Genomic DNA, 262770 nt, shown 5'->3' with positions numbered 1-262770 from the left:
GACTTGTGAAATGAACTAGTATTATGCATTTACATGGGAGAAGCTAAAATTAACTCTGCTAAATGCCATTACTAGCTTAAAGGAATGGTATTACAGTTTGGGAAATATGCTTATATTTCTGCCAGAGAGTTATTTGATAAGATCAATACGATTATCATGTTTGTCGGGTGAATATGAAGCTACAGCACAGCCAGCAGTCATAGCTAGTTTAGCACAAATAATGGAAATGGGGAAACAGCTAGCTTGGCTCTGTCAAACTGGTAACAAAACTGCTAACAGCATCTCTAAAGCTTACTAATTAACACGCTATATCTCATTGGTTTAATCCGTAAAGAAAACGAAGAGTAAAAACATCAATTCATCGTTTTACAAGGGGTCATGCTGGACTATGTCATGGCTGCAGTGTCCATTGGCAACTGGTCCCAGCCAAAAAATAGGCATACATAACCACCTGCAAAACACTGAATATGATGTTTTTACACTTTGTGTTTTGTAGGGATAAAACAAACTGTATAATGTGTGAATTAGTGAGCTTTGGAGGTGCTGCTAGGCAGATTTTGTGGCCTTTGAACAAAGCCAGGCTAGCTGTGACCCCCCTTTTTCCAATCTTTGTGTTAAGCTAAGCTAAGCTAAGCTAAGCAGGTGCTGGCTATAGCCTTATATTTAATGGGCAGATATGAGAGTGGTATTGATCTTCTCAACCAACTCTCTGCCAGAAAGCAAATAAGCACATTTCTCAAAATGTTGAACCATTCCTTTAATTAACAAGACATCTGCCCCAACATTGAGCGATTATGTTTCACTGCTGCAGTTTTAGGTCTAGCTAAAATAATTCAAATTTCCTCAGTCACCTGTCCAACAGAATGAAAACAACAAACTTCAAACATGCCAGCTCGTCCAACATTCACTGACTAGATAATGATTGTGAAAGGAGAAGTTGTATTTACAGGGGATTGAGGATGATTTCCTCTTTTTTTCAGTTTCCTCTTTGTGAATCATGGAATCTTCCCAAACTATTGTTTTTCACAACATATGCACACCAGAATGTCTTCCAAGTATTTGTGCATATCTACTTCCCAAAACCGACAGTCACATTAACAACATGCAGGCCTACATGCCTGGGCAGGTGGGTTCAGTTTCTGAGAAATGTGTCTGTCTGTAGCTGCACCAAACCATGACAGAGCCTATTAAAAAATGACTGAGTGATTGTTAAGATTGCGTGATCACTGATAACATGGAAAGATCACTCCTCATCACTCATAGTTCAGCATTGTAGAAACTCACAGCACTGGTTTCGTTGGACATAGTACGGAGTGCCATACTTTATGCTTTATGAGTCATTCACAAATAATCTTGTGCCATTGCTGCGTGCTCTATGTAAGGTAATGAATACACGTAATTTTAACGTCATGGGAAGATGCCGAGGGAAAGTTTTGATATTTCGTCAAAGGGTAGACTTGTTTTGCTCTGAGTAATATCTGGCTGCATTTTCATTGTTGTGTCATGTTACCAACCAAATAATTGCTCACATGTGTCATGACATGGGTTGTTTGTTTGGTTTGTCCCAGAATTTTGAAATTCCATTCAATGGTCTTTATAAACGGTGATTTAAGTAATCTTAACTCCAATGCCCTCCTGAAATATCTAAATTTCCCCTTATTGTAGATAAAACTAAGTGTGTTTTGATGAAGACACACAACAAAAAATGATGCTATTAGCAACCATTAAAAGAAAGAAGTGTGGCTTATAGTCACACAAATGTCAGAGCAAATCCAACAGTAAACACAAAAGGAGAGGGAGATGTACTAAGTGTATACCTTTGTGTATTTATTTACATTTATCAGGTGGACATTAATACTTTTTTGAGTTGAGTTGAGACGATAATGTGTCTGTATTGTCACTACAGTTTGTTTCATTGCCCCTAAGAATATATATATATATATATATATATATATATATATATATATATATATATATACATATATATATATATATATATATATATTCCTGTAAATTTCATTTGCTTTGTGTGTGCATTGTTTTAAACTCGGTGTGGTGGTGGTGATGCTGGACGATTAGTTATGTACCTCTCTCCCCGTCTCTCAATTTCGTGTCTCACCAATTATAGGGAGTATGACTTGTTTATATCATTTAGTTAGTTACATTATTTCTTGTTTCTGTCACATATCTGGTGGTGCGATATGCTTTGAATGAGAGCGAGAGTGCAGTATTCAATGAAAGCCTGTTCGTAAAGGACTGCCTATGGCCTGTCCCCTGAAATCAACTCAAGTACATGAGGAAGCTCATGATGTCATTACATAGACCTCCTCTCAACACCCCAACTCTGACTCACTTCCACTACAACATGAGTTATTTTACAAGTGCGGGTTTGTTTCGTTTTCTTAGGTGAAAGTTCAATTTAATGCATGTCTTATGTGACTATTGCCCTGAAATCAACTCAAGTATGTGTATCTGTGTATATGTATCTGTAAACAGTAACTCATTGTCATCATGACGTCATTACATAGACTTCCTCTCAACACCCCCAACTCTGACTCACTTCCAACGCCCCTGAGTACAACGAAACACTGAACAATACTTTTTTAGGCCACCGAAATGTTGAAATGAACTTTCATTAACTGAAAATATAATGAAATAGCGACAGCTATGGCTATACCTAGTCTGTGGGGTTGAAAAGGTTAAACACGTGTTCTTCGTGCTTTGCACTTTATATACAGCTACAAGGGAAATAACTACGACATAAGTTATTTTACAAGTGCGGGTTTGTTTCATTTTCTTAGGTGAAAGTTCAAGTGAATGCATGTCTTACGTGACTATTGCCCTGAAATCAACTCAAGTATGTGTATCTGTGTATATGTATCTGTAAACAGTAACTCATTGTCATCATGACGTCATTACATAGGCTTCCTCTCAACACCCCCAACTCTGACTGACTTCCAACGTCCCTGAGTACAACGAAACGCTGTACAACACTTTTTGCGCCACCAAAATGTTAAAATTAACTTTCGTGAACTGAAAATACAATGAAATAGCGACGGCTACGGCTGTACTCTATGAATCTGGGGTTACGCCATGATTACCTTACCTAACCAATGTTGTCTCCGTGGTAGAGACTTATCAATCACAACATCCTACGTCATAATGTATACAAGGCTTTATTGTCTATTTTACTCTACATAGGACCATATTTTGCAAAATGAACATCTGTATTGAAGAAGACTTTAAACTATGAGACCATAAACTCGTTAGGAAAGTGTTTACTGTGGTAATAAATCAAAAAAGAAGTAGAGTCATTTTCTCATAGACTTCCATACAATCGGACTTCATTTTAGAACCAGAGGAGTCACCCCCTGCTGACCATTAGAGAGAATACAGGTTTAAGTCACTTTCGCATTGGTTTCACTTTTCAAAACTACCTGCTTGGCTGCCTCGCAAGGTAAGACGGTGATAGACAGATGGTTCATCCAATCACCTGCCAAGTATTTTTGAAAGTGACTGCCCTTTTCCAAACAGTTGCCAAGGATGACTTCTCAGATTGTTCTGTGTAACAAACCATCTGGCGAAGTAGGTTAGCTTTAACTACAATTGATGATTCATTTTTTTATGGAATGATCAGCTACATAACAAGCTTTTTCACAATAGACACTTTGAAGAGTCTGTGGGGTTGAAAAGGTTAAACACGTGTTCTACGTGCTTTGCACTTCATATAACGCTACAGAGGAAATAACTATGACATAAGTTATTTTACAAGTGCAGGTTTGTTTCATTTTCTTAGGTGAAAGTTCAAGTGAATGCATGTCTTACGTAACAATTGCCCTGAAATCAACTCAAGTACGTGAGGAAGCTCTGTAAACAGTAACTCATTGTCATCATGACGTCATTACATAGACTTCCTCTCAACACCCCCAACTCTGACTGACTTCCAACGTCCCTGAGTACAACGAAACACTGTACAATTTAAACTAGCGAATGAGACCATAAACTCGTTAGGAAAGTGTTTACTGTGGTAATAAGTCAAGGGATCAGTAGAATCATTTTCTCATAGACTTCCATACAATCGGACTTCGTTTTAGAACCAGTAGAGTCACCCCCTGCTGACCATTAGAGAGAATGCAGGTTTAAGTGACTTTCGCATTGGCTTCACTTTTCAAAACTACCCACTTGGCTGCCTTGCAGGGTAAGACGGTGATAGACAGATGGTTCGTCCAATCACCTGCCAAGTATTTTTTGAAAGTGACTGCCCATTTCCAAGCAGTTGCCAAGGATGACTTCTCAGATTGTTCTGTGTAATGAATGATCAGCTGCATAACAAGCTTTTTTCACAATAGACACTTCTGTGGGGTTGAAAAGGTTAAATACTTGTTCTACGTGCTTTGTACTTCTTATCACATGCTGCCTCAGACATCCTGGTCATGGTCTGATAGCATGGTAATACTACAGAGGAAATGACTACAACAGAAGTTATTTTACAGTTGCAGGTTTGTTTCATTATTTTAAGTGAAAGTTCCAGTTAATGCATATCTTACATGATAATTCCCCTGAAATCACCTCAAGTACATGAGAAGGCTCGGCAGACAACAATTCATTGTTTCATTGTGACTGTTATATTGTGGACAGTGCAGACCATTACACCCCCGAGCCGAGGGTGGAATTTTACTCTTATTTTTTTTTTCTTTCTGGCAGATGCTTTCCTCCTTCTTGCTTTCCCTGAAGTGAATTTGCTAACTCTGATTCACTGTCTCACACTGTCACCAATAAAATGTGCATTGCCGTACTGATGAATGGAAAATCATGGGAATTACCCTAAGGCTGCGGCTGGGTCACATCAAAACAAAGATGGTTAAGAGGTGGGGGGAGGACATGCTGCAGGGGATGGATAGTGGAAAAGCTACACGGTGGGCAACAGAGAAGAGGGGGAGTCAGAGGATGTGGGTCACTGCCACAGCACCCACCAGTTCCCGCAATGAGACCCTCTTTTTCTGTCTTGCTGGGCACTTCCTTTTAGGAGTATTCCTGGCCTTGCAAGTCTGTAATTTAGGGAATGGAGGTTCAGGCCATTCCTAAGCCCCTTTTGGCGTTTGTAGTGGGTAATGTACACAGGGGGCTGCTTACATTGCACTTCTTTGACAAATCCACCCTCTTTCAACAAATTTAAACCAAATGTTGATACAATAATCCAGATCTTAACTGGCGAGTGAAACCCAGTTCTAAAGGGAGAGTTGCAGTGTGGGAAATAGCTCAGAATGGTCATGCTGTGAGGTCATTTGAAAAATGCCCAGAAGCTGGGGACACGGCTGACACTTCTGAGCATAGCCCACCACATCAGTCAGCATCCCAGTGCAAAGGAAGCCGGCTGTTTGGACAGGGGGAGGCGGGCTTTGCCCAGAAGAAGGCGTCTGCTGTTCCTCTGATGCCAAACTGTGGAAAGAGACGGAAGCAAATTTCTCTTCATTTGGTCTTGGACGTGTCACTTCCTTTCATGTGTCTTCATTTCTATCCCACACCCAACATCTGTGTTACCATCGCTGTTACGTCTTTCATGTCTGGTAACTTCCACTTTACATACGAGTCATACTTGCTTGCAAAATTTCTGACAACTTCGGAATTTTCCTTATCTAACAGATGTATTCTTACTCTGAGGCTGAAGGCAAAGATAAAGATGAATGACTTTCCTTTAACAAAAACACACAGGGGACGTTCGTCATTATATGACATTAAGTTGGCTGTCCCATTTTCCTCTCTGCTCTTACTCTCTCTCCCTGCCTGTTTTTACACAGACATCAAGTAACAGAGACCTGTGGAAAAGCAACCAGGCAAAAATGCTAAACTATGGAAAAGAGTGGAAATATTTGCCAGAGTGGCCAGAAGACAGACAGTTGGTGGCCAAATATGATGTCAGGGAGCAAGGCAGCCACAGCAGATACAGTCCTCGCCCTCTCTCTCTCTTTCTCCCTCTCCCTCTTTATTATTCATCATGAGCTCTAATCATCACACACAGCATGCCCTCACTGTGATCTCTCCATTTTAAGCCAGAATCAACATGGGAGGCCACAAACCCCAAACTCTTGAGATCCTCCGTTTCCTGAGTTGGTGTTGCAGCAGTGAACTTTCCAGCAAAAGAGCCATCCATTTTTGTGCATGAGTAAGGGGTGAGAAACAACTGAAGAATCTGACTATAGCATAATGTTTCTTTTACACAAGGTCGGAGGGTTTGGGTAGCTTACGCTGGGGGAATCGCCGCCAGATTGAATCTATTAAGTTTAAGGGGATGATGTCACTTCTCTCCACTCTGACACTCCTCCTCCATTCTTTCTCAGTATTTTCATCTGTTACAAACAGTGTTTTAATAGTCCCTAAAACTGTCTTTGCATGGATAAACATTCTCACAGAATTAAAGCCATGAATAACTGTGCAGCGTGAGTTGAGGATTACCCAACGAGATACACGTCATGAATTATCAGTACTATGAATGTTTAACCTTGAACAACACAATGCTTTAAGAATATTTAAGGGAACAAAACATATCACAACAATTTTTGTGCGTCAAAATTGTACAAACTGTACCACAGTGATACCACAGGTGATGAAACTATACATATTGCAAGGTTACTGCTACTATTACCACAGACAGAAGGGTCAGAGGATGGAGATCAAATGGAGGTCATATACTGTGGATTTTCATAGTTTCGAAAAAGACAATGTTTTTAGTGAACCCCTGACCTCTCCTCTAGCTCCATCATCAAGCCAAATACTACAACCGCTACCATTATCCACTTATTCTCACACAAATAAATCTAAATCTAGAGATACATTTGCAATAAAAAAACTGAGCACATTCATGCTCCCCGGAGGATTTCCATGATAGGAATAATATGGTGATTTTCCAGTTATTTTCCATTGTTTTTCCACTGATTTAATGGAGCCCAAATGTTCTCAAAAAAGAGTTAGGTTTTGATGTTAGCATTGGTAGTAGTGTTTAGGATTATGTTTAAAGGTTTAGGTTTAAATTTTGTTACTTTGGGGGATAGGGAGAAATTTTAAGGTTACAAGGTTGGGGTTAGGGTTCAACGGGTGGTTCAGGGAAGTTTCCAAATTAAATTATTGCTCAATGATGAAAAAAAGAGGAACAAATGAAAGCATGTTAAGAGTGACTCTAATTCTAGTTCCAGTCATCCACCTCTGCAATATCAAGCTTGGTGACATAAGGTGGGTTGGTGGATAAAGATTGGGAGCCTCTGACCTCCGGCTTCACTGGCTGAGATAACAGCAGGGGAGGAGTCTGCTGCCTGCCTGCAGTAATAAAACGCAGTGCTTCTGACGGTAGTGGAAAACAGATTTGGAGGAGGTGTCTTGAGTGCAGTCTTCAGTAGGAAGGAACTCCCTCTCATGCCTTGTGCATCTCACACTCTGACAAGTGGATCTTCTGAAGCTGTGGACGTTCTTGGTTCATTTCCTTTACCGGACTGCACAACTGCACAACTTTCCTGATACTTTCTCAAATCCTGTAAATTAAACAGTGAAGCTTTCAAAGATGGTGAACAGTTGTTTTGTCACTCTGGCCATCCTGTTTCTTTGGCGAGTGGAAGAAATAGCAGAAGCCTGCAGCTGCTCCCCTGCGCATCCTCAGCAGGCGTTTTGCAACTCAGACGTCGGTAAGTTGATTCGCTGACTAAGATAAATGAACATCGCATTATATATTTAAATATACAATGTCGAGGGACAACTTATTGATTTTTTGACAAAGAAACTGCAAATGCCGAGAAGAGAAACTTTGCAAACGAGCCCTACTCTTATGTTTACAATTACAGGGGGCGGAGGATGGACTGGAATTTTCTGTCTCTCAGTCTTTTTTCCACCTCCCTCCTCTGTCTGTTTTTTTAATCTTCTGTTGTGATTCTCGAGTCTTGATGGTGACATCAGTGTACATCATGTACTTTATGGCATTTTTATCTCATATGGTAACTTTTGAATACCTTTTGATCTACAGTACAGTACAATAGAAGCACCAAGTGTAAAATATTTGCTTACAACAGTTTTCCTTAATCGTGAGGCATCCAATCTAATTTTTGCACCATCATTGCCTGTTACTGATCAGTCTGATTACAGTTTTCTTTGATGTCATTTAAACTCCTTTAACTATCATTTGTGGATGTTTCACAAGAAAACACTCATCCTTGTGAGTAAACTGTGAAGAAAGTACCCTTAAGGGTTAAATGACTCCATTCCTTTATTTAGCATTAATAAGCAGTATTAAGTCATTCAATGAATAGTTTATAACAAACTGTAATGTAATTTTTAGCGGATATAAGTGTTTATTAATGTATTTGCTGACAACTATCAATCTGGAGACTGGTGAATTAACAGATAATGAATGACATAATTGTTCATTGTTATAATTGTGGACAAATACTGTAGATTAATAAACACTTAGAATGTCATTATATCTCATAAAAACTACATTATAATGTATTACAAACCATTTATTAATTGTTTGTATACTGCTTATAAATGTTAAATAGGCAGATTTAAAGTAAAATGCAACCAAGCTAAGGATCATGCAAGAGGAATAATTCTTACTGTCCTCAACTCAGTGATTGAGAGATTTATGGTGCACTTCCTTAAGGACTGCTAAATGTCAGTTCAATTGCAATTTAAGGCCTTATGGATAGTTTCCCTCCTATCTTACCTGTTACAAAACACTGCTTGTTGCTGCCTTCAACATAGGCCTTAAGCTAACGAGAGTCTTAACAGTGACCAGCTTGTCTAGCTATTTAAACTGGGGTCTTTTTTCTTGGTTGTGAGCTGGCTGAGTGTGTGGTATGTATACAGAAGCTGACTTGATTCAAAGGTTTCTCTTTACCATTGGATTCCATGGCGCTGGAGGATGAAGAAACCACATTATCCTGCTGCAGGGTTTACCGTAAAGGAAAATCAGATTTTTCGGCTGTTGCTTTAACCTTTTCATTGAGATCATTTTAAAGTTGCTGATTCAAATGCAGCCGGGTAGCTAATGAAAGGAACCTAGACAGATGGAGGGAAATTAAAAATCCACTAAGTATACCTACTATTTCTTGTTACAATAACTTTGAAGTTATCAGGAAATACTTCAGTATATCCAAGAGTTCAGTTTGGCTAGTGCAACTAGTACAAACAATGATAATAACTGTCCTGATAATAATACAAAAAGTCAAAAATGTTTTTCCAATACAGTCTTACTTTGACAAATATAAATTATGATAGACATACAAAATGTGTGACATACAGTATAGTTGTTTTTCCCTCAACATAACTACAAAATATAGCAAAGATTAAGATGTAACATTGTCTTTCTTTGACTCTTTGAATTAAACAATTTCTAACCTTTTGCATGGGGATGGTTAACATTTTTAGTGTCATTGTGTACCATTGACTGTATATAAATATGGACGTCATGACCACTCCCCAAAAAAACGTGAAGCTAAAACATCTTGATGGCCCCCCTGGTGGCTGTCTGCAGTATAGGTCATAAATCCGACCCCCTCCTTGTTAGCGGAAGGGACATGAGTCAAACTAAAAATTCAAAGTCCATGTCAATTTTTTTCCCCCCAAAGATTAACTCTATCATTTTAGGTAGTTCTTATCATGCTGATGTTTGTCCAGGCACTAAGTTTTCTGATAAGTTTGTTTTTAATTAGTTATTTGACAATATAAAAAGGGGTGTGAATCATGATTCATAGCTGCTCTCAAACCTCCATGAGGCAGCAGGCTCAACTCTACTGCACTGACTCTGGCTCCAAATGACGTCACACAAGCAAGATGGCAGCTTCCAGAAAGCAGATATTTTAGCTTCACTTTTGCATAGCGGTAGGAAGTAGAGATGCATCTTCCATATTTATATACAGTCAATGTTGTGTACACTTTCCTTGCTCCACATGAAGAGTTGCCTTTAAATAAGCTCTAGATACATTTTCAGGTCAGGTAGAGAGTGCAGGTTTCTGACTATCCTGCGGATTGTTTTAAACTTAACCTAAGGTGCTTAGAGTCAGCTCAGCTTCCAGAAAGATTTGTTTCATCACAGTCCCTCAGGTCAGATCCTAACATGACCCTGACCCTGTTGCCCACGCTTCAGCACCATGGATAGACCCACCTACTAACATGAATAATCACATCGGCTTATTTTGCCAAAATGTTCTTGATTCCCCCTCATCAGGAATCTTTCAGCCATACCAAACTAAAGTTGTTCAGTATTTGTGAACTTGCACAAGCAAGGCTAAGCAAAGCAAAGCTAAAATTCAGAGAGAAAACTTGTGAATTTGCGTGGTAATTGGTGTGTAAACTCAGCAGCTGCTAAATAGACGATGAATGGGTGGCTGACTATGTTGAGTGATGAAATGCAACGCTGAGTTGCCATATTCAAAGTGAAGCTCATTATCCACCATGGATTTAGCTGGATTATGTTGATCATAGTTTCTGGTCTACTATCCTCTGAACTACAGATGATTAACATTATGTGTTAAAATAAAGCAAAGTGCATTAAGTATAGTATTAGTACGTATGTATGTAGGATGAGACTGGTGTTTCCATGCTGTTACTGCATAGTAAGACATTTCCACAGAAAGACATTTCCTTTTCCTTGATTTCCTCCCTCATTTAGTGTGAGACAGTTTACTGAAGTGAAAGTATTACTTAAGTTGCAGAGACGCAGAGTCAGAGTGTCTGGAGTGTATGGAAAATTACTCAAGAAGAAGAGGGCTTGTAAATTTAGTAAGTCTCAAGTGAAATTGAGAAGAACAGTCAAAGTTTGCAGACTGTAAAAACTACACATTTGGGAGAGATCATTGCATCATTGGGCCCCTTTTGAAGATGACCTATTATACTTTATATAGTATTCTTTGTGAGAAGTCAAGATACTGTAAAGAATTGAGGTAGATTCTTTAGATTATAGTTTCCACCTCTGCCCCAAGCTGAACCTGGTTCTGTTGCCTTCATTCTAGTAAACAAATACAAACTAACAGGTTAGCTTTAGTTGTAAACATCTACTTCCATTTTATCTTGTTAAAACAGACAGAGCAGGAACAAAAAAATCTCTCCTCATAAATCGAAATCCATCCCCTGGGTCTTTGGCTGAGGCAGAGGAATGCCGGGCGGTCATATGCTGTGCTCGTTATGTATTCACTGTTTACTTCACAATTCTCAGCGATTATGTTTGTTTCATGATTCTCTGTGATTATAGAGTGCACCTATACAGCTTTTGCGAAGAAGCAGAGCAAATCATTTGAGATCTTGAAAGAAAGCCGGCTTTAACGTGACTTCCGGTATAAACACAGCGCTGCAAGCTGTGTAAACAGAGCTGACATTAAAACCAGATTTCCCTCCTTTGAGCCAGGTTGAATGTGTGCAAGCTCTCGCCACAGCTGCTGGAAAGTCCAGCATCACCAATGATAACGCTTTGCGTGGATTTGCACAGCACAACAGTTTATGGGCTCTCTAAAGCAAATATCACTTGTAATTTTATGCAGAAATGCTCACCTTTAGTGCAAAGCATAGAATACTGTATATGAACATTTGTACATCAGCATCGTCATGTTGATCGTCATATTTACGCACTGACAGGGGTTTTAGACACCAAAGAGAGCACCATCTTTCAAAGAAAACAAAGCGATAATGGTAGATTAATCCATCTATCTTGGATAGGACCAATAGAGGAGCCGTGTGAATTTATAGTTTAGCTTTTCTCATTCAAATCCAAGCACTTTGCGGCTTCTCAGAGGGGAAAATGGATGTCCAGGCCCTGCAATTACTTAACATGCATTTGCTTTCTTCTCTTTTTCTCTTTGTTTTTTAAAGCACTCCCTTCACCACAATACTACATACAAAATAATGTGTTTATTGTTTGTGTAACTAGAAAATTAGATGGTTCCTTAGTCCTCAGTTTGCTGAAACTTATGATTTCTTATAGAGTTTGGTCAGCCTGTTCCAGTAAACATCATCATGCCCTATGAGAATTTGGTATACACTGTACATCTGTGTAGAAAATTAAGCTTTATGTCCAAATTACTTGAACTATAAGACACCATATATCAACTCGAGCAATACCAGTGAGTGCTTCAGTGGAACTTCCATGGAAAAAAAACAAAATTATATAATATTGTTTATTTATTTAAATAGCTGGAACCACAACTTTAATGCAGATGTGCAGAATAACAGATGGAAAAAAATGCACATGTAACCTTAAACTGCAAGTTCTAATCTTATTTTGACTAATTGTAGCATGCTGAATGCAATTGAAAGAGCTAACCCCTATCACTCAGCACCCTTTTAACTGAAGTTGCATTTGAAGCCCAAGTAGCCTCAGCAGGAACTATTGGAAAAGCTCAAATCATATATTATTACTCCCATAAGCCACATGTTTCCGCTTTTTTTTGCATACTGTACATATTTCCACCTGCCCTACTTAACACTCGTAGGAGGAGAAATGATCTGTGTGTGATTCTGCACACTCAGGCAAAGGGGATTACCACTAATCCACTTTGTAGCCAGAAACGTTTGAGTTTCACAGCACCACAAGCACAATATGCCTCAGTGTTTGAAGGAGTTTGTGATTAAACCAAAATTATTTGGTAAAGAGAATAATTCAGTGCAGTTTGTGATTTCAAATAGTGTCTATTAGTGACCTTGGCAGTGTGGACAGCTTGTATTTCGGTATAGCTGCTACTGTATGTCAGAGCAGTTCTGCAGCCTGCATGACTCAGTATCTTTCACATTTTCCTGGCGACAAGCTAAGTCCCACCTCTCTCTTTCTTCCTCTTCTTCTCCCTGTCAACTTGTATGTTTGTGATAGTATCACAGTATTGCTTTACAGAGCTGTCTCTTTGGGTAATACTACCTCTGCAATGTGACTGCTGTTCTCTCTCTCTCTCTCTCTCTCTCTGCCTGCAGAATGCAACCATCCTCATCACTCCATCACTTTCTCCATCTGTGCTCACACTCTCCTTTTTTCCCTGTTTTCTTTTTGTTAAAGGTCGACTCTTTAGACCCTTAAAAGGAGATGTTCTCTAAGCCTCTATTGTCATTGAATTAGGGCACATATGGCTCGCAGCTTCATACCTTAGTCATATAAAAAGCAAGTGAAAAAGGCTTGATCTTATTTGGTAAGGAAGCAAGCCAGTGATGGACTGAGGCAGTCAGTAGCTGCCACCTCGAGAAAGCGAGGACTGAACTGGGACTTCAGAGAGAACATCTGGTTAACATTAGCTCTGTTGCTAGTCTCCTCCACTTTAAAGCTTGATTTTTAAATGTGATTTCGTAAACCTTTTTCAATGTAGTAGTCACATGACTATACAGTCATCAACTTGTATTATACAAGTAATCCATAGGTATTTAGCTTGACTGGCATATGATTAGTGCTATTACTGTACTTCAGCATTTGGATTCACATGAAAGAGGTAGTGTTTGTGAAACACGTGAGTCATATTTTTTTGTTGAATACTCAGTATTTGGCCTTACTAAAGCTCAAAGACTCATCCATTTGGCTCTGATAATATTTTTCCACTTGAACTGTTATTTTTTTTCCCCCATCCAAACCTCTCCGAATCTGGAAGCTGGAACTTGAGAGCGCAAGAAAGAAGGGGGAAGGCTGCATGTGAAAGAGAGAGGCTGATTTGCATGTCAGCACCTCTATCCAGACAGAGAGGCAGGCCGGCAGAGAGGCCTGGGGGCAAGGGGAGCATTCTAGTTCATTCTAGTTTTCAAAGATTGCTGACTGACTTCCTCCTGTGTCGGCCCAGGAGCCTGGGAGCAGGCAGCATACATTCCTCCCTCTGATTACAGCTGATGAAACACTCATGTGCCTCTGTCTTCCCAGCACCTGGCACATGCAAAATCCTCAGATCCAAGCCACAGCAATGTGTTGTGGCCAACCTCGGCATGCCAGACCTGGGCAGGGCTTAGATCAGATACAGGCAAACCCAGATCCAGTTTAGTTTAAACATGACAATACCGTTTGACTTAAAAAAGCTTCTCTTCAAATACATTCAAAGTAAATGCGGGTTGTTTTTTTGTTTTTTTCTCTTTACAGTTATCAGGGCAAAGGTGGTTGGAAGCCAGGAGGTTGATGTTGGCAACGACATCTACGGCAACCCCATCAAACAGATCAAGTATGACATCAAGCAGATCAAGGTATGTGGGATAAAGCTCGTTCATGCCTGTGTACATATTTAATTCCAATATGAAACTGAATGTTTTTTCTCTGTTTGAATTGTCAGATGTTCAAAGGTCCTAACCAGGAATTTGATGCTGTCTACACTGCGCCAGTTTCTGCTGTGTGTGGAGTGACTCTGGAGACTAATGGCAAGAAGGAGTATCTTATCACAGGTAAAACTGTAACCATATCACATGCCCTGTACAGATTATAAAATGTACTACTCACCTTCGTTCCTTGTTACATCCCCATATTAGTTTTCGTGTTACCTCATTGCCTCTACTACACTCCCCCTCCACTCTAGGCAAACTGGCAGATGATGGGACGATGCATATCAAACTGTGTGACTTCATTGAGCCCTGGGAGGACATGAGTGCCACCCAGAAGAAGAACCTGATTCAGCGCTACGAAATGGGCTGCGAATGCAAGGTAGAACAATATTCAGTGGTTGAAGTAGAATTTACTTGAATTTTCTTGAAAGATGGATTGCCTGTTGTGAGTTCAACCCCTAATCTCGATCTCCTCTCGAATCCTCAGATCACTCACTGCGCCTCCATCCCGTGCATGATCAGCGGCCCAGCAGAGTGCCTGTGGACAGACTGGGTGACAGAGAAGACAGTCAGTGGAGAGCAGGCCAAATACTATGCTTGTATCAAGAGGAGTGATGACTCTTGTGCCTGGTACAGAGGGGCAGCCCCACCCAAAAAGGATTTCCTGGATATCGAAGACCCTTAACTCCACCACAATGCAATGGTCTGAGGATGACTGCAGTTGAAATACACTAAGATATCCATAGCAAAAAATACAAATAAATCAACCATTCAAATTTTTATTTTGTTTTTTCTCATTAAGAAAGCCACAGGGTGTGTTCTCCGTGGTGAAGTTGTAAAAAAAAATTTTTTTATTTGCAGGACTCATTATGTTTTTAATCAACAGTCTTATGAAATCAGCACTTTCCTAACTTCAAAGCACTTCCTCATAAACCACTTCTTCAGCTGAAATAAAGGGAATTCTCACAATTACATATTACTGCTCATAGCATTTTTGTTCCTGATTAACCAAAGATATTGTTTAAAGTGAACTATCATTTCTAATATGAAAGACATACATACCTATAACTGAAAAGTATGGCAATTCTGTGAATCTGTGTCCTGATAAATAGCAACAGCCGGCAATCAGCTTCCTGATTTGTGACAGCAGAGCTACCACAAGGAGTGATTGCTGCCTCTTGCCTGTCCTGCTTCAGATTCTTTCTTGTGCTGAGTATGCAAAACTCCCCCCCCCCCCTACTTATGTTTTTGAGATGAGTGGCAAACCTGTTTGGAGAGTGTTATGTTAATGATCACGTTTCAGGTGCCAGCCTGTGCACACAATCAGCGCTTTTGCTTTTGTTTGTTTTTTTTTTCTAAATAATCCTGAATAGACAAGAATGCACTTTGAACACAACTGTTACAGCAGTCATATTGTCTCTAATGAAAAATGTCTGAAAAAGAGGATTGAGTCCTCAATTTTGTATTTTTTTTATATATTACAGCTCTTCTCTTTGTAATGCTTTAGTGTAAGAACATATTTTATTTAAGGATGTTATATGATTCATCATATTCTGTTGAAAAAATTCCCACATTTTTTTTTTTACTTTTGTGACAAATGACACCATTGGTATTTTTTAAAGACATAATATTTTAACAGAAGTATAAGATACAGTTTATGTGCATTAAAGGTCAAACTGTAAGCCTAACTGTTAACTGTCTGACTGGCTCATCATTTTGGCCAGTGAAATAAAGAACATATTATTGTAACCCACGATCCACTTGCAGAGCCATGGAAATGAACATTAAAGTGTCAGGCAAATGTCATTTGATTTCAATATGAGAGTGTAAAAATATTCATTTGAAACTTTAGTCGGGTACCGTGATGTCTTGTGCTGGTTTCACATGAGACTTTTGAGAGAAGGTGATTTTTGCATGCATGACCAACTGAAACAATACTGTACATTTGACTATTATATTAAATGCCAAACCCTGTTCTGACCTGCGCTTTGCATTGGTTACTTTCACTTCATTGCTCAAGACTCCAGCATTTCAGCAGAGAATCAGAGTAGCTTTATTTGTTAGTTACATGCACACAATATACAAATTTTGTTTGAAAGGATAGGTTCACAATTTTTCAAATCTGTCTTAAAACAACAGTCAAGTGCCCACATGAACACTGAAAGAGGTTTTCCTCACTGTAATCATTCCTCCTGTTCATACTGGCTATTAAAAGATCCCCTTCAAATGCACTTTTAATATAAGTGATGGAGGCCAAAATCCACAGTGTGTCCACACAGTCATTGTGCAAAAATGCTTTAATCTGAAGTTTATATGAGGCTTCAGCAGTCTGAGTTAATCATATCAAATGGATATCTGCCACATTTACAGTCTTTTTAGCATTAATTTCCCTCTTTATGTTTCCGCAGTATTTCCCTGTTGAGCTGCGGTGGAAGTATAGTAACAAAAAAAAGGACTTTGGCACTAAAAAGACTGTAATGTTGAAAGATATCTACTTGATTTGACTAGTTTGGATGGTTGAGGCTTCATATCAGCTTCAGATAAACTTTTACACATTTTTTTGCACAGAAGGAGGCTTGTGGATTTTGGCCCCCATCACTTACAACTGACTGTTGTTTTAAAACAGACTTGAAAAATTGGGAACCAGTCCTCTAAGTGACAAGAGCAGGAAGTATAATTAATATTAATCCAAACAAATGTAGGCAGAACAAGACCTCATTTTGTTCAAGGGGAAAACAAATCATACAGCAAGCAACAGAATAAAAAATAAATGTAAGTACCATGTATCATTTTCGGTTTATTAAATCAGTACTGAAATGAAACAAGAACCAAGAGTTACTTTGCGACACTACAACAGTAATCTGCTGCCGCCTAGTGGACGTAATAACACATAGACATTCCTCCACGGGCCTCGCAAAATGCACAAAGATGTTGGGCCATCATCAAACATTATAGGAAGTGACAGTTTATTGCAGTGTTACAGCACGGTTTAAAGACATTAATCAAGAATGAAATGCATTGCTACTGCTGCAAGCTACTGTATACCCCCCTCTCTCCCTCCCTCAACCCTACTTTAAATAGACTACGTTACTAGTTTGATAATTTAATGATACTACTTGAAACCGAATACATGGGAGGCGTGACCTAATATGAAATAAATCAGCTGGCATTTTATCCAGAACTTCATATTTGGTCATCAGCATTATAAATTGACATGAGGGAAGCTATTGAATTGCTAGAGATTTTCATATAAGCAAATGGCAGCCTAATTTGCTTCAGCACATGACGTAAGCCTCACATAAATGTGCAAAACAACAGAGGATGTTTCGGCGCTCTTTGATGTTACATTAAAATTTGTTAATATGTATCGTGTCCGTTACATCAATGGTAAACAGCGCTGTCTAGCAGTCACGTGTGCTCTTCTCTCGACAGCGCTACGTCAGTTTAAGCGCTGATTGGTTGAACCTTTGTGCTTACGGCATGACCTGCTCTCCGATTGGCCCTTGATCCCTGCCAGTCATTGTTGTCGCCGCCCTCTGATAATGCAGCATGGGCGAAAATACCAGACTCAAGAGCCACAGCTGAGGAAGCGGACCCCTCTACTGTCAACGATTTTGGACGATTGAACGAAAGGTGAGCTAACAGACGCCTTTTGGATACGTGTGGTTTTAGTAACCGTACATTTCCAGCACGATGTCGGCGAATAAGTAGACAGGATGTGGCGGCTGGAGGGGAATTACTAGCCACCTGGATCGCTGAGATGCTAACCCACATTGCAGCATTGAAGGGAGACTGGAGGCTCTCGCCACGTTAAGTTAGCTCACTGGCTAATTTGCTGCTATTGCTGCCAAGCGTAAAAAGACAGAAAACGAGACAAGTTGCAACAGGAAGACGGCAGCCATTAAAACTCGAAAGGTTTAGATATTAATCGAAGTAACGACGAAGTTTTGTCTCTAAACTTGAGAGCGTTTAGGTCGACATTAAGCTGTGTTGAGGTTAGCAATTTAGCATGTAAGCTATAATGACTGGCCCGAAGAGTTGACTCCAGCTGGTGTACAAAGGCTACCTGGCTGCTGCGTGAGGTTGATAATGATAATTACCGAACAATAATAATGAGAATCGGCGACACCAGGCGGCTAATTGGTTGTTTAACCGAGTTATAACGATGGTGGGATATTAAAAGTGACAGCAATAGCGGTGTTGCGTTCAGGTGCTCCCCCTAATGTCCATCGCTTGACTGAAACATATCATGAGTGGATAATTGTGATTTGAGGTGCTTATCGGTAATTCTTATTATAATATTCATAGTATTTGTTTATTGGTTAGTGTTGTCACTGAGATAGTAAGTGCCTTGGCAGCTTAATGCGTTAATTAAATGATTTGTCATAACTATCTTCAAAATATACTGTAATGTCAGAGACTCTCTACCTTCTATATGCAGGCAAGTGGGTTTATCAGAAAACACTCGACATGTTCACTTTGGTTGGTCCCGTCATCACAGCCATCACATTTTCTCCCCACCCTGTCATTTACTGTTGGTGAAAGTCATCACTTTCCTGTATGATCTCTAACGATATGGACACAACAAACAAATTAACATCAATATTAGGGCTGCAACAAACAACTTTCACTATCGACATATCTGCTCATTGTTTTCTCCATTTATTGTTTTGACAGTAAAATGTCAGAAATTGGTGAAAACTGCCCATCACAATTTCCCAGAGTGATGTCTTCAAATTGATTGCTTTTTCCAACCAACAGCCCAAAGATCATTTACAATGGTTCACGTCCTCACATTTGGAAAGCTGGAAAATTAGTTTAAAAAAAAAAAAACAACAACAACAAAAAAACTTAAATTAATATTATACAAGTAATGTCATTATTTTTCTGCCCTATGTGTGTAGCTACTTTGTCAAGAAATGTTTGCCGAACTGACGGTATTCAAAATGCATTTTACTATTATTGGTTTTAATGCGATGTGCTTATGCACTTCTAAACTTATCAATATTATTTATACTTTGTTGGAAACCTAGCTACATTTTAACTAATGTTTAGCCTGTAATTGTATCATCAGATGTAGGATTTAGGATGATGACTAGAACATTTATACCAGATACATACATATATACACACACACACACACACACACACACACACACATATATATATATATATATATATATATATATATATATATATATAGATGGATAATATAAGAGAAGATAACACTTTATTGATAACCATGGGAGAAATTCAGGTGTTACAGCAGCTTACTGGGAGTCTAAATAAATATACTGTACAATCCAAAAAGTCTCAGACCACTTTCCCAGAACCGGAAAGTGGTCTGAGACTTTTGGACCCCACTGTACATAAAGTGATTTGATTTCCTCATTGGCAGTGATATTGATACATGCACATTGGCAGTAGCTAAGTCCAGCCAGAGGTTTGTCAGACAAAAATGAATAACAGAAGACACAGTCGAGCCAACAGAAATATTTTAAGTTGCAACAGAATATGGAAAAAAAAGATTAAACCATCTGCATCAGAAGGTGACATCTTTTGTGATTTCTGAAGTTTGATTCTACTCTCAGATCTCACACCAGGTGCCCGTTAGCCTTCTTTTCATCAAAATATAACAAAAATCCAGACTTGATGTAAGCTGGAGTGACAGTTTAGAGCAGCTGCAAGTCATTATTATTAGTTACACTGATTATTTTCTTGATCACTTGTCTATAAAATGTCAAAATACTGAAAAATGTTATATTTATAATATAATATAAATATAATATTTATCATATTATTCATGTTATGATATTTATAATTTCCTGGAGTCAAATGTGACATCTTCATTTGTCTATATTTGTTTGACTAAGCACAAAAATAATTTAGTTTACTATCATGTAAGACAAAAAACATGAAGTCATCATTTATCAGAAGCTGAGACCAGCAAATATTTGACATTTTTGCTTAAAGAAATGACTAAAACAATTATTTGATTATCAAAATAGTTGATAAATCTTCTCTCTATCAACTAATTGATTTCTTTTTTTTTTTGCCTTTTTTTTTTTTTGACCACGCACACTACAAGACTATACTGTATCCATGCACGTAACCTCACTAAATATCCATGCATTGTTAAGTTTCCTTGTTCTTTGCACAAATAGAATTGTCTTAGCTCACCTATATTTTTGTTTTTTTAAATGCCCGTTACTTCTTCAATGACAATAATCTGAAACAACTCCTATGTTGTGGTGAGTGTATCAACACTGCTGCCAGCTCTAACACTTGAATCACTGCAGTCAGCTGTGTCCCTGTGGGCTGTGTCATTCTTAGTTGTATCAGTATCAGCAGCAAGTGAAGGTCAGCGTGCCCTTGTGCATACAATACATGTTCAGCTCTCCTTCCCTCTTCATGACGTCACTGCCCGCTCTGATGTGCTCGACTCTCGTGGTACTCCATGCCTTTGATGTTGACATCTACATGATGTAATGTTTTCATGTTTTTGGAGGGTTTGTTTAGTTCAGGGCACCTCTGTTACAGTCTGACTAAATTGAGGCAATAGGACACTGAAGAATTGGTTTACTCACTACTCAGTCAGCATTGAACGCATTTTGCCAGCCTGCTGCCTTTTGTAGAAAATAACACGTCAGAATTCATTCACTTGGCTGACTCTGGCAGACAGACGGTTGTTGTGGAAATGTGCATACACTGTTATCTACACTGAAATGGTCCTTTTTAGTGCACTCAGCTACACTGTATTTAAAGGGACAGTAGTCAGCCAATGCAAATTTTCACTCACGTTTCAAGCAGCATATGTCATTTATTTGTCAATTAATTTTTTTGGAACTATGGCTGATAGCCTAGATTAAAAAAATGATGGCATACAGTTAAATTGAAGAAGCATAACATTTGGCAGAATTAAGATAACAACTGATAACAGCAGCTGTTTACACCTTATGTGCTCTAAATATTTGTCCTCTTCCATCTCATTCACTCTCCCCCACCCTATGTTACCAACATCTGACATCTTGCATAACTGTGGGGATAGCTGCCAAGACCCAGCTGGCTCCTCAGATGCACAGTCCTTACAGTATATCTCTATAAGGCCTGTAGAGTATTGTCAGGATATGTGGACTGGAGAGGGACCCACTGAAGCAAAAGCATAAAGGAGCATGAAAAGGCAATTAAGTGATTAGCTGAGATATAAATTAAACATTTATTTGATCAACTGAAGGTTTACTTTTGGTCCTGTGAAGCTCCCAAGGCCAACATACTGACCCTGCAACTGTGAGGAGGTTTTTTTCCCCTTTGGAGAAATTAGATTAATGAGCTTTATTTGTTTTGTACAGCTCCATGTTGGCCCAGTGAAGTGACAATGTGAATGATTTATGACACTGACACCCGTTCCATCTTTCTCCTCAGTGATGTTTCAACAATGCCAATAGTGGATAAACTCAAGGAGGCATTAAAACCTGGTCGAAAGGAGACGGGCGATGAGGGTGACCTCAACAAACTGTTGGCCTCTTCTGCCAAGAAGGTCCTTTTGCAGAAGATAGAGTTTGAGCCTGCCAGCAAAGGTTTCTCCTATCAACTGGACAGCCTGAAGAACAAGTATGTGATCCTCAATCCCAGGAATGAGGGCGCTACAGGACAGAAGGCTATAGAGCCTGCCCAAATAAAAAGGCAAGGTAAGCTCTCAAATTGAAGTGAATATTTAGCAGAGTTTGTCATTTTCTATGTTTTGATTTCTTTCCTTTGATACCAGCTCTTAAGCTGCTGTGGCTCTGTATATTACCTTTGACTGCAATCCTCCTTCAGTCTCCGAAAATGTGGTCGGGGGCCAGAGCGATGGGATCCCTGCCCCACAGAAGATGCTCTTTCCAGGGAACAAACTTACCCTTAAATGGGAACGGGTGTACAGGGTGGGAGCCGGCCTCCACAACCTAGGAAACACCTGCTTCCTCAACTCCACAGTGCAGTGTCTCACCTACACCCCGCCACTTGCCAACTACTTACTCTCAAAGGAGCACAGCCGTGCCTGTGAGTACTTGAACCATGTTCTTTAACACTGGCTGTCTTCAACATTCAAGTGACTGTTACACTGTGTGGACATGTGTGGCCGAAAGTCAACTGTCGAACGCAAGCCAGAGCAGCTGAAGAAGGAAAAACAAAAACAGCTGCTTCAGTTGGCCAGTTTGTTCACACAAGTTTTATTCAAGCCCTAAAACACTCGACAGTCTATGATTTACTGATTTAACCTTTTTAGCAAGCCAAAAAACAAAAAGTAATTTTTTAAATTCAGTGCCGTAGGTTAATTTGTAAAACGGTATGCACGCCAAATGAACAAAAAGGCAATGATCATGTTCTGCTTTGGTCCAGACCAAACTGTATGTGCAAATAATAGCCTTAGTCAACTTTTAATTTAAGTCTCTTGTTGTTTTATGATATGTGACATGTTGAGATGTCATGGTAAAACCTGTTAAAATGACTGTTGAAGTTGGTTGATAAGTGCTGCGAAGAGCAAAACCTCTTTAATAAATGCTTCACATTAATGCTGTCATGTTAAGAGGTTTGTGTGAGACAAACTATATGTGTACAGCTCATCACTTTCAGTTTTTACCAATTCTCCCTGAAAAATACCTGGATTTAAAAAAAAATCAATCACCTCGACCCCCACAAAGTAATTAATAATTAATTCCAAATTGTTATTTTTGTGCAATATTCTTTTTTTTTCATTCTGTTTTTTATGTTATTCATTGTAAACATCAATACATCACTGCACCTTTTTGTTAAGTATTTCTGCTAATACCTTTAGGCTTTTATCTAATTTAATATATGTTTGCTCTGTACATGGGTTGCGTTAAATACAAGTCACCATCACTCAGTGATGGACAGTTATGTTTTTTCTGAATCTGACTAGTGACCTTCAGCATGATTGACTTTTCATCAGGTAATGACTTGATTCCCATGTTGTTGTCTTCTGTGTTCCAGGTCACCAGTCAGGCTTTTGTATGATCTGTATAATGCAGAACCATATCATCCAAGCCTTTGCCAACACAGGCAATGCCATCAAGCCTGTCTCCTTCATCAGAGACCTGAAAAGTAAGACCACCAGCTTCCCCTCAAAACTGTGTGATTGTGTCAGCAGTTTGCACCCGCTTGTTTCAATGTAGGTTGTGTCAGGAATCACAGACACCTGGTTTCTGGTTGAATACTGCCAGAAGCACGATGACGCAACACTGGCCACAATGTCCCATGTGACAATAGCCAGTAACTGCAGTATGTAAGTGGAGCGGCGAGACTGCAGGCTGTGATTGAACACCACGTAGAGGGAAGAGATGAGGTGTGAGTTGCACTTTGACATGAAGAGGTGCTGTGCTATAGTCTCACAGGAACCCTCCCTGCACCCTGTTCCCCTCCCTACCTGCTTGCTACTTCCTTATGTGCTGCTGCAATCATGTCTCCACCTCCTGCGCCTCTTTTTTTCTGTCTCTCCCTCCCCCCCTTCATCTCCCCCTCCCTCCCTCCCTCCTTTCCCGATGCCCTCTCTGTCTCCTTGTGACTGCGGGCTGAGAGGAGCAGCTTTAGCACAAAAATGTACAGTCCACCTTTTCTCCCTTCTTTTCAACCAGGACTCTGAGATGTACTGAAGGTGTTTTATGGTTTCCTTTACATCCATTTAGCTGGTGGCCTCCCTTGCAGCTAGAAAGTTGCCACCACAGCTAGAAAAATATAAATGCATACAATAAAAATTCAACATCTGTGCTTTTTGCGCAGCCCCCCCTCCTTCCTCCAAAAAATACAAATACAGCAGAATGTCATCACATAAAAATCGAAAGGGCTTACTGCAACTGATCCTGAAATCAGCCCCGGGATCTCACAGCCGGGGACTCGCAAACAAAATAAAACCACAACCCCTCCAATTTTATGCCCACAGATTTCATATCTTCAAGATGTTGTCTCCTTCCTCTCTGTGAAGTGCCCTGAACAGGTCATTAGTGCTTGGTGTCTTATTCCTTTTTTCCACTGAGGGGTGACTCATTGTTGTAAATGTGCAGGGATGCTATGCTGGGAATGTGGTGATGACCACATTATGATTCTACCAGCTTGTACTCTCCCCTTTTTCCATTAGGAAATAACAGTGTAGTCAAAGGGTTTAGAGCAACATTTAGTTCTAATATGAGACTTAGATGAGACATCAGTCTGCTGAAGTCACTAAGTGATGGTAAGCTTTTCATTAGGTCATTGTTGACTTGCGTGTCTGGGATGCATGTGGTGCTAACATTAGAGGGCAGCTGTAAGTACCCATAATAGAGTACTCTTCAACCTTTTAAACACATTAAACAAATTGATTTTAGTTTACAAAAGTGCTCGATTGCCACGAATTAGCATCATTAATAGTCAAAACCACATTTTAACCTGCAGGTGTTTATATTTTAAAAACTATTCTATCATAAACAATGAAAATAACCTGTCTTATTACTGTAATTTTAAAAGAACGCACACTTCAATATACTTATGTGTGTTCTTGTCTTAAATCACAAACATCCTTTTTTAATTATGACAGGAGGTTGTGAGGTTATGAATTACTGAGCCACTACTGTGTTGTCTTGCAGAAACCTAGCAGAAAGCTAACGCGCTCTTTTGTCCTCCACAGAAATTGCAAGACATTTTCGCTTCGGGAGCCAAGAGGACGCCCATGAGTTTTTGCGATACACCATCGATGCCATGCAGAAAGCCTGTCTCAATGGCTACCCTAAGTAAGGCTTTATTAGTAAGTGATTGATTAACAAATGGATATGAATGTTGTTTGGATGACCGTCTGGTTTCTTTTCTTCCTCTCCGTAGGCTTGACAGGCAGACCCAGGCCACAACGCTGGTTCACCAGATCTTTGGAGGTTACCTCAGGTCAAGAGGTATTGACTTTGCTCATCCACAAAAATATAGAAAGATTGCTCCCGGAGCTGTGCACTTTTATGAATTTCCACATTTTGCTATAAATTGCGAAAATGGCTTGATGTACTTCAAAGTGAAATTTCATTTATCCTTAAATTTCTTGAATCACAGATGTGAAATGTAGGCCTACGTTTTGAGAAAAATGATAAATGTAGAAGTATTTCCTTTTTAATGTTTGATCTGAGAGTCAGAGGTGATATTTTTGAGAGTTCTTGATACATTTTCAGGAAGTGTAATGACCACTTGTGTGAAATATCCCACTTACATGACTTCAACAGATTTTCATTAGAAATAACTGAAAGAGAGTCAAATCGGTTGTGTTTTTTTCTTGCAGTGAAATGCTCTATTTGTAAAAGTGTGTCGGACACGTATGATCCTTATCTGGACATCGCTGTGGAGATACGAGTACGTTTCACAAGACCTTGATATATCTTATATTACCATGAAAATATTTTATTTGCATGCATTTTTTTTTGTCTCCATTACCAATATTTCTCTGTTCTTGTCTTTCAGCAAGCAGCAAACATTGTGCGAGCCCTGGAACTGTTTGTGAAACCAGACGTATTAAGTGGAGAGAATGCTTACATGTGTGCCAAGTGAGTACCACTCTAGTCTGAAAATGTAACATAAATCATTAACCTGACATAAAATGTTTCAGCTAAAACTTTCAGGGTGTAAAACTTACTTTTATTATTATGTTTATTCACATTGGAGATCTCTTTTTTTTTTTTTCCCTCTCCAGGTGCAAAAAGAAAGTGCCAGCAACCAAGCGCTTCACAGTCCATCGAACATCTAATGTACTGACCCTTTCACTGAAGAGGTTCGCCAACTTCAGCGGAGGAAAAATAACAAAGGTTAACAAAGAATTCTCACACCATAGGCTGTTTGAAAGAGCTGTCTTACTTGTCAGTGTGTCTGATATTTCTGCTCATCTTTTTCTGTCTTCAGGATGTTGGATACCCAGAATTTCTGAACATCCGCCCCTATATGTCTCAGAGCTCAGGTGATCCTGTTATGTACGGCCTATATGCTGTTCTGGTGCACTCTGGCTACAGTTGTCACGCTGGCCACTACTACTGCTATGTCAAGGTAAGCTGATACGAGTTATCTTGTTTTCGAGGGAGTCCTTTTACACAGAAACAGACATTAACAGATCAAATATAAGATATTATATTACAGGAAATGGCTACAAAAATGAAATGGCCTAGTAACATTTACTTCCGTTATTAGTTACCATTATTTAGATTTTTTTTTAATTTTTTTAAGTCAGTCTCTTAAGATAATTGTAGGTTTTAGGTTATGCAATATGGATAAAATCTTCTATCACACTATTTTGTAAATTTATATCACAATATCAGTAAAATAATATAATAAAAATAAAATAATTAAATAAATAAAATAATTAAATACTTAGAAAAGTACTGTGTTACATTGACGCAACAGTCCTGCTCATTGCCTACTACAGCCAGTATTAAAAAGATGGCTACCTTGGTATGGCCATTTTTTTTTTTCCTATATTGTAGCTGTAAATAATAATGTTAAATACATTTCACAGGTAATTACCGTATAAGCTGTTGTGGACCTCTTGCTTTATTTTTAAACTTTATCTCTTCTTTGTTTTCTCGTAGGCGAGCAACGGTCAATGGTACCAAATGAATGATTCAATGGTGCACTCTAGTAATATCAAAGTGGTCTTGAACCAGCAGGCTTATGTGCTTTTCTACCTGAGGTAAGACACTGTGCAGTGCTGCAAGAGATCAAAAACAGTGTTGTCTGTTCCTCCCGGATATATAATTAAATAAAGCATCTGAAGAGTCTTTGTTTGTATATTAAAAGGATCCCTGAAACCAAGAAGAATGCGGATGGGCAGACCACCAAGCAGGGGATGTTGCATTCTGGGAAGAACAGTGTGTCGTCTGAACAGATCAAGAGGGCCAACCTGAACGGACCTCTCTCCTCCCCGCAGGTCACAAAGGTGCGAGATATACCAACTTCAAACATCTTGTAAAATATTAACAGACATGCTTAGTTTTACGTCTTGAAACATTTTGATAAAATGTATTTTTAATACAAGTCAAACGCCTCTTGACAGAAACTTGAGCCTGCACAACTGCGTAAGATCCAGTCCATGGATGGTGGTCTGGGCCTGCCCGTTTCCAGGAACGGGGTGAGCTCTCAGCCGCAGCCCAGATTGTCCAATTGGACATCGTCCTCCAATGGACCACCTAAGCTGCCAGGTGGACCTACGGTTATCGAGGAGCCTTTCAAGAAGCTGAAGAAGCCCTCCCCCCAGAGCCAAGCGCAGTCACGCAGCAGCACTCCTACCCCATCTAATAACGGGGTCAGCAGGACGGAGGGAGATAAAAAGCAAGGTGGCGAGGGCAGAGGCATGGCAGCGTCTACCTCATTCAAGTCTTTGTCTGACTCTTCCTCTGCCGACACCACTGACTCAAAGGTAATGTTTGCCGTGAAAAAGCAAACACAAATCTCACAAATCAAATTTAGATTATAGTCCTCAGTACAAACCTTAAGTATGTAAAATGTACTACCAGTTTATACGATGCTATAGATGTTTTTTATGAAATTCAAGGATCCATTTCTGGCCAAGAGTGGCTACACAGAAGCGTAACCACAGCCTATGATTGCCTTTGTATCGGCCAGGACTCCATGGGTCCTAAAAGTGCTCCAGTAGGAGAGACTCCCTCCACCCCTCGGAAAGGCTCCAATGGCCTGGCGTCTCCAGCCAAGAGTGTAGAGCGCTCTCAGAGCACAGAGGAGCAGAAGATGGCGAAAATGAAACCCCCGACCCTCAACAACATCACATCTGAAGCCACCAGCACCATGTCACCTCCACCTGCCAAGAAACTGGCCCTGTCAGCCAAGAAGGTGAACTTTATTCCCATCCTCAACTTTCAGCACCACTTCCTGTCTTAGTGCAAGCTCATGATACCTTGGTTTCCTGTTGCCCCACTCCACACTGCTATCCCAAATTCGACCATTTATTTCAATAAATTGTTTAGGAGACTTTCTAGTTTGTTTTCTGCTGTATGTAATGAGTTATTTCTCCAGCGTGCCTGTCTAATCAACCACATAGTAGCACTTGTTTAGAGTTTGTCTTCTTTTTCTTTAGTTTGTTCTTTTTTTCTAACCATTTCTAATTCTTCTCTGCCATACCCTTTCCTCTTTGTTTTCCCTCCCTCCATCTTTTCCTGCCATCCTTTAAATCGTCCCCTTCCTTATTTGATTCTCTTCCTTATTTTTGTCACATTCATGGCTATTTTCTTTAGACCACCAAGTTTTTATTTATGTCGATAACTGCAGGCTCGCAGCCGGAGTCCGAGCAGCATTGATGCTCTGCCCCCTTTGCCACGCCAGCTGTCCAGAGACCCCACGCATCAAAATCAACTTAACCCCCTCACCTTTGCCTCATCTACTCACACTCACAGGTAGGAAGTAGTGAACTGCATATCGTATCACAAATACACTGGAAACCCTATTGTCCATCAGAATAACAGCATTAAAGTGACCCAGTCAGTCCAGATGTATTGTCTTCTCCTTTCCACAGAGCTGGTCCATTCCATTCACCTAAAGTCCAGTCATCGCCTTTTGCCCACTTAAGTGGATCTTTCAAACAGCAGAGCCCTCAGAAACAGTCCATTCTCTCTACACTGCAAAAGCCAAACGCCAGCCTTTCTCTTAAAACCAACGGGCTTCACAGTCCCGGCCCAAAGAGCCCCAAGTCTTCCAACAACCTCAGCTCAGTGGTCCAAGAACCAGACCTCAACAGCCCTCCAGCTCAAAAGGTCAACCAAAAGAAGAAGAAGAAAAAGAAGCGGCGCCATTCTGAGATGGAGGGTGACGCAGAGGCAGCCACATCCCCAGCTACGGTGACACAGTCCAATCACGTGGAATCAGCTAGCGAAAAGAAGAGGAAGAAGAAAAAGAAAAAGCGAAAGAGGGAGAACGAGGACGGAGAGAAGGTGAAGGAGAGAGAGTGTGTCCCATCTCATCTGGACACATCGAACCAGGAGGAGGATTGGTGTCAGGGCGGGATGTGGAGTCTAACATCCCATCCAGATGCTGAACAGTCAAAAGAAAAGCCTCAGTTAGCTGCCACAACCTCATCGCAGTGTGAGTTAAATCAGGAAGAACACAGAAGGGACTCTGTTTTGTTGAAGAAGAAGAAGAAGAAAAAGAAAAAGAAGATGCAACTGGATGAGGCTCTGCAGGACACAACTTCAGCACGCTCTGCAGCAGAAAGGTGGGTTGAAGTTTGGTTCATTTAGTTGCATATTCTTTGTTTTTTTGTGTGTGTTGTTGTTTCCCTGTAAGAGTACACATCCAATGTTCTTCATTTCTGTTCACAAAGTGTTGCCTGGAGTTAATTTGAGCTCATAATTTAGAAAAACACAGGCGCATAACTTTGTTTCCATAGCAACCAGCTGGCTCTTTCATCGTACTGTGCTTATGTCCAACTCATAGACACTTCTAGAAACTTCCACAGTGCAGCCAGCGTGCTGCATACTGACTTCATGAAAAAAATAAGTACTCCTCTACCTGTACATTTCCTACTTTCATTCATTGTTAATGTGTGTTATTTATTAGTCAGCTCTGTATTAAAGTGCTTGACATTACCAATCATTCTTAAAAAGGTAAAGTGCAAGCAAAGCACGGGCTTGTACCTTTCATCTATGAGCAAACACACAAACACCTGTTGGCAATGAGCACAATATTAACCTGTATACATTTACTTTGTCCCAACAGGAGTTCCGAGTTGAAGGCCGCAGTTGTTCAGAACGACACGGGAGATTTGATAATGATGAAAAAGAAATTAAAGATGAAGAAGAAGAGGCTAAAAGAAGAGGTGAGACAGTGGGAGGAGAGCAGGCGATGCTCAGACGGGAAGAACGACGAGCCTGAAGCAGCAGCGGAGCCCCCTTCCAAAAAGAACACGGCAGAAAACGCCAAAATAAGCAAACAAAGCACAGGTATGCCAGCACGGACTTGCATGCACACACAGTACATGCAAACGTGTATTCATGCTTTGCAATCCGCAGTGTGACATGGGCGATCTTGTTGCCTCGGCAAGTCAGAATGTACAATGTTTTTTCTGTGTATTGATTAGAGACTTTTGCTGAAAATCTCTGCACCACAGTGCCTCAGCCTTTCATTTGATTGACCAGTCATAACACCATTATGCTGCGAGAGTACGACTCATTACATTTTGAGAACGCCAAATTTAATCTGTTTTATCTATGGACTTGTTTTTTCTAAATCCAGCCACAGTGGTAGTGTGGGACAGCCAAGTGAAGGACGGCTACAAGCGCAAACAGGCGCCAGCGGCTGATGAAAGCGCACCAGGAGACACCCCGATTCGAGCTGCTCCTGTAGCCTGGGACGGGAAAAAGACAAGCGGTGTAGTAGAGGAGCTGCTTAGAAACTCCACAGATAAGGCCTACGGAGCCAATGGTGAGACAAAGAGTGATGTGTACATTTGAGCCATTGTATGACAGTATATTGATTTGATAGTTTGTAGCAAACAATGTTGATATTTAAGATTTTTGGCAGGGCTACAGTTTTTATATGCATTTTATAGGTTTTTGTTTGTGTCATCTAGTCCTCAGTTGGGATGGAGAGGTCTCTGCTATTAGTAGAGATGCCATTGACGATGTCCGCCATGCCAAGTGTGATACTGTGATCGATGAGTGGGATGAAGACTTTGACAGGGGAAAGGTGAGGGGGGGGGGGCAATCTTATGTATAATGTGTTTGTTTTTTTTTTGCAAAATCACAATGCTTTCTAGATATTAAAGCACAAATTAGTTGCCTAATTGTAAGCCATACACTGTCCCTTTTTCCTCATTATTCTCTGTTTTTACTAATAAACAGGTGAAGAAAATGAAAAACTATAAAAGAGAGAAGTGGAGAAGTGGGAGCAGCATCTTCCAGAAGATCCAGGACAGACGGAACAAGTGGTCTGTAACACCCGGAGGGAAGAGAGTTTTTGGAGTCCGTCGCTGAGAGTCCAGATTGCTGTTGAGGTCATGCTGGCTGGAAATCGAGACAACAATACTGTATACCAAACTTCTGTACTTTTTTTTTTTTTTCCCTTTTCTTTTTTACCTCTCTGTTCTGTGTTCAGTTCAGACCCAAATTCCTCAATAATATATGAGCCAAAAGCAGTACAGCAGACTGCATCAACAGCCTATCGGATATCCCCTTGAATCTAAATTTTAAACTAACTAACATGAAATGTTGTCTTTAGGCTTCAGTAACATTGGCCAGCGGGATTTATATCCCCTTTTAATCCAGTGGCTCAAACTTTTCTATGCATGCAGTATTTAACAGAACCCGCTTACACCTCAGTGTCACATGAATTCATTGGTGGCATCCTTTGAGCCTTGGTTATTGCCCCCAAAAATCCTGAGCATCTATGAAATTGAATACAGTTAACCATATTTGTAATCGGTTGCTTAAAAAAATGGAAAGTATACCTGCAACACTTTGGCTGTTAAAAAAAGTGACCTTTTTTCTCTTGAAAGTAATCTATACCAAATTGCAAAGATCCAGAATTATGTACTCATTAAAATGTACTTTATTTTAGATTTCTATATAATTTTCTTTATACCTTTTTAATCTGCCGTTGTTTTATTTTGCTGCAGTGTCTGTGCCATGTGGCTTGTTTTTTTGAGGACCAAAGTTTGGCTGCATATTGTTGGTAAAATTAAAGGTTTAAAATTGCTACCACTTTCTAAATATGCATGTCCAAATTGGTCCAGAAATTTACCAAGCTTCCTTTTGTTTTTAGTTCTGCTGTTTTGGGTATGTACCATATTTTGCTAACAAAATTCACTTTATTTCAGATTTAATGTTGATACATTTTAGACCACAAAAGAGTGCCGATTGGAAACAGTTTGTTTGTGGAAGCGTTGACATCGACGAGCTACATCATATCTGTGTGTTTACCTAGACGTTATTGTTTTTTCTGATGGAGTAGAGGTTGGGGTTGTTGGAGGACCTCAGACGAGAGCAGTTGTTTTCTACTGTGCAGCTATTTACTCTGTAGCTCATCTCATCAGTCTTTCGTTCAGAAGCCTTCTGTCTGGAGATTTGAGCTTTTCATTCTCTGTAACAAACCTCACCACAAACTTGTTCTTCACCAATGTACTGAAATAAAAGGGTTAAATTTTCTACTTCAGGCACTGTGTTAGAATGGGACAGCCACATGCTAATAATTTCTTTTCCCTTGTATCTTATATCTCTATGCAATTTTCTGACTGTCATGCTGGTCACCTAGAAACTGGGCTAAGACTCAGGAACCCAGACATCCTGTATCCTATCTCCATCTCTGATCAGACTCCACTCCCCTGTTCCATATCCGACCAGTCCCTCCCCCCTGGACCACCATTTTGCACCCTGTGCATCCTGTAGAAACTGTTTTATACAAGTATTTCAGGTGTGGAAACCATGGGATCATCTCGCACCCAATCCGGGCGCAGATGAGTAGAGAAATCAACGTCACGATAACAAAATGCTTCGCCAGTGTAGAAGACTGTACAGTCCATCTTGTGCTACCCGTGTTTCCCTCCAACGCTGTAAAGATTTGCCCATGCATTTCTTTTCATTCTAGAGATGTTGCCTTGAATTTGGCTATAAAAAAGTATAGGATTTAATGTTATAAATATATAATTTAAAGAAGACAAGACTCAGATCTTTAATGTGCTACTAATACTCGGATCAGTTGGTGGATGTTAACTTGAGAATTTATTTGCAAATGTGTTTGTTCATTTGTGTATAAGAGAGTTGTCTGTTTTCATGCAAGACCTTCCCTATGTCACTGTAGTGTGTACAGTACAAGAGAGGCTGCTGCAGTCTAAATTCCATAGGATGTGATTGTCGGCTGTGAAATCGACATAGGGTGTGACTCTCAAAACTGACAGAGGAACATTTACTGGTGTGAATGGACGGTCCACATGTTTGCACCACCTTTTCTGACCAGGGAAGAGACCTTTCATAATGAAAGTGGCTCTTACCACACTATAGTAAACTTTAAAGGTGCAATAAAGTTGTGACTTTTGTGAGATGGTTGTTGGTGTTTATTTATTTATTTATTTATTTATTTCTTCTTCTTCAGTACTTCTGCTGGCTTTTTTCCGTTTTTGAAGTTAGACAGCACGCAGTTATGATGGCAGAATGCAGTGAAGAAAATTGATCGTAAGTGTGATATTTCAAAGCAAGCCTGCATCAAAATTCTTAAGAGAATTACCAGCTGTATTGAGTTTAAGATACTGATCAACAAAAAGGCAAAAAATTAGTGCGGTCTATGAGTTGGCATGTTACACCTCTGGCCACACCTCATTCAAGGATGTCACAATAGGTGTTTCCTCTTTGTTAGCTTTGGCGAAACACCCAATGTGATATAAGTGTTATCAGAGGTGTGGCATGCAAAGTGTGGACTTAAGAAGGGCAATGTAGCAACAGTTTTTCCCACATTGCAATTTAATGTGGACTTTAAAGTCCCCCCTCCAGTCAAAAATTAGTTTGGCTTATTGTTAATTCAGTTGGATGTTTGAGCTTCACTGTGCAGAATGATGCATGTGCAGAGTTTGACACTAGATGAGTTTTCACTTTCATCTGCTGAAGGGAGAAAGCTTCACTGCACTTACCGAAAATCAGACTTTAAAGGCGTGTATCTTCAAGCGGGATCTGTGACATCACGACAAGTTTGGAGCCAATCCTGGTCCAGTACACAAACATTCAGCCTCAAGTGCAAATTCATTGAGAATGGACTTTTCAGGGAAGTAACAGAGACATTGTGTCCAGCAGTTTTGAAATGAAAAATATCTGCATATTCATAGATTCTGAATTAATGAGGGAGACGGAGAAGATGTAATTTTAAGGTTTTTTAATTATGTAATTTAAATTTTTTAAATGGAAAAAAAAAATTCAAAGTGGAGTATATTATATACATCTAGAAACATTTCTAGTCGGCATCTTTAATTGTTTTCTGAAAGCATTTTTCAGTTTTGTTGGCCTTATACAGCCTTTGAAAAGTTGGTTTGTAGAGAAGTTTTTCCCCACCTTAAAACATCGATATAAAATATTTTTTTTAGAGTTTAAATTTACACACAATTTACTCACAATTTGCCTTCTCTATGCAGTAGGTGACTTTACATAAATGATGCTAATATCCAGCAAAGTTGTTGGTTAAAGACGTGACATCACATCTGGGATGGGAGGGGCCGGCATGTGCACCGGCTTCCCTGGATGCACATCAGCACGCAGCCTACACCGATAACACGCATATTTTTAAACGGCAACTGGCGACAAACAAAACAGCAACAGATTCAAAGTACCACCTCTGAGTGAGCTTGTACATTTAGACAACCTACCACCAAGTTAAAGCCTGGAAGGTAAGCGAAGCAGAGACTAGAGAGAGGAAGAGAAGAAGGTATCCGGATTGCTGCGGGCGCTTGGCGAGAGACATCCCCGGACAGTGACTCCTGCAGCAGCATCAGGACCACCAGGATGGAGGGGGAGAATTACGGTTTGTCTTCACTGCACTCTTACATCAATTACTGTTTAGCATTTAGTGAACGCTTTCATCCAAGCTTCTCACAGTGACATGACTGCATGCTTTTTTTTTTTTTTTTTAAGCACTGCTGCTGTCTACAGTGTTCGTGCTCTGCTGTGCCAAGTGTACAGAAATATCAAGCATAGATTCATACTGTGCCAGTCTGACTGTCTGGAGGAACTGTTTAAATGACAGCATGATATACTGTAGACGTGTTTTTACTCCTTGCCATAAAGAGAATCACATTTTCATATTTCCCCATGTGTTTATGTAACTGAAATGCACACACAGGAAATGAAGTTATACCCTGTTTGGTTTGTATAAGCCAGTTTAGGAACAGGTGGCTTCTGTGGCATTCACAGCTAAAGAGATATAAAAAGATCTGTATGATGAATTATTAAACATCACACTGCAGCTACAACAGCATGGTGGACACAGTAAAAAATCCATGTATCTACACAGTAGAATGAATGCACAGAGAAACAGAAAACTTCCTGTTCATATGGGAGGTAACACAACACATACTGATATATTTGTGCCATGCTGGCATCTTGTCAGAGTTGCACAACCTCTTTAGATGACACAGTTTTACAGAATGCCTTCTCTTAAAGCTGCCCTGATTGCCAAAGACACATTTTTATAGGAAATTCAGCGTCCTGACACCATGTATAGGGTGATGCCCCTGATGATGTCAGGCCGGCCATGATGAGCTGATGGCTCGGCCCAGGCTATGATAGAGGCTTTATCTCAATTATTTAGCAGTTTAGTTTTCTGTGAGCTTAATGCATCTCAAAATAGAACCACCAGTAATGGCCTCATTGCAAGATTTCAACTGACGCTCTGTTAAAAGGAGGGAGGGCTGGTACTCCATATCTCTCTCTGTGAGTCAGATATAAAATCTTTTTTTAAAGTTTTTGTGTTATCTAAGTATAAATACACCTTTGAGGTTATTAATTTGCACATTTATACCATTTTTAGCAATGTGAACCACTGTTTTTGACATATCAAAGTACACATGGTCTGTGACTTTTGCCACTCTGGACAGCCCATACGTCATGTTTGATCTTCCATATGCGAGCTACATAATTATATGTTGTTTACAGTTGTCTTCCCTTGTCAGTAGTTTCCTAGTTGCAATTCAGCTGAAGAATCAGTCGACGATTATGTCATTATCTGCTAAACTGTGAAAAGGGACATGCTGATGCTCCCAGCACATTCAAATAACACTCTCACTGTTCCTGACGCCTCCTTAGTCAAATCGCTGGCTTGTGGATCTGAATGTATAAGTGCAAGTCATAAAATTTCCTCTGGCCTTGAGCACTGTGACTGCTCAGCATAAATGAAGTCAGAAAAAGAGAGAGGATGGAAGTCATCCATTCACCCTTAAGACTGTGTTTTTTTCCCCCTGTATTTTATTATTAATGTAGACTTATGTAACAAAAAAGTCAATGTTTTATTCGTGTGGGTACTTGCAGTGTGTCAGGGGATAATCTGTATATTTTATAGCCTTGCAGTGACATTATGTGAAGTCACCTTCTTAAATTTATGACAGGATCACCATACTGTGTTTTTGTACTCTGTACCAGTGATGTTGCTAGGTGTTGGTGCCCTAAACCAGCTATCTTGGGATTCACTGGGTGCGGCTCTGTTTCAAGACTTCAAAAGGCTTTGAGCAGCAGGGTATCAAAATGTCTTTGTTTTATCTTTTTGTTTTTTTTGTTTTTTGTACGTGCACCTTTGCCATCTACCTGCACCTGTCAGTGCAGCTCAGTTTCTCTTTGCATAATGAACTGTGCACACACAAAGGAAACAGTGTGCCGGTTCAGAGGCGTGGTGCACTATAGCGGCAGGTACGTGTGGTTGCTGTGGTTATAAGTGTCATCTTTCCTTTCAGTTTGACCCCTCCCCCATGGCTGAGTGATTGACATGTGAGAAATATAGTCGCTTCTGCTTCCCAGTAATATGTTGTTTTCTTGCTGTAGAGTGTCACTTTTTACTCACGTGATGAGGAAGGTTTACTCCGGCACTAAGCTCCTCTCACTTTCAAAGCACCCTCAAAGAAGGACTGTCAAAGCAGCAGCAGCCAAATCTCAGTAGACTTAAGCAGACATATCTTTTTCCTGATAAAATAAAAACAGAAAGTCATGAAAATCAAAAGATTAAAAAGAAAAGTTGAAATCTATCACTTCAAAGCGGATGCAAATCTGAAGTTCTGCTGCAGTTGTTTTTAATACTTAACCCTCTAAAAAAATCAGTCTAAAAATAAACTGACATCATTCTCTAAAACTCTACCTCTTAATTCATGCACTGATTGGTGAATCCAAATTTAACATCAGGCCTCTGTTTTCCATTATTAAATCTACACCAATCACAGAGAGATGAAGATAAAGAGAAGCACACGAGAACAGTATATTAAAGGTATGAAACATCTGAAATGAAAATTGGACAAAAGGTGCTGCAACTCACTTTCAGTAAGGTGTTAATTAATTAAATCTATATTTAGCATTAAGCTATATCCTTTGCAGTGAGTATATTTGGTTGAATTGTACCAGCAGAGGTGCTTGTTCTGCTACCACCCAGCCAGGTGTTAGTCACTAGAGGTGATGCTAACATTAGACTGCTATGTAGGAGTTCCACCAACACAGATCAGCCGGCTCTCTGTAGGTTTAATATCCGATTGGGGAAATTCTTTCATCACATATAAGACTTTTCTACGTATCTGTCTGTTTGAAGACAAACATATGACAGATTTTCATCAGCATTTCATTGTAAACTGTCTACTGATGGAGCTGAAGGTTTTTGCTTGTAATATTTGCTCATGGATGTTCTACTCAGTTCTCAACCTACGCACTTTTCACAGGTGAATTAAATCCAAGCCTGCACTCCATATGGTGTATGGCTTGGATTGGTGAACTAAGAAATAATAGTGTTGTTGCATGCTATCTCCACCTGGTGGCATGTATGTACAACTACTCAAGTAAAGCCTTCATTTCGGTCCAGTTCAAGGCCAGGCTGACATACTGTCCACAGCACTATGCAGAGCAAATCACATCTCTGCAGCCTCTGTTCCTGCTAAATGAAGACGTTTGCCTCATGATGTCAGATGCACATTTTCATCACTTTAATTTGGCTCTGTAACGTGAAAATGTGTTTATATCCACAGGGAATTTCTTTTCTCACTTACCAACTGCCACCTGATGATAGAGATTGCAGGATCAGCTACAGAGCAGCAACCCTTAAGATCTGAGTGTATATAGCAGTAATACTTAACTACCAATGCTTATAGCGGATATGAGTGGGTTTCACTGTAATTATGCATTTCTACTGGGCTGAGAGGAACACTTTGTTCCATGTGTAGTACAAGTGCTGACTATTTCCATTTAATTGAGTTGAGCATGTGTGGGAATGTTTATGTACCAAAAAATATAACTTTAGAAGTTTAAAAATCAATATTAATGTGCAAGTCCAGATCCACTAGTTAATTTAACACTGTTTTTGGACAGTTTTGGACAAATTTCCAGAGCCATATGAGCTCTGTGTGATCAAAGAATCAACCAAAGGTTCAACAGCAGACAATACACAACAGATCATTGTGTATTGGCGCTACCATTCTGAACTGTCAGGGCTGCTCCAGGCTGTCTGTGCCTGCATCCGGTGCTTTAAGCCTCTAACAGTGTGTTGCATTTCACATAAAATAACCCACAAGCCCTTATGAGGCAATGCTAAGCATAATGGATTTAAATAAACTATTATAGCTGTGCCTAATTTGCCTTTATGGCTTTCATTAGGGCACTTAGGGTTTGCTGTGTGGACTCAGATATGGCCAATTGACAATTCTGCGCAATAGACATTATTCCATTTACAGCAATGAATTGATGTATTTTTTTCGACCTTGCTCGAAGGGAGGACTTGGTATGAGGCTGAGGAGTGCACTCTACACATCTACTCACTATCTATCTGTCTGTCTATCTATCTATCTATCCATCTATCCCACCCACCTGTTTACATCTTCATACTTTTTGCAGGTGCTCAGAAAATTGTTTACAACACACTCTCATTCAGAGAGGTAACGTAGAGCAGAGGAGGAGGAATATGCATACCAAAAAAAAGAAGAGAAACATTTGTGCTGACTTCACTGCGTGCCGTGCTGCTGTTCCTCCTGTGACAGAGCTGCTCCTCTGGGTGATGTGCAGCTGCAGCATTTTAAAGTGGCCAGGACTGACTTTGCAGTTCATGCAGGGGTGAGTTTTAGGCGCTCGGCCCTCTGGCAATGAACCAGGCAGCGATGATGGATAGATCGGAGGTGATATCATAGCCACGCAAACTCCACAAATAGGGTATGTGATCTCCCTTATTTAGCTTAGTAACTGCCACTTAGCTTGAGATGCTTTCATGCTGCCCTTGGCGGTGTGATTGATAGAGAGGGCAGGGTTGACGTATTAATTAATGACTGACAGTGAATGAGCGAGGCTGCTGTGAAGGAGTGAGCGACACTATGTGTGACTGACAGGCAGGCTAATTCAGAATGGCAGGCAGAGTTGCACCAGTTCAAGAGTGCAGGTAAACATTTTCGCTTTGCTCTAAAGAGGAAATGGAAAATGAAGTCAATTGTCGTTGATTATGAACACATCTGTGACAGAAGCAGACCAATTAATTTTGTTGTGAGCATGTGTGTGCATGTGTGTGTGTGTGTGTGTGTGTAAGTGCCCCATACGTGTTATGTGGCTCCGAGACCCCAAAATGGGAATGTATTCGTGGTGAATAACCTCAATAGGTGTGAAAATAATCTAATCAAAACAAATGGCTCACAGTGTTTTGCCCAGGAGCACATCATTACTTCTAACCCGTTGCCAGGCAACAATGAAATCTTGATTTTATGTGTAAGGCTTTTGAAGCCAAAATGATGAGTGACTAGAAGCTAAAAGCAACAGAGGGTGGAGATGGAACTTCAAAACTGTATTGTGTGGCTCACAGACAGAAAAACACATAGTTCACTGATAGTTCAACGTGATTCTCATGCACAGAAAGACTTGAGTGTTTCTTTAATTGATTTTTCTTGTGAATGTTTTTCAATTTTTTAATCAGGCATACTTATTCTCTGCAAAAGTCCTAAAAAAAGCTAAATTATGTATGCTTTCAAATACAACATAACTTTTCCATTTGTACATGCAGTCGAAGAATATCAGCTTGAATTAGTATGTAAAGTAGCAAGAGAGTGCAAGTGGTAAAGAGAGAGAGAGAAAGAGAGAGAGAGAGAGAGAGAGCAGAGGAGGATAGAGGGAGGCTGAGACACGGAGCACGAAAGGGGAACAGGGAGAAAGCAGAAGTGATTTCGGTGTCCTAGCAAGTTGCACATTCTAATTGACGGGGAAGAGAAAGTAGTTGAGTGTGAGAGATTGGCCAGGGGAGCAGAGGATTCATCTGACCAGGGATTAGGTGAAGCAGAGTGACACAGAGCAAGACCTTTACAGTTGGAGTCTCTTCATGGACTAAAGTGCTGGGAGCACAGGGTGACTGTCGGCAGCCGCAGCAGGGAGTCTGGGCCTTCTCAACTTCCCTTTTCCTCCATCTCAATCTGAATTGTAAGGTTGAGACACTCACACAGCCACTATCGGAGACATACCTTCGCACGCAGATACGCATATTAAGCAAGCATTCTGGAGCTATGGGAACAGTGAGTGAACTTTGCGTGTCCAGCTTTCAGACGTTCTTGTGTCCGGCTGTGAATGAGGTCCAGCAAGCTCCAGGTAAAGTAAAGTCAGAACTGTGAGCCTTATTGTGTCGAAGTAAGATGATTTGTTTGTTGGCTGGTTGAAGACATCATCATTATTAGTTTTGAATGAACTTCTTATGAGTTTTGGTAGCGTGTAAGATAACCTGGGGGTTGACGGTGCGTTTCACTTGCTGGTGTGCGCTCTGGGTCAGATGATAACAGTTAGACAGAAATAGAGAGAGCTTCTTGTGGCTAAGGAGGCTCTCTCATTAAGCACGACTTAAACCTCTGCCCTGTGTGCGCACACACTGAGAGAGCAAGCTAATGGTAATTGTTACTGAGAGGATCTAATCTCCAGCAGGTCCCACAGCCATCCACACAACAAAGCTCATCAGCCACACAGAATGATATACTCCGGGCTAACGTTTCTGTTCCTGTCTCGCTTGGCCGTGCATGAGAACGTCTCTTCTTGCCCTCGCTACTAGTTGCTGTACCCTTAGATAACAGGGATGCAGGCGGTGCTGTGTTTACTGGATATCACCTCTTAAACTTGGATAAACAACTCTCAGTGATCCCCGGTTAATTACAGATGGAGGAGCAGACAGGAGCGGAGCTGGCTAAGATGTCTCTTAGCCTCTTTAGGAGTTTGTTTATACTCACCATCTGTCTCCGTATTTCCTGATTTGTTCTTCCATTCTGTAGAGTAGTGGTGCAGCTGATGTGTAAGTGTGATGTGTTTTTTTGGGTTGGTTTGGTTGTTAAGTGTTGCAACTGCATTACGTTATTCTGCGGGTGGCGTGCAGGTTCCCATTGGAAGTGTTTGAAACTGTGTTGGCAGACTGTTGACATGACTAAAGCAGCTTCGCTGGGGTTGTGGTGAATCAGCTGACTGAGTGCATAGCAAGGGGAAGCAGTGCTGTCTCAGTGATTTCAAAACACCTGAATCAGCACTGGGGTTTGTGCGTGAAAAGAGTGGACTTTATTAGTTTTGGATACTCAAGGAGGAAGTAATCTGGATCATTCTGGTTTGTGGTTTAGGTCTTGACAGATTTTTGTCACACAAGCAAATATGACTTAAAGAAAGAGTCATCATGATGTGTTTTCAAGTGAGTTTAATTAGATTAGAACACTTATATGTCATTTTAATTTTGTGAATGTGAAATGATTTGTTTCAAAAGGCTTCACTTAAGCTATCAACCACCTGCAGGTGTTTTTTTTGTGCTTAAACTGTAATAAAAACATTCATGTTGTGATGGCAGCCATTACATTTTGGACCTCTTGCGGTGGGCAGAGATTGGACAGTGTACTGCAAGTGTCGGTGTTTCTTTTTTTAATCATGAATCATACAAGTGATTCATGTGTGACTCATCTAATGATTGTCCAGCAAGTTCACATTGTATCAGCAGCACTATTAAATCACCTACCCTAAAATATAGCTGCATGCTGTTTGACATAAAACAACAAGTGCAAACACGATTAAGAAGTTAGAAGAAAAAAACACTTGGCTCCTTCTCCTGCTGACCTTATGTAGTTGCGTCTTTGGGGAAATGAGTCAATTTCCCAGAATCTTCATGTTTCACAGGGGATATAAATTGATGTTTCAGTCTTCTCAGTCACTCCTCCCTTTCATCTATATTAATTAAGCACATGTACAGTGTTATGTCAGTGCCCTTTCCAACTGTAAGTGTTACTGTGAGTTTAACATTCACAGTTACTGTGAGTGTGACGAAACATCATGCCCAGTTAATCTTCACATGAGGCTGAGAGTGAGAGCGGGCAGTGCACCGCTTAAAGGAGACATGATAGTAATTTAGCTGATTAATATTAGCACAGGGCCGTCTGCACTGTGAGGCAGGTGTGCTATGGCTGCGTCCATGCTCACTGACATGGAAATTATTTGTGTGGGATGTGGCGGCAGCTGAGGACACAGAGACCTGTTTGGGAGCATATACAGCCCCGTCGTTGAACATTTATTTGTAAAATCAGCCTTTTTTAAAGTAGGGTATGGTGCAGTGGTGATGGTTGGTGATGATGCTGATGTTATTATGGCAGTGGTTTTCCACACTTGTTGGCTTGTGAACCTTTAAAGTTATGTGTATCTGTTGTCACAGGTTGCGTGTGTCTATGAGCTGGGAGCAGTTCAACCAAAGAGTGATGTTCCCTTCTCAGATTGTTTGATTCAATCAGTTTTTAGAGGCATGAAGAGGTAAAACTATCCACTATTTTACACTAAAAAAACCCAAATATTGGAGGAAAATCAGAAGAAAATAAACTTTGTGTATCATTTTTCCCCTTTTTCTTCTATCTTGCTATCATGTCTTGTAACCTTTTAAGGGGAAGCACTGGATTATGGGATAGAAACTTAAAACTTCGCATGATAATAAATAATGCACAGATATCTCTGATTTGAAGGCCTAAACAACCAGTAAACTCTTCATACACACTTAATTAATGTTAATATCTTAGACATGAGACAGATTTCACATTTATGTTGCTTCCTTACAAGATTTAGACGAGACAGAAATGTTTTCCACTGCTTTGACGTGTTTTGGGTGCTAAAACAGACAGAGTCTGCCAGTGAGCTACTTCAAAGAGGAGTGTGTGGGTATCAAAACACAGGCAGATAAAATCCACACAGCTCTGTAAGCCAAAAAAGATCTTTCTGGTGACGTGAGAGAGTTTGTTTTTCTCTTGGTTTTTCGATTTTATCTTGATAAAATGGCATGAGATGAACGGAGCATGGTTAGTCTGGTAAACACAGAAGGGAAATAATGTTTTTCAGCGGGTATTGTTCTGTCTAGGAGGTTATTTAGAATGTGGTTGTTGCACTGTAAACGCATAGCAGTATAGACATGCTGCAGGCCTAAAAGTCCTCAGCGGTTTTATTTTGTGATTCCTCAAGACTGCTTATTAGTCATACTCATGCACAATTAATTACAGATGATGGCATACCCAGTTTTACAATGATAATTACATGCACAATTGTGTTGTCAGGCTGTATAGCCTACCAAGGCAGTGATAGTATTTGTTGGTGTAACCATGTCAAATGCAAATTTGTATGCAGAATGCTGTGAATCTATGGCATGAGGAGGAGTGACTTGTCCTACTGTCCTACTCATCAGGAGCTCCCTGCATTTCACACCTTCTTCCTAAAACTCATTTGTGAAATCACAGCTTCTGACAGCAGTATTTCTGTATGTATATGTGTGTAGAGTGTAGTGTTGACTTCAGTTGATGGATGCTATATAGAAAAAGCCTGAGTGGCTCATTCTTTTGCTTTACGGCCCACCTATTGCTTTATTCATTAGCTTAATGTTGTACTGTTATAATAAATAGACTTTTCTCCATCTGAGTGTTTTTATGATATTTGTCCTTTCTTCTGCTGACACAATGGCAAAAAATGGGATTAAAAAATGTGAAATGAGTTACTTAGAAAGTAAAAGACATATTGCATGCGCAGTGAAGGATATGTATTATTTAAAATAGAGCTTGAATGTTTATAATTCGAAATGGGATAAGCCACTCACTGCGTATTTGTCTCTCACTCATATATATGTAAAAGTGACACCAGAGCTAGATTGTATTTGTTATATGACTCATGTCAGTAATTAGTCGTTCAGGTCTGCCCTCCCTCTCTCACCCAGAAAATTATAGGACGGATCAATCCAAAAGTCTCATTACCACTGACTGCACCTGCAAAAAGAAAGCTGTGGTTTTCAAAATCAGCCTATGCAATGAGTCACATGTAAAGCAACAAAACTCCAGCCACAGATTATACCAAAGAATGTCTACCATAGTAATCTTTATGGTAACAGAGTCATTTTTCATGCCCGGTGTTTACTTGTTTCTAGTTGGACACTAACCTCCCATTTCTCAACAAGCCTGAATTTTGTTTGTGTGCCAGAAAAAAAACAGGACTGTTAGCAAGTGAAACATTAATGGAACTGATTTATTGTTAATGTCTCTACATGGAACTCTTTCACTGGCCTCTTTAATTCTGCAGGTATGACTGTAATTTATACAAATGATCAGCAGGGGTCACTATTGGTATTTCTTCTCATAGGATGGGTAGAGATGATTTGCTCACAATTTCATATAATTAATTTAAAACATAGATTTAAAATTGCAGATTTGCTATTGTAACTTAGCAAACTGTCACTGTGTTGTTTCTTTTTACCTTGTGGTACAATAACCGAGCCTTGTGGTTTCAGGATTGACCTTATTGTGCCGTTATAGTTGTTATTATGGAGAGCTGAGAGAGCTGGAACCAGTCACCACTTTCTCCAGGCAAGCGTTCAATTCAGGGGACACCCTTGTTTACTTGTATAATGTCGTCTCTGCTTTTGGAGGGTGTAGAAGCTTTTTGGCTTGAGTTTGAAGACAACAAATTTTTAAAGCCTGGGAGTGTTTGAAGGACATGGGTGCTTACCAAACATGGGGATCTAACAGAGATACACTTTCGAGTTGCATTTTGGGAAGTGTAGGATCCATTTTTTTTTTTGGAGTTTGGCTCATACTATGGACTTAAAGTCAGGTTATCTCACACTCAGCTGCATCAATTTTCTCTTTTTTCTCTTGCAAAACTTTATGAAGGCAATGCTCTAAACTGCAGAAATATCCCTTTAAGTGTTGAATCTTGCAGGTGTCATAATTTGAAGTCAGTTTTCCACCTGACTAGCTGTGTAACCTTTGTGTAGGTACAGTATAAGGGCACATCACCTCTTTGGAGCGAACTTAGTCACACATTATATGTTTAATTATTTCCTCAATTTACAATTGACCTGTTTTATCTGCATCCATTATTCTTATCCTCTTTTTTTGTGATCACATCTATAAGGAATAATGATAATACACACTCTCTCCTGCTGATTTGCTCTTTACAATCAGTAGGTGTGATTACACAGTCAGCCAGCAGACAGGCAGAGAGGCGCCTTTCAAACCAGGATCTCTCCTCAGGATTGGCTCTGTCTGTAATCCAAGGGTTTAACATAGTGCGCTAAGATTGAACAACTGATATTTCATAATATGAGCAAAGCTCGTGTGAAGTTAAAGTGTTCCTGGGTGTTAGTGAGCTATTTCAGCTTATGCAGATTTAGAGGGTTCCTCTTGCTGCCGGCACGCTGTCAAAAAAAGGTGTGTCTTGATTTGTAACTGAACTATCAGTTCTTCATTGTAGACAGAGAAGATTGTGTAAGTTCTCAAAGAACACTGCAGGGAAATACTTACATTGAAAAGCCTATATCGTTATTTTTTGTAGAAACTGTGTCAGAGAGGTGTTGATACATTTTTTTTTTCTTGAGGCTATAGTTTGTGTTGTTACTGTGTTGTATTACTTTACATTGTCACATGTTCCTGTTAGCTATTTTCAAATTGAATCACACTGTGTGAACACGGAAAAACAATAAAGCATCAACTAAAACCTGTTCAACCAACAGCAGAGCAACAGAGACGTGTGAATAAAACAAAGGATAAACTTTCTCAAGAGGAATTTGTTCGACTCATTGAAGCCACTAATCAGCTGCATCTTTTAACATGCAAGACCAAAGACCTCTTTATACTTGATAATCCAGTATGACGCTGATTTGACGTTTGCACAAACACTCACATTTATTCCAGCATTTCAGTTCTGCATGTCTTTTGTGTACATTAGGAAGTTGCAGACAACAATTTACTTCATGTGTTGATATCAGCTCATGATCATTTCATTTAAAGGTCAAACGGCTCTCTGCATTCACTTGTTCTGGGCTTTAGCACAGATTTACAGCAGTGCCCGGGGGAAAGGATGAACCCGTAACAATGAATTGAACCTTTATGTGAAGACGGTTCACTTCACACAGACTACATTGTCTTGTTGAGTTTGGGCAGCACAACTGAGGCATTCACGGGCCATGCCATCAAGTAGAGCCCTTCAACTGAAGTGGCCATGCAGTCTGTAGGGCTTTTCATTCTAAGATGTCCTGGTGATTTTACTCTCTGAGGCAATATCTTCAGACAAGAGGTGAATTCCAGTGTTTGGTCTTGATTCCTGGATCCGTGGTTAGTCATACAAACATCCAACTGCTTTCACATTGTTTTCTCCCAGTGCATCATCAGATAGGATAGAAGAGAGAAAAAGAAAAACATAGAGGAGCTGTTTTCTCCCTCTACCTGGCCTCTTTCAGTGGCTGTCGGCGTAGCATTCCTCTTAACCCTCCTGTATTCATCAACAGGCAGGGACAGGCTCGGCCCTTTCCTATCTGACAGCAGCACATTCGTGCAGGTGTTATACAAATAACAGGCTGATTTATTCAGTTTTAACAAGGGACTGGAAAGCTGGGTAGCTCTGCTATCTGCCCTCAGTTTTCCCCTAAAATATGCAGCCAAGAAATGTCTCCCTACTAGAACAAAGAGACCCCCATCAGATGCACCTTTGATCACAGGCAGCATACAATGTGAATATACTGTCTGTTGGTGGGCCAGGATGAAACACAAAAGTAATAAATTAAAAAAAAGAGGAGGTGTTTATTTCGGAACAGATAATGAATAGTTGCATCAGGTGTAAAACATGTTGCTCAGTCTAACCAGGATTTGGTAGAACCAGTTTCACCATAAATGACACATCCGTATATACACATTTCTTGTTGGAGTTGTGTAATAATGACAAACAACTCTTTACATGAACCACTGAAACATCCTGTGTGATTAAAAAAAAAAAATAGCTGCAGTTTTTCCCACTGTAGCTTTTAGGAGGATCACAGATATTTAAAAAAAAGTGTGACAATGTTATTATAAATGAAGTTTCAAATGACTTTCTGTAAAGATACCAGAGTTAAAGTCCCTATGGGAATGTACAGGAATTTCCTTCGTGTGAATAGTCAACAGGTGTTTCACAGTATTTTGTTTCTGAGGTAAAAAGTCTGTCTGTTTGCGGATGTGGTGAATGAAATGCAGGCGCAAGATCAGCAGCAATGAACTGCTGTAACCTATCTGTGTGTGTCAATCACTCTCCCTGCCCCCACTCAACCCTGTCCCAACAACAGTTTAGTGTGAGTGTGTGTGCGTGTGTGTGTGTGTGTGTGTGTGTGTGTGTGTGTGAGAGAGAGAGAGAGAGAGAGAGAGAAAGAGAGGGAGAGAGAGAAGTGCCCAAAGCAACAGGACAGATATCCACAGGCGGCCGACGCGTCATTTGACCCATTTGCTGCACCTTCAGCCTGAGTTAATTACACAGAGATTGGAGACTATTACCGGATATGGAGCATGTGTTTTTTTCAAAATAAAAGTCTAAAATGATAGCTAATTATGATAGACCCATTTGATTTCTTGCAACCCAGTATGTTATTTTAAAAATAGTTTGAATTGATTTGCTGAGACATGAGAAATGTAATGCACTCAAAGATGAAGGGTAGGTAGAGTGAGTGATTTATTTTAATATATCATGTATTTAAATGCATGTTGTTGCTTTAAACTATATGTACGTGTGCAATACCATTCACAGTAATGCATCAGTCCATTATTCAATTCAGTGTTTAGATGCTGTTCTGTGCCCATGTGGCAGAGCTGCACGACAGATTTCATAACAAGACTGACATTTACAGTGTTCGAGCGTTTTATTTAAATAAATATGACCAAATAACTCTTTTTGTTTTCTTTTTGTGTGAGTGTAGATGTCCACATCCATCAGGGAGGGTCATGGCTTGCTCAGTGAACTGTCTCAAAATCCAGCTCTGAGCTATCACCACAAAAGTATCTGTATAATTTGAATTTAATAGTATTTTTAAGCATCTTCATTATTTCACATATATATAATTATATATATAATTCTTTCTGGGGGTGAGCATATTCTAAAATGTCTTGATGCAGATTAAGTCCCAGTCAAATAAGGTGCAAAAATAAAAGATGGCTCATTATGTAATTCAACTCAATTATTTCAAATGAATTATTTGGGGCCCTTGAAGGGTTTCCAGGGGTCCCCAGAAGAATGGGGAACATTTTAATTTCACTATTATTTCGTTGACTAGAAGTTAGTCCAATGAGCGAATGTATAAAAATGACTATTCTGTTCATAGGCTTCACACTCTTCACTGTTAATCTGCCAATCTACAATGTAGACAGTTATTATCAGTTGGGGATCTCTGAGCCTACATCGTATCAAATACGGGTCCGCGGCCTGATGTACGCCAAAAAGGTTGAGAACCACTGAGCTGGGGTAACATATGGCGTTCCGTCATATGAGTTTTATAATGAAAGTGCTTACCGGAAGCGTGTTGTTTTTGTACCGCGGGTCTTGACAGAGGATCGCGCGCAGGAAAGACTGGCTGGTTAAAGTACATCGTGACGTGAATCGTCTCTTAAAACCACTCCCTTGAGCTGTCGACAGAGCCGCAGCCTCCATTTACCGAGGAAAGCCATTCCCCCCGGTGTGTTTGTTAACTTTGCGATAGAAACTAAAACAAGAACAACAAATTAATCGATATTATTATCATCCGGTCAAACTTTCGACGCTCGGAAACCTCTTTGAAACTTTCGTGGAGTCGGACCTGCGAGGCTCAGGCAGCATGGTGTTAAAATCAGAAGACGGTGTTGGTGAGTGAAATTGTCAAGGAAATACATTGTTACTGTTTAAATGGCTCCACGGGACTGTGTTTAGTTGAACAAATCGTTACGGGAAGTTCACTCGGCCGTCTGAAACTATGTGAGGCTATTTTTATGGGTGAATTTTTTAAGGTAACTCTCAGAAATCAAACGTGTGCACTGAGAGCTCGATCCTCTCTCTGTGTTTGGCCTTGTTGACACTGTTTACTCTGCCATTTGTACCACCACTGTTGTATTCACTGAGTCAACTTTCTGCATATTTTATCAACCCCAGTGTTTTTCCTAAAAGATTAAACTTCCCATGCCTTCACTAAGAAACACATTTAACATTTTATCATTTCTGTTTTCAATCTACAATAAGATATAATACCATTGAGTGTTTAAAAAAGACCTTATAGGTTAGCAATGCCATTTAAAGTTTGTGTTTTGCATAGACTATTTCATTTATTGTTAACACATTGCCACCGTTTAAAACTTGTCATTCTGCTGTAAGTATGCATCTCAACCATATTTGCAGGTTGAGATTCTATCACTGTGGGTGTTGTTTGGTAACCGCTTGTATAAATGCCTTAGTAACACATCTATAGCCTAGCTTTAGTGGAAAAGTGTTAACACAGTTTAACAGCTTTTGCCTAAGAGCGAACATGCTCAGTGTCATTTTTCAGTGAATGCTCAGCAATCAGCAGCAACAGGTGTGGGAGCAGACAGTTAACTCCTCCAGTGTCCACATAGCAGCAGCACACTATCATTCATGTTACATATAAGTTTTCTTTATTATTCCTCCCTTTTGACGGGATTTTCAAGGTTATATTACTCCTATAGGAGCCCAGCAGCTGTGATGATTGTATATTATCGATTTAATCTGTATTAAAGTGTGACTGTAATTCTATTACATAAGATTATTTTATTATCACAACAAAACCTATTAACGTAAATGAGTGTGCAGCCTTTGAAGTCAAACAGAAAGCCTTTGTTGCTCAGTGTTGAGTGTGATGCTTTTCATCTGTTTGGCTTGGTTAGCCTGGCAGCATTAATTAGCACCCTTGACTTGCGTCACTGCTAATCGTGTTAGAGAACAGTGAACGTCTGACTGACTGATCCTGTTATGTGCTGCTGCTGATGGAGAGGGTCCTCAGTGGCCTGGCTGGCACACTACTGCATTGTTTTTACAGGCAAAGAGATGAGAGAGAGAGGAGCAGTCGATTCTCTTCAAGTCCATTTGTCTCTGCCACTTAGCGGTGGGTGGTCTGGGAAGTTAAAGTAGTTGTCACTAATGGTTCCCTAATGAGCAGCATTGAGAGCTCTAATGGGCGCTGCAGAACAATGTGCCCTGCCTGGCACTAATGCCCCGGTGGTTTGATAATCGTCATCTTCTCCCCATAATCATATTTTAGCCTTCTTTCTGCATTGGTTGCAGCCCTCCCCTCCACTCAGGCCAGTGTTCATTCTGTATAGTTACTGCTATAATCCAATTTGATAAATGTGTATTTACTATACAGCAGGGTGTTGTGTGTTTGCAGGTCTCAGGTTTGGTAGCTCAGCAACACTCAGTTTGCTACATTGCTGACATTTTTTAGAGCAGTATCATCAGTCACTGAAAGAGGCACAAAAATAATGATATAAAACAGCTACTGTTGCCAGCCACAGTTACATTGGGCTAAATGTAGGACTACATTTATAATGATTTTCACAGTTAATTCTTTTTATCGAATTTTTTCAATCAAATCTAAATCAAAACAATTTTATTGTCCAACTTTGTTGCACAAAAGTAGGAATTCGTCTTCAGCTTGCATGACAATCAACATCAGATATCACATTGTATGTTGACAAGTAAAAACATTTAAATCAAATAACCACTTAGACTACAATATTTGTCCATTATAAGTAACCAGATCCAACAGATTTGTTGTAATATTCCCTTAGTTTCATTAGAATAAAAGAAATGATCTTTAAAAGAAAATAGCAGACCTTCACATTTGTGAACATGTAATCAGCAAAAACATTTTTTTACTTGACAAAAGACTAAAAAATTAGAATCAAAATCAAATTAACTAACTGAATTCATTTCCATGTTAAGATCCAGCTTGAAAGAAGTGTAGATTTTTTTGTTTTTAAATCAAATCACTGACTTGTCCTCCTCCTCCTCATCATCATATCAAGCAAAAGTAAGATTTCCCCAGCTTTTATGAAACTTGCTGGTCGTTGATCATGTTGCTGCCTGTCAGGATAATAGGATTTAGCTACCTGACGTGCTCTAAATGTCACCACATTTACCTTTAACACAGTCGACTGTTATAGATAATTTGCATGAGAGCTAGGCTATATTTTCTCTCATAAACTTGTCATCACGCAGGCCTGTGAGTAGCCATAACCTCTGCCTTCCACTGCCAGGTCAGCCGGTCCTCAATTTTTAAGTATATGAGAGGATACTGTAGACTGGAGTCTGGCAGGAGTTTCTCAGCCACTCTGCAACTGGGCCTCATTTTGGTAACATGTTCTTGTCAGCAACATGCACACACAGCTGAGCTTTTCTTTTCTCTCTCCAAGAATGGAAACCAAAATCTCTCAGTTTGACTTCTTCCTACTTTTTTTGGGTCTGTTTTACACAGTTTAGCCTGCAGTTCATTTTTCTCTCTTCACTCCCAGCAGTGATATCAGTGACTTTCAGGTTTGTCTGCAGCAGGTATAGACACGCCTTGAGTTACTTTCTTCATACAGGACAAAACTCTTGATAGGCCCCAGAAAATCAAAATGGCGCCTGGCGGGAACTCCCCAGCGAAAACAGGAGTGTTCTGATTTGCCTATCAAATACAGATCTAATGCAAGTCAGAATTTGGTTACAGTCAAGTAGTTGTTTAGGCTGCAGAAAAAATTAGGTACAACTGAAAGCAGTTCCTGACATGAAAAAGCTGATACTAATCATTTCTGATTACTTGTTGACTTTACAAATGATAGAGAACAGTTCATGTTCGTGTGACTGTGTGTTGTCTCTTTCTGAAACACAAAGAATACGTTTGACAATGAGAAACATCCAGCACCATAGAAACTTTGTGAAAGATGTAAACAGTTCAACCCTGCATGCCGAATTGTATAGCTGCTTTGTTGGTGTCCTTTGGTGACCTCCCCCTGGCTTCAAATCACACCTGAACACCATCATGTTGTGACAGAGCTGAAGAATTAAAGTTAGAAAGAAGGAAGAATGTCTGTTATTTCATTTCCCACAGGATGGGTGGGTTTAGCCACAGGTTTTACTCCTCCCATGAACTATGTGCAAGGCTCACAAACAGGAAGCCGAGAGTTCGACGATATGCGTGACAGGAAGTGACATCCCACGAGTTGTGTGTGGGCTGTATTATCTACACTGTCACAGAAAAAGAAAGACGGAGAAAAGAGAACTGAAGCTGCAGATTGATAGAAACTGAAAAACAAAACAATATATATATATTTATGGATCCTCCAGCTACCCCCTCATGTGTTTTTTGTAGATATGTGTGTGTGTTTGTGTGAGATTCAGTGGTGAGAGCGGCGAGAGAGGATGTTGATAGTTGGTCAGCCCCGATAAGAATCAAGGCCAGCCGCATCAGAGGACAAAGGCGTGCATTGTGGGTAGAAATAGCACTTCCGCTTCTGAGGATCAACACAGAGAAGCCTCCACATTGTCCTATTAAAAACAATTAACGTTGATAAATGCCAATAAAACAGAGTGGAGATTATTAAAAGAACGCTTATCTTTTGTGTCCATACTGATGGATTGTACGTGTATGCGTGTGTGTGTGTTTGTGTGTACAGCTGCAGGATGTTTATGCTGTTGAGTCGTCCGTATGTTTGCTTTACACTGAAGCTGTGTGTGGTGGCAGGCCTTGCTATACATTCTTCAGCTCTAGTTCCCACCCAGTCACATCCTCTGGTCCCAGCATTCCTTCACAGCAGCCTTAACACAGCTAGCGGACCCTTTAACTGTGAACTAATAGAGGATGTTAATGTGCTCTTGGGGGAGTGGCAGGGGTCATTCCTGTTTGAGCAGCCCTCCTCTGTGTCATCTCAATCCTCTGACTCTATAGCGTGACTTATACACGACTCACGTTAATGCAACAGGGTTAAATAGCTCACGGAGGTAGCTACTTAAAAGCTTCACTGTAAAAACGTTATTTCCTGAAATTGTCATTTCTATTGGATGGACAAGGTGCTAAAAAACGTTGCTGATGTCGTCAGCCGTGTAGTGTAGTGGTGCCCAACATCAGGGTCGGGATCTCACAAGGAGTTTCAGGATTAATCTAAAAGATCACAAGATGATCTAAGGAATAAGAAAGAAATGAATATTCCCCCTTTTTTTTTCTTTTGAAACACTGATTACTTTTATCTCTCCGTGCCTCTAAAGATTCTCCAAACGAAACAACCTGAGAAGGGAGGGAAAATTCCTCTTTATAGACACTGAGGCTGTAATCTGTGATGAGTCATGGATAGACATTTCTTCCTTTTAAAAAAAAGCAGGGAACATACACTGAATATGGTCACCACATACATATTTACATACTCCTCCATCCTGACATATCTACTCAAGGTTCATTCAATGGTTTTCTACATTTCCCAGAAGAACCTCTGGTAATGTTCAGACAACATGCCTGATCTTGATCTGCTGTAGTTTTTACATATTTTGAGAGAATAATAACAATACTAATAGAAATAGTATGACCAAGTGAGCAGGTTTTTCCAGTCCAGACATCTCTTTTTCAAAGCAAAACACCTTACATCTGTATTGTATCATGATCTGTTTGGCGCTTCTGTCTCTTCTAAAGGATTCCTCTCTGAATAATTATTAAATGTTCATCTTATACTTTGGTTTTACTATTTTTTTTTTTTTAATCTGAAGTTAGGTTAGGTTATGTTATATCCTTTTAATGTAGGATATAAATCACACAGCTGTAGTAACACATGGCTCCCATACTGACAGTAGTCAGAGGAAGCTCTGTCATCTGTGGGACTGCAGAGTGCAGCCGGCACAGCAGAGGGCTCCAGGTTGACTCATCCAACTCTGTTCAGACATGAGACAAGCGCTCATGTCTGCTCTGCGCTGCAGACCTACCCGAGGCAAGTGTACACTCATGCTGTAAAAACACACATCCCGGGACACGACGAGGAGGAATTCTGGGAATCTTGCACAATGTCTCGGCATGCATCATTTGCATTAGGGTAATGCTGTTGTGCTCCCCTTTTAAAAAGAAAAAAAAAAAAAAGAATATACATGATTGTCTTCAGCACAGACTCCATTGTTAAAGGGGAGTTTGGAGGTGATAATGATAGTATGACTGGTCGCATGACTGGTCAGGAGAGAGAAGACCTGGCTTGAAGTGCTGACTCATAACAACAGGTCAGGGAAGAGTTTATGGCTTCCTCTCTGTCTCTCTGGAAGACGACCGGATGTGTCGGAACAAGAAGAAATACTACAAGTTCAATATTATTTTTATGTCCTTGTATGTCTTTTTTTTTGGCATGGTAGCTCTTTAGTAACTGGACAAAGATTGTATATAATTAGCTACATATGACTTTTGATTTAATACCTTTTTGAAATTTGGCTTCTGAAATTTTAACAGAAGCCAGTTTTTATGTTTTCTTTTTTTTTGGGGCTTATGTGTTTTAATGTTTTTGAAGCATGGGCATTACGGCCGATCAGTATTTGTTTATCCGTGTAATCCATGAATCCAGTCATTAGGGCTGGTTGCCCAACTGCAATACTTTTTGAGTACCAAGAGAAGTGTGTCTGTGTTCATGTTCATCAATTTTGATACAAATTAGTTACTAACTCAGATTTCTCCCAAAATATTTAAATAAATACACGAGAATACTAGCTTAAAGTGACAATTCATTTAATTCAATATAGTTTATCAATATTGTACAATATTGTAAGAAAGTCATGTGGATGGGCCTATATAGTTTTTCCATTGCGTGCGTGTGTGTGTGTGTGTGAGTGAGTGAGAGAGAGAGAGGAGGCAGAGAAGAGGAATGACCACTGGGTGGAGCCTCTATGTTAATGCAAGTGACAGCAGAGGAGAGAAAGAGATAGAAGGACGGAGGAGAGAGAGGGAGAGGGAGAGAGAGAGGAGGGAGGTAGTGAGTGAGTAGGGCTCTTTCCTAAATGGACTGTGTCAGTGTGCTGTGAGCAGCCTGGGAGCTGATAGCTGTGCTACACAGTTGAGAAAACTTGGCGATATCTCTCTCCCTGACTGGAGGAGCAGGCTCCTTCTCTCTGCCACTTGACATGTGGACATCCGGCTCACCAGCGTTAAGCCAAAGGAGCTGACAGAAGAAAAAAGGGACTGCTGGATTTTTAAAAATATAAATGAGGAGAGATTCAGTGGAGACAGAAAACTGACACTTTGGAGGAATTCTCGCTCGGGTTAGTTTGCACTTCTATAGAAATTTGCTTATGTGTTTGTTTGGTTAATAGATCTTTTGTTATTTCCCACAAGTCTGTTTGTGTAGCTTGTCATCTTTGGTACTTGCTGTCATGTGGGACTTCAGTTTTCACTGACTCCACGTTCACCCCCTCTAGACTTTGACAGTGCCCAGGATGAAATCAGTCAAGCTGGGGCTAATGCATGCTACACAGATCAATAACAGCTATGGGAATCATATAAAGCACTCCTGGTTTGACTTTTCCTCACGTGTCTGAGCTGTCCTGTCATTCTCCAGCCTGATCTGGCTTATGGCTTGTTGCGTTGTGGTTGAGGCCAGAGACACTTGAGATGATTGAGTGCTGGTGCAGCAGGCCAATGATTGGGCTGTGTGGTGCTGTCAGTGGGGGTGAGGTGTGTCTGTGTGTATATGGGGGATGGTGGGAAGGTGTTTTTGCCTCTCTGGGATCATATATCTGAGCAATAAAAGTGCAGAAGTTCAGTGGGAGGCAAAACCTTTACGACTACGACAGGAGAAGACTTCATCATCCCACTTAATGGCCCAAAAGGGATGATTTTGATGGTTTCAGGAAGCTGGGATGACTAACAAATTAATGTTGAGTCTGGACTGAGAAGTAAAGCCAAGGATGCTCCAGCCATCAGTCCCTCTGATCGGGCACTGTTGAGGAATGTCCTGAGAGGCCGTTTGCAGACACAAAGGGAGAGCTGTGATCGTCCCACTGCTCTTCCCACTGTCTCTGTGTTCTCCTGCCATTCACCGTCCCACGCCTCCCCGGCCAAACACAGGGCTCCTTCTCCTGTTATCTGCCCCCTCTCTTGGTCCCCCTTCACCTCCTCCTACCCTTAGACCAGGTCAGGTTGGACGCTTTGTGGATTTTTTGATCTGTAATTGGTGGTCCATTTGGGGCTTAGCTTGTGTTCTGTTTATGTGTGTGGCAGCTAAGCACAGGGAGGTTAAAGGTAAGCCCATTTGGGCCGGTGCCCACATTACCGACTGGCATTCCTTCACAGCCCCTGCTCTACTTTGTTACAGGCTGTCCGGTTCAGAAGCTGAAGGTGTGTGTGGTTTCAAATATGTATGAGCAAGAGTCCCCTTGGGATTTACGCTAGTAATGAGATTCAGTCTCAGATCAGAGATCAGCTTTTTAAATCACCTTCAAGATCAGAAAGCTTAGAGCCATTTAATAGATCTTAGTGTATTTTTGTGTGTGTGTGTGTGTGTGTGTGTGTGTCTGTGTGTGTTTTTGCCCATCCCAGCTCATATAATCGATCGTGTGTGTGTGTGTGTGTTTTGTGCTGAATGCATTAAACCTCATCATGAAGTAGACTGCTTCTTGTTACAGCTGGCGCTCTTATTGGTTTAGGCTAGGGGTTGATTGATTGACCCTACAGGGACCTTGGGGGGTTTAAAGGGAGCTGTCACTGTAACCATGAGGACAAAGGTGTACAACAGCAGCCTCAAGGAACAGGGGGAGGCCTGGAGAAAACCGATAATCTTGGTCGCATGTTGGAGATAAGACAAAGAGACAGGGATGTACAAAGAAGAGATAGTGGAAGATGAGAGGAGAAATTATAGAGGAAGAAGAGGAGTGGGTAATCAAATATAATGGACAGTGTGTAAGAGCCGGATGGATGCTGTTTCTTCAATAAAGATATGGAGGAAAAGAGATGTAGACACAACAGATGAAGGACCTCATGCAGAGAGCGATTGCTGCTACAGCACCAGTGTCATTCATTCGCCTCGATCAGTGTGTGCACTTCATCAAAATGTAATCACGCACACACACTCGCACACTAAACACGTGGCTACAGAAATGGATGTGTATCACTTTGCATATTCCCTCAGTCAGCAGATCATAGGCAGCGTCGTGGTGTGAATATATTCATTGATGCCTCCATCTGCTGCCGTGAAGCTCGACATTTTAGTGTAAAACTTCCACAGAGCTTTTAGATATGTCCATCTAATTATATCTATGTGTGTACGTTGTGACCCTGTCTAGTAGCTGTGTCACTAGGGGCAGCCTAGGTGAGGAGCTTATGTAGTTGATAGTTTTTTTTTTTTTCCCTCATGAGCTGAGAGGAGCTCCCTAAAATGGGTCACATCTGCAGGGAGAGGGGGCGGGGGGGGGTGAGAGATCCTACAAGCACTCAGAATTCTAATTTCCTCATTTTCCAAGGAGAGTTCTTCAGTGATCTGGGTTGAAATGAGACGTCTGCCTCTTCTGCCAGGATAGCAATCAGGATGTGTATTAGTGGCCTCTGCTGCTGTGGGAGAGGGAGCTATAATTGGTATCTCCCTTGATGTCACCTCCCCGGCGCTCTCCGCTGACCCAGCCCTCGCTAAAACTGCTTCGCCCATCTAGGAACCCTGCAGACGCTTTCTAAAGCCGGTCACTGTGGCACAAAAGCAAAAACATAAGGAGACACATGGTTAAAAATCTTCATTTTTAAAAAAGGATTTTAGGGTTCAAGTGAAGCATTAAAACTTTAACGCCAAAGAGTTGCACAAAACTCCGAAGGGATCTGCCGAAGGGGATCGGGATGCACCAATTCAGGAGTGGGCACCGCGATTACACACAAAGGGAATGTATTGAGTGTTTCGAGCCCTAAATTTGGGTTAAACAGCACTCAGGAGTAATGAGGGCCAGGGAAGGGCAGGACTAAACTCAGATTATAATGCCCTAGATTTGACAATAAAGCACTTGTATCAGTACTTTAACACAGGAATATTGTCATTATCTTATCTCCACTCACACATTTTCAAATCACTTTGCACCACCTTGATCTCAGCAAGTTATTCAATCTATCAAAGACTTAATGTATTATCACTGCTACTATGAGAAAATGCTAATGACACTTTCACAAATGATATGTCATATTTTTAATACTTTAAGTGACTGGCCTCGTTTCGTTATAGTAGTACTTTTTAAAAAAATCTAATTAAAACTGAATAGACTAAGTGATTTAAGATTCACATTTTTTTCAGCGATATATAATGGATTCAGTCTGAATGTCACAGTCTGGACAGTTCCAGTCAGATGGTTTTAGTGTTGAAAGCTGAAACAAAAAGCAAGTCGCTGAGCACTGACAGCGCCGGGCACAGCGGGACACGCACTGTGGTGGCCCCAGGCATCCGTGTGCGGGCGTTACGCGTGTGTGCATGTGACTGTATGCACGCCTCCGTGCGCATGTGTATGTGATTCCCCTGAATGACCTGTTTTCCAGGCAGCATGAGTGTCTGAAAGAGTGAGAACGTGGGCGGCTGTGTTTTTCACCGCACACGGGCCCTGTCAGGTCGCTGTAGGGGCCCTCTACCATATGAAAGGCTCCTAGAACAGATATAGACCCGGCAGATGAGCAACATTGAAGGGAAGACCACAACATTTCCCATCTTACTGTTTACAAACTTTTTTTTTATCTTATTACCTATATCAGTAAGAGCTGGTGTGTTATCAGGGCATCAGTGATGCTATCTTGATAAATTAACATGCTTTCAGTTCTACAGAAACTCTCCATCACTCTTTATTCACCTCATTTGCCCTTTCTGTCTCCTCACTTTCTCCCCCTCATTCTCGCTTCTTCTTTTTTTTTTCTGATGACAGCCTCTTTTCATTGGCTGTGCCAGTGCAGAGGTTTGCTGAATGACAGCCAAACAGCGCGCCCAGACAGAAGGCAAACAAGCAGCTCTCAGCATTTAGTTAAGTGGATGGGTTCCCCCTCATCTGCTGTCTTCTGGGAAATGACACCTACTTGGTACCCACCCCTGGCACAAGCATTATGGGGCCTTTCTCTTCCCTGGTCTTCTTTATTTTGGGTGGAGCCAGGCAGGCACCTGATAGGCTGGTTCCCTGAATAACTCTCACCATGTGGCTGACATGAGATGACGTGTTAATTGCAGGGCCTTTTGGAAGATACTGATTTTCTTCAAGCTCCTTCTTTGTGCTCTTGACAGAGGCGAGTGGACAGATGATTTCCATCCTCAAATGATTATGTTCCTTTCAGTGACTTTCTATCTCCTCCTTGGCATCAAATTATAGTCCTCTCTCCAGTTCTCCTCCCCTATCAGTCCTTCACTTCGAGATCCTCTTCTAAGCCAGGAATGCTGCGGTTTTGCTGTGCTGGGTCCCGCTGTCCTGCGCTTTGTGCAATGGCTCCCTTCAGCATCCGCCAGCCGCCCAGCCTGACATCATGTTTCCAGAAAGAGGAATGGACTGCCCCCTTTAAGCTCATCCTCCCTGTTGCTCTTGTTTGTGCTGTTGAACACACAGCCCTGCTCTGGGTTTGCTCAGCGTGACATTAATTCACCCAGTCGATCGGGAGACAACTTCATTAAATGGAAGAAGGCCCATGAAATCTCAGACCTATCAGCACTTTTTTCTTTGCACATGTGCATGCATCGCGCGCTTTATCGCGCATCCCGGCCTGTATCTAAAACATTAACATCTCCCCCGATATAAGCTGCTCTCAATCGGTTGTGCAACTGTTTATTTTGGTGCCTGTCTTTTCTCTGCACCATCCTGTCAGCTCCCCCTCGTAAGTGAAAATAGTTGTGCCAAGCTAACCACGGTTTCCATGGATACCCAGAACATTTGGGATGGATGCGGCTGGTTTTGCAGTGATACTGTAGGCTGTAAGGTATGAGTGTGAAAGGTCAATCTCGAGTGGACCGCTGTTCTCCCCCAGCTGTCTGAAACAAGACGGGAGGACAATGTGGCTTTGTTGCGGAGCTTTCAATCTCCTTAACGGCTCGCTATAAGGCTCTTGTTTTAGACCCCCATCTATTGTCTATTATCCCTGTGTTGAATATTAGCAGACATTCCAGTGAATGTCATGGGTATGTGCCTCAAGATGTTTAGGTTAGCATGCCTTATGTTATTAAAATAAGTGCTTTACGTGCTGTAGCATACATTTTTTTTCTTTAGGATATCTTTTAAATGCTGGAGAGGTAAAATGCCAATTTATTTAGAGTTTTACATTTGAATTAAATGTTCTTTGCAGGAAAATTAGCTGTGTGTATATGTGTGTGCGTCTCTAAACACAGTGAAGCTCCTAATCTCTGGATGGCTGGTCGTGTCCTTGCTTTATTGATTGCTGTGCCAGATTTTGTTTTGCTTTTGTAACCTTCATTCCACCAAGCCTTTACTGCTCGGAGGTTAGCCACTCATACTTAAAACTTTAGCGTTTATTAGGATTATATGAGACCAATATTGTGCAAGGAACGTGGGGCAGTTTTCAATTTGGAGATGAGAGGAAAAAGTCAAAGGGAAAAAGGAGATTTTTAAGGGTCATTGTTAGTATCATAGATAGTCTTGGAATGAGTAATATAATACCTTGTGTTGAAGATTCCTCTGTCCTCAGCTTCCGTCACTTTATAACCATTACCTTGTTAACCGTTTGCAGAGATCCACCAAGTCCAGCCCTAGCCTCGACCCCTTTAACCTTTGAACCCTGCTGCTGAGGTAATGAGGGAAGGAGGGGAGGTCACAGGAGGAAGCTTGTGTTTTCGGCCACGGGGGGAATCAGAGAAAGAGTCACTGATTGACAGAGATGATTTTCCAATGTAACAGACATTGTGACTTTTGCAGCTCACTTACTTAAATATGACACTGGGTTCAGGGGGTGTGATTGCCACTGGGGCTACACATGCTAAATATATCTAGTCTTGTGATACTGCAAGAATCTTTCTGTGTAAACGTCTGCCAAATAACACTTTGCATGACATATCGTGCAGTAGAGCAGTCTAGTGGTCGGTGTCTTGCACCTTGGAGGACACCGACTTTCATTTCATATCACAGGACTTTCAGCTTATGACTATTGTGCAAATGTTTGTGCAAAAAATGTATCTAGTCGGAAACACAAGGCACTCATATGGACTGGAAATACTGGTAACTAGACAATGCTGTAAAATACTCAAAATATAAATTGCACTACTACCATGTGTCTAATTTCTAACTGTATACCCATTATACTGTAACTAATGGTGCTTGATGCAAATCCAGATATCTAAGAATATTTATTATTAGACATCATCCTGGATTATTACAAAGCACTGCAGTGTCTCTAAGTGTCTGCAGTAATTAAAAGAGAAAATTGCTACAGCAAGTGGTAAGTTTTTGCAAACATCAGAGGAGTGAAATCTATTCCCTCCAGTCACAAAGCTTTTTAGAAGCAGACAAAGTTGCATATTAACTATATCCTTCCAAAAGGGGGTTATTTGTCATTTATGGTCTTGTTCTTCAAGTAAGTGACAAGAATCACCTGGTTTTCAAATGGAATAAAACAGAGAAACAGTAAATGAAAAACGCCTCCAATGCAGTGCTAAAGTAAACAAAACAGAGATTGTGCTTGGACCGCTGTTATGATTAGAGTGCTGATACCAGTGGGGTCCCTCCGCACACCCACAGACACACAAATGCATTGTCCATCAATCAGGACACATTGCTCGCACCTCAGTCCTTGGCACAGACAAAGCTAATTATAACGGCTTATGGTGTGAGTGACAAGAGGACTGGCAGCGCTTCGAGACTTGTCACATTTGTGCTACTCTGGCACTGATGCTCAGCGCTGCTTGGCTGACTCGAGCTGTTTCATGTAGTCGCACAAAAGTTAAATCCTCCTCAAAGTGCACCTGGCCGCAGCAGACTTTGTTTGCTGTCGGTGTCAATGTTTCGCACGCTGAGAGAGTTTGTAGTTATGGGAAAGGCTCGCTCGCTGATCCATCACTGATGCCACAACTAAGAAAGAAGTCTCTCCTCTCCTCTCCTCTCCTCTCCTCTGTCCCCTCCACTCCCCTGAGGATACCCTAAGGGACATACCTTAAGGGATAGACAGATATTCAAAGAAAAGGATAAAGGTGCATTATATTTTGGGCGCTACTGTCCTAACACTTCATCTTCTCTCTCATCTCTCACTAGTGCCGGACGACCTCACCCCAGAGGAGCAGCAGGAGCTGGAGAATATCCGCCGGCGCAAGCAGGAGCTGCTGGAGGACATTCAGGTAATATTAAGATAGTATATATGGGGGCTCCGGTAATGCTTGTATGTGCAAATGTTTAATCCACACAAACAGTAGATAGGAACAAAAAAAAAGCATGTACCTCATGTGGCTGCCAAAAATGTCCTTTCAAGGTTATTTATTTTTAGTTTTGCTGATGTTTTGTATGCCAAGTGAGTCAGTATTTTGACAAAGTTGTCAAAAAATGACACAGTTCAAAAGAAATCAACTTACTGATTTTCACTGGAAACAAGTATTTTACTCAACTGCCTGTCCTGCTGTAAAAGCGTGTATGTTTAATAAAAATTATACTACTTGGATCCAGAGATACTTTTTTATCACAGCAGGACTAATCATAATAAAACATTTAAGAGATTTAAACATTAAAATGACCAAGTCTGAGATTTAGTGGCTCATCGGGCAAGATGGTTTTTATTTTTTGACCTACAAGGTCCAGACTCTTGGCTCACTTCCACTGCCTTCAGCTACAACTGCAACTCCTCTGCTTTTTGATTAAACGTTTAACTCCTCCATCCAGTTTTTGCTGTCTTTGTGCAAATTCCCCTTTCAAACATTTCACCCCAAGTGGAATGTGAAGTATTTCCTACCGAGTGCTCACTTCCTCAGAAAACTGTGTCTGTTTATTGTTTAGCCATTCAATCTCTATTTATGGATGCAAGTTATCTCTTTTTCACGGTTTATTGAAATGTTGTTTGGACCACAACACGGTGGAGTATTAAAATAAGACAAGCATGCAGATAAATTAGGATTATGCTCATATGAGGAATGTGCTTATACAGCCAGTTGAATATCCCTCATTTACTCCCTGATTTCCAAAGTGAGCCAGGATTTAAATCAGCCTGGCTGAATTCCTAAAGTGGTTTGTTTGATTCCTGTCCATGGCCCCTGAGGATTCTTTTTGCTATTGCCCTGACCGTAGAGTGCATCTGATGATTGTAGCTTGCTGCTCAGGTCAATCCTGCCACTCTTTAACCAGCTCCATACTCAAATGATACACAGGCGTGACAGACATGTCACATGTCATGCCCTGACAGAGAGTTGGCCTTCAGACGTCTCTGGCCCTGACACACAAACATTGGAGGTGTGATCTGACACATCATCTCTTTTCCACCATCGCAGCCCCCCTCCCACCCTCTTTTCTGGACACCACCGCTGCCCCCATCTTCCCCCATCATCCTCCTCCTCTGTGGTTTTCACACTGACCCCTCTCCTACTCATCGACTCCCACAACTCTCCCCTGTGGTACTGCTTGTCAAGGCCCCCACCGTAGCCACCCGCTTTCCTGTACGAGCACAGCCTTTGTTTGCGGAGGCAAGCATCTGAGGAATGTGTTGTGATTGCGCAGGCCTTGAAAACACAGATGTTCCCTTTGTGGTTTGGGCTATAGTGGTTTGGTATTATGCAGGAGAAATGATACATTAACACTGCAGCTGGATATGAATGGAAAGGCTCGATGATTGTAACCTTTACTAGGAGCGTCGAAGCCTCTCATGACCAATAGCCGTATACCAGACTTCTCTTGTGCCACTCTATTATTCCACATTTTCATCAAGCTGACGTCACCCTCTCCATCCTCTACCCTCTGCAGTGCCCTTACTGCGCCAGTCTGGCACCAGTGGGCCTGGCTTGAACAACTAAATCTGCCTCTAAGGCCATTAATCACTAAAACGCTACACAAAATATAATCCACTTTCACGCTTTCTTACATCCATTTGTATTGAGGTTATCCCTGAATTTTCTCAGCCTAATCAAATTCAGATTGAGAGGATTGTTTGGGAGAGAAATACACGCAAACACACATTCTCTGATATGAGATATACAGACAGTTACTATCAGTTTTTAGAGAACTGAGGCGATCTGAATGAGCAGCAGAGTGTGAAGTTTCAGCTCCTGAGAAGTGACTCCGCTCTCTTTGTTGATGAAGGCTCTGATGTGAGTATTTGTGTGATAAAAGGCCACCTGGCTGACAGATGAACTGAGATAATCAGAGATGATAGCCTCTCCATTTGCATTGTTTTATAGAGCCCTTGCGTTTTGTTTTGTTTTTTATACGAATGCTTTGTATGTTGTTTGTGTTGGTCACACCCTTCCGATATTGAAATAGCCAGATGGTGTATTCATATCGCTATGATACTCATCATATTCATGACTAACACTCCTGTCTTCTCTGCAGCGGTTGAAGGATGAGATAGCAGAAGTGACGAGTGAGATCGAGAACCTGGGTTCCACTGAGGAGAGGTAAGAAAATGTGACCCAACCCCCCCCCACCCCCCCCCAAACTACACACATATTTCCCTCTCTGTTGTCCAAATTGGCTTGTTGTTTGCCTTCTATTAACCTAGCAAATGAAGCTGTCAGTTATTAATGTTTGATGGCCAAGTTGGGCCATCCAGTCACACCAAACACCCTACCCAAATTGGCTATGCTTTTAAGGCAGTTTAAATGTTTCATCAGGCACACCCCCATGATGGGAGGCCTCATTGAATAATGCAGTGGGTGTACGGGCAGAAGCAGACAATGGATGGTCCCAGGAGAGGGAGCACTCGGGTTTGGTCTACTCAAGTGGATAGGGATCCCATCAGCTACAGAATATTCCTAATGCACTTTCTCTAGGATCCAAAACCCATTAAGGGTTATGGCACCTTCTTGTGATCAAAGTTTCCTATGATCCATTTATTGAAAACAGAACATGACAATCAGACCGCACTGCTGATGTCAGCTGTACTCTCCCTTGTGGAGCATCTGTGTAGTTGAGTGTTGGACTTTGGCAAACAAAAGCCAAAGGAATGCTGGTGCTAGTGAATCAGTGGGAAGAAGTGGTGACCTCTCACCGGCTGGAGATGGAGATGTAACCATGGTGATGGCGGACTCTTGGAGTGCACTTTGACCTCTGAATTACTCAAGGCCTGAGAAATGAGTTGTTCCCATATGCATGACGTTAAACGCTTCATCAACGCTTTGTCATCACGGTCGAAGGGGGGGAAAGGGTCTGGCCGCTGCCGGACAAATGAAAAATGTTAGAAGATTCATTGAGGAAATGAATGAATGAACTTATTGAATTGATCTGAGCCATGCTAGAATTAGTAAGATGATGGATCATCAATATGTTGGATTTTGTTGGTTCTGAATGAGTCATATCAAAAAGGCAAAACGTGTATACATAGTAGAGCTGAAATGATTAATCCATTAGTAGATTAAGAGAAAATTAATTGTGCCAAAAATCACTGGTACTTGCTATCAGTTTTTATTTGTTGTCTGTAATAGTATATAATATATCCATAGGTTTGGCCTTTAAACATCCCTTTGGGTTCTTGGAAAATGTGATTTTTCACCATTTTCTGAAATTTTATAGACCAAATGACTGATCAAAAAAATTGGCTGATTATTCTGTAATAAAAATATTTTTTACACTGTAATTGTTACATAAACCACTCATATACCACAACAAATTACATATTACGTTCATATGTCAAGGACAACTAACAGCAGCCTACGCTCTGATGTTCCAGGAAAAATATGCAGAGGAATAAACAGGTGGCCATGGGCCGTAAGAAATTCAACATGGACCCCAAAAAGGTAGGTGGAAGAAATTAAGTAACGTGTCATGAAATATGATTTGTCTCACATGTTTTCATAAGCAGGATGTAATCTGGGGCGCTGTCTCTTTCACAGGGGATCCAGTTCTTGATAGAGAATGACTTGCTGAAGAACACCAGTGACGACATTGCTCAATTCCTCTACAAGGGCGAGGGCCTCAACAAAACAGCTATTGGAGATTACCTCGGAGAGAGGTCGGCCTAAAGACAGATATATTGTTCTATTCTCTATCTAACCATCTCCCTATCAGAGTTTCTACCTCTCTATGCGGATTTTTGTACACATCCAACCATGTGGTTGATAAGAGCATCGAACAGAGATCACCCTCTTCGAGAGCGCATACTTTCCGTATTGCTCTGTTTCCTCTTGGTCAGGCACACCCATCCTTTCCCAAACATAGATTATTGGTTCCACATTTAGACAGTCCTCTCAAGACGATGTCCGTCGTTACTCAATAGCCTCCATCTGTCTTTCATTATCTTACTCATTCATAAGTAACGTGATCAAGAGACTCACAACTTGAGAATGCATGCATGTCTTGGAAGGCAATTAAAGATTTGACTGGAGAGCAGGGCATCCTTGTTAGAGTGAACACATAATACAGGAAATAAGGATGGGCCTGATGTTCAGTATGTAGCGCATGGGGACTAAAGAGCAGGCAGTGTTACAGTCAGGGTGTGGTCGGTGAGGTCAGACCAGGAAATGGAGCACAGGCTTTTGATGGATGCTTTCTGTTTGATTGTTATCAAGCTTTCTGCGTGTTTCTGATCTGGAAGGAGGGGCCGGATCAGCACGGGAGATAGGATTAGTCACTTGTCCACTGGGAATAACATAACTCTGTCATGGAGAGCACCTTAGAGCCACCCCATGATCCCACAGGGCAGATCATTTACTCTGAAGGGCATAAAGGTCGAGAATGATGTCATGATCAAGATTAGATGATAAATGAAGCAGGTGGGATGTGTTTATCCTTTTCCACCGGATCTCATAGACTTCTCCAGACCATGTGTGCCAGAGCTGGTCCTTAGACACGAGCCTGATGAGTCCTCTAACATCTACATTTCAAATGAGGCAACAATCAGGCTTTTACATACAGCTTTGAGCCAACAGTTCCCTTTTGTAGATTTGCTTATCGGTAACAATCTTTAATTATTTCTTTCTTTTGTTGGGTTTGCAAACAATCACTTTTTAAATGTTTAACTATAAGAATTTGCCCCTTTTTTGTCTCCTACAGAGATGATTTTAATATCCAAGTCCTCCATGCCTTTGTGGAGCTTCATGAGTTCACAGACCTCAACCTGGTTCAGGCCCTAAGGTATGACCGCACCCGCATCCTCACACCTGCTACATACTCACTCACTACCCAAAGCTAGATCCTTATAGCTTTGTCCCCTTTTTATGTAAATCATGTGTGATACGGTCCATTTTTTTTATGAAAATGCAGGTGTCAGTTTCAGTCCTGTAGCATGACAGAATTTATTTAGCTTTCTCACAGTATCTGAGAGCGTGTGGCTGACGACTCAGCTGTGTCCCCTGACAGACAGTTCCTGTGGAGCTTTCGGCTACCGGGAGAAGCCCAGAAGATTGACCGCATGATGGAGGCTTTTGCCCAGCGCTACTGCCAGTGCAACCCTGGTGTTTTCCAGTCCACAGGTAGGGCTGACATACTTTACAGCCCCAGCTTTCAGTACTGCCATAAAAAGCCAAAGACCTGTGAATGTGTGAGCAGTGAAACAAAGAATTAAAGGACTGCACATTAATAAATATAGTTACTCTGATTCAAATCCCTAATCAGAATAATAATAACTCTAATTTTGTATTTTTTAATGGACTGTACTGGTCATATCTAAACGTTTTTATTTAGCAGACACACAGTCTGCTGAGGTGATCTGTGTTATAGAGGAGTGTCTGGCTTTTGGGAAATAATGCCCGTAGCAGACGGCTGCCTCTAACATAGACGCAGATGGATGTGAATAATGCATGGGACTTCTCAACAGCCTAACGGGCCAGATAAAGTGCTGCTGCGTCAGCCGTGTGCTTTCCACGTTGTCTTTTAGCGTACACACACGCACAAGGGTGCCCGTTCAGAAACACACATGCATAGTTAGCTGCCCACAAGCAGCCTTTCACTCCCACCCGCTCTCGTCGCTAACGAAGCTTCGCCTATCTGTTCCTCTCTGTTAGACTGTGGTCCCCAAAGTGCAGTCAGAAGCAGTTAGCTCAGCTAATTTACATTCCTATTTAAACTCTACATTAAATACTGGCAGCAGTTTTATGGTAAACAGCAACCTTTCGCTAACTCGTAAAGCTCATCTCTCTCTCACAGTGTGATCATATGGTGTGTCTGTGTGTGTTTCTGTGTGTAACAGACACCTGTTACATCCTGTCATTTGCCATCATCATGCTGAACACCAGCCTCCACAACCCGAATGTGAAGGACAAGCCTACTGTGGAACGATTCATCTCCATGAACAGAGGAATCAACGATGGAGGAGACTTACCTGAAGACCTGCTCCGGGTGAGGAGCGCTTCCAAACTCTTTTTCTGTTATGTCCCTTCCTTGTGTGTTTTTCTTCGCAATGTGACCCTGCACCTTTCTCTAATCTCAAACTTGCTGCATATTCACAACTCTAACTCTCCTTGTAGAATCTTTATGAGAGCATCAAGAACGAGCCTTTCAAAATCCCAGAGGACGACGGCAACGACCTCACACACACTTTCTTCAATCCAGACAGAGAGGGCTGGCTGCTAAAACTGGGTGAGTGACCCAGAAAATACACTTACTTGGGCACATAATGAATTGCTAAAATGATGGCATTCTCATCAATACGGCTGCTCCGATAGATGACTTTGTCGTCATAGCAGCACATATGGGTGGACTATCTCAGGGTTCAGAATCAGCCTGTATAAAGTGATAACCAATGTCTACCCTGAGGTCAATAACCTGTGAGTGTATGGGAATATGCGAGTGTGTTAGGTACCTGTGAGCATGTGTGTTCATGCTCGACCTGAGACATCTGAAGACATCTCTGCCTGCTTTAATGTATTATGAATGTGGCCTTGAGATCAGACCACCATATGTGGAGGCTTTTGAATTATTTAAGAGAAGGCATATTCATATACTGACATGCATGCACACACACAAATACTGACTTTCATAGCCACACAGAGTATATAAATCAAGAAATCTTAAAAAAACATTGGGGTTGTCTCGGTATCTCTAATTATTTTTTCCCCCAAATGGAATTTTACCAGTTGGTGAAGTTTCAAGGGACATTTAGTTCTGACCTTTTGCTAATTTATAGCTTAAACATATGTTTGGAGACATAAACATGCACATACATACACATACACTTCTTGTGCCTATATCATTACAAATGGTCCACAGGATGTCAGCTGGTACCTTTAATGGTCGTAAGCACTCTACAAGTAGAAAAGCACAACCCTGGACTCCCCAACTCTCCATCCTCTATTTTCTCTGAGATCTCTGTCTGGTTTCCAGATTCACAATGAATTTCATAAAAAAGCATGAATGTTTAAAGTCAAATTGAATTTTCCAGTCACTGTGACTCTTTACAACCGAATACACTGAGGTAGAATTACTCTTTCTCCAATAACGCCAAATTAGAAGATTTGAGTAAAACAATCAGGGTGGAAGATAAACTACTGGATATCTCAGGAAATTGACCCAAATGGAGGTGATATTTAATGTAGTGCTTTGCAGTAATTGTGACAAGTTCACATTGAGTAGAGCTCCTCCGTGTGGACTAAAACTACAACAGCAGATGTGTAAAAATCTGCTTACTCATTACTAAATACAGTATTTTCAACTTAAAAAGCTGTAAAGCAGTGCATCAAAGCCTCCTTGGAGCCAAAATGAACAGGACTGTGGTGCAATAATTCCTTATCATTTAATTTGATTTTTTTGTTTCCTTTTCCTCTTCGTTTGTTTGTTTGTTCCCATGATTTTGGCTGTTGTCTTTCCTCAGGAGGTATGTACACCTGCTCTTCCCAAACGCTAGTCCATTTCTCAGCTCTCAGGTGCTTTTGGTGGTCCGCCATGCTTTTGTTCTATTCTTCTTTTTTTTTTTTTTTTTAACTTTCATACAGGGTTTTTTTTTTTTTTTTGTCTATAGGTTTTTATTTTTATTGTTTGTCTCTCCATTGACTCATTTAAACCTCAGATGTTTGTTTGTCTGTCGAGTCTCTCATTGAGCTGGTGGTTTTTTTCCCCACTGTCTTTTATCTCTGTGGGTGGTTGCCGGGCGGTCGCTGGGTGCATTTGCCACCCCGTGGGCTCGGCTCGGGGAGCTGATGCTTTGTGACCACTCTACTGAGCAGTTTGACCTTCTTTTTTCTCTGTACGCTGTGGTGGTCACTCTCTTTGATCTCTGTTTTATGGAAGCTGCATTATACCTTTTTTTCCATACAGCGAGCACAACAAAGGACTTTGCTTGACTCTCCAAATTGATCATGAACCCATTTACCCATTGGCTTATTGTCGTTTGCTCTCTGGTTGCATGGAAAAGGAATACTGCACCTTTTCAACAATATGGCTCTGCTCCTCTTATCTCTGTAATGCTGTAAGTGGATCTGAAGGGTAACGATGTGGATGCGACTAAGTTTGGCACTAGACCGGACTGGACCAAACTGTGGGAGAGAAGCATGGGCAGAGGAGTGTGCTGAAAGGGATTCAGGCATGGTTCAAATGATTCATGCATGCTTTATATATATATATACTCAAATTGCACATGGTTAGTAGCAGTGCATTCTGGTAATTTGTGCACCTTTCCTATTACAAAATAAGATTGAATTGGTGCAGAAATGTGGTAATTGAATGGGACTGGGGTTATTTTTTTGCACAAAAATAAAAAGCAATATTAGGTAAGAAGACTAACCATTGCTAATAATTTTTAAGGGGATCATAAAACAACAAAACATCAACAACCAGAAATGATTTAAAAAGCCACCTGTTCCCTTTTAACCTCCGCTTGCCCAGCCTCCCACAGCCCCGTCTTGCATGGGTGACTCCCTCCACTTAGCTCCACTCCGGCCTAGCACCGTCCACACCCTTGCAACAATCTGCTGGGACGTCCCGCCTCGTCCCAGACATTCTTGCACGGGAGGAGGTCATCTGTCTTTCTCAGAGTGACAGGAAACTGACATGACCATCAAATCTAATCGCAAACCTCCAACCCAATCAAACTCTCCGGCCGTCAGCTGTGTGACTCTTCCATCACGTCTGTGTTTTCTGTTGGTCTGCTTTTTTGTTGCAACACGCTGACGTGTCGAGATGTGGCGAGGGGCTCTCCATCTCTGCCTGTCGAGTGAAGCGTGTCGTTGTAGATAATAACAAATATAGACCAAAGCGTTTGACCTATCATGACATCTGCGATATGATGGGATATCATATACAGTGCTAAGGCTGTTATATGATAATACAAGTGTGTTCTACATGTCTATGTGTGCTGAAAAGCATCCACTTAGCTCTCCTCTGTCATGGTAGATGGGTTTCAAAATGCAGCTTTTTACTAACATTGGTGGTGGGATAGCCTAGTCTAGACAAGGCTTAGGTCTTTATGTCATGATTAGAAAGAAATTTTGTCTCCCCATTCACTGAACACTGCTCCTGTATAGCTGAGAAGTTACTTAACAAAGCCAAAACAGGAAATTCAAGTCTGAGATGCCTGTAGAGTAGCCGAACAGCTCCAGGCGCTGAGCTTCCTGCCCGACTCAGTTTGTCATTGGCATCTCATCCTCAGAGAGCGAAGCTGCCATCTGCTTCTCTGATCAGGTTTCCCCTCACAGGAAGTATGGGTGACAAAGGGGGGTCAGAGGTCAGCTACAGATCAGCAGGCACAGAGTTAACCAGAGAGCCACTACTGGGCATGAAAGAGGCAAGAACTTAATCCTGGGCTGTATAAAATGACCTCTCAGTTACTCCTTAGTTTCAACATTCAACCCTCATATGGTAATTTCATTGCTTTCCATATTTATAACTGTCCTCTAGTAACTTCATTTAGGTGGTAGTTCATTAAGTTCAGTGAGTGCAAAGCACATAGATCTGTATCCTGCCTATTGATCCCAGCTTTCCAGACTTATTATCTGAGTCAGCAACTAAGGAGAGACACAGGGCGTCATTTAAGGAGCAATGAAGCTTTATCATATAGCATCCCCACACTGACTCCAATTATCCTTAATATGGTATATATCAACCATTTGGGATTTAACTGTTGAGTGTCCAGGACCTGTTATAACATTTTTGGTGTAAAAACAATTCCTTAAAACGCCAAATTAAACAAAAGAAGGAAAACACCCAGACAGGTGAAGGCGATGCAGCTGTGGTGACGGTGAGCGCACGGTGCAGTGGTGGATCAGAGCAAATAGTGGGATATTCTGGGAAAAGGAGCCCTCTGGAGCCGTCATCTGTCTGTCTGCTCATACATCTGTCTGCCTGTCTGCTGCTCGACCTGGTGCTTCGGTGCTCGTCTCTCTCTCTCTCTATTTCTCTTGCTGAACCTCTCTGATGCTGGCCTTTTGCTCCACAGGGGGACGAGTAAAAACCTGGAAGAGGAGATGGTTCATCCTCACAGACAACTGTCTGTACTACTTTGAGTACACCACAGTGAGTACGGCTAGGTTCATCAGTCACAGTGAAGATTTTATTGTTTCCTGTGTGCAGAACTCTGTCATTCTGTCATTTTTTTTTATTTTTTTGTGCAGGACAAAGAGCCCAGAGGAATTATCCCACTGGAGAACCTGAGCATCAGGGAGGTGGAGGACAAGAAGCCTGTAAGCATAGCTCCCTCTACTGGTTCATTCTGTGACTACACACAGTCAGATCTGGTTTTAATAGAACCTATTTTTTTAAATGTCAATATAGAAGAGCGTCTCCAGTTCTACCCATTTAGAAAATTAACACCAGATGCTGTTCACACATAGTAATGGAGAGACTTATTAGTTACCTCGAGCTAATAGATCAATGTGTTATTAATCAATCCTGCTGTTTGTTCATTTATTGATACTTTATTTCTAACTTCTCCTCCTTGTAGAACTGCTTTGAGCTTTTCATCCCTGACAACAAGGACCAGGTGATAAAGGCGTGCAAGACAGAGGCTGACGGGCGCGTCGTGGAGGGCAATCACACCTTCTACCGAATCTCCGCCCCCACTGCTGAGGAAAAAGATGAATGGATGAACAGCATCAAGTAAATGATTTTTCCTCCACTCCTTAAATCATTGTCACATAAAACCTTCCTGAAGGCATAGTTCTGATGCAGTATATCAAAACTTCCACCAAAGGCAATTTTTTAGGTTTATATCGAGTTTCACCAAAAAAAACTTAGATGTTTTCAAGGGAGGCAGAATGTGATTTTTACTTGGATGCCACGTCCCCACACATCCAAAAGTTCTACTGCAGATGCTGATCATTGCAGTTTACAGTAAATGAGATCATCTTGTGGTCTGCACAGTTTAGAAAGTTTTTTGTGAGGAGAAAAATGGGAAGAAAACAAACAATGTGCTGATAATGCACAATAATTTTGCTAAGTACATAAAAAAAAAAACAAGAAATGGTTAAATCAGAGTGCTGGCATTGCAAATGCCATTTTTACATACATTCATCTGATATGAACCCCTTTCGTTTTAGGTTTTTTAAAATCCAATTTTCAACCCTCTTTGATATGAGTGCAGCAATTTGAACACTTATGCCATTACGCTTGTTCTGACATTTCCTCTGCATCTGTGTCCACAGAGCTGCCATCAGCAGGGACCCCTTCTACGAGATGCTGGCAGCCAGGAAGAAGAAGGTGTCGTCCATGAAGAGGCACTAGAGCTGCTCAGCGCTTCAGACGTTGCACTTGACAGAGCAGGGGTGGGGTACCGGGTGTCTGCTCTCCCTGTCTGGGCCAGTGCAGAGGCCACCGCTGGGATGTCCCTCAGACCTCTCCAGGGGATTTCTCTAGGATACATATTAGGTCTGGCTTCGGGACTCTACTGGCTAGAAAAACAGGAAGCATGCTGGGGTTTCTAGATAAGAGTCAAGGCCAAAGCCTCCTCTAACCTCCTGTCTGAATGTCTCTCTTTCTCTCTCAGCTTTATGTGTGCTCTCTGTCTATGAGGCCCTTGTGGTGTCACTCAGCAGAATCCCCTTTGAAGAGAAACTGTTCCCTCAGGCTTTAAGAAAAATCCCATTTACATTGCACACATAAACAACATGCATACACTCATGCAGTCCCTCTTAGCACACATCGTTTTGAACTCAGCAGGTCTGACCAAGTGTGGTACCCCAACCAAAATATTCCTCGCTCTCTGAAAGAAAAGTAAAGACCTTTTCTGACGTGCTTTAATATGTTTGGGTAATACGTGTCTATTTTTACAGCTTTTACTGTCGATTCCTCTCGAGTCTTTTCTGTTTGTTCGCTTTTGTAAAAAAGGAAAAAGGTCTCGCAACAGAAACTGCAGGGGGTGGGAGGGGAAGGGATGGGATGCAGGGGTTAATTTGCCAACTGTTAGTGATTTTATAGGAAAAAAAAACTATGAAAACAAAAACTTCTCTGTTGAAAAAGTTGCCACTCAGGAGATTGTTCCCATGTTCTGAAATGTTCCATGTCAAGGTTGACATGGATCCTGTTCACAACGCGACAGCCATGCGAGGAACGAAAGCCTCGTCTGTGTCCCAGACTGAACTGTTTTTTTTTGTAAATGTGAAGCTGCAGTGTGGGGCGTCCCGCGGCAGGTGAGGTTGTCTGCTTGTCTGGACAGGGTTTCAGAGTTGGATATGGCTCTCACTGTTCATTTCCTGATGGTCCTGGAGATGAATCCTGGGGATTTGTGTCTTTCAAAAGGACGAGTGTCTATCACCCCTGGCCTCTTTTTTTGGGTCTTAAGTTGTCTGGAAAACAGAACTGTTGGCCCCTTTTGATTTTCTCTTCCCATATTTCCAAGGCCACTTTCTGTTACTGTATCATATAAAAAGCAATTTAATTGTAGAGTTTACTGCTGCACAGTGCCTGGCGCTCTAGATGAAATGTGATGAGAAATGCTGCTGGTTAGCAACAGTAATTCACTTTTCTTTACCCAGTCGAGCAACATTTAATCTTTGTCTCCTATCTTTAGTGTAGTTTTCGTTGTAGAGGGTTACCTATTTAACGGTAAAACAAATCACATGTCATTTTCAGCCTTCAGTCTAACCTCATAAATAAATTGTACAATACTGTACTTTGAAGTGGCTGTCATAACTTCTGTGTGCTTCGGACTGTTTATGCATAAAACATATTATGACTTGTTGTAGATGCTTTAAAGCAGCACAAATAAATGTGTGGTTCATTGAAGCTATGCCTGGAAAAAAAAAAGTGGGTTGTCCCCGTCTCAGGATCCAAAGTTTGATGTGTAATGATACAAAACTACTAGTCTTATCAGGAATGTGCTGTGGTGAACCAAAAGATGGAGGGGCAGGATGTCTGATGGGTCACGGCGATGCAGTGACATGTCATCCTGTCAAATAGCTAAAACTGCATTGAGGCACAATTTTGTTGTGCATCTTTTTTCTACTTTTGTCTACAGTCGTCTCCTCTCTCATCCGTGCCTGTTGTCCATTATCCTCGCTTTCTGTTTCCTGCTTCTCTTTCATTCTGCTCCTCTCAGCGCACTAATCCTAGAGAAATAAGGAAACATGCAAAACAATCATAATTCTAGACAGTATTGGTTTATTTATCAAAGTTGTACATACTTAAATGTATAGTGGGTATTTTGTCTTCATTTTGTTTCTTATTAGTTGTGCCTTTTTTTTTTTTTTTTTTTGCTATTCAGTTCAATAATGTTTGATTTGAGGTTTCAATTGTTGCCATTTAATCAAGCTGAAATAAAGACAGATTTGTCGCAACACTGAATGTGAATGTCATTTATACAGCATTATGTTAACATTGAGCCCATGTTATACTAAGATCACTCCAGCAGGTGGCAGTGTGTGATAAGGACTGTTGAGGCATTCTGCTGTACAGAATTTAATGCGCATTTTTATGTTGCTCATTAATAACAGCTCGATTACAGTCCTGCCAAATCAATTACTAATTAGATAACAGGTTAAGTGAGGCCAACATGCTGTAAGTCCATGAATACTGATAACCACTTCCACTCGAGGGCAGCCTTGAAATCGAATCAGTCCCTCCTCTGCTCTGACTTTCTGTAGACAAAACCCAGACCAGGATCCAAAGTTTGCATCGCTCCAGCCAAATTTACCCTCTATAAAAAAAAAAAAAAATCCAATCTCCTGACACTGTTTAAATCTTTATTTACAGCTTCATAGCATTTCATATCATTTTTGCGAGCTTGCTTTTAAAGTATTTATGGCACAAATGTTGGTGCAGCGGGGAAAGGTCGATATTTACAAGTGAATATGTATCATATTAAATGATGCCTGGAAAAGCAATCAATACAAATGACTTTTTCTCAATGGAACGACCATGCAGGAAGCAGCAGGGCATGGATGATGGTGATGCGGTGAAGACTAAAATACAGAAGAAAACACCAATATATCAGATTTGTGTTAAAGGCATACTATGCAGGATTTTCCTAAAAAAACAAACAAACAAAAAAAAAAACAATATAAAGACTCATACAAAAATAATCTCATGAGTTTGTCTTACAGGTTGTATTCAGGAAATGACCTGAATCTCACCTTCTGGAGAATTGTGATTGTGTATTGTTTCCTGCATTACCGTGGACAACAGCATTGAGAAACATCAGAACATTCACTGTTTTAACATCAGAAAACACAAAGAGGATGAACAACCAGGTTGAAGCACTGTTGCCCAAAAGTTTCTTTGGTAGGATGTTGTAAAAGCAAGCATCTTTGTGCCCTTTAATTTGTCGATTGAACATTATACTCTCTACAAAATTTTGAACAAAATTTCTACCAAACACAAATCTGCTTTTTTGTCACTAATATGTATCACATATTGACTGGATAGTCAAAGCAGTTTGGGTAAATCAACAGGTACAAATAAAAAGTAGAAAACAAATATGTTTAAATACCAGTTGAACAAGGTAAATGCTAAGTTGTACTGACAAATACATTGTAGTAGTACAGAGAGATGATGTGCATTAATGTTCAGCAGGTAATAGTGAGTACAGTGATGAAGTGAAAGCTGCAGTATTTGTGTCTTGGGATTTTAAGGCTTCTGAATACCTTCTGAATAGTTTATGGACAACTCACGCTGGGACATGTTTATTCGAGCCAGCAAAAGGCAAGAAAACTGAGAAGAACGGCTCTCGAAAAGTCTTTGATCTGTGAGAGATTAAAATCTTTTTTTTTTTTCTTTTGACAGCAAAACCAATGTCTCAAAGTACATGAAAGCTAAATGAAGAGTTGCATATTTGTATGATATTTTTCTCTGGGCCATAGCCTGCAGTGTTTTTGGTGGAAGCTGAGTACAAATCATGAAACAATTTGTTCCAGATGTGCATAGAAAAGACATATTAGGAAGAAAATTCCTGCTTTCCATCTGTGCATTCTGATATTAAAATGAATAGTTTTTGCTAGTTTGTGAAAAAAACTAAGTGGATGGGAAATTGCCTGTAATCATCTTTGCACAACTGAAGTCAAACAATATTTTGTACCGCTGCTGTGAAACAGGATGATAATGAAGTTTTTGAGAATTACAGAGTAGGGCCAATGAGGTGACCGTGACTGATGGGAAATGAGAGGCATGTTGCCACGGCAAGAACAAAAAAAAAAAAAAAACAGAGAAAAAAAGTTGTGTGGTGGTGGTGAAGCAGCAGGGAAGTCTTTGTTTTTACCATCTGCGCTGTTCTTCACTTCTCGTATTTCTCGCTGCAGCGTGGATAGACAGGCATATGAAAAATCAGTGTACTTATAAAGTATGTCTTAGTTGTGAGTCTGAGGTTTGTTGTGCTTGCGAGGGGAAACATGATATACAATGGGAGGGGAGTTTTCATCAGTCCTGACCCAGAAGTGTTAAAAGGGAACAATAGGAGGAGGGTGCACATACTGTACAGAAAGGAGATCCTTGGAACAAACTGTACCTGGAGGGATTTATTGAGGTCAAATATTCCAAGACTTAAAAACAAAGTATAAAATGGCAAAGCTCAGTATAGCATACCTGACCTCAGTGCACTGAACCAAGCTGAAACACACCATAGACCGCACCACTCACTCATGCTGTCATGTCAGGCCTGCTTGGTGAACTGCCTCCTCTGTGGTTATGCTGATGAAGGGGAAAGGCCCGGGCCTACAGCAGCTCTCATAGGCCAGGCAGCGGGATCCTCCGTCTCCTTCAGTAAGTGGAGACATGTGAGACCAGTCAGGCTCCAATTAGGCCCAGACTGTTTCCCAGAAGCGCTGGAAGGCCTCCCCCTGCCTCCCGGCCCACCACGGCGGGAGAAGGGTGCACCCCACGGTGTCCGGACCTGACCTCAACTGGCATGAGAGGAGCCTTTTCTCATATGGAACGCGGCTCGTGCAGGCAAAAAGAATGTTACACACAGACAGGCGGGCACGCATAAACATTGTCACGCAAACGTAAATGCAACACTGCCTCGAAACCAGTTCACAGCTGCATAAAATTTGCTTTAACAGGTCTTTCTGTCTTCAGTTTTGCATAAAATTACCATATTAATCTTAGAAAAATGGTGCTTTGAAGTGGACATTTTGGGGTTAAAAACTGCCAATCATGTGAGTCATCATTGTTCTTGGACAATAACAAGAAGACAGGCTGTCAAGGCCAATTTGAAAAAACAGAATCCCATCAGTTCTCCTTACAAAGAGACAGACTGGAGCCCTTCGCAGCTAATACTCAAATATGTCACGAGGTATTTCACAGTGTTTTGGGTGTATATACACTTCAGGTGTTGACAGATGCAGTGTTGTTTTACTGGAAGAATAAATACCGCTCAAATCACTCCAGGAATCTTCTGCTCGGCTGAGGGACACTCAGTTCATCCTCAGGGCAGGATTTCTGAGAAAGGGAGTTACAAAGCAGCCACAACAAAGACTTTCTCTCCCCTCCCCCCCTTCCTTCCACTATCTCTCTCTACATCTTTCTCTCTCTTTGTCTGACACACACTCATATAACCATGCAAACACAGACTATCACAGCATGTTCAAGATAAGGTTATAACATAATAGTAAAAGCAGTAAAACTTTGCAGGAAGTAAAGCAAGGAGTATAACAGTGCCGGGATGCAGATTATATTATTTAATGATTTGATTGCATTTCGCAGTTCAAAGTATTTCCCCACAAACATGCAGTTGTGTAAGTTTGAAAATATCCTGCAAACAAAATCTTGCAAAACATCTCATGAAATCCGTTGCAGAAAAGCAACAGAATCTATAGTTTTGTCTTGGCCTCACTTTATTTTTTATTTAAAATTATACAGTGGTTCTCACATCTGGTCAGAACAATAAATGGTCAGAACTGACCAGCTGTTGCATGTGAAATTAATAAATGAGTTGTGCAATTAGTCATTTTAGGCCTGTGCTTGAAAAGAGACATCCCTAATCTTTCTTTGCAATGAACGCAATTTCCCTTAAAGCCAAATCGCTGCAATTCTTCCCGTTAAAATCACAAGACGTCCTGGTCAGAGGTGACATAGTGACCTACATATGAGAATGTTAAGGAAAATAAACATACTGTGAAATTACACAGGCTCCTGTTACGATCCATCTGGACCGAGCATGTTCAACTTTACGACCAAGTTATAAACGATAAACGGTCATGCGCAGTGATAATAAAAGCAACTGTAAATGATTAGACAGTATATTAACTGTACTTACTGGCATTCCTGGATTACACATGAGGAATTATGTAGCAACCGTAAATCTAAATCTAAGTATTTGTTCCTGAATCTGTTCAAGGAATTGAATTTGGCTGAATAGAATTGAGTAGAGAGATAGAGAGATGCTGTCTGGGTGCCAACATCAATTAGATTTACTGGAAAGAAGAACCAACTTTTTTCTTGTATACAATATTTTTGGTGGCGGACTTGCTGATGCAGAGCGGCAGAGTGACTGTGTGAACAAGACAGAGCTTTGTTTGTCCCAGTGGGAAAATGTGAATGTGGGATTTTTCTGCACATTCATTGAACTGTGGGTGGCTTTCATTCTGGGAAACTCAGTAGTTTTTAATGTGGTGTGAAAAGAAGCACTTTTTATTTTTCCTGCAGGACTTTTTACGATTTATCTTGCATCTTAATGAAGAGCCATATATGTTAACTATTGTTGATAATGCAGCGTATTGTGTAGCCAAGCAATTACGTAGTATTGCCAAAATCATTGCCAAAATCAGATCAGAGAAAGCTGGATAAGCCGGAATGATTTCTGGAACAGGCAGATTGTTTGTTTACATGCAGGTCGGAGGTCGGGACAAGCTGTACCCTCCTTCCAAGATTTCTAGCTAGGAACGGGAATAGACGGAAAAGGAGTCCATGGTTTGGAGTGACTCCAGAAGAATTTCCTGTCTACAGGGAGTGCCCAGCTAGAAAGGGACAAAAGGAAATGCCTTGAAGGGAGGGAGAGAGAGAGGGGGGCCTGCAGTGCTCTGATGTCTGATCCAGGACCAGCTTACTGCAATACACTCTTATGTATTTTATCATATGATAAACTATTATTCCTGGAAAATAAGAAAAAACCTGCTGCATTTGAGGGTCAGGACTTCATCAAGTTTAGACGCACTGCAAAAAAAAAAGTCCCATAGAGCTCCACGGATGGAGGCGTACAATCAGAATACATATCTGAAAGATGTAGGAGAGCCCCGTGCAGACAGGAGCTCCCTCTGTTAGGCCTCTCGGGGACACTGAGTTGCTGTTCTGAGAGGTCAGTCAAAGACCTTAAAGTGTAGGAGTTGTAGATTTACAATGCAGCGCTGTGCTGAGAGAGAAGAGAACAGAGGCGGAGAAGAATGAGAAATGCATAGAAACAGAGTAATAATGCAGCTGCAATTTTATGAAAGCCCTTCTAAACAAGGAAGCAAACACTCACTGATGATGACTGAGAAGATGAAAGAGAGAGATGTAACTCACTCTAGCAGAACCCCGAACAGGAACACACCTGCACCAGTAACAATGGCTCTATTCGATGCTGCCAATGGGTTATAGTCGGTTTATAGTCCCCCCGATATGACTTCATTGTGTCTGCCATGTCTGCAAGGTTGTCGAAGCCCAGTCATACACTCATATGGAATCATTTACTGATTTAGGGAATAGCTAGGATCAAAGCTTTCCTCTGGGTGACTGATGCATCCTGGGTAGTATCCTCAAACATCTGTGACTGAGTCAGGCCCTTTTAAACAATGTGGTGCATGAGGGTGGTGCATGAAGGCAAAGGCGAATTATCAGTGAGAGAAAATCTGGCAATCAAGATCGTGCTCCTCTAGAATTACGGTACATCTTCCATGTAAATCCCCTCTGATCCACAGAAATGTCCCTGTCCTCTGCCTGGCACCTATCGCAGGCCACTATCAGCACTCTTATCTGACCAGTGCCCACAAACCTTGTGTGTGAACTGTGCACGTACACACTAAATCTATCCGGAAATGTCCCGCTCTGCTTACTGGCACAGCTCAGGATCAGGTTGCTACTACTGTGTGATAGAGGAAGTATGTGTGTCTGTGTTTGCATGAGTGTGGTTACATACTGATAACCAGCATATTACACCATTTGCATACGAATACTGCATGTGTGCACATGCATGCGTGTGTGTGTTCTGCGCGCAGACTCAATGCATATGTATGCTTTGGCAGCATGCACCCTCGCTTGAGCGCATTTAAACAAGGTGTTCTCAGTTAACAGCATCTTTGAGCCAACATGCTATTATAATGCAGACAGATTTATTACCATCTGCCCAATAACATCAGCCAGCTATTTCTAGGGTATGTGGGAATCAAACTCCATTTCGTAGATCCCGATTATGTCATTGGCTCCTTTGTCTCCAAGCATTTGATACTGATAAACGGATGGTGGCGGCAGTGGCAGACGAGCCGAGATAGGCAGGCAGCGTCAGATCAATCATATTATCTGCAATGATGCAATCTGAATGTTTGAGGGAGCAGTTCTGGACACTGGCCTTTTTTGCAGGGAACGTGGCACATTGATGTGCATTTTCCAGATGCAGCTCGTACCATCACGGTGGTATGACCTCGCATAAACTACTTATTTCAGTTGGAAAGTGCAGAGATCAAAGAGGTGAAGATTTTAATCCTGCACATGGCACACAGCGGTATCAATCTTTTCGCTGAACTCTTGGCAAGAATGCGAATGAATGACAAACTATTCTTTTACAAGTAAATAAGGCTTTGCATGAATTAGAATCTCCATAACTGAAAAAAACTATTTCATACTTTGATAATTTTCTGTCCTTTTAGGGTGTATCTCATGTCTGTAATTTCCTAAGAATGATGAAAAGGATGTGGAGTGTTGTGGATCAGCTGTGATACACACTATAATCTCAAACGTTTGAACTTCAACTTTCCAGTAAATGTTGAGGTGCCATGTGCTTAGCAACCACATCTAGCGCAATGTGGCTCCTGGTGGAAAATGATGACACACTGGAAGCCAGGCCCTGATGACGTTTGTGACATTCACTTCTTTATTTAACTTCTTCCTTAACACCATGACTGTGCAGTCAAACTGACCCAATCATACGTTCCTAGAGTTTGCATTTCCTGTATCACAAGGTTGCACTGAATGTCAAAATAGTCATTGCCACATTGTATCAGCTGTATGTGATTTGGAAAGAAAGGGTTTTGAAACGCTAGTGCAGGTCTCTGAGGAGTTAGTTCTGTGTTGTCGATCTCAATAACAGCCCCAACGAAGCTCCCAGCTCACCCTCACGTGGCCAAAATGTTGGTAACTGACCCGCCTGCTCTCCCAGTTGCAACTTATCACAATAGCACTAGACATTCCTCTTATTGGATCATTGCCTTATGCCAGGAAAATAAAACCTAAGAAAAGCAAACAGTGAAAAGTGCTCTCCTGCTGTCACATCAAAGGCCTTTCCTATCTCTTCCTCCTCTTGTTAACCTTGAGAGGAGCAGAATTGGCACTGGTCCTGTGATTGGACTGCAGTTTGATGTAATGTAAATATTGGAACAGTGCCGGGAGTTGAAAAGTTTGCTAGTCAATGGCCGGCAGAGCCAACGTCAAATAATGCCAGAAACAACATCATAAAACGAGGACATTAAAAAAAATAAATTCAGAAAAACATTCTTGGAAATTTAATAGGCCTCTGTTAGAAAGATAAAGTCTCCAGCTGTCTAGGTATAATATTCTATGTATTATTTGGTAAAGTAAAATAAGACCAAATATTAATAACACAGGCTGTTTGAACTAAGGTAAAATGGCCACATACTTACTTATAGAGTAGTCCTCGTGGTCAAAAGTCACAGTGGATAATTCTGTGGGTGTTAAAAGTAGTAAGTTAATGGCTCTGTGTTTTGCTTTTAGCTCTTCCCAGAAGACAGCTGTGACAGTGATGGTACTCGCGGCCATAAATAGACGTCATGTGATATGCAGAGAGGAATGCTAAGTGGTGCATGTACCCATCAAATTACGCTGAATTTCACAGTCAACTTTCACACCTTTTTAAATCAAGTGCCAACAATCGAAAAAGAACCTACTAACTCATAAAAATAATAAACACATGTCCTGTGCAGAAGGGTGAAGACCTGCAGACAGAGAGAATGCACAACTACTAACTGTGCATGATGTATAAAATAATGAATAACAGCATTAAGATCTCACTTTTTATGCAATATACAATAATATAGAATTTAACTGCAAAGTCTGAATCCGTTAAAGTCAATAATCTGTTTTTGTTTTTATTCTGCATTTTTACTTTCTTTTTAAAAAAAAAAAAAAAAATTAACCACTGTGCTTACTTTTTGAATCTGACAGCAGAGCTGACATGGTGCTTTCACTTCCCGTTAAGATATAGTGTAAATAAAAAATAAATAATAACAACAAAGTGGTTCTTCCCTGTAAATTTACAGGAATTCTCTACGGTCTATGGAGTTGCGCAATCAGCGTGAAGAAAAGCATCTCTGACACTCATGAACACAATGTTCTTGAGAAAATTCCTGGAATCATGCCACATGCCATGAAAGATTAGTCTAAAATGTTTAGTCAACACACAACACATGCCTATAGAGATTTTATACTAATACTTCAGGGGCCAAGTTTGAGTTTGTCGCGAATATTTTCTGAAGAATGCATTGTGAAAAACAATGTTGCCACTTAGGGTTTTGTGGCTTCATTTTCATCTGTGGTGGTCACATATGACACTTCCCATGATTCACGAAAACACACAAAGACTGGCATTGACAGAAAAACACACACACATACATGCACACAAACACACACGCACAGCAAGACAAAGAGAGAGAGACAGAGTGAGATAGGCTTAGAGAGAATGAGAGTTACCAGGAAATTATTACTGGATGATCAGTAATAACACAGAAGTGGCTTTTCTCAATCAACAAGGAAGTTAGAGTCATACAGCTGTGAATGGTAATGCTCTCTAGCCGATGAAGTGACCGTAAAAACAAGGGATACAGGTAGTAGCAGGTATCTGTATCTACTGAACATGATAATGATACTCAGCTAACAGGAATTAGATTGACTGATATGCCAGGAACCTCCCTGCATATATCAGATCATCAGTCACAGTTCCACAGTAATCTACCTGATTTGAAATGGGTACAGAGTGTTGATCACAACAACAGCAATATTTCCTCTTACAAACCTTTCAACCAAGTAGTATTTTTTAATGTTGTTTTTTTAAGTTGAAATTTTAGAAAATGATTTAATGTTTAGATATAACCCTCCCATACTGGCAGATGATATTCAATATAAAAATAACATTTGCTGAGATGTTTTTGACTCAACCTGAACTCAGGGCTCCCTGTATTCAGCTGTGCAAACAATGTGTTCAACACTACTACTAATTTCATAAAATTGGCAAATCATGCAACACTTTTAAAAGATCGCCCTGTTCAGTGAAATTCTGCTACACCAAGCACCTCAAAAATATTTTGTTGAATAACATTTTTTCTGTTTTTTCACCAATCTTTCCTGTTGAGAGGTCCGCTTTTTCCCCCCTTATACCCGGTGGGTTTACGGGAACCATGAGCTAAAGTAAATTTCTGAGTCAGTGTGGGAAAACCTAAACAGCTGCCTTTTCAGCTAAACAGTGGTTTAGACCGACAAGCTAGCGTGCGAGACCTTGTCTCATCCACTAAACTCAGGATGAATTCACTGACTTTGCATGTGAGTGAAGCTGTAGATTCAAAATACCTCACTTTCTGTGTCATTGTGGAGTATTAGTGGGTGAAATACATCCAGCTGAGCCCAGATACACATTTAAAAACATAAAAACATGGACAAAAGGCGATTTTGGTTTTCTATTTCAAGTAGATTCTGTAAACCTACTAAAAATAAAAGGCACACACACGGACAGGCTACACACTCATACAGCGCCAGATCTGTCATTGCCAAGCCTCACACCATAAGCCTCAGATGTTTGGCCGGAGTCCCGCAGTGTGTGCTACAGCAACAGAGTACGAAGCTGTCTCAGCTCCAGGTCACTTGGTTCGTCAACCACCTCGACTGACCAGCCATTTGAGGGTTGACCTCTGGTTAAGTACACACGGTCTTCAGTCTGTTTATTTTATTTTTGTCTTGATGTCTGGGGGTGCTTACAAGCCTTTTTTCACCATCTTCCCCCTAGCTGTACTTCTAAGATCCCTCTATTCAACTGGATCAAAGGTGTAACCTACTTGGAAAATTACAGCATACAGTACAAGCTAAAAAGCCAAGTCAGCATGCTGTAATAACGTGCATAGTGGTTTCCATGGAGACATGGACTGGAGGGTGTCTCCTTCCCAGTTTGAGCCAACTTACTGCTCCTTTCCTTCCATTGACTCCCATTATATCTCTAGGGGAGCCTTTGGACGTTAAATGCATGCCTCACAATGATGACACAATAGATTTTCTGGAAACAAGTGGACAGTTATGAGGCTATCCTCGCCATTTTCCTTCCCCCTATCCTGCTGGTGGCCTGAATCAGACAACACCTGACTCACCTCTGTGGACACAGCTGGCATTTACTAAACCCATCAGGCTCTGTGGCGTCAAACTGTTACCCACAAGCCCCTCCTTCCAGTCCACCACCCATCTGAGGTTCAGTAACACCAAACTGGGTGTTTTTAAGAATTGTAACGAGAACTTTCAGAGCTGTTTTGTTTCTGATTTTCAGGCAGCAGCGTCATAAAAAAAACAACAACACAAAAAAACCCACTGTCTTGTACTGATGAGTAAAAGGGTGAGCTTGTTAAAGGAAGGCAAAGCTTGACATGACACCATTGCCTGAGGTTAATCTACAGTGCAATAACCACCTAAGGCTAATGGGAGTCATAGCTGAATCAGCAGGGAGGGAGTTGGTCTGGATCTATGAGCACTCTGTCAGTCACACACATACACATGTTGTCAAAGATTAGGATCTGAAGTAACTCTTTCTTTGGTCATCTGAATGTCGATATAAAAATGATGATAAAGAAATCTTACGGTAAGAGGAAGTTTTATGGTCACCACAGTGGGTGGGGAGCCTGATCAAACCTTATCAAAATGACAGTTGAGAATCAACACCAAACTCTCTAAATAAGTATCTTAGATAAGGCTAGCATCAAATAGTTTCAACAATTAATAGTACTTCCTTTTCACTTTACAGTAAAATGTCTTTCATTTCTGATAAGTTCTTCTATTTGGATCAAAGGGGAGGGGAACTTTTTGTGGCTTATTTTTATTTGTAGAGCTCGAGACAGGAAATCCATTGTAATATTGTATATAAAAAGAAGTTATATTCTCATCTGAACAAAACTGTCACCACTACAATGATATTTTTGCTGTCTTATGTGTCCATTTGGGCTGGGCAGTTGTATAAACATGATACGGTAAATAACATAACCAAGTACACATTTTTATATGTGATCACAGGTTAACAAAGTGTATTTGGAAGGAGCTCTTACCTGTTTTTAATAGAGATTTAAGGATATTACTAAATGTTAGGAACTTTGAAGCAATCCTAAAATATGGGCATAAACATTTGAAGGAAAACATGTCCAAAATTTCACAACAATGATAGTAACAATCTGCCATTGGATACCAGATGTTGCTATTGGGAAATAAAGTCTCCCCAAAATCTGGCGCCCTCTATGGGGAACTAATTGCTCTATACTATTACTGTGAATTTCTCAGAAACCGATTACACAAACAGTCTCAGTTAAGACTGAATCATTACCTCACACTTTACACTAAAGCGGAACTATTACAAAAAAGACAAAAAAAAGAAAAAGAAAATAACATATATATCATATCTGATCATACAGATGTTCTCAGAATAAAAGATTTAAATCTACAAATTAAAAAGACATAGAGACAAACACTAGTTACCATAGCAAGATAAGTGGGACTCCTTCGATTTGAAGTAACAGTAGGGGGGTGGAGGAGGAGGGGTGGGGGGGAGGGGGGGGACTTCTCATAGCAGGAATCCTTAAAAAAAAAAAAAAAAAGACATGCTTCCTGTCAACCTACCAAGAGAGAGAGAGCCTTTACTGGAAAGAGGCGGAGCATCCTCTCACTAAAAGAGGGCTGCTCTCCTCCCACAGCTTCACTTATAGCTCAGAGCTCACCAGAGCGCTTGTCAGTGCACTACACACTGAGGAAAGCACAAGTCTGAACTTTGTTGCCAAAGAACTTTTAATCCATTTTTTAAACAACCTAACAGTCGCTGGACAACTGTGAACATTCATCTACCCAGCGACCCGGAACACTTGTATTACTTGTATTTAAAAGAGCGAGTTTGGAGAAACATTAAAGGTAAGGATTGGTCTTTTTTTTCACAGAATACTTATTATGTATGTACCGCCAGAGTTTATAAGTTAATAAACGAACTGTATTTATCTAATCGAGGTAGTTTGTTTAGTGACGCCGGTCAAGGCATGCAATTTGCGCAATAGGGATTACGTTTGTCTTTACTGGAACTGACCATGGTGCCTGAGTCCCGAGGGCAGATTACACAAAAGGTTTCCCCGAAATTGTTTTATCTTACATTGATCTTAAATTGGAACATTTTTGTTAAACACCACAAGTTCTATCCAATAGATTAGAGGCATACAAGTTTTTTTTTGTTACTAGATGACAAAAAGAAGTCATGGCGCTCCGGAGTAATTCCCCTCATCATCTGGGGCTGATTAACGCATGATGTACAGAACTTCCACATCTGGAAAAATAAGCAAAGTTTCCAATAGAGCTGCAAGAGTATTGCATTAGAGCTCAACCTGAATAAAACAGAGTATCATGTTGGTGTCTAGTTAAACTCTGTAGTTAAATTGAATTGTAATGTTTAGTGTCACGTTTCTCACACATATCTCACCTCCTCTTTCTTGTCTCTTTAGGTGTTTCATTTCCAGACAGACAGGGAGCTGACCTCGTCGTGCCCTCCCACTCACCCTCCTGAACCTCTGTTTGACCCCACCTCTTCTTCACTTGTCTGCGCGGCGCCCAGTGCTCCCCAGGCTGCCTAGAGTGCGGCCACAGCGCCATGGTAACTCACAGCAAGTTTGACTCCGCGATGAGCAGCAGCCTTTTGGACTCCAACATGCGGCTGCCTCACCGTTACAAGACTTTCACCTCCAAGACGCAGTACCAGATGGTCCTCACCACACTCCACAAGCTCCAGGAGAGTGGCTTCTACTGGGGGGCCATCACTGGAAAGGAGGCCAATGCCATGCTGGCATCTGAGACCACCGGCACTTTCCTCATCCGGGACAGCTCTGACAACCGTCACCTGTTCACCCTCAGTGTCAAGACGGCGTCGGGCACCAAAAACCTGCGTATCCAATGTGATACAGCCTCTTTTTACCTGCAAACAGACCCTAAGAACATTCAATCTGTGCCCCACTTTGATTGCATCCTCAAGTTGGTCCATTACTACATGCCTCAGAGCAAAGGGAACACCCGCAGTGGGAATATTTACTACATTTACTCTGGAGGGGAGAAAATCCCTCTGGAGCTCCTCAAACCTCTCTCCTGTAATTTGTCCACCTTGCAGCACATGTGCAGGAAAACAGTCAATGGACATTTGGACATTTCAACTAAAAGAGACCAACTTCCACATCCTCTTAAGGAATTCCTCCAGGAGTATGACGCTCCTATCTAAGAGGCATTATACTGATGCTCTTGAGGGGGCAGAGACTTAAGAGTGTAACAAAGAAACTGGAACATTTCAGCCACGTTCCAGGCGAGTGGGAAAGCCGCAATGATGAAGCAGAGTCAAGAGAACCAAGCCTGAGCTTGTCTAAAGGAGCAGTATTGTACTGACAAGATGTGTGTGGCTCTTACAGAAAAGTGGCCATGAGTCTCTTAAGGTGCACATTTCAGGAAGAGACACTGGATTGAGGACTAATCCACAAAAAAAATGGCCAAAAGAAGAGAGTACTGCTGTAATCTGGTATGAAAGATCGCTAACCACCATCACCATCCTCCTCTGCCTCACTGATGACGTACAACTTACTGAAAACTGAAGTGAGGCTCACAGTCAGCTGTCTACAGTCTGATGACACACAGGTTCCCTCTGCTGCTGCTGCTGCTAACCAGTGTACTGTGAGGCTGTCAAGCTCACACACATCAGCCTCAGAAAATGATCCATCTATTAAAGCCAGACTGGCTTTTAAGAACAGACTGGCTTTTTTTTTTTTTTTTTACTGACGTTGGATGATAATCTTGGACGTATTAGATGCATCCATCCAGTATCCTGGGATCTCTCACGAAATGTACGCTGGAAATTCACAGACAAATGGAAACTTGAGTGGACAGTATTGGCCTTATGGGTGTATATTTGTACCAGCCACAATTAGAAAGGCTGAATTAAAAAAAAAAAAAAAAAAAAAAAAAAAAAAATTCAAAATCTTGTAAGACCTTGTTTATAGTGGAGAGAAAATGTTTGTCTGATACTTTGTTTAGAAGAAGGGTTTTATGCCAAACTTGCCTGAGCTAGACAACAGTTTGTTGGACGACCAACATGACTGAATCCTACAGGATCTTACTTGAGAGAACAGTACCACTGCTGAGTTATTAAGCAAATCCCAAGAGTCAGACTTTAATATGGCTTCAGTGGTTAAGGAAATATACACCAAAATATGTGGTAGTATTTGTGGCACAGACAGAATCGTCACTGCTTACAAATGAATGTATTAAATATGGTATCTCTCTTTTCCTAGTAAGGAGAAGAGTCGTAATGTATCTTATTTTACTGTCTCGTACTTAAAACGATGTTTACATGAGTGAAGATGAAATGGTAAATCTGTTTTGTGTCTTTTATAAAGATGTACTTTTGCCAGCCAAACTGCTGGCTGTGGATGCTTGAAGATATTTGAGAAGTTTGACGAAGCAAGCAGACTGATACAACTTTGCACTTATTTATATTCGTATGAACATTTCAGTAATTTATAATAAAGAGCACTATTTTTCTATAACATGAGATCTCACTGTTTGATTTGTTTTCTGATGACTGAAAATGTTATTTACACGTGCAGTGTAAACTGCAGAGTGGGTGGCACACAGGGAGGGGGAGGTTCTTAGTATTTTGTCTTTTGGGATTTTATCCTCACTAATAGTGAAACACACTGCACATCGTATGCATGCATCTTTGAATCGAGTCAGGATTACATCACATTTGGTTTACTCTTTTTTCCTAAGAACCACCTCCTGCCTCGACCCCAGATGGTAAACATTTTTAAAGATACACTAAACACACAACATGAACATTTCTCAACATGTTATCAATTTATTATCATAAACGGAAGATTAGAGTTTCCTAGAAGATAGTACAAGTTCAGTTTCAGCTTCAAACAAAGCAACATATTTTCTGAGCTGATAACTTCTCCCTCTAACAAAGAAGTCAAGCAGCTTCTTCAGACAAAATACCCCGGAACTACAAAATAATACTGTACTCAGTCAGTCTTCTACAGAAGTACAAGCTGACTCCTTTTTTCTGGTGTGACTCATTGGATTCTCCGTAGGTGTCTGAGTTGAGTGCCCTGACACGCTCTCACATGCACATACATAATGATGCAGCAATGTACTCAACTTGAATGGCTCTTAGAAAGTGTACAAATTCTCAGAATTGTCTTCCGTCCTGTACATAAACACATACACACACACACACACCCAGGTAAAAAATGTCAACACGTGTACTAGGAATTCAAAGTTGTGTTATATTTTCTGTTGCACATGGTACACCTTATCCAGTAATCAAGCAGAGTGGGGCCAACTCTTTGGAACAACGTGTTCTTAAGGTTAACCACAACATGCTCTCTGTTCACCTGCTCGCTGAGGCAACAGCTTCAACAGCAAACATAGTGAATTACAGATAGCTTACATGTGAGTGCAAGCAAACAAAGCCTCTAATCAGCAAAGATGACAATTCCTCTGGAACCAGCTGCACTATAAATTATAATAGCTTTCCTTAGGAGTACAAATTATTGTTAGGATTATTTTTAGAGCAATGCATCCTGTGCTCCGTGGAATTCTTTCCTTTGCAAACCTGCCTGGTTTTTATCTGTATGTGTGAGTGTTTGAGTACTTTTTTATGTTCATCTTAAAATCAGGCAAACTTTCCTTTTTCCAAACTTTTTCCAACAGAAAATTATTTAATATTTGCTATTTATAACCCTAATGTTGTGTTTGGGATCCTGGCGACCCAAGGCCATCTGTAAAAGCTCAAAAAACACACAAGATAGTTTGAGTTTTTTTAAGCTTGATTCAAGACTTTTCATAATATTATGAAAACTGCTTATATACATGATTTTGCACTGATGACATGTTTCTGAAATCTACTCCAGAAAATGACACATTGCTTCTAAACAGAAGTCCATGAGCTATATAACTGTGACTGGTGTTGACAGCACTCCCAAATTCCAGATAAGTCTGTTTGGGTTTCTGTTAATATACTTCTATAACAGTTTGTTCATTAGAAGTCTAACAAGGACTCAGTGCTCTTGTATAAAACGTGAAATATCTCCATATTTGGAGTCATCACTATCTTTTGTTACCTTCATTAAATGTTCAAGTCCAGCTTGTGGCAACAGGAAGGGTTACCACAACAGTACTTTTCTGCATATTGGATTCTAATTAGGTCATTAGAAGAATTAAAAAAAAAAAAAAAGAAGAAGAAGCTGGAAACGATTGGAAACATTTTACAATTAGTATTATTTTTACACATGCAACAGTGGGGTCAACAAAACACGAGGGTTTACCAATTCTGTTCTCTACAGCGACTTATTAATGATGCAATTACTTTCCAAGATGCAGCTTCTTTATTGTGACCCCTGTAAAAACACAGATTCCTCATATTTACACTGTACGTACACTATCACATGGAGAGAGACTACAGGCAGAAACGCAGGCACATTTACTGCAAACTGCTAAAACAATGGATGAACGGGAATCTGCAATAACCTCCACATCCAACATAATTACGGGAAGGAGCCCCTGCTCTACCTGCTTCCACAGCACTTAACCGTCTCCTCTCAGCCAGTAGGGCTCAGTGCAGAGGTTTCAGAGAGACAAAGGGTCTCTGAGGTGATTTGTGCTCTGTGAGTGATCTAGAACAATGTTTTTTGTTTTTTGTTTTTCTCAGTAATGTGTTGATATGAAACCAACACGGTTCCATGAAAATACACGCACAGAATCTTTTGTCTCAGAAGAGGCTACATTTCTAAAGAGTCTTTTCTTTACCTAAGAAAAAACTAAGCAATCAGAGGACTTGGGAAACATATGAATCACTTTTCTGGTTGAATTCATTTTAAGGAGGTGAGTGCAAGATGGGGCTGGGAGAACTGAAAATGTTCTTTGTGTGAGATAATACCAAATAAGTGCAGACTGCTGCGAAACTACAGAGCATGAAAAAACAGCACATGATCCCAGTTTCCCAGTAAACCTAACCTCAATGTACACACAATACACAAGGGAAAGAAGTGTACATAGATACAGGAAGTACAAGAAAACACATGTGCATTCTGCAGAGTATATCATTACACATATATTATATATTATAGTATTTAAATGATGAGTGTTTCACGTGAATGTGCACACAGGGTGAGGAGTCACAGGGTTTGTGTATGTATCTTGTCTGACCGACAGCTGACTTTCAGCAGAGGACTATTTAAAGCACGCCAGCTTGATTTGCTGCTCAGGAGAAATTCTCTGGTAGTCGGTCATGTGATTCTAGAGAACAAGCGCTGAAGAGTCAGAGCCGTGCTTACACAAGCCACAAATTTGTCATCGTAAATACACCCCCAACCGGTTGCTGGCTCTAAAGCAACAATCTGAAAACATTACAACTCCCACAAGAGGTTAATCTCAGGAAGTACCTGTGTATCCCCTGCAGCTGTGTGCAAACATGTCACAGTAGATATAAAACACAGTACTGACAGAGGTGGAAGAATAACATTTCACCGATGGTGACAAGAGTGACAAAGTACTAGTTCAAACTTTTTATATCGGTGTTTTTTTCCCTTCCTTTCTTCAAGAACACTTACATATAAAGCTGTTTATGTTTATTGAATTGTCAAACAGTATGTACTGTTTATGCAAGTGCACATCTGTGAGCAACTTGAGGCAAACCTTCTACCATTTTGTTATAGAGTACATCAGTATTGCTTAAAATAGTTGATGTATTATGCCATTTCTTGTGCTTCATGTAACCTGCAAGAGTGTTTCTGGATGTCATTATCATTTTAATCAGCCGCATTTAAAATATTGCCTCAATATGAACTCTATTACTTTTAAATTCATTTTAATAGTACAATGGCTGTATAAAAATGAGACCATTTACTGAAAAAAAGTTTATTAGATTTGTCCGTGAATTTAGCCAGTCTGACTCTTTTGGCACCAAGAGGTACGTTCTTTTGTCATGTTGGATTTATGATAAATACAACTTACTGACTGGGAAAATCCACTCACGTCAGCCTCTTATAATTACAAGTAGGGCGTGGGATTTTGTGGACACCAGTTTAACGTCACAAATGTGTTCGTGTGTGTACACTTCAACAAAAGGCACCGCAGACAATGTCACAGTCCAAAATGGAAAAAAACACAAATGTTACATGAAGTTCACTCACGCAAATACAATCAGCTCTGTCTGCTGTTTTTAATTCATGCTTGTTTTTCAAATGTTTGTTAAAAATGATTTTGAATGTGGCCATGTCAAGTGTCGGCCTTTATTTAGAAATGTAATCTATTGAAATTTGCTGGTAACAAGCAAACATATCAGCCAGAGGGGTATAAGATTTCTTGAAACTAGCACCACAAAATACTGTCTGACCTTAAAACTAATAATAACTTACAGAAAATTGGATTTAAGCCTTTTTAGCTAGGTGAACTTTCATAAATTACCAAAAAATAATCAATTGAAATCCAACTAGATTTGAAACTTTAGCAAGATAAGATTATGCCACTTACTCATTTACATATTTTTTCCAGGGTAATTTTTTTTTTCACTTTTTCCAATATTGCATGAGTGGAAAATAAAATGGCAGAGCTCAGAGATGACTTGACTAATCTTCAATTACGTGTTCATATGGAGAGAAAGAGAAGTGACGTCAGATAATTTTGCATAGTTAGATAAGCTATTTCTATTCAAAACATTTCCAGCAACATTTGGTTCTAAATATAAGATCATCCAATTTACATATATGTGGTGTACTTTTTTTTTTTTTATTTTTTTTACATTTAACAGCTACTTCTCTCATGACGTTTTGACAAGGGGCTTTAACAGTATCAAACCTAGGTTAGCTAATTACAGAGTCTTCACATCACAACCAGTGAATACAGCTTTCACCAAAAGTCTCACTTGACTTGGGAAACAGATGCTGATTATAAACTACATCAGAGCAACAAATCCAGTATGGTTTTATAGATTTGTAAGTAGGACATTATACATGAACTACTGCACTGACAGTGTGATAAACTGGCTAATGCAGGGCCTAATTGGTTTTTTAGCATTAGCATTTGGAAGAGTTAATGTCTTCCAATTATCAGCAGCAGACATTAACTTGTAAATAAGTGTTTGACTGTCTGCATTAAGTTAAAACTGCTCAGTTGGTTTCTCAAAGTGCCACTGAGACCAGTTTTATATGGGCTTACCGGTGGTTCTCAGAAGAGGGGAAGTTTATAAAGATTGTTCCTCAGAGAAGTGCTGCCGTAAGTTGCCTCGTAAGTCCTCAAACTTTTTGTAGATTTTAACGATGCAAAAAATGAGGAAGGTTACAGAAACTAAACCACTTAGTACAGGCAACACAGTGAAATCTAGTGAAATTCAACTAAATGACGCAGTTTGTTGTGATACTTGGGGAACCAGTGCATATTTTGTAATATTTTTTTTTTTTACTAATCATTTTAGTGAAGTAGTAAATGTTTTGTGCAGTAAAGATTTTGTCCCCAAGCATAATGATAGTAATAATAATAACCTTTATTTGTATAGCGCTTTTCAAAACAGTGTTACAAGGAGCTTTACAAAAAAAACTAACAATATAGCAGAAATGATTGGTACAATACAAAGTAGAAGTTAAAAGTGATGTGACACATAAATACCAATTAATGCAAAAATACAAGTTTATAAAAATTAGTTTTTAGTAGAGATTTAAAAGTTCAAAAGGAAGACTGTTCCAGAGTTTGGGGGCCCGTACAGCAAATGCACAAGCTCTATTAGCTTTTAGTGTAGACTGGAGGAACTGCTGGTGGAGTTATCTTGCAAGATCTGATGTTGAGTGCAGGTACATATGGGCACAAAGGCTCACAAATGTATGCTGGATCATGAAGTGCTTTAAAATTGTTCATGAAATTTGGCTAATCTAACATTATGAGAGAAGAACTTGAGCAGTTGTGACCATTAAGAATTTGTTCAGAAATTTAAAAAGTCACTTTTGAAAGTGGAATAAGTAACTCTGCTGTGTTTCTTTCCTGAAAATTACAGCCTCACTGACCATACTCAGCACTGTGCAGAGGGCTTAGGCCTTTACCGCACAGGGTGTACTGTATATGTGTCTGGTCATTTCGCCTTATTTGCTCCCTTTGAACTCAGCACGTGCGTATACAGTAAGCTGACAGCCCCGTTGGAGCTCTTGAGCGCACAGTGGAGAAACAGTGAAAGCCTGATTCCCGCTCGTCTTTCCAGTTGCTCAGTCTGTTTACAATTCCACAACTACTGGTTGCCATGGAGTCGTAGTCAATGAGCTCCAGATGCCAGATATCAGAGTCAAGCAGGGAGAGGCAGTGAGTCACCATGGCCCGCAAGTCCCACCCTCTCAGACTCTTCTCCGGTCACGCTCCTCCTGTTCCTCCTCCAGGCCTTCAGATTTACTGTTAGCACTCCACTCCCCTGTGCGCTACAACACTGCCTGCCTGTAATACCATAAATCTACGGTTCCATCTTCACAGTCCTCTTTAAACCTGAGTCCTCTGCTCTCTGTGCTGAATGTTGTATTACTGCTCTGCTTTGCTTCAGGAGGGGCATTTCCAAGAAATGAGAAAAAACCAGATGAGGCAGGAATATTAGGGAATGCAACAAAATTAGACCTTGATTATAAGCTATTACCACTAACGGGATTGTGCATGAGTACTTCTGGCTGTTAAATTGTTCTCAAAATGACCTTTGCTATTTTAGGCTTATCGCATATTTCACAGATCCCAGATTTCAAGGAAGTACTATACTCACAGAACACGAAAAGCATTAGAATTGTGCAAGAAGTTTAATTCAACTAATAGGCCCAGTTTGCCACATGGAAACTTTGGATTATAGCGTCTTTCAGTAACAGTGATGGCACACAGCCACATGCTACCATGTCATGTTCATAATGAGTGTGGTGCAATTTTTACCTTTCCAAAAGTAGTAATTTAGTACTTCTATATATGTTGTCAGTTGATGGAATCATGTAGAGATGCTGTGAGTCATCAAAGTGTTACTCCTACTGTAGGCCTTGTTGTAGTGTGAAAATCCACCTACAGTTTTACTGGAAACCAGCCATACAAGTACCAACAGGCCACTTTGAAATATTTACATTTCCCTGGTAATTTGATCCATGCTACACCATTTGTCATTTGTTGAGACCAGGCTTGTAGTAAAAATGCTACTTTGAGTCACACTAGTGCCAGAATTAGGTAATGATGTGAGCTAACAGGTCGGCAGGTGATAGCCAGATTTAACACCTTGTAGATGGTGCAAAAAAACTAGAAAAAGAGTGGTGTGTGATTAGATAAGCTTTTCATTATTAATTTTTGTGACCAGTTTTGCTTTCACTTAATAAAAGTCATGAAGTTACTGAGATATTGCTGACTTGCCCATTCAGGTAATTCAGGTTCCTGAAAGTTTTCCTCTCTGTTCTTAATTTACAGAAACCAAATTACAGTTGGAGTTATTGTAATTGTCAAGCAGGCAAATGTAAACAATGTCAGCTGAAGAGAAATCCCTAACAGTCCTCCAGCTTTGCCGGGAAACACCCTCTGAGTCATTGCTGCAAAAGGCAAGCTGGTGTAGCAGTAGGCTGGCCCAGAGTGAAATGACGTATTTCTGATGGCTGGTTACTGAACAAGATACTTCAATGCACTGTGCAAACAGAGCTTTCATTAGTTACAAGATGGGAAAAAACGGTATTACAAGCTGTATGAAAAATGTAATCAGCAGTCAAACAACACTTAACAGATAGCGTAAGATGGAAAAAATGTGGTGATGTCTTTAACAAGCTTGTTGCTGTGCAGCGCTGTGGTGATACCCTGACTCACTTCCTGATCATCTTATCTGAGTGGGAAACACTTCAAACAAATGACATTTGTTCGATATCGTTGGTAATCATACATTCAAACTAATGAGCAGCAATATAGATACTGCAGGGATACTTTTATCTCTGTTGTGTATTGGAAAAACCATTGGGGGAAAAATATACTGGCCACTGGAATTATAAAACCATCATTTTCTTATGAATCATGGACATTTTATTTTAATACACAGTTTGTTCTATAAATAATCTATGTATTGGTATGACTGGTTTTGCCTGGTAGTGGATTATTATATAACACCAATGTATTTGTGTGTGTATATGTGTGTTCGTGCATGTGCACATACTTTACACCACTTGGTGTGTTAGACCTTTTTTGGAACAGGGTGTGTCTCTGTCACATCAGAGTTGTGCTGTGATGTAACTGGTAAATGCGACACACTCACGCTAATACTCTCCCCTATCATTGTGCAGCACTGATTGTCCTCACCATGGCAACCAAACAGTGCAGTATTTATATGTGAACTGTATACTGCATGTTGATTGTGGGCTCATGCTTCTCATATTAACCTTAAATGGGACTGACTTTAATAATAGCACTTTTATACTATTGAAAGTGAAGTGAAGGTTTGGTTTTGTTCTCATTATTCAGTGACAGCATTATGTGTGCTCAAGATATCATATTGGCAAAAGCAGTGCCATAAAACTCAGCAGTTGTGTATATGTAATGGTGAAATACAGGAACTTTGTTCTTCTTGTGAAATTATATTGCTTTGCAAGAGCAGCCAGCACTTTTCCCCAGAAGTAATCAACTACCTCCTTTTATATTCCAGGGAATTCCTCTACCGTTAAGAATTAACACACAGCATACAAACACTCTTAGATCTTGTGCTGCCTGAAGATAAGGACTATCTCTACCCACAATAGCACCCGCGCATCCTGAGAGGGAAGCTTATACTCCTACAGCTGTCTGTCTGGCTGTGGCGTGTATCAAACAGAAAGTAACAGCTGGTAAACACACAATCATGCACCAAGCGTGACAAAGTAGTTCCTCAGAAATTTCCTTTGAGTTTGACTTTTTACAGATGCCGTTATAGCACGTAGAAGATTCACAGATAATGCTACTGTGTGGTCTGACACCTTCAGTGTGTATAGATGCTTAATGAAAATCATTGATGCATGACATGTCGACACAGATGTCATTCAAAGTCATTCAAACACACTGCGCAACACATGGTACATGACAGCAATGAGAACAAAATGTATGATTAATTAAATAATAAAAAGGAATAAGAATAAAGAAAAAAATGATATATACTGAAACATAACCAAACCATAATCAGCAGTATTGTGTTTTTATTGTGCTATTTTAAAGGCTAAAAAGTCCATTTGCCAGCTGTAGCTGTCCTGGCTTTCATCAGCCGACAGAAAAAAAAAAAGAAAGACAAAACAATTTCCAAGGAACAGGAGGTGAGCTGCAAATCTTTGTAAGTGAAAAGAAACCGAAAGGCAGATTAACACCTGCCAACTCCTGGCACTCCATGGTACTCCATGGCACATGGTGGCACATAAAGCCACCGACATTAAAGTGGCAGCTGTGAGTCATGTGTGTGATGCTGTGTGAACTCTTGCGGCTGTCAGTTTTTTATCAGGTGAATGATATTTATTAATTTATGATTCTTCTCTGTAAGTGGAAGGGGTAACAACAATGAATATGTGAATGATTGTTATCTGTTAAAATGATTTGACTCTGATGCTTCATTATAAAATTTAAAGTTAAATTATAAAAGTATAAAAGTAAACATCCATGTGAAAGCATGATCAAATTAAGCAAAGCTCATTCAATATGTTTTTATCCACTTTATAAACACAGTTATCTCCCCACTTTTTGCAGCAATCACACTTATCAGTTCTGTGCAAAAAGGAATCTTTCTGCATTAGGTCAAGAGATTAAGAGAAACCTAACAATATCAGTGTTATCTGTGGGTGAAACTGGGTTTGGAATCAATATCTATGTAAAAAAATATGCATACACCTGCTTTTTTAATGGGGCTTGTAGATGTATATGATGATAATCTAGGAGGGCTTCCATGAAACAGCTTGGCTCTCAACAGACAAAGTTTCTGACTGTCCAGTATGGAGGGTGGAAGTTGATATGGGCAAGCAATGTGAATGAACACTGAGATTCAGTCATTTAAATGAAGAAAAAAAGAAGAAGATGCAAAGCCACATTTTTGGATCATGTGGGGATCATAAACCGGCAGCAGGAGCTTTACTGGAAACCCTCTGATCATTTGACACACAGTTGAGCCATTCAATACATCAAGCCACATACTTAGTATACAATGACAGCTGTGTGTGTGTGTGTCTGTGTGTTTCCTTGTGAAAGAGAGAGCGAGATAAAGAGAGAACTTGAAGGTATGTTGGTGTGTGTGTGTGTGTGTGTGTGTGTGTCTGTGTGTGTGTTTGTGTGCATGATTTTTACACAGTATTTACACTGTATGTACACATGTGTGGGCTTTAGGCCGCCACTTTCCAGTAAGAGAACAGAAACTTGAAACCAGAGCTCAGCCAGGTGGAATGAACAGGTTTTTCCTGTAACAGAGGTCACAGGAAAAGTGACCAAAAGTGACCTTGAGTGACCTTGAGTGACCTTAAATGCCCTCGAGTGCCGTAATAGTGTGTGTCAGCAGAGTGTAACTACTACTAACTAACTAACTACTACAACACAATACAATGTTGTTAAAATGTATAGTTTATAGATTTTGTTTATAGATTTAATGTCAGTGTATTTTGTACTTGTAAATTTCATAAAACATATGCTACTAAGTACTGCATATTTATTCTATATTTATACTTTTATGTGACAGACATGCACAATAAACTTTATGTCATATCTGGACTCATATACTTTCACTAAGATATAACAACAAGTTTTGAGTTCCATGATTTTAATGAATTATGTGGTGGCTTAACATCCATCTGATGTAAAGTTGGTTTGGACATCCAGAAAGACATTTAGAATTAAATTTGTGCGGTTCTCACTGAAATTTCACTGAATTTTCTGTTACTTTTATGCTGTTATTATGTTGGATGCTTATGTCAAACAGGGTCAAAATTCCAAAACTTGAGGTAAACATAATGTAAAAATGCTCCCTGCAAGTCAAATGCCAGGGCTTCAACCTACCCTGAACGCTTCATTTGCAATGTTACCCCTACATCCTCAACACGATGACATCAGATTGTTTGCACATGCCCACAAACAGTAATCCATTCTGTGGCCTATGTTGCTAAGGTTGTTCTGTGGGTACAGTGTATTTCAGACGTTTCCATTTTGATTAAAAACGAGAAAAAGAAGTGAATCCTACCAATACTTTCTATTTACGTAGCCTCTGGAACCGCAGAAAGTCTGCCAATCAGAACAGAGTGGGCTCATTGGGGAGGGGGGGGGGGCTTAAAGTGACAGGAGCTAAAATGGCATTCAGACATAGCTGAGCTGAGGGCCTTCGCAAAGGGCATACACTGTATAAAAATAATGGACGTAGCCACTTTGACGTCACCCATTTTGAAGCCTTGAGTTTGGCATTTTGACTGTCGCCATCTTGGATTTTTGGAGCTAGAAGTGATGAGAAGTCACATATTTGGACGAGAAGATGGATGTGACCCTAACGCTAGCTGCTAGCTTGGTTAGCATGGTGCATTTACAGTCTATGGTTAACTGTGATAATGCTAATACTGGCCTGCATGTTTTAGGTATCTTCCCACCTAACACACCTAATTATTTACTTGTTATCAAGCCCTTGACAAGCTTCAGCTGCTTGATAACAAATGAATAATTAGAATCAGGTGTGTTAAGAGTTGGGAGATACGCTAGCTGCTAACTTGGTTAGCATGGTGCATTTACAGTCTATGGTTAACTGTGATAATGCTAATACTGGCCTGCATGTTTTAGGTATCTTCCCACCTAACACACCTAATTATTTACTTGTTATCAAGCCCTTGACAAGCTTCAGCTGCTTGATAACAAATGAATAATTAGAATCAGGTGTGTTAAGAGTTGGGAGATACGCTAGCTGCTAGCTTGGTTAGCATGGTGCATTTACAGTCTATGGTTAACTGTGATAATGCTAATACTAATTTTTTTCTTGGGAAAAATCAGCTTAAAACCATTAAAACTAAATGTACTTACCAGAAAAACTGAACATCTGACTCCTTAGAGGGTCTTTTAATACAATCAAACGCTGAACAAGACTTTTTTAGGCCACCAAAGTGTTACAATTAACTTTCATGAACTGAAAACATACTGAAATAGCGACGGCTACGCCTGTACTCTGTGAATCTGGGGTTACACCATGTTTATGTTACCTAACCAACATTGTCAGTGGTAGCAACTTGTCTGGTTTTAACATTATACACCAAGTTTTACTGTGTGATCTTGGACACCAGTTAACAAAAAACATGGAAACATGGAGGGTGTCTTGTTCCACTGAAGGCAAAAGTGATTGTGGTGGGTGCTAGAATTAAATTATTCCATGTCCTTTGCCTGTGTTTAGCTTTATTAAGCTGTGCTGTGCTGTGCTGATGTTCAAATAAGAACCTAGTACAGCACAGCACAAAACCGTAAACTATAGTCTCATCATTAGTGTTTCCTGATAGAAGAAAGACTAGAGTTTGAAGATAAGTCAGTCTGGCATCCTGCAGTGCGTGGGCTTTGGGGTCATGGCCCTAGGTGGATTTAATGTATTCTCCGTCTGCTGTTTTGCTTTTTTGTTCTTTTGTTTTTAATAAGGAGTGTGGGTGTTGAATTGTGTTTATACTTCACTTGGCATGTCTTCGCAACGGCAGGTCCTCACTTGTACTTTTTGAAAATTTTATGCAACTCAGGACTTTTATCCAACACATAGGCTTGTGGGGCTTTCTGCTTTCTCTGGGATATATCTGGGAATGATTATGGAAATTACTCATGATAACTTTCCTCAAAAAATCTTAAAGTGGAGCACTAATCTTTTTGACACAGCATTACAAGTGATCCCTCACTTTGGCTAAGTACAATGCAGATGTCACAACAGAGGCATCTGCAGATGAATCCCCCAGTATGTATATCAAAAGAGACAGACACAAATGTACTGGTGTTGTATTTCTAATCCTTTTTGGAAAATCCAGAAAAAAAAAAACTCCCTTTTCTGTAAAAAAAATTCCTGTCAGGACATGAAAGGTTTCCCAGAAAAAAACATAAGAGGCTACCATGGAGGTGCATACTGAAGACACTCAGATCTCTCAAAGGAAACTGCAAGGCATGGAGAATACCGCCGCTTCCATAGAAACGCAGCACCGGGAGCAGGGAACAATCCGATACTTTACACTGTGCACTGTGTCCCAGCAGGCCTCACACAGCCCACACAGTGACTCCAAAACACTCCGAGCCACACACTGACTCTCACAAGACAACAAACCTCAACCTCAAATGTCAAAGCCATGATAATAAAGGCCACTATTACGGGCTCACTGGCCTGAAGAAGAAACGTTTTTGTCTCTCTCTCTCTCTCTCTCTCTCTCTCTCTCTGTCTCTCTCTCTCTCTCTCTGTCTGTCTCTCTCTCTCTCTCTCTCTCTCTCTCTCTATCTCTGTCTCTGTCTCTCTCTCTGTCTGTCTCTCTCTCTCTCTCTCTCTCTCTATCTCTCTGGGTGCTCTCAGGTGCTTTCTGTTGCTATGACAAAGTTTATTGAGCAATTATAAACTTTCATCAGTAAGTACTTCAAACACTTGATGTGAAAAGTTCACACTTGTCAGAACTCACTCTGTTTGTACTTTGGCAGCACTTACGCTTCTGTTTGAATTTAAAAACACAATGGAAATAGTTACAGGTATGAGTTATTGACATGGCAATATTCTCTGACAATTTAACAGTTTGTATAGGTTAATTTGGACTTTTATGGAGTTTTGGCCCTAAATAAATTTGAGAAAAGAAAAGTCACTGTAGCTTCTGTTCCATCAACTCAATGCAATCTTTCATTCGACATTTCTTTCATCTGTCTTTGTGGAAAAGCGTGAACCGTGTTCCTGGTTCGTACTTTCCATATTCTAAGACAAATTGGCATCCACTACAGCACTTGCTATTAAAAGATTTGAACAAATATGCTTACTTTTTGAGCATACAGCAGCTGCCATGAAAATTATACGTCATCGTATAATGCATGGTTTTGTCCATATCATCCACCAACTCTCTCTTCTTTTGTAATCTTCACAACTTCTACAGCGTTAAGTCTCTGTCCTGCTGTTACAAACAGTCGGAACTAACTGCGGCCCCTCAACAAGCCAATGAACTCACCTCTGTTTTCGAGTCCTGAAGTTTAGTCTGCGACAGTCTAGGGCAGTTGTCACCAACCCCGCTCCTGCTACTGGCCTGCACATTTTAGGTATCTTCCCATCTAACACACCTAATTATTTACTTGTTATCAAGCCCTTGACAAGCTTCAGCTGCTTGATAACAAGTGAATAATTAGAATCAGGTGTGTTAAGAGTTGGGAGATACCGAAACGTACAAGGCAGTAGCGCTTGCCAAAAACTGAAATATTCAATAAACAATGATATTCCTAAAAAATGACCAACTCAGTCAGCGAAAATCTTTCATCTCTAAATTCAAAACATGCTGCTGAATTGCTGTTTGTGCTCAAATATTCGATCTGTAAAACACCTTTTCTAAAAATTATTTTGAACAATACAGATATGAAAACTTAGAGTCTCAATATCTTAAAACCACTCAGATCACAGAGCCTTATTATTTCAAGGTCACAATTTGCTTGTACGGTGCCTATATTATATGCAAGTGGCTTTAATTCAGTGTGAAGCACACTGAAAGGGTGAAGAGGTTTTGTTTCCAATTACGCTTTACTAAATCTAAGCTGCTCTGAATACTGATGCCTGATCTCCTGGTTCCAGTAATTAGGATTTTTGCACAATACAGTGACCACAGTTTATTAAGAATGGTGCTACCCTCTACAAATAGCCAATCAGTGGCACTTACTGTATGTTTCTCTTCTGTAAACTACTGTATGATGAGAGAATTTATTAAAACTGGACAGGGAGGCATGTTAATAACAGCTCAGGAAAGAAAGTAACATGCACAAGATTGTCTCATAATTTAAAACTTTGAGTGGAAGCAAAAGGGCATTCACACATGATCATCAAACCTGGATGATTGAAGGGTAGGGAGAAAAAAAAACTAATTTCATTTTTGTTGCAACATACTAATAGTAAAAGCAAAGTTTGGCATAAACATGACATAAACTCTGGGATTAGTCCTGCCAGGTGCAGGTTCAATGTGGAGGTATAATGGTGCAGGGAGTGTTTTTTATGCCACAGGCTGTGTGAGGACCTTTTAGTAATGTTTGAATATGATAGAATAATTAAACATCACTGCTGGCCAGGTGCATGTCTCATCAGCCTGCTCTGGCAGACACTAACATTTCTTGGCCAATGTTTTTCAATTTATCACAGTTTTTGTTTTTCTCCAGTCGCCTGTGAACTTGCCAGATAGCAATCCAACACAGACCTTATGGCTGAGACAGAGGGATGTTTTTCAGTATGACTGTGCTGCCGAAAAATTAGCATGAATTGCAAGAGTCAGTATGGACCAACATTTCTGTGAAACAATTTTGGGCTCTGGTTGAGCTTCCAAGAATTTAATCTGTTCTGCAAGGGAAAGTGGACCTCGTTTTAAACTAAACATAAGAGCAGGGTAAGTTTCTTTTAATTATTAAAGGTCTAGCCCTTGCAGACAGTGACGGTTAAATGTGACGTGCATTAACGAAAGCAAGTTAAAGTTCAGATGTGAACGCGTGACTCCTTTTGGAAAACAGTAATAATCGAGCTGAACCGGACTGACTCACAGTATTGGAAACAGAGAGGTCCTGCATGTGGAAAGATTCAAAACGTTGCTTGGTAACAAAATGAGAGAAAATACAAAGTATGAGTAGAACTTCAGCAATATGTGTTGAATATTTAAAACTTTGCTGAATGCCATTTCCAAGCCTGTGATGGTAAGTAAACATGCAGTTTAGAAAAATGAGCTCACAGGTCAGTAGAGGACAGAATACACGCAGGCAGACTCATTTTCGCTGGGCTGACTCATATGTTTAATATATGGAGATTTGGAGGAGGAAACTTGGATTTAGCACATCTTCTCTCCCTCTTTATCTCTCTTGGTTACTTTTTCAGTGGAGGGATCATTTTCTGCATTCATTACGTGCCATTAGGTAATTATCATAATAGCATAATTGTGTTCCTTGTCTTGCCTCTGGTTTGTGTTGTGGAGTTGGTGGTTGTTCCAGCTGGTTTACCAGCATGTCACAAGAATAAAGCACACAGTCTTCCTGTTTCTTAGACAAACAAAACCACTTAGACAAACAAAACACAGCTTGGGAAGCCGCTTGCATAAAACACCAGCGTGGATTGAGTGTGAGGCATACTTAGTTAATAGCTCCCCGAGAACACTATTATCAAGGCTTCTGATGGGTATACAACTATAATTGACCAAGTGACTATTTATCACAGTCTAAGTAAAAGTCTTTAGATATTCCATAAAACCTTTGAATGAGTAAAGGTGATTATTAGACTCACTTCCTGCAGGTTGAGTCATTAAGTACACACAATGACTGTGAACAGGAATGGATCATATTCCCATCATCTGCGCACACAAAGACAGAGAGAGAGAGAGAGAGAGGGGGGGAGGGGGTGACATCCTGCCTGGATACATATTATCTCAAAATGTTTCATGTTAGTTCATCTTTATACCCAAATGTGTGTTTACTGGCAACAATAATAAAATGTTATGAGCGAAGTAATGAATATCCATACAGGAAGTGCAACTACAGAACAACTGGAACTAATGTAATAATTGCAACATTAGTCAAAAACAGGAAAAAAAAACATTGCTACATATTTGCAGTATATCCCGGCACAAACATGCTAATGTACAGTACACTCTTGCAAAATGCCTCTAACTCGAAAAACGCTTGCCCAATTTACATACCAAAAGGAAGTGCTGAAATAGTTCTGTGTATTATGTATGAAATAGTGAGTGTGACTGATTGCACAGGTGCAAACATTAAGAAAAACAAACATTCATGTGATATCTTGCAAACCAGCAGTGAACGGTTCACTGAGAAACTGAGAAATGCAGGTGCAGAGGGTGACCTCTTAGATTACCTTATTGTCAAGGATGAATGCATGTGTGACGTGTGTGTGTGTGTGTGTTGTTGTTGTGGGGTTTACTGCACATTTTATGAACTTTTTGACACCATTTTTAGAGAGGGGAAGTGGATCATCTTTCCAGTTGATGTGATGAAAGACAGCAAAAATTTTCCGCAATGGTCACACTGCGTCGGTGAGACTGTAATTAACTGGAAATGGACATCTGTGTTACAATGAACCTGCATCATTTCCATTCTGATGAAATGTAGTAATATTGTCAAAGTGGACGGTATGGTGCTTTCATGAGTTATTTCTTTGAATTAATATACATGTCATGAGGGTCAGAATGTTTTTCCAAGCAACTGTACCTCTCTATGAGATCAGTCTCTGTAATCTGACATCATTAAAGCATAGTTTTTATATGAGCTGACAATTTTTTCTATAGAGCCCATAATCAACTGATTTAAAACAAACTCTAGATTGTTGGAGACATGTACAGTAGGAGAAAGAAAAAAAATGAAATCTCAATTTACATTATTTTTGTTGTAAATTGATGAAAAAAGTTACAAAATAGTAACAGCAGTACCAGATCTACAGATAGGAGGTTGAGTGAACAGAAAAGCAGTGAAACCTTGCTTAAAGGGTCAGCCATTATTATAGCAGCTTGTATGACATACTTGGTTTGAATGAGAAAATGACTACCATAGATAGAAGAATGGGAGGAGAAGAGGGAGGGAAGGGGAGTTGTTCTCTTAGTAACAATTCAAGGAATTGATTGTAGCCTCTGAGAAGTGTGACTCATCCTGAGGCTTATCAGGAAACCCTACAGATGTTGGTCACAACCTGTTTGCCTTGAGCAAACACATTTTATGCAAAACTACTCATCCTAATCTCTCTCTCTCTCTCTCTCTCTCTCTCTCTCTCTCTCTCTCTCTCTTTCTGTTTCTCTCTCTCTCTCTTTTCTTTTTTCTTTTTTTAAAATTCATTCACATTCTCAAAACCTACACGGTATATGTGTGGGCACGGCAGGCTCCACACACAATCTGTTCTGTATCTCCCCACTTCAGTTTTACTTTACTCTAAATCTCGTGCAGGATATTGACACATGTGTGATTGGAAGTGGCAACACAAGAAGCAAAACTTCACATGCCAACCAGCTCACGTCAGACGAGTCACATTTGCTCAAAAACCTCATCCCCACTTCCCATAAAAGAGACACATACTGTAGTCAGCCATTACTGGTTGTGTGCCTTATTTACAACCGATGAGTTTTGGTTAAGCAATTTAAAGAATTGCTTAACCCAAAGAAAAAAAAGAAAAAAAAAGAAAAAAGTGTTTGGAAAGAACAAATGAATCAGGAGTCATCCCAGCCAACATCTGAATCATTCGTCAGGAATCTCTGAATGTGTAAGAAGCTTAAACTGAGTTTCACTCTTTTTGTGTTTTAAGTGCCCAAACATCTGTCTATTTCTAAGAAAACATCGATGTTGAAAGGCAGAGAAGCTTCCCCCAGGTTTCTTTCTCTTTCATGGTGTGTGACATCAGGCAGAGAGAGCAGAAAACCCTCCCCCTCCTTTTACCCAGAGCAGTGATAGGAAGTGACACTGCCGGGACCCCCGTGTTTCAACCGCGGTGATGATAACACCGTGAGGCCCACTCCTGCCAGATGATTAGTTTCCTCTAAACTTGGTGTCTTTCACAACAGCTTTACCAGTGTCATGTTTAGTCACATAAAGGTAAAGAGAGAATCTAGTCAGATTGAATGATTCCATTGTTTTATTGTTGGGGGGAGGCAAAGTGAGACATGAGAACACACAGTTCCTGTAAGATTTACAAAATTTCACTGTGGTGGTATTTAGAGGTGTGACATACACGGGAACTCAGCCCCGTTGAGAGAGTTTGACTAATATGACAGATTTTGAGATTAAACACAGATTATTTCCATGATCAAACAAAATCACTAATTATAGAGGAACATACGATGAGTGACATATAATGAGAATACAGTCATAACCATGGTTTACACATTATTTTTAAGTTGCTTTATTCCTTTCCTCACCTTCTTTTAATCTTTTTTTGTGGGATTTTTTACTGTTGACTAATTCATTCCAAGGGTTTATTTCTTATCTGACATACTTACAGATAATGACTCTGTTCTACATAAAGAATGGAGTTATGTCTATATGATGCATATGTATGCATCAATACACTGAATTGTATTTTGTTTTAAAGCACATACAGTATACAATGATATGGGCAAATGAGGCAGCAGATGTGATGCACTCACTTCACCATCTCTGGTATAGTTTTTTTTCAAGTACACTACTTCTTCATCCGGTGTGTGTGTGTGAGTGTGTGGAGGGGGAGGCAACAAACAGAAAAAAAAAAAAAGACACAGAGGAGACGGCAAGAGAGAGAGAGAGAAAGAGAGAGAGAAGAGACAGAGAGATAAACTCACACTTGCAAATTGTGGGAAGTGAGAACGAAACACTTGAGGCTTTGGACATCAAAGATGTAAACCTCATATCTTTATGCTAATCTGACTCAGGTGAGCTGCGTCAAAGAAGCCCTCTCCCTGCTTCCTGGAAAAGTCTGTTGCAAAGCTCAAAGTTTTTTTCTCAACCCATCAGATAACCAGAAAGCATAAGCTTCCCATAAACTAAAGGCTTGCAACATCAGAAAACCACTTGGCTCTTAAGAAGTTATGACATATTAAAAAAAAAAAAAAAAAAAAAAAAAAAAAAGTAAGTCTACCCTATTTCAACTTCTGTTTAGATTTATAGCTTAAAAGTATTTTAGGATATTACTTTCCCTGATCTGGATTTCCTGGAAATCAAGTGGATAGCCTTATTTGGAAGCCAAATATCACCGGCGCCATTCAAATGTCCATTTATTCCAGTAATTCAGATATGACACAGGGAAATGCCTCATTACACTCCACTGCACATCGCATGAAAGCTCCTGTGTACAGTATTTCCTATCATTCATTAGTTTCATTTTTGGATATCTCCCACCATATGTAGCCTATATTCTATATCAGTATGTTTTTGTTTATACATACATAGATGTTACTGTCATTCATATTTATTGTCAATGTCAGAATATGAATGTTAGGTAGACTGAAAAATGAAAAACTACTTTCTGTCACACTTTCTTGTGGCTGCTTGTTAAACAGAATGTTTAAAAGAGGAGAACAACATATAAATGTTTAACATATGGGACCCAAGGGTCAGTGAGCTCTCACTTTGTCTCTGCATAAACACATGGAAATTATACATCTATAAACACCACATCTGGAAAGCTGTCTGCACATGTGCAGAAGCAGAGCAACAGACTATCTGCGTGCCTGTGCTCATGATACAAATTTGTCTTTTGATTAATACACTCTGAGGTGTTTTGACTTGAATTAATGTTACGGGTGTAGTTGTTATAGTCTTGTTTTTTTTAACTGGATGTTTGCTGAACAACTGCTGCTTTTATTTCACCTCCAAGAAGATTCATGTTCATTTGAATGTGGTGGCTGTTGTAGCTTCTGAATATTAGAAGGAATGTTGTGGCGGTCTCTGGTTGAGAAACAATGCAGCACTATTCAGATATTTTTTTATTTATTTCTGCTCTGTGACAGAGGATAAAACAGTTTCCCGGCGAGGGAGCAATGAAGTTAATATTTATCTTAACAGATAAGCTCCTTTCCCACAAATACTTCTTCACACATGAGCATGAGACTCTGTAAAATAGTGTTTGTTGCTCTCTCATTCACAGAAGGATCCCACGCTGAGTGTGTTCCCACATGACATGATCATTCCCAAAAATGATGAGACTTGCCAAAGGGCTTGCGAAATTAGGGAAACAAGGGAATCCAGGAAGACACATAGTGTATGACGACCAAACCTCAGAAATGTCTTAAAATCAAATGTAACTCTGGCTCCTGTTTATATGTAATGCCAACACTGCTGGACATTTGTGTTAAGTACATGTGTGAAAGTCATGAGATTTCCCATTAGCTATGAGTATGAAGTCAGACACAGGCAGGACAGAATATACAAAAGCAGCTGCAGCACACTATGGGGCTATCATGAGAAATTTATCTTGTAATAGCTGGTGTGCTGATAACGTGTTGCTAATTATTTACAAATTTATACTTTCACATTCTGTAACAATGCATTTGGCATCAGATTAATATGGTGTACATGATTTCATTCAATAAAACATAACTGGTGGGAAGTTAACCTAACACAAGTCAGAATTTTTAGTCAGTCCATATCAGTGACTGCCTATTCATGCAAACAGTGTGTGTGTGTGTGCACAGGGCGCAGCTTAAAAAGATTCATCTTCTGTGGAACCAATGGTAAAGTGGTCAGTTCTGCTTACTTCATTTTTCTATGTTATCTAGAGGGAGTCTCTTATTACTGAGAAGTCACCGCCGTTATCAGTTCCCTTGAAATTCATTTGGTTAAGTTGACAAAGCAATACTTCATGGTGCTTGCGAATTATAAAGTAACACAACAGGATAACTGTGATAAGGAACTGCATCAACAGCTTCCTCAATAGGGTAAAAGTGGAATTTTGCTCGCTGAGTGTCATGTGAAAATTTTACAGCATGTCATACAATGATCTGTGGCTTCTTTTAACTGTTTTTTTCTCTTTAAATTTGCCGAGGTGTGCTGAATACAGATCATTTGTTGGAATGAAGCCCTGAATGAGAAAACACACATCACACTGGACACCAGTCTACTAAGTCAATAACAGACAACAAACTGTGTGGCATTTACAGTCATCGCAGTCAGTTAGAACAGCACAAGTTGGGATATTCATGGAGATCAACTTGCTGGAGAGAAATAGTAAACAAAGGTGGAATGGAGGACGCAAAAAGAGAAAGTGAGAGACAGACAAACAGATAGAGAAATTGTGTGGTTGTAAGAGAAAGCATACAAAGGAAAAAAAGAACAGGACAAACACAAATACATGAAAAGAGAGTAATACTCCCCCACCCCCAGCCAAACCCTCCAGGGCTCTTTGTGATGTGGGATATGGATCTGTTATTCCGCTCTTTACAGGAAAGGCTGACCACACTGTTACCATGACAAACAGGTGACATGGCATGCGGTGCCCTAACTCGCTGAGCAAACAAGCCCAGTGGTCAGGCAAGGTTTGGAGACTGCACCGACTGACCCTGACCAGAGCAGATCGGCAGTGACGCCAGCCAAAGCCCCGTGTTCACCGAGCCACCTCTAATGAATCATTCAAGCATTTTCAGTGAAGAAAAACACAGATGCAATCATGCACATACATGCACAAAAAAACAAAGCAAAACAATGAAATGCATGCACACAAGCAGACACGCATGAAATTGGCAGGCAAGACTAGAAGCTTGGCACAGTGGTGAAAGTCTCCAGCTTGAATAAATCAAGTTTAGTTTTCTTTTTCAGTCAGACTGAAGATTGGTGCCATAGCAGAAACAAACCATGAAGTCAGGCGTGTGGGTTAGTATACAGCAAATCAATTGTCCATTTATCAAATCATTCTGATTTCATGGGCTCAACAGTGAAACATCAGAAAAAGTTCTCCCTGAGCTCTGATGACTGGTGTGCAAATTGTGTTATACCTCACATAATTTTTCCTATTTTCCAAAGCATACCAGATATATTTGACCATTTTTAAATTAGTTTTTAACACTTAACTAGCTGTAATCTCTGCTGACATCAGCACAGTATGAAAATCAACTTGTAGAGACTTGCTTGACATAAGTAATCTATCACAGTGAAGATCAGCTATTTGTTATCATCATACTCCCAAAAGTACTTTAGCACACCAACCCAGAATGTGTTCCATCTCAATCTGTATTTTACACACGCAACAGTGAATAAGAATAATACTACTCACTGTGTTAGGAATGCCATGTCAAGCAAGTTTTAAGTCTGTAAGCTGATTTTCAGACAGTGCGTTTTTACACTTAAGTAAAAAAGCAGGTAAACTAACTAAAATCAGGGCCTTGGGAGATTGTCTTTTTTTATTTGTTTCCCAAAAATACAGAAAAAAAAAATACTGTATCACTCACTGCATAATTAAATTACTGCTAGGATAGTCTTTGGGTGCATTTTTTGAATTACTGGCTGTAGATGCAGGGGTGTTGAAGAAAGAGCTGCTCTTGCACAATGAATGGGCCAGACTCCATTTGTCCTGCGCTTGCCTGGTGTCCGCTCTGAGAAACTCAAGCTCCTCCGGTCTGAGGTAATGCCATAGTGTGTGCAGACAGCCAGTCAGAGTGGATCAGATGACAGCAGGGAGACCAGGGAGAGATACTTCCATTTTTAATCAACTCACTGACACACACATCCTCATTCTCTCCCTTGCTCTCTTTCATGTTGACACACACGTTTTTGTTTTTTTCCAGAGTTGAAAATAGCATTAAAGTTCCATCAGACTATGTCATGGGTCCATAGATCAAACTTCTTTGTTTTGTCAGGATGTCAGTTCAATCCGAAAGAAGAACTGTGTCTCAGAATCAGTTACTCTTTTGTCAGCCATCATAAGTTTCAAAGAGAGTTTTTGCTGCAGCACAGATGAGTCTAAAGAACTGATGGGTGTTTATTCAGACTAGATGGTCGACAAAAAGCCAAAAACAGCACTCAGACTTCTTTTGTAAGAGTTGATTTTTTTCTTAGTAGAGTCTGGTGTAATGCTATACTCAGTGGATTATAAATACAGTAATGATGGGTAGTACATAATTACACTTTGGCTAATTATAAAGTTTGAAATGCTGCATAGAAAGCAACACATATTGGCAAGTGATAGGCATCTTCACACCTCACAACTGCTGAGCACTTCAGTGGCACAAAAAAACAAAACAAAAGAAAAAAACACACAAAAAAAACACAAGTGCCAAAACCAGTCAACTGGCTGATTTTGTTCCCACAAGCCTGTAATAAGTTATCTCCATCTGCAGCACAACGTTAATATTAAGAGCTGTACAGGTTCGTCGAGATATTAGGCAACCTGTTATGCAAAAACCCCTCAAGGCACTGACAGACCAGACTGTCAGTGTTTAAGAAAATGAGTGGTGGGATTCTTTCAGCACATACTCATCTGAGCGCTTCACATGACACAGACAAATACTATTCAGGCGTGTCAAGGAAATATTACTGCAAAGATAGAGCAAAGTGATCAAAGTCTGACTGCATTACTTCGAATGGAGATCAAAGAGCAAACATTTTTCCACATTATGTGGGAGGGGAGTGAGAGAGGTTACAATACTGAGGGGAGGGGTCAGGTGTACCACAGCTGACACTCCCACCACCTTTTTGCGAGTCCTGAGTTGCACCTATGAGCACAGACCCTGCAAAGGAGCCTGGCATTTGTCCTCAACACCCCACTGAATAAGGCCGTCAACAGTGCTACACCACATGTGGAATGCACTTGGACCTTGTGCACTGATAGTAGTACCCACCCCCCAGTGGGTAGTTCCCACTGGGGGGTGGAGACACACTGGGTGTTGTCTCCTAACCCCCTGTAAGAAACCTTTTCACGGGATGATTAAAGAAAGGTCCATTGCCAAAGCCCTCATGACAAGGAAATAGCTGCTGCATACACTTTAACAGTGGCATGAGACAGCTCCTTTTCCACCAGATGCCATAGAGAGGAGAGAACCTCTCCCACTGCACATGCCAGGGGGTCTAATCTTCTTTCCTCACACTAGCGTTGGAATCTCAACCACTTTGTTTTGTAGCAAGCAGTGGTGGATCATGCTCCTGTCGCATGGATGGTCTGTACCACCTGTGCAGATAGTCCAGACAGGATCAGCCTATTCCTCTCAGGAGCCAAGCTTGGAGCGGTTGGCACAACGAGGACAGCGCACCTATTGAGCCCACCCCCTGGGACAGGGCCCCACATACTTGGGGAATGGACCGGGGCTGGGCTGCCAACATCTGAGTCATCTCTACGTAACACGCCACCAAACGGCAGTCCGGGACAATCTGGATGACCGACAGCCCTCTAGTCTCACTCTCTCCAGCAGAGGGGGAATGAGATGTAGAGGAGGAAAGGTATAAAGCAGCCTCCTTGGCCATGGTGCGTGTGCAAATATGTCCATCCACGGGAGTGGATTGTCTTGCATTATCATGGAGGACCACAGCAGGCAGTGAGTGTTGTTCTAGACTGGCGAACAGGTCCATTTCTGCTGCACCACCTCAGGGTGCAGCAGATTTGCGTGCAGCCTCCACTCATCTGCCAGAGAGCCGCCTCAAGACATGAAGTCTGTGCCCAAACCAACAGGCTCTCAGCCATCTTCAACAGGGCTGTGGATCAGACTCTGCCCTGCCTGTTGATGTAGGCAACTCTGGTGCGGTTGTCTGTTCTCACCAACATATGCCTCCCCTGAACCAAGGTCAGGAAGTGTTGGAGAACCAAGAGCACCACCTGAAGTTCAAGAAGCTTGATATGTCAGTTTTCCCCTGAAGGCCACACACTACCTATTGCTCTCCTCAGACAGGTGCATCAGGGGACACATCTGTGAACACCGCTATGTAGGAGGTCACAGATCCCCAATAACACAGGTCCTCTTGCACTTATGTTCATCATGCGGTGCCTGTGCGTTTTGGGATCCAAGCACAGGCTGGCAAACCACCTTTGCAGGTGATGCACATGCAGGAGCCCCAGTGGAACCACTGGATGGCCCACTGCCATGAGCCCCAACACCTGTATGGCAGACAAAGCTGTCACTGCTGCCCCCTGCTTGCAGTTTGAGAACTGCCTGCTGCAGGGCCATCTATCTGAGCCCAACAGAATGGCCTACAAATTGACCAAGTTTAGCAGAACTCCCAGATACTCCGCCTGTTGGTGTGGCTGGGGAGCGCTCTTCTTCCCATTGATGGCAAAACCTAATTGGGTTAGGTACAGCACCAAGTTGGCTGTGTGGAAAATGACCCATTCTTTGGATCTGGCCATGACAATGAGGTCGTCTAAGTAGAGGAAGACGCTCATGCCCGGGTCATGCAGCAGCTGCAGCACCACGTCCACACACTTGCTGAATGTGTGGGGAGCCAGGGATTAGCCAAACGGTACCCTTTTGTAGGCTATCCCCTGAAAGGCGAAACACAGAATGGTTAGCGGGTGGAGCATCTTTTGGGCAATGCACTGGGAGGATAGATTTATCTCCCTGATGCCCAAGAATAGAGGAGGAACACGGAAGAATTGGAGTGAATAACCCTGTCTCAGTGTTCTGTCCATCCACTCCATTAACGCGCAGATGTGACACCATTCCTTATAAAACTGTGTCAGAGGGTGGGCATCCAGCTGGGGAGCAGCAGCCAGGAAACTGTGTACTCCAATTCGGCCCTCAAGACCACCAAACCTTCCATAAATGGAATATTGGCCCATGGGGGGCCGATATTGAAAGGGCTGAGCCAACGGTGTGTTCTGTAAATGCATTACCATTGGCTGCTTTCATCACAGCGTTTGATGTTGTGTCAACGTGTTCATTCCTACCTGTGTTTCCCACAGAAATAACCAGAAGGGAGCAAAACAAATGTGTTGTCTCCTCTCCTCGGTCTGTGTGAGGGCCTGGGGCATTACTCCCTAAGGACGAGATAAAGCCACTGGCCGCAACCTCATTAACCCAAGAAATAAGCTGTGTATGCCAGTCCCGTGACAGACAGCGGCGACAACAGCGGGAGACAGTGTTGACACTAAGCAGACATGTAGTGTCCTCAACCCAGCCAATGTGTATGCACGACGCATTACTCTTCAGTGAGGAGATAATGCTGCTAGCTGAATCACTGTTAGCAAGAGAGATGAGCTATGCTAGCTGGTCTGATAGATAATGGCACCAGCGAGCACAGTGAGAGACAGTGAGATTCTTTGTGTCCCTATGTTGGGTGGAATGTGTTTCTTTCTCACAACATTGCACCTAACATGGCGCTCATGAAAGGGCTTATCGCTGAGCTTTTTCTGGTTAGCATAGTATGTAGCTGAATGGCTGTCTGCCATCTGCTTCCCTAACTGGGGAAAGAGAGGCAGGGGTGCCAGCTGAGTGAGTGCTTTATGCATTACATAGCCTCTGTGACCAGCTGGATGAAGCAGGCTAGGTCACCATCATCACAGCATCATGGAGGGCTGGAAAGCTGGAAGAGGGGAGGGTGGAGGATTTTCCTCTTTGGTTGAAAATGTAATTTGTTTTTATTAAAAGATTTTGGCACACACAGAACAGCATGAACATGAACAGTGGAGGGACAGTCATTGGGCAGATTCACCAATGCTGAAATGAGAAGGATGAGAGCAGCAGTGAAGCGCCTCATTATATACTGTGTTAGACACATAATCGGTAGGTGCGTCCTGAATGGGTGGCTACGTATGTGCAAATCTCAGTGGGTGATTGCGTGTGTGTGACTGGTTGGAGAGTATTACCCATAGAGTCCAGTAGAGGGGGGAGCCTGTGTGAGATAGAACAGGGAATTCAAGTGGCATGTGTGCGTGGTCAGATTTTGATCTATTTTTGTGAGAAATTACCTTAGACAGTCAACAGTGAGGATGCATATTTAGGTGGTTTATGGTCACTCAACCTTTTCAGGCCAATTAACCTCTTTGTACTGTAAGTCCCAAAATTCTCATTACCCTAACCATGGGAGAGTTGTCAGGTTGTGATGTGAATTTGAGCATAAGCATTCCGATTTCACAAACATGCAGGGCACTTAAAATGTCTCAAATAAAGGGGATCATGTGTTTCAAGCTAGAGGGGAAATTTTATTTTGATCATTTACTTAAGTAAGTAACAATACCACACAGGAAAAATACTCATTACAATTACTACTTTTTCTGCGTTCTAAATTTTACATGTAACATAAAAGTACATAAGTATTATAGGCCTAAACAAAATGTAACTTAAATATCAAAATATCTTTCTATCTTTCTTAATATATCTTTTTATTCCATGTATTCTTCCTCGTTAAAACCTGGCACCTACATTACCCACGATGCCACCAACAGTTTGGTTAGAGATTCAGTAGTGTTATGCTAGTAGCAGCTAATGTACCCTAGCGTCAAGCAGAGATAAGGAGCGGGCTACAAAGGACTGGTAACCTTATAAGTCCAAACCCCTAATTTTTTTTTCCATTCCATACTTGTAGTCTTCAGCCCCAACCGATGATACCTCAAGCGACACCATTTGAGGCAATTTATCAGATTTCACACAACCACAAATAATAATAAATAATTTTATGCATGGAATAAGACTGCGGTTATAATGTAGTCTGAGCTCTCAAAATAGACTTCTTCGGAAAAAAAGTAATTTCTTGTGGAACTGACCTTAAAAGGACATTTCATTAGCAAGACTTCTGTTTAATTGTAGCTCATACAGTTTGTATTGTTGCTGCTGTAGTTTACATAACTCATTTCTCATTCTGAATTTCATAAGAATTATGACCAGCTTCCTAATAAGGACCTAATATGGAATTTTGTCAGAGACACAAATGATTTGTTCAACTGTTTCCTCTTTCCTGGTAACTAGAGAAGAATGACAGGTCTGGTGTTTGACCTGCAGTATCAGCAGATAACAAGTTTCCCCCTTATCGGGATGAATTTAAAATGAAGTCCAATAGTTAATTATTAACTTTTAACATAATGTGGGATCTGTGAAAGCATGCGTTTGTAACTGAGCTCACTGGATAAATGTGTTAGTCACTGTGTGAGTGATTGTTAGTTATGTGTGCATAGCCTCAGGTAACCTATTACACTTTCCTGTAAAGGGTAGGTAGACAAACCACAATGCTGCACTACAATTGGTTCTTTGACCTGACACCGAAAACACTCTATATTCTTCTCTCTATTTTGTGACCCCCATCTCATTTTTGTAATATTTCATTGCTCAGACATGTAAAATTCAAGTCAGGCTTGCTCTGTTGGAGAAGAGGAGGAAGAGAAGGGGTGAGGGAATAAAAAAGACAAATAACAGCAGAGAAAAAAATTGGAAAGATGTGTGGAAACAGGTCATGAAAAAAAAATGGTACTCATTTTTCTTTACTGTAACACCTCACTGCAGCATAGAGTAAATTTGAATCAAGCCTGTAACCACCTCACCTAACCGAAATCCAAACTCCTGTCTGTTTTCATTGGAAGATAGCGGAGAAAGAGGGAAGGAGGGGAGAGGAGTTCGCAGAGCTCGGCGGTGTGTGGAGGGCAGGAGGGTTGGCAGGAACAGCAACAATGAGCTCATGTTGGCCCTTCCCGTCTTGGCTTGACTTTTGCTTCATTTCCCTGGGGCAGCCAGTAAAGGCCTCATTGTGAGGTGTTTAGGTGCCTTTGTTGAATCACAGTGGGAGGGACCTTGCCTCGTTAGTGGAGGGCACATGCAGAGTGGATTGAGATGGTAAAGGGCACATAGTGATCATCCCCCGGCGCTGTTTGTTTTGGCAGCAGTCCCATGTCTACGGGAATGAACCAACACATCTCAGCCGAGCCAAGTGATGGCGCTGGATGCGAATTGGGACTCAGCAGACATGGCAGTTAACAGATGTTAGCTGTGCAAATGGAAACAAGTTATATCCCTGGAAACACTGCATGATTGTTTGTTTGTTTACAATGTAAGTATGAGTCAGAGCAGCTTTGAAAGAGAGAGATGTTGTCCACCCCCGCAAACAGCAAAAGATCATAATGTGGGCCTTTGTTCAGCATCCAGATGAAGAGATCAAAAACGGGTCAAAAAGGCATTCTACACACTGAACAAAGGAATTTTCCTCCTCCGAGACATGGGTATCAACATCTTCCACACGAAAGCCCCCATTTAACTTTAACTGTCTTGCAAAAAGCATCTGCAAGAAGAAATGGTGACAAACCTGAAACTTTGAGATGATGGATCCCTGTTCATAAGTGACATATTTCATGGTAATTCTCAAAAAAAAAAAAATCAGGCAGAGAAAATGACTGCAGGGTCATATGAGTGCAAGCCAACAAACACTTGAAAAAAAAACGTGAGGAAGTCTGAAAGTGTACAAGGAGGGATCAGATCACATGGTAGGCAATTTGACAATTTGAGTGTCTGCATCCGTTAGGACAGTTGCCTAATGGATGCAGGCTTTGTTCTGGATGCACATGCAAAACTTTGGGAAGTTGTCATAATTAATGCAAAGAATTCATATTCAAAGATAAGAAGTGTTTGCATTCTCATCAAATTGCAGCCAACACGAGGGCAAAGGACATTACTGTAACAGAATAGAATAGAAGGAAATACTACCAAGGCACACACCCTGCTGGACCTTACTGGAAGCACGGTGGACTTTGGATTTCCTTACATGACGGGTGTCAATTCATGCCAGTCAGGAGTAATCTGGTGACTGGCATACTGGCTGGAATCAGACAATGCCTTGTAACAGATGCGTCAACAACATTGTACAGAGTGTACTTGAACAAAGAACTTGGCATCACAACAACATTTTTCCTGTAAAATTTTCAGTACCTTGATTCAAAGGATCTGTAATGACATCCCCGTACCTTCAACATGACTGTGCTTACATTCAGGGCTGCAACTAACAATTATTTTCATTATCAATTTAATTGTCAATTATTTTCTTGATTAATCAATTAGTTGCTTGGTCTATAAAATGTCAGAAAATGGTGAAAAATGTCGATCAATGTCTCAAAGCCCAATGTGCGACCTAAAATGTCTTGTTCTGTCCAAACCAACAGTCCATTCCAAGGATATTCAACTTACTATCATGGACTAAAGAAACCAGAAAATATTCACATTTACAAAACTGGAACCAAAAGATTTTGGCATTCAGTGACTCAAAATGATTAATCGATTATCAAAATAGTTGGTAATTAATTTTCTGTTGATCGACTAATTTATTAATCGACTAATAGTTGCAGCTGTACTTACATTCAGTATGCCGAGTATGATTGTTTATTTTAGGCACATGAAAATAAGGTAGAAAAACTTGAGAGGCCAAGTATTTGCAACTCACCGTGAATGATGTTGTTATTAAACAGTGACAATGTCCTAGACATCATCATTGAATGAAAGCCAAAAATAAGTCTTGAACTCAAATGTGTTGTTTGGCATAAGAAAAAATAGTTTTGTGGCCAGTGAAGAACTGTCAATAAGAGCGTGTGCAGGGTGATGTGTAGAGAATGGTAGAATACTGACACCTAGTGGATCATGGGATTCCACCCCATCACTCTGAGTCCAGAGGAGGGTTGGGTCAATATGATGGTTGCTTACATGTAGTAGATCTTCATATCCACTCAGACATATGCAATATCCCTTTTGTTTTTGTCCCCAGAATTTTCAAAGAAGTCAGACGCAGGTCATTCCGATACAAAGCTCCATCTGACAGGAATAATCTTCCTATTTTTCTGAGATCTATTACCTCGTTCCACTGCTTCAGGAAACCTGTTTACGCTTTTTATCTTTTGTGTGTACTTGGACAAACTGCTTCAATTGCTCTTTATGCTGATGTAAATGATTTATTATTCGGATCATTGTATGCAATTTTTCTTGTACAACAGCCAAGGGCTGGTTGTGTGGGTGGGAGAGGGTGAGCAAGCTGTCTGTATGTCTTTTTTTTTTTTGTCTTTTTTTTTTTTTTTACAGTGCATGTTTGTTATGTAATGCCTTTTTTGTTTGTATGTGTTTATTTATTTTGTATTTTTGTCCATAGGACCCCCTTGAAAATGAGATGCTACATCTCAAGGGGCTAACCTTTCAATAAATTTGAATATGTGACCATCTGGATGATTAATTACCGGCCTACAGGCTCCCTGCATGCATAATGAGTTTGTGATAAAGCTTGCGTAAGGTCCTTTTTTATCACAAATAAACCATTAGAGCCAAATCTTTATCACTGTGTTAATTGTTAATGTGGTTGTTTATGGGCTGTGACTACATTTTTAATACTATAATAGTTATGATTGTTTACTTTCAAGAATGTATTTGCTCTGTATTTTTATTCAGTGTTAAAGTGCTTTGGTCTTCCATTTTCCAGCAATGCTACTGCAGCACTTGCAATGAGTTGTTGAGTGAAATATGTCAACTATTGGATGGATTTCCATGAAATTTGGTTGTCATTTGTACTCCCCATGATGAATCCTAAAGAGTTTGCATTTTCATTTAGCACCACCAGCACACCTAATTTCCACTTCAATTTAGGTCATACTAAATACCCATCACGTTAACATTAAAGCTGCTATAATCAATGTTTTTCTATTAACAATGGATAAAATGCCTATGTGGGTGTGAAAGGGGTCATTTATAGTGTGGAAACCTGCAGATAATAATCACCTATGTAGTTCTCCTCAGCTCTGTGAAGCATTTCAGTGTCTTCTAACTGATTGTTTTGATTTTATGAGACTGGCCTCCCAAGAGAAACAACAACATAATTTGTTTCAGCAAATTCCCAGATGACTCTAACACAGGAGACCACTAATTTTCTTGTTGCCACCAACAGTCAGTGTTAGTTCGTTTTAACCATGACCGTGGTTGTTCCCGAACCATAACCACATAGTTATAGTTCTACCATAACAACGACGGTCCTCTAACCCAAACCATCAACTTTCCCTCAACCAAATTAAACCGTCTTTGTGCCTAAACCTAACCAAACTGTGGCCAAAGCGTTGTTGAATCATAAAACTTCTTTTTTTTTTCAAATATCATTTGGAACCGTAATAAATAAAATAATGTTGATATGGGTATCCTATCAGCAAACACTTAAATGTGTTCTTCTGGAGGGCATGGACAAGCAGTGTATTTTGTTGTTTAATTTAGAGAACTTGTTGGGGTTTACTACCCTTAACTTTATTGTTTTGGTTCAGTCTCATTGCTCTCGCCTCCTGATGCAGCAGGCATCACCCAGGACCAAACAGCAGATAGACAAAGTTAGCGACTGGTGAACATAGTGGAGCATTTAACAGCTTAAGTGTGAGATATTTCCCCCAAGAGTTGGTGGTAGAGAGCAAAACAAGAGAATATTGGACTTAGATTCACTGGGTACCAAGAAACTCCTCTCCAGATGATTGCCAATGTTGCTCCATGGAAACCCAGTTTCCTTAAGTGGAAATGCAGTTCCTATCTGTGCTACGAGTCTTGTCTTCAATATGTGGACTATGTGAGCAAATAGTGAAATGTTCTTTTCAGATTTGCTTTGTGTTTGGTTGTCTATTACAGTACACTGTAGCTTGCAATAGGTTTCATCACAGCATGCAAGTCTGCAGTCCACTCACTGATGTTTATTTCAAAGGCTTCTAAGACTTTTTCACATGGTACACAGAGATGCTCCTGGCCTTCTAGATTTAGATGAGAAAAACACACTATTTTTGTCTTTGTATATAAGCTTAGGCATGAAATGTCATAAGGATTCAGGTGGTGTCTTGAATCAAATTAGAGGCCATGTGTATCATGGTTTATTGGGTTACTGTGTCTCTGGAAGGCATAATGCCATAACAACTACTGCAACCACCCTGCATGATATTTTCAGGTACAGTAGCTGAGGATATGAAGGCTCCTCACTGTAAATTTAGCTCATGCCCTCTTTGCATTATTTGTTGGCTTCATTTAGCCTTATTAGCCTCACGTGGACAGTGGTTGTTGGCAATATGGTAGTGTTATGAAGCAAGCTGCACTGCGGAGATAAGAATACATTTGGCTTCAACAATAACAATTTGTTTTTGTCCATTGAAATAAAGCCAGTAACATAGATAGAGAAAGGGAGGCAGGCAGAAAGAGGAAGACAAAGGTGGAGGAAAAATAAAGCCATTTGTGCAGCACCCTCCCTGCCCTTTCTACTTTCTCTTTCATTGGGTCGTGGCTGACAGCATTGTGCAGCTTTCTTTAACAGGAAGTGGGACTATTCTATTCAGGGTACTACAGTATATGATCCATCCTACCTTTCATTATATTCTATCTCTCTGCTTTTGTTTTGATCATCCTGTCTTAAATCATACTTTTTCCAATATTTTCGTCATATTAAATTATGTAGAGACATTATGCTATTTCTCTATTTAAACCACCAGAGCACCCAGGGAGGCTTTCCTGTTCTCTACCTCCTCAGCTGAAGGGATTGAGGAATTTATAAAAATATGATGTTATGCTTCTTTTGTCAGCTGTTCAAAGATTTTGGTTCCAAGCCATGTCTTCATCGGCAAAACACAAGTTAATATGCATAATAGGTCTTTGAACGATGACCATTACAATGATATATATATAAATATACATTATACATATAGAAAGGTTTTGAGAATCTAAAGTGTGCCACTTTATGTATGTGTATATATATACACATACACATACACATACACATATACATATACATATACATATACATATACATATACATATACATATACATATACATATACATATATATATATAGGTATTCATACAGTGGCACACTTCAGATACTCTAAAACCTTTTTCACAACCTTTGCTCTTACAGGAAAAAGTTTGGCTAAATAAGCTTATAAGTGTAGCTAATACATTTTATGGTTAGTTTACTACACTATATAACTATAGTATATGATAGTTAAACACACAAAATTAGTTGGACACCTGCCTGGTTTGTGGTCTGTTGTCTCATGATTGTGAGTGTAAAAGTGTAATTGGACAGATAAAATACAGTGTCTGTTAACTTTTGGTACAATATATAGTTGGAGAAGCATCAATGCTCTCATTTTCAACAATATGATAAAATTAAGAACCACATGAGCATCAATAATTCAAAGCAGAAAGTACCAGATAAATATATGTGATGCTATAACACATTGTGGACCTGCAGAGAACCAAGCCATAACATTAATCAAAACTTGCTGAACGTAAAGGAAAAAAAAAAAACCCATTAAGTTCTTCATTTTATTCCATTGAGTGGTTTTAATTCAGCTGCTGAATTATAGGCTTAATAATAAAAATGTGAAATCTGTGTGGCACGGCTATACAAGTCCTGTCTGATGTTGCATACATCTCATTTATTTTTATGATCTCAGAATTTTGTAGGGTATAGCTGGACAAGTTGATTCAAGAATCAAGCCAAGTCTCCAGCCTCAAGTCCGCAGCTTTGTCCATCAGTCTTTGCGTTTCACTATTCTTGACCTTTCCTCTTGTGTTTGTGTATTTGTGTGTCAGTGTGTCACATGATTTATGCATTTATCCTTGTTTCAGCTATTTCTTCTATTTCATCACTTATCTGAAAGGCATATATTAAAATGACATCCATTGCATCTTCAATTTCTTGAATGATACCATTACTATTGGTGCTCACTGAGCAAGAGACAGCTCTAATTAACTTTTCAAGTGGTTCTCAGGTAGGGAAAAACACATTCACGTTCCTCCAGGGATTGAGTCCCTCCTTGTTTTATGAGACCACTCAATCCTGAGACCATCAGCTACCCATGGCCCTGAATTGCGGAGCTAGAATGAAGCAATGCGATGTGGTGAAGTGTCGAAACAGGTTAAGGATTTAAGTAGCTACCACAACATGGAAGAAAGATGGTCTTAATCAGAATGCAGAGATGAACGTGTCGGAGAATTCATCATTAGTACCCTTGTAACCCAGCTGAGTTCTGGAAGAAAAGGAGTGAAAATCTGAGAAAAATAGCAGAATTGGCCACGTGAATCACTCTGTCTTCATTTCCATATAAGAACATATACATATATATATATATATATGTATGTTCCCAAATGGATGCGCTTTAAGATCTGAAGGCTGTACAGTAGCTCTCTTTCAGTTGCCTCTTCAGGACTGTTATCGTCGTATAAATTTCACCAAAGCATATCCCACAGTGTGCTGCATCTGTTGAGAGCCTTTCATGTAAGGCTCTATATTAAAGAAGAGTCTTGTTTCAGGATTACATATTTAAAGACAATCAGTGTTTCCCTGCACTCTCTGCTGACCCCTGCCATTAATAGTTGCAGCTTGACATAGTATTTATGTGAAATGAAAGCATAGTCACAGCAGTATAATGAGCTGGCAGTTAATGATGTGCAACCGCAGGGGTGATATTCTCTATCAAAAGTGCTGATAGCATGTGTTGATGTGAGTTCAAATTCCTCAACAATAGTTGGCAATCCATTAACTCAAATTTACTGATTAAAATATAATAGTTTCTCCATTGTGGCAAATAACTGAACCTCTCCTGTTCTCTGAGTGTGCTTTAATTTAACAACGCTCCATCAATTTCATAACATGGCTCTCCACAGGGGCAAAATACTTCTCAGCAATGTGAAAATGTGTTTTACATTCAGTAAGAAAGATTGATGCCCTCGAGGTGGTGATATATTCACTTTTCTGTAACATTTTATTGATTGGCTTATTTATTCATGATAGACCTACGGAAAGAAAGCAATGACCTGATCAGCATTTGAGGTACAACACACTTGTTTCATACAATAAATCAAAAGACCGTTTTAGTTTATGCTCAATGTCTTACATCAGCATTTTCATCATTTAAATAAAATGTTTCTAATATTTCCCTAAGGCAATGTTTTTCACTACAATTTGTTGTATACTGTGAATGTTGTATGTTATGTTATAGATACATATTAGGGTCCATTTAACACTATGAGCTCTCACACTGAGTGTGATAATATGTAATGTATTATGTTAAAACCCTGGATGGCTACAAATGTCTATTAGAACAATATACAGCAATAATGTTGCCCATTGACTTTTGTTGAGCAGAGCAAAAATGAGCCACACCTAAAATGTGTAAAATGAGCAATCACACAGGGAAGCAGAGGATTGATTTATGAATGTATTGATCGATTACATGTTTAGGAGTTCAAAAAAAAAAAAACAGCGGCTCAAGGAGAAATTTTGATCAGGAAAGTGGTTCTGATAAAAATAGGTTGTGTTTCTTCAATAAATTCCTAAACCTGAGAGCCTAGAGGTTGTCCAGTCAAAATTACTGCACTCTGTCAAAGACAAGGGCACAACCCAAAGAGTAATGGCTTCGCACCAACTTTGGTGTTCGTCTGCCAGACTGGATTGAATTATTGTGTTCCATAAAAGTTTAATGGGATTTCAGCTGGCCTAATATATAAAAGGAAGACTGCAAGACTGAGCCTCTGTGCTTTGGTTCTGTCTTTATAGCTTTCTCTTCAGGCTTACTGGGAAGGAGGCTGCCAAACAAACAGCTGAGTGGACACAATGTTTCATGGTTTGGATTTTGATTCACTAGCTGAGGCACATTAAATCATGTTATAAATCACATTTAGGCAAACATAAGCGCACCTTTTAATGCTATAGCATCTATCTCTGTCATGAGCCCCCTTAGCAGACATTTTGCACTGCTTCTCCCGTTACAGTGCTGAGCAGTGTAATTTAGAGGTGGGTTAGAAAAGGTCCACATCTTGAGGTCAATAATCCCACTTAGGGTACTATTATTTGATGGTTTATCTCAGTTTAGGCCTGCAACACTTAAACTTCTTGATGTATCAATTAACTTGACAAAAATGACAAAATCATCAATGTAGTCGGGTTAATTTCAGTAAAATCATTTGGCCACAAGAGCAATCTTTTTTCTTTTTGTGTACGTTTTTAGAAAACATTGAAAGCATGAACTGAATTTAGATTTTTCACACTACAGTCATTTATCATGAGTCACAATGAGAGACATCTGAATAAATACATCAGTTTCTTCTGGTAGTGAATGTAAATTTCTAGAAAACTGTCAGGAACACTAACGTCATTTACTTCAGATCCCTTGGCTGTCACACTTTGTCATTAAAAACAAACAGGAACTGGGCCTGTCTTTGCAAATACCTTCTCAAATCTTGATAAAAATTGCTCATTGTACCTGTATACTCTGCTTCAAATGCTTTTGCCTGCCCCTGCATTGCAGCTCACAGATGTATTCTCACTTTTGTTTTGAATAACAAGTAGAAATTGTCCCTCTACTAAGGAAAACATAGGGAGGCTATGTTTTATTTTTGGATAATTGTAGCTTTTATAAACAACAATGTTACAACATATTGGTCAGACTTTTCTGAATTCTTATGGGGCTGTCTGTGGCAATTCTTTACACTGCTACACAAATATACAGTGAGCATATTATCATCATGTTTTATATGATCTTATTGTCTCACAACAAACAACTTTTGAGGACATTTTGTGCAATGTGATTACAGTGTGCTACTAACATTTGAAAGCATTTGATGACTGTGGCCTTTTTCTGTTGCCCATTACAGAATGCTTTCACACTACAACTAGACTGATGTTTTTATATCACAGTAAACATTAAAAAGTAAGGCTGTTCAGTTATTCAAGCATAAGAAAGGTTTGTTACAATTGTGAAAAGAGAACAACAACACAGTAAATTTTACAGCATTGCAAGTGCTAAATGTTGTATTTTCAGTGTCTTATTGACTTCCAGTATGCTGAGAGGACTAATTCCTAGCAATGGGCAGCGCAGACAGTGAATTACAATATCTAGTAATTAACTACTGCTGGGCAGCAAGCAACACATGCACATATTCTGTACTGCTAAAAACAGCTTGCAGGTCCCCAAGAGTGCACTCATCTTCAGCCCTGTTTACGTGATTAATGCATTCACCTGTAGGAATGAAGTTTGCAAGCAGGAGGCACAACACTAACATTTTAGAAGTATCTCTAAAAGTCACAACAGTCAGCAGCCATCACTGTTTTAACTTTGAAATGACACATAAAAGTGCTAACTGCTTTTCAAATGCTGTGAAATGCAAATGAATTTGGCACATGAAGCTACAATGCAGCAGCTGTTCTGTTATGAAATACTAGAGGCTACACTGACTCTTGACTGGTGCTTTCCTGGTAAACTGCTGCAGAATCAGCAATGTTTTCACTTGAATGAGATCCCATGAACTACTGATGTAGATCATATTTAAATGCAGTAAAAATATATGGGTACACAAGAGGTAGGGAGGACCTCCTCAAGTGTACAAGCCTGAACATGCATCAAAAAGGAAATGATCGCATACAACTAAACCGTTTGTTTTTCCCATGTCCATTGCAGGGCAATGGACTTGCATTTGGGTCGTGGTTTAAAACTGCTCTCTGTAAATTACAAACATGTTTCAAAACACATCTCACAGAAAGCCTATTGCTGAATGAAATGTGAGTCTTACAGCATTTTGTACATAGTCTATGTAATGGCTATCAGCTGGAAATACACATTTACCACATTTTGACAACACAAAACTGAAATTATCATTAAAAAAAAAACGCATGAATATATCCAAAGAAAGAAAACACTGTTAATCTCTGCAGTAATAACACTGTGAATGGTTAGCCTTTTTTTCTGTTTGCTTGGCCACATTTATAGCATCATTGTGGACTAGGACAATGGACAGAAAATTATATTAAGCAGATGAAAGGTAGCAAGCTTCACAACAAGCCAGCAAAAACAAAGAAGAAATAGATGTTCAAAATCACCACTCAAGTATTTTTCCAGTAACAAAAATAAATAGCTGAATAAATGAAAACAGCAATAAAATATCATCCAATCTGTGGGATTTTAGTTTCACTTGGGCATAAGAATACTTCAATCTATAACATGGCAATGGCTACACCAGAGTCATAATGTCCCTTCCTCTGACTTATTCTGGCAGCTAGCATGAGCAGCAGGCCAGTGGCCACCTCCAGACTGTAGGAAAGCCAGGCTGTGGCTAAGGACCAGCCAAACGACACATCCACGTAGGCAAGGTTCTCTGGGGACACGATCCGCTGGAACTCCTCCATAGCCTGATTCGAGTATCTGATGTAGATGCTGACCCCCGCCAAGGTGAAAAGACCTGTTGATGCACAGAAACAGACAGATGGCACCACTGGAAAACAAAACCTTTCAGTTTTTGACACATTGCACTGAACCTGTAAAATGGAAATGGATCCATCTTGAGGACATGGAATGAATTCTCTGAGCATGAGGACACTGAGCTTCCAAATCACTCACCATAATCACCATGATATATTACACTTAACCTGTTTCTACAATGAGGTCATTAAGATAATAATGCATTAATTAGCAAATATTCTTTTTCCAACATAATTGTCTTCACATAACTCATTGATGCTATTATATAATATAAGCTTAAGCCTGTTAGCCCATTAACATGAAGCAATTAGTATAATCCTTGGGCATTAAGGATTTATAGCACCTTCAAGAAAAACATTTTTCTTATTCATATGCAAATTATTTTAACAAGGTGCTTCTACATTCAGTCAGGATCTGTGGTATAAGTATGAAATTACTACCGTATTTTTTAAAACATTTCTGGTGTTCCCAAATGGACAGATGAAATATTTTGCATAACAATTATCGTAGAGATGGACTGGCAAGAATAACACAACCCCAAAAATCCTTAAAGGTTCTATTTGTAAGAATCAGAAATTCCCTCTCATTAGTGACACCTGTGGCCAATAAATGAGGTGCAATGAGGTGCAATGAGATGCAATGAAGTGCAATGAGGTGACATATGTGCTTATTACCACCCTTGGAATTCCAGTAGAAAAAACAAAAGGTGGAAGCTATGTTCTGCTATCGCTCTGGAGCTTGTTTTCTGTTCCTTTGTTGAGGAAATAATGTTGTTTTAGCTGTGTGTGTGCTCGGGAGTGGGAGACTTGTCATTGTATTGTTGTGAAATGTGTTGTGGTCGATGGAGGCAGCTAGCCGTCTTATTAGCTGGAGAGCTAATATCTGTGGGGTGTTTTTAGTCAGATAGCACACTTTTTGTTGTGTTGTTATGCTGGTCATTTGTTGACGTTAGCAGAAGGCACTCAGGAGTTGCCAAAAACATCACATCCTTTGGATTTTTACGGAAAATTCGGCCCAGATCCTTCACATAGAAATAAGTCCAAAAGAAGGTCTCATTTTTTACGTTACATTACTACCCGTTCACTCACTGGCAATAAAAAATGATTAATATAGGTAAATTGCTTCACAATTCTACATAGAACTTTTAAATACTGAGTAGACCCCACTACATGTACAATTCAGACTGGCCTTTACCTTGGCACCAAGGAAGGCAAAATCACTCCACACTGCTGCAATTAGCCTCTGATAATTACTTATCACTTGAAATCACAACTGTCTCTCTTGTCTCTCTATGGGATTGTTTCTCAGTGTCTATCAAGTAGTGTGTTTAATGTGCATACCAGAGTAGGGAAGAAAGAAAGAAAGAAAGAAAGAACTGGTTGGTAAGTGAAAATGTCATAAATGGTCAGGTTATTGACAGACAGGAAGCCAGTGTAAAGATCTGAGAATGAAAGTTACGATATTGTAACCCAATTTCTATTAGCACAGGCGGAGCCCTCCACTCGGCTCTATGGGTACCACTCTCCTCCAACCACATGCATGTATTTGCCCACTGAACTTTGCCTAAACATAGCTGGCCAATCAGGACATGCCTACCAGAATACGTGTGGAGCCCACAGTATATAAGGCAGCATGCCCGCTGTCCAGCATCCCACAACCTCTTTAAGTGGTGTAGGAGTGGCAGGGCCCATAGGTGGAGGGCTCTGACTGTGCTAATAAAACTAAGGTTACAATATCATAACCTTTGTACTATCTTACACAGGCGGAGCCCTCCACTGAACTCTATGGGTACAGAGGGTGGAGCCTGATGAATGAACTCCCTGCCATGCCATAACATCCAACTCAGCCCCACTGATACTGACCTAAAGGTTAGTTACCACAGCCCACCTACTTCTATAGTCTAGGCCGCCACAGTGGAGAATTAGGGCGCCCCAGCCAACTGAGATAGTATACCATTGAACTGGGTGAGGCCATGGCCTAACCTTACAGGGGTCTACGGTTACACAATAGACCCTCTGCACACCTCATTCCCCAGGTTATCCTGGAGCATGGGAAAAATGCAGGTGTATCATGCCCAGAGGAGGTCAGGTGAAACACAGCTGACACACACATCCACCTTTTTCACCAGTCTTGGGTCAATCCATCAAGCAAAGACTATGAAAAGGAGCCTACATGTGGGGTGGAGGGCAAAATGCATCCAGCTGAATAACCCTCGACCTAGAAGAACTCCATATGTTCTTGGGAACAAAGGAGGGATTTTGTCTGAGAGTAGCTCCACTGCGGTCACAGTGAAGCAGCATGCAGCTGGGGTGAACCGACAGGGTGCTTAGCTCACACACTCTCTTAGCTGAGGTCACAGCAAGCAGCAAAGCTGTCTTGACTGACAGTGTCTTCATAGAGGAGTGCTCCAGAGGCTTGTAAGGATCCCTGAACAGAGCCTTGACACCAGAGGCAGTTCCCATTGGGGGGTAGAGGCACGCATCATTAGGCTTTGTCTCCTGACCCCCTGCAAGAAGCATTTCACAAGAGGGTGGCTAAAGACTGGTCTGTCACCAAAACTGTTGTGATAGCAAGAGACGGCTGCTGCATACACTTTAATATTGGCATGAGACAGCCCTCTGTCCACCAAACACTGCAAAATACAGGGGACAGTGGGTGTTGTGCCGGTTGGCGAACAGATCCATTTCCACCTTCCCGAACCAGGAGATCTGCTTCACCAGTTGGGGTGAAGCCTCCACTCATCTGCTGGGGGGGCTGCCCCTCTATATGAGGTCGGCCCCCCTGTTCTCCAGTCCCAGGACCTGGAGCGCCTTCAGAGACAACAAACGCTCTGAGGCCCATCTCAACAGGTCCTCCTTCATCCTCAACAGGGCAGCGGACTGAACTCTGCCCTGCCTGTTGATGTAGGACATCTTGGTGCAGTTGTCAGCCCTCACTAACACATGTCTTACATGTGTCCCTGTATGGCCTGGAGTTCAAAGAGGTTGATGTGTCAGCTCTCTGCCGGATCTCCGCAGGCAAGTCTCTCCCCACCCCATCAGGGATGCGTCCATGAACACTGTGATGTAGGAAGTCACTCATCCCAGTGGTGTTCCCTGTGACAGTTGCTGTGGAGACCCCCAGTATCACAGGTCATCCTGCACTGAGGGGGGAATGGTCACCAAGCAGTACTTGTGCTTCTTGGCACCCAAGAGAAGGCTGGTGATTCACCTCTGCAGGTGTCGCATGAGGAACAGTCACAGCGACACCACCTGGTGGGCTGCTGCCATGAACCCCAATGCCTGCATGACGGTCAATGCCATCACTGCTGCACCGCACCACACTTTGTGAGCTGCCTAGAGTAGGGCTGTCTGTCTGAATTCCAACAGGGCAGCCCACAGTCTGCATGAGTTGAGCAAAATCCCCAGATATCCACCTGTTGTTGTGGCTGGGGGTTGCTCTCCTTCTAGTTCCTCTCACCTTGGTCATGCAACGGCTGAAGCACCGTGTCCACACATCTTCTGAAGGTACAGGGGACCAGGGAATAGCCAAACCAATGTACTCATAGGCTATCCTCTGGAAGCTGAAATGCAGGAACTTCCTGTGTTTCGGCACCACCTTGACATGAAAGTATGAATCCTTCAGGTTGATGATGGTGAACCAGTTGCCAGGCTGAATCAATTCTAGTAACCGCTGGATGTTTAGCATGTGAAACGTTTTGTGGGCGGTGCACTGGTTTAGGGTACAGAGGTCTGAAATCTCCCATCTTCTTGAGAACCAGGAAGTACAGGCAGTAAAACCCCTTCTGTCTGTTATGAGTGGGAATGACAGACACAACCTGTTTCTGTAACAGGCCCATGAACGGAAGAGGAACACGGCAGAACTGGAGAGAATAAACTAGTTTCAGTGTCCTGTCCATCCACTCAGTCAATGCACACTCGCAATGCCACACCCCGTAAAATTGCGTCAGGGGGCGAGCGACTAGCTGCATAGTGGCAGTCAGGAAGCTGTGATATCCTGCTTCGGCCATCTCCATCACCAAACCCTCCACAAACGGGAATTTGGCCCATGGGGGGCTAGTACAGAAAGGGCCGAGCTGGCAGGAAAGTCCATGAACACACCACTGCCGGCCATGATGTAAACATAGCAGCAGCAATATTCGTGTCATTGTGTTCAGTCCTCCTCATCTCTTGTGTGGAGATTGATGAGGGAGAACATGACACAAACATACTCCCCTCCCTTTGTGTTAAGCATGTGTTAGGTGTATTTCTCCCTGATGGAGAGATAAAGCGCTCTGATGCTTCGCTCATAATCAAAGGGACGCATTGTGCACGCCATTCAGAGGCAAAATGGTAACGGTGGCCATAAAAACGGGGAGCAAGTGTGTTAGTCTGCTACCTCGGATGAGGTGTGGTTTCTGACAGCATCATGCTAAACGTTAGAGCTCATGCACTGGTTCAGCACTGTGATGTCTCTGGACATTACTGCAGAGAAAAGGCCAATGTGAAAGGAGCTGAGCCAGCAGGGCAGTCTGTGAGCACAATACTGCTGCCCGCTCTGTGAACACAGCAGCAGACTTTGTGTTACTGTGTTCAATCAGCCTCAACTCCTGTGTGGAGATTGATGAAGAAGAACACGCCACACATGCACACCCCTCACTCTGGGATAAGCGTGCATCAGGTGCATTTCTCCCTGACGGAGAGATAATGCAACGTGACACCGTTTTGCTGCAAAGATGCGAGTAAAACGCCCAACACACCCAAGTTGTTGGCTGCTACGGCCAGCTGTGCACCCAGCTGGAAAAATTTGTCAAAATGTTCCAGTGTCTCCTTGTCGCATCGTACCGGTGGTAGCAGCTTTGTGCTTGCTGACCAGCCGGCTGACTGTGGGCGGCGAGGGTGCCAGGGAAATTAACCTCCATGCAGCTCCGCACCCTGAGAAAATCCGCCAAACGTGCAACCAGGGCTTATTTTCTTTAATGGCTGCTGCCAGGATGCCTCCACATACTGCCAGATGTCTGGGAAGGGGGGTGACACAAAAGCCACCTGAGCCGGGCAAACTGGGCCATAAAAATCACCAGCTTGGGAGGAAGCTAGGTGGCAGTGTTAGCCCAACACATCCCACCATGATGGTCGTCACTTGTGGGAAATCCCGGTGGACAGATGTTGACAGCCAGGCTACCGTGGGACGTTGACGAACCGGACAACGATCTCCACCAGAATGGAGCCTCGGGGAATCCACATGTCATTTTTGTCCACTCAGATGTGTAATTACCTATTGACATAAAGTAGTCCCTGTCCTTTAAGTAGGATTCAAACCAGTTTAGTACTGTGCCAAAAAGTCCCACCCAGTTTTCCAGTCAGTTTGGTAATATATTGTGGTTGACTGTATCGAATGCAGCACTGAGAACCAGTAATACTAAGACTGAAATTCTGCCGCTGTCTGTGTTTAAGTAGATGTCATTGAAGACCTTAACAAGCGCAGTCCCAGTACTGTGGTGTGGTTGAAATCCTGACTGGAAGACATCAAAACAGTTGTTTAGTGCCAAGACGTTGTTCAGCTGTTAAAAAACAGCTGTTTCAATTATTTTACTTAAAAACAGGAGATTTGATATGGGCCTGTAATTGTTCATTAGTGAGGTATCTAGATTGTTCTTTTTTAAGACTGGCTTGATGATGGCAGTTTTCAGGGCCTGTGGGAAGAAACTTGAGAGAAGAGGCATGTTGACAATTTGTAGAAGATCTAAGGCTATGCAATTTGAAACATTTTCGAAAAAGCCTGTTGGCAGAATATCAAGGCAGCAGGAGGATGATTTCAGATGTTGTATAATGTCCTCCAAAATGTTATGGTTGATAAAATTATGTCATGGTATTTGAATTGAATTTAAGTGGACACAGGGACAACACATAACCTGTACTAGATATGAAGGCACCGATTGCTTGTCTTAACTTTCTGAATTTTGTCAGTGAAGGAGGCAAATTCATTGCAGGCCCTGGTGGATAGAAGTTCAGAGGCTACTGAGACAGGAAGGATTGTTAGCCTGTCGACAGTAGCAAACAAGGCATGTGCATTATTATTGTTTTTGGCAATTATGTCAGAGAAGAAGGACTGCCTTGCATTTCTCAGTTCCAAATTATAAATCCGAAGCCTCTCTTTATAGAGGTCTTAATGAACCTGAAGATTTCTTTGGTTGGTTAGGGAGTAGGCAAATGATTCTCATATAGACTTTAACTTGTTAAATTACAGTGGTAATTGTGTCTGTTGGGAAGAATTGATGAAAATACCTTCACTGATTTGAAAGTCTTCATGAACACAGTTTGCCATGCACTCAGGTATCCATTGCTGATGATTAGTGTTCCCATATGGGCAACATTTCACCTTTAATTCTAGTCAACATAAATTTTATATGTGTAGTCTCCTGTGTATAGTATGTCTTGTATAGTTCCCTTTCATTATTTTCATTGGGTCCTGGCTGTGCACCAATACCACACCAACAATTTGCTAAACATCTATTATGCTCACTCAGAAAAGCAATACCAATTTTAACATTTGAATAGATTGAAGTTAGTTTTTTAAAATTATCCTGAGCTGCAAAATCAAGAGGAAGTAATACATATTGTCCAAAATAGAAATAAATGTGTCTTTTCCCAGAATTTTTCCAAAGAGACAGATTGATCAATAGTGTGCGATGTGATGTGAGGATTCAGAGTGCGATTTCAAAGACCTATTGACACAAACCTCAACATAAATCTTGTATTTGGACATACCATCTCTCACACTACAATATCAAACTCAGAAATATGCTTCTAATGCATTAAATAAGACAGGGAAAAAAAAAAAAAAAACAGAACGAAATGCTGACATCCATTACCCCTTTTCTGTTTGCATTATATCAGAGGCCGTTTTGAAGGTAGAAGAGCTTAGTGCTTGCAGACCTTTTCATGAAGAGATGCGGTCAGGGGATTTGGTGCAAAGCATGAAATTAGCTGTCTCTTCTGTGTAACATGGGAAGCTGTGCCTGTCAGCAGAGATGGCGAAGTATATAATAAGTCCTTCTACCTCTGTGACAGATTCATGCATTTACTCTCAACCATACCCAAATCTAGATTCAAAAAGTCATTTTCTTTGAGTTCAGACCTAATCCAAGAGCCATCTTTCTGTATTGCATTGCTGATGAAGGTGCATCTTTATTTGGCCATTTAAGGAACCAGCATATCAGCAATCCTTACTGTGTCGACCAAACCCAGAATTTCTGCTCAAAGATGACTCTCCAGTACACAATATATTGAATGAGCTGTTCATTTGATTACAACCAATTTCAACAAAAAAGGGAATTCTATTTTGTTGATACTTCCAGTGGCACCATTTGAAACAGGGAATGACACAAGAACAGCCAACTGATGATTCCCAGGGGATGTCAGAACAAATCTTTCAGTCAAGGACGAGCTCCTCTGCAATCAATTCATCATGATTAGCAATCATATGCTGTGATCAACACTGTTAATCATGTTCACATCCATACAGAGAATGCGTGGCGGTTTGGTGTCTTTGTGCATGTCCAGGCTCATCAAGGACTAACCTGAATATATTATTTATTTTATGCAAAGTTAGGAACTAAAAAAAAAAAATACCCATAGCAAATCTCTAGTACTAGTACAAACTATTTTTATTCACACCATTCCACAGCATGGTACTATTTGGGAAAGAGTGTCAAAACTGAGATTTTGCACATGGGCGTCCTTGTCAGACCATTTCTCACAGTACTATAATTGCATTTCAATATCTCAAGTCAATCACGTAGCGTCTATTCACAAAAACAGACAAAAGGACTGAATAAGGAGATGCAAGTGTTATAGTACCCTTTCACCAGTTTAAAAGTGTTCTGCTCCTTTTTTTCCTTATTGTCACCATAAAAATCCCCATCTGCACACACTCTACTGAGCAAAAAGATCATTACCTAGCTCATTTTAATTAAGTAAAATGAGATTTTTTATTGTTCTCACACAGATGTTTAATATATAGCTGTATGATGTATAACTGACTTCTCCAGTCAACTGTGAGATATAATATTTACACAACAGTAATCACAGTTTTCTCATCATTGGTCATCATTATGTTCCACCGCTAATGTCTGAGAAATGAGGCTCCAACAGTCGCCTTAAGAAAGAAGTGAAACAGAAGTGAAGTGAAACTAGTGAGTGTGAGGAGTTAAATTGGATTTTCAAGGTTCTCTAGGTGAAGTCAGCACACACAAAAATGCTCCAGTATGTGTCTCATGTGCCACCCACATACTACATCTTACACACTGACAAAACCAAGCAAGGGATTTGCTTCAGACCACCCCATTCACAACGCGCATATTATTGTTATAAGCTGAGACAAAAACAGTCTGTGTGGACTTACTGCAGACGAGAAAGTAGGATGCCGTTCCAGCCAGCAAGTTTGGACTGCAGGCCAACGAACTGACAAGTCCGAAGATCCAGCCAAACACAAGCAGGACCAGGCTGAGAGGCAACACGATGACCACCACCTTGTGCAAGCCTGAACACAAACACAATCCAAGATGTATACACACATAAACATACAATGAGCTTTGAGATTTTAACAGACTATCCATGATGTTGTTTATCTTAGAGCCTTGATTTCAAAATCAGCCGGATTTTACATTACTGCTGAATGCTGCAAAGGCAGCTGTGATTTTTTAGATTGATTTCTACCATCCAGGGAGCCATTGGTATGAAAATAAACTTGAATAGTCTTGAGACTTCTTGCTTGAGATAGCATCTGTCACAGTGGACAATTTATTACTGTATTTTATTATCAAACTTGTAAACAGCGATTGTTTTCTCTATATCCAACATCAGAACAGAACCTTTTTAATTCAAATGAACCTTTGCAAAATTTCCATGTTTGGACCTGGATTCGATTTTCTGACAACATACTGGAGCTTGTAAATGGATGTTTTTGGCAGCCAACTAGGCCTATTAGTTATTATCATAAGAAAACCCTGACATACCAATTTATTTATCAACTTCTCTGGCAGCCAATAAACAAACCCACTCACCAAGAAGGTGCCTCTCTGCCTCTGACAGGCTGGACATATTTGCTGTAAAAGAAGGGATGACTGAACTCCTGTTTGCTCCTGAAAATGTCAAAGGAAAAGGTCACACATGTGTGCAGACAGAGCAATGAGACCAAACATTGTCACATTTTTGTCCTAGAGCTGCAAAAATAATTATTAGCATAATAAGAAATGGAGCACCTTGCACTATCATTTAATTAAATCAATAAAACAGATCTCTGTTGGACACTTTTATTCCTGATACATATTTTCTCAGTCCTGCATGTGTGACAATTCTGCAGCAAGAATTTGTGTCCTACATGCCCCACTCCCTACAGAGTGACACCGGTGCTTGAAGAGCTTCAAACATTATGATGTCTCATTACTTGGCATTTACTGAATGAACTGCAGGGCACCACCCGCATCAAATTGGACACCTCCTGTACCTAAAGCTGAGCAGCCAATAAACAGATTATATTGGAGCTGCGTTGACAAATATCCTTTAGAATGTCTCTGCAGCCTCTCACCTGTTCACCTGCAGCTGCATGCAGGGGCTGATACAGATGTGAGGGGCTGCAGTTGCTATACAGGACAGTCTCAGTTATACAGTTATCACTTAGAAAGAAAAAAAGAAACTATAAAATCGGGATTTATTATTGCACATTTGTGCAGTCTGTGTATTCCCTGAATGAATTGGGAATTTTTAATAATCTGACTGAGATTTTGTTATCATAGTATTTCTCCACGCTAAAACCACTGGAATGTCATTGTTTCTGTACATCAGTGTCACAAAACTGAGATTCACTGCAAGCTGTTTTTCCACCTGACTTTGCACTTACAGTGGAGTGATGAGGAATAATTCATGGCACATATAGCCTCAGCTATGGACTGCTGACAATAAACATGGCAACGCAGCATCATCAGGGTCTGCCATGATCCATGAACAATGTATGAACAATGATAGATCTCAGCACCATCACATGTGGATCGATTTATCTTTTTTTTGTCAACATCACAAACGATCAATAGTACTGATCTTATTTGCACAAGTAGGAAACCTGCTAAATCCAAAATTGGAAACATTACAAGTTAATTAAAAATAGTAGACTGAACAGTTACGCCAAAAAATGTTGATGCCACATGATAATAGCTGCTCAAAATGATATGAAAAGCAGCGCAAAAGTTATTTCACACATTTGGGGAAAAAAGGGTGTGCAGCATATTTTATCACAGTTCAGCATTCTTGAAAAGCCTAGAATATGTAAAGATTTGTGCCATCTAAATAACCGCAAGCGACATACCTTCATTAATTCTCCAAAGTCCAGAATGGGAACTCAGGTCGTCTGGACCTGTGTAGTTAGGTTTATTCACATCGATGATGTACCAGTAATCAGTCCCAATTGCCACAGCGAGGAGGCTAAAACTGAGCAAACCTGTAAACCCCGCAGTGAGAACCACCAGTCCGTATCTCATTATGCACAGTCAACACGCAAAGCGCAGCTACTGTAGCCTAATATTCTGTGCACTTTGTTTCTCTGCTTCTACAATGTAATCTGCACCGACGCTCCAAGATGTGGGATGCGTAAAAGCTCTCCAGCTGAGTCCTTTCTTGTAAAGTGCTGGCTCTCCATGGCTACCACCATCCTAAAATGTAGTTTAAGATGAAAAATGTAGGGGGGAAAAAACAACAACAAAATCCCACCAAAACACATTCCATGTATTATTTCCAGATTTATCTGAAGAGGGGGGAAAAAACGAAAACATGAGAAGGGAGATATGTCTTTCTCTTGGCCGGGGGTCATCATATTGGTATGTGTCAACGACTGTAGCGCTCCTGGATTGATTGATTGTCAAGTTAGGGGAATAGAAGGGCGCACTTCCGGTGCTGTATTTCAAATTTAAATACCCACATTTGGCTGGGGGAGGCTGAATATTTATTTTTTCTTGCGAAAACGGCCACACATCCGGAAATATTCTAATATTCTAATATAACAATGACACTTTACTATTTTACTGTAACTCAATTGTGTTTTCAACGGCAACATAGTGACCATAGATAACTAAATAGATAACTAAATAACACAAATTACCCCAACCTTTTGTATTGAGAAAAGGCAAGACTAAATTAAAATCAATAGGTCTGTTGGTAAAACAATTATAGTTCCTGTGGCATATGTAATATGTACATTCAGCAGCATCCTGGTTAAATCAAACAATTAATAAAAAAAAATAGCTGTTTGCATAGGCCTGCTGTATGAAGCATTTTATGTGCAGGAAATAGTTGCCTGTCATACCGGAAGTGTTCTGTAGGTGGAGCAGCCTGCACGATGTTGTATAGGTGACATAATACACAACATTAAACACGTAAAACCAAATTACTGATGACAAATGGAAAAGAAAAGACAACATGCTTCCGTGTTGTCAGGTGGTTGCTGACTGTACACCGATGAAGAAGTTAGCTAGACATTTGAAACATATCATCTGGGCAGTTATGTCACAAACAGTAACCTTTTGAGGGAGAAAGGCGTGGGCACCTGTTGAACAAGTCGACCTGTGCCGAAGCCTATTGATCTGTGGTGAGTATTTTATAGTTGAATCACAGCTTTTCTGACACTCAAAAGTTAAATGAAAAAATGAAAACAAACTGATGTGGCACAATATAAGACAAAGTAGCCTACAGTAACACTTCATAAGATAAGCTTTCATCCCTCTCAAGGCAATATTTAGTAGAGGCAATTTTGGCAACAATTACAGCCTGAGTCTTGCGGATAGGTCTATCAGCTCCCCACACCCCCACACCATTCTTCCTCTCTAAAACTGCCCAAGCTCTATATAGTCTATATATATAGTCGCATAGGGACAGTTGAGTGAAAAGCAATTTTCAAGTCCTGCCACAAATTGTCATTTGGACTGAGCTCTGGACTCTGGCTCTGACCACTATAGTATATTTTGTAGTCATTCATGCGTATCTTTATGACATTATGTTGGGTGTCGTTGTCTCGCTGGAAAATTCATCTTCAGCCAAGCTCTCTTGCAGGCTGCAGCAGGTTTTCCATCTACTGTGGATTCAACAGTTATGAAAATCCAGTAGCCTATTTTCAAGGTTTAATTTTGCAGAACTATCTGGATTGTCTTTTGATGTGAATGAGTGGTGCAAAAGAAATCAAAGGAAAGCAGAGAAGATAATACCTAACCTTGTAATTGTCAAGTTCAGTGTTTTTCCAAATGTGTGGGTGTATTTTTTTCATAAAAGAAAATCAAAAAGTTATTCCAGTGCACACCAGGATACTAGGATAAACACTATTTATTAAGGGATTACATTAAAAAACAAGTTTTTGTTTTTTACTCAATAAACAGTGTCTATCCTAGTATCCTGGTGTGCACTGGAATACTTTTTCGATTTTCTGTCATTTGCCCTACATCAGGTGGCACCCAGGAAAGAGGCACTGCTGTGCACGGGGTATCTTCATCTTTTTGTATTTTTTTCATGTTGAATAAACCACAGTCCGTGCACCAGTACGGTCACTGACATGGAAAATAAAATGGTAAAATACTTTTGTCAAAACTGGTTCACAACAATGTACATAAAATCTTAAAATTCAGTTCAAATCCTAATTTACTTAGATTATTCAAAATATCTGATTGTTCAGACACTGCACAACATGTATTTCTTTGATCATTCTTTTTTTAAATTACAGTGGTCATTATCAAGCAATCTTTTTGCACAGTTTGGCTTTCAGCCTAGTCTAACAGCAGAACAAATGTTGCTGATCCTCAGCATCTGTCAGGACTTTCAAGTCAAATTATATTACAGAGTATCTGAGCAGGGCTATACTGCACAGATTACAGCTTGCATTGAAGCTATGGCAGGAGAAACTCAACCTAACAGTTTTACAAATGTATCTTTTTTTCTATTTCCAAACAAATAAACAGAACATTTACATTTCTGTCTTAACTGCACCTGTAAATCTGTGCTCATTTGCAAATGCTTTCATTAGAATAACTAATTACACCGTAGGTGTAAAGCGGCATTGAAATACAATGATGTGTCAGAGTTGCTGGGGCACAGTCAATTATGTAATTTTATAAAGTGCTCTTGAGTATGTTTACCATTAGCTGATGCAAACACACGTTGGCTTGCATCTTATTTTGCAGACTTTTCAGAAATTTCTAGAAAAACTCCTTCCATATTTTTTAGAAGCTAATAAAAATACTGAAGCTAAAATGCTTCATCATGCTTGGTGTAAGCACTACAACACCACTGCAAGCTTCTGTTCGCAAGATGAACCAGAATTGTCATGTTCGACTGACATTAAATAGTTTTTTTGTCTACTACAGCATACATACCTGTTCTGTAAATCACTTTTCCTTTGCTCTCCTTTGAGGAAAAAAAAAATCACAAACCAAAAGAAGAAATTTATATTTTAAATTATTTTTTCAAGTTTTGCATTAATTTAATGAAATACCGTTCTGTTATCTGCCCACATAGCTGGAAACATTATTTCAATACAGCAAATCAAATCTTGCATGAAGCAAAAACGTGGTGTTCTATCATAGGCAGAGCAGATGGTCACACTGAGCCTGATAGCATCCTGCAACACAACACGAGAGTCACAGAGCCACACAACAATCTGCATTAGCTTCCTCTTTGTGAGAGCAAATGTAAAAAAAAGAAGTTTATCTAGCCACATCTAGAAAGAAGGTATAAATTGTTACAACTTCCAGCTAAAAGAAGGGAGAACTTGGTCTATGAATGTGTGCCTTTTTTTTTTTTTTGCTCTTGAAGCTTCAAAAAGGTGAGACTTACTATCTAATCTGCCTCTATAGATTTCTTCAGAAGGGTGAAGTTGAAATCGACTGATTGTATCCACACTGTGGAAGACATCATGAAGATGTGTGGGCAATGTGATGCACCAACAGAGTGACAGAAGGTAGGAAATAAACTGCTGCTTGGTTCATACAACAGAACCACTTCTTTCTCCTCTTTACTCTTCTACATCTGTTGTTGTTGCCAGAAATGACTCTGGCTTGCCAGGTTTGTCTATGTCCGCTGTCTCAATGTTGTCACTTGGATAGTTGGATAGTTCAGATTGTGTGTGGTCTGTCGAGGCTGTGTTCTGTTAGTTGAGCAGAGCCTTTTGACCAGCAGCTGTCTGAAGGGACTTTTCCCCATTTTCTTCTCTTTGTAGCTTTGTATTGGTTGGAGCTGGGTGCGCTGGCTTTACGATGTTAACAGGATTTTAATGCTCCTTTTGGATCCTGATTAAAAGCATGAATTAGACCTATTTTGACTCTTCATAGGTTGTTTGTTGTGTTTCTGCAGGCTCCTTCTTACCAATTTCAGTTTGCAGGGTTTCAGTCGGGCTTTTTATCCCATTGTCAATAGTCTAATTTGGGCGACCACACTTCACTGCCATACTCTGGAAATTGTTTCATGATATATAGTCCTCCTTCCTTTGACTTTGGCATCTTTCAAAATGAAATGGCCTGTAGGTGTAATTTGTGTTCTTTGATGTCTTCACTGACATCTTTGCTTTATCTGAAAAATCATGATCTTGTTCCTTTCAAGATTCACTGTCAAGACTAAGTTCTGGCAGAATATCTCTATATAAAGCAGCTGTTATTGCAATGCTTTTTAGATGGAACCAGTTACATTAGATTAGATCTGCAAGTAAACATTTTTGTGAGTGTTCAACAGATGTAGACCAGGGAAGTCTGAAGGGTGTGAAGAGAGAAGGTGAGGCCTGCTGTCCAATTATTTAGTGTAAAACCAATCTAACATAGTTTGCAGATGACATGATGTTGAAGAGTATGTTTTGCAGTTGGGTGTGGCCATTCAGACTGAAAATAGTCTTACGTTAAAACAATGCAAGACGCTGCATTGGTAGGGGTGAGTTGTTGCACGTACCAGTGAGGCGTGAAGTACAATCCATGAAGTCCAGTTTGAGTAAAAGTTTCATGAGTTAGAAGGCTTAACAGTGCTCAGAGGTTTATGGGAAGTTATCATAGCAGCAATTATTTTATCTTTTCTTGCAATAATGTACCAGATATGTGTGCTTGCATATATTTGATTTGCCACCGCAGCAACTTCCTGGATAACGCTGTGTTTTGCACTGGCAAAGGTTGAGCCAGGTTCAACTTTTTTTGCTGAATGACACTGTTATTCTTTTGCTGGAGGCCTCCACATTGCCCTCCACTAGAATTGGCTTGAATTTTGGATACCTCTCTGTCTTTTTCCATTTCTTGATGAAAGTGGCTTTTTTGAGGACATAAAAATCCACAGTGCATTTCCACTGAAGCCTGTACACCATTCTGTCATCTTTGCATTTATTGGTTGTGTGTTTTATTGAAATGTCACAGCTGAACCAAGGAGCTGGCATAATTTCATATAAACCTATTTTGCATAAAAGCTTTGTTTAGCCCATCCTTTTAAATCAGAGTTTGATTTCTGTCTAATGCTTATATTTTTGAGTGAACCGCTTTGCTAGATCTAATAAAAAAAAAGTCATGGGTCGGAAAACCCAGCACAAATAACACCATTTTAGTGTTGTGGCCTGGCTGCAGGCAAACTTAGCCAGTGTTGCAGTATAGCACACAGGGGAAAAAACACTGCCAGTACCTCTAGTCATCCATTCTCACCAGTGCTCTACAGTTTTTCACACACACACACACACACACACACACACACACACACACACACACACACACACTGTAAGGCAGACAAAAGGGGAAACTCCAGTTAGAAAGGGTGCTTGCTTGAATTGAAGACATTTTATTTAGTTTTAGAATTATTTTACACTTAGTTTGTAAGTACTTAATTCTTTGGTGCTCTCATTCCCATGGTAGACATTAAACAATTAAAATGCTTCACTAAAAGCAAAGTAACATTAAAGGAAATAAAGAAAAGTTAATCTGTTCAAACATCTCCAGCTCAGCGAGTAGTGTGTAATGATCAGGGCGAGTGAGCAGGGCATTTATGGGCTGTGACTTTCAAAGAAAATGTCTGCCAGTGTAATTATAGAATTAAACAAGAGGAGGCAATCCAGAAGCAAAGAATGTTTTCAAGAGAGACAGCTGAACCTTTTAGAGCAAATACTATACTTTGTTGTCAATCGTAATGAGATAGACAAACTATGAGGACAAGGTGATGACATGGAAGAAAGAAAGACTGACTGACTATACATTCTGTAAAATCATGTCTTTTTTTTTCTTGAGGGTATATAGATACTGTATTCTGCAGGGGACAGCTGATACCAGTTCCTGTTAAAACGTTGGAGTTGTTGAAAGTGGTGACACATGTTAAGGGGTTGTGTCAGTGTGATGGCTTTCCAGGTGGTTGCCCTTGTAGTGATTGCAGTGCTGGGTACGGCATTTTCACAGCACGAACAGAGAATGAACTAAGAGAGGTACACACTGCCACCTAGTGTAGTGAATGGAAACATCTTCTTAGTTAGAGCTACCACACTGATCAGACAGTCCTCTCTGCCTTTTATTTATGGATGACTGTGCTCTGGTTGAGCAATTAAAAATAGCTGCAGAGAGTAAATTTTTGCATTTTAATTGCAAACGTCTGTTCTTAGTTTATTTTTTTTGACAAAGTACACAACATAGTGAATATGTTTTTTTTTTAAGTTACTGGGCTCATCGGCCCTTTTCAACAGACATTGGCTGACAACACACCCTATTTACCATAAAATGCACTATATTTGCCTTCCTTTTATGCTTTATATAGTGCCCCCAACAAAAATAAGTCCATGGCATGTACACCACGTTCTTCTGACAGTCCCACAATGCAGTGTGTTGGAATTTATTGATACATAAATGACCGTTGTGTGACTCGACACCTGTCAGTGATGATGCAAAATGACAATGTTTAATGTTTATTTGTATGAGGACAAGCATATAGCATGAACTGATGATTCATGAGTGTCTAAAATTTCAATTTACTGCTCACTGTAGAGTGAACTATTGAGTTTCTATTGTATAGGGATTAGTGAATGAGTCAACAAGGGAGTGATTTCGGACACAGGCATTGTGACTAATTATAGCAGGAAAAGCACAGGTGTAACTAATCACATTAACGATACCTATGTTCCATTTATGTCTCGTCATGCTGTAAGCCAGCATGTGCTATATCAGGACACTGGAATTGGCACACCTAGATCGGATATAGTCATCTTCTCTTTCTCAGTTATCAGTTTCCCTGCTTTATATATCAAAGGATGTACTGTGGAAAAAAAGGCTTATATAGTATAATCTAATATGACATTTCCTGGCTCATATTATTGAGCCCCAATTATAAGACTCCTTTTTCACAGAAGACATTTTTACTTGTAACAGTAGCAAAAAAAAGTATGGGAAAAAGTAATGATGACTGAATTCCATTTAGCTGCTTTGGTTTCAGGTTCCTTGTACTGGAATAGGACAGAGAAATTGTTAATATTTTAGTAACACCTGTGCTTTTCCCATGACAAGTCAAAATGTCTGGTCCGAAACAGGTCTGTTGGGTCATCTCTGCTGCATGTCTTAGTTAATGATAGCAATTAATACATTGAATTCATTATACATGAAATATACTTATACAATAATGTGTGCACGTTTTTCACTTCACAGCACCAGATTTGGGTTCAGTATGTTGCTCAAGGACACTTTGACATGTAGACAGCAAGAGCCAAGGTTCCAACCACCAACGCTACAATCATGGTCCAACCCTCTCTGTCACCTGTACTATTCAATCCTTTATCCACAGGATTTGTCTACAGGTTCAGGTTGTCCTCTTGCACACCGACATCTGTGCCTTAAGTCTGGGCAGGTTGCACCCTTAGCAATTTGATGGGTGTCAGGAGTATGTAACCAATTCAGTGAGTTAAAATACAAAAATTTCTTTAAAAGGGTCAAATAGAGGCTACTGATCACATTCAACGAAAGCAGTGTTGACAAGGTTGCTTAAAGGAACACTCTAGAATTTTGTGAAATATAGTTATTTGCTGTCTTACCCAGAGGTAGATGAGAAGATTGATATCAGTATCGGTGGGACATTCCTGGCTTAGCTTTGCACAAAGACTGGAAGCAGAAGGAAAGCAGACAGTCCAGCTCTGTCAAAGTGAAAAAAGATGTTTTCCAGCAACTCCAAGGCTGTCTGAAAGAGCAGTCAGCTGTTTCTCTGGAACTGTAATCAACCAGCAAACACTGGACAAACATAGCACTCATTTCACAAATGGAATTCTCTGCATCTTCTCATTTGACTGCAGGTAAACAGACATTATTTTGAGATTTGTATATTCAAAACCATTTTCTTCTGCAACATGTTTTATAGGATGACACTATTTTAATGGCCTAATGAGTTTTCTGATGCCATTTTTAAAATATTCTGTGTAATTTTTCAAAAATATCTGTTATCAAAATCCATCATAATTTCTAATCTTACCACCCAACTCTGAACATGGGAACCTGGTATAACAGGATACAGAGTGCAGTATGGTTTGAGGCCCCGAGGCAGAACACCAGAGAAGTACTTTCTGAGTTCACACCTGGTACATTAACAATGCTATATAATCCATAACATGCTTTAAATGTGCTCCCCCTTTGGTTTCCTGCTTGTCCCTATTATTGAAGTATGACATTTCAACTGATGTTCTTTGTTTCTGAACATGTCTGACCTCTATTTCCATATGTGTTACACATCTATATCAGGTTTCCAACCACTAACCCTACAATCACTATTCAACCCTCTCTGCCACCTGAACTATTCAATAACAAATTTCACATTTTCATGATTTGACATAAAATTATAGTCCCAAAGTTTTCAAAGATATTGTCAAGTTTTTATTGTCATAAGCATTTTCAAAAATCATATCAGAAAACAAAATGAAAAACAAACATCTACATAGTATATTAAATACATCCTAAAATATGGCCAGAGGCTCTCTATAGAGCTGATACAGCATGCATAGGTGACCAAGCCTTTAAGACATTGCTTTCTATAATGTTTCTCTAGTAGTTGCAAATTGTACACATCACAAAACCATTGATTTAGACATTAAACTTGAACTATTGCATATTAGATTTTTTTTTCCTGGGAAATAACTGACAAAAATCTACAGGATTTGTCTACAGGTTCAGGTTGTCCTCTTTACTGCACACCAACATCTGTGCCAAGTAATTCTGGGCAGGTTGTGCCCTTAGCAATTTGATGGGTGTCAGGAGTATGTAATCAATTAAGTGAATCAAAATGCAAAATGTCTTTAAAAGGGTCAAATAGAGGCTACTGATCACATTCAACAAAAGCAAAAAGTGTTTGTAAGGTTGCTTAAAGGAACAATCCAATATTTTGTGAAATATAGTTATTTGCTGTCTTACCCAGAGGTAGATGAGAAGATTGATATCAGTATCAGTGGGACATTCCTGGCTTAGCTTTGCACAAAGACTGGAAGCAGAGGGAAAGCAGACAGTCCAGCTCTGTCAGAAGTGAAAAAAAGATGTTTTCCAGCAACTCCAAGGCTGTCTGAAAGAGCAGTCAGCTGTTGCTCTGGAACTGTAATCAACCAGCAAACACTGGACAAAGTGAGTGCACATAGCACTCATTTCACAAATGAAATTCACTGCATCTTCTCATTTGACTGCAGGTTAACAGAATGCAAACTAGCATTATTTTATGATTTCTATATTCAAACACATTTGCTTCAGCATCATGTTTTATGGGATGTCACTGTTTTAACAGCCTAATGAGTTTTCTGATACCACTTTTACAATATTCCAGTAAGTAAGGTTTGTAATTTTTTAAAATATCTGTATAATTCAGCATTATGTTTTATAGGATGTCACTAGTTTAATGGCCTAATGAGTTTTCTGATGCCACTTTTAAAATATCCTTTGTAATTTTTCAAAAATATCTGTTATCAAAATCCATCATAATTTCTAATCTTACCACCCAACTCTGAACATGAGAACCAGGTATAACAGGATACAGAGTGCAGTATGGTTTAAGGCCCCGAGGCAGAACACCAGAGAAGCACTTTCTGAGTTCAAACCTGGTACATTAACAATGCTATATAATCCATAACATGCATTAAATGTGCTCCCCCTTTGGTTTCTTGCTTGTCCCTATTATTGATGTATGACATTTCAACTGATGTTCTTTGTTTCTGAACATGTCTGACCTCTATTTCCATATGTGTTACACATCTATATCACAAATGTATTTCAGTGTTTGCAGTGATACTGCCTGAAGTCCTCTTTGGATATATATTGCTCAGCATCGCTGAGGTGTTTGGGACAGTGTGGTCCAAATGTGCCAGTCTGCTTCATTTGCTACATAATGTGTTGGGTTTTTTTTTTTTATAAAAGCTGTAAAAGGTCCATTAAGATGAATGAAAACAGCCATTCTCTGTCTTTGAAGACAATGGTGCATTACCTTTTGCTTAGAGTGACATTAGTGACCATGCTGTTCTTATAGAACATATCAAAGTTAAATTACATAATTTAAAAGCTGTGAACAAAGGTGGAGGTGTTATTAACAGAAACTACAGAATTAAGATCCTGATAAACATAGTAGACTAAGGTCAACTAAACCAAATTAAGTTTATTGTGTGTCTTACCATATTGATCTGTCATTGTCTACATTTGTTTTTAATTGATTTTCAGTTAGTGAGTGAGAGTTGTTCAGGAATGATTTGTCGGTCTCTGCCCAATTTGTATCAATTTTTGATAGACAGAAGATATTTGAAGATATTTAGTCTGTTTAGAGTGGAATTTAGCAGCATCAGTAGGACTAAAGGTTCCTTTTTTCCATTCATGGCCATGCTTTCTGAACAGGCTGCACAGAAAATATGTCAAAGGCATTCAAAAACAAATTGAGTTAGGCAGCAACATACTTTGTTATATTTCTCTCTGTTCAGTCACTGATCAGTGTGGCTGCCCTCTAAGAAATGTACTTGTTGCTGTGCCTATATTGAACTGTCTGAAAGGTTTGAGTTTGGGACAGCCACTGTCTTATTCCTTATTTGTGAAATTACACATTTTGATATGGTATGTATTATTTGATGTTGGCATTGACATTGTCATTTGAAAGACAAAATATTTAACATTTACAAGAAAAACCACACATATCTTCCTAAAGTGTTCACTTCTTCCCAATTAAAAAACAAAACAAAAAAGGGATTGGGCACCTGCCAGCTAGAGTGAAATCAGGCAGGAAAATGTTACTGTTAATGTCAGTCCACTTCATATGAGCTGATCGAAGCAGGTCCTGCACCCTGCCTTCTTGTGCCCTCTTTGAGGACACTGATTGAAAAGGATCAGTACTCCCAAAGAGAGGATGCATCAACAGTTGGACCATCACCCATAAGAGTGCCTCCCTGGTCTCCACGAAGGTACTTGCCATTGGAGCCCTTGATGGCGATGCGTCCGTGTTCCAGAAACTCAAGGAAAAAATCCTCCGGCTTCTCTCCATCTGAGCACACCAGGCCACTGCTAGAGACGTACCAGAACTTTTCATTCACACCTGTGGAAAGAAGATATTTTAGTCATTTGTTTGGGAAAATTAGCATCCGTTGCTGTAGTCGATGTTGATACATTAAAACAGGATACAGAAATATATAGATTGTTATGCAGAAATTTAGTATTTTGTGCACACATGAAAACACTGACTTTTGACATTGTAGGCGCCATCGTTGAAGATCAATGAAAAAATGTCATAGACAGATCGATTTGCATCCAGGGTATTGGAATTCTTGTGGTGACACACAAAACCATTCTCTCCACGAAGGATCAGCATGGGGCGGTTGATGAGTTTCATAAGGAATAATTCATCATCACCTGAAAAGAAGGACAAATACTTTCATCCATTGTGAATAGATCATCAAAGCAATCCCTGTGGCAACATTTTCAAACAAACACCACATTGAATTTTAAGTGGCTTGCCTGTAAGTACTTACCCACGGTATCGCTGACCGCTGAGAGTTGCCCATTCTTCTTTGTACACACATACTTCCCATTACTTGCTTTGAGTGCCACCCTCTGTCCTAGCCACTCAATGTCAAACATTGTATTGACCTCTCTGGAAAAAAAAAGACATGGATGGGCAGATGGAGAGGTTCAGGTAAGAGATATGTGAAAACATACAAGAAAGCACTTCTCTTAAAGCTACAAGAGCTACTTACACCTCTGTTGCAGTGGACTGGATCTCTCCGTGAGTCACTAGAGTCCAGTAGGATCCTCCATTGGTCCTGAACATGGACTTTTTGGTCTCCTTGTCAATCTCCATCTGGAAGGTCTCCATGTCTGTCTCCACATCTTGATTGGCTGAAATACTCACTCCTGGCGAAAAGGGAAGAAATTGTGCCTTTGTTCAATAGAGAATATGGATTATAATGTTGCATCCTCTTGAATGCCATTTGCCTCCTTTTGAATGTCATTTACTCTCCCAGGCATTGCCAAAGAAATTCATGTGCATAATAGTAATCCAACATTTAATTACACCCATGCTATCTTTGTTGTTACACCATTCAATACAGTGTCCCAATACAATGACTCATTTAAGGCTTCGTTCTCGTAATATAGGTCTCCATATATAGGCAGCAGGTGTTGTTAGGTCACATAGCATTTTATTTGGCAGATTAATAAAAATGTCTTGTTGCTATTAATACCATGTATTAACATTAATTGCACCTATAGAAACCACATCACGTTGCCATCCACTAATTTATTTAACGTCTTTCCCGAATCATATAAGTTGCTTTTGTAATCTCATTTTGATATTCAATATTAATCAAGGGTTCTAGCACAGAGGTGATAAAATTGTTCCCTTATCTAGCAGGTGTCACCGCCTGAAGGTGCAACAATGTGGCATGGTATTGCTTAAGGGTTCCTGCTAGGCAGATGAGCCTCTAATTTGTGATCTTGTCTAAGAATTCAAGGGCAGTTTCAAGTAAAATAGGAATGCTAACTTTTTCATGACACATTGACCCACTTCTCATGGTTACTTTCATGGATTCGTGGAATTTAACCATACTTATTACATCACACTTTATTGTAACTAACAAAATGGCAATTTGCGAAAAGTACAATGCAATGGTAAAGAGATGACAAGTTTCTTTAGATGTTCAAACCTTTCACTTCTACCTTTCAAGCCAGAAAGATTTGGATTGAAGTAAACCTCATACGATCTGCTTTGCATATGCTACAAAAGCAATTTTGCAACTAAGGCTAAACCCAATACAGAACATCCCGAATTTGCTCAAAGTTGTGCCCATCTTTTCTGTCTGTCTGCCAGTTAGCGCCCTGCTCTCTAAACCTGAGTGCCTCACTTGCAGCCAACCTGGTGTTATATACTTAATCCACATGTATTAACTCTGTCTGGTGGGGTGTGTCAGGTGGTGGAGAATACACAGACACATATAACTGAACTGTGTCTGCTGTAGTTCAAATTAGATGCCACAGAAATATCCTTCAACCTTTCTCTTAAGCCTGTTACAACCCTAATCCCCCACAGTCACCCCTCCACCCTTCCTGTTCATTCGCTTGCTGTAATTCCCTGAGTGGTGAAATGCAAATCTGTACTGCAGGGCTCACTAAGCAGCTTTCAGTGCCTTGTTCCTGAAAAAACATGGAACTGCCACAAGGCCAAACACTACAGTTAAAAATTGTATTTTTTTGCCCTATATTATGAGGTTCAGGAGTTTCAGATTGTTGAAATACTGCCCTGATCGTGACCTTTTTAATGCTGAATTTTATTCATGCATATGCATAATGAGTACTACAGTCCAAAGTCAGTTTAAGAACCTTATCTCTTTGCTTTAATAATTCATTTGCATTGTGCAGCTAGTTTACAACTACTCCAGTAAAGATGTCATTCAATAAGGCTCATAAGAACTGTCATTTGTTTTAATTGGATTTTAAAGCTTTAAAAAGCTGCAAGAGAACACATTTTTTTCTCACATCCTTCCACATTGTTTGCATGAATGCATATACAGGATAGTTCAGATCACAGCAAGCAGGCTGACAAGAGGCCTTGTAACTGTGGTGTAGCTCCTTTTGTGCTGCCACCTCATCGCCACACTGGCCCACTATAGATCCACATAATTTGGAGAATTTCACTCGATGGGTGACAGTAAAGAGCGAGTAGCTGCAAGGCTTAAAGTCCATTGATGGTAATTGACACCCATGGGGCACAGATCTGCCCTAGAGTCATTTGCACGCTGCTTAATCTTCAATGGACACACAGTGAAAATGACAAAGCCCATTACCACAATTACCTCCACAGTATGGCTGACAACCATTCTGGATCCAGCATGTAGACAAGAAAGGCAGGGCTTTCTCTCACTAGTTTCTAAATGTTACTGGTTTGCTTTTTTAGTTACTGTAATGTAACTGTAAAGGTTAAATAAATCTAAGCCATTACAAGTTCATTTGAATCCTTCCTTACTTTACAGTGTGATATTTGAAGTCACTTTCTTATGTTGACAAAGCCCAGCAGTGCACTGCTCCACTCAGGAACATATTCTTTGTTAAAAGGCCCACCATGAACTCTACTGTACTATGTTAATTTAGCAATTTTACACAAGATATGGTTAGACTCTTAGCTAACCAGCAATACCTAAAACGTGCAAAATACAACTATCTTTTTATCCATCCTGATTCACTTTTTTAACAGCTTCCTAAAACTGAGAAATTCAGTGAAACAGAATGCTGAATGGAGACAGAATATTGAACTGATTCTGGGGGGACTACTTATCTGAAATCAGCAGTACTGAAAAGATAATTATTGCATTTAATCACAGACTGAAAAGAATCTGTAGCAAGGATATTCATTTATGCAACATTATCTTACAGACAGAATAGCAAAATTATTGAAGTGTTATTAGGAAATGATAGTGCGCTACACAATAGTGCCAAAACACAATGCACTGCTTTTTTTCCTCTCTTAATGTGTCATCTAACCTCACATGCTAACAGTGTGTTGGTAAGACTTACAGCAGCTCCATAATCATTGCAAAATCATAGAGCAAATTGTTGTGTTTCATTTTGTAAAAGGAGATGCATTAACCATGGTGGTATATTCATAATTTCTTCTTTCCCTAAGTGTGAACAGCAACTCATCATGGAGCCTCTGAGAGTAGTTCTAGCTACAGTACCAGTCAAAAGTTTGGACACACCTTCTCATTCAAGTGACTAGGGAGGTGTGTCCAAAATTATTCAGTTTTGTGAACAATGTGATTACAAATCTCTTTTTTGTATCACAGACTGATTACCTTGCTTGACCGAGACAAATCTTTTATTAGCAGCTTGGAAAACTACTTGTGGATGACTCTCCTCAAGGTCAAACAGCTCATCTTTTCCAGGCTTGGAGCATCGGCCAGATCGCAGCGTTCCTGTGGGACCCACTGGGGACAGATATTTGCCATCACAGTCCTTAAAGGCTAACTTGCCAGATTTCAGCTCCAATGTGAAACTAGTAGTATTGGTGTTCTCCTTCACAAGTTTGCCATCATTGCGGAGGAAACGGCTGTCACAGGTCTTCAGGCTGTACTTGCCATCCAGGTACACCAAGGTGACCAGAGAGTCCACCCCCCAGGGAATGTTGCTGTCCACTGAGATCTCTCCATCTGAAGCAGACAGATGGGCATAGCGCTTTCGTGCCACACTGAGCAGGCTGGCCTGTGGGTGTAAAGCCAAATGGACGGCCCACAACTCTTGTTCCCCAATGGCCTGAGCAAAGCAGGACAGGTAGTCAGCCGAGCCTCCAAAGTAACGCAGGTAAGGCTCTGATTGGAGTGCCCAACGACCATCCGATTGGGGCACAATAAGGAAACGACAGTCAGGGTCAGGCTTCTCTGCCCCACATGTGATCTTCCCATCTTTGTCAGAGGCCAGATAGCGTCCCAGATGGCTGCGGAGGAACACTACTTGGCCATCTTGCTCATCCTGCTCCAAGGTCCAGATCTGTTTCTTCTTCATACTGATGCCTGAGGCATTCACCTTGAAGCCAAAGGCCTCAGCTGTCAAATAGCGGTTCTCATAGTTGATGAGGCCAAACTGCAGCTTCAGGGCCCTGTTAATTCCGTTTGTGGGCATGCTTGACCAGGCCACACGTTAAGATTGCAAGGAAAGAGGTTTAGGACAAACAAGGGAAAGGGTAATATGCGAAAGCAGACATGAGACTAAAAAGAAAAAAATAAAATTCTTGACTTCTCCACTTCTTCCGTCTCTCAAGTTGTAAATTAGCTCCACTTATCTCCCTTGATGAGTTGTTTTGTGTTCCTTCCTTCTCCTGTCACTTTCTCTCTCTCCCCAGAGGGCATGCACAGTCACTTGCTCTCAGTTCCTTAATGAGTTAGGATTAAAATCAGCAGGACACAGCACCTCAATCCAACAAGCCGCTGACGTCACATACCAGTGCACCAACCACGAATCTCCCCTCCTCCCTCTCCTTCCCCGGTACATACTCAGCGCAGCTTCATTCTCTATCTCTTACATATCTTCCATTAACTCTCATTTCTTCCTTTTCTTCTCTGTCCTTGTCTTCCTTCCCTGTAACCCCCACTGACACACTCATTTGTCAGCCTCGCCCCCTATTGGTTCTCACTCACATATTTAGGACCATATACTAACAGCCACACCATCCTACTCTAGGATTATCCTTGCTTTGATCTGCTGGTGAGCCACAGCCTAATTGGAAAATGTCCAGGGAGTAAAGGTGCTTTTGGTTGCCCCCCATGGCTTCTCCCTCTCCTGTGATTCCCTTTTCAAACTGATTTTGTGTAAGATTAATTGAGTTTGTCATGCGTTGGTTTGTGTAAATATAAGCACAACTTTTCTACCCATGAATAAGCAAGCTCCTTGTTAAAGACTTGATGTAAAGATTAAAATTGCATTAACAAAGAGCCTCTTTCACATTGCATTGGACCAGGGTTAATGTACATGGTTGACTGATTTGGAAGCATATTCTTAGCTTCCAAAACACTACAAAGGTTTCTTTATGAAAGTATGCCACATGCAGTTTCAACATAGCAACATTATGTTTGCTCCAAGTCTTCAGATATATTTAAATTTGTGAAGTCAGTGAGCTTAGCTAAGAGGAATTTGAATAGCACACATTTGAATGAACATGCATTGCCCATTTGCCTTTCCTTCACTTTCACTTTGGTTGATTCTAAACCTTGGTCTTTCTAATCCTTCCAGACCCTCTTCTGTTATTCTGACTGTCAATTGATAAGAGGGGACGCAACTCCATGTCCCATGACCTTTGTCACAGTGCATACTAAGATCAACCTTTGTAAGAGCATTACCACCCTCTTTTACCAAGGTTCCTGTGGATGCTGAGGGTAATGCCATGGAGATCTGTATAATGTAAATACCACCTTACAAAACTGTGTGATTTTAAACTATAGTACTGCACAAAACCCTTAGGCTATTATTTCTGCTTAATACTCTTTAATGGCAAGTACTCTCATCTGTTAGCCCTGACAGTTCCGAGTGATTAGCAAAGTGATCCCAGAACACCATGGGGCTAACACTCTAATGTTAATCTTAGGACAAAGGTTAGTTATAGCCCAATGCTAAATATAAGGTGTTTGTGCAGAATAAACATAGGCTATGTAGGATATTGATGTATGTCTAGAGGGACTTAAAGGACTGTATCCCTCTCATGGGAGTTAGATTCTCACTGTCACACAGGATGAGGAGTTCAGTATCTGGAAAGAACTTGGCGCAGAACCACTGAAGCTACTTGTTGAAAGGAACCAGTTCAGGTGGTTCAGGCATCTAATCAGGATACTTCACAGACCCCTTCCTATGGAGGTATTCCAGGCTAACTGGGAGGTCCAGAGCACATTAGAAGTGAAAAGGCCGAATTACACTTGAAAATGAATTAGCTTGTATGTGTCATCCAGCCATGTCTGATGGCAAAACTGTTTATAGTTGTTCTGAAAGGCAGTGTGAGAAGACTGCCGGTCTGTTCTTATGTGTGAATGGTGTGATTAAAAAGCCAAACAATAAAGACCTTCACACCTTCATGTTAACCCCAACCTATCCATCATTCACAAAGATTTCTTTTGTGAGCAAAACATTATTTTTAATGTGTTTCCACCCAATGGTCACTGGGTGGCAGCATTGTCTTTTTACCAGTGAACAGTTCTGGTTTACTATTACGGATGAAGTCAATTGTCATATAGATCTAGATAAAGTCACTACAGTGACATCCTGCAGTTGAAATACTTTTCAGGGTATTATTGTAGAAAGGATCCTAACTTCATTCATTTGTCTGTTTGCCATCTGTCCATCCGCCCAATTTTGTTCATGGTCATAGTTGGATGGTAAGTCTCCAGCTATCAATGACCTTGAGACATAAGATACAGTATTGACATGGCCAATAGTATTGTGTAGTTTTGAAACCTACATTTTATACCTGGCAGTCCATGCTGATGGAATATACTAATTGATTAACCAGATGTATCAGCAAAAATGCATCAGCAAAATTTCAGAAAGTGGCACTTCACAAATTTTACATCTCAAAATACTTTACAGTCTGTGGAAACAGTTGTATATTGAATTCTTTTCTGTGGCACTGGAAGAGCTTTGTAAAGTCTTGGAGAACAATTTAAGTGAGATCTCTTTAGTAATCTTGGTCTGGGCTTAGAAAATTTTAACGGGAAGCCTGCATCACAAAAGTGGTTGTTTGGATTTTGAAAGACATGGGTGTTTACCTGGCAGGGGGGTCTAACAAAAGACACTATTGAGCTGCACAATGGAAAGTGTAGTATCTGAACTTTTTGCTTGATATATTTCCTTTAAAAACAGTTTTTAAATACTGTATATCATCACATTTGGAACTTAATATAATATAATGAAATCAGACATTCTTAAATTTATGTCAGCTCTTCAATTGCTGGAGAATTTTGTGACTTATCACAAATTAGGAAGGGTTAACACATTGTGTGTGATACTAATTCACCGTATTGACCATTTTATTAGTGCAGCCACATTACAACTTCTTTTATGAATATTATATATTTTTGCATTGCAGACAAACAAAGAAAGTTTGATATGCATGAATGCATGCATACAGCAATGATTCTATGGTTGAGAGAATTGATTCATGTCCAGTAGATGTCAGTGTTGACTATAAATTCTAACTGTTTTTCACTCACAAATTTGGATTCTGAGAAGAATCATTCATTTCTCATTCTTCCTAATAGAAAGTAGTTGCTTGGCTGGTTGAACACAAAACCAAGCCTGATTTAATTCACAACTCAGTCCAGCAAATAGGTATTGGACAGAATCTCCACCGGGTTTTTCTCTTCCTGAATAGGACAGTGCCTCAACCAATACATGTGCTTGAGTTTCCAACTATTCACTTAATCAACACAAGGTCATCAGAACTATTGTGTTAATGTACAATAATATACAATACAATAATATCATAACTTTTTACATAATACAGTATGTTTGAATGTCGTTTATCTTTAAACTCATATTAAAAGTTTTTACATGGTAGCAAAATCCATGGATACATTATCACAAAAATATGAATAATGAACAAGCAACATGACACATTTGTTTTAAAATAGAATGACACAGTATTAGCAGTATTGTAGTGAATCATTAGGAAGGTAAAATATGGAATGTTGTATGTTGCTGTATGATTTGTATATTATAAAGTGATTAACTTGCTTTCCTGCTTCTTCTTGCAAACACGAAAGGAAAAAAATGAAGAAACTGTTGTGGAGATGTACGGTACTGTAACTATGCACTATGCATATGCCATGTGTCTCTGATGATGAAGCTAATATTCGACTAATGAGGACAGTCTTTCTTCTGTCCTTCTGGTGCCCCTATCCCCTTGTAAGTCTGGGTTGCTTGGCACTCCAGGAACCTTATGAGCAATAACTTTACATCACTTTAACTGTGATGGTCCAGTGGCCATGCCAAATTGCATATTGTGGCTTAAATGTCTTAAATGTTTCTCTCTCACTCTCTTTGTTGGTTGTCTCTCTGTCCTTGTATCTTTCTTTTTTTGCACTGTTCCTCACTCACTTTCCTTGTGCCATATCCTCTGCTGGAGTTACTGATTAAAAAGCAAGTCAGAAAGAATGATAAAAAATCTTTGCTGTTTGCTGTCAGAGAAAATGATTGAAGGAGGGGGGAAAACTCAAATAAAATATCAGCGGAACGCATTGGTTCCTCGCAAACACATAGAGATATGCATGTGCACACGCATACACATACTGCATACATGCACTCACACAGATCAAATGGTGAGCTGAGGTCTCCCCCTAGGGCATGAACATGGATTAATGTGCCCAGCGCGATTATTTCATTTATAACTGTCCTGGACCTTTTCAGATAAGACCATTTTTCAGGTTGCCATCCATTAGCACCTTTAGACTGCATCTATTAGCCTGCCAAGCACTCAGAGTGCCATTTAAAGGGCCAGCAACCTCCCTGTTTAGCTTGCATTGTAAAGCACTTTAAAGAGAGGAGTCAAGGTTGTCTAATGGCACATTGAGCCTAACTTACTCCCAAAAGACTAAGGTGCAAATGTTTTAAATAATCCAAAAATGACACCTTGGTTACCCCAGAAAAATCCATGATGAATGTGAAGACAGCACAATCATCACAATAAAATAATTCACCTATTCAGTTGAGCTCAGTTCCTGACTAATTCAATATTATTACGTCTTTTAAACAGTGATTGTGATCAGAATAAACTCATTGCAGTTTCTCCAATAGGATTGTGTCCTTGAAGTGGCTGAGGGTTCATAAAATCAAAACTGTGTAACTACCACCCTCACCGCTCATGTCCTATATACAGTGCACTGGTCCAAAAATGTCCTTTCTTTGCTCTTTTGTGCCCCTGTGGGACCCTCCTGCTGCCCCCACTAAAACCAGCAGAGGAAAACGGTCCGTGAGATATGCAGTAAAAGTAAAATGTAAAATGGCTGCATTGGCTGAGATTCTCCTTCCTCAGCAGCTTGGTGCTCACTGACCCCATTAATCCAGGTGTTCATTCATCTACAGGACGATCCTCCCACACACTGCTAACGGCTCACCCCACTGTGTTTGCCCAGCCCCAACCCAGGCCGGCACTGGCCCTCTTACTCCTGCTCTACCCAGTGTAATGGGGGCTACCAATGAGCTAAGTATGGGCTGCCATATAAATGAGCCTTGGTAAATGTCAAGCCTTTTAATTCTCAGTTGTAATGCCACATTTGTTTTGTAGGCTGTCATTTGTTTTTAGAGTGTGCCAAACTTGTTAAACCACTCCCCCCCCTCCTCTTTTTCCATGGAGTGAAGACAGAGAACTGGTCATGCAGGGAGAGAAGGTGGTATAACTTAATTGGAGGTTATGTTGCTGTCAGTGCAATACATTATTGACAAAGATGCCAAGACTCTCAGGGAAAGCAGCCTGTAAATAGGTAAGCAATAAAAGCAGTTTCTCATTGATTAAACTGCAGACTGGTGGACACTGTGTATGGCCATGTGGAGACTGGACTCTAGTTTCGATGCAGATAGAATGAGTTTTAAGGGACAGCAGCGCTCATGTTAATGCCATCCTTCGCCACCTGGCTCTTACATCAGGGCTAATATGAGGCCTCAGCTTCGGCCATTCTGACAATTCCCTGTCTGTTTCATATTAAGGTGAATGATCATGTGAATTACAATGACAGGCATGTGTGTCTGTCTGTGGAAATGTGCTTGTGTGTGTGTGAGCTGATGTTGGAGGATGTGAGCTTGCATGATCACTTTCCTTGTGTCTGTTTTTTGTTTGTGCCTGTACGTGCATGTGCATGCATACATGGTAATTTATGTGCAAAAACATATGTTTCAGGGCCTCTACATGTTGGTCTGTTCACTCAAAAGTTTAAATACCAGCTCTGCTGTTCTTTAAGAGCCAGACATACATCGGACTGCATTTCTCCTCCCTCACTTTTTACTGCATTCCCACACGCAGAGATTGTAAAAGAGAGTGATTTACACACAAGTGAATAAATACTGTGGGTTGGGGATACAGTCTTTGCGCTATACCCCTCCTGTGCTGATTCAAAAGCTTCAGTTGTTCCTGGCTTCCTTTAAGAGGGTCAGGGGGGCATGTTTGTTTAGCGTCCCGGCAAAATCTGTTAGTGGGATTGTTAGTAAAGTAGCCAGGGGGTAAGAAAGGAGGAATAATCTAAAACAGTGCAAGTACAGGACCTTACGGTGTGGTATTCATCTGAGTGTAGACAGGGATTATAACTGAAATGTAAATTAAAACAAAATCACCTGTTTTGTCATGTAGGACAGTTAAGAATGGGGATCAAAGCTATGATGGCAACTCATAGCGACAGGTGAGGTCAATACTGGCACTGATAGCTAATGAAACTGGCTAGAAGACAGCAGTTTAGGCCAGCAGTCAGAACAGAGGGGACAATGTGTGGGTGGGAGAGAGCGATAAAGAAAGGAGAGGGAGCCCTTATTATGTAGTGTGAACTCAGCCAAGCTGTATATCCAATGTCTGCCTCCATAAGCCCTGAGCACTTGCTATGTGTTCATCTACACAGAGATGCCATTTGTCCTAGCACGAACACACAAACACACACATGCACACGCACACACACACACGCACACACATTCCCCTCAAACAGACTACCATAGCTTGTCTGACAAATTGAGCACATTTGTTCACTGGAGAAATTTTCATTGAGCAACTGGGTCTTCTCTTCGTCTCCTGTTGTTTCTCATTCAGAGGTTTCCTCCCCTCTTTCCCCCGTCTGTGGGTAGATTGTTTACAGCAGGAAGTGCCTGGCATCCTCTCACTTGGCATTGGGAGATAGTGACTTGGCTGGTGCTAGTAGCCCAACATCATTCACAGTCCCAGTGCCTGCTTCAATGTAATTCATGTGCTATTGGGAGACATCCTTACCGGAATAGAGAGCATTTTTGTTGATTATTCCGTCTGTTTTTGATTACATCCTGGCTGGCCTGGGAGAGCTAGTGGACAATTTAGCTATCATTCCTAGATTGGTTAATGGGGCCCGGGCTGGAGGTTTATGTAGGGGTTCAAAACAGTGGGTTGGCAGAGATTTTCAGTTGTTACAGCAATGATTACTGTTTAGAAATGTTTGTTTTGTATTTCTCTTCCATGTGTGTGAGCGAACATGCAAGTTTGTTTGAAAGAGGTGTAAGTCACTAGATGTTTAATCCATATCCTGACTGTTTTGCCAGTCCAGTCCCTGTTGTTCACCCAGCTGTGCTGTTGGTGTGAAAGAACTGATGAAGGGCTGGTTAACCCAAAGTGAAGAAGTTGTCAGGAGACCAGGATGTCTTACACAGAAACATTTATTGAAGCTCGATCGAGGAGAACTGAGTTACGGTACAAGTGAAAACGCTGTGCAGTGCAAGTCAATTCTGCCGTCTACTTCCAGACAAGAGTATTTAAACCCTTCCCCAAACCCTTAACCTTACTATGTGTCCAAATAAGGTTATTCTTTACTCATCTATGCCTCTATTGGGTATTGAACTATAAACAAGACACTATGCTAACTACCATTAAGTGAAGTCATGGTAGTCTGTACACAGGTCACATGTGATCCATTCCAAGAGAAGACCAGTCTGACCGTCTGCACAAAGCACAGCATAACTCCACCCGACCTTGGTTATTGTAGGACGCATCCAGCCTTATCAAGACAGCTGCTTATCCCAGCCAACCTCAGTAAGCAAAGAGTTGAACCACTCTGCAAGAGACAGGTCATGACCTACTGCTCCCAGGACAGAAGATGACCAGAGAATTACCCGGAGAACACAGATAATTCCCCCCCAGATTCCCCCTTTTTGATTGTGTGATCAAACTTAATAACCATTCCCTTCAGAATTGAAGTCGCACTCACTTCCAATAATCTGTCATAAACACTCAACAAAACAAGTAAATATGTGAACCGCCATCAGTAATAATAAAACAGTATTCAATAATATTATACATTAATTTCAAACAAATGCCAATTAAAGCATACATAATTTTCTATAATAACTAAAAACAAGTTTTCATACTAACACATCAGGATCATCAATGATGATTTTGAATAATTTAAATATGTCATCAAGTAAAAATATTAATCATCACACAACCAACACCTACTTTCTCCGCAAACACCGGTACAATCACATAATATAGCGCATATAAATCAGAAGTTCAATATAAACCTAATATAATAATAACGGAAAATAGAAAATAGAAGCTTAGGTAGACATGGACAATCTAAAAAGATTTTCTCTAAGTCCAACAGATGACATTTTAAGCAGATCTGAATTACTTCTTATCTGATAATAATAGCTAATAATAGCAACACAGATATCAGCATGAAAACACTACCTACTGATTGAAACACGTAAACTGGCAATATAAGGCCTATAACAGCTGAACATTCAAACAGTGGTACATTGTTCTCATCAAGTTTTGTTCTCCAAAGTAATTATTGCAAGAAGTAATCAATACATTTACACACAAACATCATCATAATTAACACATTGTAAAGTCTTCAACCCATGCACTTTGCACACGGTAGAGGGTCACTACCACAGAGAGGATACTAGCACCTACAGTACAATGCATAGTGGTATGGAATTCATCTCTTGAATATTTTGTGGCTGAATATCCTGTGGTTGGGGATAAAGTCTCTTACAATGTCCCATTATCAGAACAGGATTGTCAAACACATTCATCTTCAGACATTTTATCATGGAAAGGAAAACCTGATGGAATTCATTCTTCAGTACCTTGGTAGTCATAATACATCATCATTACATCATTACCTGCATTTCTTACCATCCTTTGAGGTGCTTGAATAGCAGCTTTTGTGACTCTACGAACAATCAATTTGACTACTACTACCAGACAAGACCACAGGAGAATTAGGAGGAACACAGACACTATGAGACTAATCAAGAATTTAACTAAGCCAGATCCCCATAACCCAAACATACTTGAGAAATCCCCAAAGGCAAATTCATGATTAATATGTTCCTCCTTGATACCTCATGCTGTGTCATGTATCATGTCCATAACTTCTGTTGTTGCGTCATCACGACCCACTGCTCCCAGAATAGAAGATAACCAGAGAATTACCCGGGGAACGTAAATAATTCCCCCACAGTTGGACACTGTAAAAGAGAGGATATTGGTGTCTTCAAGGTGTAAACCTAATTTGTGCCCTTTGACCCTTGAGATAGATGTTACATGGTCAGAATAGTGCTAGCTTCTGCATAAGTACTCCAATTGCTCTCTGTTGAAGTGCTAAGCCTGCTGGGACAGTTTGTGCTGGGTAAGCTTGTATTTCCTTGAGCATGCACCACCTGTCAGCAAGCAACACAACTGTATGTGGATGTGTATATGTGTGTGTGTCTGTTTATATGTTCATGCATGGACCTTACAAGCGTGTCACAAACCATGACTAGTGGTTCAAGTCATACCCATATGTTGTTTTAAGTCTACTGTATAACAGTAAGAGGCTGGCACTCTCTTATTAAGGAGCTTTTAGACAGTGTAATTGTATTCCAAAAGCATTTGTGCTAGTGCATGCTTATGTTAGTGCATGAGCGTACATGCAACTTTCCCAGGGGGCTACCTGATCCTATTACATTATCCAGCACACAACAAAGGGTTAAGAGCTGTCTGCCTCTATAGTCATTAAGCCCTCTCTTAGCCACAGTAAATCAACGCTGTGCCGGCAACAGCTGCTCTGATCACCTATTAAAACTTCCATAATGTGCCGTGTGTACGGCGGAGTGGGGCCTGTAAGCTGACACTGGCCAATAGACCCCAGATAAAGGCCATCTTGAGCCTCTGATCTGGTTCCTATGGTCAGGATAGCAAGGGAAGTGGAGAGATGACAGAAAGGCCTTGTCATTAAGGACAACTGCCTCAGGGCTCAAAACGGATAAGCCCTGTACTGTAGATGTATTTATCTCAAGGCACCAGACTATAAGATGTTATCAAGCCTTTAGCCCAGTTGGTTGAAGTCTTTTAAACCCTAATATTTTAAAAGCTGGAGATTTCCAGCTAAATGCATGTTAGCAGCTGAGAAAATACTTTATCTGATGTGATTGGAGCTATATGTTGGAACCGAGTAAAGGAATGCATCATGCACTATGTAAAATGTGAAATATAATGCCTCTGAAAATACTCATTGAACGTCAACGATTAACCGAAAAGCATGCAAAAACACAGCAGCTCTCTGCAGTCCACATCAGTTCAGTCTGCAGCAGAGGACTTGACCACAGGCTAGCTTTTTCCACTGATCTGGTCAGGGAAATTGTGTGGAAATCAATCGCTAGACTAGCTAGCTGGACTACTGTCAGCCTGTACAGAAGCAAACACTCAGGAGGCCTGTCTCCATGGAGACACAAACAGGGCATGAGACTGCCCTCAGGTGAATTCTCTGTGTGGCTCCGCCAGCTGAATTGGTCCATTTAGGTTTCATTTTCTTTCTTGTCTACATCTTTCTCTTTCTCTTTTTCCTTCACTTTCTCCCCTACTGTTCAGCAGCGAGCCCTGAGCAGGACTTTTCTATCTGTGTCTTTCATTCACTCACTCTCTGTTTCTCTCCCACTGACAGGTAGCAGGGCTAAAATTCAAGAAAAGATATAAGGTGAAATTGGGTCTCTATACATAACAACTGTCACAGGCCATTCAGGGGATGGATACTGATTTACCTCCGCCAAGGTTGCAGAGATGTTTGTCAGTTGATCTCATAGCGCAGCCCATGCATGCTGTTCTCTTCCCTCCCCTCTCTGACAGTATATCTTTTCTTTTCTCTTCTTTTTTTTTGTCCCTACCTCTCTTTGACATTTTCTCAACATGTCCTTCCTCACATGCAGATTGTTTTTCAGCTTCTCACCTCTTTATTGAATAGACCATACATATATAGCTGCGCCTCTGTTTTTTGCATCATAAGGTACTGTTAGTGCTTTGTTTCGAATTTAGCACACCAACCCCAATGGATTTGTTTGAAGAAAATGAGAGATGTCTCCAAAATGTCTGATCAAAGCTCGGCTTAGTTGCCCAGGGGCTTCAACTCATGTTGATAAGATGTCCAAGTGCCAGTCATGGAGCTTATGACTGCCTCGTATCTAAGCAGACTGTATATTTTAAAAGTGCTCGATATAAACGAGGAGGAGAGGAGAGCAGAGCCATCCAGAGAAGGACATGGATGTGTTTAAGGGCTCTGGCAACCAACGCTGGGGGCCTGGCAGCTGGGCAGAATTCTTTTATATCCTGCTATGACTGGCACTTTTATACACACACACAGGCATGCATGCATGAGTTCATGCTTTGTCTCTCTTTCTCTGTATGTCTCTCTCTTTAATACGCTCACTCACCACTCGGGCCTTTATACACGCTGATATCCATTTTCATCGTGGGTGAGGCTACTACAGACTACAGAGCTGGGCTAGATAGGAAAAAGAGCTTCTCTGTGCGTATGTGTGCAGAGGCTTAAACTGCTGCACGCATGTGTCTTCTGTGAGGTCTATGGTGAATGTGCCACAGTGTATCAGTTGTTTCGACCACTAGATTTTCTTTTTTTTTTCTAATTTCTCTTATTTTTTGCTTTCATAAGAGAGAACAATAGATCAGCCCTTCCTGATATCCAAATGAACCATGAGTTTACTATTCTTTCTGATGTCCAAAACTAAGTGCCTTACTGTTTGCTTGGTCACTTTTTGGCCCAAATATCCACGACAGCGTAAATTCTAAGGTATTTGTTGCACCACAGAAATACAACAAGGGAGTAAGACAGATAGGAGGAAACGGCAGTAAAGGTGGTTGAGGTGATTATTTCAGCCATATATTGTGCACACCATCTAATCAGAAACATACAAATAAAACCATAAAAGGTTCATGTAGCCAGAGAGAGTTATATTGACAGCCCTTTGATTAGTGGCATACTGGCCTGTGTGAAATCTCAATGTTGTTTGTGGATTTGGTACCATATACTGTTACAATAGCAGCATGAAATGATCCTTTTGTCGTATCCCAGGTCAGAAAATATTAAAAGGATGAGATTGCATTGTACCAGATTTTTTTAATGTGTAACTTACTGTATTGCTGACATTTGCACTGGATGTCATGCTTTATGAAACACCTGTGCACATGAGAGGAAAAAACAAGAGATAAAGACACACACACACACACAAACACACACAGTGATGCCAGTCAATATATTAGCACCTGTGTACACGTGGAAGGACATATATAGACCCAGACAAGCACATATTCCTCTGGCTTGGGGCAGTAGCTATTGTATTGTGATAAATGGAATGTCTCCTGTCCCTGTAGCCACAGGGCCCTGCAGTGGTCCACTGGGAGCCTGGGGATGCTTGGTGGCCTTTCTCCCAGGTTTCCTGTCTCCTGACTCAGCACCAGCTGCGACACCAGCAGGAAAAAGAACATGTGAAGGGTAAAAATAATTCACTGGAGATTCATGGTATAGGATGACCCCAAGATCGTCAGTTAGACAATAGTCTTCCTTTTACTTGACAGCAAGCCAGGCAGATTATGAGACATTTCAGAAGAAAGATCACCATGCTCTGTGGAATAATGGCATCGTGGAAGATGTCACGTAGGAGTGGTCTAGGGTACTCGAAATATTTTTTATGCCTCTGTGCCGGTGACAGCCGAGGCCGGAAGCATTATGTTTTTCGGGTTGTCCGTCTGTCTGTCCGTCCCATTCTCGTGTATGTAATATCTCAGGAACGCCACGAGGGAATTTCTTCAAACTTGGCTCAAATGTCCACTTGGACAAAAGGATGAACTGAATTGAATTTGGTTGTCAAAGGTCAACGTCACTGTGACCTCACAAAACATGTTATTGGCCATAACTCAATAATTCATATGCTAATTATGACAAAGTTTCACACAAATGTCAAATAGGATAAAATGATGAAGTGATGACATTTTATATCCAAAAGGTCAAAGGTCAGCTTCACTGTGACATCATAATGTTCTGCAAAAACACTTTTCTGGCCGTTATTCAACACCATAACTCAGGAACAGAAGGAAAGATTGTGACCATATTTCACATTTGGTCAAATGCTGATTTGGTGACACTAATCTTTGATGCCCACCTTGAAACTGTGGTGATTTTATAGGTCCTCTGTGCTGCCTGGTTGAAGATGTGTTTGAAGCATCCACATTTTAGAATTTGTAGCTTCTTTGCAATAACATCCATATCTGAAACATTGTCTGCTGTCATGGCTACAACTTTGTGTTCCGTCTGAATCAGCTTTATTTGCGGAGCATGTGAACACATACAAGGAAAATACAGTTAATATATTCTAATAAATCCCTTCAAAGTCATCACTACTAATATTATATGAGACTGGACAAACATGGATGTAAACTGCAACTTGAGTGGTTGGCGGAGGCATACAACCGCAAGGCGATATTTCTAGTTTTTGTAATGACATACTATAAAAGCCTGGTTTTGTTGTAAAGATGTTTGTACCAGTTTAGTCTAGATCATTTGAATATGATTGCTGCTTGTGAATCACCACAGAACTGCGTGCCATACAGAGACACTTAATCAAAAGCTGAGCTTGGAAAATTTGTCTTGCAGTTTGAAGACAATCTCTGACAGTTGCCCTTGCTGACTCTTTGCCCAGAAGCCACTAAGCTTTATGGCAACAATGGCAGGCGTGCCAGCGAAGCCAGGCAGTCATCATGATAGCGACCATGGTGGGCTGTCAGAGAGAGCTATGTGGCAGAGCTGTGTGGTTGAAGCGCCTGCTCTCTCCATAATGGAACAGCTGTTTGGAGCGCGGTGCACCAGGGCGCTAGAGCACAGAGTAAATAGAGGAGAAGAGCAATGTAAACAGCGATGGGATGGCGGGAGCTGCTTCTCTGCTACCGTGAAAGGGGGTAAACACCCCAGAGAACTAGACGAGGGGGGGGAGTTGTCAACACAGGAATGCACAAACACCACTACACAAGTTGTGCAAGGAAAGGTGGATGTATTGTGAAATAGTGAAACAGTAATGGTCAACTACAGTCCAAATTCCCATACAATACTTGACCTGTATGTTCTTATTGATTGATGGGACGAATAATTTCAAGAGTTGAGACAAGAATCATACCTGCTACCTTGGAGACCAATCCCAGTTTCCTGGGTTTCCTAGATATGAAATCTTAATACAAGCCTACAGGTTAATTACCAACCACAAGGCTTAATTTGACTTGATTTTTGGTGCAACTGATTAATTGAGCTCACAGCTGATAGTACTGGTGCTGGTTCACACATCTCCTTCCTAAGAGGGCTAAAGACCTTTCTTCATTATTTATGAGATATAGAGCATTTCCAGCTGTCATGCACTTAATGAGAAGACGCCTGACCCCTTTTATGACAGGCTGTAACTTTTCCTGCCATCGTTGGGCCTGTGCTGTTGACACTGAGAGAACAACTGTGGCTGTTGGCACAGTATCATTTTTTATAACATGACAAGAGGGACATATACAAGTAAGATCGAACCCAGATTCATGGAGGTGTTGAGGCCAATTTAGGAGCCACAAGTGACAACCGGCCCCTCCGACTGTGCACACGAGCTCTGCAGACTGCTGAACTCTGTGCTTTGATTTTTTTTTTTTTTCACTGCTAGGTCATGTGCACTAACGTAATGCTGGGAAGATTTGTTCTACCGGATTCAGAGACCCATTTACGAACTGCATCCAACCTCTGATTACGCAGTATTCAGTGATAGCTGTCAAGCTGGGTAAATATGTTATGAATAAGCAGTTCAGGCTAGATACATATCCGTGATAGTTGAGATAATATAGCTATCAAATCTTCTTTCTCTCTAAACCTAGACTGTCATTCGGAAATGACCGCAGAGTACACCATCATTCTTAAATTGCATACTTGTATAAACATACTGATTTCTTCCTTTTGGACCTCTCTCCTCTTTTCATTTCCTCTGTCATTCATTCGCTGAGAGTTAATGAGTTAAAGCTGTATCACAGAACAGAAAGAAACAAATGATAAAGTGTTGGAGGGATGATTTTTGGATAAAAGAGGATGCGACACAATATAACCCATGAACAAAGAGAGCGAGAGGAGACCCTGATAATGAATCATGCCTTTGTTATGTTGTCAGCACAATGTAAACAGGGTGACAATATTACATCAAAATTTGTGAGCAACATATGTAGTGAGGAGCAACAGTAATCCCATGTAATACTGTGAAAAGCTCTTTTAGCAGAGCTGATACAGAATCTTTACAAGCCACTAATAATGAGCAACAGAGAAATGGATTAGGGGTGGCATGGCTGGATCTGGGCCATGGCAAGCAACACACAGCACGGTTAGTGAGTTGACTGTGTTGGCATATGTGTCTATGCAACACAGGAGTATGTATTAGTCCAGCATATCCCAGTGAGGAAGTGTAGGTATTTGCAAACAGCAAGTGGTTCAGCATCCAGTGCATGCACCTCTAAAAGCCCTCCATTATGCATGCTGTAAACATACACGCGCTTTCAGCTTTTGGAGGTCTCATGCACTTAAATTTGTTTTAAAGTCATACTTAAAGACTCAGTCCTGAATCCGTCCCGAAGCAAAATAAGTGTTTACCATCAAATACAATGAAAGACTTTCAAACTTGCCTGTAGTTTCCTTTTTTACACTTTTAATATAAACTACACTGCCATATGTCTCTCTTCAATATTCGTGCAAATCCAAATGTAGACATCAAACGTTCTCTGTTTTTCATGCTGAGGCTGCACTTTTTGTCACTCCATAGAAGAATAGCTTAAATGTTTGTGTTACCGCTGCATACAACATGGTTGGGTTTGTCCTACAGTGGCTGTCACTTCTCCATAATCGATATACTCAAAAATGAATGATCAGGGCTTAACTGCCGTTTAAGAAAAGGGAGTCATCATCTGAATGATATGTTTGTCCTGCTCTCCACTCCCAGCACCTTGTTAAGACCCAAGAAGACCTCACCTCAACTCTACCGCTACTCACACACACACACACACACACACACACCAGGCTGTCTGTCCCCTGTTCAACCCCCTCACAGTCAGAGGCCAGACAGGGTCAAGCAGAGGGTGAGACATTTATGAGGTGTAGATATTTGTGCATGAAAGCATTCCTCCTGTTGACACTGAGCAACACAGTCTGGATGCTGAGCGAGCTGAACCAGACAGGCACTGAAAACTATGGCAGGCAGAGCGGTCTGTTGAGTGAGAAGCAACAGAATTGAGGTGATAGACTTTAAAATGTGGTCAAAATGAGGAAAGCAATGTACAACTTTGGTACATTGGGTTATTTTAGTGACTTTATCTTTCCCACAGATGCAGCATGTTTGGTTGGCTTGATTCAGAGTCTATAATTTGTCAAAATATCTTAAGTACAATAGGATAATAACCTTAACATCCTCACACAGCCACTCTTAACCTCAGCTCCAGTGGTGAAGAGTGTACCTCCTACCCCCATACTGCTGATGCAGGAAGGGCCATGGCTCGGACACGGGGCAGTGGCCATAGTCAACACAAAAGGTTGTGGTAGTAAACAGCCCTGTTTTGTGTGCACTCCGCCGCTGTTGGTGATGACTGATGTGCCTATTAGCCCCTGTCTGGGCATTAGGGGGAGGGGTGGCGGCACTGGGGCTCCACGCATTACAAAAAGACCCCTGGGCCTGCAGAGAAAGGTCACTGACCCATATTGTGCCTCCTTCAGGCCTAGCCAGTGGTTATTTCACTGATTCAGGTTACAGAGATTGGCTTTGTCACAGCTGATGAGCATGTATGCAAATGGACAGATGCTGTAGGTTATGGATGGTGTGGTGGGACGGAGGAATATACCTGCTGCTCCAGGCACTGAATGCAGAGGGGTACATATTGCCGCTGGCATTTTGTGTACTATTTTAGACTGAAAAGTCATGATACTACTGTGTGTCTTTAAGTCAAACATTTAAAAAAATGTGTTTTCAGTCTTTTTGTGTGATGCAGTTTGCTTTGTGTTCCACTAGAGAGCGTCCTCCTTTACATCTATCCTTCATTTAGGAGATGTGAAAAGTGTTTATATAAATCTCTTTAGTTTGATCAGAAACAAACATTTAATTTGAATAAAATCTCATTTTTTTGTAATTTATTCATTCACACACCATCTGTAAAAATCTTGATCCTTTACTACAGCTTTGTATGTTAAAAAAAAGCAGCACAAATGAATAAATTACATATTTACAAACCTTGGAAACATGCTGACAGACTTGTTCAAAGGCGTAGGACAAAATGGTTGTTTTAGTTAGCGTTTGGGCCTATCTCTTGTTTTTGTACCACCACACAGATACATCACCAAAGAACCAATTCATTTTAAAAGAAAATAGGCTATGTACTTTATCATGAATCATGAAAATTCACATCTTTCTCTGAATCAGTCAACATCATATTTACAGAGCTTGGCAGCTAAACCCAGTAGGCTTTATTTGATGCTGTGACAGATCTGTCTCTATTTACTAAGGAACTCAAAGCTCACATAAACTTAGCTCAGCCAGAGACACTTACATCAAAGGATTTATCACAGCAAATAAAAGAATTTGGCAGAAAAAGGGCTTTGTGCTTGATGTTGCTTTCCAATGAATCCAAGTAGCCTAAAAATTCTAAGGGGAGCACAATAAAACTCCCTAAGGGGTATGAAGAATAGAGCCCAACACACATATAAATGAGATATGATATACATAATGCACAACAAGGAAAAAACAGCCATCACCACATCTAGTAATAATAAACTAGAACAGGTGGAGGCTGGGCGGTTAAATATGTTATGAGTTATGAGTATGGTTAAGGAAGCCATGTGATACAGGTACAGTAGAAATAAACAGTAGAACCAGTAGCAGTAAAGTCAGTGCAAAAAATGAGTGTGAGCTTGTCATGAAGTCTCCTTATTGACTCACCTTCCTGGTGATTGGTACTGTCAAATGATACTCGGCTCAGCTGATTATGTGACTTAAAGGTGCAGTGTGCAGAATTTAGTGGCATCTAGTGGAGCGAACTTGGCAGAAATGGAATATAATATGCATAAGTATGTTTTATTTAGTGTATAATCACCTGAAAATAAGAATTGTTGTGTTTTCATTACCTTAGACTGAGCCCTTTAGGGCCCTGTTTACACCTGGCATTAACATTCATCTCGGGTGATCCGATCACAAGTGGACAGCTCTAAACACAGGTGTAAACGCACCCAAGACGCATTGAGGACGGATTGACATCCGATCACTCAGACCACATTCGGAGGTGGTCTGGGCTGCATGTGGCCACATTCTTTTAGGAGTGTAAACGCAAATGAGTCCTGGGCCACATTTAAGGACCGCCTACCAAACTGACGTCCTCTATTTTCCGGCAAATTAGACACAGGACCTTCTGTCCAAGGCTGTTCAACTTGTTTGATAACAGGATAAACAAATTATTTTGTTTTCCATGTGAATTAAAAACGTAATCCACCTCCCGTTTTTTCCTGTTTTTCTCGTTCCCCTAACCGTTTTCCCTTTTCAAATCGACAGTTAGAATAGAAATTAAACCATTAATTTTTCCCTTGTCTGTCTAAAAAAATATTTCAGAGGCTAAACGTAGCTGGATAGTTTCATCTGTCCTGTCAAATTGATAACGACAGTTTTTAGTTTTGCTGCGCTGCTAAACATAATGAGCTCAGGATTTATCAGGACCACTGCTTTAACTCCAAACAGTTTCACTGTATGAACCTTGACTGTGTGTCTAACAGCTGACCTATTGGATGTGTAGGAGAACACAGAACATTAATTAACATTGGATCCTGACCGACCCTGTCGGCGTGTCGGAGATTTAAATAATCAATGAAGTTATGCTGCTGTATCTTATGCTTAAATGCGCACGGTGTCTCTGAATGGAGAGGTGCAGCTGCGGGGAGATCATTGCATCTCTCTTTCTCTCTCTCTCTCTCTCTCTCTCTCTCTCCCTCCCAACGCGGAATATTATATCCTGAATATTTATCCTGTTATCAAACAAGTTTAACACAGCTTTGGACGAATAACGAACGAATTTGGTCTTGAAAATGGAAATGATGTCCGTGTGTATTTGCATATAGAGCGGGGAAGTGAGATCCGATCACATGTGGTCACTCAGGACGCATGTGGAGACGCATGTTATTGCCAGGTGTAAACAGACGCACTTAAAGCTGTCCACTTGTGATCGGATCACCTGAGACGCATGTTAATACCAGGTGTAAACGGGGCCTATATCTACATAGGGAGCAGGTCCTCTTCTGCGGAACGTGCCGTGTTGCACTGCCATGTTTCTACAGTAGCCCAGATCAGACAAACCAAACACTGGCTCTAGAGAGGACCTTTCAATTTTTTGTGAGTTTCACGGCCACCGTAGGTTCTCCTTTGGTTAGTTGCAATCTGCAAGCTCACTGCTGGATGCCACTAAATCCTACACACTACACCTTCAAGTTGTTCTGCTAACTAGTTGCTTCATTTGTGTTAATGTGCTACTGGTTATACTGTTTATTCAACTTTAGCAGGAGTACCATTTCACTTGGACTCGGTTAGTCTGTTCTTAAAACAGCATCACTTTGGTAACAAGTCACAAGACAAAATTATTTTTATTCTGTCTTTCAAAGGCAATATCTCAGTCACATTACAAAGGTTTACTCAACCCATCTATTTCAGAATCTAAGAGGATCCTCTGAAATGTCTCACCCTGTTTCCTTCTGTCACTTACAGTAAGAAGTGGCTTTCTAATGTTTACGCCATCACATTCATATCACACACACACAAACACTCTCTTTCTCTTCCTCTCTCTATAATTGGCGACTGATAACTTTTTTTTTACTCTCAGGATTTTTTATTTCTGTGTTTAAAACTGATCACAAAATGTGTTTTACAATTTTATACTAGAGGTAGGGGCAAAAATCTGAAATTAATATAAATGTGTTGATGACAGATGGTATGCGAAGTAAGTTGAAGCGGACACAGCCAAAATAACACAATTAATTCACAGAGGTTTGTGGATGAGAAGAATCCAGTGTTGCTTTATTTCTTTTCACTAGATGGCCTCTACAAGACCAGTTTTATTTAAGAAATGCAAATGCGACATCACACCAAGAAAAAACAATGTCACATTCTCATAAAGCGCTCTTGGCATGAACAAACAGCAACACTGACAATAAATAAAATGTTGGCGAACAAAATAAACCTTTGTGAACAAAGAATACTCAGGATTGCATATCAAACAAGACAAAAATAGACAAAATGTACTTGGCACAAATTAAATAAACTTAAGTAATTTTCAGATTGAGTGAACCTACTCTATGTCCATTGCTTTGTGAATCTGATTGTCCTTCACAGTTAGCATTGAGTATGTGCGTGTACTGTACAAAAGACATAGATGGCTGATGAAACTAAAATAGACAAATTCCAACATATTGTCAGTACACAACCTCTTACTTTGTCAGTACCTTGAACTTCATAGTCACACTCCCAGGTGGCCTTTTGCTGCATATTTTTTGCACTAGCCAAAACTGCAGGTACATGTGCAAGAAATCATTGTCACAAAGCCAATATATATGCACATAGTGGAGGACAAGTATTCTATAAGTTACCAGTGATTTCTGATTTGAGTTCAATACAGGTGCTTGACATGTTAAATTTAAATAGAGGAAATAAAGATATTAAAGACACTTTGGTATTTTGTAGGTTATTATGTGCTATGCATTCATGAGTGCAATGCACATTTAACACATTTTCATTAAAAGACCCAGTTTTGTTCTGAATTGATTTGTGTGGACATGATTATTGTGATGCCAGGACACTCATCACACACAAATATTGTGTCAAAATGGTATACTCATATCATTAATCTTAAATCATTTTTGACCCGTGATTGCAGTCCAGTGGGATCTGCCTTGTGATGATGACCAACTGAGAGGTACATAAATAAAAAGGATAGGATAACAAAAATGTGAAGTAACAGAACACTTATACAAAAAGCCACTTGACCTATTTTTAAACAGGATGACCCCATATCTCTCAGAAAGTGAGTCTTTTCCTGTTATAGACTAAATCCTTCTGTCTTTGTCTGTGCTCTGTCTGTCTCTGTCTCAGCAGGGCATATGCAGTGCAACACTAACATCTTCAATCTTAATTTCCCAAAGCAAAGGAAAAACAACAACAAAAAAAAACATATTCTACACCCATATAAAAATAAATCAATCGCAAACATGGATACATCTCATATATACAATAAACTCCTATATAAAATAGCTTTTATGTACATATAGACAACAGACAACAATACAATAATTCAACTGTACAATGTACACCTGAACAGTTAAGACAGGCGAGAGGTACTGAAGTGTATGGCTTGATTGGGAAAAATTCAAAATATTTACAGACATCAACTTTACATCCTTTACATGTTTTCAACTTCCCTGGAATGATGAGGTCTGGGGAGAGCCCCCAGCCTCACTTTCTTTTTCATTCCCTCAGGTAAGGCTACCTTTTAAATAATTGGTCCTCAGAGACCATTTAGCCTCATGGTACTTTGCACAGTCCAATGCACTCTCAGCTCTCCTTTGGTGACATATGATAGGAGCTGGGAGCTTGAGTTCAAAAACCAGTTATGAAGCTGTCACTCAAATGGTATATATTAAAAAGAGATTAGTTAGACCAATAAAACACCAGTTATTGAATTTTGTGATGCCCAGGAAGACCCAGACTTCTATCATTCTTCTTGACACGATCAACTAGATATGGACATCCCCTTCACTTCCATGAAGGTTAGACACCAATAGATTCCAGTGTGTAACCCCAGACAGCCCTGCTTTGGTGTTGGTCCTTGAAGCCAAGGAACACGTGTCGTCTCACATGGCTGGAGGGTCTTGTAGGTAAAGTATTGGACTATGATCCTTCCTCCAGAGGAATCCTTCAGTAGTGTCTTTATGGAGGTTCAGCACAGGATGGAAACCCCTTCAGCAGTGACCAACTGACCAGTGGTGGGGTCATACGTCCCAGCCAGGTAGTAGAGGTCTGGGGAGGTACTGTTCGGCTTCTGATTGCGAGTCAGACACTCATACTCCTCCCTGCTCACCACCTGACACTTATGAGAGATTGTCTGGACATCATTCTCATCCTCATGACAGGACTGGTACAGGGCATGCTGGATAAGGAAAAAGCAACATTAGTTGCATCATTATATTTATGAACCAACTAAGAAAGAATAAATGTCATTTGAAAGTTCTGTATGCTGGGTGAATAACAATTTCCATAAAATTGTAACCTACATCACAGCTCACCTTGCCATCACGATGCCTTTTGCCTAGCTTGGTCTCTTCAGGGTGGTAGAACCACTTGACTTTGACCACCATGCTGGAGGTCCAGGATTCCCAGAAGTTCTCGATTCGACCTACATATGGGAGGTTAGGGCGTCCAGCTGAGAGGAACACAGCACAGTCTCCCACTTTCACTGTGTCTCTGCCTCGCACAATGGCCTTGTAGAAAAGCTTTCTGGCTTTGCCCTTTAGACCTCGTCTCTGTGAAATACCAGACACTTTGACCAATCTTCTTTGATAATGGTAATAATTATTACTGACTTTATTTATTTAGTATTCTAAGATACCTAAACTGATTATATGAAAGAGGAGAAATTGATATCATCATTGATGGCATGCAGTAGAGACATGGGTATAATTCTCACCTGAGTAGGGTTTCCTGACCACCTCCAACTTTGTCGCCCTGCAAGGAATGCAGACATCTTGGGCCTTGGAATAAATGAAGTGTCATCAGGGAGCATCCTAGGTTTCTTCACAAAGTCCTTAGATGGTTTAGAGGTGGAGCTGCTGCATTCTTTCCTCTTCAGGGACTTGCTGTTGGAGACCTGTTCAGGGAGGACTCCTTTGCTATTGGAAACAGCCACAGCTTTAGCCACAAAGGAGTGCTGGTGTGGCCTTGAAGAAGTGGAGGGTTCAGTGGGTTGCAGGAGTCCCCGGTGGGAAGACAGACAACTTTGCAGCATTAGAGTAGAACTTTCCTCATCCTCTGAGCTATAGGAGGAGTCATTGTCAGAGGAACACAAGCTGGAACTGGAGAGAGAGCCTGAAGAGGAGGAGCTGGAAGAACCAGAAGAGGAGGAGGAGACAGAGAGACGAGAGAGGAAACGGCCAGCTGTCCTTAGTCCTCCTGAGGCTGCAGCCAGTGAAGCCCTCCTCCTCTCTTCTTCTTCTTCCTCCTCTTCATCATCCAGATCAGAGTAGGAGCTGTGACACTCTCGGTGGGAGCTGAAGCCCAGGTCTCCATATTCCCCCAGACGCAGAGAAGGGGAGGGCTTTCTTTGGGGTGTGGTCCCTTTCAGGAGTAGTTCTACCCTGGAGGCACCACCCTTTTTGTTGTCTTTAACCAGCAGAACTGGATGTGAGTAAGCCTCTGTCCTGGGCATACCACTCACACCAGAAGATCCACCTCGCAACAGCAGAGCCTTGCTGTTCTTTGTCTTAGGGGAGGTCACTCCTTCATGATCTAACTTGACCAGGAACTCTTGTCCAGACTTCCTGCTCCTTGGCATTACCAATTCATCTTGCCTGCGCCTCTGGCCATAGAGCCCACCTCTAGGGCCCAGAGATAAACCTGGACCTGGCCCTGTGGACTGAGTACAAAAGGAGGAGTAGCCATTTGCAATGCTGCTGAAGGAGTCCACCTCAAAGGAGCTGCTGCTGAAAAGCCCTTTGGCTGGGGTTGAGGCCAGTGGCTGGATCTGAGGCAAGGGGAATAGGTCATCCTCCTTCCCTCTCAAGGCCTTCCTGGGTGTCCCATTGAGTTGAAATAGATTGTCGGATGTCCTCTTCCTGGTGTTGGCCAATGAAGGCCAACCCAGGAAAAGTGAAGCATTTTTATTTGCATTCTCAGCCTGCTGCTGCTTTTGTTTTTTCCCAGAACCCTTTGGTCTCCCTAGAATGAAGAAAACATGTGTCATGTATTTTACCAATAAATCACAAATGATAAAACATGGCTGTGTCTCATTTGTATACATATTGACCAGTTTAATCAGTACACCTGCGCAATCTAATACAGTTCAATAAAATAGCCCCACAATAAATCCTGTTATAAAACTGTTCAGTTTATGTTGACACCGTGTCAAAAATGTGTTGATTCATCTCTATGGTAATTTTGTTCACCACTCCCATTTATATGCATGATGTAGACACAATATCAGAAATGCCTTTCAATATAATGTACTGTATATATCCAAAATAAAATCATACAGCCACAAAAGTCACCATAGAGAAATAAAATGAAATCTCTCAGAACCTCTCAGAATATGAACAAAAACTAAATACTAGAAATATAAGATGCTTTGACAGGCTAATGTGTTGGGTTGTATAGCTGAGCATTGCACAAATCTACAGAAAAGTATCTTGAATTCTAGTGAAGAACCCATGGTTTTCAAAGATAGCTGAAATTTTCTAGATATTTTTCATAAAATGACATGAGGCATTTGGAATATCTCCATTTTATGTTCAAGTGCAGCTATAAAAGCATGGCTTTTTTCATGTAGCTTAAATGATTTGTTGGAACAAGCAGATAAATAATATATGTGCTACTGTTACACAGGAAAAAAGAAATATTAAAACCTTCTGGTAATTTTAGGTGAATACGAGTTTTAGGGGTTAATTCTTACCTGGTCTTCTTTTGTGAAGTGTTAGAGGTTGATTGTTGGTTACAGTATTAATAGTGTTGTGTCTGTCAGAGGGTCTGTCACTGATGGGGGCCTGCTCCAGACTGGAACATCTCTTGGCTGCGGTCCCGCTGGGTACCAGCAGGGCAGGAGGTGACTCCCCACCTAAAGGACAAGGAGTAGAGGATTATTAGCGTTTAGTTACAGGTACACAATACACTACAACATGAAAAGGCAAATTCTTAGTTACACAGAGAGTAGAAACCTACAGTGAATCTGGTATCCTGGTGGCAGGAGGCGGATGTTTGGGAGAGAAATCTTTCCTCTGTCTCCATCATCAAACTCTACCATCACTCCTCCTTGCTTCCCCTCATCAGATGAACCACCTGCAAGAGACAAAAAAATCACTTCCTTAGATGTGCAGGAAAAAGAGCAAATGCAAAAAAGTGGCATACAATTAAATATATAGTTGGAGATACAGAGGATGAACAGGAAAATGAAGATGGACAAAGTTGATGTCTCACCTCTGCGAACGTAGCCCGGGTATAAGCAGCGTGAGCGTTCGCTCCAGTAAGCACACACCCTGGTTCCTTCACTGAGCATAGCCTCTGACTCTGGACGTACATCCAGGACCTGGAAGTCAGACCAAAACATAATTAAGATTCATTACAGGCTGTACAAAAGTACACACAAAGACATGCATGCATACACACTCACACATACACACACATATACAAACAGTGTGAGAGCAATGGAGCATTGTGCATGGGCAGCCACTGTGCCACGTTTCCAAGCGGCACTTATCTCATGCCAATGTGCCAGTCAGGGCTGAAAAGAACGGAAGCCATGATGCAGTAAATCCTGACTTGCTGAGTAATACTAAAGAGGGCCTGAATAGAGAGCTTGTGATTGCAGGTTGCCAGATCCTCCCTCCAACAATGCAGGCAGCCCCAGCATCCGCCACTCACTGGGGGCTCTTTCAGGTTGCTTTCATTTACTGTTGCCATGGCGAGGGACCCTTTGACTGATGAGGTGTGGATGTGGGTGTGAGCGTGTGTGTGTGTGTGTGTGTGTGCAAAGTGAGAAGGAGCTCAGTGAAAATCGGGGTATTGGTGTCAAAGTCAAATTAATGGCTGTTGGATGAATTTAAAGACACAAAAGTGGAAGTGGACATAATTAGAACCAGCTGCTATCTTATGACTGTTTAGATAAGACTAAAGTTGCCAGGAGTGCAGTGTGTAGAACAGCCAAGAGAATTGGGAAATGGCATTGTGAGGACGCTTTGTGGGAAAACTAACATTGATGAGTGAGCTTACAGGGATGAGAGATGGAGGGGACAAGATGTTGCGTAGTAAATGGACTAATGTATGTGTGAGCGTCAGGATTTACTGCAGAACAGGCATCTGATCAACACTGATCTTGTGGTCAGTTGAATGCTGGTAATTCTTGGTCAATAGGGAGACATAAGCTATGACATGTGGGACTTCTTTTATGAGTTTTCTTGAATTTATGCCTAAACAGACAAACAAAAAACCTCATACAAAAATACTTGAAGTTAATTGAATCCTATTCACCCATGATGTATGAATGTGTTTATTTTGACTACGTTTCCTGAGGTGGAAGAAATGTAGGTGTCACTTTTCAAATTTCATCACACTATTTACTGACTATATTAACCTGTTTTTTTAACCGAAAACACAAACAAATGATTATGACAAATGACTTTAAGTGAAAATGTATGCCAGTAAAGTTATTCAAAAAGTAGCACATAGCTCACTTTCATACATTCTGCACTTCAACATAACCAACAGGAAATTCAGTCATGTCTAGTATACAATTTGTATAGAGTTGGGATGATTTCCATATCACATTTTATAAATAACTACTTTATCATTCAAAATCATACCAAAACCATTTTGCATGAGGTTCCTGTATAGTTGTGATGCATTGGAGTGACAGCAAAAGTAAGTAATCCAAGGCACAATCATGCCAGTTAAACTCTGCTCTACTCTTTCAGGGTCATCATCTTTGGACACTCCTTTGTGTACAGATACAATGTCTTGTGCCCTGTTTGGCAATAGTGGAGACTGGTTTCCACAATAGGAGAATATGTGGATATGGCTGCTTTGCTTTGGGTGACCCAGTTGTTATTAGTACATAGACCAACATCCTCTCAGAAAATGGGACAAAGGTCACCTGCTGCAGTAAACACTCTATTCTGGATGCAAAGCACACCAGGAAGCATAGGTTACCTAAATGCAAATGAATACCAGCCAAGAATGTGCTGTGGTTTCTACAGTATATAATTATGTCTCATTACATGGATGACTTAGGTAAACTGTAATCATATCTTAACATGAAACTGGGCGATAATCACACATCCTAACAATCTTGTGGTCTAGGTAAAAAAAAAAAAATCTTAACCAAGCTAGCTACAACTAAAGACTTGAACAATCTTATAGTCAAATAGATGGACATGTTATAATAGCTGGCTAACCCTACATTTTTGCAACACTCCAAGTCATCATTACCTAGTTTCTCTTTATGTGCTTTTGTGTCTTTGTCGATCTGAGCCCTTAAACAACTCCATTACTGTGGCAGCAGTAGGAATGTAAAGTTCATGTCGTCTCCCATTGAAACTCCAAAACATGAATGGATCCAGGTGTTAGTGGGATTATCCCACCCACACACAGAGCTGGGTTTAACGGACATTCACAGACACTCACACAAAGATCCCAAAGATCCTGCCTCCCATCTGTTCATATTCATTTAAGAGATTTAGATGGCCTCAAAGACCCTGAGAGACAGTCAAGGGAGGTTGAAAGAGAGAAAGCGAAAGGACTGACAGAGCCACAGAAAGGCTGGAAGGCAATGGAGAAATGCAAAGAGGTTCTGAAGGATGTTTAAGAGGAATGGAAGTGTTGAGTGACCAAGACCAAACAAATGATGACTTTTCTTGTAGCAAATAGTGTTTTAGTGCAGCGGGGTGAACTTACAGCTTCCTGTAGCAGTTGCTCCAATGAATAGATTTTTGGGCGGTTTCCTCTTTCACCATCAATAACAATGCTAAAGCTAGAAAAAGAGTACAGCAGAGAGAGAGAAAAAATCAGAATCTATTTTCAGCTGGTTAGATTACGCTTGCCTGGCTCCCATGTCATGCTACTCCCACTCTGCTGTTGTAATAACATCTCTTTGCTGCCTGAGCTAGAGGAGCCATATTGATACACTGAGCCAGGTATAAGGCAATGTGGGGTTTGTTATGTAAGGAGGAAAAAGAAAAAAAAGGGGGGGGGGGGGGGCAAAAAGAGGGTAAAATTCTAACCTTAACCTTAGTGATGACTTCTATCTCTCTCAAATTCCTTTTTTTTATCTTAAAGATGCCTTCCTGAATAAACATTGCATGATTTATTTTGTGACAGGTTATTGTCTACAAAGATATGTGGTAGGAAACGTGATTATTCATTAATTAGATTTCCCAGCACTGCTAGTCATGATGTGGCTTTTACTTAGAAATGCCAATTTACTCCATTCTACCACCTGTGCTGAATGAACACTGACAAAAATCAGACAAAGGTGTAAACATGTCAGTGTAGTTCGAAAGATTGAAGTAATCAAAGTCTCTTGATTGCATTATGCTTACTTCTATTTCCACCTCAATAAGTAAAATAATCAGATTAAGTTCATTCTTTGCAAAAATGTAGTATTGCCTAATCTATACGTATAATCAAAAACAAACTGACTAATTTAACTTGAACCCTGTGTGTCTGCTTACATGTCTGGGAGCTCCAGAGTGTGGATCCTGGCAGCGTATAGAAGCTCATCCTCCTTTGAGATCAGCACCTTCAGTCCATCAGTTAAGAGTTCTTTGGTCAGGACACAATTAGGAGCTGTATAAGGAAAAGCAAACATCACAATTAATATTCCAATGTCACTGAAACTATCTGCTGCTTGAAACACTGGTGCAAGATGTGTTCAAGTGTTATCTCTTACCTTCAAGACTCTTGTTGGATGAACAGCTGTTGTCCTCCTCTTCTTCCGAGAAGCTGCTGCCATCCATCTGAAAGCCCTCATCAGCCGCAAAGCTCTCCAGCAGCCGACTCACTGCTCTTCCCTTTGGCTGTAGAACATAACAGAAAGGAGGGTCAGGAAAGTAGGTGGATGCAGGGATGATTAAAAAAAATAAGCATGGAGATAGAAAGTGTGATTGAAGAAGGGACAAATTGTTTAGCATGCTCCTTAAAGTAGCAATTAACCACAGGGGACTTCACAGTGCCTGTACCATCTCCTGACAGTAACCATTTTTTCACTTTGTCACAGCAGAAGGTGTGAGCCACCCCCCTTTCCTACATCTCTCTCATCATCTCCTCCCCTAAGACTACACAGCAGGAGGTTGGGCTATGTGCAATGTGCTAAGTACTTTTAATAGTTCTACAGTAACGGTCCTCAGGGTGAGAAATCTAGGACAGTAAGACATCAGAACTGGTAATAAAAAGCAAAGAAGGCTGACATTTTCATAGAATGGGATCCTGTTTGACAGTTTGCATGTACCTGATTTCCTGAGTGTTTTTGAGGATTGCATGCCTTTTGAATTTACTGTGACTGGTACTGTACCTGTTGGTCCCTGCCCCTTCGGCCTCTGCAGCCCTCCTCACTGTGTGGAGAGGGGGACTGGACTGACCAGCAATTTCTCCGCTGTTGAAGTCAACATGAGGATGGACAAGATGAGTGGTGAGAGTGTGACCTATCCCCACAAGCACTCAGGTCATGGTTGCAATTATTAATTCGAGGGAACACATTTCTAATTTGTGAGCGTTATTAATTCAGGTTCTGAAATCACATGCACTAATTAAACTGGGGCTACAAATTAAAATTTGTGTATACAAATAAGAAAAAATGTTTATCCCTGACACCTACTGGGTCACTGCTAGAGATATTTTCCATCACCTAATATTTCTATATTATCCATCTTTTTACTACCATGTGCATTTGTGCCATAAAGTGGAAAGTTACATACAGAGCTCTTAGACTTAATATCATTTTGATATTTCTTTCATTGCTATTTGTTGTTTAATTTCATTATCCTAGGAAATGGAACCAATATTAGTGTATTTGGTTTTACTAATTCATTATATCAAAATTTATGTAAAAAATACTTTCTGCTAACCTTATTGATTGCTCCTCTCAGCATAGTGCTCTTGCGGGTCGCCCTCTTTAGCCTCTCACTGGTGGTTGGAAAGGTGGCCAGTCCCATGCTCCTCCGGTAGCGGTTGCCTCTGGTCCCATGGCTGCCCCACCGAGGCTCCTTGGACCTAGGTCCGCAAGGCCTCCTAACCCCTTCAGGGCGGTGATCTTCATGGTGGTTTTTGACTGCAGTGGCCAGACCCAGCCTACAGGGGGTCTTCTTCCTCACTTTGACCTCCCCCTCTGCTCCAGACAGACTCTGGGAGCCTGTGCGGTTCAATTAGAGAAACAGATTTAGACCAAGCTAACAAGCCAGGAGAAACACAAAACAGATGCTTCCCATGAAGATGTGGGGCAGCTTTGTTGACTTATAAATCATTTTCAAAGGACAGTCTTACCATAAAGCTCCTGTCTCTGTTTTTTGTTCCTTGCTTTCTGATTGGCCTCTAGTTTTACAACAGATGAGGGACTTGGACCTGTCACAGAGGAGCTAGAAGTAACATCTCTGGGGGGTTGGACTCTGAAGTCTTGACCTTCATCAGTGTCATAACTGCCTTCCTCTTCTTCTTCTTCTAATGGAGATAGAAAACAATACAGTACAGAGTTATAGGTAGGTTTTATGAACTTACTTGGCTTATCAAATCCATCTTTTTAAGTCATTACTAACCAGAGAAGTTCTTTAACTTCTATCCATCATTTCACAGGCACCTCATTAGCATTTAAGTAAATAGTTTAACTGTTCATAGAAATGATGTATGAAGTGCTTTGCCTCGATGGTATTTCCTGGTGTGAACCCACATGCTACAGAGCTGGTGTTCTAGGGAATGTGGGAGTGAGTTTGTGTGGGAGTGAGTGTGTGTGTGTGTGTGTGTGTGTGTGTGTGTGTGTTGTGTGTGTTTGTCACTGAGCTCTCCCAAGCCAGGCCCAGTCTGCTAGTCTCCAGGGCTGTCAAAGCCTCTCACAGGCAAGTGTCCACAGCTGTGGATGCACATCTAGCCCAGACCAGCCAACAAGGCTGATCACTAAGGTGTCAAATGTCCATGCACACCTCTGTCCTTTATAAGACATTCATCAACACCTTTTCACCAACCTCTAATGGCTTTCAAAGTGATTTACAAATTAACAAAAGGCACACTAGAGATAAAGTGGAATTGCACGTCTAAAGCGTATACCTGATTCAACGTGTTAGCGATCCTCTGGTTAGCCATAAATATGTCAGAGGTTGTTTCTTTATTTTTAACTTGAAACAAGTCAGATGTGCACTGCAAATCTGAAATAAATGCAGCTCTTTCATTCATTTGAATGGAGGCAGCCTGGCATCGCAGCGGAGGAGCCAACACAGTAACACAACATATAGTCATCTACATTGGCCAATAACATACATGCAAGTTCACATTCCTGGTGGATTACTTTGTGATGTGAACAAAGTATTTCTACATTTATGTTGTGAAAATAAAATAGCTGTTGCTGTGATAACTTTATAGAGCAGTAAAATCTTGTCATGAGTGTTATAAAATTGCGCAGTGTTTTGGCATCTGATAAGCCTTCAAATTCATTAATCTGTTTACTCAAACGGGACTTCTTGGATTGCCAATACATGAGAAAACACGCCTCAGCAGTGCAGTCCCCTGCACAGTTTTAACAGAGGCCTGTTTTGAGTCTGAATCCCTGCATACTCATTTGTTTTCTGTAGCATTTTAATTTTATGTAGGGTAAATGGTCATAAAGTCTTTTTACCCATTATTTCATTGCAAGCCAGTTAGAAGTCCCCAATTCACTTTACTTGTCTGTGTTTGTGAGAGTAAAGGAAAGAACCCAGAAGTCAATAGTGTGAACATAGGAAAACATGCAAACTTCATATAGAAGGGCGCAAGGCCAGGAATCAAACCCAGGTCCTCTTTGTTGTAAGAGGACAATGTTTACCACTGAGCCATATTGGGTGGGATTTAGTTTCATTACCTATCTATGTGTCTCATAACCAAATTTCAGCGTTCACTGCCTCACCTTGATCAGAGGAGTCACTCTCTGGAGGGGAGCTCTCTCCCACCTCCATTGGCTCCTGTCTCTGGCCACGAAGAACCCTTGCTCTGGGCTGGCTCAGACGGGAGGAACCCTGTGTCAGGGTGGTGCTTCCCTTTTTACGTCCCCGCCGCACCAGTCCAGTCCAGCTCTCCTGGGGGCCACTGTCCACACTGGCTGCTGAGAAAGTTTGCCAAACCCATTACAGTTCAAATCTAAGTCAAGTATTGTTGGTAGAATTTTAAAGATTCAACAGTATGAAACTGACAATGTAGCATTGTGCTTTAAAACAAAACAGCATGAGGCAGAATCAATACTGTGATTGCCCGTATCTACCTGTGTCACTTTGTCCCCCAGACTCTCGCCTGAACTCAGCTTTGCTTGCGCCCTGGCTTCTGTGTCCATGCTTGGGGTTGGAGTTGCAGGGTGAAACCTCCTTGTCCCTGGAGCCCATCCCTGAGAGATTCTTTTTAGCCTGGGCCTTCTGTTTGAGCTGAGCCACATCACCAGCCAGCTTGGAGCTGAGCACACTGTGAAGACTGCTTTTTCTGCAGCCCTGCGCTTTTATCTGCTGCAATAGAGAGAGATGAGAGAGAGCCATTTACACTCCCGGTCACAGCAGCCGCTAAAGCATCAGAACGTCAGAGGAAGAGGGCTCTCGTTTGCTCACACACAGAGAAGAAAGAACAAAAAGGAATAGTAGGAGCCCCAACGAAAAGATATTAATATGAAGAGCAGAGAATTTGACTCCTGAGGGTTGTACCTAATTAGAAATAGTATGCAACAAAGGAATATATCAAACACAAAGAAACAAAGTGTGGCCTCTTTCATTTCTACTCGCATAGAGGACAAGACCTGACCTGTGTGCTGCTGAGTCGCTCAAAACCTCGACTGGACAGCCTCTTCTTCCTTCTCTGGCTGTCTCCGCCCCCTCCTAGGTCCTCAGGTGTCAGGGAATGTCCCGCCCCCATCGACCTGCCAGTCAAAACAAGGGAGAGGCATTCATTAGAGAAGAATGGCGGTGGTTTGAAAGAAAAAGAGGGGGTAGGACATCACAGGGGGAAAACAGAGTTGAGTCACCTCTCTGTGGGATCTAATAACTCTCCTTTCACTGTCTGATGAACAGAATAACATAAAAGGACAAGGATAGCCCAGTGTCTGAACCACACACTTGAAAAATTGGGATCTAACAAGGAACCTGGGATTGTTTGAGGGCAGTGTGGCATAAGCAGCCTTAACGCTTTATCTAGGGAGTGTCGTTGCAGCCTGTGAAGCACTACACAGCTTTGAAAGATACAGTGAATGGTTGGAAGGCATTACATTTGTATGCAGCTCTATTGTTCTCAGTGAATATCATAGCTCTCCAGTTGCATTTTCATATCACTGTGGCACACTCTTTCCCCTACAGTGAGCAGCATCACAGGCCAACCACTCCAAATGCCCTTGAATTTCCCTCTGGAAGACTGCCCATAGACCACACCGACATGAGCCAGGCCTTGCTCAAACAAAAGATTAACTTCCCCTCTCCTCGTGTTTGTACAGCATAGGAAATCAGTCACATTACAGAGTAAGCAAGGTTTAAATGTGAAGTAGATAAATACAGTCTATTCAAAATGTCATGTTAGTTCTTTGTTTACATATTGTACCACATACAATTCTGTAACTACACATTGTTTGCAATCTAATGGTGTGTGCTTCTGTAAGTGCATTCAGCATAGGAACACATAACGAGCACAGAGAGCACAGAGAATGCACTGTGTGTAGGCCTCAATTGTGTGTAAATCTCACAATCAGAGTGTGTCAGCACGCATCTGTAACAGAACATGAAAAGAATGAAGGCGATTGTCGGGCAGTGGAACTGTCTGCCCGCTGACTGACAGGAGAGTGACAGAGGTGGCAGTGAAGTGTGAGTTGTCCCTGTGAGGCAGATCCCACCATGGCTTGCCTTCCGCTGCTGACGAACACAATGTGACAGAGTCCCTCCCCTCTGTGGGGGGGCTGGTGGGGCTGAGCGTACAGTGACTAATTAAACAGAATTGATTAGCAGGGTTTGCTGGCGAGCGTTAGTTCTCTTCTGCCTTCCCCCCAATCAAAGCAGCACCACAAAGGACCCCAGTGCTCTACCCACAGGAATAACACAGGCACGCACAAAAACAAACAATGCCTGCATAAATGCTCATAAGCACACAGCTGCATGCATACTTAATTGCACAGATGCATAGAAAGCGCAAGCAGGGGGGCTTTAATGCATCGCTTACTCAAACACTGACACGCATTCCCTGTGGCTCAAGCAGAATAAGGTAAGGAAGGAGATACTAAAAGGCTGGGATGTTACCTACTGACCCACTGCCCTCCATCATAGCACCCAAGCATCAGTGTCTTGTACGGCATGAGTGGCAGGTTCAGCACATGCTTTTACATAACCCTGCCATGTAACGCAACATGGGGCTAATCAGTCCCCGGTCTGATTGCCTGCTTCTCGTTCAGAGGCGTCGCGTGATTCTCTGCTGCACTGTAACACAGATCCACCAACACAAAAGGCAGTACACCCCGACCGCCTTGGAGAAAAATAAAATGCAGCTGTTGATAGCTGTGGCTGGGATTTTGAAACAAAAGAGAGACAGACTGCGGTTTACTGCACTGTGGTCGGAAAAACATCCCACAACCCAACGGCAGCCTCCACCCGCCCTCCACTGCACCTCGCTGCAGGGCCCTGGCCCCGTTACCCTTTCATTTGGGTGTCATTGTCACCCAGCATCAGCGTCCCCACTCTGATCAGCGCTGGCCTAGCGAGGGGGCAGGGGTACATGGGTGGAAGGAGAGTGGAGGTGACATCGCAGAGGGGCAGCTGGGAACACTGTGGACCGTTGCCCAGAAACCACAGTGAGAAAAGAAGCAAGAAGAGAAGACAGAGAGAAAGAACACTGCGAGGTGACATTTAGTGCACCAAGCCTTTCCGAACCCTGATGACAAGACTAATTGAAGCCTGACAGAAAACCTTTATTCCCCAGACCCTTTTGGTTTACCAGTACCTCCACCACCACCAAACAGCAATGGTGTCCCTGTTTTGACAGAAGCTGACTCTTCCACTTTTTTAAATGTCATCATCAAATTCTGAGATAAAGTAGTGTCCTTGTTTCTTGAATATCATCCAATCTCTTCATCTCTGTCCCCCTGTTTCCTTTTTATTCCTCTGTACTTCTCACTGTATTCCACTAATTGTTTTTTACCTCATACACACTCACAGACATTGTATGAAAGCTCTAAATGTCAGCTTATCTCTTAGTGCCTGGACTGTCTGACCATCATGTTATCCTTTGGACCCATGGTGACCCTGTGGGGCTGTAATGGCAGTGGTGTGTCACATTCCTGCTGCTGGGACAGATTACAAGAGAATTCACAGTACTCTAATTACATCCTCTGCCTGTCATCCCCCAGCCAACTCCCCCCCGAACCCAGCCCAGCTAAGCTCAGCATGCACTACAGTAATGCCACTGAGGTTTACGATTAGCTGGGTTGAAACCTAATGAGACCTTTGAGCGGTTTTGTAGGTATGTGTAGTCCATTTCGAGCATACATAAATATTCTGTATGAGCAAACATACAAACAACTGACACCGATTATGCTGTTTCACAATTAACGCCAGTGTTGATTACATTAGAAAGGGTTAAGTGGACTTCCTTGAATGGTTCAGTTGTGTTCTCCCATTTCCTGTTTATGCCAATGAGAGGCAGTCCCTGTATGCCAGTGATACAGAGGGGCTTATCAGGCAGGACTGGACTACAGCCAGCCTGCAGAGATGGGCTGAGTGATACTTACTTGACTTTTCTTTGGCTCTCAGATGAGGACACTGGACCCATAGTGAGGGTGGGTTTCCTCTTCCTTGGCCGACCCGGTCCTCGTCGTGCTGGGCTGCGAGGTGTTTCCTCCTTCCTGCTTGCAAACATACATGCACACAGAGAGGAACTGAGATACTACATATATAGTATCTAAACTCAAAAGGTTGTGGCAGCAAAAATAAACAAAACAGAAATGAGTTATCTCTGACATTAGAAACATTTTTTTACTTTTGAAATCTCTGAATCCAATGGGGAGGTGAGCTTGAGGAAAAGGAGGATATACTCACTGATGATCGTGTTTCCTCTGAAGCTTGGCCAGCTCTCTCTGCTTCTCTTTGTAGCGACGCTGTAGCTCAGCCAACTTCACACGCATTGCAAGCTCCGGACCATCCATTGTTTCCATGCTACCTTTAGCTGGGCACACCTGAAGAGCACATCATTAGTGGTTATTTGCTTTTTTAACAACCTTGGAAGATTCAAGTAAAATACATTCTTCACTAAGTCATCTATTAATTTATTTAAATGAAAGACATAAAAATCCTATAGAATCTTTGTGTGTTTTGAGTCATTAACAAGGGCACACTATAGTTGCAGGCTTACTGGTTCATTCCGAGGTGTCCAGCTACATTTCCTACGTAAATTGAGGATCCTGCGGGCTGGGAAGTGTCGACCTGAACCTGTACTGTTGTCCTCCTGGGAGCCCATCTCCAGTGCTCGGGCTGTGGCCAGGGTAGCAAGGCTCTGGAGGTCAAACATTAGCAACTCCTCTTCTGTTACACAACAAAAAGAAAAAAGCAATTTATTTGGTTGCTATGCATGCTTGATTTAGAGACACTACAAGTGAACTAAGCTTGTTTCCTTAAAAATTTGTGCATGTGAGGGACACCTGTGCACGTCAAAACCTGCACATGCGGCTTATTATTTCAGTAGTAATCTTTTGATATAGCCAACAAATGACGAGGAAGAAAGGCATTGAGGGAAACTGGGCACACTGAGCCAGTATGAAGAAGCAGCAGTATATCATTTCAGAGGTCATATCAATGTGGACTCACCAGATGCTGCTATGTCAGTGGCCACCTGGGCCATGCTCTTTCTATATAGCCCTATCTGCCTGTGGCACTGACTGGAATATCTGCCATTAATGGACTGCACAAAAGGCTGAATATCGGGGGTTGCAGTCTAGTCACAGAGATGGAGAAACATGACAAAGTAATGCAGTGTCACGTCTTTACATGAATATATAAAGAATACTGACTTGTTTTTCCTCTGGTTTTTAGTACTTGTTTTGGTAAAGACTATTGTTGTGACTCTAAAACGACATGTGCCACTTCCCTGAGCTGTCAACAGTTTTGCATCACGAAGACAACATCACTGACTCTGAAATCAGTTGATGATACCCTTTTTATAGAAGCCTCTTTTGGGAGCAGTTAAATGCATTAGGATGCTGTGGTAAACACAAAACATCCTTTTGCATGAATAAAAAAAAAAAAAAAACACACACACACATGGCGCTTTGAAAAACAAGGAAGCTTTTAAAGGCACTTTAAAACAATGGGGTCTAATTAGCCAGGCAATGCTCCAGGGTGCTGAAAACATTGACTGCTTTTGTGATTACACACTAACTTTCAGTAACGTGTTGTGTTTGGGAAAGAGGGAAGCCAATTGGTGTGCTGCTAATTTTTTTTTTCCTTTTTGTTAAAGTGTGTGTATTTGCAATTGGGTGTGTATTTTATGTGTGTTTGGCTGTGTGTGTGCATTCATGCACACGTCTGGATCAAACAGCGGCAGGATGGAGAGACAGCTCCCTAAGGAAAGCTGGAAGGGAGAGACAGGAGTGAGAGAGGGAGGTGTACACCCCTCACTAGTAGTTCAGCTCTGTCCTCCTGCTTCTTCTCCCTCTCCTGAGGCCTCTGCATCGTTAGAACAGCCTTTTAGGAAATAAAAGTGCCTTTAACACACCAAAGAAAAGGAACGGCAAGCAGGCATGCAGACAGCTTCTCTGGGGACGTGTTAGAATCCACCAGAGGCTCTTGAGACCAACAGGAAGAGAGGAGTATCTGGGAGGGAACGCAGAGTGACGGAGGCTAGGCCTGAGGGGAGAGGGGGAGTTGGTCTCAGTGGACACCAAGGAAAAGGAGGGTAAACTATGAGATAGAAGTGCATTCCGCTGATATGAGTGTGTTTCTGTGTGCATGTTAATGTGTATGAGTAATGGAGGATCCACTGTCCCTCACCCTGGCTTTTCCCACAGGTGTGCCTTTGCTGTTGCAGCTCCAGATCTGCCAGCTCACTCAAAAGCTCCATACCCTGGTGGGGGTTGGGCTGTGACGGGGCAACTGATGGGGTGCTGAAAGGGAACAAGGGAAATGGTGGTACATCTGTGCAGAAAGCAGCAGCAATCAGAAGCTCCAGACTCCAGTAGCAGGGCACAAGAGGTTTGTGGGGCACAGAGACAGTTGCCTGGCTTGGGCTAGGGGTGGAAGCTGAGGCAGGGGAAAGACACACTAAATCCACTGAGGTGTCATCAAGGGTCGTCTTGTTCCCGCGCGGCTGCTCGTGATCCTTTGCTTCCTCAGGGGCTGAGGACTGCTGCTCAGGGGCTGCAGGGGAAGCAGGGTCAAGCTCAATGATGGTGGCCAGCTCTGGCTCCTGCTCTCCAGGCATGTTGACCTTTTGAGCATGCTCCACCTGGCTCTCCTCACCCACCGCCTCATCATCCTCTTCCTCTTCCAAGGTGATGACAGCTTCTGGCCTTTCAGGCTCCTCTGTTGAGAGGGGGACTGGACAGGAAGCAGCCTCGCACACCGGGCTGTCGGCAGGGGGGCAAACCAGCACCTCTTCCTCGGCGGGCCCCTGCTCCTCCACCTCCTTCTCTCCAGGCACATAGTTGGCTGCTGACACCACTGAGACCTCAACATCCTCCCTCTGTTCCAGAACTCTCTCAACCACTCTTTCCTCCTCTTCCTGCTCCCCTTCATTGGGTGGGAGTGGCTCTGGGAGGGGCCTGACCACTGCTTGGCAGTCTAGCTCCTCCCCTAGGCTGGAGAGAGACTGGGGAGCATGCTCAGCAGGCTCCACTTGGACTGCTTCCAGGTCAGCTGGCTCAGCCAGTTGAACATCCTGGGGGGAGGGCCCACTCCTGTAGCCAATTGCAATAGCAGGGTAGGTGTATCCAGGGGGCAAGTCTATAGAGAGAAAGAAATGTATATAATAGAATCATTAACAATTCTGATAAAATCTCCCACAAAAAAAGATATTTTAGCTGAAATACAAGCACACTTTCTCTTGAAGAGAGCCTTACATTTAGAGGTGCTATGCAAATTGAAAATTTACACATCAGGCCCATTCTAAACTTAACTTTCTACCTTTGAGGTCACGAGGGTGAAAAACAGGAAAAGGAAATTAAGTGGCACTCTGCCTTGATCTCTCAGCAGTTAGAGGGGTAGGGGACCACATGTAGCCCTGTTTGAGTGTGTTATCTGAAGTGGGCCAGGCTTTAGGTTTATCAGAACGCCTGACATAACTCCTCTGGTGTGCAGCAGCCGTTAGCCAGACATTAATGATGATGAAGGGAGTGTGGGGCCTGTGGTGTTGGAGGAGAGGTGAGGGCCTGGATGAGGTGTTTCTCAGTCATTACCAAGGTAACGGTACTGGAAAGCCCCAGCTCAGCCGGCAGCCATTTTCTGCAGCTTTGAGCTGTTCAGTCAATCAGGGGCTTGCCAACAGAGCCACCCACACATATTACCACACCAGAAGAAAAAAAGGATCATTAACAACAGTGGGTATTCCAATAACCATTGGATATACTGTACAAGGTGCTGCTATATCCTAGAATTCACTGTCCTTTCTGCCATGTATCAGACTTATTTAGCTTAACATCTGTAACTAGCTGCATCTTACACTGATTGCAAACAGCATGTTTCACTTGATGTCATCAATGTTGCTTGTACTTATGCCATTGCATGCATTGCATCAAAGGCAGCGGGGAAACTTTGAGGCACATCTTTATATTTTTGTAGGCATATAAATGCTTTTGCTCATGCTTACCAGGCTCCAAAGACTCTGGGTAGTCCTGCGGGGGCTGCCCTTCTCCTCTCTTGTCCAGGGATTCTGCCCCCTTGGGCATCTGAGGTGGGGCTGGGCTGATGGCAGGTGAGTGAGGGGCTGTAACAGCAGGGCTGGGAGCAGGGCAAGGTGTAGAAGGAGTGCTTTTGGGATGCGGCCGCAGTGACGGGGACTGGCAGCAAGGGGACAGGTGAGCAGTGCAAGCCCCAGGGGGAGAGGTATTCCTCTGAGTTGGGTTGTATGAGTAGGGCTTGGCAGGTTTAGATGTCCTGGGTTCTGAAATAAGTTCTTCCAGTTCAACTGAGGCCTCATCTGGTCTCTTCTGCATCTATGGCATTAGAATAAAATTATTTTAATATCCATATTTACTGAAGGGCCCAACAAACCTTTAAGATCTCAAGCATGTTGATTTTTTTATATTAGCAATGTAATAACCAATTCATTGCAATGTAGTCACATAAATAGAGTAAATATTCTAAATAGTCATGTGATAACTCAAGCTGACACATGACTCACTCAGCCTGAGTCTTGTTCTGTTTTGCATTTGCAGATAGATGTCAGTCTGGATAAATCTGTATTAATCAAACTCTCCTCACATCTAAAATGTTTCTTGCATATTTAGACTTTATAATCACCTGTGCATTGTGTGTGGCTTGATGCTGCATGTCCATGACATGTGCAGGTCTGTGCTGCTGCTGCTGGGGTTGGGACTGTGGTTGTGGTTGCTGTGACTGGTGGCTCTGGTGTTGATGTTGATGCTGATGCTGGAGCTGTTGATGCTGCTGGAGAGCGTACAGCTCCTGTTGCCGTAGAAACTGGGATCGGGAGTACACAGCAGGATGCTGCATGTGGGAGGGTGGGCCCCGGGCACCATACACAGGGGGCCACAGCCCTGGCTGCTCCATCACATCTAATGAGAGAGAGGAGGAGGAATGTGATGGAGGAAGCTACGTTAGAACAAAAAGACATGCACACACATACACACTTTAGCAACCTTTTCCTTTGGATTCAAACGTATCAACACTATGTGCAACACTAGAATACAACATTGTGTTATCCATATATCTCATTATCTACCTCCCACACCCCCATTTAAAAACAGTGAAACCATTATGGATCATTTAAAAACCATTGTATTCACATTTTATAGCATTGACATAGACAAATCTCTTCGAAAAAGAGTTTTGACTTTACAGAACAACATGTCTCCAGGCAGAAGCAATCCCACACTCTCCCCCGCTCTAAACAGAAAGCTGTCTCTTAAGAACTGCCTTGAGAATTTGCTGGAATGCTGGAAAAAAGTCATGACAATGATGAAATGCAAACAGATGATGATGGTTGTAGGTTGATTAAAGGTCAAAATACTGGACTGAAAATGCGTGTACGTCTCACTGGAGTATTCAGTGTGGCCTTTCCGCCAAGAAGTCCCACCTGCCAGCCAAACCACAGAAAGGGGGTCTGTGAAACGGCCCAGCGGGAAGCTTAGTTCCCATGTCTGTGGGTGGACAACCTTTCTCATTATGTGGCTTTAAGGACCATTACAATTTGATGTGGGTGATGTGCTATGACAGAGGTCCCACTTGGGAAGTAGTGGGCCCACACTACAGGAACTGAAACCTGATGTTTTCTCTCTGTATGTAATACACTTCTCATTAACAATTACATCTAAATTGACTTTCCCTCCCACCCCCTTTTTCCCAGACACACCAAAAATCCTTGTTCAGAGACGTAATCTTGGATACATAAATGTTTCCTGTGGGAAAGCTTTTGTGGATGCACTTCCCTTCTCAGCTTAAACTCCTGTGGAGCACAGAAGGAAAAGTACCATCGAAAAATGTGAGCTAATTAAATTTCACAGCCTGTTCACTGAATAAGTGAGCTTTCCTTCATTCTCACATGTCCTTTTTCTCTGGTGTGGTACACTGTGTATGCATGTGTACGTGGAGGCACATATAGTACATATAGCTTTAGATGAGTACCCTGACCCATTGAGAGCACTACTCCTGCCAGGCCGAGCAGGTGGTGTGCAGGAAATGTGGGTTGTGGGTTGGTGTGCATGGCTGTGAACAAGCCCATCGAGGGGAAGTTTGTCGGCAGCTCTGCCACGGGATCACTATAACAAACATGTTTTCCCCAGATTATATGAACACTGACATAACATTGTGTTAATCATTAGTCAGTGGGAGGTGAAGTAAATTTCAAATATATAGGGATTTACATTTGTGTGGCAGATTATAAGGGCAAATACATTTATCAGTATGTGTGAGGCCATACATGCGAAGTTTGTGTGTACTTGGCAGACACATTTGTTTGAAGTGCTTCATAAATACACTTGGCTTAAAGGAGAAATCAAGGTTATGGCATACCCAGGTGATGGGTTGCAGGATGGGCAGGAGGGTCAGTGGGCAGGACCACCAGTTGGGCAGAGGGGTCCTGAGGCAGAGGCAGGACTGGCTGTAGAGGGCCTGACATGGCTGCAGAAAAACCTGGGGGCAGATTCTGGTGCAGGGCTGTATGACCTATACCTGCTTTATAGAAATTATGTCAGTTTAGATTATGTACCCATCATATTCAATGTAAAACAGAGCTACAAATATACTGTAACTACTACTAGCCATAAAGAGTAAATCATGCAATCAATTCTAAACCTGACTGGGAACCAATAAAAACATGGTTAAATTGAAATGATGTGTTCTCTTCAGCATGATGTAAAATCCTGGCTGCTTAATTTTTCACAAATTTGAGATGAGACACTGAGTTCGGCGGGCATTAAGGAAACTCAACATTTACTGCAGAACAATATTTTATAAAAGCATAACTGACATTCAAATCAGAGGAGCATAAAAACGCCCTCATTTTTTATCTATTCCATAAATTGGAAAAGCAGGACTCTACTACCTTCTTCACATGATCTCAGTGAAAAATATCATTACTGAAATCAATGAAGTCAAACAGGTGGAGTGATTAAGTACAATTTTAGAATTTTAATTTCCAAAACTCTTAATATTCTCTTACCATAAGAGTGTCCTGTCATCCAGAGGGATGGGCTTCCAGTTCTTGGCATCCAATGATGGTGAGCAGAATGTGCAGCAGGATCTCCTAATTGGCCAGACTGAAGGGAAGTCCCGCCTGGGACCATGAGATGAGAGGTGAGGTCCCCGTGACAGCTGTTGGAGGGGTGGATCCTTGCAAACTCCACCCTTTCCTTATTATCCCTGCATCAGGATAAGCCAAATATAAGGAAATATAAATGAGGACCAGTAGGCTGAAGGTTTCTAACAATACAGATTTGAATTGGGTATTAAGCAATGGCTTTACAGTTGCTTACCTGATATATGCATCTCTCTCTCTGTCTAAACAAGTCAGACCTATCTGTTCCCCACTCATCCTCTTCCTCTCCTCCTCGGCGGTAGGGTCTGAAGGATACATGGAGCGCGGTGGTCCTGTAAGACAAACGTTAGCTTAACCATTTGCTTTCACCGTTGTGTCCTTGTGAGGACATATTTCCAAGTCTCTTACCATTTCTTAGAACAGTACCACGACTCACAAGAGACTTAGACTACTGACACTGCTTATTAGTTTGCCCCACTGAAAGCCATCTTTACTATACTCTCATATACTTTACTATTTGATGGCCTATTTCTTTCGTCATACCTCTATTTCTTCCCCAAAAATGAAATCAGTCTTCTGTTGACATGAAGCACTTTAATGAGGCATTACACAGATTCTGATGAACCCAATCAAAGGTCATCATCTCAACTGTTTTCAAAATGGCACCATGAATTTCTGGACAGTAAGTACAAGTCCAAGCAAGGATACTTATGTCACTGATTGCTTGCTGTTGCCATGTTTGAAAATAGTAGTGCTATTTTTGGTAAAGGCTGGTAAATTTAATGAAAAGCAAGACTGTGTTTTTATGTTTGTTTAAAACCAAACAAAGGAACAACATGGGTTTGGAGCCAAGCTCAGTAATGTTTATGTAATGTTAATTGCTATTCCTATTGGAATTATTTCTTGAAATTAAAGTGTTAATTTCTGTGAAATTTACAGATCTTTGCTTATGGGTAAGAAGAAAGCTAAATATTATACAACTCACTTAAAGTGGATAGCCATGGTTTGGGACTACTGTAGAGCAAATTATATTTAAATCTATTTTAGTAAAACAACAGTGAGTATTACATACCATACAAAACCCTTAATACATTCACCAAAAATAAAGGTTTGTCTCAAAAAATTCTCAGTAACACCAATATGTTTCGGGCTTTTTCAGCTATATGCTTTTTCTGGTTTCTTTTTTTCACAGCTAGGTCATCAGTGGGTCACAGATAAGAAAAAAAAACAAAAAAAACTGTCTCTGTTCCCTTCACCTCTGTTTATGAGGCACTGACCTAGACTGCTTACCTTTCACAGAGGGATGTACCCTGCCTTGTCGGCTGTTGGGATGACTGTCTGATGAACGACAAGTCGGCTCCCTTTGTCTGGCCACCGCCACTGCAATTCCCACTGGTGGCTGCCGCACCTCACTTTCCCCATGACCTGCTTCCCCAATATCCCGGCCCCGCCCATTATAATCAGGGCGCTCGTTGTCATTGGCTGGGCCCTTCCTGGAAGGTAGAGTCTGTTTATTACCCTGTAGGGCACAGCTCCCCCCAGCAGGACCTGATTTGAGGCTTCCCAGTCCCCCAAAGGGGCTTTTTTGGGAGAGGAGCAGTGGCTGTTGCTGGTTGCTGTACTTCAGTAAGCTTTTCATGGCACTGCTCTCCCCCTGAGTTGGGCCCTGGGGCTCAGATTGCTGCTGAGGCTGCTGCTGTTGCTGACTGAGGGGAGGTGCAGGGGGAGGCTGAGGAGGAGGCAGGTTAATTCCCGGCTGCTGCTGCTGTTGCTGCTGCTGAGAATGTTGCCCACCAGTGGCCCCTAACTCCATGTAGGACTTCCTCTGCTCCTCCTCTGGTTGTGACATGTGGTGAGGTGGCCTCATGGCCCAAGGTGGCACTGGGGGCTGCTGGTGGTGGTGCTGCTGCCCACTGCTGTTACTGTAACCATAAGTGGACATGTCCATCTTTCTTTTCATCTCCTGATTAGTTGCCTGGTTCAGCTCAGCTGGAGAAGCAGCATCTGGGCCAGGTCGGCCATGCTGCTGGTGGCGAATCCTGGCTACCTTTTGTCCATCTCTCTGTAAGGAGCAGCTACCTCCAGGTCCAGGGCCATGGGCTGTTCCAGCCCCACTATGTTGACCCATGCTTTTACTTCCAAGTGGGGAGGAGTTAGGTGGGGGTCCTGGATGGGAACAGTCTCTGTAAGGAGAAGTGTTGACAGAATGAGGAACAGAGTGTCCAGTCTTGGGTCCCTGGGGTAGTGAGGGTCTGAACACATCCATGTCCACACCACTGTTGATACACTCAGCACTGCGTGATCGTACAACCTGGTGCTGCTGTTGGGGATGTGGAGGCTGTTGTTGGGGAGGTTGAGGAAGCTGTGAGGGCTGAATGTGTTGGTGGTGGGACTGCATCCATTCTGGAGCCTTCTCTGTCTTTCTGTATGGGTGCTGCTGTTGCTGTTGTTGCTGCTTTCTGTGCCAACTACTATGGTGTCCACCACCTCCACTCTTTTCTATTACTTTGTCCTTTGTATTGCCGCCTCCCCCTCCACCGCCCACACCCTGGCAGTCAGGGTTACCAAGCTGGAATGGCCCACTGGATTTGTCCCCCAGGTCTGCCACAGATGGCACAAATGTAGGCCCTGTGACTTTAGGTTCTCGCCCCGCATTGGCTGGCCCCCTCTCATGTGAGGCAGGATTGGCTAGAGGTGCAGGAGGGGGCGGACAGAAGAAGTCTGGGTGGTGGTGTGTATGATGGGAATGATGTGGGTGGTGTGGGTGGCTGGGATGGAGTTGAAGGCAGTGGAAGCCCCCTGGGTGAGGATGTGTATGGGGATGAGCATGAGGATGCGGGTGGGGGTGTGCCCCTCCAGCAGCAGAACCCATATGTAAGGGTGGGGGTACAGAGTAGGACAGAGAGTGGTGGAGTGGTGCCTGACCCCTTTCCAGACAGTCTGAAGGTTGTTCACTGATCCTCATCTCCCCACTTACCCCCTCTTTGGTACAGCGACTACTGCCACTGGACCCCATATGTCTGCCCTGGCCGCTCCCCCCACCTCCCATAGTCCCAAGGGTTGTGCCCTCCCCTCCACAGCTGGACATGGAGGCCTTAGCCCCTGCTCCAGTTCCTGCATCTCCATTTTGCATCTTGCCATTGTGTAAGCAGGCACTGAGGGGCTTGCCCATACTCTGAGGGTGTTCCTTGCTGTACTCCATTGTGAGTGATGCCTTATGCCTCTCCAGTGCCCGACTGTTGACCTCCTCCAGGGGCAGTGGATGCTGTGGATAGTGTGGGTGCTGCTGATGGGAGTGGGAATGGTGATGGTGTGTGGGCTGGGGTGGCTGGTGACTGTGGTGCTGTTGCTGCTGCTGTCTCTCCTTTGCCTCCTGTTTGCTACTGGACCTCTCCTTGTCCTTGACAGGTACTACTCCTCTCTCCACAGACCCCTCTTTAAGACCCTTATGTAGACCTGCTGCTACCCCAGGATCTCTATCTCTGCTGCAGGACCCCTGAGAGTGTCCTGAACCTGCCCTGGACATCGGTGGCAGACTGTGATTGGCTGAGATGAGAGGTGGCTGGGACGGGAGACCTCGAAGATAGAAGTTCTCTAAGAGAGGAAGGAAGGCAGGCCAGTAAAGACAAATGCATTACTCAAGTAAGGAAAAGGCAATGACAATGACAGAATGAATTAGATTATTCAGCTCTCATGATAGTATCCCCAGGCATCCTTATATCAATATCCCAAATCAAATTACACCATACTATATTGTATAAATTGGATTTAAATGGTCTTATTTCTGTCTGATTAAATTTTAATCATCTTGTGCCTCACCTTTTTGGGTGTCATAGAAACGGTGTTGCCCATAGAGAACTCCACTGTTGGCATGGTGATCCAAGTGGCTCATGGGTAGGAAAGTGTGGGCCAGACTCCCTGAGAATCGAGGATACCCTGGAGCAGCTGAAATGGATAGCACGGAGAGGGAAAGAGATAATTGAGACAGGGCAATAACCACCAAGATGCACTTATCCAGACTAACCCAGCATAATCCTTCAGGTCCAATGCAGCTGGTGGTGTTCATACGCAAATAAGTACTGGCTCTGCCTGTCATGTTTGCCTTTCCTGCCTGAGTTTAGAATGCAAACAATACAAGACACGCTCAGTCTTGGGGATTGCCGTAATGTATGAAATGTGTCTGTGAAACATATGGCTCTCTCTTTATCTCCCTCTCAGAACTGGCAGTGGCACCTTTCTCCATCTGAATGGAGTGATAAGGACAGATTTGAAGCTTGTGTTTACAATGACAAGAGAGCTGGGCGGCTGACCTTTACTGACCTACTTCAGGGGTAAAAGGTCAATTGGATGTTGGGCCTGTAAGCCAGCACACCTGGGCTTATTACATCAAACCCATCTGGAGGACATTATACCACAACCAAACACAAAACTCATTTTGCAACGGGACATTCAAAAACACAAAGGACTTTGAAGGTGGAGGAGAGAGAAAACATGGATAGAGATGAAAGCCCATCACAATATTAGGACAAAGAAAGAGCATCACTATGACAACCCACTTCCACTGCATTCGGTAAATATAACATCTAAACAAATCTATGTGAATTGACTGGACCTATCTTTCTACCTATCTTGTATTATTAATGAATTATTTCACACCATTGCAAGAAAGATTTAATGATATGATGTGATACTTGTGACGCACAAGGTACAGAAATAAGGAAAAGAAAACTTAACTCTTTGCACTGCCACCATGAGTGAACCAATTTCAGGGAGGGAGGGAGAGAGAAGGAGGAACATAAAAACATAAAGAGAAGAGACAGAGATATGTAGTGTAATTTTGTGTTTGTGCTTCTTTTTTAATCCTTGTAACCGTGATTAAGACAGACAGATCTACTACTTTCCACCAGCACCACATACAAGCATTTCAGTGACCTCTGAGTCATCTAAAGAAGTCCAGGTGCTTCACATCTCCTTTTCCTTGCTTTTGCACCTGTCTCACCCTCCAGCCTCACTTCCAAACACAACTCATAGGCGGAGTGAAGGAAGGAGGAGGGGGAGAAAGAGAGGAAAACATGGCTGTACAAGCTAAATGAAAGACAGACGTATTTGTGTTGGCAAGCGTACGACCTGATCCCGGAAAGCACAGATGCAGTTCATTTGGCTGTGTGTGTATGTGTGTGTGTGTTTATGCAGTGCCGTGGTTTTTACAGCAGCTCCGAGTGTTGAATGTCTCACTTTCTGCTGGTAGAACAATGGGACCGGTGCTGTGAGCCGGCTCTGGGGAGGGAGGAGTGTTGTGGTGGGCTTAATGACCTCGCCTCAGAGCGGCCTCCGTATCCTCCCATCTTAATTAATGAAATGCACAGAGAGGGCAAACAGCCCTGCAATAACACAGGAGGTGCTGCTTTCTGAGGAGGGCAATGGGGTGATAATTACATACCCTCACTTTCTCTCTTTTTTTTCTTTTCACCTATTTTTCTACCTCTCTTACTCATTTCTCTCTCTTCCCTTTTGTCTCTGCCTCTGCCTTTGCTGTCATGATTAATAAGCACACACATTTATGCCAATTCATCTACAGTGGGAGGAGGGGGGATCTTTTGTTTAAGCAAGACGTTTTTCTCAGATTTTGGGAGGGAGAAATGCAGAGAGCTGTTTGGCAGTCTTTATCCAAGCTGGGAGAGGGGCTTTTTTTCTGCGGCAGCATGTTGTTTGTGAGCGTGACGATTGACGGCGTAATCCCTTTTCACAGCGTGGTCTGGCTGTGCCCGATAATGCCAGCCCGCTCAGTTTCAGCATGCCCTCCATTGGGGCGGCAAGAGGGGGACTGCTGGGCACGGCGGAGCCCATTCAGCCATTAATCTGGCCAGGACAAGGGAAGCTGCTGCTTCTGCTGCTGCTTCTGCTGCTGCTGCAGGCGACGTGAGCAGGGTCTTAGTGCAGTCTGCTGACTGCACAGCAGCCTCGCTCTCTTTCTCTCCCTCCACACACACATAAACATGTCAGCATCGGCAAGTGAATGACGGAGGGGAGTTCACAGCGCATGCCCTGCTTTCCACGGGCAGAGCAGGGGCAAGAGGCAGAACAAACAGAGCTGCATCCCAGGGAGGGATTTCCAGAAGTTCTGAAGGTATTTCTCACGGCGTGGTGGGTTGAGAGAAGCAGGCCGACAGGGAGGACAAAGAAGGGGGCTGGATATAGAACAGCACCTAGAGGCAGAGGAGAATTAAGCCTGCTGAATTAGAGGCAGACGACAGTGTGTTGTTTCTCTCCAGCAAAGAGCCATCCTCTTTCCATTCCTATCCACTCCTCTTATACCTGCTCTGAAGAAACGAGCCCATATAATTACTGATGAAGGACTACGTTTTTTTTCAGTTTTGCTATAAGGCAAAATAACATAAATGCCTAATTGTATTTTGACTCTGGGAAAATTGCTGCAACATTTCAGAGCTTGAGAGATGGAGGGACAGAGAGAGAGAGCATGGCAGAGGAAGACCAAGAGGAGAGGAGGAGCAGGCTGAGCTGCCTGTCAGGTCCGCTAATTGAGAAAAAGTGACAGAACCATCAAGACACAGAAAGGGAGGAGAAGAGGAGAAGAGATGAGAAATGTTTGGCGGAGGAGGGGCAGTACTGTGGTGGATCTCTTCAGGTTTGACTAATTGAAAGGAAGGGATGCAGGCTGGCACAAGAGAAAGAGAGAGAGGGGGAGAATGAAAGAGGCAGGAGTATGGAAGAGAGGAGAGGTGGGGGTGCAGCTTAAATCCCACAAAAGGAAAAGCTAGCAACTGCTCACAGAAGGAAAGATGGACAACTGAAGATAGGCTTGGAAAGGCGTATCAAACAGAAGTGGATTAGACAGGTGTATGGAGGCAATTGTGTGTGTGCATGCATGTGTGTCTATATGTGTGGACAGAGATAGGAGGCTGCGATTGTTTTTGGCATAATGTAAGAAGTCATTTGGATCGCAGCCAGTTGGCCTCAGGCCTGTCAGGAGCCCACAGTTTTTTTTTTCTTCCTTTTTTTCCCCCTTTTTAATTTTTCTACTCAGCTGATTCAGTGGGGTTTACTCAAACTGTTCCAAACATGAAAATAAATCTTTCAAAAGCTCAGTGGGCCTAATCCATTTTACCAGGTGTTATAAAAAACATTTTACATTACATTTATTTTACCAGTCAGTACTCTGCATCAGTACTCTCTTTGCTTTTTTTTTTTTTCCCCCGTCTTGCACCCACAATCACATACAGCCACTACTCATTCTCCTTCTGTGTGTTTTTATGCACATTTTCAATTTGTGCATAAGAAAACCTGAGTGGAAATGATGGAAATTTAAAAAAAAATTGAAAATATCACAAAAAAACGTTTTTACACTTGTCTGACATTGAAAAGTTGGTGTATTTATTAAAAAAATGTGACAAAGTGCAATGGAAACAGTGGATAAATCATGATGTACATGAAGCATGTGACTTAAACATCCTTCAAGCTTCTGCTCTGCTTTAGAGAAGAAAAATGGTGGCAGACAAAAATGTCAGATCTGTGTGGACCGATGAGGAGGCTGTAACATTCCTCAAATTAATACATGAAACAAAAATAAATTCCATATATCCTTCATGTCTTCCACGTGGTTTTCCATTATTTCAGGTTGGACTGGTGCTCTTCTAATTAAAGGTCTCATATTATGCAAAATGCACTTTTTCATGTCTTTTCAACATAAATATGTGTCCATGGTATGTCTAGAGAGAAAAGACCATCCTCTCTCTTTTTCTCCTGTTTCATCTTTCAGTAAATGTGTGTGCAAAAACACTTTAAATTTGGTTCCCTTTATGACGTCAGGGATCTGTTGAACATAGATCTCCCCCCAGCAGGCTGATGATCCTCACCCACTGAAACCTGCTTAATCAAATTTTGAACAGAATCAAAGTTCTGTTGTTTGTTGCAAGAACCAACACAACAGTCTATTCTCTCATAATCTGAGGAAGTGAAGACCCATTGGATTCACTATATTTTTGATGGAAATGTCCCCACAACGACTGGAAAATTGTTTTATGTGTGTGTGATGGATCGATACTAGCTGTCTGTGGCCCAACCTCAAACTTGGAAGCTGTAAGTTTTGCCATGTTTTATGCTATTTTACTGTTTATTTAGCAAGGTAAGCCTGTTGAACTTGGCGTTAGCATGTTGTCTGGCTAATATGGCTAGCAATTTTTGACTAATGTTGTTGAGGGACAGTCAAGAGAAACTGTGTGAACATTAAGCCTCATTTGAAGCCAACAAAAATGATGACAGTAGTAGGTTGAATGGTGGTAACTGTTTTTTCATGTTGCTTTTTGTGAAACTTTGAACTGCAGCGCTAGCTTAGCTAGCTTTGTTGTTACACATTAGCCCGTTTTGCACCATGATCCTCACCGGTATGTGTGTGTTGCTGCTGTAATGTTATGTAAATGATAGACATGCTGTGAAGGTAACGGTGAAACGTGTGAAAAAGAAATGGTCAAACTGCAGGAATTCCTTTGCTTGACAACGTTATGTAACTTTGATTAGCACACAGTAAGCTAACTTGCTCAGAGCTGTAGTGGCCTGTTATGGCATTGTATGTAAAGTCAAGCCGAGGCTAATACGTCCACTCTGGTCCACAGATACACTTAGCGTTACTGTAATACTAGTATTATGGACGCTACCATTGCAGTTCCAGTATGAATATCAATACTGTCAACAGCCCTCAATCTCTCCTCTTGTGGTCATATAATCTTGCATTGTATCACGGCTGGAAAGCAACAGCCAGTTTTAGAGTGGGACGTGAGGATAGCAGGTCATTTGCATAGACACAGAAACAGCCCATCCAGAACAGGACAGAAACAGAGGGGTATAGATGCATGCTAGAATGCATAATCTCAGTGGTATTTTCAGCAAAAAAACTTCAAAGACATGTTTTAGGGACCTCAGAGACCTATATTAACTTGTTGAAAAGTAGTATAATATGTGACCTTTAAGTCATCTTGCTGCATCTTAAAGTCAATACAAGACTTTTCTCTACCACATTCACTGACTCCCTCTTCCAACATTATCTTGATCCAAAGGACCATACCACCAGTATTATGAGGTGATTTTATTTATAGGTTTGCTTAACTTGTCACTCAGCTATTTCTCATGCTTCAATAGAAATGTGGTTTGTATGCATGACTGACTTTCTCTAAACAGTCTGCATTAGCATGGAGATTAGTGTGGACATTTTAGCTGAAAACATATTTTTCTCTCTGACTTGGCCTTCACACCCCAGAAAGTGAGCTGTGGAAACTCTTTCCTAATTGGATAAATTTGAAAATGACAGTTCATTTACAGTGTGGGTTGGTGTATGATTGTCAGCTTGTTTTTCACAGACATGGTCAAAGTACTTCTGCTTAGCCAGCTGTCTGTCACATAAAACTATGTGATGACTTATTTTGTATATCAGTAACCAATAAGACAATACAGGTGTTACCATAGACATACTATCTTTTTTTTTTTTTTTTTAGTGTATAAACACAGAACAGAGGTTGAGACATAAAGTGAGAAAATATGACAAGAACTAGACAATACCCAATAGATGGTAGGTTAAGCCACTGGGATGCTGAGAGGTTGTGTCTATTTTTCCAGTTGAGTAGAATGGTTTTCTTTGCGATTGTTAGGGCGATCCAAGTTGGCTGTTCATTGCTGAGTGGCGGTTCAACTGAGGAGAGTTCTCCCAAGAGACATACGGATGGGGAGACTGGAATGCTGCAACCCAGAATGGAGGATAATTTCTGAGTAACAGTTGTCCAGAATGTTTGAATGGGTGGGCAGAGCCAGGTGGCATGATAGTAGTCGTCTGTGGTGTTCAGTGTGCGGTGTGTGCAAATGTTGTTGTCTGTGAATCCCATTCTGAACATTTTCTGTTGAGTGAAGTGTACTCTGTGCAGGATTTTATACTTAACGAGTTGTATTTTAGTGTTTGAGGACGTTGAAAAAGTGTTATTGCAGATTTTTTTCCAATGGTTAATATCGATTTAACAGCTAGGTCTTTATCCCAGTTTTTGGGTCGCAATGGTGAGGTTGTCATCAGTTTTTAACAGAATCTTGTAGATTTTTGAGAGGGTTTTTTTCGTGAAAGGTTACCATTGATATCATACCTCTTTTTAAGCACTTCATGTGGTATCAGTGAGCCATCCTCAAATAAATGTCCCAGATGTGTAATATAGTTTGTTTCCATGTGCTAAATATTATTGGTTTATATTTAATTTGAAAGTCTGGATTGTGCCATATTGGGGTGTATTTATTTATGCTCAAGGGGTGAAAAACATTATTTTATTGACATTATTTGTGGTAGTATGGTCATTTTTACTGCTGCTTTTCTTCCTATTAAAGAAATTGTTAAGTTCCAGCGGTTAAGGTCTTCCTCAATGTCTTCTAGTAATAAGAGTGACATTTAGGAGAAATAGCTCTGATAGCTGAGTGGATACTGATACCTAATATCAGTATCTTCCAGTCTTCCCCACAGAGTGACAGAATGGTTGATATCTGACATAATATCTTTTAAGTTCTGTTTAAGAACAACTGCATGAGCATAACATAGTAATTTGATCCAAGGTTTGTGTACAACAGTCCAGGGATTGCCATCAGTTAACATTAAGACTCAAGAATCAAGTCACATTTTATGGTGTAGGCTAGTAGTAATAGCAGAAACAGAAAGATATATGAATGAGAAAAAATAAGTTTGTCAAAACTATTCATTTATCAGATGTTGGTGGTAATGCACAATTTCATTGCCTATTTTTCATATTTTTATCTACACCAAGGAGGTTATGTTTTCAGGCTTGTTTGTTTTTCTGTTAGTCAGTAGAATATTTGGAGATTTTGTCAGACATCTCTATTAAATTTAGAGTAAGGTTCAGCCAAGGATCTTGTGATTAGGTTTTGGTGCTAATTCAAGTTCAGATCCAGGAATTGCATTTTTCTCAAATCAAAGCCATATGTACTGTTTATCTATCATTGTGTTTTTTGTCGTAGACCCAACAAAAATTAAGATGAAACATTTCTAAACATTTATTATTTATTATTATTAAAATAAGTCATTTAGACATGATTGTGCAGACTTCCCATTCCAACAGCCTGCAAACATTGTGTAGGAGAGAAGAATTTGTTCTTAATTGACTTACCTAATAAAAGGTAAAAAAAAAGAAATAAAAATAATCTCTGTTAAATATGCCTATGATTCAACCTGCTACATACACTTAAAGTCCACTAGGAAAGTGTTTATCCACAGCAAGTGACTGGTTAGTAAGTGGCTAATGAGATCATTGTTATGTATTGCTCAATGCCTTTTAGCTCTTTAATCTCTGTAAAATATGTCAGAAAAACAGTAGAGACAAAGACATCCTGCACCATGACAGGTATATATGCCTGAGACATGAGGGTCATACAATAATCTTTGAATACAAATTTTAGCTGGTATGCTTGAATTTGCATTCAAGCAACCACTTAAAAAAAAAAAACACAGTGGCGAAAAAAAATGTAAAAATCCAGAGAATATCTTTAAGGTTACAAGAGACACACTAATGCACCAACACACACGCACAAGTCAGTGCCTGCTCTGCTGCTGGTGGGGTTCTGCTGACACCCGGAGAGAGGAGGCGAGAGTCTGGGTAATTGTGCCGCTCATTTTGATGACTTGCTTTTTATGCAAAACAGGAAAAAGACAATATGCAATTATCTTGAGGAGGGAACAGCTGAATGTGGTTGATGAACAGTCTGGATTCAATCATGCTCTTAGTGCGTTATATGCAATTAAACTGCAATAGAGATAATGGCCTCCATTGCCAACTGAGTAATAATCCCAGTCATAATCACCTCCATTACTTTTATTAGGCTTGGCATTATCATCATCACTCTTATTAATATTATTCTACTTTTCCAAAAGAAGAGAATCTTTGACAATGAAACCCTAAAACTATAAGGTAAAAGAAACACTGATGCTCACAAATTGAGTTTTGAGGGGGAAAAAAATGTCTGATTGTGCTGATGTTAGAGCTAACATCTCATTCAAAGCTGTTCCTCCTGTTTCCATGTTTATTTGAAGAAGTCTAGAGTTTCACCTATTCTCACCACTGTAGCAGCTGTCCACTGACTCAACCCCTGGTGGCCAGGGCATGAGAGCGAGATGGCGGGGGGGTGGGGGGGTGGTGGGGTGTCTGTGAGGCATCCAATGGCTTCACATACTCGGCAACGGAGAGAATCTCAGCTGCAGCACACCCAATCAGCCTCAGCCACACATCATGCAACTGGGGCGCCGCTGATCAGTGACCACAAATAACAAATACTCCCCACCAGCATCCCCCCATGGACTAACAGCTGGGCTATTCTTAGAAAATAAGTAAATAAATGCAAGAGGGCTGAAATAACAAGAGTCTGTCAACTTCAAAGACTGTGGATCACTTGATGGCATTGGGTGGCCATCACATCGTGTAATTAGGGAAAGATTATGAAAATGTAAATCTAAAAGTGACAGAAGTAAAGTCACAGGAAAAGCAGACGCCGCAATAATATATAAGTGGGTGGTACTGGATAGACTTTTACATTTATCTGTCATCCCCAACAGATTAATCTCTGTGCTTTATCCTTGTCTGACTTCCTGGCTGTATCTAAGCAGAAATGTGAGAAGCATGTGTGTGTGTTTAGTCAGGTTTTTGTAATGCTGAGCGTTAGGTGGGAACCACCCTATTAAGCTGTGATGGAGACACCAGCTGAAAGCTCTGCAATCACTGCAACTTTTTTTATTTGCGAGCGCCGCTTCAGAGAGCCTTGAGTGACATTCCTGCTGACGTGAATCGAATACCGCAAGATTCCTTGGCTGAACTTTTGACTCTGTGTCCCCATCCAGAAACCGTGGCACAGCACTCCATCCCAAAACATGCTGGGCCTGGGCCTATTTTGGTGCGTAAATAAAAGGGTGGGAGCCTGGCTCTTGCTAGTCGATTACAAGCCGTGCTTCAGTGGAAAGCTAACACGGCCCAAAAATAAACAATATCAGAGTAACAGTACACCCTGCAAAGCTCTTGCCCTAATGCTGCCAAGACATGAATATCTCCTCATCCAAACAGTGTGGTCAGATGAGGGGGTGAGGCTGTGTGTTTGTGTACATGTGTGATTTGAGGTACCTTCATGCGAATGGGGGAACCAGATTTGCGAGGCGCTGGAATGGGGTCCGCCCCGGAAGGAAGGTGAGGAGGGCGAGGAGGGCGGCCGGGAAGGGTGAGACGGGTGGGAAGGGGGGGAACCCAGACTACTGGCCAGAAAGGTCCCCATGAAGGAGGCGGAGGAATTGCCCATCAATCCACTGCCTGCATTCCCAAAGGGAAAAAGGTAAGGAGAGAAAACATGGTTAGAATTAGAGGAGTGTGTCTACACCGTGACCATGAGTGTGACCAAAAGAATCAAAAAAAAAAAAAACCTGCATGAGATCTAGATGTAAATGCGAAAGGTTGGAGCCCACTGGCTCTCTAGGTGGAATCATTAAGCCGGGCAGATCTGATCGCTGCCCTGGGGCGAGGGTGAATGAGTGAAAATGTCTATGTGTGTGTGTGTGTGTATGTGTCAGGGAGAGAGAGAGAGAGAGAGAGAGAGAGAGTGTGAGACTCTCCTCCCCCTCACTGACAGCAGAGTCCTCTCCTCTCGTCTTCTCTCCCCTCACACCGCCTCTCCCCATGGGCAGACAGAGGTCTCATCTCACAGCTGAGTACACACTTTCTCAGGCTCTCTCCCTCTCGCTCTCACACACTTTTGCTCCTGCTCCCCAGTGTCCCTTTCTCAATTTCTCTCCATCCTTCCATTATCTTATGTTCTCCATCTCTCACTTTCATGCCCTCAATCTCTCTTATTGCTCTGCTCCATTTCACCTCCTCTCTTTCTCCCCTTCTCTCCTTTCTCTCTGCAGGATTTCGATAATCCAGTCATCTTTTTTTTCTTTGGTTCAATTTTGGCATTTTACTCCTTTTTCCCTTCCTCCCTCCGCTTTGTCACAGTGACCCTTTCCTCTCTGCTGTTCTTCTCTTCTGTCCCATCTCGATGAGAAGATATACACTGTGTGCATGCCTCTTCCCAACCCTCATTGTCTCCTCTTTCCCTCCCGCTGTCTCTCTTTTTTCTGACACATAACATTGCTTTGCTTTGTTCTTTACCATAATGATGGCACCAGCAGAGCAATCTGTCCCTGGCTGGCTGAACTGTGTGTTTAACAAGACTATGATGAGTAATTGACCATTCGTAGCAACGCCTGTGTGACTGGGGGCTGATTGTCTATTATGCATTGCTGGGCAAGCCAGAGAAAACACACTGATTAACCACTGCTTAAATTGCATTCCCATTACGCGCCCGCCAGTGCACTTGAGAGAGGGGCCCGGGTGCCCGGCTCTTTGCACATTCATTTCCCCCAAGTCACACTGCCGTGAAGTCTCATGCATATGTATGAAGATGCCTGGATGAGAGCACACATGCACATACTTGCACCAACACACATGTTAGTGTATCATACATTGTGCACACAGAGCTAGCTGTGAAAACATAAGGGAGAGCAACATGGTAAAAATTCATTATCAGCCCCTCATGACGTGCTGATCTTATGAGGAGCGCTGTTTGATTTGATTTTCTTTAAGCATGAATCAGTCTAAACATGAATCGATCCTTTTCTGGGAGTGTGAGAACAATTGTGTGGAAGTCTTAATCAGCCAGGCAGTGAGTGAGCACATCCTCTGGGCAGACAGCAGGGATAAACCCATCAGTCTGCTGCTCGCTCCTGCATTGAATAGCCTGTGGCTCATGGGCCATAGCACAGGAGCATGCAGGGGCACACACACACACACACACACACACACACACACACACACACACACACACACACACACACACACACACACACACACACACACACACACACAGACACTTCACACATCGAAAAAATAGGCATGGACACACATTTTCACAAATGAACAGACACACCTCTGTCACAGTTTGCACCAAAGCCCCAGACAGGAGGAAATCCCCCACAATCCCTAACCTTCCGTAAACCACCATAAAAACCAATCCTGTGCGTGTGTGTGTGTGTGTTCACATGTTGGCCTATCACAAACTAATGGAAAAACAATAACAATCACCGTAGTGTTTAACTAGCACATTAAATACTACAACACAAAATAACCTCTGAAATTTGAAAGGGAAAGTGTGTTATGTTCCTTGTTTCAGTAATTATTGGTAATTACTGCTGCTGAGAAAGTCTGCTATAATTTTTTTTTTCTCTGTTTAAAATAAAATCAAACTGAAAGTAAAGAAGTTTTTCTCATGCAGTATTAGGGACAAAATACAGACCACATGCACTCAAACAAATGGAAAACAACCACTACTTTTATAAACATTTGCAGGATAAAGCACATAGAAAGGATGAGGACGCCTTAAAATGTCTTTCGGAGGCCTTTTAGCCGTTCAGGAATGGGTGGCACAGCGGTATCATACTTGTCATGGGATGTATTGTGAAGTAGGCTGATGCTACACTATCCATGTGTTTCTGCTTTTCAGCCCTCCTTCCTTCTGTGCTGCCAACTCCTATCACCCCTGTCCCCGCAGAGTGCTCCTGGCAGATCTCTGCGGAGGGGCAGGGTGGGGGTCGGCGGCAGTGGAGGATGGATTATGGCCAGTGTGCTTGCCAGGCACACATCCAGCCCCCATCATCCAGACACCCAGGGCTCCTGTATGGCACCGCCCTCCACATTGCACACTCCTCGTCCCCTCTTTCTTGCCCGTCGCCCCCCCAGGAACCCTAGCTTTCCTCAGCGCCTCCGGTTCACATAAATCAGCTAATCCTCCTGCATTATTAACAGCCTCGCCCCAGAGAGAGAGACTGAATGAGAGAGACATCGCGAGTGACGGAGAAAAGCAGCGAAGCCCCTCTTCACACACCAAGAGGGGAGAGAGCGTCTGCCGGGAAGACAAGGAGAGGAAAGGGACAAAACATGAAAAGGGGATGTCTGGATGTCAAGCAAGGAGATCTTTGAAGTTTAAGCTGATGTTAGGGGAGGAGGGGATTGAAGGAAAACCTTAGGAGGGTCTCGGATCAACTCATACATGAAACTCTTCTCACAACACGACCAGATCAGACCTCTCACTGATCCAGTTTGGCCATATGGTCTGGACTGGAAGAAAGGTTGACCACTGCTCCAATGTGAGCCATAGTGGGTACAGAATAATAACACCTTCACCTCTGTCATGTTGGCTCTTGCTGACTCCACAACCTGTCACTCACAGTCAGTGACCCCCTCCCTCTGTGTTCTGTCCCGTTGTTCGCCTCCTACTGAGAAATAAACTGTGCATAATGCTGCTCAGACCTCCCCGTCTCTCTCTCCTCTTACAGTCTAAGCGCTCTCATACCACTATTAAATCTATGGACGTAAGCCCTGAACCCATTTAAAGCTTAATGAATCAGAGGTGTCAGTCAGAAAGCACACAGGTTATAAAAGTGGGCTGGGCTGCCTTGCTGTTGGGGCAGTTTCAGTTTGGGAGCCAACCAAAACAGTGCAGAACAAGTGGAGTGAAGGTCCGAGGCATGAGAGCATCCGTGCTGCACTCGCCACAACTGTTTATTTAGCAGCTTATTAAAGGATGACGGATCTACAGAGCCTGCTGCCACTAAGCCAGCTCCTTGTAAACTTGTGTGTTTTCTCTGCCCATGTTTTTTTTTTTTTTTTTTTTTTTCTGGAAACGCTGTTTATTTATTTCTCCGGTTCTTAAGTGGTGCCAGCGGTGCACTTGTATGGGCCTTTAAGAAAATCGGGTCATGTGCATCCTAATCGGCGCCGATCCCTGACAGCGATGGAGATTAATCCTATTAGAGAATTAAAGGAGAGGGGAGCATTGGGATGGGGGAACCCCACCTCCCTTCCTGACATCTAAACATCCCACCTTGACACACTCAAACACACACAGTTGTGCTCAGATGGGTTCAACTGTACAAACACAGAAACAAACACACAAATATCCCTGAACCTCTGGAGATGGAGCTGTTAAGTAGTGCTACTGTTTTGGTCCGGTGTGGGTGTATAGGGTGAAGGAGTCCAGTTTGTGCACAACCATAAAACGTACACATGCGTGCACACACACACACATATATATGGGCCCAGGCTGAGGCCCCCGTGGACGGCCCAGAGCAAGCAGCAGGCGGGGAGGCGGAGCAGGGAGAATGAAGGCTCAGTTGTCATGGGAACGAAAGAGAAACAGAGCTTGAGGCAAGGAGACTGAATGCTGGCCATTACAACAGCAGTGTGCAGATGCAGTTGGTCAGTGTGCTGCTCAGCAACAACAGCCATCCCAACCTATCTTGAAACCCCAGCAAAACCGCTGTGCGGCTCACAAACACACATACACACACCTTTCTCCTGTATCTAATACAGTTTCAATTGGTAGGCTGTTGGAAGGGAGGCGTCATAATCTTTACCCTGCTTGGGTCACTAATCTGCTCCGATGAGCATCCCTACCCATTAATGTAACTCCAGGGTGAGTGGTTGTTTGGTGTCTTAACAAGGAATTATACAATAATAGGATGTAAAGGGATTCATGTGTGGGCCAAGCAGTGATGGGAAAAAAAAAAAAGCTGAGAAGACAACAAGCACCCACCCACAACACGTTGTTCTTTTGAATGCTGGGAATCAGATCAAGATTTCCTTCTGGAGGGACACACACCCATTCACACACGTGCTTAAGCGCTGACACACACATACATGAGTACTTCTACAACTATGGCTATTGTCTAAGAGAAGATAAAGTACAATTATTTCACTGTGCATCATATTTCCCTGTCTGCTCTTGAAAAACGAGCCAAGGTAGTCTACAGCCCTCTGTCTTATCTGCAGATGGCAGCCTGAAGGGAGGGATGGATGTGTTGTCTAGACAAGGACACCAGACAGACAACGAGACATGTGAGCGATGGTGACAAGAGAAGAAGAGAGACAGAGAGAAAATTGCAGGTGTGACTGCATCAACCTGTTCTCCACAGCTGAGTGATCAGTGAGCGCCAGAGAGGGGATCATAGAAGAAGAAGAAGAAGAAAAAATGCCAAGAGAGAGAGAAACACACACAGTCACTACTACTTTATAAGACCTCCTATCACAGTAGAAGGAGTCTATGAACACAAGCCAGTTGAGGTTGCACAGTCAGCGGTCAGTGCCATGTGGCAGCCAGGCTCTGTAGCTCTTCACAACGCACCCTGAATGATTACAGCTCCCATATTCAGCCTCTGTCATGTCCTGTGACAAAACACACACTCCCTGCCTTCTTGTCTTAAATAAATTAAATCAGTATCAGTGAGAGTTAGATGATCAAAGAGAAAACACTTTCCTTTTCTTATCTTAAGAGCTGCTTAAATCCGGTGGCTGCTTTCAGTAGCTGTAGTAGGCACTACTTTAACTCTCTGACACAGCAAGACAAGACGCCAGAACATGTATTTGTAAGATATTAGAATGGGATTACTGATTTCAGACAGGTTTTCTTGTTCAAGCCTTTAGGAATTTTTATGTTTATGTGGCCAAACCTGTCAATCTCTGGTTTGGCTCTTTAACACTTGAGTGATATAAGATAGACACCTAAAAACAGGGAGTAGTGAATGAAGACAGAAAAGAGGAAGAAAAAGACATTCTGAATGTTTACTTACCAAGTAAAAACATATCGAGGAGGATGTCTGTTAAGAGAGTTTCACTCCCACTTCAGTGTCTTTCTCATCAGACTTTCCTACCGATGCAGTTCCATGTTCTGCCCAGGAATTCAGACGCCCAAAAAGAAGCCAGCTAGACTTTCCACACACATATTCACTCATAAACGCAACTAAGTTTTTAGACCCTCTCTGGTAACACACGGAAACTGGATTGGATCGGGCAACTGTACACACCAGTGGCCCCAGACAGACTGCACACGCTACCCTGGAGGGCCGCTGACTAACCCAGCGCCTACTTCCTCACAATAAAACGCAGAAGGAATTTCAAATGGCTACTAAAGTGGGGGGATTTCCTTCAAACAGTCAAAGTCATCTTGAAAACATTAACTCAACTGGTAGCCAAATTCCTCCTCACTTCGGAAACAACTGTAGCAGAAGGTTGTTGTTTTTTTTGTTTTTTTTTTCTGTGTTTTGGTTGCTTACCCCCTTGCTTTACAAATTCACTCCCAGACTTTGTCTTTTTGGGTTGGTGGGTGACTGGATGACGGGGCTGAGAGAGTGGGCTGCACTCTACATCTCCAGTAGGAGGCTGGTCTGCTCAGAAGCGTACTGAAGTGAGAGGGAGAGGGAGAGAGAGAGAGAGCGAGCAGGCGGTCCAGTCCTGGAGCTGGGCCCAGTGCAGGGGTGGGGGAAAGTGCCAGCAGCGCACGCCTCCGACACTCTCCACACTGCGTGCCTGTGGAGTGAGTTTAGTGGATGTGGTCAGTGCGGGGGTGGGAGAAGTGGAAAGGGAGCGGGAGAAGCAGTTGGAAGAATTAACGGAGGAAGAGTGAGAGAGACTGTCTGTACTACAGGGCAACATCCAGGGGAAGTGTAAGGGGCAAGAGTTTAGACGTGTAGATAAGGGCGTGAGGAACCGTGAGAGACTTCGAGAGCGAACGAGCAGCAGAGTGTGTGGGAGTGTGTGTCGCTGAGCATATGTGAGCTTCTCTCTGTGTGTGTGAGTGTGTGTGTGTGTCTGTGTGGTGGTCGTCTCGCTGAAGTTGACAGCCTGTGTTTGCAGAGTGGCTTCGTGGTCAGCCACTCGCTCGCGATTGATGGCGGGGTTAAAGGGATTCTGGGATTTTTTTTTTTTTTTTTTTTTTTTTGCAGAAGTGCTATGCAAATAAAATTGGCTCGGGGAGGTCAGCTAAAACACCCCACCCACTTCAACCAGCTGTTTATACAGTATAGAAGTTGACATGATAGGGATAAGAGATTCTAATCCTAAACAAATTAGTCCAACTGGCTCATCCTGGTTTGGCAGGGAGCCTGAAAACAACAATGGATCCACACAGGCTACAGAGAAAACAGATACGACAAAATGTCTCTGAGGGATATTTTATTCTAGGAAGGGTGAAGAGATGTCAAAGAACATGCTCACATCCCACCAATATATGTTTCTCCTCATTCTAACCTTTTTTCTCAGGAGTCTGCAAAAACATCAGCTCTTCTGACATAGCATGTGTGCCTTTATCTAGCCAGCCTCCCCAAGGGGGTTTCCACCTCAGTTTTACCACAATTAATCATTCATAAAGCCCCATTTGCAGAGGGTTATCATTGTCAAAAAGAGACTCCAACTCTAATCCCATCACTCCTGTTCCAACAGTGGTGCGGGGGGCAGGAGGTAGAGATAGCGATGTCTGAAAGTGTTCCTGCTGAAGTGCCGTTTTATGGGCACAGTAAATAAAAGAGCTGGACACACAGCAGCGGCGCAGCTATTTGCCAAGGAGCAGGCCAGGAAGTCTGTCGTTTACCTGTGACTGTCAAAGTTAGGTTGCTGAGGGGGTTGAGTGGTGTGGGTGAAGGCTACGGGAGGAAGAAGAGGAAGCTGGGGTAAAGGGTGAAGAGGTGAAGGGGGAAGCAAAGGGCAGGGGATGTGACTCAGGTTTAAAGCTACTGATAGACTAGAAAGGAAACCGGACATAGTACAGTAGCTGGGACATTAATGGATGGACAAAGAGTGATGGTAAAAGTAAGGTCTGTTAGCTTAGGGCTTGTCTCTTGGACTTGTGTTTGGGAGTGCTGGCTGTGATCCGTGTGAAAGTGCAATAGTGTGCTGAGTCACTGGTTTCATCTGTGGAGAGCAAGCAGACATTCCAGGCTGGGACACAGGAGGTGGGAGGACAGATTCGAAACAGCAGCAGGACCAGGCCAGGACAAATGAGCTCAAGGCCCATTACCTTCCTTTTACACCCACCCACACTCGCATTCCCTACTCCCACAACACAGATTTAATAGCACACACAAGAAAAGCAATGTCACAACACAAAATCGCTAAACTCTGCTTTCAATTCAATGTAACAGGAAGTACATATTACACCAGACCAGAGTAGTTTTCCTTGGACTGGACTCTCATTACGGTGTGTTTTCTCTCCAAGCACCATCTTGTTATTTCCATCAGCATTTTACTTTATTAAATCCCCCTCCATGCTACCTATTAAAGCAATCGCCTTTTTGTCTCTTGGTTCAGATAAAAATGCAAGCATTTCTTATGGAATGGCCAATAAAGGCCTGATATTTTGCTGAGAGCTTGCAGGGCCAGGAGCACTTTGTTCTTTGTATACAGGGCAGCTACACACTCCTCAAGGAGAACCATTTGTTATCTGTCCAAACTTTGGTGAGTGTGCTTGTTAACTGACCCATTGTTACATGAGAGGGTTTCAGGGCCGTTTGTTGCGTTCCGGCTCTTTATTCCTGAGGCATGAAATTGTGATTACCATAGTGGGGCTCATCCATCTCATTCTCTCATCCACACACACACACACACACACGCTAAACATCACATTTTTATTTTGCTTTCTTTCTTTCTTCCTCTCTTCCTTCCTTCCTTTCTTTCTCTTTCCCTTTCTAGTCGTCTCTGTCTTAGTCTCTCATAATACACACACACACACACACACAGCAACACACCCAAACACAAAAAGAGCCGCCCACAGCTGCGTCAGGCCATCTCTCTAACAATCCAATCTGTTTTCTTTCCCATGATGTTTCCCATTGGCACAGGGAGGAGAAAATCAGATTTACTCCCCCACAGGGCCCATGCAGTTGCACTGATATGGAAAATGATTTCAGTGCTGCATGAGCCCATAAACATTATTTTGGTCTCCCCTGTTAATGACACATTTCTTCCCAGCATTGTGGATCTCACAGAGGAAGAGATGAGTGTAAAGGGGGGGCTGAAGAAAGGAGGGGGAGAAAGAGAGGAAGGGGGGAGGAATCCTCCAGGGCCTCACATACAACAGGGGAGTCCTTCACCCCTCAAACTGCATCCTGACATCCAAGACTTCTCTCACTCTCTTTCTCATCCACACACACCGAACCACGTACACATACAGCTAATCAACCATGCAGGAACTTAAATCGTCACGGCCCTCAAATAAAGCCCCCACCCCCTCAAAAAAAAAAAAAGAAAAAAGAAATCCTCCAGGGCCTCACATACAACAGGGGAGTCCTTCACCCCTCAAACTGCATCCTGAAATCCAAGACTTGTATCACTCTCTTTCTCATCCACACACACAGAACCACATATACATACACAGCTACTTAAATTGTCATGGCCTTCAAATAAAGCCCCCCCCCCCCCCAAAAAAAAGAGCACAAAGATATCCCTGCTGGAAAATGAGCAGAGTCAAGGAAGGATTTCTCACCTCTCTCTCTCTCTATCTCGCTGTCAGCCTGATTCCAAACACACTGCATTTGGCTGCGGGGCTCAAATCAGCCCCACTACAATTGTGTCATACAGCCCACATATCTTTTATTGGTGGTAGCAGCCAATATAGCAACTCCCCCTCCTCCTCTTGAACACAGGGATAAAATTTGTACTTTTAGTGGTAAGTTACAAACACTTTGTGCCTGAGGCGTATTGTCAACAAGAAGAGCACGCTGTAGCCTCAAGTCCTAAACACAAGTCATTTAATATGATGGTGTTAAAAAGAGGCTCCAGCAGGCCAATAGCGAGGCACTAAACCTCCTATTTGGCATCCATTAAAACCCATCTGCAGGACCAAATACGAGGGGGCGAACAGGAAATAGCCACATTAGATATGACTAAAAACTGTCCTCCACTTTTGAACATTCTCTTGCAGGTCTCTCAATCTCCAGATCCAAAAATGGGATTTTCATGGTTCTCCTGTTCCACTGGAAACATCACATGGAATGCTCTGGATCTGGTTTGTTTTACAGCTGATGACTGATCTGTCTAAATCCACTGGTTTTATGTTCTGGCCATGGGGATGGATGGGTGACTAACGGCGGCTTGCGTGCCATGTTTCAGCCGACGCAGCCAGAGCTTAGCCAGCCAGGTCACGGACACAGACATGCCTGGTAGTGGGAAAATGGCAGATTAAAACAAGTGCTCAGCACTATTCTCTCTAATTAGTCCTCTGTTAACTTTTGAACTTAATTGGTTAATTGAGATGTGGTTAGACTGGGGAAGGTTTCGGCTCCCTCAGGGTGACCATACGGCTCCAGTATTTCAGCCTGGCACTGCCTGGCGCAGGAGGTGGCTGCCTCTCTCTCACTCTCTCTCTCTTTGAGCATCCCACCGCTCCAGTGACGAGGAGTAATGATGCCGCACAGGAGGCAGTAAAACTGTGTTTTGCAAGTGTGTTTTAGCAGAGATTGTATCCATACACTGCACATATGCCTGTGCCACATCAAAGCAGCTCTTTGACTACCCAGTCCTGGGTGGTCTAACCCTCTCTTTTCTCAACCAGCGGTGCTAGATAGATAGGCCTCGGAAAAGTGGAGAGTGGATGTGGGTGGATGTTACTTCACCACAGGCGAGTGTGTTCTGTCGAACTCAGAAGTCAGTTTGCTTTGGAGGAGACATGAGCAGCGTGAGGAGGGAGAATAAAAGTGCGGTGCGATACATACACAGATAAACACACACAACCCCATAGGCATCACATTGCTTGAGTCTCCCCATCTCCTCTGGTTGATGTATAATGATACCCACAACACCACATAAATCTGCAAGCAGCTCGATTCATTGAGGCAGATTTTAACTGCTGTCTTCCTTTTTTCACTTTCATCCCCTCTTCTCCCTTTGCTCCTTGGAGCCCCATCACTCATCCCCCTTCTCAGTTTTCCCTTTCCATCCTCACACCCTCTCTATCATCCCTCCATCACTCTCCCTCCTTCCCCCTGCTGTTCAGCTCCATATTTCTGTCCTCCCTCATCACCTCACTCTCTTCCCTCAGTTGCCGTCACACGTGTGCTTCAAAATGGAAACACTTTCTCTTCATTTTTTGGGTTTTTAAAAACCGCTTTCCCTCCCACTCCCTCATCCTACTTGCGCTCTGTTTCTCTGCTCTTGTTCGTCCATTAGTTTTCCTGAGGCCTGGGAGGGTAATGAACGTCTTGTTTTATGGGGAGTCACAGGTTCACCCCTCCCTACGTCAGAACCGCCCATAAATCAGCATCCCAGCTTTCTACTGGCAACCAGGGCTCATTGGAATGTCCTGTTCTCCCTTGTCCTCCCGTCCTCTCTCCCTCCCTCTTCCATCTGTGGCCCGGCGCCTCCTTTAGGTCATGCAGAGCAGTTTTGGACATCAGGGGCCTGCTTGAAGAGACTGCTTTGCTGCTGTCCTCTGAGTTCTCTTGGATTGGCCTGTAATATGATAAAGTCCTGGAGTGATGTGTGTGAGAGAAACAGAAGGCAGCTCCCTGCTCTGGCTTCTCTCTGTCTGATGTAGCCTGTCAGAGGCACAGAGACACAGAGACAGAACAGTGAAGATAACGGAGCCGAGAGCCGCCGCGCCAGCCAGCCCAAGGTCTTTCTGCAGCCCTGAATATAATTTGCCATTGGTTCACAAGGGGAACAAAGGAGAAATGTTTAATTCTTGTAGCGTTGGCCAAGACAAATGCAAGCATTTTTGTTCTGATAACCTACAAACAAGGGGAGGGAAGGCACCTGCGTAGCCAAGGCCGAATGATATACAGTATTACCTTGTAAAGAACACGCTGTATAATCACATGTGCTTCTCCTTCACTTCTATTGTTGCAAGGCGTCTAAGGACAATACTCCAGTCAGCCCATGCAGATAACACCTTTTTTTTTCCCACTGTAGCAGCCTACACTTTCAAGTGTATACAAGGTCAGCCAAATCACACAGTAAATTCTTTTATAAAATTCATCTGACAAAGCTGAGTTATGTCTCCTGACCGTTGACACTGGTCATCCATGGAATGCCGCTGCCGGGGCCTGCACAACATCTGCAGCAACACACTTGAGCAGAGATGAGTAAAATTAGGAGCATTTTCTGCAATCTGTACGGAGGAGAGAAGGTCATCCTCACCCGAACATGAGCAGATGAGTTTAACATAGAGCAGGGCGGCCATAAAAAGCCTCTACTCTCCCTTTTCCAGCTGGTTAGACTGATGTGGGTCTTAACAGCTAGGAGTCGAAAAAAGGCACAATCCAAGGTCAAACCAGGGAGACGGCGGGGGGGAGGATATCATCTTGATCAACTGCTCATGGCTTGTCTGTCTGGTTGGTTGGCTGCACAGCTACCATTGCAGTCGTCTATCTTTGTTGCAGTAATCACATGTAGTCGGCTGGACAGGTGGGCCGGACGGTCACGTGTTACCCCCCCCCCTGCCCCTCCCCTCACTCTATTTGTCTGCAGGTCATATTCAGAAATGGCATAGAGGAGACGGGAGGCCTTGCAGGGTTACGAGAGGCTTGCAGCATCTGATCGGAGTTAACAGATGTGTTACAGCTGCTCGCCTTGTTTGCCATAGCACATTCGCAAACACATGCACACAGTGATACACACTCACTGAAAAGGCACACAAAAATACCACTATGTTAGTGGGATGAAAATTAAAATCATATATTTTCCGACTGGCCATGCTCAATAGCACTACTGGCAGTGTTTTGGGTCTCAAATAAAAACCTTACATCCCAAAGTAACCATTAAACTGACTTTGAACAGTGTGCCTATGAGCGCACATGTTGGCTTTTCCTATTTTTCTTTAATATATGCTTAGCTCTGCTGGCCATAAAACATGTCAGCGCCTACATGTTGGGCCAGAAAGTCTCAAGCTATGTGACAGGCCTGACCAGTGAAATGATTTGGGGGATTCTGTGTAAGGATGATAGCTGGCCATGGAGTTAAAGGGAGAGGTAGCGCAGAGAAACCACAGCTGGGTGTCCTCATATCCACGGGAGAGCAACAGCTTTCAGCAGGTTATCACAACGCAAGCACGAGCCAAGCTCAGTCTAGACCTGGCAGAGGCCATAATGGAGAGGAAGGGGGAGGCAGAGGGGGACAGGGAGAGACAGGGAAGGAGAATAAAGAAGAGTTATTAGGGTGATGCAAGGCAATGAGGGGAAGAAGGTCTAGTGAAATGTTTTGACACAGAAACATAGCAAGTATGACACAGGTACTTAAACACGGGCTTGAAAAGCAAACCACCGCAACCTTTTCTTTCTTTGCTCTCTCCCTTGTTCTTTTTCTTTCTGTCTGCTCACTGTGACACACACTCACACAAGTAATAGTTACAGCTGCAACTTCCACAAACTGCTCATTCATGTTAACCCGATGGCAGAGCTCGTCTCATGACTGTCAGGCCGGCTTTCATTCTTTGCCAGTTTGAGCGGTGCGAGCAGAGTCCAGGTCCATCACCCAGATTACTGAGATCCTAAACACCCCATTATTTTCATGAGCTCACATGAACACCAGGCAGTCTGGAAGCAGGAAAATCTGGCGCTGCATGGGAAGCAAACTTGATTACATCCCCGCTGTATAGTCCTGCATTATCAGTTATGCATTCTTTTGAGCTGTATTGACTTCGGCATCAGCAGCTGCAGCTTTAACTTGTGGTGCCATGCGACACATTCCCTCACAGTCAGTGTGTGTGTTTGTGTGTGTGTGGATATGTGTTGGAGAGTGTGGTTTCTATCTCCTTACTGTATTTGTTCTGGCACAGTGCTCTATTGTGGGGCTGGGCTTTGCACTCCTCAGATAAGAGAGCAGTTATGTCAACACTGGGTGCTGTGAAGGAGCCGCCTGGTTGTGTTGACATTCTACAACACTGCTTATTTACTCTGACCACAGAGTTCAGCCATCATCTAGCCTCTAATGCACTAATGACCAGAGGCCTCCAGGGGTGGAGCCCCCTCCTGGCTCTACCCGGTACTGGCTCTCTGCTTGTCAGGTGAGAAGAAGGATGAGGGGGGATGGGGTAACTAATGGCTTTGAAAAACCCTGAGTTTAAAGCAGACTGCCAACAGATTCTGAAAAAAAAGGTTGAGGAATGCTTCCCGCAACACACACATCCTCCTTGTAGACTCAGGCAGCATGAGTCTGCATATTGAGCTGAGCTGAGCAGCCCTATCAGTAAAGAGCCAGTGGAGCAATCCATGCATAATTAGGGAAGGGGGGAGGGGGTTAATTGACTTCTTTGAGAAAGATCCTGATTTCTATCAGCCAGTCCCATAATCATGTGAGCCAGGGCTCTCATTAAGCCCCCTCCCTCATTTATCTCTCTTCCCCTCTAACCCTTTACCCTCTCCCTCCCTCTCCTCCTCTTTCCTCCCCCGCTTTGAACAAGGGTGAAGCCCCGACCACTCTTGCTGTGCCCTCAGCGGGCCAGGAAAGGGTGAGGCAGATTTATAGCCAGCACCTGAGTGAGTAAGGTGCACACAGGCACATAAACACATGAAGAGTGCACATTCATACGCACGCTCACACACACACACACACACAAACCAAACACACACGCTAAGGCTCCAGACTGCAGTTGACCTGACTGTGACCTCAGTGCGGTAATGTACTGGCTAGCAGATATTAGCAGCAAACCTGTGTGCTTGTGTCCCTGTGGCCAGAAATGTTCTCCACACAGAGACACAGTGTTGCACAGGAGATTCAGACCCAGTGTGTGTATTTTTTTTTTTTCTATTTCCAACAATAATGCTCAAACCACAGTGCAGCAGGAACAGCACCGTAACAAGTGCTTTGAATTATTTACAGGCAGAAAGTATATACTGCCTAATGACACGCATCCTTACCACAAACAAAATACATTATGCTGGCGTGTCAACACCTATGAATATTTACTAAAACATATCCGCTAAGACAAGCCTTTTGTTCGGCATGGTTTTAACCAGATAGAAAACCGGCTCTTCTTGGCTGCTTTCCTTGCGTTTCTCTTCCCTTCCTTCCTTATACTCTCTTCTACTCCAGTCTTTAGAAGTAGTGGAAGATTTGGGGGAAAGCTGAATTCCACTGAGAGAGAGTAAGGGAAGAAAAAAAAAGGATGACGTGGAGAAAAGAGATGAAAAGTGACAAATGAGAGATTTCCTTCACAAGCCCATAAATCAGTAGACGCGGGCAGGGGCAGTATGAGGCCTCCCTCAAAAAGCTAAACTTTTTTTTTCCCTTTCACAGCCAGCGCTAACCACCGTTCTCCCTTAACATTCACGCAAACACACACCTACACATATGTGAATACTCACATACACAAGAACACACACTTTCTCCCTTCCTCCTTGCACATGCTCCCAGATGGTGTGTGCTGGAATGGCATCCCCATTGCTCTCTACCAATCTGGTTGTGGCGCTTGGCCTGGCTGACTGGCAGAGAAGCACGCCTCGTAAAATCACTTACAGTTAAGAGTGGTGCAGGCTTCAAAGTGGCGCGCCTTCAAACCAGCACTGTTAAAGGGTCCAAGCATGTGTGTTGAAATAAATCCTGTTCATTCTGTCACATAAAAACACATAGGGTGGAGCACTGGGGGGGGGGGGGCAGTTGGCTGGTACAGCTGCTTCTACAGGTAAGCAGGACGGACAGACGAGGGAAGATGAGAGAAATGAGCTCTTCGGCGCATTTGCAATATGCACGCAGTGGGGCGCCACACACTGGGCAAGGACGTAGAGAGAGGCACCCCGCTGGGTTTGGGAGGTGTCTGCTGAGTCGGTGGGGAGCAAAAGGAGAGAGCAATGGGAGCAACTGTCAGCAGCCCTTTCTCAGCTCCAAAGTGTTTGTGTGAGTGAATGTGGACTGTTGCTGGATGTGAGATTAAAAAGCACTGCCGTTCAACTGGACATATGTGTGCTGTGGTTGGAAAGCTGGGAAGTCAGTGCTGAGAAACTTGAGCCCTGTACAGGACGGTCCCAGAGACTGGCGGATTGATGGAGGTCCAAAAGGACTTAGGATCTGCTTTCATTCTGAATGTTCACCATCTGCTTGGCTGGAAAGAGAACCCACGGAGCTGGAGAAAACTCTGTCAACTGACAGATGAGACAGTGAGCGTAAATGTGTGTGTATGTGTGTTGTGTGTGTACTTGTGCAGACAGTGTGTCAGTATTGATCCTCAAAGCAGCTCCACTTTCTGAAAGAAGATCTGTCAAATGGGGATATACACATTTACACACACACACACACACACACACTAAGAAAAAATGGCTTTAGTACAATGCGGATTTCACAGCATAAGTAAAATTCCATCTCAAAAATAACAGACATCTGCTTCACCATCACATGATGCTCCATCTCATGACAAAATTCTTTAGACAAGAAGTGTACCTAACTATTCTGTCTTCTCTTCCCCCACAGCTGCATAGTTTACTCCACCTCCGCCATGCCAGTGGTATTGATCCATCCAGTTTCCATGTGTGCAGACGACTCTGGTCTGGTAAGGATGACCACTTTTCTCCTAATACTTCATTGCTCTGTCACACATTAGTCACAAAGGTACAGACCTTCCACATCACCAAAATAATCCAAACACATGTCCTGTTTTGTTTCCTAACAACCACATATGAGCCCACATGTGCACTACCAAGTCCAGTTATGATACCTTAGCAACCACTGCTGACCTCCAAAAGCCCCCCCCCCCCTTCACGGAAATGCCTCCTATAGGACTCTCATGTTATCCCTTTGGTAGTTCTTGAAACACTCTTGCCTATCTGTGACCCATGACTAACCCAGGAAGTAATCTGCAGAGATGCACACAACAAAATTCCTGTTACTGTGTTGAAAGTTATCTCTGACCTCCCGACCTCCGGAGAAACCACAATGATGTCTGTATTCCTTCTGTCTTGTAAAAAAAAAAGAGAGATAACACGGGCCTAAGGGGCTGATGAAGAAACAGCAGATACACTCCCATAACTGTCATCCATATGCTGGGAATGCGATGTGATTTACAGCACTTGCCAGCAAAACAGTAAACCGCAGCTTCTCGAAAACAGGGGCACCTGCACACCTGAGAACAAGCTGTTCCACAAGCAAAAAATGAGTAATTAAAATTACGAGGGGAAAAATAAACACAGCTTCTTAAAAGACTTACAGTATAATGCTGTATAAATCCATCTGCGCATGTTGTTATTCCGATTACTGTCACAGATATATCAGCTAATCATCGTTGTGATTGAAGCAGATGGATTTACTATATCCCCCAACAGTCCCGTGCAGAAGTGGAGAAGAGTGAGATGGATGGAATATAAAACGCCCAGGGCTGAGGTAGAATTAGGCACCTGCATCAGCCCCCCGTCCACCCCCACATGATGCCCTCTCAGCTGCCTGCCACTCTGTTTCCTCTCTCACTCCTTTTATACGATCTCTCCACCACACAGTTCCTTTGATTGCTCTTTCCCGTGGGCATACACACACATACACAAATATAACACATGCATACACAAAAACTCAAAAACACACACACACTTCTTCTTCCATACTGTTCGGAGACAGTTGCGCCAGCTGAGTTTTGATTTGGAAAGAAGAGTTGCCTCCACTACAAATAATGACAGGCACTCAAGAAACAAGCAGAGCTCAGTTATCACACAGAAAACACACACACATACACACAAATCCCGCACACGTATACAAGCAAAAACATGCAAAAAACAGAGAGAACCATTCTTAAAAGCAAGTTTAATCACAGATACACACAGGCAGCCACCCACACTTAGCAAACACACACACACACACACACACGTGTGTCCACACACCCTCCCATTATGCTGTATAACCAAAAGGCATTCATCCATTTCAGCAGCGTTCTGAGAGCCAGCCAAGTGAGAGGTCTGTCAGTGCATTAGCCAGCATGTAATCATAGCCCAACCTCACTGCAATTAGAAGTGGTTCTAATTCTTCACTGGAAACACTGCCTTCTCCCACCACTAATAGTTTACTTTACTCCAACAGCTGACAGACCCAACCCTGCCTCCCTGCTTTGGCTTCCCAAACACACATGCACACACACACACATACACACTCACACAGACACACCCACAGCTGTAGCTTGTCTGTCAGTATGGGAGATCAAAATGGATCCTGGGAATAGTCCCCAACCATGTCCCACTTGTGCCACATCAATCCCATGAATCTTTAGACTGTGCCACAATTCACCTGTGCGTTGGAGCTCTGTGAATACAGGCCTCTCTGCCTTCCCTTTCCGGTGCCTTCAAGAAAAAAAAAAATCTCCCATTTTACCAAACATGACAGAGAGAAATGACAGCGAGATCATGAAACAATTGCAAAAATAAAAACCTGCGAGCTCCTAAAGGCTCTCTGTAGATGAGGCAGGCGTGTGAGGGGAGGGTGGCGAGAAAGTGCTGGGGAAATGTTAGCTAATGAAGACTGAGGAAGAAGGAGCATTCCCTGTACTGATGGTATTGCTATTAGCCTGTGAGCTGCTGCACTTAGGTGTCACTTCAAAGCATTCCCCACAATTAATCAGAGGCTATCCAGCCCTCCAGCAATGGCCCTGCTGGCTGTGCCGCTAACTACCCCCCTCAACATCAACACAATAGAACCATCATTACGGCCGTTACGCTACGCCTCGGCCAGACAGCGCACCTTTATCTCGGCATATACGTTACATACTCACGGCCAATTAATTTACCTGCCATGTCTGCGAATAAAGGGGGTGGAGTGGATGGTAGCGGCGGGGAGTATGCAAGCACACATTTCCATTATGTAGTGGTTTATGTATTTGTGTGGGGGATGGGGCACACCTGGCTCAGGTTGCATCCACTGGGCTGTTCATTTTGCCTAAGGGGCTCTTTATGAAAGCACCTACAAGAGCCTGCAACCTGTCTGGCCGAGACCCACGGGCCCAACCCTGCCCTGATCTGGCTCTCACCTGGCATCACCAGGCGGGCCAACAGGCAGCCCACAGAGTCTCCCTGACAGCTTCCCCCATCCAGGCCCCCCTGGCTAACAACAGCCACTCAGCTGGATATCAGCCACCAAGCTGGAGGATTATCTACTGTACTGCCCCTGTCTCTTTAATACTAGATACATTTTATACAATGTTAATCCCCAACATCAACTCTTTCTTCCTTTTGTTTTGACTAGTGTGATGGACAGCACTTTCCGCCGGGTCAGAACGAGAGCCCGCAGGGCAGAGGTGAAGAAATTATTCTCTTTTTATCGAGGTGATTGTCAACCGAATGTATCGGCGAGGCTAATGGGGGAAAATACATCGCCTTGTTCACCGTTGCTCGCTTCTCGTAAATTTGCACATGTTACATGAGAGGGCTTACGATACAAGACACTCTCCCCCACCCCCTCTGTCTCCTGTTGTACTGTACTGAGAGCCTGCAGACTGTAGCAGCGCTGAGGGGATGAGATAACTGCTCACCATTGTGAGAAAAGGCTGTCAAAGCTTTGTTTTTTTTCCCCTTGCTCTTCTCTCTCTCTCTCTCACTCTCTCTCTCTCCCTCCCTCTCCCTCTCTGTCTCTCTCTCTCTCTCTCTCCCTAATATAAAAAAGCTGAAGCAGTGGTTGCAGAAATAGTCCTGTTTCTATAATTAGATGTAAACAGACGAACCAGACTCTCAAGCTTGCTCTGTCCCACTGGCCCTACGGCCTCCTGGGAAGCAAGATGTGTGAGTGTGTATGACATGTGACAGTGTGTATGTGTGTGTGTGTGTGTCTTTGTATGCATTTGCTTGCAATGCACCAGTAAGTGTATGACGGCATGTGACAGTGTGCATCTAGTCTTGCTGTCGCTCTCCTCTCATTCTCTCTGTCTGTCTCTTTCGTCCAAACGCACAAACTCACTCAGCCCCCTCCCCCACATTCACCAGAGGGTAGGTCAATGGCCATGCGTGGCAAGCAGAGAGAGCTAATGCATGCAGCACCGGCAGACAAACACACATCTGTTGCTGAGGAGCCAGTCATTTGCCCCAGATCCTCAGGACACATACTGTATCAGAGAGAGGAGGCAGTGTAGCCTAGTGGTCACACCAGGCAGAGGGGACGAAAAAAGAAAAAAACTGCAGAACGAGTTGGAGGGCAGAGAGGGACTTAGCCAAATAAACATAGGGAAGGGAAGGGAAAAGGCAGGAGGTGGGGGAGACTGCAGGGAGGAGCGGGCAGGGTACGGACATGGATCATCAAAGACAGAACATGTAGACATGAAAGAATTTGTGGTGTAAAACAAGTGATTTGACAAAAATAAGCAGAAGGGGAGGGAGAGAGTGGGATTTTTGTTCTAATCAATGTCAGAAGGAGCACAGGAAATCCATGCAAGGGAGAGAGAGAGAGCAAGAGAGAGGAAGAAAAATGAGAAAGAGAGAGAGAGAGAGAGCAACAAGTCCCCTTTGGATTGAGGACTAGGCAGCTGGTTGGATGCTCCCAAGAGACTTATTAAAATGGAATTCCTGATGCTAATCTTTGTTTTCTCACAAAAGGGCTGACACATCCTTGAGAGGCATACTGCATGTATATTTTATGGCAAATCTCTGCATATATTTAGCAGTGCACCTCATTGTTTGGTACCATGTGTCACCGCCGCCCGCTGTTCCACTGACAGTCACCGAATCGTCGCCCATTATTTGAGTTTATCTGCTCTCAATCCTACCCCTCACCACATACCATCTACATTCATGTATCATAGTTTTCCAATCGAAATAGAGGAGCTCAGAACACAGAAAATAACAATAAACAGATTTCTGTTCCTGTTTGGAATCACTGCATAGGAACAAATACTGACTTTACATACTTGTTTCCCTTCTAAAATGAATCTTGTACATTAACAGCATGTTTAAACAGAAACTTGAGCCTGTTCTTTGTAAAATATAACAGAACTGAGCAGACACCCTGCACACTAAACTGTCCTCTTACATCTAAAAAATGTGATTTTTCCAAACTTCTCTTATGTGCACACCATTAGTGTAGCAATTTTGGTTGCTGTGCATGCAGCAAAAAGTGGGACCGCTACATCACAAGCATAAAATCTTGCCAGGAGCACTAGCAGCAGATCCAGCAGGGACAGACTCAGACGTTAGAGGGTTAACAATGCACCTGTCTAGGCCTCACAGCCAACCACAGGGTGTCTCGGCTCCAGTGGGGGGTGTCTGGAGAACACAGCCCAGCACACACACACACACACACACACACAAAAAAAACCCACCCACCCACCCAAACATAACCACACACCCTCTCACACACTTACGTGCATTATTGCCACTGACCACAAATCTGCTAACAACAATAGGGCAACGGCCCTTTTTTTGTTCTTTTCACTGAACGATTACAATAATAAAATTGAAATTAAAAAACAAGTAATCTGGATTTTCTGCTTGAGCCGTTAATAATGTCTAACAGCTGTCACATGCAATACGGCCATGCGCTGAGGTGGGCCTGGGGCTTCCTGATGAGAAGCAGCCTGATACTGGGAGAGGGAAGTCAAGGGAGGGGGTGGTGGTGGAGGGAGACAGAAAGAAAGGGAAAAAGAGCAAAACACAGAGAGATCTAAATCACAAACAAAACAGCAGTGGTTGACTTTGGGCAAATGTATCAGTCTATTCAATCTCGCAACAATATATTTTCAGTCCACGTTCTTTTTTCTTTCTTTTTATTTAGTTTTGGTGTGTGTTCGTCATGGGAAGTGAACAAAAGACTTTCATAGCCTCGTTGGGTTCTTAATGCATCTTCTCACTTCCTTATGTTGAGTGTAAAAATAGACGGGAAGGTTTTGAAATCCAATGCCCTGAAATCCGATACAGGAAGGTATTACCCTGCCCGTCGCTCTCACCCGTGGGTCTCCTTTGTGTTTGTCCTGTGTACACGCCCCATGCTCGAGGCGAGGGCTCTGTGGCACCATGCCACACGGTGTAGTGTGGGTGGCGGTCTGTTTGAAGAGCCCGTCTCTGAGGCAGCATGGCCACTCGCTAGCCAAAATCCTCTCGTAAAGCCAGACCCCCTTTTTTTTTTTCCACTCAGCCTAAGCCTTCACTTTCTGTGGATACATTTTCTGATGACTCAAACTTTAGTAAAAGAAATGCAAAGAAAAGGAACTGACTAAATTATTTATCTGTCACTTCAGTTACCTGAGTGTAATGAATTCCAGATGCTCTTACTTATTTTTGATGACACCTTTTCGGACACCTGGTTTGATGATCCAAAAGTGACAGGGACTTGCCAGAGTTTTAACGATACGGAGGCCTGAATTAACTTGAAACATGATCACTGCATGTTACCCTGTAACCAAATGTTTTTGCAAATATGCAAGGGATTTACCCTTTTTAAAGATGACTGCCCTTGCAAGTCATTTGGGTCTCCAGTGGGAGGGTCAGGGGAAGGTGACAGATGGCGGCAGCACCAGGCAAGGTGCTATTTCAGCCAGGTGTAGGATGCCAAGCAACACCTCTACTATTCAGGGGGACTCCTGTGACATTGCGTCTGAACCGTGTCATCTCACAACAATCCACAAACGAGCCCGACAACAGGCCATGGTTCTCACTCTGTTTTGCAGAACTGGAGTGAACGAGGGAGGGAGCGCACAACGCCAGAGCCAAATGGAACTTGGCCTAAGACCCACGTCCTGTCACTGCACTTCTATCACAGCAGCTACCGGATACAAATAGCTTTTTAATGTAATATTTAAGATAGGTTATTCAAGATGTCAGTTTTCTTTTCACTCAGGTAAGGCTCACCTATTAAATTTCTATCACCAAATATCAAAATTGTTTAGAGAGAGAGAGGATTGGCACAGGCTTTCAGTGGTGCTGCACTGCTAAATAATTATGCTGAGCATGCAACACACTCCAGCCACCACTCTTGTCTGGGGTCAACAAGGATGGGGGGGGGGGGGGGGGGGGGGTTGGTAAAAGGCAATGGGGAACATGGTACGAACTGTGAGTGCTCACAACATAAGAACTACAAGGCCAAGAAGAAGAAGCCTCCCTTCCCACAAACAACCCTCACCCACTCACTGAGTATATTCTTTTAAAGGCCCTGGCTTTAACCAGGCCTTTGCTAACTCCACCAAACACCTGTGTTTGTCTTTGAAGCGTCTTCCCAACAACTACAGACCCATGGGATATTCCAGCAATGAGACGTTCAATAAAAGTCTCAGTAAAGTTATTTATTCCCCTTTGGGAAAAAAAATGGGAGAAGGCAGACAGCACAGCTAACCTTTGAAGGGGGAAGCTGCTCGGATATCCAGCTAGGACATAAAAACCAAGGGAATGACAGGGACATCCTACCAGAAAACAATAAAGGGGGTGGAAGGGACTGTTTTTTATCTTTAACAGCAGCCGTAAAATACACACAAAGCTGGGGTCTGCAACAATGGCCTGGGGCAGGGGAGGGTGGCTAAAACAGAAGTGGCAGGAAGACCACCGCTTCCCAGACACAAGGGTCTTCCTGCTGGAAAGAAAGGAGACTGAGAAATGGAGGGGAGGAGAGAGAGGACAGCTTATGGAAAGGGAGACAGAGGAGATGTAAAAGGAAGGGGAGGTTGAGTGAGCGAGATGACACAAATATGACCTTTGATTACATGGGGTGTTTAGAGCAGATCTCAGCCATGGACAGCCTCTGAGCCCCCTGCTGCTTTCACACAGCCACACCTCAGCTAAAGCACACTGATCAGAACAATATGGCTGAAAGATGAGCCTCTAGCCATAAATGCCAGCAGTAAAGACAGCTCCACTGTGTCTCCTGCTTTGACACTATCCAACATCTGAATCCTGGGCCTCACAGCCAAGAGAAGACTGTTTCTAACTCTGTGCTGGAGTCTGCAGAAGATAAAATTACTATTTCAAAGACCTTGTAAATGAACTGCCTGAATTAAACCACATTAGATGAGTTTACAGGTCTGTGTCTCAATGTATCAGCAAGTACACACAAAGAGAAGTTACTCCAATGTCACATTCCCAGAACACAGCGCTAGTACAAACTATAAATCGACCACCTGACATGCATTACAAATGACTGGTTTGTAGTAGGTGAAGATGGACAGAGGCAAATGCACACTGACAGAATCTCTACTAGCACTGAGTAACATGGTTCAGTGGGCAAGAAGGTTGGAGTGTGAGTTTGCGTCTGTTGATGCCTGATTGCAACCAAACTCACCAGTCTGTGTAAACGAAAGAAAGGAAATTTCCTCTCAAATTATGGTGAAATTTTGTAACTCAGCAAGGAACAATGCCAAGGGAGGGTGTCGCAACCGCCCATCACTCATTTTCAGCAGCGAGGGTGAGGGGGAGCGCTCACAATAAATACCTCTGCAAAGTCAGAGGAGCCTTTTCAAGGAGCCACATCAGAAACCTGCCTCTGAATGCATTTTTACATCAACCCTGAAATATTCATGCTCTTTGTAAAGTATTCATGTGAACCAGTGTGCGAGTTAGTCCCCAGAGGGAAAGTGCAGAGACATTGAAGAGATCCAACACACTCAGCAAACAACATGCTTGTGCTAATCTTGCTAGCATACGAGACACTAGAAGGGACACTAATGACCTGCTCTGTCAAGACGAACAACAGTTGTGGACCAGTTTGGTCAGACAGCTTACTGAGCATTTGATTGTTTCTTACGTAGCGTGACTGACCTGTATTTATTTAGGGTTTAAATGAATCTGATTGAAAAAAAAAGAAAAGAAAAGGGAAAAAAAATAACATTAACTTGTTAGTGTGATCAAAAATTCAAATAAATACATTTAAATTATATATTGAGTTTTTTCTTATTTGAAATTTGGAAATAATCGATTAAAATGGATTGCTTTCAAAAGGTAAAACAAATGTGTGTTACGTCACAGGGGTAATAAATTTGCATTGTGTGCCATTTTGATGAATTGCCATTTTGAAAATATGTGCTATGAATAACTGTGAATTATGCATCATGTATTATGACACGCCTGACATTTTCAAATATTATTCAACTAATAAATCAAAGATTATACATCAGCTGAGCGCAATAACAAAATAATTCTAACAGAGCCAGAGAGGATTTGGAAATTATGTGAAATTATGTGAAATTATTCCCCATGTTAATTCAATCAAACACCTGAAATGTGGAGAATTAACTCATTTTCCAAATCTTAGGGAGATTAGGTTCTTCTCGCCAGTCCACACCCATGTGTTACTGACAAGACTGGGAAGAACAATAAACCACCTGTGCTGCTCATTGAACAGTGATGACATTTGGGGGCGGGGAGGAGGGGGTGGGGGGGGGGGAGGTAGGTCTTCATGTTGGTGTAGCACAATACTACAATAGAAACACCGAATCTGGCTGGGGGGAGCACCTGTACCCTCTAGCCAGCATTAGCCTTCATGCTCTCAACAAAACATCTATAAGGAAAAAAAAAACATACGGATGCAGGCACTGTGTGTGTGTGTATGTGTGTGTGTGTGTGTGTGTGTGTGTGTGTGTGTGTGTGTGTGTGTGTGTGTGTGAGAGAGAGAGAGAGAGAGAGAGAGAGAGAGAGAGTACTGCCAAAAGCAAACATGAATGGTGAGAGATGAATGGTGAACAGCGCCCATGAATTCTCCTGAATGACTAATTATACCTCATGTTTTGCATCATTTTGCAAATGAATTCAGAATCTTTATGAAATAATATAATTTTGAAAACTATATTTCATCACCACAAAATTCAGCCTAAAGTAGATCATTTGAATAAGCTATCAAAACATCTCAATGAAATCATAAATACATTTTTTTTTTTTAAAAATGTAACTCAGAATACAAAAGCACATTGTTACTGCAATACTGTATTCAACCACACTGAGCCCACAGAATTCAGATATCATTAGTTATATAGAATAACTTGACCCAAGATTCCACAGCTGCTGCATCATAAACATGTGGTTTTTAGAAGCCACATTAACATATTTTCAGAGGAAATTGTTCCAGAAGTGTAATTGTTAGATGCAATCAACGTGCCACTGTTATTTAAATATCTTTTGTTTTACAGATGTGGATACAAAAACAGGCAACAACAGCAGTATGTTGTGATCCAGTCCATTACAACAACAGTACAATCTATAATATTGTCTATATTTTTCTGAACAGAAAATTAGGAACACCTGAATATATATAGAATTATATCCAATACAACAACTACATAACCCAGACAGTTTGGTCTAAAAAAAAATATCATTGAGTTAAGTGAACTAACACAGTCCCAACAAAAATAGAAGATTATAAGCTTCTCCAAGCTGTTGTACTTTTGGAGGGATGTTGTACCAGATTGCATTTGACTGCACAGGTGTTTCTTTTATTTTGTCCACCCCCTATATTTTAAAATACATATATATACTGTAAGCTACGACAGTTTCTTCTGTTCTGTCTTCCAAGTTGTAAATAGGAACTGTTTGTAAACGTGCACATTTGGGTACACATGATACCCAAGTCGCTTGTTAAACTTGATGCATGCACCGTGAACACATTTGCACCCCGACACTTTGAAGCCCAATATAGAAGGAGGATTTTCTAGTATCGCTCTTCTTCCTATACACCCACCATACATGCACTGTAATAACCCATGGAAAACCTGCTCGCCCAGCTTTGCACGCTTATGGCTCCGGGTATATGGCTGACGGGTTATGGTTAAGTGATGGCATCAATGTGACACTTATCAATTTGACGTGAAGTGACAAATTCTCATTTCAGATTCAGATCCAGAGCCAGCGGGAAAGCAGTGCCAGTGAGCTCTGTCCAACTTCATACGTGCAAACTAAAACAGATCTTTATGCCATTTTTAAAAAATATATATATATCATGGCATTTACCTAACTTATCAAATGGCCACGTGTTAAACTAAGATGCGTTTATTACCTTTGAGATTAAGCTATAAATGTTTATTCATCTTAATCATAATTCCTAATCGTGGGCTTGGTGTAAATCAAATTTCACCTGATTTATTAGCTGATATTTGAACAGCGAAACTCTGTCAACAGCACACCTGAGCGAACATTTATTTAAAACATAAAGCCCTGTCTATTCTTCTCTTTTGTGCACAAAAATAATCAGCTTTGTACTACACCACGCATGCAGGCCATAGCCCATTATTCACGCTGATAAATGCACAGACTTTATAGCGCAGCGGTTTGAGAGGAGCATTTCAAACAACAGCCCAGTGTGGAGACAGATAATTGTTGATGATATGGGAACACATTTCAGTAGCTACATGCTTGTGTGACAACCCCACCCCCCACACCCCCCACCTCAGTAGATTGTTTGACTAACCTGAATGGGGAGCCATTGGTATGTGCGAGGGGTAGTATTTCCCCGGCGGGAAGTGACCGGCATGCTGCACAGAGCTGTGGCCCGAGGGAGCGATCCGAGAGGCGGCTCGGTGCACCAGGGCGCCCCGCTCTGATAGGAGGTGCGCCGGAGCAGCGAAATCCCGTCCTTCCATTCCGAAGAATGTTGAGTAATCCGAAATCCGGATTGGGGCAGGTCAGGAAAATCAAATGCAACCCATATAATAGTCCTTTCCTTCAGATCTATGTGTTGCATTCACTCGATCGCAGGCTTCTCCAGCCAAAAACGTAGCCCCCGATCATCTTTTCTGTCAAAGGAGAAACATCGAGGTAATTTTTTTTTTTATCATACATATATTTCTATTATCAAGAAAAAATGTAGAGCCCGGTTAAGAATTACACGATGCAAAACAGGCTACTGACATTACACTGTTGTCCAATAGAAATATAAGAGAAAACAAATCATTAGACTGCTCCACTGATTTTTTGCTGTAATGCCATATCTGTCATATCAAGGTTGCTTTTGCATATAGCTGAAAAACCCCTTTTCGAGCTAAAAAAAACTGATGGTACAAAATAAGTCACCGCGGATACAAACGGCCAGCGAGGCGTCCAAATGCCCACTGAGCCGGGCTCAGACTCAGCTCTATTGATCAGCCTGGGATACAGGCCTAATATGCATCATATGGAGGAGAGCACTTCATATTCCACAGACACGCACATAACGAGCAGAGAGACACATTTTGGGCTCTAATATGGTGTTTTATATTTATATCTTGTAAAAAAAAAAAACAATTAATCCGACTACCACGTCAGCAGTTGCCAACTGTCACTCTTTCTCTAAAGCATGGTAAGCATATTCTCTCTCTCTCTTTCTCTCTCTCTCTCTCTTTTTTTTTTTTTTAAAGACATGAAATCGTGATTGCGGCAACAATCTAAAAAATCATACTCCGAGGAGAAGGTGTGTTGTTCTGTTTGGGTGGGTTAAAATGATGGAAGCCTACTCAGTACATCTCAAGGTGAACACTGCCTGCCTTCTCCTCCTGCTCGTCCTATTGTCTCGTTTTTTTTTTTCCTTCCCCTGCCTCTGTCACCTCCATCCAGCTCTCATTACTCCTCAGACTATTTTCACATTTTGCTCTACATTGATCTTTTTTAGCTATAACTATATATACTTGATGGATTACATTTTGCATCATACACAAATCACACACAAAAAAAGCCCAGCTGATAATCAAACTGGCAATTGAAGAAAAAAAAAGGCATCATTGCATCGACCAATTTGAGCACAATCAGGCAAAGACACTGTAATGTCAGATCATAAAGTTTCCGATATAAAACAGGAGGCTTAATCTTTAAAATAAGATTATAATATCGCTCCATAACAGAGATGCATCAGCTGCTGAAAAAAGATGGACTCTCTCTCTCTCTCTCTCTCTCTCTCTCTCTCTCTCTGTCTCTCTCTCTCTCTCTCTCTCTGTGTGTGTGTGTGTGTGTGTGTGTGTGTGTGTGTGTGTGTGTGTGTGCGTGCGTGTGTGCGTGCGTGCGCGCACCCGTGTATGTGTGTGTGTGTGCATGTGAATAACTGCACTCTCACTGTCTTCATCTGCCTTGACCTATTTCAGGTCAGGTAATCAAATGAAGCAGTAAATACATTATAAGCCATATCCTCTGCCATGCCACAAAAATAGCATTATTTAGTTGAAATGGGGATGGAATAAAACAATTTGCATCAATTAAAATAAAATGTAATTTCACTGTGAAAATATTTTGTCTTTACTACAATCAGCTAAACGTGACAGCCCATGTTGGTGCCTCAGTGAAGGCTAATAGAAAACAGCTTCATTTCATAACTCCAAATTAGTAAATTATTGAATAAATCCTACATTTTCTCAGCAGTAGGCTGATTTGTTTTATATTATACGTTCTCAATTTAGGGTCCCCTACAGGGTTTCTCAAAGGGGTTGCAGGGGGTCCCCAGCTAGATAAAAACATAATTTCACCATAAATGAAATCACAAAAAAATATCAAAATTGTACAATATATAAGAATGAGCAGGCACATCCTTATCGTATAGGCTATTTCACTCTCAGCACCATTATCTCCCCATGTAGCCAGTTACAGCCGTGCTTACAATCCAGTGCTACATCAACAACAATAAAATCCTTCCATGCAGAGGTACCTGCCTGGGACAAAAATCTTATCAACTGGAGCTTTGTGAGCTAATGTGTATGCATGCATGTGGGCCCTTAACGTAAAGGGAAAAAAAACGTATAAGAAGCCCTGCTGTAGCATACATGATAGCTGAGTCTTCAGTTTGTGGACTGTATAGAGATCGAAGGTGAATGGCCGCCCGTCAGGAGGACTGTCTTTGTCTCCATACTGAGAAAGTGCTTTGCAGTCAGCCATTACCTCGCCATGCTGTTGCATTCAGCCCACTTTATAACTAACAACCTTAGAATAAAATTATTTCACATTTGCGAGGCAGGTAAGAGACTACTGCTTTTAAAATGCTCAAAATATACATTCATATGAATTTGGTTGCAGTAGCGTGAATATCCATCTTTCATTTCAGCGTTAAATGTGCGAATTCTCTCATCAAATAAACGCTACAATCTTTTTTAAAAAAAAAAAAAAAAAACGTCAAAAATGATCGACGCCCTTAATGCAATTCATTAAGCTGCTGTCAATTGCATTTACAGAAGCCAATCGAAGGCAGAAACGCAGATAATAAATCAAATTATGTTGTATAGGTCGGATCGTGCCGCGAGACAGGCGGCCCTCCGTAACAAAGCTGGCCGGCAGGGAGTGCACCTCGGCCGGGTCCAGAGGAAACATGTCTCCCTTCCTCTCTATGCAAATTCTCGGCATGCAGTTTAATAGCAGCAGACTCATATTCTACAGCAAACCGACTGGATTACAAAGAAATTGATTTATACAATTTATTAAAGGCTCTTAAATCTTGGCCAATTAAAAAGAAAAAAAAATACGTAGTCTGGTACTTTACTAAAAATATAGGATATTTAAAAAACAAAAAAACATCAGCAAATCGGTTGTCAAGTATTATTTAACCTAAATATTTTATCACAAAATGCTTATAACGTTAATGTGTTGAGAATAATATTAATAGCAATAACAATAATAATAATAATGATAATGATAATAATAATTTAAGGTAACTTTTTCCCAGCTTATTACATTAATTCATCTATTTGTTCCCTGTAGGATACACCCCATACATCCTGTTTTGTTATTTTGGAAATTATAGCAATGTACTGTGTATAATGCACAGCATGTCACATAAGCTATAGCATTTTGGACTAAATACAGCCTCTGTCATTTTACAATGAGGAAACAGGCCTAAAATATTTTATTCCATTAAAAAAAAAATCAAGTATATAAAATTACTACTTACTGGCATGTTAAATCCTTGCATAACAATAAATTATAAAATCACAAAACACTGGGAGTGAAGGTGCAAGGCCAAGTGCGACGCCCATTTAAAATCGAAATATGAAATAAACCATGTGGCTAGAGTGAAATCAGTATTTCCATCTGAGGCTGTGTAGTAGCCTGCTGGTTCAGTCTATGGAAGCAGTGGGACTGGGGCTTCCGGCCTGGCTGGATCGCGGCTCGGATCTCCAAGCAGCGGTTTCTCTCCCGGTGCAACTGCGTACCTCGCGTCTCGGGCAGGGTAAACACGCCCTCTCATTGGTGGGATAGCTGCATGTTAATGAGCTCGTGCCGCCCGCCTGGAGATACGAGAGGTTCTGATTGGTTGGCGGTACAGGCCAATGGTGTGGTGACTGGCAATGCTAAACAGAGAGAAAAGCGCCAGATTTAAAGCACTGGGTAGTTTAATCACTTAGAATAGAGCTCAGTGGAGTCTGAGCACAGCTTAAAATGCATTCATAGCCCAGCTTTTAGGCAGCGGTGATAGTTATGTGGCCTAAATAATGGAAAAGCAAACTAAAGTAGAATAAATTGTCAGAACTGCAGTTGAATTTATGTATGTTTTAATGACAACCAAAGTAAACTTACAATACTTGAATAATGCTCCAAATATATTAGGCTTAAAGAGGGTAAACAGTGTTTACATCTCAGCCTTCATGACATTTACAGGAGCTTTAAGCCTGAAGGCAGATCACAAATGCACAGTAGATTAAACAACAATGTTTATAACATCTAGGCAGTGGTCAGTGATGTGGTGGTCAGTGATATAAATAATGTAAAACCAAACAAAAAATTTTAAAAAAAACAAACAAACATTTTTTTTTAGAAGTGCAATTGTGCTTTCAAGAAAACAGCATTTTAAACGCACATTACAGTTTGATATAAAACAAAAAGAAAAAAAAAAAGATTGATATCACCCTAAAAAAAAAGTAGGTAAAAATGTTTACATCTCTGCCTACATGATATTTACCTGGACAGTCACAAATATTACAAGAATATAAAAAAAAAATCATTAAAAAATAACAATACGAGTGAAAATATGAAATGATCTTTGAAAAACACATGTTTTCCAAATATATTACAGTCAAATTAAACAGAAATATGCCTGTCTCTGACACAGCAGATGAATAGGCCTATTTATATCTCAGCTGTCACTGAAAACTTTTTTTTTTCTTGCTATTAATTCAGTGCATTTAAACACTTCAAACACTTTTCTTGTGTCTATATATATATTTTTTTTTCCTTCTTACGCGCCAGTAGAGACCAATTTCTTCAAACTCTAAAATCATGCAGACAAGACAGTAATTCCAATATTCCTCTCATGTTATTATTATGGACTAAGGTTATTACATTATGCTAAATGTTTACAAATGAATCCCCCCCCCCCCACCCCCCTCACCCCCCCTCTCCGTGTGTGAGGTTTTGATTGGCTGGCACGGTGCCAGAGCATTGTCAGTCACAGAGTGTAAACAAGACTCTGATTGGCTGTTGGCCAGTCCGCATTGGGCTGTCTGAAAAAAAAAAAAAAAAAAAAAAAGGCAATAACTGGCCCTGCGGTTTCCAGGCGTCCCGGGTTAGATGATGAAAGGGGATAAGAAGAGGCGGTTTCAAGGCGCCCCAAAGGCGGACCCCTATTGGCCCTGAAGCCATATGAGTCAAGCGTGAATCAAAGGGAATACTGCAGAGAGGGGGGAAATTATATGTTGGATATTTAAAATAATCGAGGTTAGTTTTCGGATAAATGTGGACCGGCGATGCCTAATCATTATGAAAAGTTAGGAAAACAAGTGGAAACGAGCCTCGAAACAATTCAGGTTATAGGCTGCACGTGAGGGAGGGGGAAAAAGAGCTCTGCTTGTGGATCGCGCCCCGCCGAAGTCCGCTTTTAATGGAGAAAATCTGCATGGAGTCTTTCACCATTTTAAAGTGTGGCTGCATGAGGTTTGTCGTAGTGGGTTAGTGCGGTAAAAATAAAAACCAGTGTAATTTGTTTGAAGTAAAATTTGACTGTGTGAGTGAATCGGATGGTAGCGCATGTTTGTAATAGTTGTGGTCTGGTTTTAGTCGGTAAATTCAGATCAGGGTGTTAAATGTTTGCATGGAGCACAGGCGAGGTAGCCGATGGATGAATGAAAACAATGTAGAGAGCGTCATAACTACGCTTCAGCCAGAATATTTGGATTTTTTTTTTTTTTTTACGGTCAGTCCTACATGTATGCATGCAGCCTATTTATGAGCAGTTTATCTAGAAAATACTTTTGAGAGGCCCCCTCATTGCAACCTGTTATGTGGGTGAATAAATAGCAGCCCCCTTTTTATATATAATACATTTTTAAATTTTATATCGACTATATAAGAGTAATAAAGATAATTGTCTTTATTTTCTTTTGGTTATTTTTTCTATACACAACGTTTCATTTTATTTTTTTTCCTTTATTTTCTCTGCACACATTTCTTGGGTAAATACCTCCTTTACCTGCCAGATCACAGGAAAATAAAATGTACAAGTAGGCTATTAATATTTATGACAAGAAAAAAAAAAGATTTATGTTAAATTATTACCACATCTGTGTGTGTGTGTGTGTGTCTTAGTGTGTGTGTGTGTGTGTGTGTGTGAGTGTGAGAGAGACACCTGGCCCAGACAGGATTTTTTAAGCATTTTAGACGACCTGACAAAAATACAAATTTTCTTTATTTATAATTTTGTTTGTAAGTTTGTTTATTTTTGAGCAAATGAAACTGGCTCTCTGTTATTTGTCAATTCAAAAGATTCGCAGCCTAAAAGCCTCGATTCACTCAACGTAGCCCTACAGCAATAACATGAAATACAAAATATTTCTGAAATTATCTTTCAGTTTTACAGATTTATATCGAGTTGAATTTCGTGTTGTTTTTTTTTCCCCCACTCACTGACCTTAATGCCATTTACCACAGCTGACACTACTCACTGAGCAGTGCCCTGCAGTGTGAGATTTCACAAAAGGTCGGCTGCTTTGGTTGAATACTAACTTGTATTTTAGCAGAAGGTGTTGGAATTCAGTTCATCTCATCACAGGCTCTTCTCAAGTGAGTTCATGCGATGTGAAATAGTCAAAGAGGTGGTTAGGTGCACACACACGCACACACACACACACGAACACACTCACTAACTCACACGCACACACACACACACAAGTGAGGCTGAGTGATAATTAATGCAGAGTGAGTGATTCCTTAAGAAAAAGACCAGTTTTACGACGAGGATTGTCCGTGATCAATGAAGCGTTGATGATTGACAGCCTGTGCCTCCCACCCACATCTACAGGCGGTGAAAGGGCCCATGGACATAAAAGATAGACAAACTCAGTGTCTATATGCGTTTATTTCCACACATAAAATAGTCAGGATCACTAAAAGCATGGCTGATCATGTGGAACATTTGACAATGATATCGGATTTCATGTTCTGAAAATGTTTGTGATTGTTTTAAAGGGCAGGTTTCAAACAAACACACTTTACATTACCTCTAGATTCAAGTTATATGGGTCGTTAAAAATAGATTTTCTTCATAATTTAGCTACTTAAATGCTGTTTTTTAAAAATTATTTTTTTTAAAATATCCAAAGTGAGTGAATGCATGACTTGGGTTTGGTTTTATGCATTTAGTTTGATCAAGCTAAACTACAGTCCCAAATCATTTGGAGTGTGTTAACAATAGATAGCCTTTGACCTGTGTGTTTGTGTGTGTGTGTGTGTGTGTATGTGTGTGTGTGTGTGTGCATGCATGTGTTGGGACATGTTCGTGCATGCACACATGATTTAATTGAATATCATTCTGTATATTAATTAAGCTGTACTGAAATACAGACAGATATTGCATATTATAACATTTTGGAAGCAAATTTAACAGCTCACATTTTGTGTATACGTAACATAAAATATGTTTTATGTTTGTCATGGGTGGATTAGCATAATCAAGGTCTGGGAGATGGGTTGAGGTAAGTATGTGTGTGTGTGTGTGTGTGTGTGTGTGGTGGGGGTGCTGTGTAAGAACTGCATGAATTGTAGTGGCATATGGCATAACCAGGGGCCTACTGAAGGCTGGCACTGTATTTAAAACTGCACCCTACACAGATCTGTGTTCACTTACAGCATAAAAACCCCGATCTTACCACACTAATAAAATTTTATTTTTAGTTCATTCTCACTGAGATGCAACTCTCGCTAAAGGCAGCTCAAACATATTTCATTTTTAGCAGCAGGCCAAAGACAGCCTGTTTTAAACCAGGTTGTTAATTCATATCATACTTCCTCTGTCTGCTCAGACTGAAAACAAAAGATAATTGGAAGCATGAGTGCCCATAAAAAAACACAGACACTGCGCAGAACTGTGAAATGCATCACAGCCGATAGGATAAACATGTATGTACTGAACCCCCAGACAATAAATACAATGTAAAGACCATTTTCTAAATTTAAATATTACCACAATTCAAAGTCAGTTTTTTCACAGCGGTTTTGCCTGATGGACGTGTCTATTTAATGGCGGATCCGATCATTTGCACCATACTGTAGTAGCCTACAATCCTCTTGACTCTGACATCCTCTGACACATTTGCCCTTCTTTACCTTTAAGTTCACCAACCCAGGAAGCCTGACGTCATATTTTAACCTCTTCATTACCTCGCAGGGGATCACGAGAGTCCAGGACGGTTTCTCCTTAAGCCCTATGGGCCCACAATGGAAATGGTAACATTTTCTGAATTCATCACCACTTGGAGGCTTTGGTAGAGTTTGATGATATTGCCAATGGGCAAAAAGTTTTAAAAAGTGAGCAATGATTGTGTCCATGAATGCACTACAATGCTTAATTACTGCAGTTCATGAATTATACTGCTGCACCAACTCTTTATTCACATTGTCTTATTGTTCCAATTTAAACCACTTGGACTATGTATGATTGGTCTGTATGAGGATGTGCACCAGCATTTCTTTGGTGTGACATTAAAAAAAAAAAACCCTCCAGTGCACTTAAATAGAAACATAAGATAAATTCATAAACAGCTTTAGTTGACTACATTCAAACAGCCCTATTGATCTTTGTCTCGAACTGTTATCACACATTAAGTCGTTATGTTCCTTGACCAAGTCTTATGATCGTGGATGTCTAACACAGCTGTCGAAGGCTTAACAACACAAGAAAAACATTGTGCCTCCATTATTCAACTCATCATCCATGTTGTTACCCAACATCTGCAGCGAGGGGTGCTGGGGGGACACTGTTGAGGAGGGGGGGTTTGCATGATGCTCTCATGGTCATGTGACCAAGACGGCTGTTGTCACTAAAAGCTCTTCTTTGAGAGAAGAAAAGGGGGTTTGTGGTGTGATGGATTTCTCCCCCAGCTGCAGGTTGGACGAGCATTGCATAAGCATCACATGGCTGAAGTGGGCAGTGATCATGTAGATCAGATCAGGGTCCCAGACACAGGCTTGGTATCTCCTAGGTCCTGGTCTATCCATGGCAAAGTCAGGTCAGCTTCCTCTTTTCATTCACAGAGCCTCTATATTCATTTTACACAACTCACGCTTTATCCTCTTCCTCTCACAACACCCTAAATGCTTGTTAGGGCTGACTTATTAGGATATTCTGATTTCTCCTGCCAGTTTGATAGAGGGATAATACCACCGGATCTCTGTTGGCAGTGAAATGGTGCAAATGAAGACTAGAAATTTGTCATGCTTACATAGAAATATAAGACAGACTGTGTTATGCTGCAGAGCCTGCTTCAAGTTGACTGCAACTTCTAAAATCCTCAGCACGCAGATGGAATCAGAAACGATAGATATCTTGTAATTTCACAATGAGGAAGTGGGCATAGTGAAAATTGTTGTATGAGTCCCAGTTAAGAAGGAGGCTTCTTTCAAATATCAAATATATCAAATAATTTGATATGAAGAAAATAACCCTTAATAGTTATTGCCAAATAGTACGGCTGCAACTAAGGATTATTTTCATTATCGATTCATTTGTTGATTATTTTCTCAATCAGTGGTTTGGTCTATGAAAAGTCAGAAACTGGTAAAAAATGTCAATCACTGTCTCCCATAGCTTAAGGTCCACCCTCAAATGTCTTGATCAACAGTCCATAACCCAAATATATCATAGAAGACTAAAGAAAACAGAAAATATTCATATTTAAGAAGCTTTTTTCTTTAAAAATGACTCAAAATGATAAAATGATTATAAAAACAGTTGGCGATTTATTTTCTGCTGATCGGCTAATCGCTTAATTGACTTTTTGTTGCAGCTCTACAAAATAGATTAAATGTTCATACAGCTGTCGGGATGATATCGAGGCAGTAGACTATAAATCGGCTTGGTTTTACTCTCACAGAAAAAATGCTAAAACTTCAGCTTTGCCACCAAACTTTAGTACCGTGACTACTCCAAGGAATCTTACACTCACTCATGTGAAATCTAAGTATAAAACCTTACAGTTAAACAAGTCTGAGCTAACATTAGCAGCAGCCACCAATTATCCACCCCTCTGTTAACTGCTGCTGAATTGAGAAGGTGCTGAGACTGGGAGACCAGTTACTGATGAATGATCAATAGGGTTTCAGTGATTCAGGCGTTGCAGCACAGCAGGCTGTAGCCTTAACTGAGAATGTGTGGCTTAGTTAAAAAGCTAGTTAAAAGCCTTATACAGTATGTTGACGCTTCTATACAGTAGCAACAAAAACAACAACAATTGAAGTTAGAGCATGTTAAAACGCCATGGCTTCAGATAACAAGGAACTTTTGAATAATCAGAGCATTCCTTCACAGTTATCTGATGTGTTGCATTGATTGTAAAGTAATCACTACAGTATCCAGCTGCCTGCCAACATGCACTACTTTTCTTTCTCATCAAAGCACCTCTATCTCTCTCTATCTCTCCCTCCATCTCTTTGCGTGCCGCCATAAGTCCGGCTCAGCCATCATACCAACAAATCAGTTTATATGACATGTATAATATGCTTTTTGCATGAAGTCTCCAATTAAAAATGTCCTCTGCAAGGCCTAAGCCAGTTTTTTTTTGTGGTTGCCATTGTGCCCCCGCCCCATAGCAAATGGCCCTTCTGTCATATTAATTTCACATCCCAATGGCCAATTGTATTTCCGACATAAAAGTGATGAGCCGTATTTCAGAGTCAAGGCAGATACGACTCCCAAGATATGGGGGCCTTTTTGTGGATCTTCAAATATGCAGTTATCACTCTTGCTGCCCACCTGACAAGCCTGCAACATCTGCCAAAGATAAAACCTTAAAAATTGAAACAACGTCTAAGTAGGAGGGGGGAGGGGGGGGGGGGACAGCAGCAGACACAGACAATGTGTGCTCTGAAATCTTCAGAATAACCCTTGAGGTGGAAGAGCTGGGGTTGTGCACAACAGATTTTGTCAAACATTTACACATAAATGGCTTTTCAGAACCTTTTTTTAAAGATAGTTTGAAAATTGATTTCCAAATAGACCCACACAAGGAGACAGGCGAAGGGTGAGAGGAAAAAAAAAAAAAAAAAACATCAACAAAGAGAGATATATTCAGTGTCTTTCAGCAGGTCAACTGTAGCAGGAGGTTGTCATATTTGATTAAACCACTAGATATCCAGGATATTTGCCAACAAGCATAGGGCTGACTTTAAATGTAGTCTACATGTACATTAAAGTGTTGTCTGATTATTAGTCTGTGCTTCCAATGCATCTACCTTCTGTCTTTTTCATTATGATGTTTTTAAAGGTTCAATATTTTTGCAGTTCTTCAAACCAAAGGTAAGCATGTTTCTGCAAATGCTTGTACAGTACGTGTGTGCACATGCATCACTTGCCCCTCTGACAAAGATATTGCAAAAGAAATAAGTTGATATTATTGTTTGTCTGAATATGACCAGGGAGCCATGTTCTCCGTTCTCAGGAGGACATGACACATGGCCTAGGCCAGAGGATAGAATAATGTGTGGCAGAGTGAATGGCTGCACATGCTCATTAGTATCATTAATCACCAGAGACAGAAATGCCTAATGATAGAGGGAGGAGGGACTTCACAGAGGGAGGGGGGTGGGGTGGGGGGGGGGGAGGTAAAGGATGTGACAGAGATTAAGGATTCCTCAAGAATATTAACATTTGGAAAATATAAGTAGCTTTTTGGATTCATTTAAATTTATCTATTTTGGGCCCTCCTGGGTCTGGCAACATCGCAGGGATTGCTCGAAACAAAAGGAACAGTGTAATTAATACCAGGTTTAATTGTCGCTCTAAATTGTCACATAATTCTAATTTAATATGACGTTCTCACTCAGAGTGTGAGGGGAAATTGGGCTAAGCCAGTTCCCTTGTGGAAAAATAAAGGATCACTGTGGGGATCAAATGAATGTGTGACGTTTTCTCACAGACGTTTGATTGTGAATTGAGGGATTTCTCATGGGGCTTCCACTCGCTGGTTGGCCGTTGGTCGCCCACCATAATAGGCAGCTAATGGGAGTAGCTGAGCCTTGAACTGGATCTCGGGGTGGAGAGTGTCGGGTGTTGCTCTGCTGGCTCCTCTGCAGCCTGTTCGGTGGGAGCAAGAGGCCCTGAGCTTGTCCGTCCCTCTGCAGCAGCAGAGGCTCCGGGAATAGTCGTGCATAGTGAGGGCAGGCTGTTTGATCAGCACATATTTTTTAATTGGCTCCAGGCACCCTGGAGTGTCAGCATTGCCACAGAGTAGACTCCTACCACACCTTTCCTAATTAAAATCATTACAAATTCCAGGCGCATCATAAAGGATTAAATGAGACTTGTGTGTGTGTGTGTATGTGCATATGTGTGTGTGTGTTTTATCTATTGGTGTGCATGTGCATGGGTGCGTTGTATCCTTGATAGCTAACATGTATAGTCTAATTGTTTTTCTTCTTAGTAATAGTAAATGAGGAAGGGCTGGATGTAATCCTGGTCCACTAATCAAATTACATGAAAGGGATATATTAGCATATTCATACTGAAATACTGTGTAGGAAAAGTTTCTATATGTCTGCGCAACATGACTGAAATTAAATATGAACACCAGAAAACTTCTTCTACTTTGGGGAGTGTTTAACCTGCAATGTTACGTCTTTTATTGAATATTCACATCTGTCCTGCTGTGTATACCAGGTTTAACGAGAGCAGTTTGTCTTATTTGAAATAATTGATGTCAGACAAACTGTGTAACTCCATGGAGGATTATTTTAAAAGGCTTGGAAAACAAATGATCTCAAGAAAAGTTGTATATAACTTCAGTGGATGTTTTATTAATTACTCCTTTGATGGAAACAAACCTCTTTCTCTATCATAAATTACATGTACACATGATGAAGATATTGCATTAAAGCTCAGTGATCTTGCTGTTATACTGTGCTTTAGGAGGGAAGAGAAGGAGTAGATTCAGCTCCCTAAACAAAGAAGGCTTAAATCTCTTAAATAACTAGCAGTGCCACTTTGCCCTGAAGAAATGCAGAAACAAGGGAGTGTTTCTTTGGTCTGATTGGAAGTGAGAGTTCATGAGGGTAAAATGCAAGTGATGACTATGGAAGGATTTTAAGAGCCTGCTCAGTTTGAAAACATGTGCCTAAAGCCTTAACACACACCCTGACACAAACATTAAAATCATATGACATATGACAGAGAAAATGACTACAATTTATGAAGGTAATAACCATGTCTGACCAAAGTTTCAGATGAATATCTCAGTCATGAGCCATTATAAGAATCTCTACAGCATTCAGGGACAATACATATAGAGCCTCAGAGCACAAGTTGTAGCCAAAAGTTACGGCGATCGAGATTGATAGTGTCTCTCATGTAACACAGTGGGACTTCTATTCACATCGACAACCAAGACTACAGCAACTCATATAATAGTTAATGGACAGTATTGTCCTGCAGTGAATGGACATGTTATGGGTAGGCAGACACAACAATGGATGGTATACAGAAGTCCCAAGGTTCACTGTGACTCTTGTGGTTGGGGATGTGAGGACTAAACTAGTCACAGATCAGCATTGAGATTACAGTGAGAAGTACAGCATCAAAACTGAAAACAACTGAATGAAATATAATTACCACTCGAATGAAAATGATATAGTGACATATATGTTTAGAAAAACATAAATTGGAATTTGTGAGGTTCTGCCCAACAGGAGTGAATGCAGCATTGGCTGGCCAATCTGACCCATTGTGGAGACTGAACTTTCTTGCTTGAGAAAAAAAAATGTAACCTATATTTTGGAGAGCTATATTTGAGGAACATGATCACTTAGTTCCTATTGACTCAAGAAGGACAGACAACAGGGCAACGTGGCAGAGGAAAGAAAGTGAAAAATGGATTGGAAAGATGAGTGAGGGTGGGGTGTGTCCTCAACCATCGCCGCTTCCTGTCCGGAAAAGTCCATTCATCATTTTCACGTCTTTGTGTCATGGCTTACTTTGGCAATAGCCAGAAGTGTGGCAATGATGACACAGAGGATTGATGAGGTGCAGGCGGGGGTGGCTAGCAGGGGTTTAGGGCGGAGATGGTCAAACCAGATGTGGCATGAGATGGGGCTGGGGTGGACCACGAGGGGACCTGATGAAGGTCATGATGTTACCTGCTGCCCCTATTAACCATATCCACTTGCAGACACTCACACATGAATGTAGGCTATGCACAGACACTATACTGTGTATTGTGGTTCATATCCACACAACACAAACACTACCTTCCACGTGGTGTTACCCACCAGCAGACAGGGATATTTACCCATGATGTGGACACCAACCTTTAAGAATTCATGACACTGAAAAAGTATCACACCCAAATTGTTTTAAAATAATGTAAAAACTTAAAGGAATAGTGCTAGGAAATACGCTCATTCGCTTTCTGACTGAGAGTGAAGATCGATACCGCTCACTGTTTGAAGCTAGTGCCAGCTAGCTTAGCTTTGCACAAAGACTGGAAAGGGGGGGGGGGGGTAAAGCAAACCTGGCTCTGTCTGAAGGTTAAAAAAAATCAGCACCTCCTTGCCTGGCAACGGCAACCTGCCGGTGATGACACAACTCTGCACCCACAAGAGAAATAGTCCGGCACATTTACCACATTTAAAAAAATCACAGTGTGTTGTTTTTATGCTTTAATATTCGACAGATTAAACTAAGGAGATGTAATGTGTTAACTAGTGAGCTTCAGAGGTGCTGGTAGGAAAATTTGTTACCCTCTGACAGAGCCAGGCTGCTGTTTCCCTTTGTTTCTAGTCACACAAAGCTAAGCTAACCAGATGCGGTAGCTTTATATCTACAGACAAGAGCGTAGTATCTCCTCATCTAACTCTTAGCAAGAAAGCAAAAGCGTAATGAAATGTATGAAAAGGAACTTCAACTTACAAGTAACTAAACATTGCTAGTGCATATCAGCATGCTAATTGTTAGCAGTATTGTCATCATTTGTGCACGTGTCAGTCTTGTGTCCATATGGTTAGCTTCAGCTTGACTCCACTGCATCTTGGTTGACTCAGTTTGTCATTGTTTATTGTACACTGCAATAGTTTGAATATTCAATCATTTTGCTTTTTTTTTTCACTAGCACACCTGTAATTTGGGTCCAAATGATTTGGCCTCTTTGGAGCTTTGTTAGTTGTCATTTGCCACATGTTCCTTTGAAAACATGTTGATTGTCTTTCACTGTAAAATGCTGTTAATTTGCCATCAATCTAATATCCCGCACATTCATAGCAGCATGTGAAATGTTACTTAGTAAGTAAGTAAGTTTCTGGTATGACTATGTGGTGTCAAGAATGTATTTATTTTTTAACATTAATTTTGCAAATACCTTTCTTATATGTATCTTGACATGTGCTATTGCTATATTTTAAATCTCAACTCTTCTCCTCTCAGTTGTAGATGAATGCTGGCAGGTTCTCATCAGCAGCAGACCCAGTCATACATGGGTTTGTATTGTTGGACTCCCCCTTGTGGTAAAATATCACACAACTGTTAAGCCCTCAGCCTCTGAGAGGGAATTGGCAGACAGATAGAAATACATGCGAAGGGGGTAACTGAACTCAAACTGAATTACATTTTAGCCAAAAGTAATATCAAAAGGTGTCCCCCCTCCACCCCCCCTCCCCTTCTCACTCTGCTGTGTAGTGTATCCCCTGCTGGCACTGGGCGTACTCCGAAAAGTGTGGCTCTCCCAACTCAGTAGCTGATCAGAACCAGGTGGGTAGGCCTCCATGTGCTTTCCATTTGTGCAGGATGTAAATGGATTCAATTAGATCCAAATGCACAACCTGTCAGCCAGGGGGAAGTGGCAGACTTTCAAAGGCCATTAGATTATGGACAGGATTTGGAATAAAAACTTCACTGGCCGGGATTTTGCCATTAAATTGGTTGATGTGAAACTGTTGAAGTGATTTGAGCTTGCATGCTGACTGTGCGCTATTCATGTGGGCGCAAATTCTGTCACACACACACACACACACACACACACACACACACACCCTCCCAAATTATCATCAGCAAACCCCCCCTTCTTTCTCTTTCCGTCTCTCTCTCCCCCTCCCTCTCTCATGCACACACACACATATACAAATGCAAACACACAAATGGCATGCCATACATAAAGCTGTAGTATATCCTCAGACATATTGCCAGTGGCCTCGCAAACTTAGCAGCATTACAAGAAGGAGCTCTTACGGCTTTAAAGTCAAATGGCTCCATCAGTCATGGCTGTTAAGAAGCCTAGCCATAAAAATTAAAGACTTCCAGCAAACTGACCAACTGTAACACGTCTCCTTTGTTTTGATTGGCTGGAATAATATGATGTCTACTGTTAACATTCTGTTTCACTCACTGGTCTCTGTAAACATCTGAAATATAGAGAAATTCAAGCCTGTTGAAGGAAAAGCGCTGCATTCATATATCCTTCAAGCTGTATTTTCACACGTTTCACAAAAATGTATATTACCAGGAAAAGCAGACGTGTTAGCTACAGTTTCACTCATCATGAATTGGAGCGGGGGAGGGGCGGTTGAGTTGAAAACAAAGGACTTGCCACACATAGAGTAGATAGGAGAGAAGGTCTGGTTGACCTCCTATGATTTTAATGCAGAGAGCCTTTACTTTATAGGCCTGATATAGAAGTGAATCAATGGGACATTTCTAAGCCATTATTATCAATCACCATTGCTTAAGACACCCTAATGAGCTCATTAGATAAGATGAACAGCAGATTGATTGCAAAATGGGGCAAGTAAAAAGTAAGATGTAGAGAAGTAGAAGGTGATGGAGGAGAAAGGAAATAGGTCTCATGGATCCGCAGAAAGAAGAATGGCAGGGTAAAATTAAACGAATAAGAGACAGGCCATGTGTCTTGGGCTGCATTTCAAATTCTCCGTGCGGTAAATTTCAAATTCTTTGCGTCTTTTCAGTCTATTTTGGCACCTGCACAGACCTTACGAAGACCACAGAGATACTGAGATGCAGAGGTGGTTTCTGAATGCACCATGTCATCAACACAAAAGGACCACAAACCTCCGACAGCTATAGAAATTACGACTTGCCGTGAGTCTCCCACTCACGGCTGCTGATCTTAGCTGTCTGTGGTCCAACAGAACAAAGCAGTTCAAGGCGATTCACCAGCCGCCTTGATAAGGTTGAGACATAAGAAGGATGGAAAGGAGACAGGCAGGAGAGAGAGAATTATGAAGTACAAGAACAAAGGAAGAAGTTGTAGACACAAGAACACAAAGAGGAGGGGAAAACAATGTGTAAGAGAGTGTAAACGATGTGATTCAGGCAGACATTTGTTCCCCTTGGGCAAGCTTGATAGGTCATTCTGTCTGAATCAGGAGAACGTAGAGGAACCCTGCTAGTGTTGGATTTTGGCTGCCGCGGTATGAAAGTAGATCGAAAAGTGAAAATATGTAAGAGAAGGTCAGTATTAAAGCAGCAGCACCCCTCTCTGTTTCCACCGAGGACGGAACAGATGTGCTCACAACTCCAGCTGTTGCCAGATGTGGATATAGGACCATCTGCATGAGCTGTTCCTGTGTGTGTATGTGTAAGTGAATGTGTGTGTGTTTAAAAAAAAAAACACACACACACAGAGAAGTGCTGCTCACAAGTCAAATTGAGTAACACTCCTATTTTTGATGATTTGATTCTGACATTTACCTCTCCAATTACTCCCTGTCAGGATTATTGTGGATCCTGATAGCCTCAAGGGGCATGGGTGCATGGGTGCAAGGTTTTATGGGAGGGAAAAACAGCTAAACATTTAATGACTGGAAAATATTTTGGAGTGTAGACTTTCAGCATCTTGTCACATTTCTGCATGAAAAAGCAGATCATAAAATGTTGCACAAACACACTTTGATCTCATATGTGGTCGATTATATCACAAAGACTGGCACTATTCATAAGCAGACCCATACTGACACACATACAGCATTCATACAAGGTGATTTTAGTTTGTTTTAATGCAACGATATATATATATGTCTTTCCTTTTTGATTCTGGTTGAAGACTCATATGCTCATTCGTTTGGCTAAAAATATCTAAGAACCAAGAAATATGATGGTGATTGAAAAGCCAAAAAGAAGATCGAAGGAATAAAAAATAAAGAAAGTCATCTTTTGTGTGATCTGAGAATATAAAACCTGATGAGACATATAAAGCTATAAAGTGTTATGACACTGCAGGAGATGGCAGATTAAAATGTGCAAAGGCGATTTCCACCAATAAAGGTGGAGACGGCGGCTGCTCCACTGCTGTGCTCTGCTCCACCAGGCAAAGAGAATGGTCTGAATAGATTTCAGCAACCTTCATAAAGCCAGGACCAAAGCCACTTCACAAAAGGGAATGGAAACCAAGCCAATCAATTAATGCCCCCCAACAATGACGAGCATACACGGGGAGAAATGCTTTCAGACCTGGTGCACATCTCAAACTTGCTGGGTTCCAACATCCTTTGGCATTGAGTAGGAGAATCAGGGTTTACTCTCTGCATGTTCGCAGTTGCTTTCTTTGTGTGTGTGCATGCTTGTGTGTTCTAATGTATTTCTCTGTGTGTGTGTGTGTGTGTGTCGAAGAGCTCGCTATTGAATGAGTACATTCAACAGAGTGCCGTGCTCTTTAAATGCCAGTGAAAATAAAGAGAGGGAAATTGTAGGCACTCTGAAGCAACAGGGAAAAAACCAACAGAGCGAGACAGAGAAAGCAAAACCTTACAGGGCCAAGAGAGACTTCATAAGGTTTAGCAGCCCTCCTCTCAAATATATGGCAGCCATAAATCCTCCACTTAATGTCCTTTGGGCTCCACTTTTTATGGGTGATGACAATGACAGTGAGTGACTTCTTTTTGAAAAAAAATGTTAATCAACACGGCAAATTTCAACAAGGCTTTCTGGACAAACTCCAAGTTTACTCTTTTGAAAAGTCCCATTCCAGTAATGAAAGTCGACATTACGCTCTGTTGCACTACACAAGACATTCAAAGGGATGTAAAATATTATGTTTCCACTGAAGTTTTGGAAGGAGTAAATCATTAAATAGAATGCAGACAGCCTAATACATGAGACCGTACTGTTGAGAAGGCCACACTTGGTTAGATACATTTGCATTAGGTTTCTTTTTTGGCGTTTCTAGATTCAGTTCTAATAATGACTTTTAATCATAAAGACACAAAAGGAGAACAGAAGTTACAACTTAGGTATCAAAAATAACTGGGTTTTTTTTCAGAAGAAGAATGGCCCCTTTCAAGATGGTAAATTATTAACGCTCAAAGCTGTGAAAGATATTTTAATGTAGGCTAGCGGGTCAAACTACTTCATATGCTTGAGTCTGACCTTTTTGTGCTAAGTAAAAATATGGTTGTCAGATAGACGTTGACTTAAACTAGTATTTTTAGCATTGAACCAGTATATTTGGGGGACTCAGAGATATCTTTAAAATGATGGTCAAAACTGAAGCAACAGAGGCCAAAATATCCTGAGTTTTAGTCCCTAGTTTGGGTCAAGCTCCAAAAACAACATTTCCAATAATACAGCTCTCTATCATTAGACACCCTCTGCCTCCTCCACGGCCACTTCTTTCAAATTACACACTTCCAGTTTGTAATGCAGGCTTTCTGTTACAAAATTTAAGTGTGGAGCCCAAGCCGAGATTTTTTCAAACTTTGAAAAGCTCCCTCCAGAGCCACAGGCGACGTTATATAATTGTTTTTACAGGCTGAGCAGCGTTCCTCGTGACGACTAAACTAAATGTCTTGTGTAAAATCGGTGGAGTGCATCTTTAAACGTGCAATATTTCCCTCTGAAATCTAGTGGAATTAAGTCTCACAAAATAGAAGTATTCAAGAACAGTGCCAGTAAAATGAAATACAAGTGCAGTACTTGGGTAAATGCACTTAGTTTAATTCCAACTCCACTTAGAACTTACAACTTAGCCTTTTTTTGTGTAATTTATAGTGCCTTTAGCAGCCTGTGTAATACAATTGTTTCAAAGGTGTTCATCTTTAGAGCAGGTGAGAATATGAGAATCAATTTTTTGGGGGGAATTTTTCTTCCTTTTTCGTGTGTGTTACTAAAGCACAACCATCAAGGCTCTGTGAACAAAAAAGGCTCATCTTTGTGTATATTATTCATGGGAACTTGTTTCTCTTCTGGTTTGATGATTACTCATGTTTTTACAACCCCCCCCCCCCAACTCTGTAACTGGTCCAGCATAGACAAGTGTGCACCATCATTCACTGTGGCATCGAGGTGTTTCAACAATCATGTGCATGCCCAAACAATACCCTGTCCAAGGATTACTCACTGTTTCCTTTGGAGAGTCAGTTTGTTTTTCTATTTTGTCCATATATCCATGACTCCTTATACCCCAGCGCCGTGATGTCAGCCTTTTCTCTCCATGTTTCTGGTTGTTCACAGTCGGTCTTGATGGCTCATCAAGTTGTCATGGCCTTCCAGCTTTTACAGCATTCCTTTCTTTATGTCCAGAGAGGAGTTTTTTTTTTTTTTTTTTCATCAGCGCACACTGACTGCGCTGTAAAATAAGCCCATGAATAGACCAAAAGCTTTGAGGTGCACTCAAGGCCAGGTACGCTGTGTTGATATTGGAAGAGTCCTGCCTTCTCTCAGAGTGTGATGCCACTTTGGGCTTGGCCCTCCTTTTGGAAGAACAGTAGGAGGTCACAGTCTATGAAAGTCTGCCTTGGGGGTTTTGTGTGTGTGTGAAAACCAAGGGACTTGTGCTACATGGGAGAAAATTGTGTAGGAGAGAGAAAGAGGAGATAGGAGAAGAAAGTTTGGACACCGCGGCCTTGGTTTCCAGTTTTAACAGAGGAGTGATCATCAATGGCTGGAAGGGGAGGAGGGGGAGGAGGAGGAGGAGGAGGAGGAGGAGGGTTGAGACAAGGAGGAGGAGTGACTACTGGCCTAACAGACATGATAGATGTCTTTAATAAGCTCTGGCTGCTTTTTTTAGTGTCCTCCAGGATTTGTTGTTATTAAGATCTAGGTCTTATTATGATGGCCACCTCTTTCATCGTCTCCCACATCACGCTGGGTGTCAGTCCAGACAGTCAAAATAAACACAAAGTCAAAAGCCCCCCTGTACTTCTGCTGATGAGGCACTTGTTGATGGTGCCAGCATGTCTCACTCCTGAACAAGGAATAAGTGGCTCTACAGTAGTCAGCAATGACGGAGAAAACAAAACATCCTGCTTGGTGATCACCTGTTGAATCAGTTGGAATCTGCTCCTCAAAGCTTTGTGGCCACTGATGTAGCATTACCGCATTACAGGCTGGATTGCAAAAGCATGTTTAGGTAAATGGCGTATGATGGTTTTAATAAGCGTTTCCATTACGAAAAGGAGGGAAGGAAGGAAGGAAGTGGAAGGAGAGAGAGGAGCTCGCTGGGAATACGTGTTGGACCGTGGGAGTCGTAAGAACTCATGTTCATCACTGCTGAAAAACAAAATGAGAACATTTTATTGCGCTTCCATTTCTTTTGCGAATAACAATCACAAACACTCCCCTTTAGTGTGTCTAAGTAGCTTCAAGCTCTATCACAGACATAGATTTGGTGAGGGCCCATGTTTTATTAATTTGCAGATGAGCTCAGCTATTGATGGCGTTGGCCGCCCATGGGTTCAATTAGGATAATACAGGGAGAGGGGCAGATTATGGGCAGCTATTTAAGTGAGGGTATATCTCTTCCTGACAGTTATAGTCCAAATGCAACAAATTGCACCTCAGTGGCTGTGAGCGGCGCCATATCAGTCCTCTGGTGATGAAACATGCCAGTGTGGCAGGTCAGCCGTGTGGAGACGACACCAGGCTGTATGAGCCATGTAGCCTGTCCTCTCTGAGCTAACAACACGGGTCTGAGTGCAGCCTATTCCTACTCAGTTAATAGGGGCCATTTAGAAAACAGCAGTCTATATGGTGGTGCGCTGAGTGCATGCTTTACCCAGCCAACCCTAAACAGTCCCACTTAGCATGACTCTCTCTAAACTATTGCACTTCTGCTCCCCAGGACTCTCGCTGGGCTGAAAGCTTGTGAGTGTCAACAGCTGAACAGGGCAAAACAGAACCATGTAAACATCACGTTTTTACAAATACAAGCTGGTGTGACTGAATATTCTCAGCTTCAGCAAGACCGTGTCACAAGCAGCCATAAAGGGAGGGGACATGTGTGGCCTGTGGGACAGAAAAACTGCTCACAGCCTTTCCCTCTGTCTTCTGGGGTGAACATTTATTATGATTGATCGAGGGACTGTAACTTCGCTGTGCAGTGAAAACAGTCTACTGTACATTGTCTCTGGAGCGTATTGTGTGAAATTTAATAGGGAGGCCATAAAGTGGAACCGGAGACACTGACCCAAGCATGCCAAGCCTGCCGGTTATCTTAGTTCTGTGTTCAGTCCGTTCAAAGCATTAAAACTGCAGACAGACAGGCCAAGCTCTATAGAGAGTGGCTGTACTGTTTGCTTTATTTTGTTTAGGGAAATGACGAGTGTTTCTCAGCTGCATTGGGGCAGCATGTTTAGGCTATGGTCAGTGAGATAACCCAGTCCTCCTTTCCGCACCCTGTCAGCAACAGTTGAGTGGGTATTCTCATGAGCAGTGTAAGCCAGCTCATGAAGGATGAGGAAGTAGATCCTCCTCAGTTTTTGTTTTTATCGAAGAGCAAGTCGTTTCAGTCTGAGTGCTGCGACTTAATAGTCCAACATTTTGTACTTTAACATCTGTTCTTGACCGGCTTCCACTGCTACCATGTGATGAGTAATGCTGTACTTTCTTAGATACATGTCACATCTTCTCAGAAAATCACTCATCTTTAACAATAATTCTGCAAGAAATCCAGAACTTGTCTGAATCTGTCAACATGGCTCTAAAATAATGATATCAGCCTACTGTAGAATGAGCGAAAACGTGAAAATATTCCCTGAATATAGAACCATCTTAAATCTTGACCTGTGAAGTACTTTATCATCCTGACCTACTAACCCTTCATTCTCCTTGCTCACCTGCCATGGCTTTCCCTATTCCCTGCTCCAGCCAGGACGGGGCAATAGGGCACCACTAATTTGCTTGGTGGGTCATTAATTCTTCGGACGGCGATGGGGGCAGCAGAGCAGGCTTGCTTTGTTGTTTGATATTGGGCGAAACGGTGGTGGGGAGGCAAAGCAGATGTTTGTGTTGGCTAGCGAGGGAAAGCAGCACACTTGATGCCAACCCAATCACCATCTCATGCCAGGCAACAGCTGCCCAAATATATTTCAGCCAAAATCTGGCAACGAGACGCAAGGGTGACCAGATCAGCAGATTAACTCACTTTTGCTTTCTTTTCTCATGCTCCTTTAGCCATAACATAATTTGTTTTATTGAGTATGCCGGAGCTGCTCACTTGAAGGACTGTTTATTTGCCAAAATAATCTTGGACAGGTGTGAGATTATTCATGGAGATTTTATATTTGCAAGTCTGAAAGTTGAAGGTGAACCGGACACTGATAAATAGAAAACATACAGTAGTTTGTCTGCTTTTGTTGTGCGCTGCTCATGTTCACTGTGCTTTCGCCTTTGAGGAGAGATGGGAATCTCCGCAGAGAGGACACAAAGAGACAGAGCCATAGACTAACCCAGATTTTTTCGCTGGCCACGGTAAAAATATAACAATGTATGCGCATACATAGACCCCAGAACAAGGACAGTTCATTTAACTCTCTCCTGCCTCTCCACTCAACTGATATGAGCCATTCATCACCGCCCACTTTCATACCTGTGTGCTGCGCGGGAAGGACGGTG

The 262770-nt window shown here is 41.6% G+C and overlaps 7 protein-coding genes and 3 long non-coding RNA genes across 18 annotated transcripts; 6 read left to right on the top strand and 4 right to left on the bottom strand.

Moving 5' to 3' along the window:
- The first annotated feature begins 7338 nt into the window (after positions 1-7338).
- timp2b (TIMP metallopeptidase inhibitor 2b) lies at positions 7339-16230 on the top strand. The gene is made up of 5 exons (XM_067616224.1): positions 7339-7673; positions 14078-14178; positions 14265-14373; positions 14505-14629; positions 14738-16230. Exons 1-5 carry the CDS (start codon positions 7553-7555, stop codon positions 14933-14935), a joined length of 654 nt encoding a protein of 217 aa, XP_067472325.1. The 5' UTR covers positions 7339-7552; the 3' UTR covers positions 14936-16230.
- Positions 16231-17758: 1528 nt separating this feature from the next.
- On the top strand, positions 17759-33286 carry usp36 (ubiquitin specific peptidase 36). Of its 2 annotated transcripts, XM_067615749.1 has the most exons (20): positions 17759-17883; positions 21673-21938; positions 22069-22290; positions 23242-23352; positions 24908-25010; positions 25099-25166; positions 25541-25611; positions 25720-25802; positions 25949-26060; positions 26155-26295; positions 26835-26935; positions 27043-27181; positions 27299-27661; positions 27868-28092; positions 28528-28652; positions 28772-29467; positions 29971-30194; positions 30487-30675; positions 30824-30939; positions 31095-33286. In XM_067615749.1, the coding sequence occupies exons 2-20, from the start codon at positions 21686-21688 to the stop codon at positions 31224-31226; spliced, it is 3474 nt and encodes a 1157-aa protein (XP_067471850.1). In that variant the 5' UTR covers positions 17759-17883; positions 21673-21685; the 3' UTR covers positions 31227-33286. The 2 variants fall into 2 exon arrangements, with proteins under 2 accessions (XP_067471850.1, XP_067471851.1); XM_067615750.1 differs by lacking the exons at positions 29971-30194; positions 30487-30675; positions 30824-30939; positions 31095-33286 and adding an exon at positions 29689-29919.
- Positions 33287-34481: 1195 nt separating this feature from the next.
- On the top strand, positions 34482-74082 carry LOC137168509 (cytohesin-1). Of its 4 annotated transcripts, none has more exons than XM_067571136.1 (13): positions 34482-34752; positions 62391-62473; positions 64665-64729; positions 66001-66067; positions 66164-66282; positions 67323-67403; positions 67629-67741; positions 68458-68606; positions 68735-68847; positions 72635-72713; positions 72812-72880; positions 73141-73295; positions 73841-74082. In XM_067571136.1, exons 1-13 carry the CDS (start codon positions 34734-34736, stop codon positions 73917-73919), a joined length of 1191 nt encoding a protein of 396 aa, XP_067427237.1. In that variant the 5' UTR covers positions 34482-34733; the 3' UTR covers positions 73920-74082. The 4 variants fall into 4 exon arrangements, with proteins under 4 accessions (XP_067427237.1, XP_067427235.1, XP_067427236.1 ...); XM_067571134.1 differs by lacking the exon at positions 34482-34752 and adding an exon at positions 40224-40526 and having other exon boundaries at positions 68735-68846; positions 72637-72713; XM_067571135.1 differs by lacking the exon at positions 34482-34752 and adding an exon at positions 48802-49054.
- Positions 74083-75832: 1750 nt separating this feature from the next.
- Positions 75833-83718, bottom strand: LOC137168510 (uncharacterized). The gene is made up of 2 exons (XR_010924287.1): positions 83456-83718; positions 75833-81245 (listed from the first exon to the last, which is right to left on the bottom strand). It is a non-coding gene; the product is annotated as an uncharacterized lncRNA (long non-coding RNA).
- Positions 83719-87759: 4041 nt separating this feature from the next.
- socs3a (suppressor of cytokine signaling 3a) lies at positions 87760-90631 on the top strand. Its single transcript, XM_067616433.1, has 2 exons — positions 87760-87974; positions 88553-90631. Exon 2 carries the CDS (start codon positions 88699-88701, stop codon positions 89314-89316), a length of 618 nt encoding a protein of 205 aa, XP_067472534.1. The 5' UTR covers positions 87760-87974; positions 88553-88698; the 3' UTR covers positions 89317-90631.
- Positions 90632-126436: 35805 nt separating this feature from the next.
- On the bottom strand, positions 126437-140764 carry LOC137168389 (transmembrane protein 235-like). Its single transcript, XM_067570945.1, has 4 exons — positions 140227-140764; positions 138929-139006; positions 138268-138405; positions 126437-129865 (listed from the first exon to the last, which is right to left on the bottom strand). The coding sequence occupies exons 1-4, from the start codon at positions 140396-140398 to the stop codon at positions 129621-129623; spliced, it is 633 nt and encodes a 210-aa protein (XP_067427046.1). The 5' UTR covers positions 140399-140764; the 3' UTR covers positions 126437-129620.
- Positions 140765-141251: 487 nt separating this feature from the next.
- On the top strand, positions 141252-202324 carry LOC137168564 (uncharacterized). The gene is made up of 3 exons (XR_010924298.1): positions 141252-141501; positions 143753-143856; positions 202241-202324. It is a non-coding gene; the product is annotated as an uncharacterized lncRNA (long non-coding RNA).
- On the bottom strand, positions 148738-156299 carry fscn2a (fascin actin-bundling protein 2a, retinal). The gene is made up of 5 exons (XM_067570873.1): positions 155176-156299; positions 152086-152242; positions 151861-151982; positions 151574-151741; positions 148738-151427 (listed from the first exon to the last, which is right to left on the bottom strand). Exons 1-5 carry the CDS (start codon positions 155996-155998, stop codon positions 151222-151224), a joined length of 1476 nt encoding a protein of 491 aa, XP_067426974.1. The 5' UTR covers positions 155999-156299; the 3' UTR covers positions 148738-151221.
- On the bottom strand, positions 175940-242662 carry LOC137168563 (BAH and coiled-coil domain-containing protein 1). 5 transcript variants are annotated; one of them, XM_067571211.1, is made up of 29 exons: positions 242407-242662; positions 238975-239299; positions 211975-212157; positions 202631-202756; positions 200102-202405; positions 199029-199143; positions 198716-198915; positions 198067-198228; positions 196336-196610; positions 195683-196028; positions 193870-194820; positions 192236-192405; positions 191923-192059; positions 191616-191729; positions 188657-188771; positions 188133-188367; positions 187782-187976; positions 186176-186349; positions 185761-186044; positions 185208-185288; positions 184587-184713; positions 184369-184483; positions 183593-183668; positions 181121-181229; positions 180866-180982; positions 180600-180761; positions 178623-179869; positions 178222-178458; positions 175940-178085 (listed from the first exon to the last, which is right to left on the bottom strand). In XM_067571211.1, exons 2-29 carry the CDS (start codon positions 239144-239146, stop codon positions 177876-177878), a joined length of 8739 nt encoding a protein of 2912 aa, XP_067427312.1. In that variant the 5' UTR covers positions 239147-239299; positions 242407-242662; the 3' UTR covers positions 175940-177875. The 5 variants fall into 5 exon arrangements, with proteins under 5 accessions (XP_067427312.1, XP_067427315.1, XP_067427314.1 ...); XM_067571214.1 differs by having other exon boundaries at positions 187782-187973; XM_067571213.1 differs by having other exon boundaries at positions 188133-188364.
- LOC137168566 (uncharacterized) lies at positions 202374-206416 on the top strand. The gene is made up of 2 exons (XR_010924299.1): positions 202374-202453; positions 203030-206416. It is a non-coding gene; the product is annotated as an uncharacterized lncRNA (long non-coding RNA).
- Positions 242663-262770: the final 20108 nt, after the last annotated feature.

Source organism: Thunnus thynnus, chromosome 17 (genome assembly GCF_963924715.1).
Source record: "Thunnus thynnus chromosome 17, fThuThy2.1, whole genome shotgun sequence".
NCBI lineage: Eukaryota > Metazoa > Chordata > Actinopteri > Scombriformes > Scombridae > Thunnus > Thunnus thynnus.
This window is presented reverse-complemented; position numbering and strand designations above follow the sequence as displayed.

Excerpts from the sequence above, each read along its gene's own strand:
- timp2b (XM_067616224.1), top strand. The coding sequence starts at position 7,553 with ATGGTGAACAGTTGTTTTGTCACTCTGGCCATCCTGTTTCTTTGGCGA. Across the intron at positions 7,674-14,077 it reads GTTTTGCAACTCAGACGTCG|TTATCAGGGCAAAGGTGGTT; the intron begins GTAAGTTGATTC and ends TTCTCTTTACAG. Across the intron at positions 14,630-14,737 it reads AAATGGGCTGCGAATGCAAG|ATCACTCACTGCGCCTCCAT; the intron begins GTAGAACAATAT and ends TCGAATCCTCAG.
- usp36 (XM_067615749.1), top strand. The coding sequence starts at position 21,686 with ATGCCAATAGTGGATAAACTCAAGGAGGCATTAAAACCTGGTCGAAAG. Across the intron at positions 22,291-23,241 it reads AAAGGAGCACAGCCGTGCCT|GTCACCAGTCAGGCTTTTGT; the intron begins GTGAGTACTTGA and ends TCTGTGTTCCAG. Across the intron at positions 29,468-29,970 it reads GCACGCTCTGCAGCAGAAAG|GAGTTCCGAGTTGAAGGCCG; the intron begins GTGGGTTGAAGT and ends TTGTCCCAACAG.
- LOC137168509 (XM_067571134.1), top strand. The coding sequence starts at position 40,445 with ATGGGAACAGTGAGTGAACTTTGCGTGTCCAGCTTTCAGACGTTCTTG. Across the intron at positions 66,283-67,322 it reads GGAGATTACCTCGGAGAGAG|AGATGATTTTAATATCCAAG; the intron begins GTCGGCCTAAAG and ends TGTCTCCTACAG. Across the intron at positions 68,847-72,636 it reads GGGCTGGCTGCTAAAACTGG|GGGGACGAGTAAAAACCTGG; the intron begins GTGAGTGACCCA and ends TTTGCTCCACAG.
- socs3a (XM_067616433.1), top strand. The coding sequence starts at position 88,699 with ATGGTAACTCACAGCAAGTTTGACTCCGCGATGAGCAGCAGCCTTTTG.
- LOC137168389 (XM_067570945.1), bottom strand. The coding sequence starts at position 140,398 with ATGAGATACGGACTGGTGGTTCTCACTGCGGGGTTTACAGGTTTGCTC. Across the intron at positions 139,007-140,226 it reads ACTTTGGAGAATTAATGAAG|GAGCAAACAGGAGTTCAGTC; the intron begins GTATGTCGCTTG and ends TGACATTTTCAG. Across the intron at positions 129,866-138,267 it reads ATCCTACTTTCTCGTCTGCA|GTCTTTTCACCTTGGCGGGG; the intron begins GTAAGTCCACAC and ends GTGCATCAACAG.
- fscn2a (XM_067570873.1), bottom strand. The coding sequence starts at position 155,998 with ATGCCCACAAACGGAATTAACAGGGCCCTGAAGCTGCAGTTTGGCCTC. Across the intron at positions 151,983-152,085 it reads CAGTCCACTGCAACAGAGGT|AGAGGTCAATACAATGTTTG; the intron begins GTAAGTAGCTCT and ends TTTTTTTTCCAG. Across the intron at positions 151,742-151,860 it reads AGCGGTCAGCGATACCGTGG|GTGATGATGAATTATTCCTT; the intron begins GTAAGTACTTAC and ends CCTTCTTTTCAG.
- LOC137168563 (XM_067571211.1), bottom strand. The coding sequence starts at position 239,146 with ATGGAAGGACGGGATTTCGCTGCTCCGGCGCACCTCCTATCAGAGCGG. Across the intron at positions 186,045-186,175 it reads ACAGAGACAGGAGCTTTATG|GCTCCCAGAGTCTGTCTGGA; the intron begins GTAAGACTGTCC and ends TGAACCGCACAG. Across the intron at positions 178,459-178,622 it reads GGTCAGGAAACCCTACTCAG|AGACGAGGTCTAAAGGGCAA; the intron begins GTGAGAATTATA and ends GGTATTTCACAG.